Source organism: Equus przewalskii, chromosome 10 (assembly GCF_037783145.1).
Source record: "Equus przewalskii isolate Varuska chromosome 10, EquPr2, whole genome shotgun sequence".
NCBI lineage: Eukaryota > Metazoa > Chordata > Mammalia > Perissodactyla > Equidae > Equus > Equus przewalskii.
In genome coordinates this window covers 22,785,303-23,022,947 of record NC_091840.1, presented here as the reverse complement: position 1 = coordinate 23,022,947, position 237,645 = coordinate 22,785,303, and the positions used below count along the sequence as shown (strand labels likewise).

The following is a 237,645-nucleotide window of genomic DNA, read 5'->3' as shown; positions in this document are numbered from 1 at the left end:
AACTGCCACTATCAAGTTAATTAAGACAAAGGTATTCAGAAACTGATTTGTTTTCCCTTTTTTTTTTTATAGACAAGTGGAGTTCGGAGTATTAAATAAGCTATTAAAAAGGTATTAAATAGACGCTATTAAATAAATTAATTATTAATTAAAGGCTATTAAAAAAAATAAGGATGCCAAAAAGAAGCCCCTTCATTCAGCCTCAGGAGCCTTTGTAGTTTTAGGGGTCAAAGAAGTTAAGAATCACAGCTCCAAGTCAGGCTATTTCCGCGGCAAGAAGGAAAGTCTTCACAGCTTATTTCCTTTAATTACATCATAAAACAAAATTAGAACATACAGGAAACAATAATAGTTACATAACAATTTACTTTATATATTTATATATAAAAAACATTTCTTTTTTAGTCCAAAGATTTTAAAGCAAAAGGAATCCTCTACTGCCACCTTGGATTTTATTTATTTTTAAATAACCCTCCCTCCCCCCCATCCTCAAGCGCCAAAAGAGTTGGGTGGAAACACAGTCAGCTGGACAGCTAATGGAACCTGGTGTTAAGTCACCATATAGGGAACTGTGTTGGCCCCAGGGACTGGCTAAGCACCGGGGCAGGCCTGGTGGAGAAACAAGCAAGCAGCAGCTCCCACACTGAAGCACCGCAGGGTGAGCCGAGTAGCTGGGGAAGGCTTAGGCCAGACGGCAGTGTGTGGGGTCAGACTCTGCCAGTCAACCATCCTCTGCATTTTACCCTCTAAGGGGAGTGGTGTGTGTGGTGCAGGGATGAAACAGCCTGGTTTGAAGATAAAAATTTCTCTCAGAGCACCCTTCACCCATCCATCTCTGTCCCCAGGCAGAGTCTAACAGGCAGGAGTAGTCCTCACAGTTCTTTGAGCTCTGCACAGACCACTTTCTCAGGTCTGTGCCCTCAGGGGCACTGGAAGGTGGGCAAAGGTGAGGAGAGCAGTTGGGAAATGCGAGGCAGGTTACTTGGAAACAACTCCCAGGAGTAAAAAGGAGGCGGCCAGAGTGGGAGGCATGTGAAGGTTAAGTCACACAAGAGGAATGGAGACAGGCAAAATTAAGAAGGCCTTTCTCCCGGTACAGTACCCCTTCGGACTGGGCAGTGACAGATCCTCAGCGGCCAGCTCTGAGAGCGGCAGCACAGTGAGAAAAAGACACATGGAGCTTTGATGAGTGCCCCCGCACGGAGCTTGTACACGTTACAGGTTAACGTGTAATTTATGGCTAGAGTGAGGAGGGAAGAGAAGAAATCTCAGGCTCACCTCTTCCTGCACTTATGAGAAATTAGTCATCAGAGAAGCACGGATAAATTATTCTTAAGGGAAGAAAAAAACCAATGTAAACCCAGGAAAGTAGCAGCAAAGGTTTCACTTATTACAGATCTATTATATAGCACTAGGAAAGAAAATCATTCACGTCTTCAGGGGGTAAAAGGTAATTAATCAAACCATGCCAGTTAGAGACTCCTTTTCAAGTTACAATTTTCTAAGACTTTAGGTTCTCATTCACTAGTGCCATAAAAAAAAGAAAAACAAACGAGAATAATGACTTGAGGGGCTGAGAAGGGTTAGGCTAAGGTAAGAAACACATACATGTGTGAGCAGCAGTGTGGTATAGATTTGAATAATAAGTAGTAAGAGGCAATGACAAGCGAAACTTAGTGGGGCCAACTTTCCTTCTTGGACTTTAATAAAAAAAGACATCACTTCAAAGATTTCCCTGGGTTCTTGGGGTATGGCAGAAGAGAAAAGGTATGTGTCTGGACACCTCTCTTCTCCCATCTCTTCTTGGGGTGGGGATTCTCATTTACTGCCTACCTGCTCTGGCCTCAGTGAAAACCAGGCCCAGCAGCAGCTGGGAAGCAATGGTGGTTCTTTCGGTTGTGCCAATCTCCACCTCATGACTCTGGTTAGGTGTCTGGAAAGTAGAAGCCCTACTTGCCAGTAAAAAGGGCATGGAGTTCATGAGAAGGAGAGGAAAGTGAATCGACCCACCCGTGAGGCAGGTGTTTCTACAGAATTCAGCACAGATGCTTGTACCTGAAGCAAAGTACCCCAGTTCCAGAACTGATTCTCTCCTTCATTTTGAATCTCATCTACCATTTCCCCACCTCAATTCTTTAAAACAAGACACTGAAAAACACAGAAAATAGAAAGGGCCAATTGATACAGTTTTGGGTGCTCATGGTTCTTTTTCCTAAAACAAACCACCCTGGCTGAGGAAGCCTGAGACTCAACACCTGTGAACCAAATTCTACGAAGGGTTTACTCAAAAAACACACGAGGCAGAGATGGAAGAAGTGCATTATGGAATTTCTCTTAACATTCCACATGTGAGCTTGTCCAACAAATTCTTCTCTGCTGAAAATTAAGTGTAGCTTTCGTGGGCTCCAAAGATTCACTCAGACTCAGCTGAGAGGTTCTTACTGACTTTCCTAAGGATCAAAGGCTTCAGAGACGCAGAACTAATGTTCCTAAGAATAAAAATGGACAAAATAGGTAGACTTGCCTTGGGGGAGGAGCGGGAGCTGCAAAAGCCCTTCGTGCAGAAAACTCACTTGCCTCAAATGGTAGTTTCTGGCAGGTGGAAAGTTTGTCCCAAGTAAGAGGACAAGGTTAGAGCAGCATGTTCTTTGCTGGAGAACAAGATGATAAGTTAGGGCGTCTGGATACAGCAAATACAGCCAAATTTTATTTCCAAATTACCTGGGTTAATTATACCCTATTGACACGGTCTTAAAAAGCTTTCTGTATCTTCCAATCTTACACTTAAAATTTATGATAGAAATAAAGGTGAGGAGAGGCTGAGACTCCATATTTCCCCTCACCCTCCTACTGCTTTAGAGTTCTCTGGACCAAGATCATTATAAGGGGGAGGGTTCTGCCTCAAGACCTCCAACTAAACATCCTACTCCTCGTCTCAAACAAGACTCAGCTGATTCACATTGCCTGGGCTTGACGTGGTTAAAGATCCTACAACTGTGGGCAGACAGAGAAGGCAATCTTTTTATAAAATGTTCCGGAAGCTCAAAGCATACCACTGAAAGAGTTTGTCATCCAGGATGCACAATGGGGACAGAAATCTAACCTTAAATCATGCATACAAGGAGGGAAAAGGCAGAACAGACCAATTTCCTTTAAACTCCTCCTCTCTCACTGGTGACAACTGTCATGAGCAGTCTGTGACTTTTGGTACAGTAAGTATTAAATGGCCAAGGGTCAACCATGATTTGCAAGCATTCCTCCTCTCCAAACACCACCTAAGGTTATGCAGCCCACAGGCAGGGAGAAAACCACCCTCTTCTTTCTAGGGACACTCTCACATTTCCTAACAACTTCAAACCAAGAGAGTTTCCATCGTGTACTTTGTTTAGCCCTCGATGGCATTAGTGGGCTATCAAACCAGTAACAATGCATTTTACAAGGCAATTAGAAGAAATAAAAGAACCTGACTGCTATAGTGTTATAGCTGTATCAAAGTCTGCAAACAGTTTGGAAAGCCCAAAATAAAGCATCATGAAAATATTTATCAGGTTTCCCTCCTAATGTGTGATATAAGGAATATGTAAAATTTCTTACATATCTGCTAAATCAACTTAATGGATGTGGAAATTCACAAAAAACAATTTAACAAATATTTTTACATCCACTAAAGAGGAGAATGGGAGAAGCGAACATTTTTTACACAAAGCACAAAGTGCTTTCATGTTCCAAATATTGGAAAAAAGGATGCCACCAGATCCCCTCACTCCTCCTATCTAACAGTTTGACTTCAAATTCAGTAAGGAAACGTCAATGACCACTCAGGGAAAAATGGCCTGAGCCACAGGACAGTTACTCAATTTAAGGCCGTCTGGGATAGTTTGCCTAGATCAGGTCAAGGGCCCCAAGAGGAAGCTACATAGAGACATTTGAGAATAAATCAGCAGCATCATTGGGAGAGAGATGGAGGCTTTAAGGAGAGGGCATAGATGGGTGCAGGAAGGAAGTGGGAGAAGTCAATGCAAAAAAAAAAAAAAAAAAAAAAGCTGGAATCACTTTGATGGGTCTGACGAAGAGGATATAAAAGATACTGATGTAGCAAACAAACGATGCTGGAAAATCTAAGGGGAAAAGGCTGCTTAGAAAAGAGACGATCTGGATGTTTAGTAACTTTCTCCAGAGACAAGACAATAATTCCTCCTGGCTACCTGCAGGCTTTTGGCAATAGCTTTGAGGGTATCTTCTCACTTATCCCAAATCTCTTCTCTCTGTTAACCGTATTTTTTCATTACAGGAGGCGTATTGTGGAGGGGCTCTGGAGCCAGATAAATAGACCTAAGCTTTTCCTAAGCAGAGTTTTTACACCTGTGAAGCCTTATTGCATTTTCAAAAACGTCCCTGATGTTGAGACAGGAAGCATTATGTTCGGATATCAGGACCCTTTTCACCTGACCAAAACTTACCATGTTCTGCGTTCTCAAAGTCCTCGTACATTTCATCACCTGGCATAGGTTGCAGATTGGCATAAAAATTTATTTCCTTCCAAGCTTGATGGGCCTGCGGTTTTCTTGAGAAAGGAACAAGGCTCCTGCCTGACCACACACAAGCCAGTGCTGCGTACTCTAGGGCCTTTATTTTCTCACTTGACTCTGTTCTTGGCCCAGAGGCAGACATTGCCTGGGCAAGTCCACGTGGACTTGCATGTGGGTACACTCTTTGGGTAGAGGAACAGCATTTCTGAGACATTCATGTACTAGTGAATAGGGACTTTTAAACATATATATTTTTAAGTAAAGAAACACCTTAATAGCCTCAACTATTGGGCAATTCAAATCTACACACACTAATCAATCAGGGTTTTACGGTCAATTTGTTCAGGCACTATAAAAAATAACTTAAACATTAGAGCAGATGGCTCCTAAATATTTCTCTTTAGTTTTGTTTGAATGAGTGATGTGGGCATCTGAATATTATTAACCATATCTGGAAGTCCGTGTGCATCTGCCTACGTTCATACATGTAGGATATAGCCAGGAGTGTGAATTTCACTTTTAAAAAGTATATTCCTTATATGGTTAATTGGCAAAGAGGATAAGGGGCAAGGGGAATAAAAAATACAAGTAACTGGAGCTTTTGAAAGGGCCTAATAATAAAATAGAATTTAAGATAAATTTAACATGCTAAATAATGGTGGGAAGTACAGATTTCTAGGACCCTTTCATCTGATTGCTTGTGGAGAAATAAATCACACTTTATTCTTACATATGCTGGTAGAACCAGCACCTGCAGCATTAAAACAAGCCTTTTAACAGCCTGGATCATGCAGAGGACGATCTAAGATCATGGTGGACTGCACAATAACATCCTAAAAGATCAAAAAAAAGTCATCCTATGAAAAATCACACAAGGTTTCTAACCTTGTGGTTTAGAAATCTACTTCTTGTACTTTAGAAACTCATTTTATTTCCCTCATCCTCCATAACTGTTTAGGGGGAGAGGGAAGCTGCTTCTTCAATCCTTTGAGTCATGAGCACTGAATGCCCTGCCCTCAGCTCTGGTGACCAGGCTGGGCCGAGACACCGAATCCCCTACTTCCTCTCAATGTTGTCTTTCTGCTGCCCCAATGCCTTCACCTGGTTACCCTTGTATTTCATTCACGGGGAAGTCTGGAGCACAAGAAATATGGTTTACAGGTTCTAAAAAGGTTCTGGTCCTTTGAGGCTCCAACATTAGATATGATGCTATCAACACTAACATACAGCTGACTAGCTGTTATAAGGTCATTCTTGTTTCCATGATAGGCTGAAGGGGAGGGGGGACCACAACCAACTAGCTAGACTGCACAGCTCCTCTAGCAGCACTTGTGCTAATGCAAAACAACCTCACAAACACAGATCAGAGGTGCCGCTGATCACACATAGATTTCAGTGAACACACAACATGTCTGAGCTTGAGTGGTAAGGGCTTTCAGACTCAGTTTTGGGATCTGCCATTCTACCCTTTACTAACAATGCACTTCTCTCTCCTTATTAAGTTAGTGGCGTTTGATGGAAGGAAAATGTGCGGGGGGGCAATACTGGGCATATCATGCGTATTATCAAATATCACAAGACATAACAGAAACCAAAAGGCAATTTGTTTTCATCAAAATAGTTTTAGCTCAATTTCTTCTCATAACTTTTCTTGCTTTTGTTATAGTTTCCCTTCAGACTGGCAAAGATTCAGGCAGGGTCCCCTAATGGCAAAATTTTTAGGATTAAAAAAATATTTATTGATAATGTCTCTTTTAAAAATGTTTGGTAACCCCAACTAATCATCAAAAATGCAAACTGTAAACACAACAGCAGCAAACGAGTAACAATTGAGTGTGAGTAAGCAGACTACCAACAGGTGACAGACTGAGCAAGAGTGCAGGAGGGAGCAACAGAGAATGAAAGACAGGTGCACAAGTGTACTACAGAGAGTGACAATTTGCGTGAATAAGTAATCACATTTGGCCCACAGTGATTTCAATGCAACCATTTAGGAAACTTCTGGGCCAAACACTAAAACACAAGAGGAGGAATGGACAAGCCTTCTTTGTGAGCATGCTCAGCATGTTGGCATGGGAATAAGGAAGCACAGAAGCTCTGTAGTCATCTCACAGTGGATGGCTACCATTTATAGGATGCAAAGAAATTTTCTTCCTGGTCCCTGGCTACAACATATATATTTTTTTATGCATTCCTTGACTCCGGAGGACTGCAGCTGCTATTCCAAAATCACCAAAGAAACCCCCTAAGAAAACAAAGAAACTGCAGCAGCAGTAACACTGGGTTTGCTGGAATACCTCCTTCCCTCTACCGTGCCTATGGTTTTCTTCTGGGCACGTCCAACAGGAATGGTTAAGTTTTACCAATCCACTTGATAAAGCCAGCACAAACTTCAGTCCCCTGGTCACAGAGCTAGAGTGGGTGGGAGTGAGGGTGGGTATGTGTATGCATGTGTGGCTCTGGGGATCTAGACACTGCCCTCACTTTGTAACCCTTGCCCAGAACACTGGGGTCGCTTCCACTGGAGACTCCACGGTAACTCTAGAAGTGTCATTAAATACTCAGTTCACCAAGGTTGACCACCTCCATTGTCATAGGATGATGCAGCATCTGCAGAATCGCTGTCTGCTGCCCCCTACTGATGGGGGTGGAGTGACAGGTGCGAAGTAGGCGTGGACTTTAATATTGGGTAAATGGGTCTGAAACAAGACAGAAACATTACTAAGAAAGAGGGCTTAAACAGAAAGACCAATGTTGCTTTTCAGAAAAAACACTGATGGGCTGAGCGGACATGAATGCAGGGAAGAGGCTGAGCACCAGTCAGGATGTTGAGAGGCCTGGGTTCTACTTTGCACCATCCCAGGTTATTCTAAATGACCAAATCAGCTCATTATAACTTTGGCATGTGCTTCCATAATAATAAAACTGGGGGGGAAAACATCATACTACTCTCTTAACTTGTCCCAAAGGCATTCTGAGTCGGAAGAAACTATATAAGCCCAAAATAATATTTTTTTCCAATCACTGTGGACAATGTTTCTTCAGATATTTAAAAAAACCTCATTATCCTCTTTTAACAACATACTTCTGGTTTTTACTACATAAATAGTTTCTGAATTCCTACTATGTTCAAGGCACTGTGGTAGTTACATAAGAGGGGTACAAAGATGGTCAAGATGGAGATCCTGCTCTTAGGGAACTTATAGTCTAGATATGCACATAAACAGGTAAATTGAAGCGGAAAAGCACTAAGTGACTGGAAGAACAGAAAAAGACTCTCGAGGATTCAGGGAGGGAGGAGATTCCTGACAGCCAGGCAGGAACCCTAGTATATGTGGGCCAGGGAAGAGGCTCCGGTTCTCCCGTGGCTCTCCTTCCCTTCTGTTGTAGAAGAAATACGGCCACAAGGCTTCTCCACTGCAGTTACTATCTCAGTCCTCTAGGTGTGAAGGGAGAGGAGGAACTGAGGCCAAGTGGAACTCAGGAAGAGGCGTGGTGCTCCTTTATGTGCTCAGATGCCATATGGCCAACATCGATTTTTCAGAGGTTGGTTGTAAGGGCCTAACTAAAGCACAGTGCCTTTCCCACAGCTTGTGTGAAGCAGATGTTCCAATAAACGTCTGTTGAGCTAAATAATCTAACATATAGATTCATCCAGCTGTTTATAACCTCCTTGCTGGCAACCTGTCTTCCATCCATTTGGCTATGCATGGGTCTCTCTATTATGGAGGATGGGGCAAAAAAAAGGTAAAAAACTACTCGATCCATTTGTTGTCTTGAAAAATAAGAACCCCAGGAAAGAGGTTTGATGTGAAAGGAAATACAAATTAAATTCCTAAATCTGGGGCGGCCCTGTGGCCGAGTGGTTAACTTTGTGTGCTCTGCTTTGGTGGCCCAGTGTTTCGCTGGTTCAGATCCTGGGCGAGGACATGGCATCGCTCATCAGGCCATGCTGAAGTGCCATCCCACAGGCCACAACTAGAAGGACCCACAACTAAAATATACAACTATGCACTGGGGAGATTTGGGGAGAAAAAGCAGGAAAAAAAAAAAAGAAGACTGGCAACAGTTGTTAGCTCAGGTGCCAATCTAAAAAGAAAAAATTCTTAAATCCCATTTGACTAAATATTTTCTTTGTTATTCCTTTTGAACCAAAACCTGGCATGTTGTTTTTTTTTTTTTGACTCTGGGCATGTTATTAGGCCCTGGACATTACTGGAGAGAATTTGCTGGGAGGAGACCTACTTTTCTTCCCTTCCATGGGTATTTTCCTACTAAATTTCCATCTGGAACAACAGGTAAAAACTATCCACCCTTCGGTTTGATCTCCATTTTTTTTTCTCTTTGCTAAATGTCCAAGTAAATATAAAAATCAGGAATCTAAATCTAAAAAAAAAAAAAAAAAGAAATAAGAAATGGAGTAAAAAAAATCCCAAAAAACAAAGAAGGAAAGGGTGCTGAGAACACTAGAGCTGGAGAGCGACGCAGCCATCTTTACCCTGAGTCTCTTGATCCCAGCCCGTGTGATCTGCTGGCAGTCATAGAGTTCTATCCGTTCAAGGCTGTGACAGCTCTTCAAGTGCTCCAGGGACGCATCTGTGATGAGGGGGCAGTTGTCCAGTTCAATCACCTCCAGCTGGTCGTGGGCGCAGGCCCCGTTCCCCAGGTGACGAATCCCATCGTCTGTGATCAGCTCACAGTGAGACAGACTCTGCAGCCAAACAGAGCAAAGAAGGACACTGAAATATCTTACGGCATTCTTCGAGTCAGAGGCCTGTGTACAATCAGAAAGGAGACCTTTCTGGTTTGATTTTGATGTCTATGGAGCCATCACTAGATCCATGTGGTGAAATGAAGAAAGGAGTATTAGTCGCTGGGTTTCTGACAATAAATGACTAACATTTCTGCGTGTGATTCTAAACATATTTTGTGAATTCATGTAATGACTGTGAAACAGTTCATAAACAAATATCCCTGCCACACACAAATTAACATTTTCTTCTCTATAGCGGCAAGTGGAGCTCAAGCTTTTCCTGCACAAAATTTTTGGAATTTGGACTAAATAGTGAATACCTGGTACAGGAGCATGCCCAAACAGTTAATTATCTAAAAATGATTCTTACAGCTGTCAGGTGTGGTGATCTCTTCACATAAATCTCTTCACTTTATCAATTTTCCTTAAATCCCTGGTTCCTCCATGTGAAACACAGAACGCTTGATCTAATTTTGGATAGTACTGTAATTTTTGGTAGTGCCACCAAACACACCAAAAATGAGCCTAGATACAGAATACAGTCATGTACCACATAATGACTTTTCAGTCAATGATGGACTGCATATACAATGGTAGTCCCATAAGATTAGTACCATATAGCCTAGGTGTGTTGCAGGCTAGACCATCTAGGTTTGTGTAAGCGCACTCTATGATGTCTGCACAATGATGAAATTGTCTAATGATGCATTTCTCAGAATGTATCCCCATTGTTAAACAATGCATGACTGTAGTCAACCAGAATGCTTTCCCACAGTGTTATTGGAAAGTAGCAGAGAACTCCCCATAGTAAAGCCTTGATTGGTTCTGTTTTATGGGAACATTTGGTCCCAAGGTGAAGCAAATTGTATTTTGGCCTTCTTGTCCCTTGGATCTCTGGAAATTTAAATATCATTCATTCAGGTAGGAGGGAGAACTCATACTCTCAAAGTCAGTTTTCCATTCCTATCTCAGTTTTCTCCTTCACTCAGGTCTTCCCTTGGTCTTCTGTAAGTTGGCAATTTGGAGACATATGCTTTCCCAAAATGGTAGCCAGACACTAAGAGGAAAGTAAGAGCCTGGTTTTGATTAAATCTAATAAACACATAAAACTTTCAAAGTCAAACTCACCAATACTTGAAGTCGAGGACAGTGTATAGAAAGTTGGATTAATGTGCTATCTGTTATCTGAAAGAAACATGTAAGTTTATTTTAGGCATAATTCAAAAAAAACCTCATGGACTGTACCTCATTCCTGACTACACATATTCTAGCCTGATATCCTGGTATCAATCATCAAAAAACAGAATCTTAACGTTGAAATCCCATCGGCTATCTGAACCTGTTCTTTGAGAACCTATCCAGACTAGGCTTGAACACATCTAGTCATCCCTAGTCTTCATCATTGAATAGGTCTGCTGAAAATTCTGTTTTGTTTTCTTGTAACTTCTTACCACTAGACTTTGTTCTTCCTGCTTAGAACCATCACAGAAAAGAATCAGAAGACACTGCTCCATGAAAAAAATAACTGTAGGAACATCCTCATATTTTTAGATATTTGGCCTCTATTTTATAAGCCATGCCACAACACAGGATTGATAACCGGTCTATCAGTTTTTTCCCAAGGGCGGCAGAAGGGGACTGCTGAAATCTGGGTTAACTATGAACATTCAGGAAGGAAGAGCAGCCTTTTATAGTTATCTTAGGATGGAAAGTCAATCAGTGCCTCTTTTCCAGTTCTTCAACCCTGAGATGATGATGATGATTATAATATACATAGCTTCACAGGGACTACAAAACGGCAGAAGGTGGGGAGTTGGGGTAGGCAGATGTGTGCACATCCCTCAGGAGGACTAACACTGGAAGGGACACACAGGACACTCAGGCATGTGCAAGAGATAGATGGATGTGAACAAGTTTTAGTTCAGTAAGAACTAATAGAGGCCAGCCCCATGGCCAAGCGGTTAAGTTTGCGCACTCCACTTAGGCAGCCTGGGGTTCGCTGGTTTGTATCCTGGGCGCAGAGGTACACATTGCTCGTTGGGCCATGCTGTGGTGGCATCCCACATAGAAGAACGAGAATGACTTACAACTAGGATATACAACTATGTGCTGGGGCTTTGGGGAGAAAAAAAAAATGAGGAAGATTGGCAACAGATGTCAGCTCCGGGCCAATCTTCCTCAAAAAATAAATAAACAAAAATAAAGCTCAAAAGTAAGTACAACTGGGTGGGGGGGGGAAGAATAGTTGCTAAGTAGTGTCCAGATAACAAATTCAGAAAAAATTAACCTCTATAGTTACTACAGTATCTTCTCTTCTTTATTTTTACCATTAAAAAAATTCATTACTCCATCTTCTTTTTAAGAGTCTCTCTTCAGGGGGCCAGCCCAGTGGCACAGTGGTTAAGTTTGCACGTTCCGCTTTTTGGCTGCCCGGGGTTTGCCGGTTCAGATCTTGGGTGTGGACATGGCATCGCTTGGCACAAGCCATGCTGTGGTAGGCATCCCACATATAAAGCAGAGGAAGATGGGCAAGGATGTCAGCTCAGGGCCAGTCTTCCTCAGCAAAAAGAGGAGGATTGGCAGTAGTTAGCTCAGGGCTAATCTTCCTCAAAAAAAAAAAAAGAGTCTCCCTTCAAAGTTTCTCCCCAGTCAACTAATAATCTCAAAGCTCTTAAACTTGGTAGTAAAAGAAATTGCTGATAAGGAGGTATATGGTATAGAGAGTTGGGTCTCCAGGGCTGATGATGTAAGGAGTCCAGGATCCAGCTAAGTTAAAAAAGGGCAGTGCTATATATCAGTGTGATGAGGCTTTAATTATTTACTAGTATCATAACCCTGTAGGTCTAAGAAAACGTCATAGCATCTTTATGGCTTAAATGCTTTGGTCTTCTTTCTTTTCAATGGCAACCTTATTGATTCTATTTTTCTAGTTCTTTAACACATATGTCACGAGCACCTTTGCCTGGTATGCCTGGACAACACCTCAGCAAACGGAGAGTCAGCAGTGCTGCCAGGTACTACACTACACTAGGGTAGGGAACGGTCTGATGTGCACATTTTATCTGAGTTTCTATCATACTGTATTTCTGAGTAAAAATCCCTAAGGTTACCTGAACACACTCTTCCAGGTCCATCTTTTCAAGCTCATGGCAATTCTACAGAATACAAAACCAAACATTATAGTACAGTTAAAACATGGGAAAAATTTTAAGGTCAGAAAACATAGTAGTAGTATTAAATATACTGATGAAATCTTAAAAGTTTCAGAGTTGGTGTCATTCTAATGTCACTTGTCTTATTCCATTAATTACACATTCTAAAAGGCCTTGATCACAGAAAAATTTCTCAATTATTCCACATTTAAAGTATCTAACATCCTAGAAGTCCAAGGGAATAAATATGCTGAACACTAACACTGCACTGATACAGAGATCCTTTCAACCATAAATAATTTAATGAAAATGATTTCTTTGGAAGGGTGGAAGGTAAGCTTTATATCCTCATTTAATTATGCCATGTGCCACCCCCAACTCAATTAGGATTCCATCCATCTGCCTGAAAGCAAATGTCCTCACCCATGCTCCATCACACTGGTCAAAGACAGTATAATTTTAAATACTACTATTATACAGTGATTTATAAACCACTCTGAGAATTAAAATCTTCTGGTGAATACAGAAAATCTCTGAAAACTTCTCCATTTAAACAGACTTACATGTTTATTTCAAAATTACTCTCATCCACCAGTAACATACCAAATAACCAAGTAAGTTTCTTTCACAAAGCGCTAGAAGTCCCTGTTTAGTTTATCATCTTATGCAAATGTGGGAAATCAAGTCTTACGAAGGAGCATCATGTTCTACAACGCATGCCTGCGTTTCCAGAGCAGTTTGTATTCTATAGGCCTGGAGCTGTAGCATAACAATGCTCAGAACACCAGCACAGAGAAGTTCCCCTACATCCCACACCCTCGACTCTGCTGCCATTCCACATTTCCCTCATTGCTCACTCTTCTGACATAAAAAATCCCCAACAAAACCTACAGAACCCGGAGAAAATACTTACCCTGGCCAGAGTGGTAAAGCCTACATCTGTTAATTGAGAACACCTTGCCACTTCTAATATTCTGTAAAAAGACAAAGCGAAAGTCAAGCCCTTGGTCCCTGAAAACTGGGTTTATTAAAACAGCACGAATTTAAGAAAACAACCTCTTATTCCCTAAGGACTATATAATATAGAGTGACATTAACAGCTAAGCAAGTCTGTATACAGATCTTGCCATTCATTTTCATGGAGTCGTCATAAGGGGGTCCTGAAAATACCACATTTTAGGGTGATGTAATCAGAAGAATATAATAATAGAAGCTTGTAGTTAATGCCAAAACGCATGAGAAATGCATTTAAAAGCCTTCTTGATTGCATACTGCTTACCCCCAGAGGGCAGCCTGCTCCTAGAAAACAAAGGAAATGGAGATAAATACTCTGTTTCAGTTAATCTGTCTGATTCAGTTAATCTGAAAATAAAATTATTCTCTTTCCCTATTTTACATGTAGGTTCACTTGGATTTAAATAGCTTTTAAAAACGCTATGAAGGGACTGGTTAATTACAGGCCTGTCCCAAATATGAAATCCATATGCATGAAAAAATACTTGTAAGCTTTCTGCTTCCTCCCACAGACTCCCAGGGAGGCCCAGTTGAGAGGGGAGCTGAGCTGGCAGCCACTCTCCTATTCAGGAACTGCTAAACACCAACCTAAATAACCACAAGACCAGGGAATCCAAAGTAGCTCTTTTCTGTGAAAAGCCTGGTGGCATCCGCATGGCAGTACCAAAGAACATTTATGTTTGCTTAAAAATCACTTACTACAGAAGTTGAAAAAAATAAAGCTAAAGTATAAGAAGTAATTATCAATTGACAATCAATTAGAAATAATTGCTCTATCTAATGGGAAATCATGATCTGACTGAAACCCAACTTTTCTGTTTTTTTTGTTTTTTTTCAGATTGGAACCTGAGCTAACAACTGTTGCCAATCTTTTCTTTCTTCCTTCTTCCAAAGTCCCCCAGTACATAGTTGTATATTCTAGTTGTGAGTGCTTCTGCTTGTGCTATGTGGGGCACCGCCTCAGCGTGGCTTGATGAGCGGTGCCATGTCTGCACCAAAGATCCGATCGGGTGAAACCCTGGGCTGCCGAAGCGGAGCACGAGAACTTAACCACTGAGCCACAGGGCCAGCCCCGAAACCCAACTTCTGAGTATCACATTTGAAAGCCTTTCTATTCTAACAATAAAATAAACCATGAAGGGGACCGGGCTGGTGGTGCAGAGGTTAAGTTCACGTGTTCCACTTTGGCAGCCCAGGGTGTACCGGTTCGAATCCTAGGTGAGGACCTATGCACTGCTTATCAAGCCATGCTGTGGCAGACGTCCTGCATATAAAGTAGAGGAAGATGGGCACGGATGTTAGCTCAGGGTCAGTTTTCCCCAGCAAAAAGAGGAGGATTGGTGGCAGATGTTAGCCCAGGGCTAATCTTCCTTAAAAAAACAAACAAAAAACCATGAAGGAGGATGGAGCTGAACACTCCTCTCTTTAAAACAGAAAAAGGTAAAGTGTAATATTTTTAGAGAGGAGTTTAGCTACCTCCTTAGCTCCTGAATAGTACTTTGCTCTAGGCTTGTTATTACTAATTTTGACCAAGAAGTCTATGATCTAGTAAAAGAATTTTGATACTGTAGGCAAATTTTCTTTCAATAATTATGGTTAGGCCCATGGACAGGTGATTATAAAAAAAAAGTTTTTAAGTAAGTTTTTTTGTTTTTGAGGAAGATTAGCCCTGAGATAACATCTGCTGCCAATCCTCCTCCTTTTGCTGAGGAAGACTGGCCCTGAGCTAACATCCGTGCCCATCTTACTCTACTATATATGTGGGACGCCTACCACAGCATGGCTTGCCAAGTGGGGCCATGTCTGCACCTGGGATCCAAACCGGCAAACCCCGGGACGCCGACGCGGAACATGTGCACTTAACTGCTCTGCCACCGGGCCAGCCCCTAAGCAAGTTTTATTGGTTTACAATGATTGTTATATGTAACACAAGTGGTTTCATGGGTTCTAGAGCCAGACTGCCTGAGTGTGAATCTTTGCTCCTGCACTTACTAGCTGTAAGAGCTTGAACAGGTTACTTGACTTCTCTGTGCTTTGGTTTCTCATATGGAGATAATACCAGGGCTTATATGATGTTATGATGATTAAATAAACTACTATTTGCATATCACTTAACACAATGGCTAACACATAATAAGTACAATAAAAGTTTTGTTTTTAAAAAACAAAAGACATACATGGGGATCATTCTTATTTATTACAAAATAGTGTATTGTGCATTCTTATAGAATCAATATGGGTTTGATACCATGTATGTGGTAACCCAGCAATCTTAGTAAATATTCAGCCAATCCTACATTTAGGCAGAGAGGAGAAGCCATAGAGAAATAAGCCTTGTTCTAAAAGACCATCAGCACGAAGGAGATTCTCTTGTGGGGCTGTTTTTTCTTTTAAATACTCCCTGCTAAGTACCTGGCATCATTACTACAATATACATGACCACAGGGTGAGAACTTTCTTCAGAAAGGCATTATATGAAGGCATTAATAAGAGAAAATGCTTTTATTTCTTTTCTCAAGTCATGGAAAAAAATGTTGATTTTGTTCTAGTATGGATAGCAAGATACAGAAAATGAGGACTATTACCCCTTGGTTCAGGCCTATTACATGTAATCAAATGAGGTACAAAGCAAGTAGTGGGCATCTAAAAAGGTAATGGCCTTGGAGTATCTACCTTAAACATTCCAGGTTCCAAGGAATAAATAGGGTGAAGGAGGCCTCTGTTTCTTTCCCCTGATTTTTTTGAGCTAAACAAGAAATGTTTACCTAAGTCGCGGGCAGTTCTGACCTAGAGCATTCAGGATGGCATCTGTGATGTTGGAGCAGCCGGAGGCACAGAGGGACTGTAACTTATGGCACCCTCTGCATATAGTAATGAGACCTTCATCTGTGATTTGCTAAAAAACAAGAGTAAAAAATCCCATAGATATTAGCAACTTAGCAGAAGAAAAAGAAGGAAAAAAGTTACTTCCGCAAAAATAAGCACCCAAAAGAAACAAAAGCAGATTTAATATCAATCAGGAAGCAGAACTAAAAGAAAATGAACACATTTTTGTCTCTTCCTCCCCTCACTTCCTTTGGATTTAGTTTGCGACAGAAATCTGTGCTCATTTGTGGTGTAAAGGGAAGAAGCTATATGGGATTCTTTTAACCTAAGGGGACTGGGAACAGTATGGGGCCCATCATGGTGTAGATTCAATTAAATGATTTTAAAATCTAGAAAACAGGTAGGAACAGCAGTATTTTAATAGTACAAACACATTTTTAAGTTCAAAATTGATAATGATATTAAGCTACTGAAAAAATGAAACAACTTGTGGATGAAGCTGCAGTCTCGTTATCAACAAAAGACTCATTTATTTCCATATTTTAGTTTTATATGATAAAGAATATCCTAATTTATGGAGAAAAACAGTTGTGTCCAACCCACACAGAATTTTATATATTTTAAATCATTTTAAAATTAAAAAAGAATACACAAAGATGTACAGTAAAAAAAAAAAGATGTCACATATGAACATCTTAACATGTTGGATAGGGTCAGAACTTCAATTTGTCCAGCTAGGTTCATTAATTTTGTCTAAGTCTCAGAATAAATCTCTCCTATCATCTTTGTTTAATCACACAGTATCCTTAGGTTGCAAGGACAAGTGAAAAAAAAATCAAACATTAAATATTCACTTTTTAAATCAGCACGTTCTCAATATTGTACAACTGAAACAAAATAAAAAACGGATACTAAGGCAAATATAAGATCTGTCATGAGGATAAATTAATGAGGTATATACACATATGGAAGTACCTAAAAAAGTGCCACAGAGATGTGATGTATTGTTATTACTAAACAAGGATAACTGATATGTAAAGGCGGAAGCAGCAATCAATAAACACGCATATTTAGCAAGCCAATGGAATTTGTGTCACACAATATTAAGAAAGTATTGCAGGGCTGTGCTGCCTTCTTAATGTTTTAAAGTCTATAAGGGATTATCTAGGAACAAAGATGAGGAAAGTCACATCACCGATATTTTTAATTTTAAAGAGAGTAAAATTTACTAAACTTTCATGTTTTCAAATTACTTAAAAAAAAGCAAATGGATCAAGAATGTACTTTGGTTACTTCAATAGTTCTGGGCAGGAACATGAAGTCTCATGAATGCTGAGAATCATTTCATCATACTGTACAGAAGAAATGACTCATGCCCTAAGATCTGGGTGAAGGGAAATAGTAACATAAACATAGGATAGAACTGGTTCTTTATGCTTACCAACTGTGATTTCTGTCTGCTGGAAGAGTAAAGGAAACAAAACTAAAATGGCAAACGGTAGGCATGATATATATGTATTTGTATGTATGAGTTTATATGTAACATGTATACAGAGTATGTGTATATGTACAGTCATGCACTGCATAACAACATTTCGGTCACCAACAAACTGCACACAACAGTGGTCCCATAAGATTAGTACCACATAGCCTCGGTGTGTAGTAGGCTATACCATCTAGGTTCGTCTAAGTGCACTCTATGATGTTCGCACAACAATGAAATTGCCCAACCACGCACTTCTCAGAATGTATGCGCACAGTTAAGTGATGCATGACCGTATATAAATAAAATCTGAAGATGCCCCAAACAGTTTTTTCCTATCACTGTAAACTGATGGTTTCATTTACAAGAATCCTCCAAGCTCTTTCTCGCAGGCCAAATATTTCGGTTTCACAAATGAAATTAGGCAAAGTCTAGTAGTTAGCAACTATGGGAATCAGAATTAAAAAGAAATGTCATTCCTTTAACTCAGTCTCAGGAGCCTCCTAAACAGATCATTATCAGCACCATCCCTTAAGGGCTGGAAGAACAGGTAGCTGAAACTGCACAAAATGTGGCCCTTTCTGTATCACCTTTAAACTAAACAACTACGATATCCTCAGGTTTTAGGTGATCAAACAAGAAGGGGAGGGTATAATAAGCAGAAGCCTTGGCAAAAACCCTTATCAACGTTTTTCATTGCCATGAGAGGCTCTCACTCAAAGGTAACACATATGTAATTTTCAAGGCAAGACAGAAAAGCTACAGGTGTATTGTCAATGTTCTAAGACCCTGAATAATTTCAGCAAGTTCTCTGAGCAAAATTCAGGAGTTTTGGGATAGACACAAAAAAGCTGATAGTCTAAACAAGCCAAATGTAAACTACAAATACTACTTGAAAATAATTTAAACGGTACATTTTGCTTGTCATCTGTTTAAATCAGTGTGGTTCCCAATAGTTACAGTCCACTAATAGGTCTTAATTGGTATGATTGCAATTAATTTACCAAAAATATTTTAAATACTGAAGTTTGTGAGTAATTTACTTCTAAAAAGTAGAGTTTTCTTAAGTCAAAAAGAAAGGGGTGGAGTTGCAGTTAGCTTATGTGGAATTCTGCATAAGCTACCCTCTATCTAATGTATGTCAAAGCCCTCAGGAGTGCATATTGTCAAGTATGCAAAGAATCATCTGTGCGTTTACTGTGTCCCCTGGGTTGAAATGGAAAAACCCATCGTCTTGATGACAGAAACTCTTACAATAATATTACTGAAATGAATTATTAATACGGAAGAGTTGTGCGAAGGATGGCTTACTAAGCAAGTCTGCAAGTTTAAAGTCACCAGTTCAGGACAGTGTGCACCTATGTACTTCAGTGCTTCATCTTCTAGCTAGAAAGATTAAAAAGAAAGAAAAAAAATGATTACTGACACTGTTTCAAAGGAAAAAGATTTAAGAGTGTACACATTGATCGATATATTCTAAACAGCCAACCAAGTTTCAAAGGAACAAGGAAACAGAAACAATGAACTATGATCACATAAGGTGTAATTCACATGATTAGTATGGTTATCAGTATTTTTCATCAGTTCTGACCACATCAAATTCCTATTATCACCAAATCAAGGAAAAGATAAACACTGCCTAACGTTTATGAATTTTTCTTCTGATAAATTAAACATGGCTCACAGCGTTTTGCTAACGGATTATGAAACTAAAATAATTTTCACATTTCTACACTCCCTATAAAGTCTTTTGAAAAGAAACTTTCGGGAGCAGGAGCTGAGAAAGGCATCCATAGCTTATCTGCTGCTGGTAGATCAGTGCCATGCGCACAGTGCAGAGAACAGATGGCAAGTAATTGATTATAACGATGCATTCCAATCAATATTTTTCAGGATTCCATAAATAACCAGAAGCTCAAGCTGTTGTTTTAAGGCAGTCATACTTCCAAAGCTGTTTCAAACAATGGAGCTCCTCCCATTACGGTGAAAGAATGAAGGTATTTTTAATGGAATCCAAGGCCTGGTTTTAGTAACCATTAATAAATTAAGGTAATAAGAGCCTAGGCCTACTTTGTTGTCAGTCACTTCTAAACCCACTCTTGACCACTTCCTTCCAGATGCTACCATGTCACTTTTTCTTTTTCACTGTAAAACACTGAGATAGTAAAATTTTTAATGACAAAATACGTTGGATTTGTAATGTGACTGGAAATAAGCATCAACACTGTAAAATGTAGGTTGCTGTATACTTGGCACATTTAAGAAAAGCTCCTGGTGGTTAAACAACTAGTGAAAATTGCCAAGACTACCTTCCTTGCCTATCTAGTTCAAGATCTCAGGCAGTGACAACATGGCATGTTTTCCTTTTCAGATTAAACTGCATGAAACTCTTCTTGACTATGGTGCATGCTCAGTATCATTTTGTCTCCCCATCTGGCCTCCTCTCAAAAATTTCTCTTTGGTCAGATGTTAATTCTTCTTATATTTTTTTACTCTGTGGAAAACAAATTTTTAGTAAGTATGTATCTTTGGTCAATAATATGTAACAACTACATATCCCTCAAGCTAACATCTTGGGGCTATCTACAAAGTTTATGGTTCCTCTATCATTCATAAACACTACATGGAGTATTACCTGTGTGCAGCCTTTTAAGAACAAGGCCTTGAGCCCTCCACAGCCTCTCACTAGTGCTTGGATGCCATCCTTGGTTACTTGGTCACACCACGAAATGTTCAGTTGCTCCAACAGTGGACATCCCTCACTTAGCAAAAAACAAAATGAAACAAACATATGACTAAATCCAATTCCAAAGGCACCAAATTCTTATTTTATTGACTATTTAGTCAGGGAATGGATACAGCCCCATGCTATGCTACAAGAACATACATATTCATATACATAAATCTACTTAATGTAGATTTAGAACATAGGTAATCCCATAACAACAACAAAAAAAGCAGATTTATCAATGCTTGTGGTGTTCATGTGGGACTGTATCAGTCGGAGGGCCATCTCAAATCCACCTTAACCAACAAGCACAAACACAATCTTGTTTTCCAGATATATTAGATTTTTATGGAGGTTTATACTTTTCAAAATATATCCTTTTTGCACTTATCACATATTTAAAAGGTCTCTATATAGGAAATGTAAAGTAAGTGACTTGTTCAGGTTAACAGTAACTAAAGAGTTTAGATTCAAACCCAGATTTTCTATCAAATAAATCTATTATTTATTAGAGTAATAACAAAAACATTTAAAATTTTACTTAAAAAATTACAAGGATGTATAAATTTCCCTTATCTAGGAAGTATGTAGACTACTTTTTCCACAGGCTCAATGTAGGATATATTGTATTCACTATCTGCCTTCTATCAAATACTAGCTTCATCTTTGATCTCTGATTTCACATTTGAACTACGGAAGAATCCTGAGCTCTATGACATTCTTTGGAAAACATTGCTTTAATTGTTTCATAAAATAAAGCCAGGGGATCTTGGTTCAAGTTCATTCTTCAACATTAATAGTGTGACTTTAGGACGCCTTCCCAAACTTCTCTTAAACCAAGGTTAGCTGTAGCCCCATCTATGTTCTCCCCAAACTGACATACTCACTTCAATCACAGCACTTGTCACACTGCAATATGATGACATGCTTAGGGGTTTTTTTTTCCTCCCACTGGACTCTGAGCAACTTAAGGGCAGCAACAATATCTTATTCAGTTATATTCTACGGCTGAATCACAGTACCTCGCATTCAAAAATGTTTTGGATTTTCTTATCTATAAAGTGTCTGTCCTATCTACCTCACAAGGTTTTCAAATAAATGAGATCACTTATACGAAAATATTTTATAAACTATAAATGTTGTTATATTATCCTACATGGCCAACAGCCTTAGATACATATGTGCTCAATATTCACAATGAAAGTCTAAGAAGGAGCCACACTTTTAGATTACTTATACTCAACTTAACTAGATCTACATTTCTTCTTTTAATAGCTTAATTCTTACTATTCTTAAACGTAACCAATACATGGGACCACAATCATTTATAAAAGGAAGACAAAAAAATAAAGTTACAAAGAGAGTGGGCATTTCATTCTCCTTTTAAGATATATCTTCTGTAATGTACTTTAAAAAATACATTAACATTGAAACAATTAAAACTTATTGAGTGCTTACTACATGGCAGAAACTCTGCTAAGAACTTTATATATATTAGGTTGAACCACACGAAGACAAAAACTGTTGAATACTGGCAACTTTATATGGGTTGGTCTAATACTATCAAATAATAATAATCCTATGAGATGATAAGGAAAAGCTTACAAGGATTATATTTGTTCAAAGTATGTGATTGATAACCTGACTCCAGAGCACTGCTTTTATCACTAGGCTATAATAACATGTGCCGTTTGTGGGGGGTGGGGGAGTGGATCAGGAGAAGCCTTCATAAAAATCTAATCATTCATGTGTAAACTGGACTTACACTGTTCAGAAATCCCAGTTACGTCTAGTCATTTCACCTGAATGTGTCCTGTAATTTGGGCAAGTGATAAAATAAAAGACATATTCTGAACTACAGTATATATCCCTAACACAGTTTCCTTCAATTCCAATTTTCAGTTATTAAAAAAAATTATTTGTTCTGATAATTGGACATTCTTGTTATAAGAAATTTACCTCAGAGCTTTTAGAGACATGTTTGTTATTGATGTACAGGAAGCCAAGTCAAGGTGCCTGAGTTTGGAACAGAACTTGCTAAGGCTAGTACATGTACTGAAAAATGGAAAAAGGAGAAAATAATGAATAAACAAATAAGAAAACATCCTTAGTATATCATACACAATTCTCATTAAACACGTATGTGTATATAAGAACTGTAAAATTTCCATACCCCAAATAAAAGCAATTATAAATCCCGGGACCTTTCACGTTGAATAAGAGGCAGATGTCATTCACACAGGATAAAAAGAAGCTGTGCTATGTATGAGAATTTGCATGAGGGAAAGATGGTGCTTGATTCTCATCTGGAAATGTTAACAGCTACTGAAAGCAAATTACAGACATGCTAAGAGATTTGCATGCACTCTGCAAATCCAGGAACACCAGAAAGCTAGCCAGTACCTGCTAGCAAGCGGTGAAATATGAAGACTGAAAGCTCTGCCTCTGCTCTTTCACTTAAATCTCTGCTCAAGATAACCTTTTGCACAGCAGTAACAAGATAATTGCGTTTTTGCAAGGTATACAGAGGATGGACCAGTATTGGGCTGCAACAAGCTAAGTTATGTAATATTACTATCTACTTTCCTTTATGAATTTCTTAAAGGCCCTTTCCCACAGTGGTCAGGTTCTCGGTTTAATTTTTTTAACTTATGGGAAATTTCAAATATACACAAGAGTGAATAACAGAGAACACACACATACCATTATTAAGCTTTGACATTTATCAATATTCTACTATTACTATTCCATCTATTTCCCCTCCTTTTATTGTTCCAGTATTTTAAAGCAAATCCCAGACATATTATTTCACCTATAAATATTTCAGGACATTTTTCTAATAGATCAGGACTTAAGTCCTTGGTGTCTGATATCCAGTCTCTGTTCAAGTTTCCCCAATTGTTTCACAAATGCCTTTGTCAAGCTGATTTGTTCAAATTAAGATCCAAATAAGAGCCAAACATTCTACTTGGTTGATGTTTCTTAGGACCTTGTGTGGTACTGTTTCCAGTTCTTCTGGGTAGACACCTAGGAGTAGAATTGCTAGGTCCTATACTAAGTTTATGTTTGACTTTTTTTTAATATTGTCACCTGAGCTAACATCTGTTTCCAATCCTTTTTATTTTCCTTCTTCTTCTTCTCCCCAAAGCCCCCAGTACATAGTTGTATATTCTAGTTGCAGGTCCTTCTTGCTGTGCTATTTGGGATGCTGTCTCAGCATGGCTTGATGAGTGAGGCTAGGATCTAAACTGACGAAACCCTGGGCCGCCAAAGTGGCGTGCACAAATTTAACCACTCAGCCATGGGGCTGGCCCCTATGTTTGACTTTTTTTTTTTTAAGATTTGATTTTTCCTTTGTCTCCCCAAAGCCCCCCGGTACACAGTTGTGTATTTTTAGTTGTGGGTCCTTAGCATGTGGGAAGCCGCCTCAGCATTGGTGCCATATCCGTGCCCAGGATTTGAACTGACAAAACACTGGGCCGCCAAAGCAGAGTGCTCGAACTTAACCACTCGGCCACGGGGCCGGCCCGTTTGAATTTTTAACAAACTGCCAAACTGTTCTCCAACGTGGCTGTATCATTTTACATTCCCAACAGCAATGAATGAAGGTCTCAGTTTCTCCACATTCTTGCTAACACTTGGCAGTGTCTCTCTTTTTGATTATAGTCATCTTATTGGGTATAGAGTGTAATCGTATTATGACTTTTACAATTCTGTAATGAACATACTTTCTTCTGCTTATATTAGCCATTCGTCTCTTTCCTTGGTGAAATGTCTATCCAAGTGTTTACCACATTTTTAATTGGGTTGCCTTATTATTGACTGCGAGAGTTCCCTATATATTCTTAATATGTTTTCTTTAATTTCTCTCAGTAATGTTTTCTGGTTTCCAGTGTAGCTATCTGGCACTTCTTTTAGAATTATGTTATCTGCAAGTAAAGACAGTTTTACTTCTTTCCTATGCTCTTTTTATTTTTTCAAACTTACTGCACTGGCTAGAATCTCCAATAGAACACTGAACAGAAATGGCCAGAGTTAACATTCTTGTCTTTCTCCTGATGTTCGGGTACAGCACTCAGTCTTTCACCATTAAGTGAGCAGTAGGTTTGTCACAGATGCCTTTGATCAGATTGAGGAAATTCCCTTCTATTCCTACTTTGCTGAGAATTTTTATCATGAATGGATGTTGGATTTTGTCATGCACTTTTTCTTTATCTAATGATGTATTAGTTATCTATCATTGCATAACAAATTACCCCAAAACTGAGCAACTTAAAACAACAAATCTTTAGTATCTCACAGCTTTGGGGTCAGGAATATAGGCACAGGCAGCTTAGCAAGATGCCTCTGACTCCACCTCTCACAAGGCTGCAATCAAGGTATTGGCCACAGTTGCAATCATCTCAAAGGTTAACTGGGGGCAGATTCCCTTCCAAGCTCATTTCGGTGGCTGTTGGCAGAACTCAGAAGGTCCAATTCCAAGCTCACTCATTTGGGTTTTGGTAGGTTTCAGGTCCTTGCTGGCTGTTGGCTGGAGACCTTAGTTCCTTGCCACATGGGCCTCTCCACAGAGCTACTCACAACAGGGCAGCTTGCTTCCCCCAGAGCCAGAGCCCCGAGAGAAAGTAGAGCAAGACGGAAGCCACAGTCTTTTTGTAACCTAATCTCCAAAGCGACATCCAATCTCTTCTGCAGTATTCTATTGTTAGAAATGAGTCACTAGGTCCAGTCCATGCTCAAGGGGAAAAGATTACACAAGGGTGTGAATACTAGGAGGCAGGGATTATTTGGGGGCCATTTTAGAGGCTGCCTATCAAACTGAGATGACCATGTGGGTTTTGTCCTTCATTCCAGAGGGCAGTAAATCTCACCAGTTGTATGTGGCCCACAAGTCAAGAATGGTTTTGACGCTTTTTAAATGGTTTAAAGAAAATCAAAAGAAGATACTATTTAGTAACATGCGAAAATTATATGAAATTCAGAAGTGAGCACCCAGAAACAGTTTTATGGGAGCACAGCCATGCTCATTTGTTTATGTATTGTCTATGGCTGCTTTTGTAAAACACCAGCAGGGCGGAGTAGTTGTGACAGAGTCTGTATGACCAATGAAGCCTAAATAGTTACTTATTCAGCACCATATAAAAAAAGTTTGCTGACTCCTGCTTTATTCTACTAACTACTATGAGATATTACATTAATCAATTTTCAGATGTTAAATCACAATTGTATTTCTGGGATAAATCCCACTTGGTTATGATCCAAAATCCTTTTATATGTTGCTAGATTCAGTTTGCTAAAATTTTGTTAAGTACTTTTGCATTTGTGTTCCTGAGGGATACTGATCAGTGGATTTCCTTTTATTGTGATGTCTTTGTTTGGCTTGCTATGGGAAGAATACTGGCCTCACAGAGTAAGTTATGAAGTGTTTCCTTTTTTCATGAATCAGTTTGAAGATCAGTATTATTTCTTCTTTAAGTATTTGCTGGAACTCACCAGTGAAGCCATCTGGGCCCGGGCTGTTCTTCGTGGGATGATTTTGAATTGTTCACTGAATTTACTTGTCATAGATCTGTTCAGATCGTCTATTATTTTCTTGAGTCAAATTTGGTAATTTGTGTCTTCCCAGGAATTTGTCCATTTCATCTAGGTTTAATTTGTTGGCATAAAGTTATTCATGATATTTTTGAAGTCCTCTCCTTCATTCTTGCTTTTGATAACTTGTGTCTTCTCTCTTATGTTCTTAGTCTAGGTTTGTAAATTCTTTGGATTTTTTTCTCTTTTCTTTTTTTTGAGGAAGATTAGCCCTGAGCTAACTACTGCCAATCCTCCTCTTTTTGCTGAGGAAGACTGGCCCTGAGCTAACATCCATGCCCATCTTCCTCCACTTTATACGTGGGACACCTATCACAGCATGACTTTTGCGAAGAGGTGCCAGGTCTGCACCCGCGACCTAAACCAGTGAACCCTGGGCCACCGAGAAGCGGAACGTGCGAACTTAACCGCTGCATCACCAGGCTGGCCCTTGGATTTTTTCCCAAAGAACTAGCTTTTGGTTTCATCGATTTTATTACTGTTTTTCTGCTTCCTATTTCACTGATATCCAATCTAATCTTTGTTATTTCCTCCTTCTTCTTGGTTTGGGCTTAGTTTGCTCTTCTTTTTCTAATTTCCTAATGTTGAAGTTTGTTACTGATTTCAGCTTTCTTTCCTCTTTTCTGACATAGGAATTCAGAACTCTATCACTGCTGTAGTTGCATCCCCTAAATTTTGATGGCTTTTCATTTTCTTTCAGTTGAAAATATTTTTAAAATTTCTCTTGTGATTTTTGTCTTTAACTAATGGGTTATTCAGAAGTGTGTTGCTTAATTTGCAAATACTTGGGGTTTCCCCAGATTTTGTTCTCTTATGAATATCTGGTTTTAATTCTCTAGTTCTGGTCAGAGAACATTGTATATGACTTTAATCTTCTTAAATTTATTAAGGCTTGTTTAGTGGTCCAATCTATGCTCTATCCTGGAGAATGTTCCAAGTCTGTTTGTAAAGAATATTTATTCTGTATTCATTGGGTGGAGTGTTCTATTTGCGTAGTATGCATTTTTCCATCTGTTTACTTTTCAACCTATTTCTGTCTTTGGATCTGAAGTATGTCTCTTGTAGACAGTGCATAGTTGGGTCGTGTTTTTTAATCCATACTGACAATCTCTGTCTTCTGGGTGAAGTGTTCGGTCTGTCCACTTTTAATAGAATTACTGATATGGTTGGATTTTGTGTCCCATTTTGCTATCCTTTTTCTATCTGTTTCATACTTTTTTTGGTTTGTTTTTCTGTTTCTCTTTTACCGTTTTCTTATGTTAAGTGTACCATTTCAATTCCTCTGTTGATTTTTTACTTTTTTTTTGAGTTATTTTCTTAGTTTGCTCACAGATTACAATACGTATCTTAATTTACCACAATCTATTTCAGAATAACAACTTAATTCTCACAAAACAGGCATTTTGCTCCAATATATCACCATTCCCTGCTCCCACCTTTGTGCTTTTATTTTCATATGTTCAAATATATTTCATGTATTACTTCTATATATGTTATAAATCTAACACAGTGTTATAATTATTGCTTTATATAGTCTTATATCTTCCAAAGAAGTTAAAAGAAGATATGAGAAAGTTACGGAGTCTTAGATTCACCCACATATTTATCACTTCTGATGCTCTTCAGTTACCAATTCCTATGGATTTGAGTTACTGTATGGTATTTATTTCCTTTCATCCTGAAGGACTTCCTTTAGTATTTCTTATGAGGCACATTCGCTAGCAACAAATTCTCTCCGTTTTTGTTTATCTAGGAATGTCATAACTTGGCCTTCATTTTTGAAGGACAGTTTTGCTAGACAGAGAATTCTTGTTTTTTCCTTTCAGTCCACTGAACACGTCACGTGGCTCTGGCTTCCACTGTTTATGATTAGGTTATCCATTAATCATATATTTCTTGTATATGAGTTATTTTCCTCTTGCTGCTTTCAAAATTTTCTCCTTGTTTTTAGTTTTCAACAGTTTGGCTCTAATGTGTCTGGGTGTGGATATCTCTGTTTTTATCCTTCTTGGGTACACTGAACTTCTTAGACCTGCAGAATAATATTTTTCATCAAATTTGGTAAGTTTTCTGCCACTAATTCCTCACATTTTTTTTTCTGCCCCTCCTCTCACCTAGGATTCCCATTTTACGAATGTTGGTACTCTTGATCTTGACCAACAGGTCTCTTGAGGCTCTGTCCATTTTTCTTTAATTCTCTCTGTTCTTCAGACTGGATAATTTCTACAGATCTTTAAGTTTACTGATTATCTGTTGTGCTATCCTCCCCCTGCCAGCTTTACTGAGATATAACGACATATAACACTGTGCAAGTTTAATGTGTATAATGTGATGATTTGTTAAACAAATACATCATCAAATGTTTACCACAATAAAGTCAGTTAACATATTCTTCACCTCACATAACTACCATTTTGCTGTCGCTTTGTGGAAACATTTAAAATCTACTCTCATAGCAACTTTCAAGTATACAATACAGCATTGTTAACTATAGTCATCATGCTGTATATTAGATCCCTGGAACTTGTCTTATAACTACAGGTTTGTATCCTTTGACCAACATCTCTTTATTTTGTTCTATTATCTTTAATGTGCTATTGAGACTGCTAGTGAATTTTTCAGATATTATATTTCCAATTCCAGAATTTCCATTTGGCTTGCATTTTACAATTTCTATCTCTTTACTGACATTCTCTATTTAACAAGTCATTGTCATTATACTGTCCTTTTATCACATGCAAATACTTCAAAAATTGAGATATAATTGACATATTAGTTTCAGGTATACAACAAAATGATTGAATATATGTATATATTGCAAAATGATCATCACAATAAGTCCATCCATCACCACATACAGCTCCAGTTTTTTTCTTGTGATGAGAACTGTTAAGATCTAATTTTTAAAAATCTAGTTTTAGTATATATGACTTGCACATATTTTTAAGTTTATCCTTAAGTATTTTATGTTCTTAGATGTTACCATGTTATATTCAAAAATTTTTTAAATTGTCCCATGCTGGTAGATAGCTACAAAATTGATCTTTGCCTATTTGTCATGTTTCCTCACTTGAACCATATCATGCCATTTATTCCTTACTTTCCAATCTGCATGCCATCCCCCATCCCTTTATTGTACTAAATGGACTTCCAGTATCATGTTGAATAGATGTAGTAGACCCAAGACCTTGCTTTGTTTCTGACCTTAGGGAGAAAGTGTTCAGTCTTTTATGAGTAAATACGATGTTAGTAGGAGGTTTTTCATATACAAAATTTATCAGGTTGACGAAATTATCTTCTCCTAGTTTGTTTAGAGATTTTACCATTAATGGGTATTTAATTCTGTAAAATACTTTTGTTGGACCTATTGAAATGATCATACGATTTTTCTTCTTTGATCTTTTATCAAGTTGGAACTTAATACTGATTTTGCATGTTAAAACAACCTTGTATCTGGGATAAATCCAAATTGATTATGATTTATGACTCTTCATATACTGTGAATTCAATTTGACAATATTTTCTTAAGGATGTTTACATGTCCATGAGGAACACTGGCCAGTAGTTTCCTTTTCTTGTAATTCTTGTCTGATTTTTGACAACCTCAAAAAATGAGTTAGAAAGTCTTCCCTCTTCCTCCTCCTTCATTTTTTTGAAAGATTTTTTTATGATTAATATCATTTCTTTCTGAAATGTTCAATAGAATTCAATACTGAAGCTATCTAAGCCTAGAGGTTTTTTGTTTTTGGTGGTACGGTTTTTAATCATCAATCCAATTTTTAAAGACATAAGGCTATTCAGATCTTCTATTTCTTCTTGTCAGTTTTGGTAATTTGTGTCTTTCAAAGAATGTATCCATTTTATCTAAGCTGTCAAATTATTGGCATAAAATTGCTCATTATGTTCTCTTATTAACCTTTTAATACGTGTAGAGTCTATAGTGATATTTCTTTTTACAATCTTGGTACTGGCAATTAATGTCTTCTTTCTTGACTAATCTAGACAGAAGGTGACCAAGCTTAATGTTTTTTTTTTGTTTGTCTGCTAAGGAAGATTGGCCCTACGCTAATAGCTGCTGTCAATCTTCTCTTTTTGCTTCAGAAAGATTGTCACTGAGCTAACAACATCTGTGTCAACCTTCCTCTATTTTGTATGTGGGACACCACAACAGCATGGCTTGATGAGTGGTGTGTAGGTCCTTGCCCAGGGTTCTGAATCCGCAAACCCCAGGCTGCTGAAGTGAAGCATGGGAACCCAACCACTATGCCACTGGGCCGGCCCCCTAAGCTTACTGATTCTATTTCAAAGAACCAGCTTCTGCTTTCACGGATTTTCTCTACTCTACGCCTATTTTTTATTTCACTGATTTCCACCATTACTTTTTCTCTTCTTTCCTTTTACTTATTGTGGATTTATTTTTCTTTTTCTAGTTTTCTAAAAACTAGATTTAGAGCCTTGACTCTCAATCTTTCTTTTCTAATGTAAGCATTTAAAGGTATACAGTTTGCTCCAAGCACTGCCTTCGGTGGATTCCACAAGTTTCAAACGTTGTGTTTTCATTATCACATAACAAAACATATTTTCTAATTTTCTTTGTAATTTATCCCTTGGCCCATGGGTTATTCAGAAGTGTAATACTTAATTTTTAAGTTTTATAGATAAGTATTACTGACATCTACATTAATTTTGTTGAGGCTATAGAACACATTCAACATGATTTCAAGCCTTCTAAATTGATTGAAATTTGTTTTACAACCATTATTTGGTGTGTCTTATTGAATATTCCAAGTGCAAAAGAATGCTTTTTTGGGGGCTGGCCTGGTAGTGTAGTGGTTAAGTTTGTGCACTCCACTTTGGTGGCCCAGGGTTTGTTGGTTCAGATCCTGGGTGTTGGACCTACACACCGCTCTTCAAGCCACGCTGTGGCAGCATCCTACACAGAAGAACCAGAAGGACTTTTAACTAGGATATACAACTATGTACTGGGGTTTTGGGAAGAAAAATAAGAAAAAAAAAGGAAGAGTGACAACAGACGTTAGCTCAGGACCAAAAAAAAGCATACCTTAAAAAAAAAAAAAAGAATGCTTTTTGGGGTGCTTTTTGGTACAGCATTCCATAAATGTCAAATAGGACAAGTTCACTGAAAGTGTTTTCAAGACTTCTATAGCTTTCTACTGTTTTTTTGTCTACTAGTTTAACCATTTACTAAAAGAAGAGGATACTATTTAATATCTTTTCCATTTACCCTTTTTCCTGATGTTTACATCATTTGATATAAAAAAAATCAGTAAAGTTTCCTGTCATTAGTAATAGTATATCTTTTCCCATCCTTTTACTCTTAATCTCCATATTATCTTTAAGTTTTCTTTAAATTCTTGAGCATATATGTACTTGTTTTTTTCTTTTGAGGGAGATTAGCCCCGAGCTAACATCCATGCCCATCTTCCTCTACTTTTTTTACATGTGGGATGCCTGCCACAGCATGGCTTAATAACCAGTATGTAGGTCTGTGTCCGGGATCTGAATTGGTGAACCCCAGGCCGCTAAAGAGGAGCGTGTGAATTTAACCACTACGCCACCAGGTTGACCCTGGCAACTGCTTTTTTAAAACTCTTTTTTGGTCAATTTTATAATCTCTGTCCTTTCTAGGTCTGTTTCTATTGACAGGTTTTTCTTCTGGTTCTTCTTCAGCTATCATTTCCTGCTTCGCTGCATGTACTGTAATTTTCGACTAAATGATGAAAATTCTGTATGCTACATTTCTGAGTGTCTAGATTTTGTCGTCTTCTTTAAAGAATGTTGAGTTTTGATTTGGCAGGCAGTTAAGTTAGTTGTGGTTCAATCTGATCCTAAATTTTTTCTTTTAATCATTATTAGGGCAGGTTTAGTTCAGCTCTACTACCAAGGAACGAGCTTTCTGAAATCTCTTTCTAAATGTCCCAAGGTGTTCCACGAGCTTTCTCCATTTTGTGTAGTTAGAACTTCTCCAAGCCTTATTTAAATTCTTGGAATTCTTCAGTTTACAGTTTCCCAGTAATTGCTCTTTCCTTATTAGATGTTCTTTGCCCAGCTTTGTGGGGTCTCAATATGTGCATACATAGTTTACTATTCAGCCAAATCTATGTAGATTTCTGTAGACCTTTTCTGAGTAGTTCCCCCTTCTCTAGACAGAAATTACAGCCACTCTGGTCTCCCTGAACTCTGATCTCTTTCTCTTCAAATCAACCAGAACTTTGTGCTCTTCTTGCGTTCCTTCTCCTTGTGCCATTATCTGGAAAATGCCATCAGGCTGAAAGCCAGGGTAATCATATGGCTTACCTCATTTGTTTCTCAGTCCTGTGTTGCATGTTGTCTAACATTTCAAACTGGTTGTTTCCTATGTTTTGTACAGTTTTATAGTTGTTTACAGCAGGAGGGCAGTTATCATCATGGTCAAAAGCAGAAGTCTCTGTCTTTGATTTTTAAAGTTTGTATAATTTTCTTCTATATTGTGTTTAAAATATTGCATTTCTAATGTCACTAGTTCAGGCAAAAATCTGAACACTGACCAGTGGTTATTTAACGATTTTAAGATATTAAATTTTTTTTGCAGGAGTGATAAAGTTAATGTGCTTTTATCTTTTAGAGATGCATATTTTAGAAATGCATATTTACAGATTAAATAATACGATGTCTAGGATTTTTTTCAAAATAATATAAAATAAGAAGGGGTAGGTGAGTGGGGGTACAGATGAAACAAGATGAGCCATAAAGGGATTAATTTCTCAATTATCAATTTGAAGCTACGTGATAGGTTTACTATACTATTTTGCCTACTTTGGAATGTTTAAAATTTTTCATAAGAAATCAAAAGTCAGTAGAAGTAATTTCTCTCTCTGTGATTATAGCTCCAACTTGACATGGTTAGGTTTGTGTGTTTTGTTTTCAATTTTTAGGGACTGCTTTGATTTCTTTTTGACTTAATTCACGTTTGCTTTTTTTTCCTCCCCAAAGCCCCAGTACATAGTTGTATATCCTAGTTCTAGGTCATTCTAGTTCTTCTACGTGGGATGCCACCACAGCACGGCTTGATGAGTGCTGCTAGGTCCGTGCCCAGGATCCGAACTGGGAAACCCTGGGCTGCTGAAGCAGAGTATATGAACTTAACCACTTGGCCATGGGGCCAGCCCTTAATTCATGTTTTAATTATGTAAAACAATTACATGGCTATTAAAGTAAAATTATAAAACATGATATTCAGAGGTCTCCCTTTCATCCCTGCTTGTTCATGCCTTCTCTCTCCCCCATAAGTAACTATTTTTATCAGTTTTTGATTAAATAGTTAATTACTGTTTCTTTTTGAAAATATAAGTAAATACGGAAATATATTTGGATTATCTCCCCGGCCCTACAAAAAAGTATCTTATTATACAAACTCCTCCATAGTTTGCTTTCTTAATTTAACAATATGTACTGGAGATCACTCTGGACTACTATACAGAGATTCTCCTCATTCCTTTTATTTAACCAGTCCTCTACTGATACACATTTGAGTTGTTTAATGTCTTTCGCTATTAAAAATAATGCAGTATTTGTTATTACAAACAGTAAAACTTAATAGCCTCGTATATAAATCATATTATATTTTTGCCAGTGTATTTTTGTTATCTAAGATAGATACCTTGAAAAAAGAGTAAATAATATGTCACTTTTCTAGATACCAAGTAGTCAAATTCTCAATCTCTGTAACATTAAGTATTCTAAGGAAAAAAAATAAACAGGTAATTTATCTAAAGTAAATGAAGGGCTACTGGTATAAGTCATGGTGGGGGAGGGTAGTAAATTTGTCTCTCACATTAGAGGTTTCCAAATCAATCCATAGGAGTAATACTTGTTAGCAGAATTAATAGCCATAAGTGTCTTTCAGACACTTTCTATATTAAAAGTTAACAGTGTTGCAACCTCAAAGAAAAGAATAAAATAAACAATGTGTACCCTGTACTTGGAGTGTCTTCCACTTCCCTTTGTTCAAATTCTAAAGATCTTATGAGGCCTTTCTGAACAGGAAGATTCAGTGAATAATCCTGGCCCCTCTCTGTGTAAACATGCTTCTTCAATGGCTTTGCTTCACCTCATGATAAGCAAAAATTTCCCTACATAGTATTTAAATGTTATTTGATATATGTTATTATCAATATATATCTTTGGGCTGAATGTTTTTCATGTCTACCTTTTATGTCTATTGTGTCTGTTGACAATAAACTCTCAAGAATAAAGGATTATGGTTTTTTTTTTTTTTTAAAAGATTGGCACCTGAGCTAACAACTGTTGCCAATCTTTTTTTTTTTTCCTGCTTTTTTTTCCCCCAAACCTTCCCAGTACATAGTTATACATTTTAGTTGTGGGTCCTTCTAGTTGTAGCACGTGGGACACCACCTCAACATGGCCCAACAAGTGATGCCATGTCTGTGCCCAGGATCTGAACTGGTGAAACCCTGGGCCCCCGAAGCAGAGCGTGCAAACTTAACCACTCGGCCACAGGGCCAGCCCCAGGATTATGTTTTATTTCTTTCATATTGTGACTGACACAGACACAGTGCAAAATATTTAAAGAGTCGTTTAACAAATGCTCTCAGTGCTCTCTTCAGCAGCACACATACTATATAATAATAAATGCTCTCAATATTGATTATCATAATCAATGTTTAGTCCTGTGTTTAAGATTTTACATCTTTTTATAGAATTATCTGTTTACTTTGTCTTTTGAATGATAGCTCCTAGTATCTTACTGAAATATAAGTAGTCCTAGTAATTTGTATTATTAATATCTCTACTGCATATTCACTGACTACAATTTTGAAGTTTCACTTTAAATATCAAGATAGGAGGGCCAGCCCCGTGGCCAAGTGGTTAAGTTTGCGCACTCTGCTTCGGCAGCCCAGGGTTTCGCCTGTTCGAATCCTGGGCACGACGTGGCACTGTTCATCAAGTCATGCTGAGGCGGCGTCCCACGTGCCACAACTAGAAGGAGCCACAACTAAAAATACACAACTATGTACCAGGGGTCTTGGGGAGAAAAAGGAAAAATAAAATATTAAAAAAAAAAAAAAACCAAGCTAGGATTTGGGCCAGATTCCAAAATAAGTTTCTTATTCCATTTTTACTTTAATGTCACTTTCAGCTTTTAAAATCTCTTTCCTCTATAAAACCAAAATGAAATTTGCTAAATGTGTTTAGTAGCCTGTATTTAAAGCTAACGTAGGCAGGACACAAGGGACTGTGACTTACCCTTCTAAAACAAAATACTTACGCATCTGTAGTCTTTGTACACCCATTGAGATTCAGTACTTCAATGTTCCTACAGTTTTGTGCAAAGGTCCTTTACAGGAAAGAAACAAAGTAAAAGGTGTGAAATTAAATGGGCACAATTCAAGGCATTAAAAAAATAATAATAAAAGATGTTATTGGTAATATTGGACGTTGGTACAAAAGTAGCTCACAATTACAAACAAATTAATGTTCAACTATAAACTTTTAAACATTGATCTTTTTGTCAACCAAAGTTAAAATTATCCTTTTTGTGTGTGTGTGTTGTTGTTTGTTTTTTTTTTTTGGTGAGGAAGATTGGCCCTGAGCTAACATCTGTGCCAATCTTCTATTTTATGTGGGATGCCACCACAGTGTGGCTTGATAAGCGGTTCTCGGTCTGCACCTGGGATCCTAACCTCCAAACCCCAGGCCAACAAAGTAGAGCATGCAAACTTAACCACTATGCCACCAGGCTGGCCCCCAAATTATCCTAACTTTGAGTAAACAAACTAAAAAAGAATTTACTCAAGGTTCCAAAACAATCATTTATGATACAGGGAATCTGATTTTTTCAGAATAGCCTAGGAATATAAAAACTATTTTAGCCTTTTCTGAGTGAGATACTATTCTTCACTTTAAGAGTCAAGATGATCAGTTAATCAGTAGTTATGTTCTTACCTTAATGCATTGTCTCCTACGCCAAGACACCCACGAAGACTTAACTTTCGTAAAAAGCCCCCACATCTTTTAGAAATATTCTCCACTACCCGGCCCTGTAAAAAAGAACAAGTAAACAGAAAGATAAGCCACCGCATTGTTTTTGAAAAGAAAATATCCTCATTTTTATTAATTTGTAAACAAGGATGACATCTGTTCATTTTAAAGACCTAATTAATTATGAAAATTTCAACTTACTATAAGAAAGCTTTCCTCATTAACCCATCTACTTGAAAACATACCTAAACCCTCTGTTGTTATTTTGTTCAATTTTCAGATACACTGTATTAAGAAATGGTGCTCTGTAGTTCTCTTATGCCACCATATTAATGTAGACTGCCCTCCTGGTTATATCGCAGTTACTGAAGAACATTAACTCTCTTTATTATTTCTGTATCCTTTCCAAAGTGCTTACTATAATACTGTAAACACATGAGAGACTCAGTGAACACTTAATGAAAGCTTGTTTAATGATTTTGTGGGTCATGTTGCTTTAAATATTTACATCCATAAGGATTAGAGAAATGTGAAAAAAAAAAACCCACCATAATGTCAGTGGGTATTATTTTAAAAGCACTTTCTGAAAATAATGAAAGGTTCATGTGAGGCTCTTTCTAAACTTCTTACATGAATCCTCAAGACAATTAAGTTTCACTGGAACGTAAAAAAAAAAAACCCAATTAAAAAAAAAATCTAAATCTAAATCTCATTTAATCCTTATAACACAATGAGGAAGCTATTATTTCCACTCTCCTGATGAAAAACCCAAAGACCACAGAGCTCAAATTCAGGTTAGAATAATTTAAGCTTAAGCCATTATGCTTCTCCATCTCAGAGATAATAGGCTATACTAAGCAATGAAATATGTGGGAAGTGAGAAAAGAAAGAAATCTCTCCCTAGCAAAATAAATGATTTTGGCTTTATTCTTTTTTCATTCTCCATAAAAACTATCCATAGGCTCCCCAAGAACCAAAACGCTCATCTCAAGAATAACTTATGCAAATACCATCCCCCAACAAGTTGTTAACTCTACTTATTCTTCAATAAACACACACCAAAAGACTTCCTTAAAATAAGCAAACACAGGTTCACATTTCCACTGCAAAAAAAAAAATTTTTTTTAGTCCTATTAGAACTAAATAATTTAGTCTTTTTTGAGTAAAATAATTCTCAAAAACTGAACAAGCTCTTGGGAACGTTGCAGGCTCCCACGAAGTTCAGATGCAGTGAAATTAACAGTTTCCCTCTCCAGGGAAAGGAGATTTATATGGTTGGGGCTAATCTGTGCCATGCTGTAATTACATTCTAACAAGAGAAATGGGGCCACACACCACATAATTATACCTCAATATCCCTCTGGAAATCAAACAGGTCAATTCGCTGCCAGTTACTGCCATCCAGAGCCAGAACATTCCAGGCCTATTGTGAAGAAAAAGAGACAGAATGAGCAGAAGCTGAAATGAAGGGGAAAAACAGCAAAATTCACATTCATAAATCAACCTACTGATGAATGAAACCTACCAAAAAATTTCTCACCTCCCCACCATTAATTCCCAAAAGGTCTGCCTTATTTCTGATTCCTACTTAATTCTCCAATTAGATTATGTCATAAATGAAGGGGTTATAGAAACTAGCAACTATGAAAGATCTTACATTAGGGGGGTGGGGAAAGGACAGGTTGTGATAAACAGCATAGTCAGAAACTGTTTTCTAACTGGAAGATTCTAGTTTCTAATCTCAAAATGAGATAGTTCAGCTGATGAAAAAAATCAAGTCTGTTACTCTATCCCTCAACTAGGAATAAGTTGAGGGTGAAACCAAAGAAAGGACAGTACTACGAATATTGCTATGTTCGATATATATTTGCTATCCATAGTATCACTTGGTTGGTGACCTGGGACTTAGAGAAGATACCATCACTTCTCCATGCACACAACAGAACCTTAATGCCTTCCTCACTACCAATTCACTCACTCAGGCATGTTTTCCAGTTGGTCACCTTTCCCTCCAACTTTATTCAGGGGTAATTTTAGAACAGTGAAAGTTTAAGACTTCTCATACACTTCTTTGGTAAGCTAAAGGGAGGTAAGAAAGTTTCTAAGCTTTTCAACTTTTTAGGATTAGGTGAAAAATGACTCCAGTAAGAGTTAATTTGTTGTAGATCATTCTGTATTTCAATCAGAAAGCCTTTAAAAGTTTTCCCTATTAAATTTAAAGTATAAAAAAAGTCTTAATATTCTTGAGTTATAAACTTAGAATATCATCTCTTACTACAACAAATTAAAACACAGATTCAATACTGAAATTCTAAAAAGGAAATTGTGGATACACTTATAAGCCACAGGGTAACTGTCACATAATCAGCAAGAAATATTGTAGGGGTAAATAGTTATTACTCTAGAAATCTTTAAGTTTTTCTCAGGAGTTCAATGTTACTTTTCTTTCTGTGGCTTCATATTTTTCCAATGGTTTCTTGAATGGCTAGCCATGGGAGACACATATAAAACTTTTAAAGATCATTTGTTTACTAGATTCTTGGGCTAAATATACCTCTGATTTGGCTTGATAGTTCTCATTTCCTTACACTACTTTCGCCAGACGCAAGAAACATGCCAAACTGAGACGAAGATTGGGAATGACAGGTTCTTCTCTAGAGTTGCGTGTTTTTTTTTTAAACAGATTAATTATATACTTCAAGTACAGAGAATAACAGGATAACTACTGATGTACCAACTATACAGATTTAATGAAAATTGGCACTGTGCTTTTCTTTCTTCTAAGTTAAAACATATTAAGAGGAAAAAGGAACCTGCAAATGAAAATAACAATTAAAACTCACTCAAATCAACATTCCTGAGATGAGACACTGCAACCAAACAGGTTTAGACACTAGTCTGGGTAGTTTCCCAATGATGACCTTGGCTACATTATGGAGACACAAAGGAAACCCCACTCATTTGTACCAGCCCTGTCTAGAGCAACCATTCAAGTGCCAGAGACAGAAATGTCATGAATAGAAATCATCAAAATACTACTAATTGTTTCCAAAATAGCTGATATACAGATTCAGTACGGTTTTTAGGATGCAGACATTACATTAAATGCAATGTAGTAAGACATGGTGAATTTTCTACAGAAAGTTTTATGGGTTTTCTTGAGGGGGAGTGGTGTTGGTAATTTGGAAAAACTGAGTCCACCTACAAAGATAAACACAATACTCTATGATATAACCAATATTACATATCCAGCACCTGAGATTGTATCTGGTACATAGTAGGTTCTCAATAATATTTGTTAAATGAGCAAGCAAAAAGGCCAGCTTATAAGATGATACTTGTAGGTATTCATTTTATTAAGTTAATTACTATGTATCTGTATTAGAAAAGAGACTAGGAATGGTTCATAAAGCAATTTACTCACAACAGAGATTCTATTCTTTCTATTAGTGGCAGCAAATAAGATTATGATGTTTCACTGTTTTGTCACAGCAAAGTCAACTAACAAAAATGGGTAATTAAATGTATTGTAGAAACCGACTTTGAGAATGAAATCTGGTTTGCTCTACAATTTTTCGGTTTTTTTTTTTCCCTCCCCAAATTCCCCCAGTACATAGTTGTATATTTTAGTTGTGGGTCCTTCTAGTTGTGGCATGTGGGACGCTGCCTCAACATGGCCTAATGAGCCATGCCATGTCCGCACCCAGGATCTGAACCCTGAGCCGCTGAAGCTGAACGTACGAACTTAACCACTCGGCCACAGGGCTGGCCCCTACAATTTTTAAAAAATTGAATTCTGGCTATTATCTTTTGAGGAGAGAATACAGGGAGGTAACATGAGAATTAGACCCTCAACAGCCTTCTGTGTGTGTGTGCGTGTGTGTGCGTGTGTGTGTATGAGAGAGAGAGAGTGCGTAAAATAAACCAGGAAAACATAATGAACACTATCTTACTACAATTCTGAGCAGAGCCTAACTTTTTAATTTGCATGTTTAATGCTTTTTCACTGAAAATGTTTCCTCTGTTTGTATTATACAAATAGTCAAGAGTTCCAAAAGATTAAAGTTAGAGACAGTACATATAGTAGAATTCCACGAGTTTGCATATGCCATGGGTGAAACAACATCCTTTGAAACACAACAACACACGGCTAACATCTGAAGTAAACGGTTCACCTACTACAGAAGCTGATATTGTCAGTGTCAGGAAGGGGTCCCCTGTAATTGTGTCAACCATTCTTACCCTGGAGACCTGAGCACAGCGACACAAGGTAACAACATCCAGAAAAGAAAATATCCTAAAAAGAGATGGAGACAAACTTTATTATAGGATAAAGTAGTTTCTCCTGATTTTTGCCTATAAATAATTGGCTATGTTAATACACACACAAAAAAGGCAGAAGTTCTTTTAAACAATCACACAAAAAGGTGGAGCAATTTACAAAGATAATACTGCTGATATAAAACATATGGGAAGAAAGTAATCTTTCACTTGATAATGTATGTGTAAGTACCAGACAAGTTCAACTACTTACGTCAAGGGATGATAAAAAAAAATTTTATCAGTTAAAAATATTTTAAGTAAAAAACCAATTTTCACACTTCGGGTTATCAAAAGAAATAGGCTAGGGAAGGGATATCTTTATAAAGAATTTTATGGTTATGAAGAAAAAAGGATATAATAATATTGGAACACCTAAAAAATAGTGATTATAAAAGTTATAAAACTCACTTAACACATCAATGTCAGGAAATATTTATTGCCTAGAATTTTTCTCAGTCTTACAGAGGTTGAACATTCATTTTGAAGCATTATTAGTTGAAATAATTTATTTGCTTAAAGCCTGATAACTCTCTCCACTATAAGCCACTTGCAAAAACAGGGCAGAGCGGGAGCAGAGCGAATAAGTCACTTCTGCTTACAGCCCTCCTTACTCATGAACACCTTTTAAGGTCATTTTGATCTGAATAAGAAGCTAAGCTCTTTCGCAAGTGGTGAAAAGTACAATATGGTATGTACTTCAAAGATTTGAGTAAACTAAAGTTATTGTGCTTAAAGAATTTTATAATATTCCTTGAGATAACCTGGAGTGTTACAAAATGGAGGTCAGGAAGCATTAATCTAGAGAAGAATAAAGGCTAGATTTTCTATTCTCTGATTACTTTAAGTGTAAAAAGCTTCTGAGTTAGCTTAAGAACAAAATTTTGTTGTTTAGTGATTAGAGGCTATCAGTCACATTTTGGAACTAGGAATAATCTGAGTTAATAATTTCATCAGACAGAAAGTTATGTGCATTTTTGAAATATTCTTAGTTTTTTAAAACTTCTTTTTATTTGGATAAAATACACATAAAATTTACCATTTTAACCATTTTTAAGTGTACAGTTCAATGGCATTAAGTACATTCACATTGTTGTGCAACCATCACCATCATCTATCTCTAGAACTTTTTCATCTTCCCAAAGTGAAACTTCGTACCAATTAAACCATAACTCCTTATTCCCCCCTCCCCTAGCCCCTGGCAACCACCACTCTAATGTCTTTCTCTATGAATTTGACTACTCTGGGTACTTCATATGAGTGGAATCATATGGTATTTTCCCTTTTGTGACTGGCTTATTTCACTTAGCATATCTTCAAGGTTCATCCATGTTGTAGCATGTGTGAGAATTTCCTTCCTTTTTAATGCTGAGTAATTGTTCATTGTATGTGTATACCACATTTGGTACATCTGTCCATAGATGGAAAGGCTGGATGTCTTTCTTTTTCTTTTGAGGCAGCCTTGTTACCACCCTGATGGCTCGCCTTAATAGCATGAATCTCCCATCTTCTTCAATACTGATTACCAACTCTACTCCCAAATACATATATATATCCTCAATCTGGGTACCTCAATTCCTGAAACAGTAAATTTATCCAATGCAACAAACATTCTTGCATTGCTGAAATGCTGCGGCTTTTTCTTGTCATCCATTATATAGTACCTTTATGGAGTTCCATAATCTCAAGATCCTGTTTCTGCCAAATCATCACTAATCCCTGAACAATTTGTATAACTATAATACTATACATGGGGGGCAGAGGTGAGAAGCTTTATAGGTGACCATCCTAGTTAGAATTCAGTACCTTTCAACAGAAAGATTCTCTACAAAAGCAAGCACAATACATTGACATGAAACATCAGGCTGGAGGTCAAATGCAGACCTAGGAGACTCCCTGAAGCACACATGCCAACACATAATTCTATTCTTAAAATATTGACTGGGGTTCTAAATATCAAGATCTCAAAGAGCTAGCTTTTCGTCTGGATTTTGACATTATAGTACATTAAAAAGAGAGAGAGAAGACAAATAGATTCACTGTGCTCCTGTATTCAAGTAATAAGAGCTTGGTCTTTCCAGTCCTGATGTGGCTCCCTATTAAGATGGATTTGATAAGCCTCAGTGCTTAAATCCCTCCTACTACTCCACAAGAGTCTGTCTAAATGTCTGCTATTATTTACTAACTTTTGACTTCTCCTTATTTTATGTACTCAACAATACAGATAATTATCTTTAGAAACCCAAATATAAGACTTGGTGGGACAGGCTGCCAGGGTTAGCTAGAGAGATTCTTTTTGAGGGGAGAGCCCACAATGAGTATTTAGTCTTCCAAATATGGTAACATTAACTTAAATAAAAGCATCACTATACTTATAAATATGTATTTGTGGGACAAATCAAAGGGAAATGTTATCTCCACATGATAGGCAGAATATTAAACTACATTATACTCTGCACTTTCCTGCTTTTCATCATCTAGGCTAGGTACCTTAGACCGTGGTTAGAGTGCCCTTTTCTCCAACTTCAACCTTCTATAATTACCTCTGAGGATACTGATGGCAATAATCAGAATAGTTAAGATCAAAGAGCTAAGAAAACTGAGATGGCATGAAGGGTGTGCTATTGTCAAAGGATTCTGCTCGATTTCCTCAATAAAAGTCCTGGCCCACCTCTTATCAAGAGATGGTTAAAAAACTGGCCTCGCTTTAGGTTGCCCAGGTTTAAGCAAAGTAGGCCTCAACTTCCTCACTCTTGATAAGGAATATCAGGAAGCAAAAAGACCTTGGCAAGATTTCTGAGACATCATGTGGGAGAACACAGGGTCTTACTACTGTACAAAAAAAGAAAAAATCCCAGATCCTTAATACTAAATCCTTGGAGAAGAACATGGGGCTGGCTGTTAAAATCAATATTGAAAGAAGATTTTGGGATATGGTTACCCATAGTATGGTTCTGCAAAAAGGATTTATTCCCAACTTTCTTTGACTTCACAGTCTTTTTTTTAAAAGATTTCATTTTTCCTTCTTCTCCCCAAAGCCCCCCAGTCTATAGTTGTATATTGTAGTTGTGGTCCCTCTGGTTGTGCTATGTGGGATGCTGCCTCAGCATGGCCTGATAAGTGGTGCTAGGTCCACGCCCAGGATTCGAACCGGTGAAACCCTGGGCCACTGAAGGAGAGTGTGTGAACTTAACCACTCGGCCACGGGGCCAGCCCTTAGCTTCACAGTATTAATGACAAATATCCTAAACCTTCTTGAGCAATACCTCTTAATATAGTTCTTTTTTATTTAAAAAATTAAAAAGCATAGAGTGGTTCTGGAGAGGATATAACAAAATGGGTAACTTCATTTATATCATGGGGCTACCTATGGGCACAATTTTTTTTGGAGAATAATTTGGCAGCCCCTATTAAAATAAAAAGCATACATACTACGTCCTGTAGATGCAAAAGTATGAGTAAAGATGGTTATCAGAATGTTCATAGCAGCATCATATGAAATATCAAAAAGTTAGAAATGACCTTAATACACACCAATAAAAAATGCTTAAATTATGGTACATTCATTCAAGGACTATTACATCGTTCTTAGCAGCTTTTAAAAAGAATGAGGTAGAGCTACAAGAACTGACCTACAAAGACGTCAATAATTATTAAATGCCAGAAACAAAAACAAGTTGCAGAACAGTGTTTATGTTTTCATTTTTGAAAAACATACAATACGTATACATGAACACATGCATGTAAATATTGTACATATCATATATCTACATATATCTTACCTTTGTGGGGGGAGAACAGGCTTTTCTGGGGGGCAGTATTGAGATAGCAGGGATAAGGAAGTCATTTGTTTATTATTTTATATTTTTATTTATTTTTATTTTTTTAAATTTTTAATTTTTAAATTTTAGCGCTTTTTTCCCCCTAAAGATTGGCACCTGAGCTAACAACTGTTGCCAATCATCTTCCTTTTTTTTTTTCTATTGCTTTTTCTCCCTAAATCCCCCAGTACACAGTTGTATATCTTAGTTGTGGATCCTTCTAGTTGTGGCATGTGGGATGCCGCCTCAACATGGCCTGATGAGCTGTGCCATGTCCGCACCCAGGAGCCGAACCGGCGAAACCCTGAGCGGCCGAAGCGGAGCGTGCAAACTTAACCACTCAGCCATGGGCCAGCCCCCATTATTTTATATTTTTAAAAAGTGTTGGGTTCACGAGTAATTTATATTTTATTTGTTAAAAAAAATTTTTTTTAAGGCACTAGCTAAAGATCTTTGGCTGCACGATGTGTTAAAGCCTGCTCCGAATTTAGAGTTCTAATACTTGTCTACTCTCTGGCAGAAACTATACATTTTCAAAATTGCAAGCTTCTTATTCCTCACAAGAGACCATCAGTTTGCAGGACTTGTTCATTAAAACTGTATGCTAGCGTCTTTATTACCAAATGACAGATGTAGGTTTACTAGGCTCCTGTTCTAAGTAAGAGGACTTTAGGTATGATTATGACATTACGGCTATCATCCATGATCTTGTGGAGAACTCTGCTAAAAGCAGTGTATCTTACCTGTAGCTATCATGGACTTATTTGAGCTTTGACTCTTTAGACAAGAACAAGTTATAGATTAAGTTATAAGAGCTCTCTATATACACTTGGTTATTAATGTGAACACAAAGATGATATCTTCCACATTCCTAAGTGAAACAGCTGGCAGACACAATCTCTGCAAGATCAGACAATCTTTAACCTCTTAAATTAGGGCTGTGCTTTGGCTCCTCCTTCCTTTTCAACTTGAATCTCAATACAAAACTGCTCTTAAATAAAGCAGATGCACATGCCTGGCCATAAGGAATTGGAAAAATAAGTTCCCTATGTGTTTTTGAAATGATCTTTTTGACACAAATATGGAGAGGACATATCAGACAATTGGTCTTGTTATCCAGCTACTTAGAGTTAACTACTATTTTAACCAAGTTATATTCAGCAGAAATGATGCAAACCTAACCTATTCACATCTGGTAATCTCATGTAGCACACTAAAACATTTAGTTCCTTAGGTGTACAAGTGACTACTACTTTATTATTAGCTAGACTGAGTTGACTAGGAAGTTCTCTCTCTCTAAACGAGAGGCAGTATAGGAACGTTAATGAGGTTTTCTTTGACCATGTTGAGCAACTGGCAATAACACCTTCTATGAACATTTTCTAAGCACAAATCATCTTAGCTATGATCTGTGGTATAGAATTTTGAGGAATTCATTAACCATTTGTTTATATGCTGGAAATAACTTCAAATTAAGGAAATAAATTCAATGTGAAAGTAAGATAGTTCTTTTTTGGGGTAAAGTCATGGTTAGGCTTTTTACTTTTCATCAAAGGATGACAAATCTATTACCTGTTTACCTTGTTTGAAGTATAGGAATCAATCATCAACCCACAACTAAGAACATTTCTACTATGGGACCTCATAAGAAATCTAGTCCTTGCGTTACCCTAATGCTATGAAAAGTTCAACTAAGAGAAGTGATAGTTGTAGAAGACCATCTGAAGGACATTCATGATTCCTTTAAGTATGCTACATTCTGTCTGTGGTGGACACCAGTGACTGACTCTCCAACATCCATTTCATCCCTGATAATTAGTCTAAACCTGTCAGAGTGATTGGTTCAGGCCTAAGCCAATTTGGGCTAAGGAGATATAAGAAGACGCTTTATTGGAGTATCAATGCCAGCCCATCTCTGCCCTCAGAGTGAACAAAGACACATGCTGATCCAGTATTTGATAGCATCCATCCTGTGTCCATAAGGAAAAGCAGCTTTAGGACCAAGCTGATGCTGTTTCTGGCAGAACATAGACAGAAAATACTAAAGACATTGAGGATCCCCTAAATCAATTAACCTTGGGTTGTAGGTAGCCTGATCTATCTCTGTATTCCCTTTTATATGAGATAACCTCCCTTACGGTTTAAGCCAATTTGAGTTGAAGTTTCAATCACTTGCAGCTGAAAGCAACCTTGGGTCAACAGGACTGTCAGAAGCATGCATTTTTAGATGATATTATTTTGTGTTTTTAATTTTTATTATTTTATTTTTTTTAAAGATTGGCACCTGAGCTAACAACTGTTGCCAATCTCTTTTTTTTTAATTGCTTTTTCTCCCCAAATACCCCCAGTACATAGTTGTACACTTCAGCTGTGGGTCCCTCCAGCAGCCCCAACATGGCCTGATGAGCAGCGCCACGTCTGTGCCCAGGATCTGAACCAGTGGCCGAAGCAGAGAGTGCGAACCCAACCACTCGGCCACAGGGCTGGCCCCTATTTCGTTTTTAACTGTTATAAAGGGTACTACAAAATCTGACCATATGAAATCTGTAACTGAATTTGCTATGGAAGTTATTCACCAAATCTAAGTAGACTCTCATTTGAGAAATTTCTGTTAGAAACTAGTGCTAGGAAGAGCTCCATTTTTAGGGAGTAATATGTATATCTCTTCTCTTCTGTTAAGAATGATATTTCATTTATGCTACCAATAAGTTTAAAGCTAAATTTGAGACCCATCTATAGCAACTATGTAAGCTCTTAGAAGGGTGCATCTGTTTCCTTTCTGGCTTTGGTTTTCTACTTTTCTTTACATTTCTCATGGTCCTTATAATTTATTTGTATTTATTATACTTGCTCCTCAAATGCTTTGGAGACAAATTAAATTAGTAAATAAAAATCAAATAGGTTCCAGGCTTACTGACATATTGATTTACATATACATCAGACTAAGACATACACAAAATATTGCTAACTCATAAGACTTCAACTACTTTAATACAGAATGTTCAAGCCAAGAGAGAATGTATAAGAGTACAATTATCTGGACATATGGCCAAACCTCAATGTCTGCAATGCACAGGTCTTTCCTAAAGAGTTCCTACCACACCAATCACCAGGTGATGGATGACACCAAGTTCGTACCTGACTGAACCTAGATGGACACCTGACCCAAAGGCTGCCAATCTATGGGAGAGCCACTAGGCTATAAGACGTTTTGTCCCCAAAGCTCTATATTTCAGTGTCTGAAAGACTTTGTGTTTCCTCCTGGTTTCCTTATTTCCCATGGGTACCGGTAAATCCAAAAGAGATAATATAATACAGTCTCTTAGTCTTTCATGGCTTTTGTTACTATATATATGTATATATATCACACTGCTAAGCTTTAGATCTGTATATATAGCTGCCTTTGACATCTCACTTGGATATCCACAACTACCAAAATTAAACTCATTTTCACTATTTCCCTCCCATTACCTCTGTTCCTCCTCTATTTTTCTTTATCTTAATGAGTGTTTCCACCACCCACTTAGTAGAAAGCAAAGAACTTGGGCATCATCTTTGACTCCTTCTCAATACCCCCATTAGCATCACATAAAATCAATCAGCAAATATACTGCTAATTCCAACTCTTAAGAATCTCTTGGGGGCCGGCCCCATGGCCAAACGGTTAAGTTCCTGCGCTCCAATTTGGCAGCCTGCGGTTCGCTGGTTTGGATCCTGAGTGTGGACCTACACACTGTTCATCAAGCCATGTTTGGCTGCATCCCACATAGAAGAACTAGAATGACTTACACCTAGGATAAACAACTGTGTACCGGGGTTTTGGGGAGGAAAGAAAAAAAGCGGAAGATTGGAAACAGATGTTAGCTCAGGACCAATCTTTCTCACCAAAAAGCACACCATTAAAAAAAAAAATGTCTTGATTGAATCCATTTTCTCTCTAACCTACCACTACCATGGGGTTCATGCAATCATTTTCACCCAATAAAGATTACTCCACTAACCTTCTATTTGTTTTCCTTGCCTTCAGCAATGTTTTCTGTTGAATAAACAAATTAAACCCCCAAAGTATGAAAAGTGAAATACTTCCCTCTTCAATCTCAGTTCACCAGAGGGAATTACTAATAATTTAAATAACGGCTATGAAGAAATGCCTAAAGGGAGGGGAGGGGGTCACTCTCTTTAGACTAGACAGAGGAATACAAATCACTCATTTAAAAAGTTACAAATTAGTCTACCCTTCATGCTATCTTTGAGACCAATTGCACCTAAGGGAAGAGGGGCCAGCATCAAAGAAAAAGTCCACAAAACCTTTGATACAGGTGAGTCAGAAAGAGTGAGATAAGACTGAAGAATCAATGAACATGCCCACAACAGCATAAAAGGAAGCACAGGCTTTTTATCATATGGGCAGAATTTTTTTGTTTTAAATTATATATAAATAAAAATTTACTATGTAATTGTATATTTTATTACATTTATTACAAATTTATTATAAATTATACTTACTATAAATTAAAGATAAAATTCATATAAATTATATATATTTGAGAGAATTCACATATCATAAAATTTACCCTCCTAAAGTGTACAATTCAATGATTTTTAGTATATCCACAATGCTGTGCAACCATCATCATTATTTAATTTCAAAACATTTTCAACACCCTCAAAAGACACCCTGTACCCATTAGCAGTCACTCCCTATCCCCCCGTTGGCACAGCCCCTGGCAACCCAATCTCCACGGATTTGTCTGTTCTGGACAGTCCATATAAATGGAATAATATAGTATGTGCCTTTTTGTCTGGCTTCTGTCACTTAGCAGGTTTTGGGTTTTTTTTTTCCTGCTTTCCCCTCCCAAAACCCCCCAGTACATAGCTGTATATTTTAGTTGTGGGTCCTTCTAGTTGTGGCACGTGGGACGCCACCTCAGCATGGCCTGACAAGCAGTGCCATGTCCACGCCCAGGGTCTGAACCAGCAAAACCCTGCACTGCTGAAGTGGAGCATGGGAACTTAACCACTCGGTCACGGGGCCAGCCCATGCAGGTTTTTAATCATACATTCACGCTGTAGTACCTATCTGTACTTCATTCCTTTTTATGACTGAATAATAGTCCATCGTATGGATATACCATATTTGTTTATCCATTCTTCAGTTGATGGACATTTGGGTTGTTCCCACTTTTTGGCTATTATGAATAATGCTACTATGAACATTCATGTACAAGTTTTTGTGTCACTATATTTCAGTGTAGGAGTGGAAATGTTGAGTTATATGAGTAAGGAGAGTATCCATGAGGAGAATGGCCTAGCATGAGATAATGGGCAACAAACTGGGTAAGGGGGCAGGCTGGCGTGGGGTGTCGCAGGTTCAGGGGGCTGAGAAGGACATCCACGTTGGTGATTCAGCATGAAGAGCTGGAGCCTGAAAGAAGTAAGGGTGTTCACACACTGCAGTGACCTATCATGGGGTGTCAGAGGCTGAGCTGGTGAGGCGGTCATCCACATGGAGGAGAAACCCAGCATGGGTTTCAGAAGCCAAGCAAGACAGGAGGGTGTCCACACAAGCGGAAGGGGGTGTCCTGGTATGAGATGTCTGAACCTAATGAGGTGAAGAAGGAATCCTTGTGTGAGAGAGAGAGTATCAGCAGTGTGAGATTGGTTACAATCAGGAAGACTGAGTAAATAAAATAAATTAAGGATAACGCAAGTCAGGTTTCTCACTGTCACGGAAGAGAGTTACAAATCTGGAAAGGGAGAAAACCAGACTGAATGACATAGTATTGGATTGGAATTGGAGATATCAGTGGGAACACAGTTTTCAATATACATAGATACAGAAATAAATATAAACGTGAATGTGCGGGTGTGTGTACATAAACTCTTAGAATATATTTTTCCTTTGCAAGAAAGAAAAAATACTTTAATTAAAAATATTTAATAACTACTTGTAAAATTTTAAAAACTCAATTTTTGGAAGCATATCTGTATTTTCTTTCTTTTTTTTAAATCTGTATTTTTGTATCATATTTGCCTGCCTGTTTCCCTCCATTCCTTCCTTTCTGGAGACAATAACAAAAGCAGGACAGGTTAAGTAGTATGCTGAGCTCACAGCATTATTCGCCAATGTCTGACTCTAAATATTCCATATATAAATATTAGCAAAAGAGGCTATTTAATATAGTTCATTATTACCCAGATGGTAATAACAAAGCTCAGACTGCTTTCTGACAGTGCCCTGTTCAGTATGTCCAGTATGAATATTTCATGACAAAATGTGGCTAACAGCCATATATAGCATGAAGGACAACACAGACATAGTTGTAGGAGAATTGAATGAAAAATATTAATTTCATGATTTTATGATTATATTTGCTAAGTTCTTGATTGCCTATAAAACAATGCTGCCTCTAAAAAATATGCAGAATATAACTGAAAACTTAAAAAGAATTCTCTCAGGATGACTATTTTTGAAGGATTATAAACAGTTATTACATGTTAAGACGCTTAGAATAAATTTGCTCTAGAAAGATCTTGAAATAGAACAAAAATAAATTATCAGTTGGGAAATGCAGTTCTGAATTTTTTTCAGAGCTCTAAGTTTCATCATCTTTAAATTTAGTCTAGCTAGCATTCCATAATTGTAGTGTGACTTTTCTTGATTTAGTGCACACTCAACATGCTGTATAAAACTGACAGCCTATAGTCATTCCCTGAATGCAGTATAACTGAAATTACTTGATTCAGTGTTTTAATGTGGTAGAAGAAAATCAGTTACCACACCCTTAAAAAAATCCAGACACAACTATTTAGACTCTCTTTAGGTTAGACAGAGGAATACAAATATAAAAAACAACCAGCAGAATGCATTGGAGAGTGACCAAATGTAGGTAGATACTAAAGGAGAAGAGGGAACAAAAAGAGACTTTCCAGTTTTTTAATGGTTTTTATCCTACAAGCATGTTATACTTGGGGTCCTTAGAACTTCGACAGAAATTTGTAAAAAGGAAGCAGAGAACAGAGTTTGGAGCAACCACAGGCAATAGAAAGGGAGGGGAGAAAGGAGAGAGCCAGAGTGAGGGGGTACACATTCTGTCCAAATCTCTGACTGACCTCTGAATACTGCATGCACGGGGCAGATCCCAAGCAGCTAAGGGTAAAGAAACTGAACTTACATTTCAGGGGCCACCCACAACAGGGGAGACAAAGTTTGCAGGTTGGGTACAGCCAAGTTACCTATCTGCTAAAAACAAACAAATAAATATATTGAATAAGGATGGAGAGAAAAACCCAAAACTGAATACAAACAGAGAGGAAGAAATGAACTATATTTTAAATAACTAATGTGAAAAAAAAAGAACTAACCAAAGTTAACTTCCAAACTCAGTATTTTCTGTATATCATCAGGCAAAAGACAAAATACAAAAACCTCAAAACATACACACACTCCTATTCACCCTGAACTCCTGGCAATTAAACTGAAAGAAAAGCTACTAGAAATCATCAACATTGTAAGCTTCTTCAAATAGAGTATGTTATGGATGAGTGCAGAAAAGAGATAATGTAGCAAGCCTATCCTTAGAAAGGCCTGCCTGCAATGTTGGCCCTTGGATGACATCTGAGAACTTGGATTTTGGGAGGGTTTCCACTATTCCTTGATATTACAACATTTTACTTTTGTTGTCACAACTTGTTGCTAGAGGATTTAAGCACATCCTGTGTGACTCCACTGGGAAAAGACTCTTGGACGCTTACGCTTGGTTTCCTCCCTATTTCGCCACGTGCACCTTTTCCCTTTGCTAATTTTGCTTTGTATTCGTTCCCTGTGATAAAGCATAGCCATGAGTATGACTATATGCTGAGTCCTGTGTGTCTTCCCAGTAAACCACCAAACCCGAGGGGTAGTCTTGGGTACGCCCAACACAGTATGATCATCTATTTTAGACAAAAAATAATCCCAGCCAATTCACTCTTTCCATCAAAGTTCAGAATGTTCATCTCTCACTAACTCACATATAGATATTACATGATAATTATGACCCAACACCCCCACGAGATGAAAACATAATGAAAAAATTTCAGATTCTTATAAGTAATAATAATCCTCATTCTGAAACTGCACTTTGTTTTATAGCTAAAAGGACATGTGTGGGCTCAAGCAGTCTTTTTTTTTTTTTTACAGTTATCAATATCATCCTCAGAAGGAATCTTTAAGAAACAAGTCACTTTGCAGTAGCTCTTGGAAAACACACACAAGTCTTTGTCTTATAAACACGGACCTTCATTTTTCAAAAGGTACTCCTAAATAAATGCATATGGTTCTGCTCTGAGAGCACTATCAATCCTACTAACTGAATTTCACATTATGCAAACAGCAGATTCCATCTTGATAGAGCATTAATAATGAACTTTGTTTCAAAAGGGAAGCAAGAGAATCAGTAAGTCTGTTTAAGTAAGTAAAACTTAAGAGGAAACAAGAACACTTGCTTAATTCATTGGTAACCTGGCTGTGGCCTTGCATTTACAAGGAAGTAGTATCATCCCAACAACACAATTTTTCTCCTGTTGGTTAATATATGCTGGATCTAATGATGTAATATGTAACTTAAAATCTAACCAAACATTGTATCATATTTATTAAACTGTATTTTTAAAATAGCTAATACACAGACATGGTATGAAATTCAAAACACACACAAACTGAGAAGACACAGAAAGGGAGAACAAGGAAGTAAGTAACAATATAACTCATAGAATAAAACAAGTATCCATGAGTCTATACTGCTATAAACAGCTGAACAAGTAAATGGAACAGAAGGGAAAGCTCTTCCTTACAGGAGAATTCTAATAAATAAATGTAGAAAGCATTATGGAAACAGAAAATCTTGACAAACATGACAGTGGTAACAGCTTCAGGTAATATTGATGGATGTTAAAATTAGCAGACAAAAATAAGATGAGTAACAGCACACTTACATAGTCTCAACATATCTCCCCACAGGATATTTATCAATTACAAAGAGAAAAATAATTTCACAGTGGAGAAACAAAGACCCTATCTTAACTAAGTGATTAAAGTTAATATCATCAGTAATAAGCAAATTGACATCATGTGCCTCCTGTTGTGACACATGGAGGAGGGCACAAGACCATTTTTACAGTATACTTGCCAAAATGCATAACCTGAATTTAATCATGATGAAATATCAGACAAGACCCAATTGAAGGACATTCTATAACTGACTGATACACTTCAAAAATACCAAGATTATGAAAGATATAGAAAGACTAAGGAACTGTCCTAGATTAAAGGAAACTAAGCAGCATGAGAACTTAATGTAACAACAAACCTGGTTTGGATCTTAGGCCAGAAAAAAGATATTACTGGGATAACTAAGGAATTTGAGTAAGTTTTTTTACAGTTATCAATATCATCTAATCATGTAGATTAGTTAATAGTACCATATGAATGTTAATTTCCTGATTTTGATAACTGCATTCTTTACATAAAATATTAATACTTGTGGAAGGGTATTCTCCAATTCTTTGTATTATTTTTGTAATTTTTTGTGAGTATGACACTATTTCAAAATTAAGAGTTAAAAATCAGAACATCTTAAAAGAAAGATACAGAAAGTCATTATGAAAAGTAAGTTTTTCTTCTATTCTATCTTCCAATTACCCAATTTTCCCTTCCCAGGGGCATCTGCTGTTTCCAGTCATGACCTATATACTTTAAACAAAATTTAACCTTTTAAGAAAATACCACATTCAATGAATTTCAATAAATTATAAACACCCCAGCTTGAATTTATTGATATTTACACTGATCAACTGTTACCTGTTCAGTGTAACGTCAAGATATCAAGAAAGCCTCTTTCCTACTTGGCTTTAATGGTTTAACAAAATCCACATTCTATATACTTAAATGCATCTACAAATAGTACGTTTTATGGTGTCAAATAATTTCCTTCCTTCCTAGGATATCAATTTCACTCTGTCTCCAATTTAGAAAGGGATATGTTCTCATCAGTAAGTAGAGAACTCAAGCTCATTTCCTCACAGATCACGTCATATCACAATCCATAGCTGGTTGATACAGGCTCCCTGCTTAGTTTAGAAAGCAGCCAATTTAAACCATAATGTGCACAAGGGTCAGTTCCAATATAAAACATGTAAATTAGAACCAAATTATCATTCATGAAAATGCTGCTGTGGAAAAAAATATCTTCAGTGTTCCAACTTGAGAAGTTAGTCACATATCATCCTTCTTCAGTCTCCCCCTTTCTCCAACCCGTTAATTCATGGCTACTTTTTCCCATACCCTAGAGAAAGAGTCAGATACTCCTAACTTTTCTTCCCACTCACAAACCCTGGCATGGTAGTGTGCTAAGTGGCAAAGGTAGTGCTAGCACATAGTTATGTAACTCTTCAGTGTAACCAATGCTGAAGAGTGAGGAGGACAGGCAGAATCAAGAGAGAAGATTCGTATATGGGTGTGTGTCTATATGGTAAACTGCAGTACTAGTCACATATATTCGCACACGCTGTCTCCTATATAATTCCCAACTCCACCAATGTTAGGCTTGGACATGTAATTTGCTTTAGGCAATGGAATGTAAGTGGACATGATGTATGCCACATCTGAGTAGAAGCTTTAAAATCATTTAGGTGATCTGGCTTGGTCTCCGTGCACCTCACTCTTAGCCTCAAATAGAGGCTACTCTTTTAGTCTTTCAGGAATGAGAAGCTAAGTGCAACAGACCCACTGTCAACCTCATGCCAAGGGGACCCACTGCCAACCTCATGTAGAGGTAAGCAGAAAAGCCACTGAGATTTAGGAGTTTGTGGTAGCAAAAGCTGGTTGATACAGGAATTCTTCTACATCCAGCTTCCCCTGCAGTACCATCTGTCTGGCAACTACTGATCTGACAGCTCATCAATATGTACTAGAATGAGGTCAGAGACAGTGACTAAATCCAAATCACAATGAGATATCACCTCACATGCGCTAGCACGGCTATCATCAAAAAGACAAGAAATAACAAGTGTTGGCGAGGATGTGGAGAAAAGAAAATCCTTGTGCACTGCTGGTGGGAATGTAAATTGGTGTAGCCACTAAGGAAAACAGTACGAAGGATCCTCAAAAAATTAAAAATAGAACTACTATATGATCCAGCAATTCCACTTCTGGGTATTTATCCAAAGGAAACAAATACACTAACTCTAAAAGACATCTGCACTCCTGTGTTCATTAGAGCATTATTTATAATAGGCAAGACATGGAAGCAACGTAAGTGTCCATCAATGAATGAATGGATAAAGAAAACGTGGAATACATATACAATGGAATATTATTTCAGCTATAAAAAAGAAAAAAACTTGCCATTTGCAACAACCTGGATGGACCTTGAGGGCATTATGCTACTTGAAATAAGTCAGACAGAGAAAGACAAATACTGTATGATTTCACTTATAAGTGGAATCTAAAAAACCACAACAAAAAAGTAAACTCATAGATACAGAAAACAGATTGGTAGTTGCCAGCGGCAGGGGTTGGGGGGTTGGGGTGAGGTGGGTGAAGGTAATCAAAAGGTACAAACTTCCAGCTATAAAATAAATAAGTCCTGGGATGTAATGTACAGCATCGTGACTACAGTTAATAGTATTGTACTGTATATATGAAAGTTGCTAAGAGAATAAATCTTAAAAGTTCTCATCACAAGAAAAAAAATTTTATAACTATGTGTAGTGATGGATATTAACTAGACTTACTGTGGTGATCATTTCACAATACATACAAATATCAAATCACTGTTTTACACCTGAAACTAATATAGTGTTACATGTCAAAGAATGAAAAGAAAAAGAAACAGTGACTAAAGCTAGAGAACAGGGGTAGTCAATGCTGCAGTCTGAAGAATTACAGAAAATGTTATCTATGTTACCCTCATCTCTTGCCTAGATTTCTTTAATAGCCTTCTTACTGCTCTCCACTCCTATCCCTCAATCTGGTCAGCACATAGTACCAAGACTAATCCTTGAAAAATATAAACCAGATCATGTTACTCCCCTGCCACATCATTAGCGGTCTTACAGGCCATAGTAAGGAATTTGGGTTTCATGGCAAAAACAGAAAAACTCTAATTAAATACAAAAATGTAAAGTATAACAATGCGTGGCCAGTTACCAAAGATTCAAATAATTTCTCTAAATCTTAGTGAGTTTTAAGGCAAATTCCTTTAGTACAAAATAATGTTTAATATTCAAAATAACGGCATTATAAAAAAATTAAAGTATGTATGGTAATAGGTTTATGGTAACAGCGAAGAACATAATCCATTTAAAAAATATTTCTCTTTGAGATGGTTAAAATTTTGCTGAAATTTGAGGGATACTCAAGATATTACTCAAGATATTCAGGATATATTCTCCAAAGGCTTTGGGTAGTCTAGGGTGTATTGCTATTATTTCAACTATAGTCAACCAGTATGTATGTATGCACTGCTTCCATGGAAAAATCCATTCCAAGTTCAATGCAGTTATTTTTCCTTAGTATCTCCAATGGGTAAGGTACTACACAAAGATTTACAGGATACAGTCCCTGCTTGCAAGGATCTTGCAACATAGTGGAGGACTCAGTCAAGCAAATACTTAGGAATTCCAGGAATACTCTTTACCAGCAGTAGGGCAGACATTTTCCATCGTGAAACAGGGATTGGGCTGGTTATGGGCTAGACTGCAGAAGCAGCTAAGAGCAAGAAGTAGATGTTCCTGAGCACAATAACTTATTGACTTCTAACAATTACAAAAGTGAAGGTACCTTTCTTTTTCAGTCATGATATTCTACATAAGTGAACAAAGAATGGCATGATTAAATGCCCAAATAATGAGCACTGAAAATAACTCCCCTGACACCTGCTTCTTCCTAGCTGATGCCTAAGTCAGATGTACGTAAATTGGGGGCTGTGTGTCTTATGTTATGGGTGATCCCAAATGTAGTTTATACATATTAAAAATAAGGATGGTAAAATCATAAGTGTAACACAGGAAAGAGTTTCAAGTAACTTTTGCCTTTTATCTTTAAAATAAAGTGTTATAACTCTTCTATACAATATATGTAATATATATTACATACATATTGCCTCAGTATATGTAATATTTTGTTGCAAATATAAGTCACTTCACAGACACATTTTGATATTGGGAATGGGAAGTGGGGGGAAGGGAAGGATTAGAATCACTCTTCAAAAAAATCAGTACTACTTATAATAGTAAAATATTAAAAATATTAAAAATAAGTAAAAATATACTACTTCTTTCACACTATATACACAAACAGGGCAAAGGGAAAATTAGTTAACAAAATCATATACTATAGGTAATTGGGTAGGAGAAAATTGTTACTAAATCAAACATTCAAAATCTGATTCATATCTAAGAAAATATAGAGTAAGACTGTTTAGCAAACGAATCAATAAATTTACAAACTCAGATAATCCGGACCATACATGTATGAAAATAAGGAACAAGTCTAAAAATTTTTAAACAGGGAAATACTATATACACAAAAAACAACAACATAAAATTAGCAGTCAGACTTACCGTAATAGGAGTTCTTTGGGAAGTTTTTTATTGATTACAGCTTCATCACTATTTGAGAACATCTGCAAAAATAAAATCATTGTGTCAAGTGTGACTTAACATTTTACTATATTCAACTCAACAGTTTAGAGGCAATCCTCGTAGGAGAGAGGTGAATAAATGTAGTAGATATTACAAGCCAGTCATATTTTCTAAGACTCTTCAGGCTGAAAAACGTCTTTGAGACATTTAATTTGCTCCCTCTCTTTAGAAAAAATGAACTAATAGTGGTCAGAAGGATGAAATTATGTGCCAGGTACTGTTTTAAGTGTTTTTCATGCATTTCTTCATTTTTACATATATGGGAACTGACAAAAGGTTTACTTGCTTAAAATCACATTACTACAGAGTGACAGTTTAAAAATGCCATTAAGATAAGGTGATTCCCCAAAATCTAACTCATGTTTACTTGTTCAAGGAGGTGCTCAGAAACCTAGAATAGGGAACATTCTCTTCTGAATTTTATATATCATGCAGAAAACCATTAATAATGCTTCATACCCACCAGCATATGCATTCTTGATACACACAAATGATCATTTAACAAACTAACCAAACAACTCACAATGGATACTTTTAAACAGAGCCACCATTTTTCCCACAAAGGAGATCATAACTGTAAGCTTGTCTAGTACCCTACATAAAAAAACTACATATCTATACCCAGTAAAAAGCACAGCAAAAATGGCAAATAGACGTCACCGAAGCTGAGAGAAACACGTTCAGTGCCTGCTTCTAAGTATTACAGAGATGCCTTTTGACTTCATGCAATGAACATTTAGTGAACACCCTGTCAACATCAGGCCCTGTTCCAGGCAATGAGATACTAAGAAAAGAAGACGTTAACTGTATGCTTCTTGCTGTACAATGAAGTACACAGAAATAAGCAAATACTTTACTACTATTAGAGATAAATGACAAGAGGTATATGATAGCAAAGGATGAAACAACTAATTCTGCCCAAAGGTGTTATCTAAACTGGGTCTTAAAGGACGGCCAGAAGTTAGAGAAAAAAGAGGAGATAAGATGTATAAAATCTTGGAGTCATACATGAAGGTCCTGGCATTTCATGATTCAAAGTAGAAGAAGTAACGGAGGGGACGTAGAAGGGCAGGGAAGTAGTGGACGGAAGGTACTTCCCCCTCAATCTCAGATATCTAAAGAGTAATTACTTGTAACATTTTCTAACTATAATAACCTACCTTCCAGGTAAATGGACAGCTCTGTGAGGGCAGAGACCACGCCTTTCATGTTTGCCATCGTATTTCCAGGATTGAGCACAGAACCTGATACGTGGTAGAAACTCAATAAATCTAATAAATGAACAGTTAAGTGGATGGTGGGATTAGGTCATGAAAGAAACTTATATACCAGGCTAGAAATTTAAAAGCACTCTGTAGAGAAGACAAACCTAAAGAAATCAAACTGTGCACTGGTAGCAAGGAGATAAGAATATACCGAAATTATAGTTCAAGTAAAAGATGACACAGGTCTCTGTCAGATTACGGGGGAGAGGGAGGTGAAAATGAAAACAAAAGTGGAGAAAAGAATGATTTTTAAAGAAGCAAAAGGACTTGGTGATGGAAAGTAGGATCATCCACCAAGTTTTAGTGCAGCAAGCAGACTACTTAAAAGGGAAGTAATGCTATTGCCTGACAATTACATGTTTTAGGAAATTATCTGACATCAAAAAATAATCTGCTTCCCTACAATTTCTACCCATTAGTGGAAGCTATTAAAAAAGAAATCATATCCCTCTTCTATAAGGCAGTCTTTCAAAATGAAGCCATCACATCTCCTCCTACACAAGCTTAAGTTTTTCTCAAATGACATGGTTTCTAAGATGCTAAACCATTATGATCATTCTTCTCTGGGTACACTTGTAGGAAAGAATGCATGCAAGAGTTAAGTATTAAAAAGCTAAATAATCAAGGGTTGATGACATAAATAACAATGCCTTGCAAAGATAAAGTATCCAAAAATTGAGACCTGGGACACTTTTCAGAGTTTGCACACAACATATATCTTTTTTTTTTTTTAAAGATTTTATTTTTCCTTTTTCTCCCCAAAACCCCCTGGTACACAGTTGTGTATTTTTAGTTGTGGGTCCTTCTGGCTGTGGCATGTGGGATGCCACCTCAGTTGACGCCCAGGATCCGAAACGGCAAAACCTTGGGCTGCCGAAGCAGAGAACGTGAACTTAACCACTCGGCCACAGGGTTGGCCCCCACAACATATATCTTAAACTTGAGATCTTTGGAAAAAGTGAGGTTTGTAAGTACAGAATAATATCACTAAACACTCAATCTACTATACTATGCCAAACTCAAATCACAAAAAGTAAAAGATAACCATTTTTATATTAGAAATGGTAAGTTCTTTATCTTGTCTGCTCAAAGTAAATGCTACATATCTCACCTAGTAAGGTACTGTGCTCACCTGAATACACACAGTAATTCAATAAAAAGTATAAACCTGCTACATGTTGTTCACATGTCTTCTACAACTATAGATTATAAGGGAACAAAAATCATACCTAGCAGCTAATTCCTTTCCTTGTTTCAGTCTATGCAGACTGAATGCTGTTGTCTCTGTGGGAACATGAAGGTACGTGAAGAGAAAAAGGAATAGTGTTCTGGGGAGGATTTGGGAAACACCACGTGTAGAGGACATCTATCTAGATTTATATATGCCTCCCTTTCCTTCTGCACATATGCACCCTACTCCAAGTTTGCAAGAAAGAATAAGATCAGTGGTTCAGGGACTGGCTCTGTGGTGCAGTGGTTAAATTAGATGTGTTCTGCTTCAGTGGCTTGGGTTTGTGGGTTCAGATCCCAGACAAAGAACTACACCACTCATCAGCCATGCTGTCGTGGTGATCCACACACAAAACAGAGGAAGACTGGCACGGATATTAGCTCAGGGCTAATCTTCCTCAGCATAAAAAACAAAAAATTAGTGGTTCACAAACTGTGGTCACTTGACCAGCAGTATCAGCATCAACCAGGACCTTGTTAGAAATGCAAACTCTTGGGCTATACCCCAGACCTACAGAATCAGAAACTGGAGGTGGGGAGGAGGCAGAGGGAATGAGGGGCCATCTGTATTTTAACAAGCCCTCCAGGTGATGCTGTTGTTTCCTAAAGTTTGAGAACCAGTGAACCAGATAAAGTAGACTGAGAATCTTAGGACTCAAGAAATTACAGTTCTAACAGATAATCAGAATATTTTATTATTTGAAGTGACAGAGCAATGGAGCTTAGAAAATAATCCTAGAGGTAGACACACAATAATTTTAGATGTTTTCTAGAAAACTGCAATGACTTCTGCTCCAGTTCATGGTATTGTTTGTAAAACAAATATTTCACAGAAGCAACAGAATATACGTTTTAGATATTTTACCATTTCAGCTGAACCAAACTCTAGGTTTCTCATGCAAAATATACAAGGTGTCAAAACCAATTAGATCCAGGCTATAATGAATTACAATAAATTTGCGAAGGATTTTAGATACAATCGCTGTAGAGGAAGTGACTGTTAAAAGGTTTGACATTCTTAGGTAATTTGATCTTATATTAACACAGAAATATATCATTATGTATTTTTGTAACCTATCCACAAACAATTACAAGGATGTAGTCAGGGGAAAAACATGAGAGCAAACAGGTTGTTCTCTATTATGTGTTTCAAGGTAGGACATCATCCCCTAAACAAGTAAACAGACACTGCAATAGCCCTGTCTTCTAGGGACATTCTTAAATATTCAGGTTTTTAAAAATCTAAGTGATTCGGTTTGTCATGTATTACCGTTGATTGCTAATTTGTATAAAACTATGATTTTTTTCTGTAAATTACATACCTGAGAAATATAACTTTGAAACCACTTCTTATAAATTATAATTACATCATCTAATAGAGTTCCTGAATAGTGAGAAAGATTTCTTGCTATTTTAGCCTGATCAGTTTTTAAATCTTTGGCACATTTTAAAGATTAGTTTACTAACATGATAAATTTTAATGCATAGCACACAAACAAGACCCAGGAAACCAATTCAAGAGGCTTTAAATCCAGGATCTGGATGAGAAATGACAGGCTGAACAAAGGAAATAGGAAAGAAATACTCGCTCAACAGTGACCCCTGCTGATTATAGTTACTAACTCCAAAAAGGAAATTAAAAGATCTGACCTATATTATTCAAGTTTTATACAATACAAAATTTAACGAGTATTTTTGCAGAGAATATTAGTTATCCCCAATATCCACTCTCCTCTTCTAGAGTAATAGAATTCCCAATTTTTAGCTAGCACATGGCTGTGTGGAAAGAAGATTTTATTTCCCTTGCAGCTAGATAAGGCCAGGTTACTAAGTTCTGGCCAATACGATGTAAGAAAAAGTGATGTGTGCAATTTTGGGAATGTCCTTAAAGAGAGAGGATGTGCCCCTTTACTCCTTCCTTAATTCTGCTGCTTCAAATGTGGTTAGGATCACTGAACTCCATTTTGTATCATGAAGTTGAAGGCCAAGTTTTAAAGACTAGTAGAAAACTAGGAAAAGCCTGAGATGACTGCAGAGATACCATGCCTCTGGACTTGACATGAGAGTAAAATAAACTTCCATCATATTTAAGTCACTTTTAATTTGGGTCTCTGATACATGCTGCTAAATTTACTAATATATTTTTTATTTTAAAAGGTATGTTTTGGGGGCCTGGCCAGTGGTGTAGCAGTTGAATTCGCACATTCTACTTCAGCAGCCCAGGGCTTGCCAGTTTGGATCCTGGGCACGGACCTACGCAATGCTCGTCAAGCCATGCTGTGGCAGATGTCCCACATATAAAGTAGAGGAAGATGGGCACGGATGTCAATTCAGGGTCAATCTTCCTCAGCAAAAAGAGGAGGATTGGTGGTGGATGTTAGCTCAGGGCTAATCTTCAAAATAAAAATAAAAATAATTAAAAGGTATCTCTTAGTTTACAAGATCAAAAGAGTTCTGGAGATTGGTTGCACAACACTGTTAGTGTATTGTACACTTAAAAAATGATTAAGATGAGGGGCTGGCCAAGTGGTTAAGTTCGTGCGCTCTGCTGCAGGCGGCCCAGTGTTTCGTTGGTTTGAATCCTGGGCACGGACATGGCACTGCTCATCAAACCACGCTGAGGAAGCATCCCACATGCCACAACTAGAGGGACCCACAACGAAAAATATACAACTATGTACTGGGGGGCTTTAGGGAGAAAAAGGAAAAAATAAAATCTTTAAAAAAAATTAAAAATAAAAGATTAAGATGGCAAATTTTATGTTATATGTATGTCTCCACAATTAAAAAAGATTTTTAAGGTAATTTTTCCACATTTTAACATTTTCAAATTTGGAAGCATCTTAAAATCAAAAGCATTTTTTGTGGTTTATAAAATAATAGTGCATTTGATATTCACAGCAACTTTTAATTATACACAGTCATGCAATGCATAGCAACGTTTCAGTCAACAACAGACCGCACACACAACGGTGGTGCCATAAGATTAGCACCATATAACCTAGGTGTGCAGTAGGGTATACCATCTAGGTTTGTGTAAGTGCACTGTATGATGTACTTACACATGATAAAATCATCTAACAACGCACTTCTCAGAATGTATCCCCATCATTAAGCAACACACGGCTGTATAGTAAGGTATAACCAATAAGAAGAAAATAAAATAAAACTAAGGACCATTTGCCTCTTCTCAAACAGGCTCTGTGCTTTTTATGCTATTTTCTCTAGAGCACTCATGCAACCAAACTTGCCTACTATTTCATTAGAAATAGATTAATGTCCACTGGACACGCCACCTATGCCATAAAGCCTTCCTCATTCTCCTTAACTGGATGTGATTGTTTCTTCTCTTATGAAACCCCACAGATGGGGCTGGCCCTGTGGCCGAGTAGTTAAGTTTGCATGCTCTGCTTAGGTGGCCCAGGGTTTCACCAGTTCGGATCCTGGGTGCAGACATGGCACTGCTTGTCAGACCACACTGAGGTGGCACCCCACCTGCCACAACTAGAAGGACCCACAACTAAAAGAAAAAATGTGCAACTATGTACTAGGGGGATTTGGTGAGAAAAAGCAGGAAAAAAAAAAAAGACAACAGTTGGCAACTGGCAACAGTTGTTAACTCAGGCGCCAATCTTTAAAAAATAACCCCAAAGAACCTCAAAGCTCAGAATATCACTCCTGAGCTGGTGTGGCGTCCCATATATCAGATCATAAGTTCTGAGAGGAAAGGGGCCTTGTCTGTTTAGTTCACCACAGTATAGTCAGCAACCAACACAGTGCCTAGAAATTGCTAAACCAATGAATGTTATTTATACTATAGGAATCTGGAAATACTCTTTTGACTGTAAATTTCCAGTAGGTTTCTATGGTTTATTCCTCTTTATATCTCGAGTGCCTTGAAAAAAATAATAAAAACATTTAATAAAATGAATGTTACCCTAAATTTAGTAAATAAGATGCAAATGACATCACCACAGTAACAGATTGAGTATCATTGCAACAAATAACAATTACAATATCTGAAGAAACAAAAGTTTGGAGAGAGAGCTTATGGACCATTTATTTCACAGGATATGAGTTACACTAAATTTCTTGTTTAAAAAAAAAGCTGTAATAATTGCTAAGTTTTCATCATCAAGAAATTTCATCTGGGGGCCAGTCAGCTGGCACAGTGGTTAAGTTCACACGTTCTGCTTCTTGGCAGCTCAGGGATTGCCGGTTCCGATCCTGGGTGCGGACATGGCACCGCTTAGCAAAAGCCATGGTGTGGTAGACGTCCCACATATAAAATAGAGGAAGATGGGCATGGATGTTAGCTCAGGGCCAGTCTTCCTCGGCAAAAAGAGGAGGATTGGTAGTAGTTAGCTCAGGGCTAATCTTCCTCAAAAAACAAAATAAATAAATAAAAAGAAAATTCATCTGTATATAGCATTTTTAAACAGTTTTATTATGGTATAATTCACATACTATAAAACTCACTGGTTTTAAGCGCACACTTCAATACTTTTTAGTAAATTTATAAAGCTGTGCAATGCAACCATTACAACTCACTTCTGATGAATTTCCATCACCCCAAAAATATTCCACATGCATGTTTGCAATCATCCATGTGCTGATCTCTAATCTCAAGCAACCACTAGTCTACCTTCTGTTGCTGTAGATTTTCCTTTTCTGGACATATTAAAAAATGGAAACACAAAGTATGTCATCTTTTGTACCTGACTTCCTTTGTTCTGCATAATGGTTTTTTGGGGTTTTTTTTTAACAGATATTATTTTTCCTTTTTCTCCCCAAAGCCCCTGGTACACAGATGTGCTATTTTTTTTAGTTGTGGGTCCTTCTAGCTGTGGCATACGCGACGCCGCCTCAGTATGGCCCGATGAGTGGTGCCATGTACGCGCCCAGGATCCGAACTGGCAAAACCCTGAGCCGCCGAAGTGGAGCATGTGAACTTAACCACTCGGCCACGGGGCTGGCCCCTGCATAATGTTTTTGAAGCTCATTTATGTTGTAGCATGTACCAGTTGTTTGTTCCTTTTTATTGCTGAACAGTATTCCAGCGTCACAGAAGGTCATATCTTGCTTATTCATTCCTAGCTGACAAACATTTGGATTGCTACAATTTTTTTTACTATTATGAATAATAATGCTATGATCATTCTCATACAAGCCTTTGGGTGGTTGAAACATGTTTTCATCTCTCATGGACAGAATCTAAGGTGGAAAACTGCTGAGTTGTATTGTATGGTAACTTTATTTTAAACTTTTAAGGAAATTGCTCAATTGGCTTCCACAGTGGCTGTACCATCTTACATCCCCACCAGCAATGTACATGGGTTCCAGGCTGTCCATATTTTTACCATCACTTAGTATTGTCTATCTTTTTAATTTTAGCCAGTCTAAAATTAATCTGCATTTGTGGTTTCAGTTTGCATTTTCCTAGTTGCTAATGCTGTTATGCATCTTTTCATGTGCTTATTAGCCACTCAAATGATTTCTTTGATGAAATGTGTATTCAAGTTATTTGCCCATTTTTCTGAGTTGTCTTCTTACTACCTGATTTAAGAGCTCTTTACACATTTAATGGCTCTATGTATATACAGGCCCTTTATCTACTAAATGATTTGCATATATTTCCTCCCATTCTTTGGGCTGTAAAGTCTATTTCTTGATGATATCTTTTGAAGCACAAATGTTCTTAATTTTAATAAAGTCTGATTTATATATTTTTTTAATGGATCATGCTTTTGATGTCATATACATGAACTCTGCCTAACCAAATGTCATAAAGATTATCTGCTATTTTATTCTAGAAGTTTTGTAGTTTTAGTTCTTACGTTTAAGCTCATGACCCATTTTGATTAATTTTTGTATACTGTGTGAGGTGAGAACTTAAGTTCATCTTTTCCCAGGTAGATACCCTAATTGTTTCAACACCATTTATTTAAAAGACTATTCTTTGCCCATTGAATTACCTTTATTGAAAATCAACTGGCCACAAATGTAAGCATTTATGTTTGGATTCTCAATACTGTTTCATTAATCTATGTATCTATCTTTATGAATCAATAATAATGAAATAATAATGAAACCAATAACTGTCTTGATTACCATAACTTTATAGTAAGTTTTCAAATCAGGCAGTGTTAAACCCTGTTATTTGGTTCTTCTTTTTCAAAATCATTTTTTTTTAATTGAGGTAAAAACTGGTATGTAACATTATGTAAGTTTCAAGTACACAACATTATAATTCAACTTCTGTATACACTAAAAAGTGATCACCACCAAAAGTCTAATTACCATTCGTCACCATACAATTGACCCCCTTCACCCATTTTGCCCATCCCCCCAACTCTATGACCCTCTGGTAACCACAAATCTGTTCACTGTATCTTTGAGTTTGTTTTTATTTTGTTTTGTTCGTTCATTTGTTTTGAGCTTTTTTTAGATTCCACATGAGCAAAATCATATGGCATTTGTCTTTCTCCATCTGACTTATTTTTTAGCATAAGACCCTCAAGGTCCATCCATGTTGTCACAAATGTGAGATTTCATTCTTTTCATGACTGAGTAATATTCCATTGTATAGATATACTATATCTTTGTCCATTCATCCATTGATGGACACTTTGGTTGTTTCAATATCTTGGCTATTGGAAATAATTCTGCAGTAAACAAAGGGGTGCATATATCTTTTCAAATTAGTGTTTCCGTATTCTTCAGATAAACACCCGAAGTGGAATAGCTGGATCATATGGTAGTTCTACTTTTAATTTTTTTAAGAATCTTCATATTGTTTTCCATAGTGGGTACATCTCCCTGATGATTAGTGATGTTGAACATCTTTTCACATGTTTATTGGCCATCTGTATATCTTCTCTGGAAAATGTCTGTTCATATCCTCCACCCATTCTTCGATTGGGCTGTTTTTTTGTTGTTTAGTTGTGTGAATTTCTTATATATTACGGAGATTAACTACTTGTCGGATATATGATTTGCAAATATTTTCTCTCAATTGGTGGGTTGTCTCCTGCTTTTGATCCTGGTTTCTTTTGCTTTGCAGAAGCTCTTTGGTCTGATGAAGTACCACTCGTTTATTTTTTCTTTTGTTTCCCTTGTCTGAGAAGACATGGTATTTGAAAGGATCCCTTTAAGTCTGATGTCAAAGAGTGTACTATCTATATTATCTTCCAGGAGTTTTATGGTTTCAGGACATATCTTCCAGTCTTAGATCATTTTGAGTTTATTTTTGTGTATGGTGCGAGATAACTGTCTACTTTCATTCTTTTGCATGTGGCTGTCCCGTTTTCCCAGCACCATTTCCTTTTGAAATTTAAAAAAATTTTTTTTATTGAGTTAATGATAGGCTACAATCTTATGTGATTTCAGTTGTACATTAATGTTTGTCATTCGTGTTGTAGGTGCACCACTTCACCCTTTGTGCCCACCCCCGACCCCACCTTTCCCCTGGTAGCCACTAATCTGTTCTCTTTGTTCACATTTTTAAACCCCTCATATGAGTGGAGTCATACAGAGATTATCCTTCTCTAACTGGCTTATTTCACTTAACATAATTCCCTCAAGGTTCATCCATGTTGCTGCAAATGAGATGATTTTGTTCTGTTTTGCAGCTGAGTAGTATTCCATTGTATATATACACCACAACTTCTTTATCCATTCATCTGTTGATGGGCACTTAGGTTGCTTCCATGTCTTGGCTATTGTAAATAATGCTGCAATGAACATTGGGGTGCATAGGACTTTCGGAACTGCTGACTTCAAGCTCTTTGGATAGATATCCAGTAGGGGAATGGCTGGATCGTATGGTAGTTCTATTTTTAATTTTTTGAGGAATCTCCATACTGTTTCCCATAGTGGCTGCACTAGTTTGCATTCCCACCAGCAGACCAACACCATTTATTGAAGAGATTATCTTTTTTTTTTTCCCCATTGTATGTTCTTGGCACCTTTGTTGAAGATTAGCTGTCTGTAGATGTGAAGTTTTATTTCTGGGCTTTCAGTTCTGTTCCACTGATCTGTGTGCCTGTTTTTGTACCAGTACCATGCTTTTTGATTACTATGGCTTTGTAGTACATTTTGAAGTCAGGGATTGAGATGTCTGTTCTTTTTTCTCAGTATTGCTCTAGCAATTCAGGGTCCTTGGTTGCCCCATATGAATTTTACGATGTTTTGCTCTATTTCCGTGAAGAATGTCATTGGGATTCTGCTTGGGATTGCACTGAATCTGTAGATTGCTTTGGGTAGTATAGACATTTTAACTATGTTTATTCTTCCAATCCCTGTGCATGGAATCTCTTTGCATCATTATCCATTTCTTTCAATAACGTCTTACAGTTTTCATTGTATAAGTCCTTCACCTCCTTGGTTAAATTTATTCCTAGATACTTTATTCTTTTTGTTGCGATTATAAATGGAATTTTATTCTTGAGTTCTCTTTCTGTAAGTTCATTACCAAAGTATAGAAATGCAACTGATTTTTGTATGGTGATTTTGTACCCTACAACTTTACTGTAGTTGTTAATTATTTCTAATAGTTTTCCAAAGGATTCCTTAGAGTTTTCTACATAGAAGATCATGTTGTCTGCAAACAGTGAGAGTTGCACTTCTTCACTCCCTTTTGGATTCCTTTTATTCCTTTTTCTTGCCTAACTGTTCTGGCCAAAATCTCCAGTACTATGGTGAATAAGAGTGGTGGTAGTGGGCATCCTTGTCTTGTTCCTGTTCTCAGAGGGATGGCGTTCAGTTTTTCCCCATTCAGTATGATGTTGACTGTGGGTTTGTCATATATGGCCTTTATTATGTTGAGGTAATTTCCTTCTATCCCCATTTTGTTAAGAGTTTTTATCATAAATGGCTGTTGGATCTCGTCAAATGCTTTCTCTGCATCTATTGAGATGATCATGTGGTTTTTATTCCTCATTTTGTTAATGTGGTGTACCACAGTGATTGATTTGCAGATGTTAAACCATCCCTGTGTCCCTGGTATAAATCCCACTTGATCATGATGTATGATCTTTTTGATGTATTGCTGTATTTGGGTTGCCAATATTTTGTTGAAGACTTTTGCATCTATGTTCATCAGCGATATTGGCCCATAGTTTTCCTTTTTTGTGGTGTCCTTGTCAGACTTTGCTATCAGACTGATGTTGGCCTCACAGAATGAGTTAGGAACTGTTCCATCTTCCCTAATTTTTTGGACTAGCTTGAGAAGGATAGGTATTAAATCCTCTCTGAAAGTTTGGTAGAATTCTCCAGGGAAGCCGTCTGGTCCTGGGCTTTTATTTTTTGGGATGATTTGATTACTGTTTCAATCTCTTTACTTGTGATTGGTCTATTCAGGTTATATATTTCTTCTTGATTCAGCTTTGGGAGGTTTTAAGAGTCTGAGAATTTATCCATTTCCTCTAGATTGTCCATTTTGTTGGCATATAGCTTTTTGTAGTATTCTCGTTACAACATGTTCTATTTCTGCATTATCTGTTATTTCTCTTCCATTTCTAATTTTATTTATATGAGCTTCCTCTCTTTTTTTCTCTGTAAGTCTGACTAGGGGTTTGTCAATTTTGTTTATCTTCTCAAAGAACCAGCTCGTTCTTTCACTGATCCTTTCTACTGCCTTTTTTGTTTCAATAGCATTTATTTCTGCTCTGATTTTTATTATTTCTCTCCTGCTGACTTTGGGCTTTGTTTGTTCTTCTTTTTCTAATTTAGTGAGGAATAGCTTGAGATTGCTTATTTGGGATTTTTCTTGTTAGTTAAGGTGAGCCTGTATTGTGATGAACTTCCCTCTTAATATGGCTTTTGCTGCATCCCATATGAGTTGGTATGGTATGTTTTCATTTTCTTTGTCTCCAGATATTTTTTGATTTCTCCTTTAATTTCTTCAATGACCCATGGGTTGTTCAATAGCATGCTGTTTAGTCTCCACATCTTTGTCCCTTTCTCAGCTCTTCTCTTGTAATTAATTTCTATCTTCATAGCACTGTGATTGGAAAAGATGCTTGTCATTATTTCAATCTTCTGAATTTATTGAGGCTTGCCTTGCTTCCCAACATGTGGTCTATCCTTCAGAATGCTCCATGCATCCTTGAGAAGAACGTGTGTTCTCGTGTTTTTGGATGGAGTGTTCTATATATGTCTACTAAGTCCAACTGGTCTAGCTTTTCACTTAATTCCATTGTTTCCTTGTTGATTTTCTGTCTGGATGATCTATCCATGATGCGAGTAGAGTGTTGATGTCCTCTACTATTATTCTGTTATTATTAATATCTTCTTTTAGGTTTGTTAATACTTGCTTTATGTACTCTGGTGCTCCTGTGTTGGGTGCATAGATATTTATAAGTGTTATGTCTTCTTGGTGGAGTGTCCCTTTAATCACTATATACTGCCCTTCTTTGTCTCTACCTATCTTGAACTCTACTTTGTCTGATCTACGTATTGCGACACCTGCTTTCTTTTGTTTGCCATTAGTCTGGAGTACTGTCTTCCATCCCTTCACTCTGAGCCTGTGATTGTTATTGGAATTGAGATGTGTTTCCTGGAGGGAGTATGTTGTTGGGTCTTGTTCTTTAATCCCTCTTGCCACTCTGTCTTTTTATTGGAGAATTCAACCCATTTATGTTTATTCAGGGTGATTATCGATATATGAGGGCTTAATGCTGACATTTTATCACTTGTTTCCTGGTTCTTCTGCATTTCCTTTGTTTCTCATCCTGTGTATTTTGATCTATCAATTGAGTTATATAGTTTTTTATGTTGCTTCTCTTTGTTTTCTCCTTATTTATTATTTGTGTCTCTGTTCTGTTTTTTTGTTTAGTGGTTACCATAAGGTTTGCATTCAAAATCTCGTAGATAAAGATAGTCCATTTTCTGATGGCCTCTTATTTCCTCAGACTAAACCGATTCAGTCCCTTTTCTGTTCCCTGCCTAAGTTATGTTTCTCACATCTTATTCCATCTTGTGTGGTGAATTTGTAATTAAAATGACAAGACAATCTTTGTTTTTGGTGTTTTCCTTTCCTTTAACTTTAATGCTATTCTTGAGTATTTGCTAACCTGTTCTGATGTATAGCTACAGTTTTATGATTCTGTCTACATATTTATCTCCTTACTCTGTGCTTTGTAACACTTTTCTCCCTTTTTTTGCCAGTTATGAGGGCCTTCTTGAGGATCTCTTGTAGTGGGGGTCTTGTGGCTAAGAAATCACTCAGCTTTTGCTTATCTGGGAAAGTTTTTATTTCTCCATCGTATCTGAAGGATGTTTTCACTGGAGAGTATTCTTAGCTGAAAGTTTCTGTCCTTCAAAGATTTGAATATGTCATTCCAGTCTCTCCTAGCCTGTAAGGTTTCTGCAGAGAAATCCTCTGAAAGCCTGATAGGAGTTCCTTTGAAGGTTATTTTCTGCTGCCTTGCTGCCCTTAGTATTTTTTGTCATTCACTTTTGCCAGTTTCACTACTATATGCCTTGCAGTAGGTCTTTTTACACTGACGTATTTAGGAGTCTGTTAGCTTCTTTCACATGGGTTTACATTTCCTTCCCTAGGTTTGGTAAGTTCTCTGCTATTATTTCTTTGAACAAGCTTTCTGCTCCATTCTCCTTCTCTTCTCCTTCTTGAATAACCGTAATTCTTATGTTGCATTTCCTAATTGAGTTGGCTATTTCTCAGAGACTTTCTTCATTTCTTTTTAGTCTCAGTTCTCTCTCCTCCACTATCTGGAGTATTTCAACATGTCTATACTCGATTATGCTGATTCACTCTTCTATGATGTCCGCTTGAGCATTCAGGGAATCCATATTTTGTTTTATCTCTTCCATTGTGTCTTTCATCTCCAATATTTCTGATTGATTCTTCTTTATAGTTTCAGTCTCTTTTGTGAAGTAGCTCCTGAACTTGTTGAACTGTTTCTCTACATTCTCTTTTAACTCGTTTTTTGATGATAGCTATTTTGAATTCTCCGTCATTTGGATTACATATTTCTGTGTCCTCAGGACTGATTTCTGGGTACTTCTCATTTTCTCTCTGGTCTGGAGATTTAACATAATTTTTGATACTGCTAGAGAGCGAGGCTCTGTTTTTGCGCATCATGGTATTATTTGGTCACAGTTACCACCTATCGCCACTGGGTGGGGGTCAAGAGCCGCATATTCTGAGCCCTCTGCATTCTGTGAAGATTCCAGGCACTGGAGCTAGCGCCAGGCGGGTTGGGGGAAGGGGTGCTTTCTTCTGTGTGTTCTCAGGATTTTCTCGCTCTGCCCTCACTATCTGCTCTCCTGGGGTGTTGGCTTGGTGAGGTCACCCCAACATTAGCTTTCACCTTGGTAGCGGCCTCCCCCTAGGCTGCGAGGGCCCTTGGGGATCTTTGACATTCTGGCAAACGTTTCCCCCCTCCCCCATTCTTTCCCTCTCTGAGGCTGCCCATGGTCCTGGATCCTAGTCTTTTGGGTAGGGAGCAAAGTTCCGCTTACCCCGTTCCACTTCCTCTGAGGGGTGCTCCAGCCTCTCTGCCCTCCATCATGTGTCTTCATGGGTCTCTCAGACATCTTCTGTGTTGTGTTTGGATGTCTTCTGTTGGAGTATGAATGTCTTTTTCATTGTATGGTGGAGAGGAGAGATTACCAGGAAAGATCACTCCGCCATGATGCTGACGTCACTCCTGTTTAAAGCTTCTGTTATGTTTATTCCCAAATATCTTATTCTATTTCACGCTGTGAATTGAATTGTATTCTTAATTTCATTCTAGGATTATTCAATGCTAGTATGTTGTACATTTTCTATTCATTTATGTTTAACCTATTTGTGGCTTTGAATCTAAAGTGTGTCTCTTCTACACAGATTATTGTTTTTTTATCCAGTCTGACAATCCATGCCTTTTTAGTATCAAACTCATTCACATTTAATGTAATTATTGGTTTAGCTGGATACGTCTCTCATTTTCTTTTCTATTTGTCTCATGTCTTTTGTTCCTCCATTTCTCTTCTACTGTCTTCTTGTGTTTTAAATAGATATTTTCTAGTGTATCACTGTAATTCCTTTGTGTTTTTTTAAAATTTATAACAGTCTATTTTAGACTACTACTAATTTATTCTGGTAAAATATAGAAACTTTGCTCCAACAGAACTGTATTTCCTTTCCCCTCATTTCTGTTATTATCATGTGTTACATATTTATCTTAATAGCCCAACAACACAGTTTTATAATTACTGTTTTGCAATTGTCTTTTAATTCAGTTAAACTAATAAAAGAGAAAATTTTATTTACAGCCCCCTATTTTGCCTCTGTAATTACTGTTTACAGTGCTTTTTCTTCAAGTTACTGTCTGGAACCATATCCTGTTAGCTTGAAGGACTTCCTTCAGTACTTCATGTAACGCAGGTCTGCTAACGACAAATTCTGTGTGTCTTCTTATCTGGAAATGACTTTATTTTGCCTAAATTTTTCAATAATAGCTTCACTGGATATAGAATTCATGTGAAATTCTTTATATTTTTGAATTATTTTTAAGGGAAATTGAGAGTAAATACGCTATTTTAAAGTGTACAGTTTAGTGCCATTTAGTCCATTCACAATGTTCTGCAATTACCACCTCTAATTTCAAAATTTTTGACACCCCCTAGAACACCCTGTATTCATCAAGTAACCACTCCTAAGACCTGTCACCCCATATCCTCCCAATCCAGGACCTAGCCAACCACTAATCTCCTTTCTATCACTATGGATTTCCCTCTTCTGAATATTTCACATAAATGAAATCATTCAATATGTGACCTTTTATGTCTAGCTTACTTCACTTTTTATAAAATTTTTGAGGTTCATGCATATAGTACCATGTCTCAGTAACCCATTCCATTTTATGACTGAATGATATTCCATTGTATGGATACACCAAATTTTATCCATTCACCCATCAATGTATACTTGGATTGCTTCTACCTTTAGGACATTGTGAATACTGTATTGCTGCTATGAACACTATTTGTACATAAGCATTTTTATGAATATTTGTTTTCAATTCTTTTTGTAGCTATGCAGGAATGGAATTTCTGGGTCATATGATATTTCCATGCCTAACTTTTTAAGGAACTGCCAAATTGTGTTCCACAGTGGCTACACAATTTCACATTCCCACCAGCAATGTACAAGGGTTCAAATTTTCCACATCATCACCAATACTTCATATTTTTCCTTCCCCTCCCCCACCATTTTTAAGTATACTCATGCTAGTGGGTGTGTAGTGCTACCTCATTGTAGTTTTGATTTGCATTTTCCTAATGACCAATGACTTTGAGCATATTTTCATGTGATCGTTGGCCATTTGTCTATATTCTTTGAAGAAAGGTGTATTCAAGTCTGTTGCCCTTTTAAAAACTGGGTTGCTTTGTTGTCCCTTGCTTGTAAGAATTCTCCATGTATTCTGGATATTAGACCCTTATCAGGTATATGATTTGCAAACAACTTTCGACATTCTTTTTTTTTTTTTTTTTTTTGAGGAAGATTAGCCCTGAGCTAACTGCTGCCAATCCTCCTCTTTTTGCTGAGGAAGACTGGCCCTGAGATAACATCCATGCCCATCTTCCTCTGCTTAATATGTGGGACGCCTACCACAGCATGGTTTGCCAACCAGTGCTATGTCTGCCCCCGGGATCCGAACCGGCGAACCCCGGGCTGCTGAAGCAGAACGTGTGCACTTAACCGCTGCGCCATTGGGCCGGCCCCTTCACATTCTTTAGTTGTCTTTTCATTTTACTGAGGGTGTGTTTTGATGTGAATATAGAATTCTTAATTGACAGTCTTTTGTTCCCACACTTTGAATGTTGACCAATTGCTTTCTGGCATCCATCGTTTTTGATGAAAAGTAAGCTGTTAATTATACTGCTGATACTTTGTATATCATGAATTGCTTTTGTCTTGTTTTCCAGACTTTTTTCTTTGTATTTTGATGGAAACAGCTCGATAAAAATGTGTCTAGATGTAGATTTCTTTGTATTAATCCTACTTGGGGGTTGCTGAGATTTTTGGATGGGCAGATAAATGTTTTTCATCAAATATGGGAAATTTTTAGCTATTATTGTTTCAAACATTTTTCCCTCTCTCTAATCTCCTTCTGAGACTCTTATTACATGCTGATACAATTGATGCCCCAAAGATCTCTGAGGTTCTGTTAGCTTCATTCTTTTTTTCAAATTGGATAATTTCTGTTGATTTCTCTCTGTGATCTCCAATCTGCTACTGGGTCCCTTTAGTGACTTTTTCAGTTACTCTATTTTTCAACTCCAAAATTTCCATTTGGTTCTTTTTTATAATTACTATCTCTTTATTGACATTCTCTATTCAGTGAGTCACTGTCATCATAATTTCCTTTAATTATTTACACCTGATTTCCTTTAGTCTTTGAACATATTTATATTAGCCACTTTGAAAGTGGCAACTGGCCTCTTTTAACTGTACGTGGTAAAGTAGAGTAAGAAATACCCTAAAGACAGAACACACAGTTTGCAAAGAAATATAGAGGAAACTAGAATATAGAGGGCCTGGAACTTGCTAGACTGGAAAATAATACTATCCTTCATCTTCTGTCTCTCAAGCCAATAGGATTCTCAAAATGAGAACTACCCTCAGGGTAAATATCAGATCAAGGGTGCAGCTGTAAATTCCTTTTAAGACCTCAGGAATTTTCAAAGCCATGCCTCTGTTGTCTTTCTCAACTAGACAAAAAGGCCTCTAAGAAGCTTAAGGGAACTATCCCATAGTAGCCTGACACAACCAAAGTAGAGAGAATTTTGTCTTAAAATGAGTTATAATGGTGTAACTTTTGGGACATGGAATAACACAAATCAGATTCATAGAAAATCCCAGAAATTTTAAAGGAGCTGTACCAGTTAGATTAAAAGGAAGAGACTGTTCAAAATGAAAAAAGTCCTCTAGGCCCCCAACTTTCTATAGGAAGGACGTATGTGAGAAAGCTACTTGGCTCATAAGACATTCTTATGTAAAAGGAGAGACCTCTCAGAAAGCAGCATTAAGAACCAAGAATGCGATACCAAGAATCCCAGAGAACAATGAGTTAGGGAACCATTCCCAGGTAGCAGAACTGGGTCCCAATCAAGGTACATTTCCTGCTCCTGGAGTAGGTGACCCTGACAACATGTGCCCAGCCATATTTCAGAATTGATATGGACCAATAACTGCTATGTGCCTCCTGTTACTTCTCCTATTTTAGGAGGAATGTCTATTACTATTATTCTATCCCTGTGACAACAACGTATTTTGCATGTATGAGACAAATAATTTTTCTTTTTAGTTCATAGGTCTCTGGATCAAGAGGAACTGCACATGAGGGGCTGGCCCCATGGCCGAATGGTTAAGTTCGTGCGCTCAGCTTCAGTGGCCCAGGGTTTCGCTGGTTCGGATCCTGGGCACAGACATGGCACCACTCATCAGACCATGCTGAGATGGCATCCCACATGCCACAACCAGAAGGACACACAACTAAAATACACATATGTACTGGGGAGCTTTGGGGAGAAGAAGGGGGGAAAAAAAAGAGGAACTGCACATGAGGACCCTCATCCACCTCTGAATCTGAGAGATAACAAGTTAAGAGTTCTTCACCTTTATCTTTTTTTAGATAAGACCTTGAACATCTTGGGAGGGGATATCTTGCATGTGATAAAAATCAATCATTAGAGCCAGAGGGGAGACCTTGGTAGAACCTTACAATAATAGACTCCAACTGAATCTTATCCCATTATGGCAAGTCCTTTTGCAATAGGATTTTGCTGCACCTCCCTTCAAAAAGTAGGCTCTGTTTTCCTACCCTTTGCACCTGAGCTGACATGGTGACTTAATTAGACCAAAAGAATGTGGTGGAATTAACACTGTGTCATTTCTAAGGCTAAGCCTTAAGAGACACTGAAGCTTTACCCTCTTGAAATACTCCTGTCACCATGTAAGAACACCCAGGCTAAACTTCTGAATGATGAGAGACTATGCAGAAAACAAGTATCAGCTGACAGTGACCCCAAGGTCTCAGACTGAACTGAGGCCATCTTAGACCCTGGAGCCTCAGTCAAGCCACCAGATGACTGCAGCTTCATGAGAGACTGTCTCCAGTGACCACCAGAAGAACTGCCAGGCTGAATAATTAGTTGTTTTGAGCCACTAAGTTTTAGAGTGGTTGTTAACAGCAAAAGCTAAGAAAACAGGCTCTACATTTAAAAAGTTTATGACTCATGATCCAAATTTCATAAATTTGAATAAAACTTGACACATACAAAGGTAGCCCAAAACAGATCAAATCTTTCGGTGGGAGGAAAATTTTAGGGAGATTAAGAATGAATTTTCATAAAGAAAAATCTGGAGTTGAAGCAGCAGAGTTTTTAAACTACTTTTTCCTATAAGTAATTTTTACTGATTATGCCATTCCCTCACTCAACCAACACCAGATGTTTTTCCAATTGGCTAGTTTTCTTGCCAGAATCCAAGAGGAAAAACATTTTCATATGGCTAAATAAACCTAAAACAAAATAAATTTCTAATTCCTCCACCCAACATCTTGTCCCTACTAGAAATATAACTGCTTTTTAGAAGAAAACTACTGCCAGTGCATTACCATCTCATGACTAAATGTATCCAAAGAAATCCCTAGATAAAAACACCAAGGAAAGCGATACATTTAGAAAAGACACATTACTTAATAGGTCAAACCTTCTGCTTTGGACACCTTCAGACGTCTGACTCAATATTCCAAGCTTTCTTTTATCCTGACTTCTGTCTTGTTTACTTAACCACAATCTATATCCACTACCAATTCATTGTTCTTGGTCTAAAACAAGTATACACTTTATTTTGTTCTCTGTTGAATATTTGTTTCACTTACTCAGTTTTAACTCTCCCCAGCAACATTTTTGGGCCCTGAGGACTCCATGAACTTTGATGAACCAACGAACATGACTGGAACTCACTTTGGGTGCTGCTCAATCCTGGAAATCTTCCATGCTCTACTGAAAATTTCTTTTGACGTTATGAAATGAAAGAATTGAAAATTCAAAGTAGAAACATAATTACGTGTTCTCCTCTGTCCTCCTCCTCCTCCATTTCCCCCAGCCCCAGCCCATCTAAATACACACAAAAGAACTAAGAGGTTAATACTGCAAGGCAATAATGAGATTTGACTCAGGATTAGCAAGCATTTAATTGAATCTCATATTCCAAAATGCCACAGGGGGTTGATAAATCAAGGGAATGCAGGGTTTGACTTCCTCATGAACAAGTTCTAGATGATGTGCCAGAAAGTGAAAACTGGCAGAATCTGTGGAATTTTCTAAGACATATGTCAGTAATTTTACAATTCACTCACAAACACACACTCTAACTCATCTTACTATATGGAAACATTTCCAAAGCGACAGTATTTTAATATAGCCATGTTCCTCATTTGTAGAAAAAGCATTCCCCTGTTTTAGACAATATAAGAAACAAAGTACACAGTACCCTACCTATCCTAACTGCATGCCAGAAATTATATTTTAGATTTAAAAGGAACCAAAATAAACAATATGTTAAATTAGAACAAAGATTGTTTAAGTGGAAGGGAAGAAATAACTTGGTAAGAAAATCATTAAGGAAAGTGATACTAAGTTAATAGATCAAGGAAATCTATTTAGTCTTCTTAGGACATGATATGAACGACACAGTGGTGCTATTACGAACAAGACAGCTAAACAAAAGATACACAATATTTGGCTGGTATTAATTAATTGACAAATATCTGGAAGTATGCCATATAACTCACTTGAATTTTTCTATAAAGAGTCAACCAAGACAAAAGGACTTTGGAAAAACAGCAGAGTCAAACCTATTCCTACACCCTTTCAAAATTTCTAGGGTTTCTTTCTGATATTTGCCTCTATTTTTCTAAACATGCTTGATTTATCAAATTTAGTTATCTATTGACATACTGGCATGGAATATAAGCATTTAGCTTCAATCTCTACCCCTGCCCTCCACACTCTATGTAATTTTATCACATCACAGAGTCAGCGTGAATGTAGGATTGGACAGACACTATTCAGTGCTGAACCAAGTAGAACAATAGGACTATGCACTACTTCTCCCTACAAATCAACGACTACTCATGTTTTTCTACTTCCTATATATTTGTAACTTTTCCTCGAATGCTCCAACATCTGTCTCATGTCTGTCATATTTTCCATATGTTCAAAGACAGCAGATACTGCTTTTTTCTGGAAGCCATATCTTCGCAGAACCCTTTGTTCTTTCTTTTGCTTCACTCTGTTGGGGGATTCTCTAGACTAGCCACCCAGCTGTCATTCTTGGGCTCTCCCTTGGCTCTTGTCTTTGATTAAATTCTGCTTTTTGGACCCAATATCTTCTCCCTTGCTATTTAAGTGCACATCCCCTAGCAACTTACGAAAAAAGGCTCATGAGAACTGAAATTTTGGAGTCACTTGCATATCTAAAAATATCTTTATGCTAGACTCACATTTGATTGATAATTTGGCTGGGAATAAAATTATAGGTTGGAAATCCTTTCCACAGAAGGTATCTGAAGACAAGACTTGATGCATCTCTATCTTCTTATGTTACTGCTGTGGTATGTAATACCATTCTGACTGGTCCTTTGAATGTAACCTCTAGTTATTCTTTCTGGAAGCTTCTAATATAGTCTCTATATCTCCAGTTTATTGAAATTTCATGATCAAGTCTCTTGGTCTGTGTCTTTTTTATTATTCATTGAACTCTTTCAATTTGCAAATCTATGATTCAATTTGGAAAACACTTAGGAAGATTTTTTTGGTACCATTTCTCACTATTTTCTCTATCTTTTCAGTTTTGAATTTCTGTTAGTAAAATACTGGACCTCTTGGTCTATCTTTAATTTTTAAAATTATTTTTTTCCTACTTCCTTCATTTACTTTTTTTGGTTCTAGTTCCTAGGAAATTGCTTTAACTTAACTTCCAATCTTCCCACTAATTTTTTTTGGGGGGGGGGGGGGGAATAACATTTTTAATTTCCAAGAGTTATTTCTTATTTGTTGAAAGATTTTCAAAATAGCATCCTGTTCTTTTGAAGATGCAACATTTCATGTCTGAAAGATTAATACACCTTCTTTCCCTCCACCCCACCCCCTGGTTTTTCCCCTCTCTTCTCTGCTTTGTCTCTTTTGTTTGTTTATTTGGCCTCTCATTTTGGAGGCTTTCCTCAACTATCTGGTTATCCTTAGCTGTCCATTCCTATTCATGGCATTAAAAAGCTAAATGAAAGCTCACTGCAATTTCAAAGACCCATCATTCTGTATGCAGATTTTCATTTAATTGGCTCCATACCCCTATCCTCTTCATGCATATCTGATGTTCCTGGATGCAGAACCCCCAGTTTCCATTTTCTTGGAGGAAAAAATCCCTAGTTTTCTAGAGGGGGAAGAAGTAGTTGGCATAGGATTCAATCACCTCATATAAGACTTTCAACCATTACCTACTTTTAATCCCAAGCCTTATCCATGTCTTTTCAGAGACTTTTTGCTACCAAGTGTTGAGTATTTTACGAGGTTTTTTGAGTAAACTTGCTTGCTTGTCTCTGCAGACAACTCAGGGTGTACCTTTCTCCACATGGCTAAATCACTTAACACTCTTCTATCTAAAAAATAGTTGAAATTTCTTATCTAGGGTAATTTCTTCTTCCACTCACTTTAGTCCCTGTGGTCTTCTGACTCTTCTTATTCCTTTATTATAATGCTAGTGGTATTTGAAAAGGAAAGAAAATAAACGAATTGAGTCAATCCCATGTTTAACCAAAATTCTCATGCACTAGTTTTAGATATCTCGGATAAAATCATAAGTAGAGTAACTTGTGCAGACTACAAAATTAATTAGGATAAACACTACTTTGGATAATAGAATCAGGATTCAACATGATTTCAAAAGCATAATATCAAGAGGAAACGAAACAGGGATAAGTTAAAAAAATCTTTCATTTAGATTAAGCAATTATTGGTTACACAAATACAAAAGAAAAAACCTGGTTTCACAAAAAACTTAGGGAATTTAGGTTATCATGAGTCAGTTTTGTGATTTTTCTATAACAAATTTTAAAAGAAAATAAACTGGGGCTGGCCCCATAGCTGAGTGGTTAAGGTCACACGCTCACTTCAGTGGCCCAGCGTTTCACTGGTTTGGATCCTGGATGCAGACGTGGCACTGCTTGTCAGGCCACACTGAGGCAGCGTCCCAGATGCCACAACTAGAAGGACCCACGACTAAAAATATACAGCTATCTACTGAGGGTATTTGGGGAGAAAAAGCAAAACAAAAAACAAAAAACTTATAATTTTAGGATACATTAATGGGAAGCAAAGGACCAGACCAAGGAAGAAAACTACTGTATATTCTGAGTGGTTGTCAATAACTAACATCACATGTGAGAAAGGAAACTCACTAAATATCATTTAGAAGATGGATCCCAGGATGCCGAGAGGTTCTAAAATTAAGTCTTAAGAAAAATGCTAAAGATAAGAGGAATATTCAAAGTCTTGAATAGAAGAACATTACAGTTGCTATTTGATATCTACATAATTGTCCTTCAGAATCAAGTAGTTCTATATTATTCCAGATAGCCAACCTAGAAGAATGAAAACAATTCGTATTAAGACAGATTTGGCTTAAATAAATCTGTAAAGCTGTGAGCATTACTGGTCAGCCAGCCTTCCCAAAATCAGGGACGCCATAGAGTAGATTCTTTCATTGAGAAGGAGTTTGAACCAGATGATGTAAAGTTTGCCACCACCAAAGAAACACAATAAAAATAAAGAAACCTAGAGACAAAGAGGGTTATTATATAATGGTAAGGGGTCACTCCATCAAGAAGATTTAACAATTGTAAATGTCTATGCACCCAACATCAGAGCACCTAAATATATAAAGCAAATACTAACCGAACTAAAAAGAGAAATAAACAGCAATAGAATAATAGCAGGGGATTTTAATACCCTACTCTCAACAATGGATAGAACCTGCAGACAGAGCATCAATAGGGAAACAGAAGATTTGAACAACACTATAGACCAAATGGACCTAACAAACATACACAGAACATTCCATTCTACAGCAGGAGAATACCCATTCTTCTCAAGCACACACAGAAAATTCTCCAGGACAGAACATATCTTAGGCCACAAAACAAATCTCAACAAATTCAATAACATAGAAATAATATCATATCAAGTATCTTTCCTGATCACAATGGTATTCCGATGTACACCATCAAGCAATTTTCCAATCCTTAGTAGACACTGACTGATGTCCTACAAATTTAACTCAATTCTGTCACTATCTACCAGGAGATAGCATCATATCCACAGGTTAAGGGCACAGTCCCACAAGACTGTCCCAATTTCAGATGCCAATTTCAAGCCCAGGTTGATACCTGTGCTTCTGATTGACTGGCTATAAACTGGGTGGTTCCCACAATCCTCAGTCAGGTTCAATTAATTCATTTGAGCAGCCCACAGAAATCAGAAACATTAACTTACATTTGCCCAGCTTATTTATAAAGGATACAGATGAACAGCCATATGAAGAGGTACATAGGCTGAGGTCTGGAAGGGTTCTGAGCACAGGAGCTTCTGTCCCCATAAGAATCGGGGTGCACCACCCTCCTGGCATATGGATGCCACCAATACAGAAGATCTCTAAACTTTGTCCTTTTGGGTTTTTATGGAGGCTTCATTACATAGGCATGATTGATTAAATCATTGGCCATTGGTAACTGGTTCAACCTCCAGCTCCTCTCTCCTCCCAGAGAAATGGAGGCACCAGGGGGTGGAGGGGTGGGGATTGGACAGTCAGACTGAAAGTTCCAACCCTCTTGTCATGGTTGGTTCCCCTGGAAACCAGCCTCCATCCTTAGGTTATCTAGAGACTTTCCAAAAGTCATCTTATTAACATAAACTCAGGTGTGGTTCAAAGGGGCTTCTTAGGAATAACAAGACACCATTTCACCTTTATGGCTCTGAACTGAAAACAAAAGACCAAATATTATAACAAAAGATGTTCCCATTGCTCTTATCACTTACGAAATTCCAAGGTTTTTGGGAGTTGTAAGCCAGGAATCATAGACAAAGACCAAAATATATATTTATTATAAATCACAATATCACAGGTGTGAAATCGGAAATCAGTAACAGGAGGAAAATTGGAAAATTCACAAATACATGCAAGTTAAACAACCACACTACTAAACAACCAATAGATCAAAGAAGAAATCAGAAGTGAAATCAAACAACATCTTGAAACAAACAAAAATGGAAACACAACATATCAAAACTTATGGAATGCAGCAAAAGCCGGTCTAAGAGGAAAGAATGTAGGCGTTTATAACTACAAAAAAAAAAAAAAAAGAAAGACCTCAAATAAATAATCAAATATTACACCTCAAGGAACAAAAGAAAAACAAAGTAAGTCCAAAGTTAGCAGAAGGAAATAATAAAAATTAGAACAGAGATAAATGAAATAGAGAAAGGAAACCAATAAAAAAGATTAATGAAACTCAGAGTTGGTTCTTCGAAAAGACAATACTGACAAATCTATAGCTAGACTAACCAAGATAACTCAAATAAATAAAATTATAAATGCAAAAGGAGATACTACAACTGATACCACAGAAATACAAGGGATTGTAAGAGATTACTATGAACAATTTTCCAAATAAGGCAACTGCTTAAGATATAGCCAATTAAATAATTTCTTTACTTTTTTATTCTGCATCTTATCTATAAAAACCTTGCCCCTAGCTCCTGCTAGTGGAGCCCTTCTAAAATGTCTTCTGGTTTGATGCTGTGCAATTTGAACCTATGTTTGCTCAAATAAATTCTTCAAAATTTTAATGTGCATCAGTTCATCTTTTACTACTTCCAAGACTGAATAATGAATAAGTAGAAAATCTGAACAGATCAATAACGAGTAAGGAGACTGAATCAGTTGTCAAAAACCTCCTAACAAAGAAAAGTCTAAGACCAAATGGTTTCACTGGTAAATTCTAGGAAGCATTTAAGCAAGAATTAATGCCAATCCTTCTCAAACTTCGCAAAAAATTGAAGAGGAGAAAACACTCCCAAACTCATTTTACAAAGCCAGTGTTACCCTGAAACCAAAGCCAGATAAGGAAACTATAAGAAAACTCTACGACAATATTCCTGATGAATATAGATACAAAAATTCTTAACAAAATAATCGCAAACCAAATTCAATAGCACATTAGAAGAATCATAAAACATGATCAAGTAGGATTTATCCCTGGGATGCAAAGATGGTTCAACATACACAAATCAATGTGATACACCACAACAGAATGAAAGATAAAAATATGATCATCTCAATAGACACAGAAAAATCATTTGACAAAATTCAACATCCTTTCATGATAAAAACTGTCAACAATTTAGATATAGAAGGGATGTACCTCAACATAATAAAGGCCATGTATGACAAGTCCATTGCTAATATCACACTCAATAGTGAAAGGTTGAAAGATTTTCCTCCAATACCATAAATAAGACAAGGGTGTCCATCCTCACCACTCCTATTCAACATAGTACTGGAAGTCCTAACCAGAGCAATTAGGCAAGAAAAAGAAATAAAAGGCATCCAAATCAGAAGGAAGAAGAGAGTCTCTGTACATGACATGATCTTATATACAGAAAATCCTAAAAACGCTACCAAAAAACTGTTAGAATAAACAAATTCATTAATGTTGCAGGTTATAAAATCAACATAAAAAAATCAGTTGCATTTCTATACACTAAAAGCAAACTAGCTGAAAAATAAAACAATCCTATTTACAATAGCATCAAAAATAATAAAATATTTAGCAATAAATTTAAGCAAAGAGGTAAAAGATCTGCAAATAAAAACTGTAAGACACTCATGAAAAAAACTAAAGAAGACACAAATGGAAAGATATCCCATGTTCATGGATCAGAAGAGTTAATAGCATTAAAATGTCCATACTACCCAAAGTGATCTACAGATTCAATGCAATCCCTATCAAAATTCCAATGGCATTTTGTACAGAAATAGAAAAAATAATCTTAAAATTCATATGGAACCACAAAAGACCCCAAATAGCCAAAGCAATCTTGAGGAAGAAGAAAAAGCTGGAGGCATCACACTTCCTGATTTGAAACTACATTAACAAAGCTATAGTAATCAAAATAGTACAGTACTGGCATAAAAACAGATACATACACCAATGGAGCAGAATCAAGAGCCCAGAAATAAACCCATGCATGTATAGTCAACTAATATTTAAAAAAGGAACCAAGACTACTTAAAAAGGAAAGGACAGTCTCTTCAATACGTCACGTACTATTTCTTTCTGCTTTCCTTCTTCTCATACAAATAGGATTACAGGTGTCTCACTGTTTCAAAGATGGAGTTTATACTCCTGTTTTTACGTGATATTCAAAAGAGACTGGAAATAATTTTACTTTGCTATCTTAAAACCAGAAAGGGGTGATTTTTGTAATCTTTTAAGTCAAATAGCCTTGAAAATGAGCCAAGTACTATACAAGGGCTAAACATTTACGTTTGATAATTAATTCCCAAAGGATAACACAAGTGAAATCAAGAACTCAAACGCTTGGTTTAATCAGACTACTTTCTTTTCAAACAGAGCCTATACCTTCTCATCTCTAGGCTTTTATCTTCTACCTAGAAATCTACCCATTTTTTAATGCTCTGCCCCAATTTCATATCCTCCATGAAAGTTTCTCTGATCCTGTTAGAGTGGAATGCGTTTTTCCCACTTCAGATTTTCATGAGGAAAATTTTTCTCTAAACACATCCCTGGCTTCTCTCTACTTTTTTACTTACAGAGACAGAGTGACTTATCTGAACCTACCTGACTAGTTAATCTTAGAAGAATGAAGAGCAAACTTAGCTCTTCTCTGTGTTTCTACCTTTTCAAGGCATGGAGCAGTGTTCTCCATTTCTTTAGGACCAGACTCTCCCCTGAGGAGGGAGGCTAGATCCAGTACAGCACTATTTGGAACCAGGTGGGTCTGCATAAATAGGACTTCAGTTAAAAGACACAATTTGGCTCACATACTGAAAAGCTGTATCCTTCTGGTCTCTGTTAGTAACAAAAGTGACATTCTAGCCCTTATCTGCCACTCTTGTTTTCTCCATTTGTTCAGAACTTCAGCAAAAATAAGGGATGTTTTATTTGAGACCTCTTTAGAAATCCCTACCTTGCCTACGCAGATGTGTACTCTTACTTTCCTATAATCTGTAGCACTTGCTATAGTTCTATTATAGAGCTTAAATTTTGCTTACTGTGTTAACTGTCTTCTAATCCACTAGGCTGTAAGTTTTTAGAAGGTAGATTAACCACAGTACCTTACACATGACAAGCCACGACATCAATATTTGTTGGATTGACTGTCTGAAGGGCTAACTTTTTCTTTAAACTAAAAGTAAGATTTTACGGTTTCTTACTATTTCAGGTTATACTTATGATACAAGTCACAGCAACCACATATCAATATTGCTAGACTATAACTAATGTCATAACCAAGATGTTTTTCCTTGCCAAATTTCCTCTACAATATGTTCAATCGTTGTCACTATTTCTGGCTTTTGTCTGTATGCTCTAGGATTTTTAAAAGCTAGTTATACATACTATAAACCTAAGACTGAAAATAATTCAGTTTACAATGAGGAGATGAACTCAAATGAAATGGGTAGAATCTAAGCTGATATCTGAAGTTACGTTTCTGTAATACAGGACTGAGACAATAACCACTCCTATTCACCGTATTAGTATATCATCATCAGTGACTTTTGTGGTTAAAAATAAGTAGCACACAAAAATAATTAGGAGAAGACATGGCCAAACTAGTGGTGTGGTCACTCTTCCGCAGACCAAAAATTAGACATTGAGAAAGTACATAATTGGAGTAATTCAAAATTAGGGAACCAGAATTGCATCTTTTCAAAAACCTCAGTTCAGAAGTGTACTCAGATGTGATATCAGTGAAAATGGAAGAATAAGGAATTCTGAAATCCCACCTCTCCATAAAAGTAACCAAAAGAGGGGCTGGCCCGGTGGCACAGCAGTTAAGTGTGCATGCTCTGCTTTGGCGGCCTGGGGTTCGCCAGTTCAGATCCCGGGTGTGGACATGGCACCACTTGGCAAGCCATGCTGTGGTAGGCATCCCACATATAAAATAGAGGAAGATGGGCAGGGATGTTAGCTCAGGGCCAGTCCTCCTCAGCAAAAAGAGGAGAACTGGTAGCAGTTAGCTCGGGGCTAATCTTCCTCAAAAAAATAAAAAGTAACCAAAAGATTGGCAAAATATTTAGAAATTAACCGAAGACTTGCAACAACCCAAGGAATGCATATTCAAGAAAAAAGCCTGAATCTCAGTAAGAAGAGAGAGTTTTGTGGCATTTTAACTTACCCCAATCCCCAGATGAGCAGTAGCCTTGAAAATAACAGCTTGCATTGATGGTAACTCAGGAACCAGAACAGATCTCATTTTCAAAGTGTTGTAATTATTTGTCCTGACCTGTCTTGTCGCTCTCTGGAAGACTAGCTCAAAAGGCTTGTCTTTATTTTGTCCTACTCAAAAGGCGCCTAGTGCTAAAGAAACTATCCTACTTTGTCCAAAACTTTTACAGGCAAATGTTTTAGTCACTGCTGCCTGAAGGACAGATAACAGTAGGGGCAAACAACAGACCAACTAAAAAGCTTGGCAGAAAAGGATCAGAGAATGAGATGTCCAGAACGGCACTGAAAAGTTCCACTGGCAGAAAAGGGTCAGAGAATGAGATGTCCAGAATGGCACTGAAAATCTCCAATGGCAGAAAAGGGTCAGAAAATGAGATGTCAAGAAGGGCAATGAAAAGCTCCAACGGCAGAAACAGGCCAGAGAACAAGATGGCCATAAGGGCAATGAAAAGCTCTAATATATTCCTGGGAATCCAGGAGGCCACACGCATGCCCAGGGTTGTGCACATGCTCAAGAAAGACCTGAGAAGGCCCTAAGCAGTGTCACCTCTGGCTGATCTGGAGGCTCTGCAGAAGCAGGAAGTGAAGGCTAAGGCACAATTGTAAACTGCCTGGCTGTGCGCTGAAGACATGCCCTAACATGTACAAAGAGCCCCTCAGGAAAGACTGAATTTTTGGTTCCAGACATTTAAGGAATCTCTGTACATTCATTAGCTGACTACAAAGCTAATGGAACAGAGATTTCAGTGGCCAGACATGACAAAGAATAGAGACTTTACAGAATTAATTTAGAAAAGACACTAAACAAACAATACTACTATAATAAGTAGCATCAATGAACTCAGGAGGGGACAGAATGTGATTTCTAAAGTGGCCACATTTTAACATTCAAAATGTCTAGTTTTAAACAAAAAATTACAAGGCATGCAAAGAAATTATTTGCAAATCATATATAAGGGTCTAGTATCCAAAATAAAGAACTCTTACAACTCAACAATAAAAACATAAATAACCCAATTTAAAAACATGTGCAAATAATGTGAATAGACATTTCTCCAAAGAAGATATACAAATGATCAAAAAGCAAATGAAAAAATGTTCAACATGATTAGTCATTAGGGAAATACAAAGCAAAACTACAATGAGATATCACTTCACACCTACTAGGATTCTATAATTTTTTAAAAAAAGGGAGAACAACTACTGATAGTAAGGATATGGAGAAGTCTGAACCACTGTACATTGCTGGTAAAAATGTAAAACGGTGCAGCTGCTGTAGAAAAGAGTTTGGCAGTTTCTCAAAATGTTAAATACAGAGTTACCATATAACCCAGCAATTCCACTCCTAAGTATATACCCAAAAGAACTGAAAACTGTTTCAAACACATACTTGTTCCTAAGAATATTCATTACAGCACTATTCACAACAGTCAAAAGGTAGAAACAACCCAAATATCAGTTAACAAATGAATGGATAAACAAAATGCGGTATATCCATAAAAAGGAATGAAGTACTGATACATGAAACAATATGGATAAAGCTTGGAAACATTACACTAAGTAAAGAAGCCAGACAAAAGACCACATACTGTATGATTCCATTCATATGAAAGCCCAGAAAAGAGAAATCTACAGAGACAGAAAACTAGTGGTTGCTTAGAACAAGAGGGTGGTAGGGTAAGGAGGGAATAGATAAAGGGCACAAGTTTCTTTCAGAAGTGTAGAAAATGTTCCAGAATACACTGTGGTGATAGTTTGCACGTATCTGTGAATATACTAAAAGCCACTGAATTATACACTATAAAAGGGTGAACCTTTTTGTAACATGAATTATATCTCAACAAAAAATATAATATAAAAATGTGTACTCAAAGAGGTCTTTCAAGAAGAAAGACAAAAATAAATTTACAATAGACTTCTCTTTGGTAACAATAGAGTTCAGAAGACAACAGAGGAGTATCTTTAGAGTGCTGAGGGAAAGTAACTACAGCTGAGAATGTTGTACCCAGCTGACCCAAGCAATGAGGGGAAAAAAGATGTTTCCACATACAGAGCAATTAGGTGAGTTCACCACCCAGAGGTCTACAGTAAAAGGATTTTTTAAAAGGATCTACTTTCAGAAGAAGAAAACTGAACCAGGTACTTCTGCTTCTGCTTAAAGGAGTGACGACCAGATTATTCTCATGAACCCTGCAACTAAGGAGCACTAAAAAGTTGAGTGAAATATTTAAAATAATGACAATAATTCAATAAAGTAACTTTTTTTTTTTTTTAAGATTTTATTTTTTCCTTTTTCTCCCCAAAGCCCCCCGGTACATAGTTGTGTATTCTTCGTTGTGGGTTCTTCTAGTTGTGGCATGTGGGACGCTGCCTCAGCGTGGTCTGATGAGCAGTGCCATGTCCGCGCCCAGGATTCGAACTAACGAAACACTGGGCTGCCTGCAGCGGAGCGTGCAAACTTAACCACTCGGCCATGGGGCCAGCCCCTAAAGTAACTTTTTCTAAAGCACAGAAGATCAAAAAACAGCATAAAGAACTACCAGTCCAAAATCTAGAATGCGAGAACTCAAAGAAATAAACTCCGTGCTAGAATAAAACTACTTATTATATCAATATTATTAAAGTTTAATTCAAGAACAAAATCATTAAGAATCAAAGAGGGATATATTTTTTCTAGACATAGAAACAATTTACCAGGAAAAATTTAGCATTCTTTAGTTTACATATTTAACAACAGAGCTTCAAAATATATGAAGCAAAAACTGCACTGTGAGAAGAAATAAACAAATTTAGACACGGCCAGAGAACTTTAACATTCTTCTTAAAGAAACCAAGAGACAAAATTGGCAAAAAGTTAATAAAGACCTAGAGAATTTGAATAACACATATAACAAGCTTGATCTAACAGATATGTGTAACGAACTGAGTCAAATAATAACAATAACTTAAATTTACTGAATGCGTATTGTGCACCCAGCACCCTTCTAAGCACTTTTTATATGTCATTTAACTCTTTCAGTAACCCTAGATAGAAGGATTCTATTGTTACTTCCTTTTCATAAATAAGAAAACTGAGGTACAGAGCTTAAATATATTCCAAGGTCACACTGCTTTAAACAGTGATCTCAGCCAAAATGTGAACTGATGAAAAAATCAGCTTTGCCATTAGACAGTGTACTGCATGTCAGTAATTAGAAAATGATAAAATCTTAAGAAAATAACAGATCCTTAATGTTTTACTGGACAAATACTATGATCTCTTTCAAAAGTGTCATCATCCCTTTTGAAGTTTTCTAAATTTAAATAGCCTTTCTAAAATTTTGTAAGTTCCAAACACAAGGTCCACCTCCCCTCTGCTGCTAAACATCACTAGGTTTTTCCTCCTCCATCTAAGAATCTTTTTTTGTTTCCTCTACTTAAGGGTCCTGAGGCCTTCCTCCTGTTGGTCCATCACAATTTCATATTCAAATATAAAAAGAAAGACCATAATTTTGACACATTAAGAAAAGGAAGTATTCTGCTCTCCAGCCTTTGACTGGCAATCACTTCTCTTCTTCCTTTCTGCAATGCAGTCCTTTCAAAAGGCAGTCTCATTTTATTTTATTTTTTTTAATTTTATTTTTTTTAAAGATTGGCACCTGAGCTAACAACTGTTGCCAATCTTCTTTTTTTCTTTTTCTGCTTTATCTCCCCAACCCCCCCGTACATAGTTGTATAGCCCAGTTGCAGGTCCTTCTAGTTGTGGGTCATTTTAAAATTCTGTGTCTGTGATCTTCTTTTACACATCAAACCCAAGCTTTCAATAAACGGAAAATCCTACTTTGTTCTAACACATAGAACATTTACAAAAACTGATAATGTACTTGACCACAAAGAAAATTTTAAAAACCTGTAATCATACAAGCTACTAATATCACATATTATACAATAAAATCAGAAAGGAACAATAAAATAACCCCCTAAGATGGATATGCCAGAAAATTTCAAATATAGACAGGAAATAGCAGAGCTGAGATTTGAACCCAAGCAGTCTGGCTCTACAGTTGTGCTTCAAACACTAAAGTTCTTCTAATTATTATGCTCCAAGTCAGTCTCTTAGGCATCACCCTTATATTTCTTAGAAATGCAAATTCACGGACCCAGGTGATTTACTAGCTTTCCAGGTAACTGTTACACAAAATTGAAGTCTGAAAACCACCACTCTAAACCATGTTTCTTAATCCTGGAACATGCTTTCCTTTGGACTCCTTATAATGTGAGATAACGAACACCTTATTGCTTAAGCCACTAAAAAGGTTTGCTATTATTTGTAGCTGAGAGTATCCAAACTGGATACAAAAATGAATACCCAAAAATCAAAACACAAACTTTACAGCTTTCTAACGACTGTAAATTCTATCAGATCGTCTTTCAAAATATATCCAGAATCCAATTACTTCTTACACTTCCACCACAATCATCTTCATACAAAGTAACACTATTACTTTTCTGGATTACTCCAAGAGCCTTGAACGCCAGTTATATACTACATCTCCACAAAGCAAGAGTGATCCTTTCAAAACATGAATTATACCATGTTCCTCTTCAGCTCAAACATCTATATAGCTTCTCGTCAGAATAAAATTCAGAGCTTAAAAGGGCCAACAAGACCATTCATGATCTGCTCTACTTTCCATTCACTCCCCCGCTTCTCACCTATGACTCTCTGACTCTCCCTACCACTGTTACCCAACCTCACCCTGTTCACTGTTCCCAGAATACATCAAGTAGACTCCCACCTTCATTTTTGCATTCCTTAGCCTGTAATGGTTTTTTCCTGCTCCATCATTTCTTTAAGTCTATTCAAATGTTAACCTTAACAGTGAGGTCTTCCTTAACCGTTCTGTGTAAAATATGAACCATGCCCAGCTCCTTTCCTCTTTTTCCTGCTCTTCATTTTTATCCATACCACTTATCAGCATCAGACATATTATGTATTTACTTTTTTATCTGTTTCATGCCAATCTCTCTTCACTAAATTTTAAACTCCATTAGGGTAGAATTTTGTGTTTGTCCACTTGTACACCCTCTGCATTTATAAGAATATCAGGCATGTAGAAAGAACTCAACAAATATACACTGAGTGAATTAATGATTAGAAAATGTAACAGAAAAAAAACCTATTTGTAATAATATTAAAAATTATACAGTATGTAGAAATAAAACTAACAAAACTGTGTAAGATCTTAAAGGAAGAACTCTATAAAAACCTGCTGATAAAAGTTGAATAAATACAAATATCATGTTCATGAATGAGAAGGAAAATATTAAAGAGATGTCAATTTCCCTAAATTAATGTATAAAGCCAATTAGTTAAAATTGTGGTACTGGCAGTAAAAAAATAGATGGAAGAAACAGAACATAGTTCGAAAACAGACCTCTGAATTCGCTTAAATAGTTATGTGATAGAAATGGCATTTCAAATCCAGCGAGGAGAAAAAAGACTAAATCATGTTAGAACAACCAGCTATCAACACGAGGGGAAAGTTCAGTTAGAACTCATAAAATAAACTCCAGGTAGATTAAAAACTTAGATGTAAAAAAAAGTTTAATGTAATAAAACTATAAGAAATACTAGAATAAAATAGGGAAGAATACAATCTTGGGATGAGGTTTTTTTTTTTTTTTTTTTTTTTTTTGGTGAGGAAGATTTGCCCTGAACTAACATCCACTGCCAATCCTCCTCTCATTTTGCTTGAGGAAGACTAGCCCTGAACTAATATCTGTGCCAATCTTCCTCTATTTTGTACGTGGGATGCCTCTATAGCATGGCTGATGATTGGAGTAGGTCCAGACCTGGGATCTGCACCCATGAACCCCAGGCCACTGAAGTGCAGCATGCGGAACTTTAACCACTCGGCCATGGGGCCGGCCCAGGGACAATTTTTTTATAAACACAAAAAGCAAACTTAAACAAAGTTAAGAGACAAGCCCACTCGTGAACATCTTTGCAAATATATAGGTAGACAAAGGGTTATTATCTGATATAAAGAATGTCTAAGGGAGAGGCTGGCCCAGTGGCCCAGTGGTTAAGTTCGCGCCATATGCTTCAGGGGCCCAGGGTTTCGCTGGTTCAGATCCTGGGCGAGGACATGGCATCGCTCATCAGGCCACATTCATGTGGCATCCCACATGCCACAACTAGAAGGACCCACAACTAAAATATACAACTATGTACTGGGGGGATTTGGGGAGAAAAAGCAGAAAGAAAAAAACAAACAAATAAAAAGAATGTCTAAGAAGGAGTAAAAATAAAAGCCCAATTTCTAAAACTTGACAAAGGATAAAATAGGCAATTTACGGAAGAAATATAAATGATCAATAAAACATGAAGACTGGGGCTGGCCTGGTGGCACAGTGGCTAAGGTCATGTGCTCCACTTCAGAAGCCTGGGGTTCACAGGTTCGGATTCCAGGCATGGATATACACTCCGCTCACCAAGCTATGCTGTGGTAGCATCCCATATACAAAGTAGAGGAAGACTGGCACGGATGTTAGCTCAGGGACCATCTTCCTCAAGCAAAAAAAAAGAGGAAGATTGGCAACAGATGTTAGCTCAGAGCCAAACTTCTTCACACACACATAAAAAAACAAAACATGAAGACTAAAACAGGAAGACATTCAACTTCAGTAGTAATAGGAAAATACAAAATAAAACAATAAAACACAATTTTTCATCTATCATTGAAAAATTTTAAAGTTGGGAAACGTCACGTTGGTGAAGATGTGGTGAAAGTTGTTTACTCACACACTACTGGCCAAAATATAAATTAGGAAGGCAATCTGACAGTATCTAATAAGCCTAAAAACCATATATTCCCTATCACCCAGAACTCCCTCTTCTTGATATTTATCATAAAGGAAAACTTGTATATGTACCTCAGAAGGCATGTACAAGAATATCTGTTGCATTTTTGTTAGTAATACCAAGGAGAAAGCCTAACTCCATTAACCGCTAGCTATACAAACTAGAATATTAATACTATGTAGCTGTTAAGAGAAATATATCTAACAAATCTCTAAGACATATTGTAGTTAAAGTTTCAGAATGACAGGCACAGTAAGTGGCTAAGTATGTAAACACACAAACACAAAACTAATGCTATATAAAAAGCATAGGGGGCCAGCCCAGTGGCATAGTGGTTAAGTTTGTGAGCTCTGCTTCAGCTGTCTGGGGTTCACAGGTTTAGATTCCCGGTGTGGACCTATACACTGCCCATCAAGCCATGCTGTGGCAGCATCCCACACACTAAATAGAGGAAGACTGGCACAGATGTTAGCTCAGAGACAATCTCTCTCAAGCAAAATGAGGAAGACTGGCAACAGATGTTAGCTCAGGGCCACTCTTCCTCACCAAAAAAAAACCCCATAAAAATAAAAATAAAAAGCATAGAAAAACTTGCAAAGATATTCAGCAAGTTTAAAATTGGTCCTTATCCCTTTAGATGGAGAGGGGTAGAGAGAAGAGGAACAAGACTGAGGATAGTATAAAGGGGAATTTTTATCATACTTGAATGTTTTAATTTCTTAAATAAAAATTTATTCATGTATTGCTTATGTAAATTAAAACTTTTAATTTTAAAAAGCAGAAGGGTCAGCCCCGTGGCCAAGTGGTTAGGTTCACACGCTCTGCTTCAGCGGCCCAGGGTTCACCAATTCGGATCCTAGGTGTGGACCTATACACCACTCATCAAGCCATACTGTGGCGGCATCCCACATAGAACAATCAGAATGACTTACAACAAGGATACACAACTATGTGCTGGGGCTTTGGGGAGAAAAAAAAGAGGAAGATTGGCAACAGATGTTAGCTCAGGGCCAATCTTCCTCACCAACAAAAAAGCATTAAAAAGAATCATATATATATTTTTTAAAACCCAGAAAAAAGCAAAGTGCTAAACCATACATCTAGTATAGTCCTGTTTGTTCATAAAATATGAACATAACCATACATAACAATAATAAACACATAATTTATAAAAGGATACCTCTGGAGAATGGAAGGATGGAGGAAATACTTTTCACTTGAAACTCACTTCAAGGTGAACAGAAAATTATACTTTAACTTCTCTTCCAAGAACAAATACTAAAGCAACAATTTAATCTCCATTTCCAGCCCCAAATTAGACCACAGGCCTATTCCTATAACTGCCTTTTTTTGTAAAAAAGAAGTGGGCAGAAGAAAGACATGTCATTGAAACAGAAACTGAGGAACCTGAGGCTACTTTAGGACAGCCAAAGAGGTTGACGCTAAAGTTTCCATTGGCTGAAATAATGGTAACATTTCACAGAGATTGCAAACCAACTCAGCTGCAGTAAATAAAGGCTACAAGAAAGATTACTGAGCTAGTTCTTGGTTAAGTTTTTCTTAGACTTCTATCTGATCACTTCCTTTTTCAAGAGTACCACTGGCATTAAGCATAACAACTACCTACAAATACTATTTAGCTGGCTGTGACCTTAACTTGAATGTACATCCAGGCCGAATTCCCCAGAAGATTAACGTTGTTTCCAATTAAGGTAGTGTGGAGGATGTATATACTCCCCTAGTTCCTAGCAAGATGCTGCCCTGAGGGGGCCAGTCCCATGGCCAAGTGGTTAAGTTCACACTCTGCTTCTTGGTGGCCCAGGGTTTCGCCAGTTCGGATCCTGGGTGCAGACATGGTGCCGCTCATCAGGCCATGCTGAGGTGGCGTCCCACATGCCACAACTAGAAGGACCCACAACTAAAAATATACAACTATGTACCAAGGGGGCTTTGGGGAGAAAAAGGAAAAATAAAATCTAAAAAAAAAAAAAAAAAGAAAGAAAGAAAGATGCTGCCCTGAATCCTGTGGTTTATCATTCTCATGTTAATTCATCTCTGAAACAACATTGCTGCTAGAGAACACTGACAAAACCCCAGCCACTGGACAACAGCCAGAACATGTAAAGCCTAGAGGAACAAAACTGGATCTAGGTAGGTATTTAGTATTATCAAGACTAAAAAGGTAATGTATGAGTTAATTACATATTTCACTTGAATATATAACTCCAGCACACCTTATATTTTATGGATGGGATCATTTTAAATGTAAACTTCACATTATTGACATAAATAATTTAAACACTCTAGAAGATGGTAATCGTGTTTCTTGGTATCTATCTAACATTAAAAACTTATTTTGATTCTACTAAACCTACTTGATCTTTTACCAAGAAATGTCTGTTTAGTCATAAAATACTACAACCTAAATTTTAATTTTAACTCAATAGTAGTATATTGCTACTTTTCATCTTTACTAATATACTATGTAAAATTGAATAAAATGCTGCCCGGACTTTATAAATCAAACCTAAGGACAAAACTTAGAAAAACGCTGAATATGAAGCCTCATAAACTTATATTCAAGATTCTACAAATACTTAGTATAAAACTGTTTTTAATATCTCACCCCTAGTCTTCATGAGGAAGAATTATAGTAATCAGATTAGTTTTAGTCAACATACATGGATAATATACTAATAGCTTTTTGTCCAACTGTGATTTATTGCACAGGTATCTGAAAGGAATTCATGACTTGGTATGGTTTATACAGAATATTTGTTCATGATTGTTTAGGGGAATTATTTAAGTTGGCTAGTAAAGTATGGCTAATAAGCCAAAGTAAGGATTCAATTCCCATACTTTGCAGTCCCCACACAATTAAACTTCGCTGAATTCTACGGCCCCAAACTCAAGGGTTAATCAATCCTAGCCAAACATCTTATAAATGCCTGCTATGGATCAAGAGAATAATGGGTGAATTGTTCAAAACAACCCATTCTCAGTTAGTATACCCTACAGGCAAGTATAACAAACTTCCAGTCAACTGGATTAAAGTTCTGGCTTTCATACTCAGTTATTTCATGTTGGGAAAATAACGGCCTTTCCAAGTATCTGCTTTCTTATCTATAAAATAGAGAAATAACATCTACCTATTTTTTTTTAAGTTCAAACAAAATCATAAGTGGAAACATGCTCTTCAATGTGTAAAACTATTAATTTATTATTTAAGATAGTTCAAAATATCTGTCCTACTGAAGGGGCATTAGTAGGATGCCGTACATACTATATGGGAGGGTGAGCATTATGCAGAGTCATTCATAAATTCCTTAACAAGATTAATACTTTGCCTTAGAAACAAATGGAACACTATGTGTATAACTACATACCATTTCCTGGAACAAGTGGTGAGTTACTTTCCCGTTACTCTTTTTCTAACTTTGTTTAATTTCTGCTTAAATCTTTGAGGAATGTTCTGCTTTAGATATGAGCAGCTACTATGATTAGCTGTGTCATTAATAGTGCTACTGTTTTGTTTCCTTAAAGATGCATCAGTAAAACCAAAGATATTATTAATAAAAACCTGCCAATTTTTTCCCTTGTAACCATGGAGAGAATGTCACAGATAAGGATAAATAATTCATATACTTGTATTCTTAAAAATCAATTCTTACACCTGACAGTAAAGTGCTAATATTTTTCAAAAGCAGGGTCAACGGATTTTGTTTTCTGTTAAAAGCACTAAATAAAGTGTAATGCATCTTATATGGCAGTATGAGGATCACAGGAGGTATGAATGCTTTTCATAAAATTGGTTTTTATCTCATTCTCCCATTTACCTATCACTGCATTTAAAAGAGAACACACTAAATTATCTTTCTCATGTATCTTTCTTCCAAACTAGACTACAAACTCCCTGAGGCAGAAACAATGTTTTGGAGCAGTTTTGTACCTCTAACTATCTGACACATAGTTAGCGCTAAATAAATTTTGAACAGAACCGAACTCCCACCAATAGCATGCCTTGGTTTTCTATACTGAGATTTTCTGAGCACCAGACAACGACAGATAAGCTTTGCTGGGCTCCTGGACACATCTGTTCTTGGCAGCCAGAGAGGTCTTATAGTGTGGTGTGGTGGCTTCATCAGTGAAAAAATGTATTTGATCATGTAAAATGTACAAGTCGTAAAATAACTATCTTTTAGGTGCTGTACATCAGATAATGCACCTTGTTTCTAAGGCTAAAACATCTAGGATAGGACAGAAATCCGAGAGAAGAGGTATTTATTTTATGATGTCAAATTCATGATATGTAAATCTATTTTCCCATGGAGTTCAGGTTGCAAACAAATTTACCTTCGTATCTCCTTATCCAAGTGTTTCTTTAACAGAAATTTACATCACTATCTCTTAAAGAACTTCTAGGAAACTTGCATGCCCAGATCTACTCCCATACAGTGAATGCCAGTGGTTTCAAGGGATTAGTATTATGCAAAATCTTCACTGATGATTCGGGTTGTTACTTATTTATCTCTAGTACAGAATTCAGTTGCAATAAATGAAATTTACTTTCATTTATTCCTCCTCAATAATGTCCATTTAACCCAGCCAGCACGACTAAAAAGTATGAGTTTTAGGTTTAATCTTTAATTGACATTAATTCAGTTTGCAATAAGATACGGAAAGAAACACTGAAAATCTTATTTTAGCACTCTAAAGACAGAGGTAAGTAGTTTTTCCCCAGGGCTCAGTGTGAGCTCACAGTAGTGCCAACATTAGGTCTCTTGAGATCCTGATTCCTATATTTAGGCCAAACTTCTCTGTCTGGACCAGAGACTGATGAGCTCAGATGAAATTTATGTCACTTAGGGCCTCTGCATCTCTACTTGTCTGTGTTCAGTCATGCCATAGTTTTATTTTCTACAAATCAGACAGGGAAGAATGAGCAGTTTCTGGGGTAAAAGCTGACTGATCTAGTATTTTAAATGTCAACTTACAATTTGGTGCCAGATTCTCATCTTAGGAGACATTTATCCACCTTTGCCTAACAATGAATACAATAATAGTTGCAGTATAAGTCCAGATTGAAACACTGCTAAATTATTACTGTTCAACTAGATTGATTAAAATTCACAGGTATTCCTGTTTAATAAACCCAATATACAAAACTGAATCAGATGAATAAAAAGATAATTACTTATATTCTTTCTTTTATAACAGATTTTTTCCTTTAAATAAATTCCTTTAAAGCATTTAAAATAATAATTTACAAAGTCTACCTAAAAACACTTCTCCACAAAGTAATATAATAATAGTCATCACTTAGTGAGTGCTTATTGTGTAGTATACTCCACAAAGTAATATGATAGTCATTTATCATTTATCATTTAATCATTTATGGGGCCCTTATTGTATGGTAGACAATTTGCTAAATGGTACACAAACATAATAGAATTTAATCCTCACAATCTAGTGCAGTAGGTATTATACCTATTTTAGATACTGAAAATTAGAGACTCGGCGAGATTAAATAACTTGTTCAAAGTCACATAGATGCTAAGTGGCAAAGCCAGGATTCAAACTCAGACCTCAAAGCTAATGTTCTTCAATAGGTTCCATGTACATAAATATATAAATTCCATAAACTCTGAGAAATTGGATTACAGCACACTAAACTCCAAGATATCACACAATAATAGCCATTCTTCACTCCCTTTGCAAAGGTGTTCATTCAGACAGACGTATGTATTGCAGGTTTTTTCTTCCAGTGTCCACCTCCATTTTTACTAGAATTCAGGGCAAAAACAAGCAGGAATCCAAAGCCGAATATAGGTTAAGAACATAAAGTCCAACTATTTTGTCCTTCCTAGAAGCTGTAAGCAAAGAAATGTAAGAACACTGGCAATAAACTGAGTATCTAATCTCTAACAAACAGCAAGTTGGGAGATTTATTTACAGAGAATCACACAATTTCCATGCTAGAAGGAACCTGAGAGTTAAGACAATGGAGGTCCAGGGAGGTAACCTACCCAAGGTCACACAGATACCGGTACATATACATACAGACACATGCACACACATACATACATGTATAAAAAATATATATATATGGGAGTACTTATTTCATAGTTCAGAACTGAACTATTTCCCTTTGCGAGATCCTTAAGACATCACCTTAAAGCTTTCATTCTCTCCTTACTCAAATTAATTTCACATTTAGAACAATAAAAGATATAGATGAACTGGTTCAAAAAATAAGATGACAAAAAAAGATGACATATTCTTTTTTTTTCTTTCTTAAAGATTGGCACCTGAGCTAACAGCTGTTGCCAATCTTTATTTTCCTGGTTTTTCTCCCCAAATCCCTCAAATACATAGTTGCATATTTTAGTTGTGGGTCCTTCTAGTTGTGGTATGTGGGATGCCGCCTCAACGTGGCCTAATGAGCGGTGCCATGTCCGCGCCCGGGATTCGAACTGGCGAAACCCTGGGCCGCTGAAGCGTAGGGCGCAAACTTAACCACTTGGCCATGGGGCCGGGCCCAAAAGATGACATATTCTAACAGAGACTCTGGAAAACCTTGCAGCTAACATTTATAGTTAACATTAAATTGTTAATTTGCAAGGAACTGCAAATCCCTTTTCTTTTTCTGCACTCCACCCACCTCTAAAAAACAAAAAAGAAAACAAAAAACAAAACAAAACTGGCCCTTTGTTGGTAACTGTAATTCAGGATACAGTGAGTTGGCAATGACCTTCTCCAGGCCTAAACTGTCAACCAAGGGTAACATATGCATAAGAACAGGTACTCTACATTTAAAAACCTACCTAATCTAGAAATTTTACTATTTTCTTTTTGCCTGTCCTACCTGCCACATAAATTCCCTCACTCTGCAGATAGTAAAGGATCCAGAATAGCTATACCTATAACCTCTTCTTATCATTGCAAACTATAAGTAAATCTGAGAATGTTTTTCCATTTTTTATTTTTAAATGATTATGAGATTATAGCTACTTGCATCCTACAGTTGATCAGAAAGTCACACTTACCAAGAAATACCATAATAGTTGGTACACCTGATTATATGAAATTGGACAGGCCTTTGATATATTGCTAACCTTCACCTTCATGTTGTTAGATTACTGTCTTAGCACCAAAGTAATGCAAGATCAATTTACTACTTATTTACACAGTATTCTATTTCCATTTTTTAATTTTTACTAGAAATTCTTGGGATGAAAGACAAAAATGACAGAAGAAATGGCCAGTATTTGTTTCATAACTGACTAAGTCCTTGTCTACCATAATTTAATAGGTGACTTTAACCTCACAGCAACTTAAGAGAGTAAGCAAAAATGGATTAAATCAATTATCTTTCCACCTCATTACAATCATCAGATATGAGGCTTATTAAAGTCAACAGAATGTCAGAAAATCAAACTGGAGGAAACACGATTGGGGAATAAAGAGGTTACTCACCTATAGCTATAACTCACATGCCTGCTAAATAGTTATTTGATATGTGCTCAAAATAACTACCCAGCAAAGCCATTCTTTTAACAGAACGTCTTCAAAAGCTAATGTAAATTTGTTACGGATTTATTACATTTGAATACATACCTCTGTTTTTTCAAGTTATATAATAAAGCAAGATGAAGCAAGCACAATGCTATTGCATAGTTCAATACCACCACCTATTGTTTGTTGCTATTAAGTTAAAATTTTTTATCAAATGGGTCCAAGTGCATTAAGACATAAAACTATAAAACCACAGTTAGACACCTTCATTTCTGAGTCAATTTTTGGGTGGGGGTCTAACAATTCACTAAGTCTGGAAGATCATGTAGGAAAACAGTGTAAAGACAACTATGCACAAGTAGCTAAATTTGGTCAGTTTAAGGGCATTCTTTCTTCTTCCTCCCTCCCTTGGATTTTCCTCGTGTAACGGAATATTTTATTTTGAACATCTAAAAATACCCTTCCAAAACCACAGCACTAGTTAGATTACTGAAAATTTTAATTCAGTTTCCAATCTGTCACCAGTTGGGAAACAGCAATCTAAGGGCTAGGGATAGGAATGGAATCCTTGGCCTGTAACAAAAGTACTTATTAATTTGCAAGAAAAATGAGACAAAGATTTGGGAAAAGACAACTCTGGGGATGAAAATAGAAGGATTTTAAAAATTAAGATGAAAAAACAACACTGACACTAACAGCTAAAAGTGACAAATGACCTAAAACATAAGAATATAAGACTCTAAAAGTGTGAACACTTCTAACAGAAATACTCATTTAATGAATGAAAATCTTTGATGTAGAAATAGATTACATCTGGGGCTGGCCCCGTTGCCGAGTGGTTAAGTTTGTGCACTCAGCTTCAGAGGCCCAGGGTTTCGCCGGTTCGGATCCTGGGTACGGACATGGCACCACTCATCAGGCCACGCTGAGGCGGCGTCCCGTATGCCACAACTAGAAGGACCCACAACTAAAAAATATGCAACTACGTACCTAGATTGTAGAAAAATACAAACATTTGTTGATTTTTAAATAATGAATTACTACAAGATAAGTACATGATATAAGGTACCATGCTTCAAAAGGTAAAAGGGACCCATGATTATACAATAAAGAAACATCAATATTCAAAAAGGACAGATTGTCCGAATGGGCCTAAAAAGCCTAGACATCTAATTTGGATTTTCTATAACATTAAATAACTGCTTTCAAACCAATCTCTAAAGTGTTAAAAACAAAATTCCTTAGTTTTAATAGTACTCATTCCCACTGCAAGGCCTTTCAAACAGAGTGAAACAAAGGACTTTCACCCATGGAAAAATATATAACATTTTCTACATGCACCAATTTGGAATATTTACTATGCAGAATGTTCTTTAGATTAGAAGATAAAACCATAAGGGAGAAGAAAGGTCATTAGTGCAGCCTTAACAGTACTGTGCAACTTAGTCTACAAACTTTAATATTGGAGTGGCTGTTTCAGAAGAAATGGCCAAGGAAATATGGTCCACTGCTTTTATTAAAAAATTACAAATTCAAAGGATTCTGGAACAAAAGGAACCTTAATAATTGATTCTAACTCTCTTGTTTTGCAAAGGAGGGAAATGACCAAACCACACAAGTGAAAAGAAACGACCAAAGTTATAGTCAGTTGGTGGCAAAAATCAAGATTAATTAATATCCATTTCTCAACTCCCAATGCAGTATGTTCTTTCCGCCATACCACATTTGATGATTTTTCTTACTTTGGGCAAAGTGGATTGATTAAATGAAGCAGGCAAAGAAATACTACAACCTAACCTCACAGGCTTGTAATATTATAAATTTAGCAGAGCAGCAGTGAGGTATGATGAAACACAATAACTAAGAGGGATTCAAAACACCCAAATTGAAGCTTATCATTTCCTAACTATGTGAGTCTACTTTAAAATATTATCTGAATGTCAGTTAATGTTATCACTATAATCTTTTTTTTTAAATATTAGACTTTTTAATAAACCCCAGACAGAATTTTTCTTCCAATAGTAGTACTATTCTTATAATGGAGCTACTAAGAGTATGACAAACTAGAGAAGCTTAACTGAAAAAAAAATCTAAACTTGATTCAAGGGCTAGCCTAGATATTTACACATCTGTCATTAATCTCACTGAGCGTTAAGATAGCAGAGTTTAAAGTACTCTAAAGGAAGGATAGCTTCATTCTCTTGATAGCAAAGACAAAATAAAATATACTGGATAAAGAACTTCAGGAAAGCTCTTTTCCACACATTTTATGGTATGTTATGCTAAAAACAGAGCAGAATGATAGAGTGGAGTCAAAAAAATGCAGATTGGAATTCGGCTCCCCCACTTACTGGCTGTACAACTGAACAGTTCTCAGTCTCTAGCTTTCCTGAACTGTAAAATAGAATTGTGAGAATCAGAAGGAACTGAGGTAAAACATCTAGCTCAGTGCCTGGCTTTCAAGAACCGTTACTCAATTTGAAAGGAAATTATCAAAATTTGCCACAAAACTAAGTTTACTATAAGTAATTTAATAAAAAGTATTTGAATGATGAATTTCAATTAAGAAGCAAACAATTCAGCACACACTATGTTAACTCACAAGGGTTATTACTGCATAGATTTAATGCAAAAGTGAACTCACAAGGGTTATTACTGCATAGATTTAATGCAAAAGTGATACAGCAAAGAACAATAACTTTTATATCTCTACATCTTTTTAACTTTTATCCAACAGTCATCTACTTTGGTCATTCCACAGAATGCTCCACATCTGGCTAACAGATACTCTTCTCCCTTGATTTTACTTAATTTTTTTCTACAGTTCTACCCCTGAGTGTGAGATTTAAAGTGTGTGGCCTCCAGTTACAACATCCAAAAGCATAAAACACAGAATATTCCTTACAAAAAGATTTTAATGAATCAACCATAAAAAGATAAGCTTCAGCTATCTTCCCTCTAAAAAACAATGTGGCCAAGAAAAAGAAAATCTTTCACTTTTTGTATGAATCATAACTACTTTCAAATTATTTATCTGCTATAAAAATTTCCTGCATTCACAAAAATTCTCAGAGATCAGCTATCCACTTACACCCATAAAATTATCGTCCTTTAAAAAGCATCCTGTAATTTTGAGAATTAAAAAAATTTGATGTAAATGTTTTAGATATGAAAAGCCTGCTTTATCTACGTCATTTATCCACTGAAACTAAGTATTTTAAATGTTTTCATTGAATTAGCAGTAAGTTTATTACTTCATAAGAGACCAAAGAGTTTGTTTTGCTACCTGTAAATTAGGTCAGCAAAGAGGTAAATGATTTTAAGAAATACTCAGATAATGAAACTCATTAACATACATCATGTCCAGCCCTTCTCATTTGTATTCAGGCATGGAATACCTCACATCATAATAAAAGAGTAGCTTTTGGTTTATAAATAAACACTTTAATCATGAACAATGTACAAGGGGGTTCCCTCCTCCTCTTAATTCTTTTTTATCTTCTCAGACACGTTTAGAAACCTTAGGTGCCAGTTACATACCAATCAAGGTTAATGAATATGTTTAATAAAGCAATAAATTTTCTTATTATTTTAGTACCACCACTACAAACTACAAATTAAAAAATAAGATAGTTATAAAAATAGGATATAACAGTGCAATTTTAAAGCATGTACTATAAAAGAACTCTTTCCAACAGTTACACAACCTAAAAGTGAATAGCAAAATGATAAAGAGCTGACTGCAATAGCAAACGGCTATCCCTCACTCAAATCGTCAGTATTTGAGTTTCCCTTTCAAGAGTCCTAACTGCTAAATGTCTATTCAGTAATTTTAATGACAGTCTGGACTTTTACAGTAGTATTGAATATGAAACCACCATCAATGAAGCTTATTGGGCCTCTCTACATTAGGGCAACATAAAGTTCTATTAAACACCAAATCATATCTACTATAACACTTTCTTCCCGCTAAATTAAATATGAAAACTCTAAGGAGAACAATTCCTTGACTTTCTCCACTCTTCGCCTGCCAAGAGTAATACCGTAGCTCTGAATTTAAACCTCCCCCAACACTTCCTATCTTTATCTTTGTGGATAAATTAAAATATTTTTCCCATAAGCATGAAAAGAAATCAAAGAATAGACTAAACTGAAGACCCCTAGGTAACAATTTCACCCTCTGCACCTAGTTGGCAAGTTTCCTGAAACTTGTGTCTCACTGTCTTACAATTTCATCCTTCAAATGGAAATGAAGAAAAACACCAAGTGAGATGTACACTGAGCTGTGACTGATCCCAGGTCAGCCTGATTCTCCGCCAGAAAAGGCCAGGTAACATTTACTCTTCGTGTTGTAGAAGTTTCTTTCTCTCTTTTATCCCCTAAATAAACCCACCTGCCTATTACCGTACTACCATAATTCATCTGTAAATACAATACTTCACTTCCCAAAGGAATTACTTCCCTACACGGTAACTACTCTCTAAAGACGCTTTCAGATGTTTTCTTATTTCTACATCCATTCCTCAATTCCAAGACTATAAACCTCTCTTGCCAGAGAAGGAAAAGTTTTAGAGACAAACATACTTGAATGGATTTTCTGAAGTCTCTCAGACCTTCGTCCCAATCTCAAAGCCTGTACACATCTAAGAGTTCCAGAAACAATGAGCTACAGAAGTACAGACTAAACGGGAAAGAAGAGGAAGTATCAGAACAATACCCAAACCAAACACAGCACCGAAAACCCGTGGTCGTCTCCACCATCCCAGTCTACCACCTCCACTTCCCTAGTTTCAACCAAGGTCTCTCAAACTCGGAGCAATGGCCCCCTGGCCCATCATCTCCCCCTCGCTTCAGGAAGAAACGCTTCGAGAAGGTGGCAGAAAGAAAACAAGCCGGCTCCGATCGATCGGAGCTGTGATGCTGCTTCTGCCGGGTGGAGGGAGACAAGCCAAGGATTGTACAAAGAATGGAAAACTGAGTGATACGGGGGGAGGGGGGGTGAGGGGGGAATTAGGGCGCCAGAGCTAATCCCCCGCCGGGGCCCGCTGAGGCAAGAACCAGGAGGCGACCAGCCCGGAGGGATAGGGAAGCCGGGCTGCCCTGGGCTTTCGGGTCGCGAAAAAGGGGAAAGAAGTCTGGCAGCCCCAGCGGTCGGCGGGTGACGGCGCCAGGCAAGGGAGGAGGCTCTGTAGGAGCGAATTTTTCGGGGCACGAGAGCAGCAATCGTCTTCCTCACGCCGCCCTAGCCCCCCCCAAGCTCACACCTCAAACCTGCTCTTGGTCACTCCGTTCACGTCCCTCCTCATGGGGCCGGCGGGTGCGGCCGTGGCCGGGCGCTGCGGCGTGCGGAGTGCAAAGACGGGGGCCCCGGGCAGGCCCAGGAGTTCCGGCACCCGGAGGAGGCCGAGGAGCGGCGGGCAGGGGCCGTCGGCGGGGAGGGGAGACCTCTCGACTCCGGCGGGGCCTCCTCCACCTCCCGCGGCCCCAGCGGCGGCGACGACTGCTCGTCGCTAGCTCTGCTCTCTCCTCAGCCTCAACTTCAACCCAAAACAAAAACACTCCCCACCTGCCAGCAACGCCGCTCCTCATTGGGCAGAGCCGCCCGGGCCTCGGGACTGCGTGGGGAGGGGGGAGGAGGAGCGCGCGGCGGCGGCGGCCGCGGCGGCGGCGGCGCGGGACCACCCCTCCCCCACTCCCGGGCGCAGCCCGCGACCGTCCGGCCGGGAGCAGCCGGAGCGCGGCGGCGGCGGCGGCGGCGGCGCAGCCCGCTCTGGCCTCCAAGGCACGCAAGCCCACCGCGAGAAGGAGAGGCAGGGAAGTGCCTATATGTCTGTGTATTTGTGTCTGGGAGGGGCTGTGGGGCGGGTGCGAGTGCGCGCGTGCTCGCGGACCGGTGAGAGAGAGGAGAGCAAGACAACTGCACACAGCACTGGGGCCCCCTCTTCTCCCCTCTGCGAGCAAACAGCACGCACCAACCCAGCAAGCACTTGAGCTTTCTGGCTTGTCTTCCCAACCCCATAAGTCTTGTCGCTTCTTCCCCGGTAGCCTGTGCTGGCATACATTGTCCTTCCCGGCCACCCAACTCCCTTCCCCTGTCACTCACTGTCGCCTTGAACCCAAAGTGCAGCAGGCGGTCCCTGCTCGGAGCCATTTTCCTCCTCTTTCTGGTTGTCTCTAGATTGGGGCAGTGTTGCTGCTGCTGCTGCCGCCGCCTTTGCTGCCGATGCCGCCGCCTCCCCCGCCCCCGTGGATTGCATTACCGGGTGTTGCAGGGAGGCCTGGGGGGCCGCTGCGGGGCGTGGGTCTCCCTGTGCATGGATCAGGAGGGCAAGGGGATAATTGCGCTTCCCTCTGCTCCGGGTATATCCAGTAAGGCCGCACCTCGAGCCTTGGGGTCAGGGAGTGCAGTGCTGGAGCTGGGAGACCATTCCTTTAGCTGGGGGAGGGGCGCACTTTGGTGAAGGTGGGGGCGGGCGAGGCAGAGGGGCCTTTGGCTTCCCCCGCCCCTCGCCGCCCGACCGCCGCTGGCGCCCAATGGGCTCTAGTGCCTGTCCGTCCTCCAATCAGGGCTCTGGTTGGTGAGAACCTGATCCTGACGCCACTTTGGCGGGAGAAACAAGCGTGTCTGAACGAGTGGGCGGGGGGTTGCCGAGCTAAAACTATGACATTCATCTGACTTCTTGGCTCAGTCTATAGAAGCTAGCGTCTATCATCATACTTTTATACTTTAGCAACTCCAGCCCTTAAGGTCTCGAAACTTATGATCGAATTACCATGAATTAAGGAATAAGAGTTTACCCTTAAAAGAGCGACAACCTACAGAATCATGCACCAAAGATAAAATATTAAGAGCTATGTCATAAATTCCAGCAGTCCTGGCAGGACCACTGCTCCTAGTTGTATTCCAACGCAGATATGACTTTGGCTTCATACCTCTTTTAATTCGCAATTCTAGTGACTGTCTTGTTAAGAATCTGATTAAGAGATGAGCTTATTTAAGAGCAGCTAGTGCTGGAGAGCTTTAAAAATGGTCATATTTTAGCTGGAAGGCTTATAACCCAACTCTTCAAGCACTTTTTAAAAGAAAATTTCGGTTTTTATCCTAGAAAGGGCTTCCTAGGAAGGGAACCTAGTTTCAGAAACTCATTCTCAGGCCCACAAACCCAAGTCTAGATGTTAAAATCTTGTTCTGTCGCAGATACTTTTAATGTAATTGCTTCACTTCAGCCATATAAAAACAGCCTTTTAGTTCTCTCATCTAAGAGCAGTTGTCTCCCAGCAAGAACTACTGATGAATTTGGTGACTAAGGCCTGCAAAAGATAGTGAAATTGGCTGGAGCAGATAAATCAACTGAAGAAAACTCACAGGTCTGTTTCCCTAGGTCAGTTATCCTTTCCAGTTAACCTATTTCGAGCAATACTCAGAGAAGACTTTTGCTGTCTGATTGAATTTTTTTGATTGGTTGGACTCTTAAAGCAAAATAAATGAAAATTATTCAAAGGTTAATTTATTACACGTAGACATATTACTTTTTATCAAAGAAATTTATTTGCATGTAAATAAACAGGTTCTTTTGTAATGTTTTGGGAAAAAAATCCCACAGATTTTGTCTACTTTCAAAAAAATGAAAAACCCCAAAGTATTTACAGAACGGCCATATGCACAGAAAACCAAATTGGAAAGATTTTTTTTTTTAGAAAAGACCCTCCCCAACTGCTCCTGATGTACATTTTTAAAACTCAAAATTCAAAGCCCAACTTTTACAGCTGAGCACGTTTCCCAACCTAGCTTCTGAGATGTTAAATACTTCCTACCCCTCAAAAAACTAACTCAAGCGTAGAAATAAGGGGGGAAGGGGTTTGAAAAGAAAAAATGATGAAGAAAATGAGATTGCCCAGGGATTGTGAATAATGAGTTTCATATACTGGCATCTGCTTTAAGTGACTCAACTAGATACTGTATGATTCACTGGCTCCCTGAAAGGGTTTCTTCTGAGAGTTCATGATATTGCTGCACTAAATTTTCAGACCTAGGCCTTAAGGAAAATCTTTCCAAGAGTCATCAACCTCAAGCCTGGTTTTGGCAATTAAATCCTGCTTCATCCCCCCACGCCCCCAATACTTTTGTTTTAAAACACACTAATTTTGAACCTCAAATCTTCATGTACATCAGAGCAGGTTTTAACCAAGAACCCCTAACATGAAGCCAAAAGACAAAAGAGGAATCAGGTCAAACTAAGAATACATAAGACACCAGCAGCAGAAGATAGGTAGAAGTTGACTTCATGTCCTTGCCGTCTTTTGAAACAGGAGAATGAGTACACCTAGACAGGAGGGAGGTGTCCCAGGCTTGGTTTATTCTGCCTCTTCTCCTCCACCCTGTGGAGAAATGCAGTGCTCCCTGGTTCTCAGGCAGGGTGAAGCAGTTTAGCCCCGGCTCCCTGTTAAGCAAGTTCAGATGCTGGGTCAGTGTGTGGGGTGTGCCCATCGACAATTCAGGGGCTTATCCTTCATCCAGATCCTAACTCGGGATTCTTTGATCTGGGATGAAGACAGAAAGAGAGAAAAAGCTTCCCAGTTTACTCATTTTGGTATTTGTTGGCTCTGCTTGGGGGAGCTGAGCCCCTGATACTATGTAGTACATTCCCCATAAGATTTTCCCCACCCAGAACAAACTTAAAAACCATGTAACATTTTTGTTTTTTTTTTCCTGCAGAAACCAATGGGATAGGATTCAAAACTAGGTGAGAAACTTGTGAGAAATCCAACCTGGTTGTATGTCTGAGAGGCTGCTACTGTATCAGCATCACAAGATAAAGCACTCTGGTATCACCTTGCCCACGTCCTCCTTAGTGTCACCCAAGACATTTGACTGTGATACGGTAACCGATAACTTTTCTTGCTCCACTTTGCAATGTTTCATTTCCTACTTCTTATTACCTTGGGACACAAAAGTGGCAGAGTTGTTGAGAGTTGATGACCAGAAAAGGGAGAACACTAGAGGATATCAGAGACAGTCAGGAGAGAAAGCCAAAGCTGATTTTCCAACTCTATGCTAACTCCAACCTGCAGAAGAGGCTGAATATAGAATTCTTCTTCTTCAATATCTGATGAAGTCACTCCATTTATGACACACACACACAAATGAATCACCTGGCTTTTTTTTTTTCTTTTTAATCCAGAAGAGTTGTGCTGGGGACCGTGCCCCGTCCTGCTGATACAGATCCTGAATGGAATCATCAGGAATGGCACAGTGCAGGTGTCAAAATCAAAGTAAGGCCGCAGAATTTTGAGAGGACCCTCCAAATACTGAGAACTTGTGTTGCACTCAAGTGGTCTCCTGGATTTCTATATTTATGAGAAAGGCTTCTTATTGATGTCCCCCAGAATCCAGACTCAGACCTATTCCTCCAAAAAGGTCCAATTGTGTTGCTACATAGTAGCAAGGGTTTATCTTCATGCCCACCTAGCATTCCAGGCCCCCATTACTTCAAGTGAGCTTGAAATTATTTTAAGTGAACTATGGCTGCAAATATTTTACTGTTTTATCTAAGGGAGCATACAGTGGAGTGATGTAAAGTCTGGACTCCTTCTCCTTCTGAGGAAGAGAAACAAGGAGCCCAGCTCTCAGGAATGGCATCAGTTCTCCTACAAACAAAATGCTGGGATGTGGACTTTTGGCACATTGTGGAAATAGGAGAACTATTAATTCTGTAATGGTTTTTATGCCACTGGGTCAGGGAGGCTGTCCCACATTAAACCTTACTGCATCTGAAACATGTTTATATCCCAAGAAGCTAGCCTAGCTTTTTTTAAAAGGAAAAAAAAAAGACTATAAATCAATACCTCCACAGGGAGGTAACTCCTAATGTTCCTATGATGTTTGAACCCTATGAAAAACCTCCTAAAACAAAAATACCATTTTGGTTTTTCTACTAAACTCCAAAGGTGGGCCTGACTAATCTGCTTGGGCTTGATACTACAGTACCAGCACAAGCTACAAGCTCACTACCACCAAATAAGCCTTACTCTTCCACCTCCCATCATTTTGAACCCTGAACCTCATAGAATAGAAAGAAACACTGTATAAAAACAGATAAAGGGTTAAAATATTACAAATAAATAGCTAAAATTATCTTCCCTCCCCCCCCATCACTCCTAAGAAACAGACACCAAACATTACTTAAGTGTCCAAAATGACCAAAGTCCTTCATTTGCCCATGCTTCAAATGGACAACTACCCAAACAAAGGTGAACAACCTTCATGCAAATGCATCAAGGAATGTATTGCTTTTTCATTTTCTGCCCAGCCCTTCAAATACATGCACTAAAATGAGTTTAAAACATGGCCTAAAAATGGAAAAAGGGAGAAAAAATATATATGAATATTTCCCACAAAACTGTTTCCCACCCTTCCCTCTCCCTATGTCCCTCCCACCCCCTCCCTTTCATAAGCAAGTATTTTAACTTTTTTTTTTTCCTGGCAAAGGAACAAGTGATTCTTCAAAACCAGAATCAAACCCTATGGTCTCTTTAGTAGGGTCTGGCTATGCCTTTCTAAATTCACCCAGCTCACTGTCAAAGCCATGCCATTTAAGATTCTTAAACACAAAATCAGACCTGTCTCACTCACCCCTTACGGTGGCTTGCCTACAACCTTAATTAGTTTTTCTCTGGCCATGTTTGTCTTAAAAAGTAAGGTTCTTAATTGCCAATCAGGGCCACATCCATAAGATCGTCATCTTCCTCCCCAATCATGAAATCAGGGCTGAGCCTTGAGGGCCTGTCTGTAGATAAGATTGTATTACTTGTCATAGACAAGGACTGGTCTGAAGAGATGGGTGATTTAGACCAACTCTCTGGCTTGATGCTATGAGATTTTTTCTTGTCTCGGTCTTTGTCCCGGTCCCGGTCCCTATCTTTGTCTTTTACTTTCTTCTTTTCCTTTTTGTGCTTCTTATGCTTCTCTGTGCTGTATTCTGGAAGTGGTCGGATGCCATCATCTGAGCTGGGACTGTTTTGATAAGATTTCTCTGCTATGGAGGAGCCTGACTCACTCTCACTGTCCAGATTCTGGGGGGTATATGCTGGTGACTTACTATGGCTGGGAGAGCCACGTTCATGCTTTGGAGTGGAACCACTGATGAGTGGAGAGCCATAGTTTTTGGAAGAGGCCATCTGAGGCCTGAGCCCTTCTCCACTACCTTCCCCAGGTTTTTGCAAAGTCACTTTGGCTTTAATGCTGGGGGATCCCCCATCGTGCTTGCTGATGATAATTTTTGCCACACCCGTGCTCCCCACATTTTTTGACTCTGAGGTCTTCTTAGACGAGTCCACTGACCCCCCGGAGCTGGAAACCTTTGATTTGTCTTTATCACTTTTCTCACGCTTGCCCTGAAACTCTCCTCCTGACATGTTATGTTTGGAGGACATAGGATGGCTAGAATTTGTGCTCACTCCCATCTGGCCATCCATTGGGTCTTCACCCCCAGGGCCACTGGTGACAACCCCATGCTTCAGTTTATCTATGACAGCTGTTAAGGACGGCTTCTTATTTCTACTGGGAGATTTCCCTTTGGAACTCCCATGCTGGTTCTGAGAGGATGACATGGAAGAGCCACTTGAAGAAAAGGAAGAGGAGGATGCTGTACAAGAATTAGATGATGGGGGAGTTTTCTGAGACAATGAGCCTGAGGATCCTAACCCTGAAGATGACTTCATGCCAGTGCTTGAACTAGTTCCAGACATATGAGAACCACCAGAACCTGAACTGATAGGGGACTTGGCTTTTGAGGATGGGGGAGTCCCAGGAACAGGCTTCATTGGAGAGGCAAGCTTATCAGAGCCTCCAGCTGGCCTTGAATGAGAAGGGGATATGTTTGGTTTACTTAAAGAAGGATTCATAAGTGATGATGGCTTCCCTTGAGGTTTCATCTTGGTGCTGCTGGAGCTACTGCTCAGTCCATGCTTGGTAATAGGAGAGGAGCCTGGCTTCCCCCCAGACTGAGATGAGTTTTTGGACTGGCTAGATCCAGAAGACCCTTGGCTAGAATATATACTGCTACTTAACTTGGAACTTGATGAACCTTCTGATTTACTGCTTTTCATCTTGCCTGAGTTGGAAGCAGAAGACGAGGAAGAGGAGGAAGAATGGCTATGGTGGCTTTTACTGCCTGAGGAAGACACAGAACCACTGCTGGTATACTGACTGTGAGAGGAGGGCTTGCCCACCATCACGGTTCCCTTAGGAATCTGAATAGTGATTTTGGGAATGGGCGGTGTGGCAACACCTGGGGGAGTCTGAGATCTTCCTGAACTGCCTGGAGATTTGGATCCACCTGTGCTGGTAGGTGGGGTGAAAGGTCGGTTAGAAGAACTGTGAGACGGAGACTTTCCCTCAGTGTCTGCCTTCTTCCGCTTTGTAGGCTTATCTTTGCTTTTGCCATCATTAGAAGGGGTCCGACTGCGCTTCCCTGGTTTGCTATCTAACCCTGGCCCTGACAGACTATTATTACTGGTGCCATTGCCTTCCTTTACTCTCTTTTGAGTCTTTTCTTTCCCTAAGTCGCCAGCGGTTAATAAAGGACTCTGGCTACCACTGTGATGCTCCATAAGATCTGCAGGACCCAAAGCCTTACCAGCCACTGCTATAATACTGAAATCAACTGTGTCAGCTTGGCTATTGCCTTTAAACTTAGCCTCCCCATTATCACCTCCAAGCATTGGCACTGCCAAAGTATTTAGTGCCTGAGATGCAAATCCTTTGAAATCATCATTATCTCCACTTTGGCTGCTTTCATCAAAATATTCTTCTCCAAAACCACTTTGGCTCTGGCTGTTCAACAAATCAGGATTGAAATCTACTCCATCAGGAAAAAAATGATTGGTAGGAGAGTCACTACTGGGGCTTCCAGCAGCATCTGCAATAAGGTCAGCTGGATCAGTGTATGGATTTTCATTATTATTGGTTTGAAAGACATCAGGGTCAAAGAGGGCACTCTGAGAATGCCCAGAGCTTGAAGAATCTCGAACAGGGGTACCAATGGGTGGGCAATCATCACTAGTGCTGGGAAGCTTAGAGGCTTCTTCTGCAATGTCTGAAAGGATATCAGTTACATCTGGGCCAATGCTGTCTGAACTGGATAGTCGGACCATCCTTTGAATACTGGGTTGGGGGTGAGGTACTGGTTGTGGGTAAGTTGTTGGGGGAGTGCTACACTGGCTTGGAGCTGGAGTGATGTGTGGCGTATCCAGCGTGTCAGCTGTCATGTTGACATCAAAGATAGGGTTCTGTGAGTCAACATCCATTGAAAATAGCTCCCTCTGAAAGTCATCTTCAGTCTGGTGCTTGGGTTTGTCAGGTGGTAATCTTGATGACTTCTTCTTCTTTGTCTTGTTGCTTCCCGAGCACATTTCCATCCGGGGTGAGCCGGAAGAGGAATTCTGCCTTTCTAAAGGGCTGCTTCCATAAAGAGTTGAGAAATCCTGGGCAGGATTATCTTTAAGAAGGTTCATGAGCATCGGGTGGTTCTTGGTGTTGCCGGCCATCGAAGAGACAGGTGGCGGCGTGTGATGAGGAGGGGTCGGACTCGAGCCAATGGTAGACCCCCCGTTCCCTGTGATTTGCAACAAACTGGTAAGAATTGGGTTCTGAGACACCTTGCTGAAGTCCTCCCCATGGCCCACCGACTCATGCCGATCTTTGATGCTCATGCTCATATTAAACAAGGTGGTAATGGGACCCCCCGGAAAGGTGTTGGTTGGTGTAGTGGTACCACTCATTGGGTTGTTGCCTGTGGTCATGCCATACCCTGGGCTGCTAGCCGGGGGCAGGTTCTTTTTCACCATGTCTTCAACTGTCTCTGCAATGAGGGACAGTGCTGGGGTGTCGGCCTGAATGGTTTCAGCTTTCCTCCGAATAGCCCTCATCGTCACAGGGATGGACATACATCTGTAAGATAAGATGAAAAAAAAAAGTTAACATTGCACTAGCTGATGAACGAAGGCAATTTTTCATTTGGGAAAACAGGCTTTAATTTTGCCTGGGATTTAGATATGCCATCAGAGGTTTGCAGTAAGCAGTTTTCAGGTAAGGCAAATAACCTGAAAGGCAGGAGCAGTTCTATAAAATGTGAGAGCTTTGGGTAAATTCATTCTAAAAAGAATCTGGACCAGCAGGCAATTGTCAACCTCTTTTCTCTTTTGAAGCACCACCAAAAACCAACCAACCAAACAAGAGTCCAAATAATCAGGCATCATATTGAACTAAAAGAAAACTGGTAATAATGAATTCAGTAAAAAATGTCCTCCTTTTGGGGCTTCATATGTGATTAATGGGATATATGGTTTATCTTAATTAATGAACCACTAGAAAAATCTCGACCTATTAAGTTCTAAACTTTAATGGCTTAGATCACCCCTAAGCTGGGTGAAAAATGTTACTACTGTTATGAAATCTTGCTTATTTTAAAGCAAAGCACTTTTTATCTTACAAATTTATATTTATAAACATATGTTTGAAAACATTTTGCTCTAGAACATGTTAGCCATCCTTTCTTAAAGGGCCAGAGAATAATATTTTAGGCTTTTGAAGATCATATAGTTTCTGCCCAACTACTCTGCCATTTTAGCTCAAAAGCCACCAAAGACAATATGTAAATGAACAGGCATGGCTGTGTTCCAATAAAATTTATTTACGAAACAGGCCACTAGTGCCAGCTCTAGAAAAATCTCAAAGTTACATATTAATGTTCCTGGGAAGTTGACTGCCTTAAGTATCTTCCCACATACTGCCATTTGACATGTTACACATTAAAAAGTGACACAGAGAATAAGTGAAAAAAGACCTATATCTTATTTCAGCTCTCTCCCTCCTAAAAGAACCCTAATGCCAGGCCTGAAGTTACCTACCTACCTATTATTCTCATAATGGTATTTAAAAAACCAAAGCTCATATTGCTTTTGAGTCTGAAAGCAGAGAAGGATGAATTCAAAGCAGTGACTAAATGCTTTCCTCCTAAATTTCAATTCACTCTAATACTGAAAACAGCACTCCTTATACACCTCTTAATAGGACTCTGATGGAAAAGGGCCAGTGCTACCTTTGAACAACTTTGGCAATGAAGTCATCTGTGCAGATGAGTGCATCTGACAGCCCCTTGTAGAGTTTACAGCTGACATGTGTTGAGTCCTGCACATCCATTACCACTGGAAGACAAAATATATAGGAGGTATTTGAGATAGATTCAGCTTTGGACTTTTCATAAAAATGTAAAGGGACCAAACCGCTGCCCTGAGAAGTGCTAGCCACCCACACAACTCACCACACACCAGGGAGTCATTCACAGGGTGCTGAAAAGATACGCTGAAACGGGACTCTGAGAGAGGACACACTTCAAATTGCAGGAGCCCAGGAGAATCTAAAAAGCAAAGAAAAGGATCATAAAATAATATAAGACTTGAGACAAGTAAATAATCCCTAAGTACACAGACTGAAATTCTTTCTCTCCCTCCTTGGAAACTAAATCCCACACATTATTTAACACACAAAATCTACTATGTCATCTACAGGAGATAGAAGGAATAGATTACAAGGAATCTGCCAGTTTATGTTATAAATATATATATAAACATATAAACTTCAATTTTCTAAAATAAAGTTATTTAATCCCTAAATTGTTAAAGACCTTGGCAGATATAAACAACCTGCCCTGAAAGTGAATTCTGAAAATAAATATGGCCAAGAGGAATTTCTCATTCTATTTGATAAGCAGACATCCAGAACCACTGCCATAAACCCTGCTTTCTATCAGTGTTTGCAGCTGTTGGCTGGGAAACCCAAAGTTTGATAAGCAGGGATGTAAGGGCTACAATCTAAAATGATATATTTATGCCAAATACACATATATATCTGTCATCATAGGTTCCTAAGCCAAACATGGTAGCAGCCCAGAGATAATGATGATATACTTTCTTGGGAAAAAAGTATGCATCTCCGTAGGACTAACTTCATAACTACCTTATTAAAGCTCATTTTTAGATGCTCTGAAGCTATCTGGAGAATTCTCCTTGCACTCAATATGTCAAATAGAAGGGCCATAAGCACACCTGCATATGCCCTGTGTTATTACTCCAACTCTCTAAAATTTCTCATTTCCAAAGTAATTCTTATTCCCATAAAAGATATCTCCTGATTTACCTTCCCTGTTTCTTCTTGCCTTCCATTTGCACTGATACATCCCTATCACCGAAGTGCTTTACAACTAAGGTAAAAAATTAACTATGGTTAACTAGAGCAGCCAAAATTCACATCAAGGCTTCTAACAGCAAACTGTGTTTGAAAAACATCAGCATTCCAGAATCCTGGGAGAAAAAGAAAAGGGCACAAGTTTCATCCCTTTTCAAACAATATGATTAAGTTCTCCAAAGAATGGGGAAAGGAAATATATTCAGAACTAAAAGCTGGGAAGCACTGTCCTAACAACCTAAAATTTGGATATCAAGAAATTCTCTCTTCCTACAGCATCCCAAGTTCTACCTTATATATCTGCTGCAAAGTTCAGGCCCGTAGGTACCCAGTTATATTACTGTATGAAGAAAAAGAGTAAGTCCACTGCAAAAAAACAGTCGTCTTCCAAATCCCAATTTACAGATTGGTTCCATCAAAATTATTTGTGGAGTTTAAACTAGATTCTCAACTCCTCCACTGGGGTTCTAATTCAGTTCGTCAGGCTATGGAAACCAAATATCTGTATTTTTAAAAGCTGTGCCACAGGTGATAATGATGGGCCACCAAATTAGAGAACCACTAGAGTAAGCAGTTTGCAAATACCAGTAAGTATATCAAAAGGAAAGGCAGTACCTTCTTTCAAAATAGTTCTTTTGACACAGCTTCCAATTAGGGTGTTATAGGCCACTTGGTGTCTGATCAGATTTAGGATAAGAGGAACCCGGCCAGGGTGCTGAAAGGTGATTTTGCTAACAAGGGTTCCCTGTAGACTTCTGCCATCTGGAAGAGGAGCATCTTTGTTGAGGAAATAGCAGTGCTGCTGACCTGGAAGAGCCTGGGTAAAAAGAAAAAAGTAAATGAATTCTGGCTACTCACCCATTGTACTCCAACCACAAACTATCCTGAAAAGAAATCTACGTCTCAAAAATCAGCAGCAATTTCTTGGTGAATAATAAAACTCCACAGTGAATTCTTTGGTCAGCTGATGTTATAAATACCAATTACTCACTTGGCCAAAAAGACCCCTTTATTGAAAATGTTCTGCTATTCGTTTCCTAACCTAGCTAACACAAAAAATCAGAAATCTGTATAAAAGAGGATCCTGAACCATAGTGCAAAATCTGTATTTTTAATAAAACACCCTATATAAGTATAATGCAGCTTGAATTTGGGAACTGCTACTTTAATCTAGGCAATTGTCAAACAAATTCAAGTCCAGATGAGGTTTTGGAAACTGAACCTTCCTTACTTTATTCATTCCAGCACTTTTGTCTGTGTATGTACTTGAAGGACCTTCCCAGATTATAAACTCATCACACTTGAAAGAATTAAACAGTAAGGATTCTTTTTTTTTTTTTTTTAAAGATTTTATTTTTTCCTTTTTCTCCCCAAAGCCCCCCGGTACATAGTTGTATATTCTTCGTTGTGGGTCCTTCTAGTTGTGGCATGTGAGACGCTGCCTCAGCGTGGTCTGATGAGCAGTGCCATGTCCGCGCCCAGGATTCGAACCAACGAAACACTGGGCCGCCTGTAGCAGAGCGCGCGAACTTAACCACTCGGCCACGGGGCCAGCCCCAACAGTAAGGATTCTTAACACCTACTTATAAGCTTATAAAAGCTCAGAATACCATTAAAAGACTTGCATCTGAAATTTCAACAATGAAATATACATTGTTGTTTCCTGACTTGGAAGCTCATGCTCTCTTCAGTATGTTTCAGAGTAATTTCCTGCCTGACTGAAAAAATTGGATATGATCTAATAGTCCAAAAGAATGTTACCTGACCTCAGTAATCCTATAAAGGAAGATTCTGATCTTGCGTCCAAACATAACCTACAACAATCCTCAGGGCCTTACTTACAGCATAAAATCGCATGTTGTGATTCAAAGGTATGGGGTCAGGGTCCTTTGACAGCTCAAATTGAGTGATCAGTTCATAGAGGGGTACGTAAGTTGGTTGAGTTTCAAACAATGGAATTCCTGGAAAAACAAGGATCAATATAATGATCACAATAAGATCAAAAGGTTGACAGCTCAGTTTTCCCTTCATGACTTTATTCATCCATTTATTCAAAAAGTACTTACTAAGCTTTAACTAGTACAAAGCACCAAGACATCTATACCCATCAGCTCTTTTCTGAGGCCTGCCAAGACTGAAAGACACCTGAGATAATCTGATTTTGAGGTTTGCTTTTCACGTTTTTTTTTTTTTTTTCAGGAAGATTAGCCCTGAGTGAGCTAACATCAACTGCCAATCCTCCTCTTTTTGCTGAGGAAGGCTAGCCCTGAGCTAACATCCACGCCCATCTTCCTCTATTTTAGATGTGGGATGCCTACCACAGCACGGCTTGTCAAGTGGTGCCATGTCCGCACCCGGGATCCAAACCCATGAACCCCAGGCCGCCAAAGCGGAACGTGCACACTTAACTGCTGCGCCACCAGGCCGGCCCTACTTTTCACATTTATAGTAAGCATTAACTCCTAATGCTTAAAACTCACCTGTGCAGGTCTGTAGTTTCTGAACAAATGCTCTAGATACTGGGATTGGCTGGGGAAATTTCAAGAAGAAACAGGCAGGCAGATCAACACTGTTGGCACTGGTGATTGAGGAGAAGGAAGGAGTCCTTCAAAAAAAAGGAGGTGGTTGGATTTTGACTTGATATGAAAATGAAGAATCTAAACACCCATTCTTAGACATGTCTGTATCATATAAACACATACAAAGCCTATCAAAAAGCTCACTCTCTGAACTTTCTTCCCCCAATTCCAAAACATCATATTTGTTATCCCTAAAGTATTTAATCAAACATCTATCCTGAGGCATGTTCTCTAGTTATTTCTCCATTAACTCCAAATCAACATATGTTCCATAACAAAAAAATGAGCAACCATTAAACCAGAGGAATTAGCACAGTTCTCTTCATTCTCTCTCAGGATAGAGAATGTGTTCCATGGGCAGACTTCAGAGGGGAACAATTTTTAGATACTGAAAAGAGAAATTAAGTGGATAAAACAAAAAGCCAAGCTCTAGAAAGACAAGTGGGGGAAGAGCCAAGAGAAAGTAATACTTGTTTCACACTGGGCTTGAAGTTGAAAAAAGGACTTCGCTACCCTAGAATTATATTTAACTTACCATTTGTTGTCAACTGGATGTGACCCCATAATTAATGGTGCAATTGGGAGTTTATACATAGCAGATGTTCCTTCAATTGTCACTGATGCATTCATGCCCAAAGACCGAGGAACTGGGAATATGAAAGAAAAAGGGTATTTTCCAAAGGAACACAAATTATAAGGATCTTAACATTTTAAAAAAACAGGCTAACTTCTGCATAATTTGTCAGCCCTAATTTGTCAGATGCTGTAATACCTATGTGACTTAGAAATGCTAGAAGTTACCTTTGTAACCAACCAATATTTCTGTCAGTAAAAAATACCAGAAACAATGCAGTCCAAGGAAAAATTTTCTTAAAAGACTCATTACCAATGCTATCTTTTCCAACTTCAGAATGCATTTAAAATAGAATTATGATTACAGGATAGTCAATGATTGAAGCTACAAGGGAACCAAATGAGGTATTAGGCCATTATGTTTTAGCAAATTAAAATACAAATAGAAAATAACATCCATTATTGTAACTCTTGAGTAAGCTAGCTAATTTCTTCACCTTTAAAGTAATGACTAAAGGGGATTATTTCAATTCAGATGGTTTATATCTTCTCATTCACTCATTTACTTATTCAAAAGCACTATTAAACTTTTATTATTATGTATGTATGTGTACATATATGTGTATATACATATGAGAGAAACAGCCTGTGTGTGTGTGTGTGTGTATCAGGTGAAACTGTGGTAGGAATGGCAAACTTATAGGGAGTAGCAAACCAAAAAAGTACAGGCAGGCTGGGCATTGAAACTTTTAAAAATATGTTTTAAACACTGAACGAAACCTTCAGTTGTTTTATGGTTAAAGTCTTACCATTATTCTCATGCAAAATGATGGGAGATGATGTCTTATCATCCAGCAGGTCAGAAGGAGAGGCATAGTACTTCAAGTTCATTAAATGACCTATGAAAAATAAAACATCACTACATCTTTATCAGGTAAATCACAAATAAAAACATTCCCATTTCTATAAACTTATATACAAGAAAATAGTTTCACTGATATGAGGACTCATGCTCCAAAGCAGCTTATGAAATATGAGAAAAGCATAAGTATTGATTCTACTGGCAACAATTTACTTCACATTAAAAAAATAAAATGGAGACGGCAGATGTTGACACCTTAGAAATTATTTAAAAATATATAAATTACTGTTAATTTTCTCCCTCTCCTTATAAACCCAAGATGAAATTTTTTTTTTTTGAGGAAGATTAGCCCTGAGCTAACTGCTGCCAATCCTCCTCATTTTGCCGAGGAAGACTGGCCCCGAGCCAACACCCATGCCCATCTTCCTCTACTTTATATGTGGGATGCCTACCACAGCATGGCGTGTCAAGTGGTGCCATGTCTGCACCCGGGATCCAAACTGGCGAACCCTGGGTCACCGAAGTGGAACATGTGAACTTAACCGCTGTGCCACCGGGCCAGCCCCCCAAGGTGAAATTTTTAGTAATGACCCCTCAACTAGAATTAGACATTTTTCTAAAATACGCAAAATAGGATCACATACCCCCACTTCTGGGAGTGAGATAACCAACACTTCCATGAAGAATCTTATCCAAGGGGCCAGCATTGGTTGCTTTCCTGCAAGACAAATGATCCATGCTTGCTTCTGTTTAAGCCCTCAAGGTATTAGTGCACAATGTGATAAGGAGTTCAGCTCTTAAAAGTCTTGTAATATTATCCTAACGACTCTGTCCTATAATTGAGAATATAACAATCGTATTTCACCTTCAAAGTGAAGGGATTATTTCCAGGTATACACCAATATGTAATATGGTGAACAAAAATTCGACCGGACTGTAATTTATCAGATGGGAGGCCAGATTTGACAAGTCTTTAGATAAAACCTATGGAATATCAACCAATAAATTAGAGATACTGATACTCAGAAAATGGAATGCAGTCATCATTTGGGAAGTAAAAGGAGATGGACAAGATTTATAATATAGGTAAAATATAGATGTGTAATAATATAGATGTAATATAGATACATATTTATCTATAATATAAATAAATAAAATAGGACCCTACTAACCCCTTAGATGAAAAACTTTAAGAACAAGGTACTCAGAAGGGTCATACAGAATTTACACCTTAGCCAGTCTTACCAATACATAACTGCCATTTTAGATAGATCCTGTTCTAAGGATTGGAGAGCCAAGTACATTTTAGTCTTCAGTTTGCTAGAGAGTAGAAGAAGAGAATAAGAGTTAAATAGTTGAAAGATATACATACACAAACACAAACACTGATACAGAAAGCCTAAAGGACAAGTCTATATTGGAAGCAACTAAAATACCCATTAAAAAAAAGTTTTGTTTTGTTTTTTTTTAAAGATTGGCACCTGAGCTAACAACTGTTGCCAATCTTCTTTTTTTTTTTTCCTCCCCCAACCCCCCCAGTACATAGTTGTATATCCTTAATTGTGGGTCCTTCTGGTTGTGGCATGTGGGAAGCCGCCTCAAGATGGCCTGATGAGCTGTGCCATGTCTGCACCTAGGATCCAAACCAGCGAAACCCTGGGCTGCCAAAGTGGAGCGCACAAACTTAACCACTCAGACACGGGGCTGGCCCCAAAAAAAGATTTTTAATGTTAAAAAAAAAAATAGTGATCTATCAAAGCTAATTTTTATCTCTGTTTAAAAGAGCCAAGCAAGTTAACAGAATCCCAGGTAGGTTAAAAATAAAAATGACAATGCAGTTCCACAAGAACTAATTTCTTTCAGCCTAGAAATTGATATGTTGAGGAAATCTCAAGATTATAGTCTACCTTTTAGCATTATAATCCATCAATGCAGATACTGTTTATTTAAAATACTTTTAAAAGGCATAAAGTTAGAAGCTGAGCTATATATTGTTGGTATGAGTAGAAATCACAAATGAGATAGGCAGAATTGACAAATTTCAAAGCACAAAATGGTTTACAGGTTTATACTGATTTTTCCAACAAAAGCAAAAAGTAAAAATACTTACTTGTCACCTGGAAGGTTATAAAGATTAACAAGACCCTTAAGGTGCTTAGAAAATTCATCAAAATTTTTTTCCCTATAAGGAGTTCAGGAAAGAGGGGAGAGGGAGGAGAATAAAACATACAATTACTACTCAGTCTTAACAGCAAAGTGCCAAAAATCATGGCTATATAAAAATAATTTTAATAATTTGCTTTATTCTTTTTCCCTCAGCTAAAGTTTTCTAGAATCAATCAACAGTAGCAAAAGAAAATGAAATGTTTTCCTTTCTCTGCCCCATTTTTCTGATGAAAGTGCTAATAAGCAGTATAAAAGATAGTCAAAAAGACCTGATAATTCACATAATAAACTCACTCCAATGTAATGAGACCTGGGTTTAAATAAATCACTTTCTTTTCCTCTTAATATGTAACTGAGATGATTGGATGTCATGAAGAAAACAAACCTTTTGATTGGAAAGGAAAAAGAAGTAAATAAATTGGGAAGATAAAGCACTTGCATGTATATCGCAACATAGAGAGGGAAAATGAGCACTAGGAGAGAGGTGGGACACCTAGAGAAAAGAGGATGGGTACTGTGGAGGCAAACTGCATAGTCCAAAATGTTCCTATGACTAGACATGCCCCAGGAAAAAGAAACTACCACCATGACCCCTGGCCTCCTAGAACCCAATACTATTCAGGCTTGGATTCTTAATCAAACAGGCTTTTGTGGGCAGGCTTAGAAATCCAATCCAACTCAACAATTCTAACTCTCGAACTTAAAAAAGTCTCTTGAAAGCTAAATTGCCCTGATAATGTCAGATACTTGGCCAGGCATTTTTGAGCATTTATTGAACACTTAATGCCCAAAGTGCCATGAAGATAGTGAAAAGAAACAAGAGCAGCAGCAAAATGTATTCCCTACCTTAAAATTACTGTCAACATTAAGTGACTAAAAACATCACGTAGAGGCTAATACTTTTTTTTTAATTTTTTAATTTTAATTTTAATTTTTTGAGGAAGATTAGCCCTGAGCTAACATCTGTGCCCATCTTCCTCTACTTTACATGTGGGACACCTGCCACAGCATGGCTTGATAAGCGGTATGTAGGCCCGCACTGGGGATCCGAACTGGTGAACCCCAGGCTGCCCAAGCAGAGCACATGAACTTAACCACTATGCCACCGGGCCGGCCCAAAACTAATATTCTTTTTGTTGTGCCAACTGCCAAATATGCTTACAAATTAGCTCTAGAACACCACCAGTTCATAAGTTGGTGCAGTCTCCCACTCCAGAATAGAACTTGAAATACTGGCTTTCTAAACTATTTTGGTAATGCATCTTTGCTAGACTTATTGATTCAATGAAATCATAAAAAGGTTATTTTTTATATTGCACTGCAATTTTTTTAAAGCTGGTTCAAATTTGGTGCATTTGGCTATAAACCCATTAAACCAATCATTGAGAAAGCTGAGTGTAAAATTTATTTCCTCAATATTAACACCCTTTCTATGACATCTCTGTGTGTATCTGAGAACTTCACTATATTTAAAACATAAAATTGATGTAATCATTTTCTCAAATTCCCAGAAAGTTAATTCTGGGTTTAAATTTAAGCATGGAAATTTCCACTCAATTCAAAGGGAAACGATAAGCCAATGGAAAAAGCCATTAACTACTAAAAGAGACTGTCTTCAAGCCTAGCACTTTACAACGCTGGGAGTTTATCACACATATACCTGAAGTGTAAAACAATTTTTCTCAAAAATTAAAGTGAAAAAGAGTTCTTTTCATGATAAGGACTCAATTTTCTCAAGCCTTCTGATTCAGTAATTAGGTTCCATTTATTTTTGTTCCACACAGAATTCCTAAGGCTAGATCAGTAGTTCACAACCAGGAATGCTCTGGCTCTGCAGGGGACACTTGACAATATCTGGAGATATTTTGATTCTCACGACTCAGGAGATAATACTGGAAACTAGTGGGAGAGACAAGGGATGCTGTTAAACATCCTACAATGCAGAGGGCAGCCCCTTAGAGCACAGAATTTTCCAATCCAATTTGTCAATACTGCCAAGGTTGAGACACCCTGGGATAGACTGAGCAGGATGAGAACTTAAGCTAAGTCAATTCTAAAAGTGAAGAAGTACAAACTCTGAAAAATCTTGACCCAAGAAAATAAATTTGTTCCTCAGAAAAGTAACTTCTGACCAGCCTCAAAACCCAGCTATAAAGAACAGCATTGTCTGCCAATATCAGGGAATATAAATGTCATTTGCTCACCTTAGCTGCTGTACAAGCTCTGGACAGCTCTGAAATTAAAGAAATTATGTTAAAACTTTAAACTACTTTACGACTTTTGAAGACATTAAATTTTTCTCTTTTATTACTAGTACATGCTTTATAACAGAAAAATTAAACTATACAAGGTCCTTAAATTAAGATATCAAAAAGCATCTTCTTCCTACTTGGTAGACCATGGGTTTGGGGCGGGAAATGAAGATCAAAATATATCAAATAGTTTATAAATGAGTCAACTTTCAGTAGCTTGTTTAAGACATTAGGACCGCTCTTTGATGCGATCCTTAGAATTCATATCCAACTGTCTGGTTACATACATTTTAATTCATCTCCATTAAAGGATTTTTCAAGACATTAGCTATGTACAAGAGTATCTGTCCTTCTTGATTATACGCTCTTTGAGGACAGGAACTTTAAGTTATTTATCTCTGTATCCCCAGCACCTATTCAATTGCGGCTCATGTTTGTTGATATGAAATGGAAAGGGTTCATCTGGTGTTTCCACTTGTCAAAGCCTTTGGATGATGTCAGAGATGGACCCATGTTATTTTAAATTTCATTCTATAGCTATTGATGTCATAAGCCCATCACATCATCTCTACAGTGGCTCATGAAAAAACCTAAACCCAAACTATTTCAAACCCCAACAATTCATTTTAAAATTAATGTCCCTAAGTAAACCCCACAGATTCCAGTGAAATATCAACAACACGTACCACAGGATTCTCCCCATGGTGAGCCACTTTTACATCACAAAGCTGTCCTGCAGGATCTAACTGCACTTCCACATAGAACATATCTGACGTGATGTAACATTCAGTGCCACTGGCACTGAGATGAGAGCCCAGTCTAGCAGGAACAAATCAAAACAAAAATTAATAGAGGACACATAAATAAAGCCACCCAAAGTCAACACTAAGTTAAACATTTCTGCCTAGAGATAGACTACTTACCCATTCTGTCTTGCTATAGACTCCAAACGGTCAGTCATTGCTGGTAAAGATGTCACTATGAAAGGGTGAAAAAAGGAAATCACAAAGGATGCTCCAAATAAATTATATTCTTCAAATAGAGAAATATGCTGAGGAGCAGAACCATCCTTCCAAAGTCATAAACACATTCAATAATTAAAATGCTTATAATCTGCACAAAGTTCATTAGTGAGGCTTAGCTGTGACCTAGGCAGTAATAAGGGTCAAAAGAAAATCTATTCAAAAACATTATTGGACTTTTCTCCTATCCCTTTTTCATTACTTATTTGGGACAAGTTATCTTTAACTTAAAGAAGAAACACTTAGGGGCTGGCCCAGTGGTGTAGTGGTTAAGTTTGCACACTCCGCTTCAGCAGCTGGGGTTTGTGGGTTCAGATCTCAGGCACAGACCTACACACTACTCATCAAGTCATGCTGTGGCGGCGTCCCACATACAAAACAGAGAAAGACTGGCACAGATGTTAGCTCAGGGACAGTCTTCCTCAAGCAAAAAGAGGAGGATTGGCAACAGATATCAGCTCAGTGCCAATCATCCTCACCAAAAAAAAAAAAGAGAGAGAAGAAACATTTATCTGCTAATGCTAGAATAAGGAAGATTAACATCAAAACCAATACTCAATGTTCATAGTGGCATTATTCACAATAGCCAAGAAGTGGAAACAACCCAAGGGTCCACTGATGGATAAATGAATAAACAAAATGTGGTATATACATACAATAAAATATTATTCAGCTTTCTTAAAAAGGAAGGAGGGGCTGGCCCGATGGCACAGCAGTTAAGTTTGCACGTTCCACTTGGGCGGCCCAGGGTTTGCCGGTTCGGATGCCTGGTGCGGACATGGCACCACTTGGCACACCATGCTGTGGTAGGCGTCCCACATATAAAGTGGAGGAAGATGAGCATGGATGTTAGCTCAGGGCCGGTCTTCCTCAGTGAAAAGAGGAGGATCGGCAGCAGTTAGCTCAGGGCTAATCTTCCTCAAAAAAAAAAAAAAAAAAAAAAGGAAGGAAATTCTGACATATACTACAAAATGGATGAACCTTGATGACATTACACTAAGTGAAATAAGTCAGTCACAAAAGGACAAATACTGTATGATTCCACTTATATGAGATATCCAGAGTAGTCAAATTCTTAGAGACAGAAAGTAGAATGGTGGCTACCAGGAGCTGGGGAAAGGGGAAAATGAGCAGTTATTGTTTAATGGGTACAGAGTTTCAGCTTGGGAAGATGGAAAAGTTCTGGAGATGGATGGTGGTGACAGTTGCCCAATGTGAATGTACTTAATGCCACTGAACTGTACATTTAAAAGTGATTAGGCGGCCAGCTCAGTGGCATAGTGGTTAAGTTCACGCACTCCAGTTCAGTAGCACAGGAGTCACTGGTTCAGCTCCCAGGCCAAGACCTACACACCACTCATCAAGCTATGCTGTGGCAGCATCCCACATACAAAATAGAGGAAGACTGGCACAGGTGTTAGCTCAGGGCCAATCTTCCTCACCAAAAAAATTAAAAGGTTACTAAAGTGGTAAATTCCATGCTATGTATATTTTACCACAATTGGAGGAAAAAAAGGAATATTCAGCTGAATCAGCTCCATTTGTGGTGGATCAGAGTAAAATCTGTTTTTATTTTCATTTTCCCCCTAAAATAGATAGAAGTAGTAATCAATGAATAATCAAGCTCATGATTTAAATTTTGTTTGCTTTCCTGAAAACATTGTCCATAAACAGTCTTTTAGAGTTAAAATGTCCATCTTCTAATTAGAAGAGAACATGTGAAGAAAAAAAAGGGAACTCTTCCTTGCTATCATATAGTTAGCCTTCATCAATTATCTTTTGAGTCCCTACCAGCCTACAAAATAGGATCAAAAACAAATGTTTCAGAAGTTCAGATAAGAGCTCATCTCAACTCCATAATGAAAGCAAGAGCAATACCTAGCATAGAAAGTTGACCTGCCTCAATTTATATTTCTAGTGTAAGTATAAAACAGTCTTTCTTAAACTGGCGGTTTTAAGAAATCAGCATATTTCAAAGATGTTTACAAACCTTTGAGAGCTTTCTGCAATGTCTCCAAACAGCTGACCAAATGTTGGTGCCCTCCAGAACTCATCACAACCCTCTTCTCCTGTATTAAGTGGGAAAATATTTGAGGTAAAAATTAACCAAGCCAACAGTGTTTCAGGTAAACATGCACATTATCCTACTAGTAATATTTCAGGATAGTCTATAGACAATATGCTATAGTCTCTGTATTCTATATTCTCTACATACTCTAGTCTATAGACTTTTAACTGTTGCTCTGTCCATCCATCCAAAGAAGGAAAAGTTCATATCCATAGATACATCCATATCTATATACATTAAGGTAGGAAAAGGTATTCCCAGATCTAAAATAAGATAACCTGCAGGAAAAATTAGGAAGAATCAAAATGTAATAAGTAAGATCAGCCTTCTGTAGAAGTTAAGTATATCCTAAGATTTAGGCACTTAAATGGGTGGCTTAGGAGATTTGGCAATTCCGAAATCCAACAAGGTGATTTGCATGTAATCTAAGAAATACAACTAGACCTTGGTCAAACTAGATTGACTCTAAGAAACAAATATGTAGTCCAGAAAAGGGACTCTCAAAGAGCAAAAAATTTGGCATAGTTTTTCTAACCCTATCCAAGGAAGAAGTTTCTCTCTGCACAACAGTCCAGTCCCTAGAACTGTGAACAGTTTTATAATAACTGGGTAGTTTTTCAGCCTTTTCCATGTCCTAAATCCATCTCTCTTTGCTCTAATTCCACCCTCACAAAACAAACATCTGATTAATTAATAATCCGGCTTCCCTTGTACCTTGAATAGACAAAGGGGTGCTCTGGACAATGGATACCAGTATTGCGGTAACTGGAAAGATAAACCCTCTGTTGTAAATTAATAAATTGGCATTCTGATTTACACGTTAATCTACTGAGATTTTGTTAGTATGTCAGTTTTTGAAAGCTCTTCCAATAAAATTAGGATTCTGAATCTGTAAAAGTGAGAAGTAGACAGTGGAAGCTATGGTGACCAAACCAAGACACTGGTATCCCAAGAGAGGGTCTTAGTAGCCACCTGAAATTCGTCTATCTCATGATGTCTCTCTAATGCAACATCATTTATAGAACATATTTCAAACTAGAATATGGCTGCCTTGTGGTATAAAAATGACAACCTCTGAATTCCCAGACTGGAAAAATTGCCATTCTTTTATTTAAGACATTTTTTAAAAAATACCTTCTATGTACACAATTCTGAACCAGAAGATACACATACATTTGTAGAATTTACAGTTACAGAAATCTTTTAGCAACACAACACTTTGATACCCATTGTCTCATTTGATCCTTACAAAAAAACTGGTATTGTGTGCATCTGCTTTCTAGATGAGGAAACTGAGACTCAGAGAGATTACATAATTCATCCAAAGTCATGTAGGTCTGGAGTCAAGCCTAAAATATGGGTCTTTGACAACAAATTCAGTTCTTTTGCAAGTGCTATACTGATATGACTATTTTAAACACTAATAAATCTACTAAACTGAACTTACTCTGGACCCAAAGTAAGATTTAGTGGGGATGAAGGGGTACTTTCACTGAAGTACAATATATATACAGAGAAGTATATGAAGCTTAAGAGAGCCATGAGTTATCACAAAATGAACACACCCATTGCCCAGGTCAAATCATAGAAGTTAAGGTTTCCTACGTTATCTGACTACCACTGGAATCATATGGATGAACTTTCAATATCCTACCACCACCCCTTGTCTTTCACTTAACTGGGGCTCCCCATATGGTAAATGACTCAGGAAGAAGTAGTACTGTAGAGAAAGACGTTGACAGGGTGAACAGGTGAAGCTAAGAATAAATTGCAAACTCTACTAGTAGTAGAAATACAATAAAAGTACTATCACAGTAGAATCAACAAATTTGACAGGAAGTGAAGAATAAAAGTCTCTCTACACCAGTCTATCATGTGTCTCTCTATAGGTGTATCTCTTATCACCTTTGCCTAAAGTAACCCAGGGTACTTTAACTCACAATTAACACAATTTTATAAATATACCTCCCTCTTAGGCAGACTCTTAAAGTTGATAGCCACCATATACTCAGGTATTTTATGATAAATAAAACTGAATACACATTATAATAACTATTTTGAAAAAGCCTACACAGGGAGCTTAGCTTATTAAAAAATTATCTAAGCACAACACTTTATCCACTTCACCACAATCCTCACCATGACTTGACGCACAAGCTTAATGGTTTCACTCCAAGGTCTATTTTGGTTAAATTTTGCATGGAGCCGTTCCAAGAGAGAACTCATCTTACTCAGCTTTTCCGACTCTATGATATAAATCAGAAATATAATTAGAAACTCTTCTTTCAAGTCCTTCCACAGTTTTTCCCACAAATGAAACCCCCATTCTTCATCCTGGTAAAAACTCAGTTAAAATATTTTTCAACATCATTTACTTCAAAACATACAAAGAATTTATTTTTAATGATAAGAAGACACACAAATTATGGGTCTATTCTAACGAACACCATAGAATGAGACTGCTTTCTATTCAAACTTTTAACGAGAACCAAAAAAAGAACCATCTCTATGTTTCAGGATTGAGACTACAATTTAGTGGCACAATCATTTCATGATATGCATGAAATCCCTTGCATGATATATGTACAGCATACATTTGAACATGGCCTTACTATGGTTAGTTCAGTTTCAGTGTGAAAATACAGACTTTCTTAATTTTCTGACATAATTTTAAGAGATCAATTTATAGGCATTATCAAGAAAACAGGCTTTATTTGCCATTCAGATTTTTCCTATTTGAATTCGAATTAAAACAATATGGACAGGCAAGACGCCAATGACTAAAGGATGAGTTTCTAGCAGAGCTAAGAGAAAGGTAGAAAAGACTGGCGTCTGAATTAGGCATGTGAACAAACCTCCTCCACCCTCCAACCCTCCTCTAATTCTCGTACTACTCAGTATGAGCAAGGACCTGTGCTGGAAACCACTGGCAATGCAAAAACACACAATATGCCTGAGATGACATCTGTGAGGGGGTGTGGACAAGTTAACGTGGAAATAACCATCACAACAAGCAAAAGGAGATATGCTCTTAAAAACAGAAACATTACTAATGAAATTCAGAGGAGGAAAAGTTCCTAACTAGTTGCAGAGATGTTACAGAAAACACGTCATTGAAAGATGAATGGAATGTCAGCAATCAGAGTTAAGGCAGTGCCATCTTCTAAATCAAGATCCAAACATCTTCCCCCAATTCCCTCATCTTCTGGAAAACTGGTTTGGGGCTCTTTCAGCCAGTTTATAGTTCTGGACACACTTTGGGCAATTCCCATTTTCAAGACTCATTCATTCAAGCACTATTTTAAGTGCTGGGGATACAACAGTGAGCAAACTAGACAAAATTCCTGCCTCATCGAGTTTCCATTTTACACTTGTCATTCCTCTACACCCAAGGAGTATACCTTTCTTTTTCCTCTCCTTCAAAATACACCCCCCCCCCTTATTTTGCTTGAGAAGCCTGATGATAGATATCTTTACACAAATGCTCAAATCAAACACTTTTTGAGCAACTATTATGTGCCAGGGACTATGCAATGATGAGTAATGCAAGATCCCCGATCTACAAACCTCAGAATAAAGTGGGGAAGATGAGTAAATAATAATATAGTAAGCTGTATTAATAGAACTATGTCCAAAATACTAAGAAAGCATTTAAGCTGGAATGTGGAACTTTAGAGGATCTAAGTAAGGTTTCACAGAAGAGTTGTTCTTCAGCAGTTCTGAGTTAGTCAAGTCACTGAAAGGAAGAAATTCAGTGCATTTTTAAAATATACAATAGCACAAGATCTGAACACTGTGACATTCTAGGAAACTGCTGGCTTTTAATATCTTAAGGATCCAATCATTTCACTTAGGCCAAAACATCCTCCGGCACTTTCACACACAGCTCTGCATTATTTTTTTTTTTTAATGTCATTATTCAGATGTCTCTTGAGCTGTAAGCAAGTTTTAGATTCACTCGCCTGGTCTCCCATCACTTGAGACTAAAAACGCTCTTGAGGCCCAAAAGATTGTCCCTAGCTATAGCGGAAACCTTCACAGAAGTTGGGAGCCCCCATCACCCCAAAGTCGGAGCTCTCCATCACCAGTGAAGGCACAATCAGAATCTGAAACTCACACACATCCCGCCTCCTGGACTCTGCGCCAGGGGGAGAGCGGCCCCCGCAGGGGCATCGGCCTCCCCTCCTCTTACAGATTGGCTCCCCCCAACTGTGTCCCGCCCCCTGCATTCCCCCTCAGTCACTCACCCTCGGTTTCCCCCTGAGCCTTCATCCTGACAGTGGGGAGGGCCTGAGTCCTACGCCAGAGGATAAGCCCTTCCCCACCAATAACGGGGAAACCAAGTTGGTTCGGGCTCCCGGGACGCAGGGCACCAGCAGTCCCCACTCTTCCCGGGAAGGCTCAGTCTGTAGTCCCCGGCGGCAAGAAGAGAAGGGTGCTCGCGGCCGCCGCCATCTTCCCCAACGGAACTTGCCAAAGATCGCGAGATTAACCGTGATCCTGCGAGAGGGAGGAAAAGGGCTGGGCACCAAAATATCGCGTAAAATGGTTAATACGGTGCTTCTCGCGAGATTATTCCAATCCAGTCTTCCCTCTCGTTTGTCTCTGACTCTTGCCGCTAGGTCTGGAGATTGTTACGGGGTGGCCTTCGGCTCATCTGCGAGACCTGGCGTTTTCGTTTTGGAATTTAAGCAGGTCGCAAATTAAAATACCTGACTCTTTACTGAAAAACTAGCTTTTCGAAGAATATTGATATCGGGAATATTTTACTGAAGATAATACGCTTTCTTGAGATACTAGATGGAATAATTATACCGTAAAAAAGATACTGGCTATCTGTAACACCACTTTCCAAGCCAGCCCGGTACGCTTAATTCCTATTTGCTAATTTTCTTTTTAAGTTTCAGACACATTTCTTAAGCAATTCCAATATTTTTGAAGATCTGGGAGGTTTTGGATTAAGGTAAATTGTTTGCAGCAGAGCATCCGATTCTATTAACTATATTTAGGGTTCCAAAGGTGTTAACAATTGATTGTGTCCCTTTTTTGTAATTGTAGTGAAAACAAGCAGGTTAGCTCGTACTCTACAGGTCACAAAGGATGTGTAGTCATATCTCTCGTATAAGTAAATCCTCGCAAAGAGAAATTTGGAGTAATGTTGAGAAGTTCATGGCCAATAGAACTGAAGAACCAGGCTAGAATACAACAGTGCTTGCATTAGGTGAAAGATGTTAACATAATAAAAACTACTTTAAAATAATTTTTTTTACCATATACTTCCTTGAAAATAACTGCTGAAAAGTTGGATTTTACGTAGTTTGCAGCAAGGATTCTAAGGAGTGGATTTCTGCTGGCTCTCTAGTTTCAGACTTTCCTCACATTTCAAAAATGCTATTCAAACATCCTTCAAAGCCATTCCTGCAGATAACTGTAGTTCAGGTGAGCAGGCACATCAGTGTAAATTTAATAAGAACAAATCTTTGGAAATGTCTGGGACCATGTTTTGTTTTTTTTTTTTAAAGATTTTATTTTTCCTTTTTCTCCCCAAAGCCCCCCGGTACATAGTTATATATTCTTCGTTGTGGGTCCTTCTAGTTGTGGCATGTGGGGTGCTGCCTCAGCGTGGTTTGATGAGCAGTGCCATGTCCGCGCCCAGGATTCGAACCAACGAAACACTGGGCCGCCTGCGGCAGAGCGCGCGAACTTAACCACTTGGCCACGGGGCCAGCTCCTGGGACCATGTTTTTATTGCCACAAAGATAATCTATAACCATGCTCCTTGAAAGTAGAATTCAAATTTTATTTCTTGTCTAGTCCTCTTATCATCACTCCCTTGAGTCACTAGGTAGTGAGTTTCTTGGGGCAGGAATTGCTGCTTGTTTCTGAATTCCCACTACCTAGCACTGTACCTGGGCGTAGTGGGCAAATCTTACTGGGCCTGCAAAGCCTTGCTAGACCCAGCTCTTCTCCCATTGCCAATCCCCAGCCACACTGGCCTTCTCTCCTGTGCAGAAAATTCTTGCACTCTTTCCTCTCCCAAGGTCCTTGAACAGGCCTTCTTAACTCCTGGGAAGCTCTCCCCAACCCGCCTCTCATCACCTCATTAAGGCCCTCTTATTTAGATCCCAATTTAAATGTCTCTTCCTCTAACTAGAGAAGCAAGCCTTCTCTAACCCCTGACTTGATCAGATCCTCTCTTAGTGTTTCTTTAATAGCACTTTGACTATCAAAATTAATTAAGTGCGTGATGATTGGTTTAATGCTTGTCTTCCCTGTTAGAATGTCAACTTCAGGAGGGCTGCACTGCGTCTGTTTCTTTCACTGCTGTCCAGTGACATTGCCTAGCCCAGCTCCTGACACATGTCAGAGACTCAGTGCATATTGTTGGGATAAATTGATAGGGTTGCCAGATAAAATACGGAACTCTCAGTTAAATTTGAATTTCTGATAATCAATGATTATTTCTTAGTATAAAAATATGTTCCACATATTATGTAATATAAATCTAGCAAGCTTAAAATTGATCAAGTATAGAGAGCATGTATCCAAGTGAGAATTTTCAAAGATAGTTCATATTTTAAATGCTATTGCCTTCACTGTTGTTAAACAAAGTGCTCTTCATTCAGCAAGCATCTATGGAGTCCTAATTCTTGTATATTAGGAGCTGGTAATATAAACATGAAAACACAGCCCTAGCCCTTGATGGGCTTGCCTGATTTAGAGTTCTGAAAAATATGATGGTTACTCTCATCATAGGTACTCAAAAATTTTTTAAAAATTTATTATTATGCCCAAAATATCAATGTTAGATACACAGCTACACTTCCTCATGGAAACTCTCTGTACAAATAAATAATAATGTCTGTTCTAAGTGTAGCTAGAAATTTTAAACCTTATAAAGCTTGAAAATAGAGTAAACTTTACCAAATTTTGGTCACAGAATAGAATGAGAAGTTAGAATTTCTCATCTGAAAATGCAGAATGGCATCGTTGAAAAATTTGTACTCTAGAAGTAAAGATAGGAGAGATATTGGGGCTGGCCCAGTGGCACAGCGGTTAAGTTTGCATTCTGCTTGAGCAGCCTGGTGTTCACTGGTTCGGATCCCGGGTGTGGACATGGCACCGCTTGGCAAGCCATGCTGTGGTAGGCATCCCACATGTAAAGTAGAGGAAGATGGGCATGGATGTTAGCTCAGGGCCAGTCTCCCTCAGCAAAAAGAGGAGGATCGGCAGCAGATATTAGCTCGGGGCTAATCTTCCTCAAAAAAAAAAAAAAAAAAAGGAGAGATGTGTCATTTAAGCAAGAAAAGCATTCAAGGCCCACACAGGAACAATCTTCCTATATGGCAAGAAGGAGACAATGGGCAAATTTTAAGGGACTAATCTTTGAGGGAGACTTCAGAAGACTCTTTAAAATCTAAAATCTAAACTAACAAATTAGTCTGAGGCGGGGTGAAGTTATTGTAACTTTAGTTAAATATTTCCTCTTGCGTACAGCCTCAAGAGAATCTTTCTGGCCTGCTTTGGGGGATTTACAGAAAAAGTAAAGTCATCACCTGACTGATCACCTCGGGGTTCACACTGTTGCCCTGACTCCTTGCCCTGGGAGGTGATGCAAATAAAGCAAATGGCGCAGTCCTGGAATTTCTGAGTTCAAAGTTTTTCTGTAGAGTGAAGCAACCTTTATTTTACGAAAGCACTATTTTCATTAGTTGTTGGACCAATCCATGCAGCTTACAGTAGATTTTGTATTTAAAAATTTGGACACAATCTGAGATTTCCTGGAATAGAATTTCTTCCAGGTCTGTTGACAAATAATTGACGTTAGAATAGAGTTTTCTCCACTGAAAAGAGAAAGTGTAGTGCACTAGAAAGAGTACTGGTTCAGGATTAAAGAGCGAGCTGTCCCTGTCCCTGGCACTTGCTACACTTAGTGTGAACGTGCTCCTACTCCTTCTGAGTCTCAGTTTCAGCTTTTAATAGATGCATTTAATAATCCCCATTCTGGCCACCTCACCAGGTTATTTATTTGTTCAACTGATATTTATCGACAGGCTTGAAAGGGTTCTGTGGAAAATTGAAAAGTGCTGTAGAAACATAAGACAAAAATTCAGTAAAAACCTTCATTCATTTACTCATTAGGGGTCTCTACTCTGCTTCAACAGGCAACAAACAGATAATTAAGGAAGTTTCTATTGCTGCTGTTTAATTTGGATGATGAATTTTATTCCTCAAGATTTTATTTGATACATCACCATAATTCCTTCCGCCGTTCCCACTTTTCCATTTTACTGTGGGTATGGGTGCATCCAGTCAAAAACTTGATCTCATTTAAAAGACAGAAAAAATCAGAGTAATTTTGCTGATCTCATGCCAGTGTTTAATAAGATGAGCCAGTCACTTCATCTAACTGACCCATTAAACTCATGCCATCTGCTATCATGTCAGACAAGGGTGGACACCTTTATATCCAGACCCTCTTGCAGCAATCAGTGAGGAGTTACCACACCTGAGTTCCAGTACTTTATTCTTTTTTTCTTGTTTCTTGACAGCATTAATTTTACTTCAATAGACCATTAAAAAGTTGTCATGAAAAATGTGGTTGTTTTTATTTTTAATCAAGATTTGTGGACTCAATGGGGCCAGCCCGGTTGCATAGTGGTTAGGTTCACACCCTCCACTTCTGCACCTGGGGTTCACAGGTTCAGATCCTGGGTGCAGAGCTAGCACTGCTCATCAAGCCATGCTGTGGCAGTGTCCCACATAAAAGAGAGGAAGATTGCCACAGATGTTAGCTCAGCGACAATCTTCCTCAAGCAAAAAGAGAAAGATTGGCAACAGATGTTAGCTCAGGGCCAATCTTCCTCACAAAAATAAAAATAAACAAATACAATAAAAATAAATTACTGCAACTTATGTTTAACTGATAAAGGTATAGTTGACCTTCCAAGTAGAAAACTGGACAAAATAAATTAAACAGTAATTTTAAAAAAAAATTTATGGACTCAAACATTTAGGTAAAAAACTTTTTTTGGTACCCGTGTGACCAAAAGTAACAACATTTTCAGGGAATGATTTTGAGAGCAGATTCTTCTGCCTTCGTTTAGAATGTATCAAGCTCCTAATTTACTGGCTGATCTCCCCTTCTTTGCCTATACAAATCCTATCTACTTTTCCTGGCCCCAATCAAATGCCCTACTTATATAAAGCTTCTTCTTCACACTCCCAAACTGCTTTCAACCTGCACAGTTCTCTGTATCATTCTTATGACATTTATCATCTTTTATCTTGTGGTATGACTATATTGTCTATATCCTACTTGAGGGTCCTGATTGGGCCCTATTACACAGCGAAGGGCCTTAGAGTCTCACAGATAAATGAGTTGAAGAAAAGAATGAAGAAGCTTGGACAAGTGACTTAACTTCTCTGTGCCTTAGTTTCTTTTCTCACTTAACCCTGTTTCAGAGGGTTGCTGTGAAGATGGAATGAGTTAATGTGTGCAAAGGAGTTTTGAAAAGTAAAAAAGGAGTGGCAGTGTAAGATACTATATTTTCTTATTCAAGAATATTATGCTTTTTTTGTTCATAATTGTAATCTTTTCTGCGAAGATAGAAGGCTAAATGATTCCAGAAGAGCCGTAGATGATCCCAAGAGGTTATGAGCTTTCAAGTTCTTAGATTTTAAGCAGTGTGGACAGAGGCGGTGCCACACAATGATAGAGCTTGTACTTTAGTGTCAGACCTGAATTTGAATCTTGTCCTTGGTACTTGCTAGACTGGCTTTGTTACCCTAAACTGTTTAACTTCTCTGAGTCTGGGTTTCCTAATCTGTAAAATAGGGATGAGGATATTGTGTTTTGCAGGGTAGTACGAGAATTAGAGATACTGCACGTAGTACACACTTTATAAGTGGAAAGCATTGTTAATACTTAGGGACTTGGGTTGAAATGTCCCCACAGTTGCCTTTTCCTGTTAACAATATTTTCATTCTAGTAGTTAAAAGAGTTGTTAAAAGTATGCAAAAATTAGTTTGCGCCGGAACCGGGAGTATTTGTTCAATGAATTATCAATAAAGTTTGAAAAAAAAACACCCTGCTGGCTCCGTTTCAATAAAGCTTTGCTCAAATAGGGAGCAGGGAGCTTATCGCGAGAATCTGGTGGACCGCGTTTCTTACTCAGGACCTGCTCTCGCGTTCTTTGACCAACAGTGGCGAGAGGTGAAAGGGAAGCACGAAATACCGCGAGAGCCCAACGGATTCTCGCGATATTTCCTGGGATTGCCCCCTCCCCCCCTCTTCCAAGTGCCGTTTCGGTTTAACCTAGTGTGTGACTGTGAGTCTGTGTGAGGGAGCGAGTGAGTGTGTGAGGTACTGAGGTGAGGCAGAGGCAAGAAAAGGGGCTCCCTCAGGAGCGAGGGACAAAGGGGGCGTGAGGCATCTAGGCCGCGGGACCCCAGCGACAGGAAGCCGCCCCGAGCCGGGCTACCGGGTAGGGGAAGGGCCCGCGCAGTCCTCACAGGGCCCCAGAGCCGGAGTCGGCCCCGCAGCCCCGGGCCGTCGGCTTCTTACTTCCTCGACCTCCCCGGCTCCCGGGCCTGAGGATTGGCTCGGCCGGGGGAGGAGGGGAAACAGACTTGAGCAGCTACCCGTTGTCTCGCAACTCCACTGCTGAGGAACTCTCATTTCTTCCCCGGCTCCTTCACCCCCCACCTCATGTAGGAGGGTGCTGAGGAGTCGGGAGGGAGGAGGAGCCTGGGCTACCGTCCCTTCCCTCCCCACCCCCTTCTAGGGGCGCTTTGGTAGGCGTGGGGTAGGGGTTGGGGGGGAGGGTGGGGGTTACTTTTTGTAGTGCTGGGGAACTTTTTCCCCTTTTTGAGGCCAGGGGAAAGGGAATGCCCAATCCAGAGAGACATGGGGGCAAGAAGGACGGGACTGGAGGAGCTTCTGGAACTTTGCAGCCGTCATCGGGAGGTGGCAGCTCCAACAGCAGAGAGCGTCACCGCTTGGTGTCGAAGCACAAGCGGCATAAGTCCAAGCACTCCAAAGACATGGGGTTGGTGACCGCCGAAGCAGCACCTTTGGGTACAGTTATCAAACCTTTGGTGGAATATGACGACATCAGCTCTGATTCAGATACCTTCTCTGACGACATGGCCTTCAAACTAGACAGGAGGGAGAATGATGAACGTCGTGGAACTGATCGGAGTGACCGCCTGCACAAACATCGTCACCACCAGCACAGACGTTCCCGGGACTTACTAAAAACTAAACAGACAGAAAAAGAAAAAAACCAGGAAGTCTCCAGCAAGTCGGGATCGCTGAAGGACCGGATCTCAGGCAGTTCGAAGCGTTCAAATGAGGAGAATGATGACCACGGGAAGGCACAGCTGTCCAAAAGCAGCAGCAACAAGGAGTCGAGGTCCTCCAAACTCCATAAGGAGAAGACCCGGAAAGAACGGGAGCTGAAGTCTGGGCACAAAGACCGGAGTAAAAGTCATCGGAAAAGGGAAACACCCAAAAGTTACAAAACAGTGGACAGCCCCAAACGGAGGTCCAGGAGCCCCCACCGGAAATGGTCTGACAGCCCCAAGCAAGATGATAGCCCCTCAGGAGCGTCTTATGGCCAAGATTACGACCTTAGTCCCCCGAGATCTCACACCTCTAGCAATTATGACTCCTACAAGAAGAGTCCTGGAAGTACCTCAAGGAGGCAGTCCATCAGCCCACCTTACAAGGAGCCTTCGGCGTACCAGTCCAGCACCCGGTCCCCCAGTCCCTACGGTAGGCGACAGAGGTCTGTGAGTCCTTACAGCCGGAGACGTTCGTCCAGCTATGAAAGGAGCGGCTCGTACAGCGGGAGATCCCCCAGTCCCTACGGTCGAAGGCGCTCCAGCAGCCCTTTCATGAGCAAACGGTCTCTGAGTCGGAGCCCGCTCCCCAGGTGAGCTGTTTGGCTAACACTCCTTTCTTCACTTAGGGTGGGTTATGAGGAACTAGCAACTGGTCATGTTAACATTTTGTTGAAGACACCAGTGTTCATCATTGACTAGAACACTTTGCTGACGGCTAGTCATTCAAGTAGGTGAATCTGGTCTCTTAACCCAGATTTGAGAAGCGGAGAGTTCACATGGCTAAAATTACTAAAGGTAGGTACTTCCAGTGGTGGGATCTTCGCTTGTGAGTTCCTGTGTGTGAAAAGTCATGGGCTTCTGCCTGTTGAGTACATAGAGTTGATACTGGTTCCCAGAGCTTATCTAGCTATTTTCTGTTGCTTTGTCTTAAATTTTTAAAAATCACCTTGGTATTAGTGCTTTAGACGTCATTGGATCTGACTGGAGATGTAAGAAATTACCTATTTTCATTTGTGTTATCTTGAGGCTATTTGCCTAGGCCATCGATCATTTGTGCTGTCCACTGAGTCTCCAAACCTGTAAGTTTGTTTCCTAAATGACGATGTTTTGATAACTCCTCTCTTTTAACTGATGTTTCTAGTGGAAATTCCGCTGATTAGTCCTTTTTCCTTTTGATGAGATAGACTAGCAGAAATTGCTTCCAAGGATAATTTGACTTCCTTTACAGCACTGCCATTGACCTACCCTGCGACCACTGGCAGTTTTCAAAATCTTTCTCTAAAAACATGATAATAGTGCTTTCACCATGATATTTTTGTGAGAAAGCCATGTTAGTTTGAAATTTATTTGTTGGAGTGAATTATCTATGGAAAACCATATTCTTGTTTCTAGATGATGAGATGTACTTCCTTCTTTATGGACTCAACTTTTGTCCGAAAAAAACAGAACCTGGGCTTTGGAGTTATACCTGAGTGGAATCTTAATCTTATTTTGTGGCCTTTGGCAAATAATTTAATTTCTCTGTGCCTTAGTTTCTTCGTGTGTACAATCGGAACGATAACTACCTACTTCTAGAGTTGTGAGGATTAAATTAGTAAATATGAAGTGCATAGCACAGTGCCTGCTACTTGGAGCCACTCAGTAAATTCTGTCCATGAGTGAGGAAAACGTTGCTGAACACTAGTAGAGAAATGCTAATTTGAAAAAAATCCATGGACGTCTTTTATATGTCAATATGAGTAATTTTGCTGACTTAAGGTTATAATTATTCATAAACTAGTTTGAATTCATCAAGCTGCAGGGTTCCTAGCTGTCAGGGTCTGAAGTTCCTTAGTCTCCCCCCATTTTTACACAATTTTTCACACAGAAAAATTGAAAGAATTATAATGAGGATCCATATATATACCAGCTAGAGTCTATGATTAATATTTGCTATATGTTTTATCATATCTATCCATCTTTCTATCAATCCATCTTTTGATTCATCTCAAAGTAAGTTGTGCACATCAGTTTACTTCACTGATAAAGGCTTTAGCATGTATACCGTTAGCTAGAGCTCACTTTTTTTTTTTTTGGAGGAGTGAGGGTTTGTAAAATTTACATATAGTAAAATGGATGAGTTTTAAGAGTACCATTTGGAAAGTTGCTTAGTTTTTTAAGGAAGCCTAAGAAATATTCTCAGGCTATTTGTTTTCTTGAGGGAGTAGTTTCATTAAAGCTCTTCTGGGAATTTTTATTGTTGTGGAGTTTGGGAATAAAGAAGTATGTTGAGGCTAAAACACTACCACGAATTTCAGTAAGAACTACTGCTTTGCAATGATCCTTTTGGATTATATCTCAAGTTCTCTATTCCTCTACTCACTTAATTGGAACTAGTGCAGTGTGGTAAAAAGAAAGAAAGAAAGAACTGGAGACATAGTATGATAGTATGGGACGCAAATATAAACACTATGTAATGGTCCCAGAGTCACATGCACATTTTATTTGGCTTACAAGAGAGCATTATATGTTTGTCTATGTGCATTGCATATTTTCTTCATTGATTGGAATTCCAAACAGTAAGCATGCTAATTTCTTAGAGTGAGAGTAGAGGAACATACAGATCCCTTCTATGGTATTCTCTGTGTTTTTTCCTTGGGAGACACAGTCACAATTAAGCAATGTTGTTTTAAAAGACTGAAAATGCTTTGGCAGAAATGCAAGATCTTTGCACCCAGCAAATTAGTAGTGATTAATAGCAATTTCATTTCCAATGGGTGGAACCTAACAATTCAGGGGAAAGATAACATTTGTTTTTTAAAGACAAATTTTTTATCATTGCCTGCCTTTATCTATTTGTTGTCCCTTCTCCCCCACCTGTTTTTCCTTGAAGAGTGGATCTGGACCTCAAATACAGCATATGTGTTACTAAAAATGCCATAAGTGTATGGCCATCCAAATGTCCTATTAACAGTAGGCTTTTGTTCAGAAGTTGAAGGGTCTGTAGCAGAGTTCCTTAGGAAGATTTAGTCATGCCGAAATATTAAAGAAACAATGGTTTGTAGAGCATGGTCTTTGACATTACTTAGTGTTTGGTTTTTTAGAAGTTTTTCCTAGGATAGAGATATTAGTTTTACCCCAGCTATAATTCAATCAGAGAAAACCTCTTGTTTCAGCCAGTTATTTACAAGAGAAGTATTAGTTTTCTTGAGGGTAAGTGGATATTTGGTAAATCCACTTAACTACTTTCAATATTTTGTATCCTCATGTTCATGTTTATGTTGTTATCGTTATTTTGAGTAATTTGATTCCAATAATGACTGTATTTTAACTAACTTTTTGGAGCAAACTTCCAAAAAGCAGTATAGGTATAAGAAAACAATGGCTAACATCATGTGTATTGTTTCCCCTACACGTATATGCTATTTGTTTCGAAACATTTTGATTTATGTCAGTCTTACTAATGATCGAAGATAAAGAGAGAGATTGAAGATCTGGAATGGGAACAATTTGTTTTAGACTACTGGGCAAATTATGTTTTGTCCAGTCACATTTTTACTGCTAATTTTTTTTCCGCCTTCACATTGAGGCCTGAGCGTGTTAGGCTTTATTAAAGAGCAAAAAGAATTAATGAGGGTTGGGTTTCAATTTAGAATAGTCTGCATCCCAGGTTTTACTTCCCAATCTGCTTCCTTAATAAAATAAGTTGAACAGACAATAATACCTTGCTTTATGAGTCCCTAAATAGCTGATTGGAAATCATTTTATATTTGAAAGTACCAGAAGCCGTCATAGTTTTGAGAACGTCTAATAAATTATTTTAGTAAGACTGTTTCTCCAGTTTATATATTTTGTAAGTCTTAACTCTTGTAAATGTTGGGTGTTTGTTTAGTATAGGCACAACTTAATTATAAACTGCGGATACAAGAAACAAAATCTTTTCCTAATTAAAAAAGTTAGGTTTTAGTGAAGCATGCTAGTTACTTTTAACTTCCTGATTGACATAACCCACCTTTAGTGTAAACTATGATTTTTTTATCATGTTTTCACTTTATTAGAGATTTAAACCAAAATTTAAAAAGTAATCATTGTGAATATGGATATTTTCCAATGTGGGGAAGAAATATCTATCCATCTTTCTTCAGTTGAATAAATAGAGAATAATTGTTAATGTTATATGATTGAAATATATTGTCATGCAGGATTTAGTTCCTTCCAATCTATTTTTTAAATAAACTTTATGTTTTAGAACAGTTTAGATTTACAGAATAATTGTGAAGATAGTACAAAGAGTTCTTATATGTCCTTGCACCCGGTTTCCCCTATTATTAACATCTTATATTGGTATGGAACATTTGTTATAATTAATGAAGCAATATTGATGCATTGTTGTTATTATTATTTAATGGCACCTAATTTATTTTTAAGATTACTAAATTACTCAAAGTGGGTTTTTTAAGTTATAGTTCTTCATAGGTTGTGTAATTGATCTATTTTCCTCCATATTGCTGTAGCCTATCCATTTTAAACTGCTTTTTTCTTTTTCCAGTAGGAAATCTATGAAGTCTAGAAGTAGAAGTCCCGCATATTCAAGACACTCATCTTCTCATAGTAAAAAGAAGAGATCCGGGTCACGCAGTCGACATTCCAGTATCTCACCTGTCAGGCTTCCATTGAACTCCAGCTTGGGAGCTGAACTCAGTAGGAAAAAGAAGGAAAGAGCAGCTGCTGCTGCAGCAGCAAAAATGGATGGAAAGGAATCCAAGGGTTCACCTACATTTTTGCCTAGAAAAGAGAACAGTTCAGTAGAGTCTAAGGATTCAGGCTTGGAATCTAAAAAGTTACCCAGAGGTGTAAAAGTGGAAAAATCTGCCCCAGATACTGAACTGGTGAATGTAACACATCTAAACACAGAGGTCAAAAATTCTTTAGATACAGGGAAAGTAAAGTTGGATGAGAACTCTGAGAAGCATCCTGTTCTTAAAGATTCGAAAGCACAGGGAACAAGAGACTCTAAACTCGTAGCATTGAAAGAGGAGATTGTTACTCCGAAAGAGACAGAGACATCAGAAAAGGAGACCCCTCCACCTCTCCCCACAGTTATTTCTCCTCCACCTCCTTTACCAACTACTACCCCTCCACCTCAGACACCCCCTTTGCCACCTTTGCCACCACTACCAGCTATTCCACAGCAACCACCTCTGCCTCCTCCCCAGCCAGCATTTAGTCAGGTTCTTGCTTCTAGTAGTTCAACTTTGGCTCCTTCTACTCACCCAAGGACATCTGCTGTGTCCTCTCAGGCAAATTCTCAGCCCCCTGTACAGGTTTCTGTGAAGACTCAAGTATCTTTAACAGCTGCTATTCCACACTTAAAAACTTCAACGTTGCCTCCTCTGCCCCTCCCACCCTTATTACCGGGAGATGATGACATGGATAGGTAAGTCCCATATTTAACTGGGAAAATTAGCCGTCTTGATCTAAGTGTAAGACATTTTCTGTTCTCAAACTTTGTCAAAACTGCTCTAATGCATGGCTGTTTAGAATGCTTTTATGAATAGGAAATGCCTTTGATGTTTGGTTTTCAGTGGAAAAGTCCTTATTTATGACATTATTACTTGAGAGAATTACAGTTTGAGCTGTAGTAGCCCTTTTTGTCATAAGTTTATTGATAAGGCTAATTTTGATTGCAATTTTAAAAAATCAGCATATTTCTCCCTAAATTTTTATGTTGAAAATTTTAATAGCAGTAGAAAAATTAAAAGAATAATGCAGTTAACACCCTTATATTCTTCACTTACATTCACCAATTGTTAACTTTTTGCCACATTTGATTTAACTGTTAATATCGTAACACTTCTGAATTCATTAGCATGTCTTTCTTAACAAGGACATTTTCCTACATAATTATAATATCTTTATATAAAAGATATAAAAACTTATCATTGATTTAATATAATAATAATCATAAATAGCATAATATAAATAACAATGTTAAATATCCTCAGTGGTCCCAGAAATGTCTTTTATAGCTTTTTTTCCCCCCTCCTGATCCAGGAGAAAAATAAACCAGGTTTTTTTTTTAAGTGCTGCTTTAAAAAAAAATTATCCTGTAAGAAGCAAAAGAACGATATGTAGAATCTTTGCTGATTAGAATATAAATTCACAATGGAATGATGGGAGGAGCTCTAATTTTAATGAGTCCTCTGAGTATTGAGAACTGAAATGATTACGAAGCACGAATCTGATTTTATGGAAGGAATTAGGAACTATGTTTAATTTCTTGGTAAGACTATCTAGGCAAGTACCACCAAACAAACCTAATTTAGCAGTGATGTACACCGTGGCAATCTTTGTGTTACTGTTTTTTCTACTGAGATCCTGCCCTCTTGTTCTCTAGGACATGGGTTTCATTAATTGCAACAAACTTTCATTGTAAGCACAAAAATAAGTACCACTGATCTTACATCCCAGACCAATTCCCAAGCCTCTGTTACTTTCCAAGTGACATCAGTAATTTCATCGGCAATACATTTCAGCCCTTTAGGTCTGTATTTTTCCAGACTTAAGAAGGTGCAAGTGCAATAAATGGGGGGGAAAAAAAAAGACAAGAGTATTTAATAGAATGGTTCCATTACTATTCATAGTGGTAAATCTGATTTTAAAGAAAAATCCTACATGCTCTTTCTAATATTAATAGGTATTTAGTAATTCTGCCATGTCTTGAGAACTACAAAGGAGAAGAATAGAACCTGAAATTTATGTAGAAAAATGTGTTTGAGGTACACAGTATACTTCTCATAGATACAAGCTATGTGTTTTTATAGTTTTTGTTGGAAAAATAGTCAGTTGAGCATTATGCAAAGGGACCTAAGGCCATTATCTACCCATAGGAACCGCTTTAAATATTAGTTTGCATAGTGGCTAGAACAATATCAGTATGGCTAAGAAACTTCATTTTTAAATGTTTGCTTGGCTAACCAAATAACTTTTGAACCTCCCTACCATGTGTCAGTGAAGAGTGCAGATTTCCAGATGTGGAATGATTTTATAGAAGGCTCATAGGGATTTCTGTCGTTCAGATTGGGGATGAAGGGTAAAATAAGACCGTTCAGTGTTTATTTGATTATATGTGGCTGTCTTTAAGAATGTATATGAGAGAAAATGAAGTGAACAAAGCTATTTTTATAGATCAATTCTGATTCTGAAAGTGTAACTTTTATTTCATAGTCCACTCTACTTATTTTTATTTTATTTTATTTTGTTTTATTTTGAGGAAGATTAGCCCTGAGCTAACATCTGCTGCCAATCCTCCTCTTTTTTGCTGAGGAAGATTGGCTATGAGATAACATCTATGCCCATCTTCCTCTGCTTATATGTGGTATGCCTGCCACAGCATGGCTTGATAAGCGGTGTGTACCTTGGCACCCAGGATCTGAACCAGGGAACCCCGGGCCACTGAAGCAGAATGTGCAAACTTAGTCACTGCACCATTGGGGTGGCCCCTGTACCTTTTTTTTTTTAAGATTTTTTTTTTTCCTTTTTCTCCCAAAAGCTCCCCAGTACATAGTTGTGTATTTTTAGTTGTGAGTCCTTCCAGTTGTGGCATGTGGGACACCATTTCAGCATGGTTTGATGATCGGTGTGCTATGTCCCCGCCCAGGAGTCAAACCGGCGAAACCCTGGGCCCCCAAAATGGAGCGTGCAGACTTAAACCACTCGACCACGGGGCTGGTCCCTGTACCTGTTTTTAAATGTGTGGTGATTATGAGTTTTCCACATACAATATAAGTAAATTATTAAAGGTAGAAAAATAGAAATGAAGATTTCTTTCACTATCTATTAATTTTAAATTCAAGATGATTTTTGTCTTTATTTTATTTATTTATTTATTTGTTTATTTTTGGTGCACTCTACACCCATGTACCAGCTGCACCTATCTTTCACATGAAAAATAATTTTTTTTTTTTTTAAAGATTGGCACCTGGGCTAACAACTGTTGCCAGTCTTTTTTTTTTTTTTCTGCTTCATCTCCCCAAACCCCCCCGTACACAGTTGTATATCATTAGTTGCACGTCCCTCTAGTTGTGGGCTGTGGGACCCCGCCTCAGTGTGGCCTGACAAGTGGTGCCATGTCCGCGCCCAGGATCCGAACCCCGGGCCGCCGCATCAGAGCGCATAAACTTAACCACTTGGCCATGGAGCCAGCCCCAAAAAATAATTTTTATGTAAGAAAAATTTTCAGGAAGAAATCTGAAAGTCTCACATAGAACTCACATTCCTCTCTATTTTCTCATGTGAGACTGGAGCAGCTTAAATGTTGAGAATGTGACTTATACATCTTTTTATTGCCTACAGTGCTTTTAAACAGAGAACACAGAATGCAATTAGTAAATATTGGTTATTTGAATGAATAAGTAAAACTGCTGAAGGAGCCAGGGTCAGGGCTTGTATGAAATGACACTGGCCATTTGGTTAAGAAATCAGTTGGGACATGGATGATATAAAGCATGTATTAGAGGATTTGTCTTCTTTTAAAGTTCTTTTGAGAAAAGAATGCAACTTTTCTTTCAGACATATATATTGGGCAGAAGTATATTATATTTACTCAGGTATCAAATGCAAGAGTGAATTTAACTAATGGTATTGCATAGCCTTTCTGATTCGTGATCTACAATTCTTGATTTCAGGAAGCAAAGGTTGCCAAACGCACCTCAATACAGTACATTCTTCATGAACATAGCTATTCATGGGGATCTCCTGCTTTTAAGAAGATGATCTGTATACTTTTCTTTAAAATTTCGGTTAACTACCTAGGGCTTTTCAAATCTTCTTTTCTTCTTTACTTGTTTTTGATAGCCTGGTTCATTTGGAGTTAATTAAACTTCAGCGGAGTCTACATTATTCTTTTGTTTCTATTTTTGTTTTTCTGAGGAGGATTTGCCCTGAGCTAACGTTTGTTGCCAGTCTTCCTCTTTTTGCTTGAGGAAGATTCACCCTGAGCTAACGTCTGTGCCAGTCTTCCTCTGTTTTTTATTTTATTTTATTATTTATTTATTTATTTAATTTTTTTGAGGAAGATTAGCCCTGAGCTAACATCCACAGCCAATCCTCCTCTTTTTGCTGAGGAAGACTGGCCCTGTGCTCACATCCGTGCCCATCTTCCTCTACTTTATATGTGGAACACCTACCACAGCATGGCTTGCCAAACGGTGCCATGTCCGCACCTGGGATCCGAACAGGCGAACCCCGGGTGCCCAAAGCAGAACGTGCGAACTTAACCGCTGAGCCACTGGGCCAGCCCCATTCTTCCTCTGTTTTATATGTGGGTCACCACCACAGTGTGGCCACCAGTGGATGGTGTAGATCTGTGCCCAGGAACTGAACCCGGGCTGCTGAAGTGGAGCACTCTGAACTTAACCTCCAGGCCACAGGGCTGGCCCCGAGTCTACATTATTCTTAAAGACTATGTCTTTAAAGTATTGAGCTTTGAAGAAAAGAAAGGATCTGTGTGAGCATTCAAATTTGGTTTAGGATTTTGCTTATAGAATACTTGGTTTCCATTTTTAATGTATTCAACTCAAATTTTTAGTAGAGGGGCCAGCCTGGTGGTGCAGCAGTTAAGTTCGCACATTCCGCTTTGGTGGCCTGGGGTTTGCCGGTTCAGATCCCAGGTACAGACATGGCACCGCTTGGCAAAAAACCATGCTGTGGTAGGCGTCCCACATATAAAGTAGTGGAAGATGGGCACGGATGTTAGCTCAGGGCCAATCTTCCTCAAAAAAAAAAAAAATTTAGTAGAAGTTTGTAAAAATAAATCACTTTTTAAACAACCTGCTTTAAGGGGAAGGGGATAAATGATCATATTTAAAGTAGTTTATGCTATTAAATTTTGAAAATTATCTAATTTTTTAGAACAGTTCATATGTAAATTCATATTCTTTATTAACAGTAAACACTTTTTATTAGAGGTGTTTACATTGTACCTACAAATTAAATCTCATCATCATAAATTCCAAGAGACTATCCAGATTCTAAAATTTGGGCAGTCCTGGAGCTTGGCAACTGGGGGTTTTTTTTTGTGCTTTTTTTAATTACTTTACTCAAGCATTATGCAACCTACTCACCACATGTGAACCCGTCTACGGGTATAAATGGGGAACTGGGAAGTAATGATATTGATAAGGTAGATCAACACTTCCTGGTACTCAGTCTTCAAATAATGACTTTGATGTTCAGCATCTGCTCCCTTATGTTGGACCCTCTCTGCATCTGTCATGTGTCCTCAGCACTATAAGAGCTGAGTGCCCTACACTAAAGGCTAAAGACCATAATGTTGTTCAGCATTGCAATTTTATGGGACAGTATTTCAAGGTTTTTGGTTGGACTTTGTTGAAACATGATTTGACCGCTATTCAACTTGTGTGCTCTGAACTGGTAGTACATATCTTATCAAACACTCATTCTTTCTTGAAATAAACATGCTAAAAATGTAATTTTTCAGAAGCAATGCATGTTTTCACGGTAGCAAACTATATTTGAACCCATAAAGTAAACATTGGAGAAAACAAGACCTAATTTAAAACATATACTGAACTTACATGAAATGATGGTGAGAATTCAGATCCTTTGATTCTAGTGAAGCAGAACCAAGAAGTAATGTATTTCTGAATCATTAAGAATTGACATTTATAGAGAATATTCTGACGGTAGTAGTTGAGAAATTAAGAATTTTCTTTCCCTAAATGTCTTAAAATTGGAGAAATTTTTAAAATCTATATTGCATCTTGACTCAAGAGTTTTCTGATGATAGGCTTTGTTCCCAGGGTAGAAAAATCTTAGTGCAAATTATTCTAATGTTGTGTGTTCATCACTATCAGTAATTTAACAGAAAGTTTCAGATGATCATTTTGCACTCTATCGACTACCCTATTTCTGGTTGATTTGGTTTAAACTAATTTAGATTCTCTTGTTCTGTCTGATTTACAGGAGATTAAAATGATGAAAATTGTTAGGAAGTAGTAAATTTTGAGATTGTTTCACATACAAAGGGAAGCGATTTGCTTTAAAAAGATACATTGCAAGGAATAGATCTGTTCTTTATGGTTTTATGGAAGTATTCATGAAATGATATATTTTTTTATAACCACTTGTCAAAAAAGTGGAGGAGGCTCCTACTGCAGTTAGAGTTCTCAGAGCCTAGTCAACCTTCTGATACTGTGATGGAATAGAAAAGACTATCTAGCATGGTTTTATTTGTAGGCATGAATTAGTATGTTGCACTGTCTTTTATGAGGACATGCATGGCGCAAAATCCTTCCTTTACTCATAAATAGAAATGGTTAAAAAATTGGATCTGAAAACTGACTTTTCTAACCTATTCTAGGAAAGCCATCCTCCCCCGCCCCCACTATAATTTGTTGATTATCATGAGAGGCCTTCTGCTTACCAGCTGTTTTAATGATTCTGAAATAGTTGCTTGGACTCTTTCTCCTTAGATTTTTAGTTTGAGGGTTATTTATCCATTTTGGCTGGTCAGATATGGTTGCCTTTTGCTTGCAAACCAATAAAATTAAGTCAATATATTTTTCACTAATTTTGATTTCCAGCTTAGCTATATTTCTTACTATTTCCTTTTTCCAAGTTCTCTCCATAGCTTTAGTAATATAGTAGTGTTACACTGTTGAGCTTTCATTCATTATTTAAATTTTTGCTGATTAAAATATAGAGTAGGTTGGTGACTCCATGAGTTGCACTGGTACTTTATGAATTTAAGATTACTTCCTACAGTTTATTTCATTTCAGTAAAAATCCAAATAGAATCTTAAGAAGGACATTAAAGAAAGAGTTCGTTAAAGGACCTATAAGTAATATCTCAAATTTTTAATCATTTCTTTAATATACTATGGATTTCTTTTTGCAAAATCTGAGTATTTTAGCTGTGATAAACTCTATATCTTTATGTTATATTGTAGAGTTTTTTCCCTTAAAAGTAAAATCTTTGTAATCTTTTAATAGCCAGATGTTACAATCTTTGAAAAGTTTTATTTGCATATTCTCTAGGTAATTTTGATCTTTTTCTTCTCTTCCTCTCTATTGTTTAGTCCAAAAGAAACTCTACCTTCAAAACCTGTGAAGAAAGAGAAGGAACAAAGGCCACGTCACTTACTCACGGACCTCCCTCTCCCTCCAGAGCTCCCTGGTGGGGATCCATCTCCCCCAGACTCTCCAGAACCAAAGGCAATCACACCACCTCAGCAACCATATAAAAAGAGACCAAAGTGAGTTTTTGGAGGGAGCTATGCTTAGTTACAGCTTTCTTCCTTACCTTTGGGCCCAAATCTCACACTTTCTTCTATCTACACCAGAAGGGTTAGGCCTAATGTATATCTTTCATTTTATTTTAATGGATAAAAGCCTTTCTGGGAGTTCTGTTAATCTGCACTTATGGATACCCAGCTATGTTTTTTAGAAAAGCAGTAATTTCCAAAATCCAAATATACTCTGAACATTAATCCCATTGTATTTTTTGAGTTCATAATAGAGTATTAAAGAAGAAAAAAGCCCTTTTATTCAGCGTGTCAACTATGTACACATTAATGAAAAATTAATAGATGTGGGATTGTTTTTTCTTCCTAAACCACATAAGTTGCCATGCCATAAATGTAGTGGAATCTAGTTTGATGTTCTGATTGTTAGCATTCCTCTCTTAATGATAAAAATAGTTACATTTATTGAGCACTTATCATTGCCAAAGTTTTATATTTCATTTTCTTAGTGACCCTATGATGTAGGTATTCTTTTCCTATTCTATAGTTGAGGAAGCCAATACTCATGAGAAGTCAGAAAGGAAGTAGCAAATCTGTTATTTGATCTTATGTCTTCCTGAAGCAAAAAATCTGTGTCTTAGCCACTGTAAGAGACTGTTTGAACTATTTATTTCATATCATTTGATTCCTACCTTTTCAATTAAAAAATTCCTGAAAGAGTCAGGAGCCACAGAAATCATTGTAAAAGAATTCTGTTTTCTTCTTTGAATAGACAATTTTTTACATTAACTTTATTTGTTTTTGCCTTTTTAGAATTTGTTGTCCTCGTTATGGAGAAAGAAGACAAACAGAAAGCGACTGGGGGAAACGCTGTGTGGACAAATTTGACATTATTGGGATTATTGGAGAGGGAACCTATGGCCAAGTATATAAAGCCAAGGACAAAGATACAGGTAAATACTGCCACAAAATTCTAGATGTCAGAAGGTTAAAAATGTAGCAATTCTAATGTCTTAAGTGGGTTCAAAAATAAAAGTAAATTTTGAATGCTAATTTTGTTTCCAAAAGTTCCTAAATAGACTGAAATTTTCCAAAAGAGTAATAGTATTACTGTGTAGGAACCTTTCTTTTTGAGCCAGCTCTAATGGCCTGGCAGTTAAAGTTTGATGCGCTCTGATTCAGTGGCCCAGGTTCAGTTCCCAGGTGCGGAACTACACCACTCATCTGTCAGTAGCCATGCTCTGTGGCTCTGGCTCATGTAGAAGAACTAGAAGGACCTACAACTAGAATATACAACTATGTACTAGGGCTTTGGGGAGGACGAAAATAATAATAATTGTTTTAATAAAAACCTTCCTTTGTTATTGTTCTCCATTGTAAATGTTTTATAATAAGCTTGCTGGGAATTTAAGAGAGAGTAAAAATAAAATATCTAGGTTGCTCCTTGTTTGGTGAGAGATTAATCCTTTAAGATAAAGTGAAGTAGTTGAATTATTGGTATATTTTAATAATCCAAAGTTTTTAGGCCCAACTGAAAACTGAATTAAAAATTTCAAGTCTTAGAGCCAGCCCCATGGTTGAGTGGTTAAGTTCACGCACTCCACTTCAATGGCCTAAGGTTTTGCCAGTTCAGTTCCTGGACATGGACGTGGCACCGCTCATCAAGCCGTGCTCAGGTGGCGTCCCGCATAGCACAATCAGAAGGACCTACGGCTAGAATATACAGCTATTTACTCGGGGGGGTTGGGGAGAAGAAGGAGAAGAAAAAAAAGAAGATTGGCAAAAGGTGTTAGCTCAGCTGCCAATCTTTAAAAAAAAGCAATTTCAAGTCTTCAGAAAAAATCAAAGCTAAGAAAGGGAATATAGGGTTGTTCTTTTTAAAGATACAAAGTATCTCACATATAGCATTAAAGAAAAGATTACGTCTGTCTTTCAGAGTGAGAACATGTATTGGCTGGCTCATGATAGTGACCAAAAAAATGTTAATTGATAACGTAACAGTTTGAATTTGTTGTGACAGGAGAGCTGGTGGCCCTGAAGAAGGTGAGGCTAGACAATGAGAAAGAGGGCTTCCCAATCACAGCCATTCGTGAAATCAAAATCCTTCGTCAGCTAATCCACCGAAGTGTTGTTAACATGAAGGAAATTGTCACAGATAAACAAGATGCACTGGATTTCAAGAAGGACAAAGGTACAAGCAAAGAAACCACATTTCTAGGGTAGTTTAGTACATCTTATTTTCCTTTCTTAGCTTGTTTGCCTGCTTCTATTTTTTAACAGGTTGTACTAAAGTCCAACTTCTTTCTTGAATCCATACCAGAATTAAGATGTTAGCAGATTGCTTTCTGCTGAACAGTGCTTATTTTACAAAATATCTATTCTTTATCAGTGTGCTCTTATACTTTTAGAAATTATTGTTAATCATTAAAATTAGAGTCTACAGTAACACTTAATAAGGCCAGCATGTAAACAATATGAGATCCTCTTCCAACCAACGTTTTAAACTTTTTTTTTAAGCAAATTATAATGACAATAATGGAAATTAAAACTCAGTTTTATCAGTTACTCCCATTTTTACATCATCCCCTCTGGTTATTGTTTATATACATCTGTATTTTTACATAGGTTTGCAGTGATAGAGTTTAGAATTCAAAGCAGCTATTTCTAAAACAATCTTCAGGTTACATAGTGGTTTGTTTTCCTGGATTTGTAACTTTTGTCTGTTTGGGAGATAAAATTGTTTGTTGTTTCCATACTTATGTTTGAAGTAGTCTATATATGACATCCAACCTACTTTTATAAAGCAAATCTGATGGTTTAGGGGCCAGCCCAGTGGCCAAGTGGTTAAGCTCGTGCTCTCCTCCTTTGGCGGCCCAGGGTTTCACCAGTTCGGATCCTGGGCATGGACATGGCACCGCTCATTGGGCCACGTTGAGGCGGCGTCCCACATGCCATAACTAGGAGGACCCACAACTAGAAATATACAGCTATGTACTGGGAAGATTGGGGGCGAAAAAGCAGGGGGGAAAAAAGATTGGCAACATTTCTTAGCTCAGGTGCCAATCTTTAAAAAAAAAAAAAAAACTGAAGGTTTAGTGATCAGTCACCGTGACGAGATGGCATCTGTAAATATAGTCTGGAGTGTTAAGAGAGAATATGATTGAAGTACATAAAATTAAGAAGGTAATGGGGCTGGCCCGGTGGCCGAGTGGTTAAGTTCGCGCGCTCCGCTGCAGGCGGCCCAGTGTTTCGTCGGTTCGAATCCTGGGCGCGGACATGGCACTGCTCGTCAGACCACGCTGAGGCGGCGTCCCACATGCCACAGCTAGAGGAACCCACAACGAAGAATACACAACTATGTACCGGGGGGCTTTGGGGAGAAAAAGGAAAAAATAAAATCTTTAAAAAAAAAAAAAAAAAAAAAAAAAGAAGGTAATGGATGGAGTTAAGCTGGACTTAATTACGGAGCCTCAAAGATATTAGCACTAGGGAAGTAGTACCTCTTCAGTTTAGTAGAAGTAGTTTGAAAGCAAATAAAAGGAAATTCTATATATTCAACAGTATTTAGGTAAGTTTATGATAGATCTAAATAGGATTAAGAATACTAGGTTTATTTCTGGGTATGTCCTTTTTCTAATTATAAAAATAATATAGTGTAAAGCTAGTTTCTGTAAGGATGCACAAGAAAAGGTTAATTTGTTGCTTCTGGAAAGGGGTTTACTTTTCATCCATGCCATTCTGTACTATTTAAACAATTTACCATGTACTGTTTAAATTCTTTTTTAAAAAGTCATAAAATAATAATAAATGAATGGATGGATATGATCTGTGCCTATTGAGGAAAAATTGAAAATATAGAAGAGTAAGGAAAATAAAATGGCAATTGCTTCTCTCTCACTCTGTCCCAATATACCACCATTCATAGAAAACCACCATATGGGGCTGGCCCATGGTGTAATGGTTAGGTTTGTCATGTTCTGCTTCGGCAGCCCAGGTTCACAGGTTTGGATCCTGGGCACAGACGTACACCACTCGTCAGCCATGTTGAGGCAGTGACCCACATACAAAATGGAGGAAGATCAGCACAGATGTTAGCTCAGGGCTAATCTTTCTCAAGCAAAAAAAAAAAGAGGAAAATTGACAATAGATGTTAGCTCAGGGTGACTCTTCATCACCAAAAAAAGAAAACCACTGTAGTGTTAGCATTTTGGCATATTTCTTTCTAGTACTTTATATTATATATATTATATTTATTTTAACATAACTGAGATCAAAGTATATTTATGTTTTATAACTTATCATAAGCAATTTCCCATATTAACATGTTTTAATGACTGTGCATAAAGATAGATGAATCCAAATTTACTTCACCAGTCCCTGTTGAGCACTTAGTTGCCAGTTTAAAAAAATATTGTAATAGCACTGCATTGAGCATCTTTGTACATAAACCTTTGCATTTTGATTTATTTATTAGTATAGTTTCTTAGAAGTAGAATTATTTGGTCAAAGGGATTTTCATGTTTAATGTTAGATTGCTTTTAAGAAAGACAGTAGTAATTTATGTCCCACCAGTGAGTGCCCATCCCACTTTATCCTCCCTAACATTGAATATATCTTTTAAAAATATTGTCATCTTGATAGGTGAAGTATGGTGTCATTATTTTGGATTCCATTCCTAATATTACTTATGAGTTTTTTAATGTACTTAGCAGTTTTACTTATTTTCTCTTTTTTGAGTTGTCCTTTTGTGTCCTTTGTCCTGAGGTCTTAGTGAAATCTAAGGTATTCCTTTAATGCAGTGCCTTACCTTTTGGGGTTATGGATCTCTTTCAACATTTTATGGATCCTCTCTTCGAAAAAACATGTTTAAAATGTTGCATACTATTTCAGAGAGTTCAAAGAGTCCTTGAACCTTACCCCGTAGATTAAGAATCCTTGCCTTTAGGCTGTTAGAATTTTAGACTGGACAGATCATTGTCTAACTAGGTCTAGTATTTCTTATGTTATAATATTGACCTCTGTCATGCTCCCTGCCAAAAGTAGAAAGATAGTGTGGATTTCAAACCTTTTACAGTTCTCTTAGCATGCTTTTCTTTTTATCTACTTCTGAGTTTAGGGAGTTAGATTAAATCATTTACCTTTCTTTCAATTCTTAAATACTATGAATTTCACTGATAATTTATACTAAATATACCATGCTGCCCCTGGCATATTATGTGAATCCTATTAACTAAAGTAAAGACTTCTACAAAAGTAGTCATAGACAATATGTAACAAATGGGCATGGTTGTGTGTTACAAATAAAACTTTTTATTTACAGCAACAGACAGCATACTGGATTTGGCCCAAGGTCTGTAATTTGCCAACTGACTTAGATCTTAAAAGATTAGTAATATAAGCTGATGGGGGGCAGTTGTCCCCCTCAAGATATAAGTAGTCCAAAGAGCACTGGACTAAGAGTCAGAAGATTAGTTTAAATAGTAGTTTTGTTATTTATTATTAGAAAAGGCAAGTTATTCAACTACTCTTGAGTTTTAGTTTCTTCATCTAGAAAATTAAGCAGTTGTTCGAGAGCCTTATGGTCAACTCCAAAGTTATGTTAAAATTTGAGGCATTCCAGCATCCCTTTTCTCTTATTTTTAACTTTTTCTTTCATTTTATGTAGGTGCCTTTTACCTTGTATTTGAGTATATGGACCACGATTTAATGGGACTGCTAGAATCTGGTTTGGTGCACTTTTCTGAGGACCATATCAAGTCATTCATGAAACAGCTAATGGAAGGATTGGATTATTGTCACAAAAAGAATTTCCTGCATCGGGATATTAAGTGTTCTAACATTTTGCTGAATAACAGGTAACATAGTAATCAAATGAGGTTAAGCATTTTCTCCCTCTCTTCTGACCCACTTACTTTCAGCTAGTTAATTGGGGTTATAGGTGGACCCAGTATTGCAGTTTTTTGCGTTTACATACATCTAATGTTTGTACCTTGGGAACCACTTGTGATAGGGATACTCTGATTAGCAGAGTCTCCAGACTCAGTGTTGGTAAGGAATTAACAGAGGTAGGATGATTGTAAAGGTTTTTTTAATTACAAACATTTTAGGGCATCACTCACATTCTACAAGAATATTCAGAAAGCTTTTTGTCATAGTGAATGATTAATATTCTTGTGGTCCTAGGCAAATTCAAACACATATTGAGTTCTTAGTGAAACTCTCCCTTGTTTAGTGGGGAGAAATGTGCCTGCTCTTTTAGCTGCTCCTGAGACTTTCTCAGTTATCAAATTTCAGAGTAAACACAGGTGTACTAGATGATTGACTTTTCTGCACAGTACCTTACTCCCATGTTTTAATAGTGTAGACAGATAGGAATTTGATAATGAACAGTGTTAATTCTTCAGAAGTTTTTATCATCTGCTTTCTTCCTCTTTGGCTATTTGCCTAAACTGCATTGGTGATATGAGATGTATTATGCGCACTAGTCTTTGGTAATAGCCCTACCTATTGAGGAATAAATAGCAAATCTAGTACCATTGAAATCAGGGCAGTGTTTGGTTCTTTAGGTGTTTGGGCTGTTTACAGCCATCTTTGTCTGATTCACCCATTGTTTTAAACATTTCTCTTCAATTATATTTAACAAACATTATCTAGATAGGAATATGGAATGATTGTTACATACTTCCTGTCTTTGCAACCCCAACATCCAGGGTCATCCAAGACTATCCTGGTTTTAGCACTGAAAGTCCCACATGAAATGGTTGGTCACTGGAGAGCTCAGAGTTTAGTAGGAGAGCTAAACAAATATATTGCTCAATTCATTGAACATTTGTTAAGCCCTTTTTTTTTCCTTGAATTTTGGAGCTCCTGGGAAGATGCAATCATGAGGAATAAATAGGAATTTATCAGAAAGACTGACAATAGAGGGTTAAGCTTCTAGGCAGAAGAAATTGCATGGACAAAAGCACGTAAATGTGAAAATAACATATTATGTCTGGAAAACTGTAAACAGGTCAGTATTGGTAGGGCAAGAAAAGTCAAGCACGTAATGGCATGAGATGAAGCTGGACAATTGCAAGGAGCTAATTTAAGGATATTGTATATCTCACTAAGGAGCTTAAACTTTCTCTGTAGGTGTCAGGCACTGAAGTGTGCTGGTTGGTTAATTTTTTGTTTTTAAATTGTGTAATCAATGCATTATTTTAAATTATATATAGATATACATACACACATACATACACACACACACACATATATATATATATATGCCTAAGTACCTCTGTGAGACAAAGCATGATGTTAAAAGATTATTCCTTTCTGTCACTATCTCTATGACCCTCAATTATCATTAAAGCTGGGCTTGGTTAATGTACATTCATAGTAGTAATACTTCAAAAACTTAATGATGATGGATATCAGCTTGTAGCTTTCTGGATTATAGTCTTCATATGCTTTTTTCTCTTCCTTTTGCTCCTCTATAGGGGGATGTCTCAGGCTAGGGAATAACTGGTGTTCTTTCTGCTGGGTCAGGGTACTCCCTGTCCCTGACTTGCCGTATTCAGGAAGCTGATGAGGTTCTAGACTAAACTGAAGTTCCTCTTCAGGTTGTTAAGCAGGACGTAAGAGTCTCATGGTCTAGTCTGATCCTTCTGTCCTCTGCTCCTCCTCATTTAGCTCTGTCTTCACAGAGGCTTCTGGGTCAGATGGCCTGGAGAGAATGGTAAGCAGTCTTTAGCTGGACAAGGAAGAGAAGGCAGTTGATGAGAGCGGGAGGAGAGCAGAGCTGGGCTCTGTGATGTTCATTATATCTTAATTATTCCAGTGTAAATGAGACCAAATTATTTTAGATAGAGGAGAGACACAATTAGTTTCCTGTTTTAGAAAAGTCACTAAGTGGTCACTATATGGGTTATAGACTGGAGGCAGGGAGACCTATTAAGAACACCATAAGAAATGGTCAGTACTTGACCTAACCAAGGCACTGGTAGTAAAGGACAGGATGGACTTAGTAGATCAGTAGACTTTGGTGAATTAGTGAATGATGGGGAATGAATGGAAGTATTTTAAGATAACTCACAGATTTCTGACTTGAGAAACTAGCTAGATGGGTGTCACACTGGTCAGTATAGGGAATACAGAAGGAAGAGCTGGATGTGTGGGGTGAAGAGTAAGTCCCTTTTGGTTATGTCTGTTACATATCCAGGATAGTGATATCTAACAGGCATATGATCACATGAAAGTTCCATGTTAGCAGTATAGATTCGGGAGTTATCAAGTGTAGAAAAAATGTCAGAAGATGGAATCTGAGGGAATAGTCAGAGAGATAGGAAGAAAATAAGGAAATACCATGAATGCAAAATAGGCAAGCTTAAGAAGTGAGTGGTCACAGATGTCAGATGACGCAGACATTATAAAACTTAAGAAGAGAATCTGAAAAGTAAAAGGTTAGTGATGACGATGTGGGATAAGTGGGTGGTTAGCACAATTAATGGGAAGGTATTAGTAGGTGTATCTTTAATTTTTTATTTTTATTAATTTTTTATTTAAGGATGCAGAGGTTTGAGCATATTTAAATGCTAAGGAAAAAGAAAATCAATAGAGAGGGAGAAGTTGAAGATTCAGGAAAGAACCAAAATAATTTAAAGGAGCAAAGTTCTAGAGGAGACGGGATCAAGGCCACAGGTGGTAGTGGCCACAGATATAGGTATTGATTATTCTTGAAGAAAGAGATTGACGTGTTTTTTCCTGTAATCAAAGGAAAAGAAGAAAGAAAGGTTATAGATGTAAATAAGTTTGTAGGTGAAAGATAGGATGTTAAGTAGCTCCCACTTGGTGACCTCTGTTTTCAGTGAAGACAAGGTCACTTACTGAGAGTGAGGGAGGGGATGGATTAGGAAATATACTAGGTACTAGTGATGTTTAGTTCTAGCCTAATTTTCTGTAACTATCTATTGCCATCTTAACTTTCAGTCATACCATGTGCCTTGAGTCTTGGATCATCTCAGGCTCTCAGAGTAATAATGACAATAAATTTGAGGAACCCTTTTTGTCCCAGTGTAGGGTTCAAGTCAGATATTCCTTTCCTTTTTGCTTTTCTCAGAATTTGCTTATAAATTGAACTTAAAAATGTAATGATGTTTGGGGCAAGTGGGTAAGGTACCCAAAGCCTTTACTAGGAATGGTAAGCGTTGATTTAATGTAAAATTTTGTTGCTAGTAGTTACCTTGTTTTAATATTCTGTTCCATTGCTCATACTTTGAACAGCACATCCTAGCTTAGCCCCTTTTTTCTTCTATTCACTTTTCTGCCTGATCTGACATATCGGGCACCTGAGATATCCCCAGTCCCTTAACAAAGAGTGAGTTGGCTTTTCATTCCCCAAGAGATAACACTAGCTGTAAATGTGAATATATAGGCTAAACAAGAATTTAGATAAATGTGATTATTCCAGATAGTTAATAAATGGTTTTTAAATAGTTTCCCAACCTTTTGTGTTGTGGTTTATTAAAATATTATTTGACGTCACTGTCAAAGACAGAATACTTAGAGTGAAATGTGAGTGTGATCCCTTTAAGGGAGTGGTTCTCAAAGTGTCGTTCTCAGACCAGAACCATTGGCATCACCTGTGGGCTTGTTAGAATTCTGAATTCATGGGCCATGACCTAATGAATCAGCATCTCTGGGATTGGGGCCCAGCAAATTTTTAACAAGCTTTTCAGGTTATTCTTATTTCATATTAAAGTTTGAGAACCCCTCTAAGATGTAGGAAGTGATGGCAGTATGGTGGTAGAAGGGGGCCTCATTCATCATAAAAATTGTTTGCTCAGATCAAAGCCGTGTTCCCTGATTGAAAAAATCTGTTATAGCCACAGTGTTGTTGTGGTTTGCTTTTTATCATGAAAAATGTCAAGTTACAAGAAAAAATTGAGGCACTAATTAAGAATTAATATACATACAATTAACCTTTTACTGTATTTGCTCCCTTTTTATTTTTCTGCTTTCGTTGTTTTAAAGTAAATTACAGACGTTGTTACATTTGACCCTAAATACTCTGACAGAATTACCTATTCTAACACTCAGTCCTTATATTTTTTCCCTTATGTCAGAAATATCTTTTGTATAGCTAGTTTGTTCAAACCAGAATCAGTCAAAGGATTATGAATTGGATTTGGCTGTCTCTCGTAGTCTAAAGCAGCCTAATCCCTTTTTCCCCAACAATAAATATTTAATCTGTCAGGTTCCAGCCATTGTTGTTTGTCAAGAAATAAAAAAAAATTTTAGTTAAGGAATCAAATCCAAAAATACAGTAGTAGTCCAAAAAAACCCCCAAGTGTTTGTAAACTGGAGTAGACAAAAGAGGTTTAATCTGGGAGAGTGACCCTTAAAAGTAGAACTAAGAGAGGAGAGGTTAAAATTCATTTTTGTAACTCCTTTACCTCCTAAATTAGCACTTCACTTTACAAGTGTAATTTAGTGGCTGCTGCTGTTACTTATGAAAATAATTGTTTTTGTTTTACAGTGGGCAAATCAAGCTGGCAGATTTTGGACTTGCTCGGCTCTATAACTCTGAAGAGAGGTGAGGCATTCATCAAAATTACATGTGGGCAATAAGAAAGAATCCTTTTTATTCTTGGATATCCTAAATTTTCTAAATGTGTTATCACCTAGATTTTAGACAATAAATTCTATCTAAATTCTTGAATCAGCCTTAGACTGAAATAAGTCAACCCAAATTGGAATGGAAGTTATTTCTACATCTCCTACTTCTGTCCAGTTTACTTTTGAACTGTTAGGTTGCTGTGGAGCTGTTTTGACAATCCTATCTTCAGTTGGCATCTATTTCTATTTGCATTTAATTGTACAGATATTTCATCAGAAGCCATTGTAAATTTATGTCGTGGTTGGTTTTGCATTTCAGTCGCCCTTATACAAACAAAGTCATTACTCTTTGGTACCGACCTCCAGAACTTCTGCTGGGAGAGGAGCGTTATACACCAGCCATAGATGTTTGGAGCTGTGGGTAAGGCTCTCTTCTGCACTTTTTCTTTTGTTTGTAACTCACATGTTATTGAACCGGTATCTTATTTTCTCTCTGCATTGGCTTTTTGCAGCTTTTCCTTAAGTTGGAAAGGATGAAAGTAAAGTTTTAGCAAGATTTCAGAGAAATCTGGTGAATATTTCTTGATATCAGAGGCAACGCTTTTTTTTTTTAAATATTTCCCTTTTAAGTTAGTTTAAATTGGGATCCAAATACATTCAAATAAGGTCCATAGATTGCAACTGACTATCTCAAGTGTTTTAGTTGTAGATTCTCCCTTCATCTCTCTTGGGTTTTTCTTCCCTTCCTTAAAATTTCCTTAGAAGAAACTGGGTCATTTGTCCAGTAGAGTTTCCCACAGTCTGGATTTTGCTGATTATGTCCTCCTGGTGTTTTTTTTAGCATGCTTCTCTATCCTTTTTACTTCCTGTAAATTTTTGGTGAATTCAAGTTTGATTCCTAACCACCCACTACCCTGAAACTACTTTACAAGTGGTTTTGAGTACTTCTGACAGATTGTATTGTCAATGGTATATCCAGGTTTGGGGTAGGAGGAAATGGGAGCCTCTGCCCAGAGTACAGGCAGTAACTGGGTACATTATCTGTTGAGAATTTAAAAACAAACAGACCCTTATAAATTAGTCTGATTTTTATTATCACCTTATACAGGCAATCCTAAACAATGTCTAAGAAAATAGTCATCCCTGTCAGGGCAAATTTACACATATACGCACCACTTTTCATAATACACAATTGTCTCTTTAAAATGTTATCAGCTGTTAATGATTCACATCCTTTAATTCATTTGTGGTGGTTTTGTGATGGGAATATTCTCCCCATCGCATATCGTTCCTTATATCATTCTCCCTCTCAAACTCTACTCTTATATCATTCCTTCCTGGAATAAAGATAACTTATCTATTGGTTAACCCTAGGTCCAAATGATATAAAAAAGGTAGGGATAAAGGTTTAATTCTTTCATTTTATTTACCAGTTTTCTAGATAATGAGGTGGTTTCCTAGCATCCTCCAAAGATGACCAAAGAGAGGGTCTTTGGGGTTTATTTTTTAGTTTCATTATCAACTCATGGATTTAAACATATTCTGTTTTAATCCGTTATGGTTATCATTCCTATTCCTGTTCAAACTTTTCAGTCTTTGGCCAGTGGGAGTTTATTCGGATTAATTCTCGAGTCCTTTTGACACAACCATAGTGGTCTTTGATAGTCTTCCTTATTTTCTGGTTCCAGGCTCATCCTGTTCATTTCCTGCCCTAGACCTGGAATTGGCCATTTCTCTCAGGAGTCTTAGTTTTTTTAGTGGAAAATGGTATTTAGAGACCACAGTTTGTGTATTAAGGGACATAGACATTTTAAATGGGCTGTGTTAGTTAATTGTTTCTTATGCTTTATGTATACACACGCTGTCCTTGATCTCCATACTTTAGGGTTCTGACATATATACTTCCCAGTGGAACATGTCCCTTTTTTCCATTCTTTGCCTCCTCTATTAATGTCAGTCTTTAAAAGTACTGCAGGGGTTTTATTTCAAAATTCAAAAGGGTGATGGAGAAAGAGAGCGTAATTTCTGTGGTGGCCTACGCTACTCAAATGAAGCTTTAGTTAAATTTTACTGACTCAAGCTGGGTATGTTTGTGTTCTGGACTATTTGCTTTAACAGTATTAGCATTTAAATTGTCACAACCGGGCTCTAAAGTTAACGCCCCATTAAGACACACAGGGAAAGTTCATAGCTCTGTTGGTACTATTATTTCAGTCTGTGCAACCTGCCACCTCAGTGCAATAGCAAAGTGTTGATTACATAATGATGTCTTTCCCACCAAAGGACTGGAAATTGAAATTAAAAAAAACACAAAAACACAATTGGAAATTAAAATGATAGAAAATTAGACTTTCTCTAAAGCCCAGTGACTCATTGAATTGAGATTTTGCTTGACTTGATGTGAACTTGCTGCTTTGGTGATCCATGGTAGTCCCTCTGAAGATATTTTTGTGTTATGTTCTTTATAGAGAATTGATGGTTAAAACTGCTCGTTCAGTTTGAAAATCAGGGGAGAAACTAAGAAGACTAGTACAGCAAATTATACCTAGACTCTGAAAACCCAGCTGGGGTGGTTGGTTGGTTGATTTTTTCCTGCCTCTTATTTTACCAGTTGTGACAACACTGTATTTGGAATTTGATTTGGCAGTTAATGTTGGAAACAGAATTAAATTTTGCTTTTTACTTTTCTATCTCTGGATAAGGTTTAAGAGAATAACAGAAGTAAGAGTTTGTCATTTCAGGTTAACAAATGCTAATAAAAAGGTGCTAATAACTTTAAAAGCTATGTTTGTTTTGCTTTCTCAAATTTAGTCAAGCTACAAAATTTCAAAGTAAAACTATATCAACATTGATTTTGTGAGTATTTGTAAATAAATCTTATTTCAAAGCACAGTCCAGAGAAGAGATTTCTTTGTCCATTTTTTTCTTTTCCCACTTTTTAAAAAATGAAATATTTCAGACGTATGAAAAAGTATAGAGCATTCATGTAAATTTTTTCCTTTGTTTTAAATTTCTTTTGAAATAATCTCAAATGTACAGAGAAGTTACTAGAATAGTACAAAGAGATTTAGTATAACCTTTATCCAGATGCACTAAATTTTTTTAACCTTTAAATTGAGGTATACAATAAACTGCATATATTTAAAGTGTACAATTTAAGAAGTTTTGACATATTATATACACCAGTGAAACCATCACCACAACTAAGATAATGATCACCTCCAAAAGTTTCCATGTGCTCCTTTGTAGTCACATATATTTTATATTCATATAACTTCATATATGTATATGCATGTATGTTTATCATACAACATAGAATATATACAAAGAGAAAATGTGTTTATATTTTTATCACATATTTTTTCCAGAATTATTTGAAAGTAGTTGTATATATCATGCTTCTTTCCTTCTAATATTTAATGTACATTTCCTAAGAACACAGATGTTCTCTTATATAATCACAATACCATGTTCAAATTCAGGAAATTTAATGTTGATACACTGTCTTTATTTAATTGAGTACTTTAGCCTACAATCCATATTCTAATTTTGTTAGTACCCTAGTAATGTCCTGGAAACAATAACTCACCTGATAAATGATCCAGTCCAGTATTGTGTATTATATTTAGTTGTCGTCCTTTAATCTGGAACAGTTCCTTGGCCTTTCTTAGTCTTTCATGACAGTTACATTTTTGAAAAATACAGACCAGTTTTGGCTGGAATACTCCATAAGTGTTCTTTCCAAGGTATTAACATTTGTACTTACATGAACCCTATTTGCTTGTCATTGATGTTAATTTTGGTTGCTTGGTTAAGGTGTTGTCTTTTTTCTCCACTAAATAGTTACTAATTTTCCTTTTGTAATTAATAAGTAATCTGTGGAGAGATACTTGGAGACTATGTAAATATGTCAATATAGTTTTGAAAGGCCTTTTGAAAATGGTAAAAGTGTTTAGGCATAATGTATTTGAAAATCTTATTGAAACTGATCCTGGCTAATGGCAATAAACTTTTCTTTACATGTACAGTGCCAAGAGGGCTATAGTATAGTGCACATTCTACAGAGCAAATGAATGAAAAAAGCTAATGTTCTCTTTATAGGAACTGCTAAGCATCCTCATAAAATTGAAGTGTGGGGTTTTTGGGGTTTTTTTGGTCTTTAATCTTAATTTACAATGGAATTGGTGGAAAAAAGATTGTTGACTCCCTTTCTCTGCTTATAGACTGTCCTTTATAGGTGACAAAAGTTGATCTACTGGCAAATTTGAATCCTTTATACAGTACTGTTTATTTTCGCCGCAAGAAACGTTTTCTTTTATGAAACTCAGACACGGCAGTTTTGGGCTAATTTACAACATGGTATATTGGATCCAGCCAAATATACTATAAAAGTTTATTGAGACACACTTTAAATAGGCTCCAGGGATTTCTCCCTTGACCTCTCAATTGTACTCTTTCTAGATGCATCCTTGGGGAACTGTTCACAAAGAAGCCTATTTTTCAAGCCAATCTGGAACTGGCTCAGCTAGAACTGATCAGGTACAGCTGTGCATGTGCTTTGAGTGCCCAGGTGTGATAGGTAATCTCATCATCTAATTTCTAACACTTTTCAGTCAGTCTTCTAAATGATTTTATGCTCCTTATGTCCAAGTAAGTTTCTCTTCACTCAATCAGGTTTACCATGTATTTTGTTATGGGCTGTTTATGTAAAGAAGTTGTATTCCTCCTACTTTTTAGGTCTTACTTAGCATGTTTTTTATTAGTCCTTCATATAAAAGAATGCCTTTTCAGGATAGTTCCATTGTTACGTTATATTAAAATCAGATTTATTCAGCAAACATTTATTGAGCCTATTCTGTGACAAATTCCTTTGTCTTTACACTTCAGGATTCAGAGATAAATAAGATAGGTCCCTGCCTTCAAAGAGCTCAGAGTTTAGTAAGTGATACAGCATGTAAACAGATAATAATGAACTAGATCCTATAATAGAGAATTTCAGGAAGGCCTGTGGTTGGGATGGAATTTGGGTTTGTTTGGTTGGGTTTTTTTAAATAAGATTAAAGGGAAGACTATAACAGGCTAATGTAAACTTTTTTAAAGGTGGTATATAAGTCATTATTTGTTATGCAGTAAATGCAATTTTCCATCAAAATTTCCAGTCTTAGGCTCTCTTCTGCCAGTTTTCCCTGTAGGGACATTAAAGGACCAGCTCAGCACTTTGAAATTAATACTAACTGAACAGAACAAAATTGGTAATGAAAACCTTTGTGGAAGATTAAAAACATGTTTTATGAAACCAAACATGTGGAACATTTTGGACTTCTGTGCCAGTATTTTCTGTTAACTATCCTGTAACCAGTTCTTTCTGTTCTGTTCTGTCCTTAAAGCAGTGAGGTCAGGTTTTACCTTTCTGCATGCCCACTAATTTAATAAGCCAAGATTCCCTAGACCCCAGGAGGTAGCAATTTCTGCTTCTGGAACCTCCAGAATTCATAATACTGACTCACTCACTTCCTCGTTCTTGGTTTTTGCTTTGTTTTCAGTCGACTCTGTGGTAGCCCTTGTCCAGCTGTGTGGCCTGATGTTATCAAGCTGCCCTACTTCAATACCATGAAACCGAAGAAGCAATATAGAAGGCGTCTGCGAGAAGAATTCTCTTTGTGAGTTTGGCAAAAATGTACATCTAGTTTCTGTGTTTGGCTGGTGTTTGGACTTGACTTTTTCCTGGGCTAGGGAGTTAGTGTTGTCCCAATTTATTATGGCAGCACCTCGCAGGAAAACATTTTATTTTTGAGCAATATATGAATTTTATTATAGCCCTTTCGTAATATTCTCTTTTGAAGGCTTTAGATGATGGAAAACCATTTTATTTTGAACAATATATAAATTTTCTTACAGTCCTTTTGATCTTCCCAAGACAGAAAGAAAACTGCTGGCTTCATGTTTTCTACCTTTATTATAACATTTATTAAATCCTTTATGGAAGCCAATCTGCTTGCTTGTTTAGCCAGCTTCCAGCTCCCTTTCCACAGTTTTATGTGGAACTGGAAATTCAGAGACCTTTGACACAAGGTTATAGATTTAAGAACTGTGGGGTCATTGTGAACTTATTCTTTCTCTCTCTATTTCCACAGCATTCCTTCAGCAGCACTTGATTTACTGGACCACATGCTGACACTAGATCCTAGCAAACGTTGCACAGCTGAACAGACCCTACAGAGTGACTTCCTTAAAGATGTCGAGCTCAGCAAAATGGATCCTCCAGAGTAAGTGCTGGTGGCCATATAGTGACCCTAAACCTCCTTGTGGGCCTGAGGAGATGAGAAAGTCAAAATAATAGGTTTTTTAAAGGAACTGCAAGTGGCCAAGTCCTAAATGGAGAGATATTCTTGAATATTATGGTTGATAAGAGGTTTGTTTTGTTGCTTTATGTTTTATTTTTAAACAAGGAATAGATTAGTATGATATTTGTTCTAATTTGACTCAAGCTATCATCTTTTGTCCCTGGATCCCCAGCCTATTGCCCTATACAACCTCTTTGAAAGTATTCCTTCTAGTTTTTGCTCTTAACTGTTCCATCTGCTTGAATCCCGTGTGTCTGTGGTCACCGTGTGTATCCCACATTTGTGAGGAGGATCCTGATTTTAATAGTTTGTGTCACTGTAATGTCATATGCCCTGAATTTTTTTTTTAAAGATTTTATTTTTCCTTTTTCTCCCCAAAGCCCCCTTGGTACGTAGTTGTATATTTTTAGTTGTGGGTCCTTCTAGTTGTGGCATGTGGGACGCCGCCTCAGCATGGCCTGACAAGCGGTGCCATGCCCACGCCCGGGATCCAAACTGACGGAACCCTGGGCTGCCACAGCAGAGCACACGAACTTAACCACTCGGCCACAGGGCCAGCCTCATGTCCTGAATTTTGATGTAGAAAATATGGTCTTTGAATGCATCTCTTTTTCAGGAGAATCTTATGAATTTCCTATATTCTAGAGGATCCCCAGATGTTCTACACTCACATCTCTCATTCTGACAGATGAAAAGTCTTTTATCTTTGAATTTATCACTGAGAGCATTATAGCTTTCATGTCAGAGTTTTTGGGTGTTTCTTGCAGAAAGACTGTATCTTAAAGAAATGGATAGGATGTTAGTACATGAGTAGGTAGTAATTACAAATCTGGTTGTTCCAAAGAAATGTCCAAATTCATGTACTGCACTAGAGTTTTGATACAGTGAATGTGGCTTGAAATACATAAGCTCTTTCTGAAATTTGGGAACTGTTGTTCTAGAAAGATTTTGGCTATCATAATCTTTATTGTGGTAAGATTTGACCTACTAGGACTGTTTGTATTATTAAGTGTGGGGAAGTCTGGAAATATATTGAATATGTTAAAATATCTAATAAACTCACCAGTGAAGATATCCAGTCATGGCATTCAGTGGGCAGAAAGATAAAAGAACCAATGTTTTGGTTCTCACAGACCAAATAACACGTAACTGGATTTCACACAGAGGTGATTTAATCATGATATGCTTATGTGATTCCAGGATGTAAATCACCACATTGCCTGGACTTTTTGTAGATATTGACAAGCCAGTCATCTCTGTCCTATTTATTCCCAAGTGAATTTGACCAATAAAGTTCTTTATTCTTGTTATGCCAAGCAAGAATGGTTATAAGACTTAACTGTTTGGCTGGAGTATGACGTTTGTGTGGCAGGTGTGTCTCTGGTATTAGCAAGATCCTCATTTCTCGCTGTAGACCTCTTTTGGGCTTTTGGACTTTTATTTCCTCAGACTACCATATGCCATGATTCCTTTTATACTGCTACTATCTATTTACTAACTTTGCTGGTTATTTTTATGTTTTCCTTATCCTTTCCATTTCCCACTGTTCTTTGCCTTCCCATTTTAATCTCTTGTTCCTCCAGTCACTCACCACCACATTCCCACACGCATTTCTCCTTTGCTTTATCTTTTTGCAGCCTCCCGCACTGGCAGGATTGCCATGAATTATGGAGTAAGAAACGGCGACGGCAGCGACAAAGTGGTGTTGTAGTGGAAGAGCCACCTCCATCCAAAGCCTCTCGAAAAGAGACAACCTCAGGGACAAGTGCTGAGCCTGTGAAGAACAGCAGCCCAGCACCACCTCAGCCTGCTCCTGGCAAGGTGGAGCCTGGGGCTGGGGATGCAATAGGTCAGTGCTGGGATGGAGCCTTTGTGCTTTTATTAAGCACATTTTTGCAGGTTTTGAAGGTCAAGTGCAAGGATTTGTGTGTATGTCTTTTAGTTTTTGGCCACTGAAGCATTAATAAAGAAGTTGGTGTCTTCATTATGGGGAGAAGGAGATAAACCAAGTTTTGTACATGAGGTCTAGAAAGTCTACAATAGATTATTTTCCTTTCCTGAAATAAGGAACACTGTATCTCAATTAGATGTATGGCATACATCAGTGAATTAGGTAAGCCAAATTTAATTTAGGGTTATTTCGCCCATGGCTCTCTAACACATAATTTGGAGCCCTGTTTATGTTAGATTTGATAAGACCTTCTTAGAATCTAATCATGTTAAATCACAATTGGTAAATGTAATTAGTTCCGTAGACTGTTTTTTCATCTAAATATATCCAAAACTGTGTAATAATGAACTGTTATAAGAAAGTAGTTCTCCTATGGTACTACCAATTTTTCTGAACTACAAATATCTTTTCCTTGGCTCTCTTTGGTTCTCAATGCTGGCTGCACATTATAATCATCTAAGAAGCTTTAAAAATAAACACCTCCAAACAATTGCCAGATCTCTAGGGATAAGACCTGAGGCATCTGAATTTTAAAATCTCTCCTAGTAATTTTGATGTATAGTAAGGGTTGAAAATCACTGACCTTGAAGAATATAGGTAAAACGAAATCACTTTTACTCACAATACAGAGATGTTTTACTTAGTCTCTGTATTTTTAAGCAAAAATCTAAAAAATAGCAGAATGTGTCATGACAATTTGAGGCATGAAAAATGAGACATGCAAAATGAAACTTCTTTCATTGGATATTATAAGTTGCTATTGCCAGTTGAAGAAGGCAGAGGTCCTTGCCTCATCCTCTTATATTGGCTCCACTGTCTCCACAGGCCTTGGTGACATCACACAGCAGTTGAATCAAAGTGAATTGGCAGTGTTATTGAACCTGCTGCAGAGCCAAACTGACCTGAGCATCCCTCAAATGGCACAGCTGCTTAATATCCACTCCAACCCAGAGATGCAGCAGCAGCTGGAGGCCTTGAACCAATCCATCAGTGCCCTAACAGAAGCCACTTCTCAGCAGCAGAACTCAGAGCCTGTGGCCCCAGAGGAATCTTTGAAGGAGGCACCCCCTGCCCCGGTGGTCCAGCCTTCAGCAGAACAGACGACCCCTGAAACTTCAAGCACACCAGCTGACATGCAGAATATGTTGGCAGTTCTCTTGAGTCAGCTGATGAAAACCCAGGAGCCATCAGGCAACCTGGAGGAAAACAACAGTGACAAGAACAGTGGGTCACAGGGGCCCCGAAGAACTCCCACAATGCCACAGGAGGAGGCAGCAGGTAAACAGACCGGTCATGAATCTCATTAAGCTCAGGTGCTGTTGATCCTCTTAAAAATCTCTTTAACATTTTCTTTTTCACATCAGTGGCCTCGTTTTCAGTTTTTCTGTAACCTAGTCTACAGAAGACCATAGCACCAAGTGATGTATTTCTTGCCCAGTTTCTTTTAAGTCTCAAAGCTTCTCAAAGCACCTTTTATATACTGATTGTTTTTCCTTTTCCTAGGACGTAGGTAAGTAAACCCCTGTGTTCTAACCCAAGGAAACCGCATTCATAACTAGTGATACATCTTGAACCACTGTGTGTATGGTGGCCAACTAGTACTAGCATTTGAAAGTCTGCCTTCCAAACAAACAGATTGTACAAATAATCAGTTGTACTTTAGTGTAGTGGATGCTGGATACCAGAGTCTTGCCTGAAAGATACAGTCAAGAAAAGCCTAATAAAATATTGTTAATTTCCTGAAGAATAATTTGGGAATATTTCTAAGTAGATAATTAATACCATACATGTCCTTTCCAAAATATAATAGCATATGAAAATGATTTCTTTAAATCTGTATTCCTGAAAGAAATAATTGAGCGGACCCCAGATTAGTAAATGAGCATTATATAATATAAAGAAAAAAGAAAAAATGTTATACCCTTGATCTCACATTATCACAGTATGCAATTTATTAGAGGGAAAAGAAGTTTAAATTTTCTAATCAATTCTGATTCACAGTCTTTGTAAGATCATTACTTATCTGAAAGTATTTTCAACTACGTGGAAATTTTCGCTATCCATGAAGACCCTGTGAATTGGGGAATGAGAAGAGGCACAAGGGCTGACGAGGTACACTAACGTTCAACTTTAGGGTCCTGCATTCACATTTCATATGGGATGTTCCATAAAGTATATGCCTTATTTCCACTGGTATAGGGTCAAATATGTAAGTTATTTTTCATATGTAAAGCCTTTTAAAACTGGAAGATAACAAAATTATCCATTTTACAGGTAGGAAAACTACAATCTAGGATCCAGGGAGTTTAAATAAGCCTGCCTGCCTATGGTCCCACTGCTGGAACCATATTATTGGCAGAGGCAGAGCTAGAACTCATGTACTTTCTTAGTGTGTTTCTTTTTAACGTGTTCCTAATTCACTTTGCTACTCTGTGATACTGATTCAATTGTTTTTAAGAGACTCTGGAACATGGAATAACAGAGAAAGCTGGTCTAGAATTAAAGCAGGCCTCTTAGTCTCATATCTCATATGCCACGCCCCCCCCAAAAATTCTTCGGGGCCGACCCCGTGGCCCAGTGATTAAGTTCACACGCTCCACTTCAGTGGCCTAGGGTTTCGCCGGTTCGGATCCTGGGCGTAGACATGGCACTGCTCGTCAGGCCACGTTGAGGCAGTGTCCCAAATGCCACAACTAGAAGGACCCACAACTAAAAAAATATATACAGCTATGTACTGGGGGGATTGGGGGAGAAAAAAGCAGGAAAAAAATAGAAAAGAAGATTGGCAACAGTTGTTAGCTCAGGTGCCAATCTTAAAAAAAAAAAAGTCTATAATTAAACACCTAAAAGACATGGTTCAAATTAAATAGCATAGTGATTGAAAGAAATTCACCCAATAATTGAGCCGACAAGCTATCAGTCAAAATGAAATTGAACTAAAATTAAGACCTGGCCTATGGTCATAAATTGTTGGATTTACTTTTCAGAGTAAAAATGCTGCTCCTAATTATTACAGTCACCCCTGGATTATCCAGTTGGTGTCTCTCCTATGTCTCTCCTGTTCTTGTTTCTCCCCTGCTGCCTTTTATTTGGCTATTTTACTGTTCTTTAGCATTTCCACCAGAGGGCAGACTGAATAAGAAGGTGAAAATCTATCACTTTGGCTACTGTTCAGCTACTCTGTATTTGTTGGGAAGGGGTTATGATTGAATTAAGTTATTTGTACATTTCATTAGTACCTCGTCTGTTATTACAGACTGTTAAGGATTGGCAATATTGTTAACACTTTAAATCTTTTAACAGTATGATTTTTTTTCAATGTGATCTTTATTTTTAATTCCCTTCAGAAGTTTTATTAACCTTTTTTTAATAGTTCTTTATAATCCATGTGCTTTTGCTACTTTGAAATAGTTTTCATCCTCTTATACATGTGAAAGAATTTGAGCTCAAGAATTAGTTCTCTTGAAACACAACTAGGCTATTTACCTAAAAGGCAAAGTTTAAAAATGAAAAGTGGTATAGCTGGAAGAATATAAGTTTAGCTTTGCCCACTTTTATAGTTAGGCATTTTTAAAGTTGTTGGCCCTCAGTATTAAAACAAACTCTGGTGTTCCATTTCATGTATAGTCCAAAACTTTTAAAAAATAACTGGTACTGTGATGTTCTTAGGTAGTGAGATATGTAGTGTTGACAGCAAAAAGCTCTGAAATCTATAGAAATTTATAGTCCAGTTAGCTCTCCTTTTTCAAGATGTCTACTTTTCAAGTTGTGAGTTTTCCATAGCTAGTTTTTTGTCCTTAAATTTACTTTTCCCTACCACCTAGTCAACCAGCCAATCTGTTAAGTAACCTGGGTGGTACTTTATGTAGGATGACCAGCTCATCCCAGTGCTGTCCTGGTTTTAAAACTGAAAGTTGGCAACTTGGGTACCCCCTCAGTCCTGGGCAAATTGGGACTGTTGGTCACCCTACTTGTGTGTTACATATAGCACCTGACCTCATCCTTCCACTGCACAATTTTACAATTTTGTAGTGTTTTCATCTGCACGCCAAGAGAATGCATACTTACTTTACTGATTGTCTTTACAAAATATAATTGTGGTAAATATGCTATCAAAATATCAAATTATAACTAAAAACTATTTTCAGCTTGTCTGAGTAATAACTTTTTATCACTAGCTCAGACAATAAACTACTGGCTATATGGACATTTAAAACTATGCTTCCACAGGGAACAGAAAAATTGTTCCTTTGGAAGATATCTCAAAACATTAAACCTTTTCTTCAGCAGAGTGACTCGCAACTCTAAAGGCACTATTCTGACTGTACTTGATTTTGTGTGTCCTCAAACTTACACCATTTTACATTTCTGCTCTCCTGCCTTGACAGGATTTCATTATCAGACAATGATTACCATGCTCAGGCAAATTTAGCCAGCAGTGGGGGGAAAAAATGTCTGGGGAGTGGTTCAAAAAAGACAAAGATCTTTGGAAAGATAGAGTATAGTATTTAATACATTTCTGAATACTCAGTTCTTGTCACTGGCTCCAGGATAAACAGATGTTTATCATCAGCCCATTCTGCATGACATTGCTATAGTCATTTTTTTTCATAGCGTGGAAAAATGCAGGAGGTTGGAAAACAACATAGAAAATTATGATAGAAGAAGGTTACTTTAGTCTTTATAATTACTGTAACATAGGAGGCTGAATGAGAGTATGGTGGTTAATGTCCCTTTATTCAGAATGTGATTATGGGGAGAGGGGACTGAAGTGTGGAAAAGCAAGTGTATATTTATACATGACGGTAATGAAAGGTTTTTACTTTATTTCCTCTCTCCTGTATATTATTTAAGTTCCATTTCAGGTGTTAAATGTTCTGTAAAATGTGTTAGCTAAGTCCATGCAAGGTCTCCTATTGTACAGCAAGATTATGTCCTAGAAATGTGACCACAGCATGTGTGTATTGTTCACTCTCATCTTCCTTCTTTATACTTTATTTTCATTAATGTTTTGATCCAACAGCATAAAGGGGCGGGGAGGCTGCCAACAGCCTACATATTAGAACAGTTCCTTAAGGAAGGAAATGGAGGAAATCTCAGACAAAAATCAGGACAATCATTTGAAACATACGATCTTGTTACACCAGCTGTTAGATCCAGAATGCAACTGTTTTACTTTCAATCACTTGGTTTTATTTATAAATTGCCATTTCTGATCCCACGATTTTATTCTTTATATATATTTGGTTACTTGTATTGATATTTGTTTTTGTTGGGCAGTGTGTGTGTGTGTGTGTTTGTGTTTATAATCACATGTGATTTATAAGATGGTGTTTAAAAGAAGTAACCCTTCCACAGCGTGTCCTCCTCACATTCTTCCACCAGAGAAGAGGCCCCCTGAGCCCCCCGGACCTCCACCGCCGCCACCTCCACCCCCTCTGGTTGAAGGCGATCTTTCCAGCGCCCCCCAGGAGTTGAACCCAGCCGTGACAGCCGCCTTGCTGCAACTTTTAACCCAGCCTGAAGCAGAGCCTTCTGGCCACCTGCCACATGAGCACCAGGCCTTGAGATCAATGGAATACTCCACCCGACCCCATCCCAACAGGACTTATGGAAACACTGATGGGCCTGAAACAGGGTTCAGTGCCACTGACACTGACGAACGCAACTCTGGTCCAGCCTTGACAGAATCCTTGGCCCAGACCCTGGTGAAGAACAGGACCTTCTCAGGCTCTGTGAGCCACCTTGGGGAGTCCAGCAGTTACCAGGGCACAGGGTCAGTGCAGTTCCCAGGGGACCAGGACCTCCGTTTTGCCAGGGTCCCCTTAGCATTACCCTCAGTGGTCGGGCAACCATTCCTGAAGGCTGAGGGAAGCAGCAACTCTGTGGTACATGCAGAGACCAAATTGCAAAACTATGGGGAACTGGGGCCAGGACCTACTGGGGCCAGCAGCTCAGGAGCAGGCCTTAACTGGGGGGCCCCAGCTCAGTCTTCTTACGGAAAACTCTATCGGGGGCCTACAAGAGTCCCGCCAAGAGGGGGAAGAGGGAGAGGAGTTCCTTACTAGCCCAGAGACTTCAGTGTCCTGAAAGATTCTTTCCCTATCCATTCTTCCATCCAGGTCTCTGAACCTTTAATGAAATCATTTGCCAGAGCAAGGTAATCATCTGCATTTGGCTACTGCAAAGCTGTCCATTATATTCCTTGCTCACTTGCTACTAGCAGGCGACTTAAAAATAATGATTTTGGCACCAGTTCCCCCTTGATGGGCTATAGCCAGAACATTTACTTCAACTCTACCTAGTAGATATAAGTAGAGAATGTGGAGAGGGTCATTAAATTGAAAAGTAAATGTTTTATTAGTTCGTTCATTGCCTGCACTTGTTGAGCAGAAGGAAAAAGAGAATGATTTCAATTTTGAGATGGCTCAGGAGAGGCTCTCTAGGTTTTTAAAGTTTTGGGGGTTTTTTATGGTTTCTTTCTTTTGAATTTAGTTGTTTTGTTCTTCTTTAAAGAGAATAGTGTTCAAAAAATTTGAGCTGCTCTTAGGTTTTTGTTATAAGGGAAACAGAGTGACTGGCTGATTTAAATAAATGTTTCCTTCCTCTCCACCATCTCACATTTTTGCTCTCAAGTGAACTCTTTTTTTTTTCCCCATTGAGCATCTTGAACATACCTTTTTTCCAAATAAATTACTCATCCTTAAAGTTTGCTCCACTTTGACAAAAGACATGCCCCCTCTCCCTGCACATGAAGCAGGTTGTAGAAAGTGGCATTCTTGGGCAAGTAGGTAGACTTTACCCCATCTCTTCCCATTTTTACCCCATCTTTATAGAGTTTCTCTTTCTCTCTCTCTCTCTTTCTCTTTTTGAGGCATTTGTTTGGAAAAAATTAATCGTTGAGATGCCCAAGAACCTGGGATAATTCTTTACTTTTTTTTAAATAAAGGAAAGGAAATTCAAACTCCTATATTGTTCTCTGTAACTCTTCAATTCTAAAATGTTTTTTGTTTTTTTAAAACCATGTTCTGATGGTGAAGATTTATAAATACAGACAGCCTAGAACATTGCTGCTGAGCTGGGGTTAGAGATGATGCCTCCATACCTAGAGGGCTAATAAGAGCAGTTAGCATACTGTTTACACATATATTTTTATGTCAAAAAAAACTTTGAAACAGTGCATTGTAATATTGTCAAAGAGAAAAAAAGACATCCTGAAAATACATGAAAATGTAACCTAGTTTAGGGTGGATATTTTTCTGAAGCTATATCAATACTTGAGACCTTTTTTAAAAAATAATTTTAAAAGAGCAGACCATGAGAAAGAACAGTATTGACATATACACATCTTAGCATGTATATCCTGCCAGTTCTTTTAGGGATTTTTCCTCGAGAGAGATTTGGTTTTGGTTTTGATTTTGGTAAAAGGGGTTAAATTATGACTTCGTGGCAAGAATTTTGCCATATTATAAACAGGAAATGGAAAAGAGAAAGGCTTTCAGGGTGGGATAACTTGGAAGGCTTCTCATTCTGGCTTCCATTTCTATGTGAGTACCAGCATATAATGTGTTTTAAAAACATACACGTTCATATAAATTATCTGCACAGACTTAGACCTTTGTGAAATGTAGGTTAGCTTCCTTTTACAAAGAGGGCAAACATGCTTCAGCATCTTGGAGAATAGTTTTCAGAACTCAAGTAAAGTTTCGTGTTTCAATGCCAAGTTCTTATATTAAAAAATAAAAACTACTTGTAAGAGAAAGGTGCACTAATAAAAAAAAAAAAGAATGTTAAGGAACTGAAAGAAGAATCCTCTTCAGATACTTACATGAAGACTATTTTCCCTTGTTACTGAAATAGGTAGATATCCAGTGTGTGTATTTCTTTATTATTCTCTGGGTTTTGGTCTGACCTTGCCCTCAGGGCCAAACATTGATCAGAAAGAGAACCTTCTAGCCGTTTTGGCATTGATGGCTTTTTATAACAGTGTGTCCAGTTAAATTTACTAGGCTCACCGACATGCTATTGGTAAATTGCATTAAAATTCATCTGAACCTTTTGTCTGTTGACTTCTTAGTCCTCAGACATGGGCCTTTGTATTTTAGAATATTTGAATTTAAGGCATTGGGCCCCACTCTCTGTTTTTGATTAAAGAACTTAAGCCTGGGATACTTTCGAAAGTATCCAGTGAAAAAAATTGGTTTCCCATCAAAATAAATAAAATTCTCTATATATTTTAATTGTATTTTGGTTATCAGCAGTCATCAATAATGTTTTTCCCTCCCTCTTCCAACTTCTTATTTTTAATTATGCCAAATATTCTAAATAATATACTTAAGTCTCCATTTCCCCATCCCTCCTACTAGGGAAGGGGGTGAGTGTATGCGTGCACGTGTGTGTGTGTATGTATGATCCCATCTCACCCCTCAACCCCATTTTGGGAGTCTAACCTTTAAAATGAAGAAAAAAAAAAAAAGCCTGGTAATTTTGACTATTTCTAAAAGCAGAGGAAAAAAGAAACTCACTTAAATATCCTGGAATCTGTATGGAGGAAGAAAAGGTATTTGTTAATTTTTCAGCTGTGTTATCTATAAATGTGATGGAAGTGAAGGTTTGGCAGAATTTCAACTTGACTATTAGAAAATTACAAAGCAAATTATATTCAAAAGTGGGTTTGTTTTTGTTTTAATTATTGTACAATGGGAGGTATTACGTGCATTAAATACGTTATTTTGAACAGATGAGAAATCTGATTCTGTTCATGAATGAGAGGCAAAACTGGTTTGACCATGATCATTTTTGTGGTTTTGAAAACAAATTTGCTTGACCCAGTTTCCCCAGTTTCCTTAGTTTTTTCTTCACTATACATAGGAATGATAAGGATTTGAAAACAACATCAGATCTGTATGTTTAAACGCAGGGCAGTTAGCACAAATTTGTAAGTAGGACTTCGGTTAGCTTATGCCACAGACATTACCCAACCACTTGTGTGTGTGTGTGTATATATATAATATGCATATATAGTTACAGTACTAAAATGGTTACCAGCAGGTTTTGAGAGAGAGTGCTGCATCAGAAAAGTGTCAGTTGCCACCTCATGCTCCCTGATTTAGGTTCCTGACACTGTATTCCTTTCTCTCTCTCTTGTTTTTGCCCCCCATCGGGTGTACCTTGTCTATGTACAGATATTTTGTAATATATTAAATTTTTTTCTTTCAGTTTATAAAAATGGAAAGTGGAGATTGGAAAATTAAATATTTCCTGTTACTATACCACTTTTGCTCCATTGCATTTACTTCTTAATTTGTACCCTCTGAGCAGATCTAATTATGTATAAAGGGCATTTTTCCTCCACTTTATCTTAGGGGTCCTTTGTCTCAGAATCACCGTAGACTTAGAAACTACCAAAAAAAAAGAGTAGGTCTCAGAGTTTGAACAAGTGCTTCGGAACACTAGACTAGGAACTAGAAAATAAAAAAAGAGTTGGGAAAAACCGTAAGATGTGATTTTTTAAAGTAGAAAACAGTTACACAAATAATGATAGTGCCAGGCCATCAAGAGTTGAGCTTCGTGTACCCCAACTCCTCCTGAAAGGAGAGGTAAGTGGGTTTGAGCTCAACTGTCATCAAGGAAAGTTGGTAAGAGGCTGTTTAGACCAAAGAATAGTCTCTTAAACCATAACTCTCTAGCCCCCACCAGTTCCTATGTTACCATGAGTAGGGTCAGCATTCGGATTAGTGTTCCTATCTCTGTTGAGATTTCCTGATGCATTGCCAATCCAGGAAGTGAGTCAAAGTTGTTTATAAGGGTAAATTTCCTATTATCTCCAAAATATTTCCTATCTCCGCCTGAGGAGAGGATTCCTTTCCCTTTTTCATGGTTTAGGATACTGAGAACTAAATTTCCCTTGTATGTGCTGCAGTCCTGCTAGTTATGACATAAGTAGGCAGAGAGCAGATAAAATCCATCAGGAAACAGGAAGAAGGGAGAATAGGTATCAGGAAGTTGTGAGTGGGGTGAGCAATCGTACAAGGTTAAGGGATACAATAGAACAAGGAAATTAGAAGTGAGTTCAAAAAGTAATGATGAGGGTTGCCAGCCTGTTTTTGGAATCCCCAAAGTTTAAGTGTGATGTTCACTTGCCTGAGGGCTGTCATGTCTTTACCCAGAAGGAGAATGGGGGGCTCAAGATTTTTCCAATGCCTGGAATCCTGTGTTCCTGGTTAGCCTCCAGAGAAAAGGAATTTGTTTTCAGTCTTCATATATTGCAAGTTCATGACTACGAGTGTGAACTTCAACCTACTAGAGAGTGTTGTCATAGCAGTGGCTGTCTTCAATTCTAGGCCTAAAGGCTGAGACTTAACTAACCTGGACTTGTTTCTGTTTCACACCCAAGGCTATTTCTGACTAGAAACCGTGCTGTGCAATACCTAAATTTCTTAGGCACCATCTTCCCAGACAGGCATCCTTAACTGTATGGTACGGTTAATGCCTCAAAGAAGTTAACAGTTAATGGTGCTGAATTGGGATTTCCATTGTTATTAAAGATTGCCCCATAGCTTGACTGTTTTTTAAGTATTGAGTTACTTCTCTGTTCACAACTTAGTCATCCTGAAGAGCTAGGTGGAATGGAAGTGGGGAGTTCCTCAAGTGAGTAAAATGTTCAACCATCCCAAGGGAGAGGCGAAACTGCTAAGTCTTCTGTGGTCCTGAGAGGCAAGGTGAGCATTCCTGGACACTCTGGTTAATTTTACTGTCCAGGTGTAGCATTTCTCATCTATAGAGACACTTTTTAGTGTTCCTATAGCCTTAGGAATACTTTCAAGTTTACTTCAAGAGTTGATAGACTTTGGGTGAAGTATGACAACTGAAGGAATTACTGGTGGTATTTTACCACTCCTCGCTGTATGTAGCTGTCTCTAATCTGTCCACCCACTTCTTTTCATTTCCTATTTTTTTCCCTTCTCCCCACTCACTACCCAACTTGTATGCTTTAGGCCTATCAGAGGTATTGATTGCTTAACCCTGCAGGTGATAGAGAGTTATTGCTGCTTCATAGTTTTGAAGGGTAATGGGAGGCAATTCAGAAGACAAATATCTATTCCAGATCTTCAACTTATGGGGTGATAGGTGAAGGAGAAAGCAAAATAACCATGCTTTCTTACTGCTGAGAGCTATGAAAGAAGCTTTTAATTTATGTTGTGTGCAGTACAGGAGTTTTTTTTTTTTTTTTTTTTTTGCTGGTCTAGGAAAGGCAGAGAGTCTCAACCTTCGCTTCTTCATCCTCATCCCTCATATCCTGAGACTGTTGCTTTTGCTGATGACATTTCTAAGCTCAGTTGCAGATGGTGTCTGTGACAAGTAAAGCTTGGTGAGAAGAGGGCTCTGCTATCCATTAGAAAGCAGATGAGAGCTGCTTTGATACCCTGGTGATTAATCAGTAGGGTGCCAAAACACTTTGGCCACTGGATTGCTCTCTTTATATCTCTGTCTCAAAAATTAGTAGTCCAAGGCGGAGAGAAAGAAGCTGATATGAACTTGGTCTTTAATACTCTCTAGATGGGTATTTGTTAGTGAAGCTTACTCAATATGCATCCCTCAGCCACAGCATGCTTCTCTGGAATGAGAGAGTATAGCCATGAAATGTAAATTCACTTAGACTTAGGTTCCTTAAGACCTGAAAATAGATGGATTTTTGGATGTTTTGCTCTAGGATGGTTGTAAACTGAAGATAATGTTGATAATTCTAAAGGAATGAAGGACATTTTATCCAAGCGAAACTATCCCTGAGGGAGGCAGCATGGAGAGCTTAAAAAGGCTACAATGTAGCAGTCAGAGCTAAGTGAAAAAAAAAGCCTGAGTCTTGGAGGGTGTCCTTTCTTTACCTTAAGAAGCCAATCTGGTAGGCTGTCTCAAGGAGAGTATCCTTCTCCCCCTGTGTCTCAGAACTACAACAATGCCTTACCTTGGGTGAGGATCAGCTTGTAGACAGACAACCCTCCCTACCAAGGCTAATGCAATTTTGAATGCTTTCAGCTCTAGAGAAAAGAGGCTGAATTCAGACTTAGAGAAAGCTTAGGAGTCTGATCCCTTTTGTAAGTTCAGGAACTTCTGAGTTTGGCCTTGTACCAGTATTTAAATTTTCTGTTAGGGAACCAAAGATCTCATATAAAATGAAGCAATATAAGAAGGAGATGGGAAGAAGGGAGAACTAGAGCAGCCTGGTAGCTGGGCTGCACAAACAGACTTAGGGTATAATTGCTTATAAAGAAGAGAGAGAGAGATGGAGTGGAAGGAAGAGTTATGTTTGGGCTAGTGAATGTTAGGGGATAATTGACTTAATGGTTCATGATTCATTTCAGGGAGGCCCCATTAAAGCATTACTGTGAGTAGGGGATGCCCCTCGATTACAGTAGTGTTACCTTTATGGCTGGAGGATGGGTCTAGAACCCTTAGGCAGGAGGATGCTCTTAAGACATTTTCGCTAGGGAAGCTATATTGTATTAAGCAAATAACTTACATAGGGACATTTTGCTTAGCACTGCTATCTACATAGTTCAAGAGAGTAATTCAGGAATAAGGAGGGAATGATACGGATACATTACGTTAAAAAGTTATTTGTATTTTTTGAGTTTTAAAACTCCTGCAAGTGGTTTTATGTATTTTAGGTCAACCTGGAAACTAGTATTATTCCGCTCCCTTTCATTTTAGATCCAAGTGAAGGCAATGCATAGAAGTGCAAACAAACCAAAATATGTGAATTAGAGTCACAGAATGTTAGAGCTACAAAAGGACATTAGTTTGTCTAGTTCAGTGCCATCTTTAGCCAGTGAAAAAATGGGCCCTAAAAGGTTGAGAAACCTATGGTGTTGGGAGAAAGAAGGGAGAGAACGGAAACTAACATCATCAGGAACCTACTATGTGTCGAGCATTGTGCTTTGCTTTTATTATCTTGATTCTTAAGCACCTTGAGGCTAAAGGATAGAAAGAATAAAGGGCAAATCCCTCTTATTATCTTGAGCAATTTGTAGGAGATAAAGGGGAGTGGCAGATCACTTTTTCTGGTCTAACCACACAGGGCTAAACTGGAGGAAGTAAGAGTCAGCATTTGAGAGTGAGGTTAATCTAAGGAAGTACTCACTAGTTGAGAGAGACTCATGAATAACTTCTCTATTCCTAGAGACCTTGCAAAAATGTGATGGTCAAAGGCAGTCTAGAGGCAGGCCTGGTAGGGAACAAGATTACTATTGGCTCTGGGATTGACTTGCATTCTAGAAAATCAGGTCTTGACCTGAGAGTATGGGAGTAATCTTAGAATTAGGGAGCAAAATGGGGCTTCTCATTCTGAGGGGTCTTCAAAGAAAATAGTGGTTATATACTATGAATCAAGGAGATAAACAACTTCTTTTGGTGACCGTGCTTGTTTTGGGGGATTTTGTTTTGTTTTTAACACACTTTGAAGTCATGAAACAATTTGTAATTTTGGACAGACTCAGTGCCAAGTTCAATGTTGGTAGAGGCAGGTGGCAGCCTGAAAATTGACAGAATAAGATTGTATTCCTTGTAGTTGTTTGATATGATATCCCAAAAGTTATACCATGAGGGCTGCCTCAGTGGGGAGCAATAATATCATTAGCTGAGTCATGTCCTGAGTACAGGGCAACTTCTGGGGAAGATTAGGGGAGGAGCCACCTTTAGGAAGCTTCTGGGTCTAGTGAGAGATGAGTCTTATACCTGAATGGGAAGTGGGAAATCGGTATTTATAAGTCAGCACATTAATGCAGGTTAAAAAATAAAATAGTAACCTAGTACAGAGGGACCGAAAGCAAAAGAATAATCAGAAAAATTGGAGTTAACCAGAAAAGATTCTTTGAAGATAATGAAGATAGAGGACATGGAACAGAAGAGAGGAAGGTGATCAGAGGAAGAAAACTTATGGAAGAAGGTGTATGTGTGTTTTGTGTAGAGGACTGTGAATGGACTAGTTAGTGTGGTACGGGAAAGCAATGTTAGGAAATGAAGTTGGGGGAGCAGTCTCGGCCTGAATGAGGAATTTGAATTTGATTCAGTAAGCAGCAACAGGGAGCAGAACATGATGAGATGAATATGATGTTGAGAACTTTTCCAGCTGTACTGGGTCAAGGAAACAGGAAGGCTTGCTAGGATATTGTTGTTCTTGTCCAGATGTGAGGTCCTGGGGGCCTGCACTAGAGTAGGACAAGGAGAATGAGAAGAAAGGGGGTCTATAGGAATTAGCAAGGCTTGATGATAGTTTGGATGTGAGGAGAGGGATAAAAGCCTGAAGATGATGGCCCCAGGACGTATGTATGCTGTTGATGGTGATGAGATCTTGGAAAGAGATAGCTGCTTTGTTTTTAAGAAGTGGAAATGTAAAACCACTTGATGGGATGTGTCTGTGTTCAGTATTGGAGAGTCTAGGAGGGGGCATTGCCCCTGGAAAATAGTGGAGCATGTGCTGTGTGCCCAGATGGGCACTTGCACTCTGCCCTTTTCAGGTTGGAGAACCAGGTGAAAGTTTATTGCTGGGGTGTACCCACAGACTTCAAGAATGCTATGCCACTCCAGATCTGGGAAGGAAAATACAGTTTTTTGCCAATTTCTTCCCCTTTAATGCTTTGAAAATGGGATATGACTAGCCTGTGGCAGCGTGTGCCTGTGGATGCACAATTCTCTGGCTTGATTCTTGGAAGGCCTTTTTCTCTTCCTCCCTGGGGGTCATTTGTATCTCTGGTTCCTGCTCCCAGAGCCATAAAGTGGGAGCCCCCATTTATTAATTGGGTTGGGACTGGGGAGGGGGTCGGCGGGGGACTCTTTAGTGTGGCAGGCGGGGGTCTTCCCGAATGAGCCCATTAGCCTGCCCCAATGGCAGCTGAAACGGGGCTGCAGCCAAGTCCTCTCCGTTTCAAAAACCCTCCATCGCCTGCAGCAGATCAGAACAAGGCCTGCGGGAGCCCTTAGCTTCTGATTGCAGCTGTGAGGAAGGACAAAACAATTTGTAGGAAGCCAAGTAGCTCCTGTCTCTGCCTCTTCCTTTCTGTCGTTGAGGAGCGGGAAGACTGGAATGTAGTGTCCCCTCCCACCATAGCTTCTTACAAGGCATGTAGAGGCCTAAAGTAGGAAAGAACAGGAGTGAGTATGTGTGCGTTGATTGGACACTTATGTTGATGCTCTGGATGTGTTTACACATGTCCTTGCTTGCTTCTTCCATTCACACACAGTTGTATTGGATAAGCAGCCACTACTTATATGGAGCTCTCTAAGGGAAAGCCAAGTGTATGCTCAGACTCTTAAATAGTCTAAGGTGTGTGTAGGGGGGGCATAGCTTATCTTACTCTTTTTCTGCCCCATACTTGCCTTGTCTCCTATCTCCTTTATCAAGATTCAGGGTTAGAGTTAGATCACCTTCTTAATATCTTTTCTTCGTAATAGAAGGAGTTTGGCACTTAAAGGAAAGCCTCCTACTGGGACTCTCTTGTTTGTCCCTTTAGTTAGGCCAGCATGAGAAAGGCAGGCATCTACAGGGATGCTTCTTTCTGCAGTGGCCCAGAGAGAAGGTATGAAGGACAGGAAAGTCTAACTTCCTGATGGGAAGGCACTTGGGTCTTCTCCTTTTATAGAATCGTTAAGTGTTCAGACCTAGAAAGGGACCCTAGAGGTCACCTAATTCAGCCTCTTACTTTACAGAGCAGGAAACTGAGGCTTAGGGAAGGGAAGTGCCTTGCCCACAGTCTCACAGTGAGTGAGTTAGTGGAGGCCATCCAAGACCAGACTCTAAGAGGCCAGAATCTTAACCTTCATGAGTATGGAGCCCCTAACTTTAAGATCACCAACTCCTAAGAGCCCTGAGCTTCCTCAGGCAAGGAAGGTAGGACTGTGAGATTTTGAGGGAGGAGGGACAGATTGAGCAGGAAAGGTAGATTTAAAAACCGTTAGTTGAAAAACTAAGAAGCTTTATATATTTTTACTTCAAAGACTAATTTTTCAATGACATGCAAATTGTACAAGTGTAATTTTTATTTAGAGTCAATAGTTCTGGTTCATTGGGAAGCAAGTGGCCGCCACAGCCAAAGATCCTGATGCCCTCAGAGTTATCCCCCAAGTACGAGGAGCACTTTGACACCACCTCTGGGGGTTGGATAGCAGAAAAAAATCCTAGAGAAAATGTGAGGAATTTACCCTAAATCTCAACTCAGGCTCCTTTGCTTTACAATGCAGCTATACTGAAGCAAAATTAGAAGGAAGGGAGAAAGAAAACACATCTCACCTGCTGGGAAACTGAGAGGAGTCTCTTAATTAGAGAAAGGAGTACAGAACTCTGAGTAAAATGAGATATTTTCTGAGATTACAGGAAATTGGGGTGGGGGGAACCCTCTACTCCTATTCCTGTTTTTTTCATTTTGAGTTGTCGGTTTTCTCTTGATGAGGCAGAAGGAAGGTGGTGTGGTGTTCCACAGGGACCTAAGCCCTAAGTAGTGTGCTCAGTGAGCTGACATGCACAGCAGGTTCTGAAGTCATCTTACTCTGGTGCTGAGACTCCCTCCCCTTCTTTGGACCTTTCTCAGATGTATCTACAGTTCCAATACTTCCAATGCTTATTTTCTACACATATGAGTCTGAGAGCCAATGAGCAGAGAGAGGAATGCTGAAGAGTCCGTAAACTGGAAGCAGAATCTTGGAGGGAGAAGGCACCACTGGGCAGCTTAGAGGAAAAGTTATCGGTCTGGGTTAGAGGGGCAGGGAATCTGCAAAATGAGCATTGTCTGCTGATGACAAAGAAATAGATCTCAATGCATATCCTTTACATTTTCTCCATCACACTCTAATTGATAGCGTAGGGGAAATGTGGAGTTGGTCCCCACACAAATTCATCTCTACCTAGGGAATGTGTGATAGACTTACTTTCCCAAATTGCATCGTCTGCTGCCCCTCAAACCTGCTTTCTGTCTCATAGGCACTTTTTTTTTTTCCTCAAGCCCTTCTTGAAGAAGCTGTTTTGGACAAGCGAGCCTCGAATTCAAGCTGGTGATCTAATCTAAAACTAGATGGCCTCCTCTGAGTCACCTTGCATTAACTTTGCATTAACCTTGAACCTTCATTACCCTTTATAATTTTGGGTTTCAGAGCTTCTATTTTTGTTGAATTCCTAACTTATCTCTTAAGTATTGGAAATATGGTTTTTATTTTATCAGACTGGGAGCTGGTTGCCTGGAGGTAGGAGTCTTAGAACAGTTATAACTCTCTCTGGGAGCATACCTAAGCTTCCTCTGAACCCTTCTGAGCTTCATGAATGCAGGTTTGAGGGAATTAGAAGAGTGGTGACCATCACTATCACTGTTATCTATCAAGGCCATGCTCCCTGGGTCAAAGACCAAAAATCCTCTGGTGTCTGGTCCCTTGTCTCATGTATAGTGTAACCTGTCATTTTCCTTTACAGGTGGCAGCAGCAGCAGGAGGGATGGCCTCTGAGGAATTTGATGTCCATCAGCCACCTGGCATCCGGAGCCCTGACAAGTTCACTCTTTCACAGACTCTAAAGCCAGGTATGGACCTAAGGCTAATCAGAGACCTCTAGCTTGCTTCTGTAAGGATAAACACACACACACACACACACACACACATGCACATGCACATGCACACAGAGTCTCAGGGAAGTTTCTTATTCCCAAAGATCTTCAGAGGAGTTTTCTTATCTTTTTGTTTGACCCATTATGGTGTTCTACCTTCTCATTAACAATTTCTCCCTCCTGGATAGAGTGGGTAACCCCCTTTATTTGCACTGGTGGTCATTTCATTCTTGTTCTTTCCTCTTGGCCAGCTGTGCTAATGGACAGTCCTCCCCAGTGGGATGCTGATATCAGTTACTCTCAGCCTCTCCTCTACAGCAGGTGCCCCACTTACCCACCACCTCATACACACACACAGCCCTGCCTTCTTCTTCCCCAAGAAGCTGTTTTCTCTCCTTTTCTTCTGAGTCAGGGTAGGGCAGTGCTATCCCTTCTTACTACCTCTCATCAGCTTTTCCGCTTCCTTTCCAGGTTTGATGGGAGATCCTATGCGAGACACCAGAAATAGAGGCCTACAAGCCTGCTTCTCTCCATCCTCAATGCCCAGAATCAGGCAGGTTACCAGCCTCTATTGCCCAGCCCTACTCTTCTTGTTGCCAGGTAGTATGCTCCTCTCCCTCCCCACCAACCCCAAAGAGGGTCATATTTCTCTCTGGGAGTATTTCTTTCTTTGGTAAATATCTCCAACAAGGGGAAGGCCATGGTGACTCAGCTCTCTGCCTTGGTGACTTCCAGCTCTAATCTTTAGCAAGACCTCCCTTATGTTAAATCTCCATCCCCTCTCTATAGTTCCGAACTATTTCCCCCATTTAGTGGGTGTGGGAAGAAGGAACCAGTAAAAAGATAGTATTTGACTGGGGAAAGGGTCTAATGACTGGCAGCCCTTCTCTTGGGGCTAGAAGTCTAAAGTCCCAGACATGCATTCTGTCCAATGGCCTGTAATCCTTGGGGAGTACATGGATCTTTTGAGGGAAAGGTGTTTTATCTGCTGTCCATTCCCAAGGACAAGGATGTCAGGCTCTGAGAATCTGTCCCTGTTCATTCCCAGACCCCCCAGGAAGTGGAGAATGGATTGCCATAGGGCAGAACCCACCACAAGGTGGTACTCTGTCTCGAGCTCAGATAGAAGCTCTTGTTTGGCACCTATAGAGAGTTAGCGGGGGTGCCAGAGCCTCTCCTGCCATTGGAGGTAACATCAGCTTACCCTTCTGATGTTAGGCCTCCTCTCTCAACAGTGCATTTCACCCATGCAATCCAGACAGCACAAGCAGCAGGCCTAAATAAGTGCCAGCTCTGGGTAAGGTGCTTCCTTCCCCTGGTAGGCACATACCTTGAGTTGGAGTTAGGATGGGGTGGATGGAGGGCTGGGCAGGTGTTAGAAAACAGAAATGTTCCTGGAAGTAGTTGAGCAGTAAGTATGCATGGGGTACCTTGATGGCACAGAAAGCACCAACATTTATAACCCTGCCCACCTGTCTGTCAACCTGGATTTCTGATTCCTCAAGGAAGCTGGCCCACTTGGCCAGCTGCAGTCTTGGTTTCTGCCACACGAGGGTGCTGCTGACCAATTTAAACTCCTGCCCCTTAGCGGACAGAGTTTGGGCAACCAGGGCACCTTTTCCCTAAGACAGGGGTCAGAAACACTTTGAGAGAGCCTGAGAGCTGGGGCCTCAGAAGCCAGAATAATAGTTAGCACCACTTGTTCTTTCTTAAAAATGGCCTGAGACTCTGAAGACTCTGCCCTAGTGGCCTGACAAGTCAGTATGTTCCCAGCTGAACTTGAGAAGCCCCCTAACTCTAGACACTGAACACCTTGCACAGGTGCTTCTTTCCCTCAAGATGTAGGAGGCTCCAGCTGTCCACCCCACTCTCCCCCTGCTTTCAAGACAGTCACTTTCCAGTTCAGAGGGTGGGGGTACCTGTGCTTTTCAGAGAAAAAAGTCTCTTACAATTTACAAATCTCAGAAATCTCTTACTTCTCTTAAAAGTATCTTCATTAGTGAGATAGTGTTGGGGAGAGGTCTGAGAAGACTGAGAGTGGGAAAGTTCAGCCTTCTATGCCCCCATCACCTCCCTTGCACAAACCTGCAGAGCTCCAGATGGTCTAGTGGATGTTTGCAGCCTGAGTGGCTGGAGGACACCCCAGGACTCTGAGCCAAAAAGAGATGTCAGAAAGCAGGATGGGGAGTGAGGCTCTTTGGCCCATGAGCCTCATTCTGACCTCATACTGTGTAATGGCTCTGCCAGAGGTCCAAGTGGCCATGGGGTCCTTAGGGAGATGAGGTATCCCACAACTGATCCTCAGTCTTCAAGAAACCTTTGCACGTTGAACAGACTAAGGGAGATGACAGAGGTTCTCCTCCTCCCTCCTACCCCCATGCCCGAGGGCCCCTCCCCAGGAGGACAGCTTGATTAAACAGTCGGTGCTGCTGGAATTACTGCACAGCTGGCGCTCCCCCCTAGCACCCTGAGCAGAGCAGCAGTGCAGATTAAAATCTCCAATTAGCGTTAAAGTGAAGTGAGGAGGTATTGAGGCTGCCAAGGAGACCAGGTGGGGGCCCTGGGTTAGCAATCCCCCCCTCTCACCTAGGTTCTGAGAGCACCCTTGGTCATCTCTTCTTTCCTAGCTCCTCTCCCAACAGCTCTCGTGCCCATTAGCTTTGCATTGCTTGGGGCCAGAGGGCTTCACAAGGGGCAGAGGGAGGTGGGGCAGATGCCTTACCTGACAAAATGCTGGGGACACCACAAGTGTGGAGGAGAATGAGTGTGATCAGTGCCCATCAAGGGAGATGCCCTACTCACAGCCTGCCAGGTATCCAGGTTGAGGTGACTTCACACTACTGCTGCTGCTTTTTGCCTAGAGTAAGGGGAAACAGGACAGGTCCTTCCAGACCCTCTTACCTATAAGGTGCTGGGGGATGTAGTGTCTACACAAACATCTATCCTTGTATATTTTATCCTATCTGACCCATCTGTTCCCATCCAAATTATGGTTCCTTCCTTCCTCTCTCCTTCCGTTCTTTTCTTAGCTTTCCTGTGGGCAGGGGTAGGCACAGTCTGGCTTGGGAGCATTGCCATGCCCTGCCACCTGGGTCCCAGCTGGCCCTTCTTTATCTTTTTTGCAGTTTGGGGAAGAGCAGGGGTATACCAAGAATGGAAGCCTCAGCTTCTCCCAACCCCTGAACATCACACTCTCTCCTAAGGGCTCTCTACCATTTACATTTCTGCCTTTCACACACCAAGCCCAGAATGAGGGCAGCACAGCTAGCCACACCCTCTGATTTCCCTCTGCTCCTTTAAGGGAAATGGAGGTGGGTACCCAGCTGACTGAACCTACTCACACCTCCAGAAATTAGACACCAGGGCACAGTGCCACCCTCCCAGGCTGGCACATGCTACCCTGGCAGAGATTCAAATAGTCCCCCCCTTCATATCCCTACCCCTATGTCTTACTCTTCTCTCTCCCTCTTTCTTCTTCTCTTTTTTTCTCAGCTCAAAGCACAGCTGAGCCTTAAAAGTGCGGGGGGTGGGGGGAGTGGGGAGACCAAGCTGGGGCAGGGGGGTGGAGAGCTCCAATAGCACGTTTTCACCTGCCATTTAATTGGATGTATTTTTAATTAATGGGACCTCAGGGACCAACATGAGACAATCTGATCTCTGAATAGGGACAGGGGAGGGATTGGGTAAGGGAGGAGGATTGGGCCACTGGGTGCGGTTACCGGGAACCCAGGCCCATCAATCACTGGCCACTTTGCGTTCTGGCATGGAGAATAGCGAGGTGGAGGAGGAGGGGAAGCACTGGAGAGAGGTGCCAGGATTTCCCCCGAACTGCTAGGACCTTCAAAAAGGATGGAACTGTACCGATTGACTCTGGTCTAGGGCCCAAAATTGCAGCCAGAATATTAGGTAAGGCTGTTTTCTTGCTCCTAGGGTTTTGTCCAGTTGGGCTTATCTCAGTCAGTCCTGTAAAAATGTGAATGGAAGTTGGAGACAGAGCATTGAGGTTCTTGAAGAGAGAGGACAAGAGCTAGGGACCGTAGAACCAGAGACTGTGGAAGAGGGAAGAGAAGGGCAGAGTCCAGAGATATTTCTGTATGTTTAGACGTAAAATAAGTGCCGTTGCGATTACATGCAGAACGGCATGCAAATGAGGCCTGGTGCCTTTCAGGTATGAATCATAGAACCTTACTGTTGCAAGGAAGAGAGCTTGGAGCTCCTCTTTGCTGAACGCTTCATTTTACAGATGTGGAAATGGAAACCTAGAGAAAGGAAAACAGTTGAATCCTGTCCTGGAGTTGCTTTGTGTTTCTGGATTTGAAGAGTTCCTGGGAACACAGGGAAAGGTAGGTAGGTAGGATTTGGAGAGGAAAGTTAAGGGAAGAGGGTTGGTGGGATGTTACTCTCTCTTGTGTCTCTGGTCCCCGAGTCTTGGAAGCAACTCAGGGGAGTCAGGCAGGTGCTTACTGGGGGGGCATTGCCCTCATACAGCCTGTTCCAGGGGTCATCTCATTTATTCCCTTGCTTCCAAGCAGATAGATCCCCCAAAGCCCCCCAACTCCCATGGGATTCTACCATATTCTGTAAGGTCCACAGGGAAGGACATGCACCAACTACCCTGGTTCCTTAACTAAGAAATAAATCCCCCAATGATGACTAAATATTAAGCTTTTTTTGAGATCTTATTACAAGTTTCCCTGTTGCAATATAAGCTGCTAGAGAAATTATGCCAAAAAATGTAGCAAAGAGTGGTCTTTTACTTCTTGTCCTATGTCTAAGCTGAGAACAGAGATACAATGAAACTCAAGGCTCTGAATGCTGAGTCAGAAATGCCCCTATATTCCTGTGGTGCCATGGCCCCAGAACTCTAGTCAGGCCCCATCTGGCTCTGTGTGGTGTTAGTGCACACTAGAGAGAAGGGCATGTTACCAGCTGTCCCTATCTCCACCTCCCTGTTTCCTTCACTGTTCATACACTGGTTTAAGGAGCGAAAGAATAAAGGAGAAGAGGGGCTTTCTCACCAGGTTACCCAAGGTGGTGTTTCCTGGCATCTTCTTCCTTCCTCAAAAAATTTAACATTTTTTTTTTCTGTATTTCATGAGAGTAAGTTGGGATCAGGGCAAGGATGGGCACAGAGCTTGGAAAGCAGTGTGGGTAGAAACTTTGTCATGCTCTTCAAGCCCCAACACCTTTCTCCTTCTCCCAGAGTTGTCTGCTCTTCTATCTTAGCACCCCATTTGTTTTTTTGTTTGTTTGTTTGCTGAGGAAGATTCACCCTGAACTAACATCTGTGCCAGTCTTCATCTATTTTGTATGTGGGTCGCTGCCATAGCATGGCCACTGACAAATGAGTGGTGTAGGTCCGCGCCAGGGAACCGAACCCAGGCTGCTGAAGAGGAGTGCGCCGAATTTAACCACTAGGCAACAGGGCCAGCCGTTAGTACCCCTGTTTTATATGCCCAGAGGCCCTATGGAAGAGTAGGATATGCCTCTTTTAGTGCCTCCCAGCCTCAACCTGCCTTCTCCTTAGACCCTCAAGGTCATCTCCTTGGCTGTCTGATTCTCTGTCTTCTTTACTGCCAAAAAAATGAGAAGGGCCCCTTCTCATTTCACCAAGACAGTCTGGAAAGAATTCATCTAGCTCCCCACCCTGTTTCCAAGGGCCTGCAGGGGGAGGGGTAGCAGAAGAGAGCTGTGCCAGGGAGTTGAAAAGGAAAATTCTCTTGTCAAGGGAGATCAAGAGAAGCCTGAAAGTGGGGAGAAGACAGGGAAAATTTGGGAACTGAGGCCTGAAGTCCCACCTGTGTGTCTGGCTGCCTAACATAGAGCAGGCCATTCATATTAAGTATTGTTTGGGGGATTTATTAGATGGCTCCTATTTACAGAGCTGCTGTTTCTCCTCTGAAATACAGAGCAGCAGAGAAGAGCATGCAGTGAAGAAGAAGGGGAGGGGGTGTCAGGCTTTCTGTAGGCCCTCTTTCACACCCTTTGTCTCCTCCTAGTCCAACATTGGAGGCATACTGGAAGGGCAAAAAGGCCCTTAAAGGATTCAATCTAGATTCTGGATGTTTCTCTAGGGAACAGGGCCTCCCTTCCTCCAATCCCCACCAGCCCTGCCTTACACTCTAGTGGTATGTGGCACACTCTAAAAGTGTCAGATCTACAGACCTGGAGTCAGAGCCTAGAGCTTGCTCTGGAGTCCAGAAGAAACCTTGAGCGTTTGCAGGGAAAGAGGGATAGACTTGAAGTAAGTGGAAGGCAGAGGTAGCAGTCCCCAGAATCTCCTGCACTCTGGAAAAAAAGGAATTGTTGAGGAGCTCAGCATTGGCCCAGGGTTTAGCTTTTACTCTTATGGGATCCCTTCCTCTTTCTCTCTCGGTGTGTCCCACTGGCTGGTGAGAGATCTGTATGTCTGAACTTCCTGTTTTAACACCTTGAAAGTTGTTATGCACGTGCCCTATCTAGCTCCCTAAGCCATGAAGGAGGGGAAGAAAACATCTCAGAGGTGGCAGTGCCATGATGTCCATCCAGGAGAGAGGCTAAGGAGAAGAAACATTGACCAGAGAGGGAGCCAGGAGGAGATGCCTGCTCCTGAAACAGCCTCTTTACCCAGTTCTCTCCCACGCCCCCTCTCACATGCTGACAAGGCTGTGTGCCCAAGTGTGCCAGCTCTCCTGGCTGGCGATCCTGCTCTGCCGTGCAGGCAGCCGGCTTTCTGCTCCAGGACAGAGCACGTGCTGGGGTCTCTTGCACTCCTTTGCTCACTCATCTCAATGTTTTCATGTTGCAGATTCCTAGAGATGAAGGAGGGAGCTCTGGCCCTGCAAGTAGGAAGACAGTGGGCTCCAGGGCCCTTTGGGTGCATATCTGCCTGGCTGGAGGAGGCGGGAGGAAGAAGGCTGCTGGCAGCTCAGCTGAGCTCAAGATTCTGGTGACTCATAGCAATGGGGGCGGCTCATGAAAGCAACAGAAAGGAAAGAGGTCCAGGCCTGTAAGAGCTCTCTTTTACCCCATTTCTCCCTGACTCTCAGCTCTGTGGATGAAGGTCTCTCATCTAGATTGTGGGGCAAGAAAAGACCCTAGAAAGAAGGGAAGGAAATGGGAGAGAAGAGAACAGGAGAAGCTGAGCATTCCCAGTGAGAGGATTCCCAGTAAGGAAAGAATAGGAGAGGCCAGTTATTCTTGCCTTACTGTATCCATTGGCTGCACAGAGAGTTCTGGGCATGCACATGTGCTGGGGTGGCTCAGCACTGCTGGGCACCTTCCCAGGAGTTTTCTAGGCAGACACAGCTACTCCTCCCTGCCCTCACTACTTGCCCAGAGCTCTAGGTACCCAGCTGATACCACGTGACTTAGGAATTTTTTTTTCAAAAAAAGCATTGTTACAAGACAAGAACCTGAAAAGGTTACCACTTGGTAACCTCAGTACTCGCTTCCCTGGAAACAGACACCGTAGATCTCCAAAGGTGCTAATTTCCTCTTCCCTTACAGGTCAGGTTGGCAATGTGCATCTTCTCCATCCTTTCTGAATTAGGGGGATGATAGGATACTGTGTTTGAGATCACACCAGCAGAAAGGGACCAGAAGGTGGACCAAGAGAACCATTCATGCCTCCAACCACAGTCCCAGGGGCCTCGTTGTTTCAGCAAAAGGAAACAGGGATCTTGGATACCAATGTATCTGGATACATAATAATAAATACCCTTCCTGTAACGTCAGAGAAGGATTTACTAAGAGGAAGGGGGTTCTCTGATAGCCTGAGTTTTCAATTGCCTATTTCTATTCTTTTCATTGCTTGTGGCTCTGCTCTCCAGCTGGTGTGAGGGTCTCTCTGCTCCTGGAGATCCACAGACAGTTTTGGTTGGAGAAAGGGACAGACAAACTGCTCTTCATGTAGAGAGATGGGACCAGCTGCACTCCCCGAGCTCTCCCTTGCAGCATTAGGAGCCCAAAGGACCTTGCTGGAACACCCGTAATAGAGCTCAGTCCTGAACTGAACCAACACATCACCTGGCTCTCGTATAAAAGTGGTGCTATGAGGGGGAGCCTGGGTGCACCAGGTGGGGTGTAGGCAGATGTGGGGAGTTCAGCCCCAGGAGAGAGAGAAGAATCACTCCTCAATACCATATGCTCCTCCTCTTTCTCAAACCTCCTTGGCCCCTCTTTTTTTCTACCTCCCTTCAGCCAACTCCACTCCTGGGCACCTTATCCCCTCCAATCTGAGAAGACATGGTAAGTAGTTGTCTGTTCCCTACACTTTTGTATCTCTCATTCTCCTCCTTTGCTTCCAATTCCTAGCCAAGAGTTGCCCCATTTGAACTCTCCACCAGTGATGCCATCAGGATCTGAACCTAGAATCCCCAGCCTCTCCCAACCCTCTGACTCTGAGAATGCCACTCTGACTCATCAGTCCTCCTCCTCCCCACAAGTACCGCCAGGCCAAGACTAGTATGTCCACCAGCACCAAGGACCCTGACCTGAAGCAGAGGGCAGCCCTAGGGGGTGCATTGGGGCCCAGCCCTAAATGCGTGTATGCCTGTGCATTGGGCACACTGGTTTATTAGTGTTATTTCAGCATTGTGATGCAGAGAGAGTAAGTGTAACAGCTGCTCCTTGCTTGCAGTGTTTATTGTTACCTAGAGACAACCTCCTGGCTTTTTCCCAGCTCCCCCTCCCCCCAGCCCAACCCCCTCCCTGCCAACAGGCCTACTCTCCCCACACTGATGGGAAATTTATAGCTTGCCCATACCATGCCTTTAACCCTCTCCTGTCCATAGGATAGGTGGGGTGAGGGAAGCCAAAGTGAGCAGTGGTAGCCCCAGCAGGGTAGAATAGTGTGGAGCAGGGAGGGAAGGAGGGAGAAGACATCTCCCCTCCCCAATCTGTGTGTCCAGACTCAGGTCCCAGTTGCCCTCCTGGGTCTCCTGTTGAGAGAAAAGAACTTTGGACCTAGCCTTGGGATCCCAGCATCCTCCTCACAACATAATTCTCTTCCCTGGGCACCTCTGAGTCCCCTATTTGGGCTGCTTGGTCCTGGGCAAGTACATCAAGGTAGTATTGAAACAAGAGGAGTAAATACAGAGGGGCAGAACCCCCAGCCCCCTCCTTTCTATAGAGATGTCATATTGAGACAAACAAGAGGCTGTGGCATGAGGGATGCTGGCCAGATCTCCATAGCTAGATCTCCACAGGTAGATGTCAAACATGAACCTGGCTGCTGAGCCTAGTGGGAAAAACTCAAATTCACCCTGATCCCAAAACAGGTCCTGAGAGACACTCAGGCCATCCTTTAAGCTGGTCTTCTTGGTCTGGTTAGGCTACTCCTTTCTGCTTTTCTTCCTGGTCCATTTTCTCCTGCTCATCTTTTGGTTTGATACCTTAGGGCAGATCCAAGAGACCAAGGGGACTGAGGCATCCTAGTCAGTGTCTCAACAGAACTGGGGAAGCTCCTCTCTCCCCTCCTGACGTAGGACTTTTCATGGAGAGGAACCATATCATATATTCACCATCCCCACTGGAAACAAGAGGAAAAGGGATCAGATTTTACCAGAAAGGATAGAGCTTAGACATATGGAAAAACTTACTCATGGGCTGTAAGACTTCAGAATGGGCCTACTTCTCATCAGAGATTTTTCTTCTGCCTGGGATGTGTTTAAGTCTACCTAAGGGGCACTGGAAAAACAGGGTTACTTTCTGGGGCTCCTCCAGATGTAGGTCCCTGTGCAGTTTCCACACAGTGCACCCCTCCTCAGCCCTTCTAAATGTATGTGTGGTGGTTAGATCGCAAGTTTTGGAAGCAGACAGCCTTGGGTTCTAGTCCCAGCACTGCCATTTACCAGCTGTGCTACCTTGGTAAGTCACTTAACCTTTTTGAGCCCTAATTTCCTTGTCTGTGAAATGCAGATAAACAATCTCTTAAGGTTGTAGAGAGAATTTAGTGAAATAATGTGTATAGAGCACCTAGGACAGTGCCTCATACTCAGTGGGTGCTTAGTCAACCATTGATGCAATAGTCTATTACTTTTATGCAGTCAGCAGGGCTGAAATTGCTTCAAAGACTCCATGAGTCCCCTGAAATTGTAGGCCAAATGTGTTTATGTGCATATACTGGGGAGAATGTCCATACTTTTCTTCATGATGTGGAGCGGGGGGGGGGGGGGGGGGGGGGGGCGGTGCCAGTCTCCTGGAAAGGAAGTAGCCCCAATCTCTTGACTCAGACTCCCCAAGAAGTCAGTTCCGTCATTCCCATGCCTCTCAAGCCAGAAGCACCTTAGGCAGTGTTCTTCTACCTGGAAGTACAGCTTCATCTAAGATGGAGCTGGGGAGAGACAGCCATTAGGATAGCAACACCTTGCATTTGCCAGGCACTTTACAGTTTGTCAAGTACATTTACCTACATTTGCTCTTTTGATACCCAGAACATGACAGTAAAGTGAAGCGAACTATCATTTATTGAGTGTCTAATATGTGCCAGGCATTGTGCTAGGTGTATTTTTTTTAAGTATGTTTAAAGTCTGTAAAGTGTTTCATCACCTAGATATGCTGTGATTTATAACGCTCATCTCCTATTTTTAATCATTTAGATATTTTTACTGAAATAATATCACAATGAACATCTTAAGATATAAAACTTCATGCATTTTTTATAGTAAATTCTAAGAAGTGGAATTATTGGGTCAACAGATACAGATATCCTCCCCTCCCTATAGTTATGATCATTTTATTGATGAACCCTAATGAGAATAATATTTTTTAATCTTCCTCTTTGGAATTCTGCAATGGAAACACAAGGGCAGCCCCTTCTCTCTCCTATACCCAACAGAGACATTAATAATCTATCATAGCTTTTTTTTAATTGAAGTAATTGTAGATTCACATGCAGTTGTAAGAAATAATACAGAGAGATTCCATGTACATTTTATCTACTTTCACCCAATGGTAACATTTTACAAAACTATAGTATAATATCACGACCAAAACATTGACGTTGATACAATCCACCAGTCTTATTCAGATTTCCAGTTTTACTTGTTCTTGTGTGTGTATTAAGTTCTATGCAGTTTTATTATCTGTGTAAATTCGTATATCTACCACTACAGTCAAGATAATTGAACAGGGGCTGGCCCCGTGGCCGAGTGGTTAAGTTCACATGCTCCACTTTGGCGGCCCCGGGTTTCACCAGTTTGGATCCTGGCCATGGACGTGGCACCTCTCATTAGGCCACACTGAGGTGGGACCCCACATGCCACAAGTAGAAGGACCCACAACTAAAATATACAACTATGTACTGGGGGGATTTGAGGAGAAAAAGCAGGAAAAAAAACCTGAACAGTTTTAACACCACAAAGATTCCTCATGTTGCCCTTTTATCATCATGCCCATCTCACCCCTCCTTAACCCTTGAGAACCACTAATCTATCCTCCACTTCTAAAATTCTGTTGTTTCAAAAATGAAGTCATATACTATGTAACTTTTTAGGCTTGGCTTCTTTCAGCATAATTCCCTGAAGTTTCATCCAAGTTTTTGTATGTATCAATGGTTCAGTCTTTTTATTTATGCCATGGTATGAATGTACCACAGTTTGTTTAACCATTCACCTGTTAAAGGACACTGTACTCTCCCTTTGTATTCACTAGCAATTAATGAAGTAGCTCATTTTATGTGGTGTGTTGAGTGTTTCATATTCACAATTATTAAGCTTATTAACTCTTCAAGCATGGCACTATGATTATATCCACTTTATAGATGAGGAAAATTGAGGCTCACAGTAAATGATTTTCTCGCAATTACATGCTGTTAAATGGCAAAGAGCCTGGAACCCAGGATAATAGGGCTCTTCCACTAAACCAGGCCTTCTCAGACCTTGCTTAAGGTTGCTGGGAAGAGGGTGTGGGTGGAACCAGAAGAGAGATGTTGGGGCAGGAAGAATACTGGAGCAGCCTGGGTCAATTGAGGTCCTCACAGCTAACTTTGGTTCATATGTTAGAAGATAAACAGTGTCATGGAACAGGGGGCAACATGGTATGAGCCTTTGAAATTGTTTCCCCCTTGCCAGGGAAGAACAAGGCTAAAGTGGATGGAGCCCATGAGCAATCTGCCCACAGACCTGGGACCTGGAATGAGAAAGGGAGGAGCTAGCCTTTAGGTGTCTATCAGAGAATGAGTAGTCAAGGCTGTCCTTGAAAATGTGAAGTTGAATGTGTCTCTAATGAGGTCTGAAGAAATTGAGGCCCATAACAAGAAGTGAGCTCTCTATTCTGGATGGAAAAGGGAGATAGTAGCACTTTTTTGGGGAGGCAAGGGGGACTACAGGTCATTAACACACACACATAAACCTTGGGCAGGCTCAGTGTCAGGAACATGGTACAAGGGGCAAGCAGAGTAGAAGCAAAAATGCTAGAACAACACTTACTGCTGACTACCACTGCACTTTCCCTCCAACTGAAGTCATGGACAGCTAAGTCAGAAGGAGCTGGAGAAATTGTTTGGTCTGTCCCTCAGCCTCTGGGCACTGGTTGAAGCTGACAGGTGGAAACCTAGAGTTGGCTCAGACATGATGGATGGTAGAGATGCCAACTTGCAAGAGAGAAGGTTTGGCTCCTCTCCTGGGAGCTGTGTCTGGTCAAAGGCTGCCTCCTCCCACCTCCTGCTGGAACCAGCTCCTTTATAGTTGATGTTACCATTGCTCCCTTGGCCTATTCCAGTGGCTGTGGACTCATAACAATTTTCCCCATCTACTTACAGCTTTAGAACCAGGCCAAGAGCATGTATCACTCTTCTCCATCTCTTTTGGCTCATCAGAAATGGCATATCTTCTCCCAGTGGGACGCACCATGCTTACCCAGTAATTCCAGTCATGGGGGATAAATACCGAGGCCTTCACAATTTATAGGGACTACATTGCATTGTTGAAACAACCAGAGATATCCATTCTGAATGTCTTTTTGTTGGAAATTCTTAGACAAAGAGAAACCACTCTTTACCAGCTCTTATGCCTACTGAGATTTCCTGACTGTCAGAGGTCCTAAGTGTGGCTAGAAGAAAGCTACCTTCCCTTGGAGCCAAGATGGTTCCTAACCAGGAAATCTCAGGACCCCCCACTTACTCCCTTTCCTTGACTGGCCCTCTAGTCTAGGTCCCCTCCTCTCCTGCCACCACTCCCTTCCCATTCCTCCTTTCTCTTCTACTCTCTCTCTCAGCAAGTTTTTTATGTGATTACAGGCACTGCATGGTAATTAGTGCTAAACTCATTTGCACAACTACAGTTAATTGGCTACAACAATTAATTAATGTGTTGGAAATTTGGCACTGGAAAAAAAAAGTTTGTCATCAAAAAAAGGGCAAAAAATTGTAGAGTGAGATACCCATAAAAATCGAGGGCAGGCTTCAAAAGCCCAGCTGGGCCTCAAACTTCAGGCCGGCCTCAGATGCCTTCCCATTCTCAACTTCAATATGTTTTCTTCTTTCCTCTGTTTTTTTTTTACCTCTTTCTTTCTCTATTTCTCTTCTCTCTCTCTCTCTTTTTTTTTTTTTTTTACAACTTAAGCAAACTCATTTCCCTGATAAAATATAGCATGACTAATGGCTAGAGCATGTAAAAATCATTGGGAAAATGTCCTTGGAAGACGAATGCATTTTCAGCAGAATAATTAACTTAATTAACAAATTCACATGCATATTCATCAGGCTATTAATGTCTTCTCGGCTCAGCTTGATGAACATTGCGGTAATAACCATCTCATTTACATACTGCATTCTACTGCGATCCAAAACAGAGACAACATACAGGCATACACACACACACACACACACTTGCTTGAATACACACAACATGCCTGGGCCGCTTTGACTTCCAGGTTGGCTGGGAGTGTGTGTGTGTGTGTGTGTGTGTGTGTGTGTGTGTGTGAGTGAGTGTGTGAGTGAGGCAGAGGGGTGGATGGGAACCTAACTAGATGGTGTGATCTTGAGAGGGTCATGAGTGCGGTGGGCTAGGGATGCCAACGTGTGGATGTGGATATCTGAGAGAACTTTAATTCTGTCTCTCTCTCTGTCTCTCTCTGTCTCACTCTGCCTCTTATTCCTTGTTTCTTTTTCTCTGTGTCATTTTCTTTCTTCTTCTCGCGCACCCTCCCCCCCATGTCTCTCTAGGGAAAAACTTGGTATCGGTGCCAACTTTTTACCCCTTCCCCTCCTCCCTCACTCTCCTCCTTCCCCTCTCCCAACTGCTGCCAGCCGGCATCAGCGCCGAATTGCCATCTCCTTGAGCTCTCTGTGGAGCAATCTCAGAGAGCAGTAAGGTGTGACGCGAGGCTCTGCCGGCTTCGCAGCACCGCCTGCGGAAAGAACGCAGGATGGCGGAGGAAGATTAAGAGAAATCGCGAGCAGGGCTCGGCTGCAATTGGTGTGTGCAAACGCCGAAGAGGAAGGGAGAGGGAGAGCGAGGAGGGAGGGTAGAAGTGGGGGAGGAACCAGCAGCTGTCGGCCTAATTCTTCTAACACTCTGCTTGTGGTCATATTAGAAAAACAGATTATGCCCCTCGGTGCCACTCACTTATACTTGACATACGTTAATGTTCTATATCTCCATTCTCGGGTCTTGACGTCGGTGGACTTAGGGTCAAGGAGGATGGTGTTCTGGGTGGCCAAGGGGCACAAAAGATCCTGCCTCTACATTTTTCCTGATCTCCAACCCTAGTCTGTAGTAGCCCTTTAGAAAGCAAGCCTGGGCCCAGAATTTGCATCTGATGCCACCCTTTGGCCCAGCTTTTTGCAGCCCCATAAGAGGTGCAGAGATCAGAGGACACCTGGAAGCCCTTTCCCCTAAAAGTAACTCCCCATTTAGAGTCTTAATAGGTCACTTTAGGACCAAATGAGACTAGCTTTGTAGCACTCCTACCCCTAACATTTCTAGGGCCCTCCCCCTTAAATCAGAAGTTGGGGGTCAGAGAAAGGTATCTGTGGCAATCAGTGCTCCCTGAGGGGGTTACAGAGAAGCCAGAAGCAAACAAGGCCAGGATTGTTTCTGGGTTGCTATGGAAACCAGGTTCCCGCCTCCTGGCAGGATGGGAGGCGTGCCTGAGGCCTTCCTCTGTCTACCAATCCTGAAGGCTATAAAGGTGGAGTTTACCAAGGCCTGGGGCATAGGGATGGTCTTGGAGGACAAACCAACCATTCCCAGCAGCCCTGCTTGTCAGTCCATAGCCCTTTGACCCCCACCTTCCCTACCCTCTCACCCCAATATTCAGTCAGAGGAGACTTTTTCCACACAGTATCTGTCCTCTATGGAGACCTGTTGCTTAGCAACCACTAGTGCCTTCTTCCTAATAACTTGCAGGGACTGAGATATAATATCTGTCTCTCCATATTCAGTTTCCCTCCTCTGTCTATTTATATTTAATAACTGAAGGCCTGTCTTGGGTTCCTTTGGCACATGTTTTAGAGGACTTTTAGAGGATTAAGCTGTAGCCTGAAGAAATAAAGTTACACCTGAGGAAGAACTTCCAAACAGGGAAGAGTGGGAGAAAAGACTGGAGTAGGTAGGGAAGCTGTGGAATCATACTCTCTTAAGTATAGGTAGAGAGAAAAAATTTAGAACTTGGAATGTGGGGAGGGAATGTCTACAGGGATTCCCAAGGGTGCTCTCCTGGACCTGGAGTAGACCTAACAGAGCTGCTTCCTGGGCTAGCATTTTCCATTCCCCATACTCTGCCCTGCCCCTCCTTGCTGACCACTTCAAGTCTAGAGCCCTCTCATATTTCTATATGTGGGAGGCCCATCCCTCTGAGGATGCCCAGTTTCCTAGTATCTAGATGTTGGTATCCAGGAAGAGGGGCTGTGTCAGTGTGTGTCCAGCAAGGTGTGGGTGTCTTCCAAAGTTTTTCAGTCACAGGGAGGGAGTTCTTCTGAGCTCTCTACTAGAAAACTCCAGACCTGATCAAGCACAAAGCTGTCTAGGGAGAGTAGCAATGTCCCTGTAATCTTCCCCACCTCCAGTCCCAACCTCTGACCTCCAGTTCTCCCTGCTGACACCCCACCCTGACCTGCTACCCTTCTCCCCAGTCAGCACCTTCACTGCCATCGTGCTAGCTCACAGACTGTACGATTTCACCCTCCATACCCTGCTTCTCGGCACCTCCTCCAACCCGAGCCTTCTGTAGGAGACAGATGGGATGTCTGTGATGGAAAAGGCTCTGGGCTCTACGCCGCCTTGGGTGGGCAGCCCCCTCCCTATCTCCCCACTACTCCCTCTCCCTACCTAAGACACTTAGATTCACCCCAGGCAGCTTTGGGAACTGCTGAGGATTCCAACTCTCTTCCCTTCTCAGACTTGGCCCCAGAAGCAGAGCCAGAATTGCATCCTTCTCCAAGTCTAGACTTCAACCCCTCTTCATGGAAGACCAATGCAAAGGAGGAAGTAGGTTAGGGAATGGTAGGGCTCCATGTGAAGGGACTAATGTGGAGAGGCAGGAGAGGCCCAGAGTCCCTGAATGAGGACTGGATGGCTAAGGTTTGGGGCCTAAGTTGACAGAGGAGGCTGAGCCTAGGCAGTTCCTTTGCTCCAGAAATCTGGGGTCCCTGGAGGGAGGCTCAGCCTGGGGAGGGGGGAAAGGGAGCTAACCTTACAGAGCACCAACTGTGAGCCAGGCATGATGCCAGAGCCTTTTCATACCTGTACTCAACTAGCAGGTGAGGAGTCAGGGTGAATAGGTGTCTCATGAGTCTTAGCATCTCTCAGCACAGCTGACCACCTCCTCCTTTGATTCTATGATATCATTGCCAATTCTTCCACCGCTCTAGCTGCTCTTTCTTTGTCTCCTTTGCAAGCTCATCCTCAACTTCTTAGACTTAGCCAAGTCCCCTAATTATACACTTTTATGGTACTATATATCCTTATTTCAGAGCACTTAGCACAGTTATTTCACACTTATATGTGCAGTCATTTGAATAATGATTCTATTTCTCCCACCAGATGGAAAGTTGCACAAGGACAGTGACCACATCTGACCGTGTTCATCAGTGTGCTCCCAGTGCCCAGCACAGTGCCTAGCATAAAGCAGCTGTTTGGTAAATATTTGTTGAATGAATGAATAAATGACAAAAGGACACCTCTCTGGGCTAAACTCAGCTTCTTAGCCACTCCCTCACCCAAGAACTGACTCAACCCCAATGTGTGGACCAGAGAACAGGGTACCTAGGAGGTCAGGCCACCTCATTCTCCCTGGAAAAGCCATCAGGACAGGACTAGCCCAAGTTCCAAGATAAGGGGCCTGCCCTGCCAGAGCCTGGCCCTGCCTATCTTCTCTCTGGCTTCTCCAGGTAATGAAAGAATTCAAAGTTTCAACAACTTCTCCCCATATTGGGGCCTGAAATCACTCGTGAGCTGGAGGGGAGGAGTTCCATTGGAGAAGGGTGCTCTGCAGAAAATTCCTCTTTTCTGCCTTAGCTGAGACTGCAGAGACCATCTGCTGCCACCCTTCTGTTTGCTTCTGTCCCCTTCCCCTTGACTTCAGGGAAGGGGCTGGTTTGACCAAGTGGGAGGGATAGATGGTAAGAGCAGGACAAGCTGCTTGTTTCTTGAAATGTCTGGGAGGCTGCTGATGAGCCTCAGCCAGGTGATCGGAGCAGAGGGACACAGGATCCCCAAAGGACTTGAGGCTGCACACTCTAGACCCTGGGAAGGAGTAGACAAAATGACCTCTGGGTGGTTACCAGCCTTCAGCCCAGGGCTTTATCTGACCTCTTTGCTGCCCTTGCCATCTGACCTCAATCAGTATTCCTGAGTCTGAGGAAGTTAAAGTTACGCCAGGCCCAGCAGCCCCTTGCTCTCCTTGGCCACTCCCCATTCTAGCCAACCACCCAGCCCAGAGCATCTCTCCCACACAGCTTAGCACCAATACCTAGTCCTCACTGTGGCCTCTCACCCAGTCCCCTTATCCTGACAGTGCCCCTCAGCACCCAGGCACCTGGGGTCATGGATCTGGAAGCCACTCTAGGCAGTGTTGTTCTCTCTGACCCCACCTGTTCTCTGGGCCCCTAATGAAGTAGGACAGCTCAGGCTGTGGGCCAAGTCCTTGTATCCTCATCAAAAGCAACATCTGTCCCCTCCAAGAAGATAACCCTGGGAGGAGGGGAATGAGACAGGCACAGGGAAGAAACCCCATTCCTGCCTGGGGCCTCACCCCAGATTCCACTGCAGGCACAGATTGAGGGTGAGGGCCAAGACAGCCACAGAGGCCTACATTTGCACATGCCCCTGCACCGACCTTCATGCCTCTGAGCCCCAGAATACGAGGGCCCCTCCTGGGTTTACCCAGCTACCTGGGCTGCTGCTGCTGCCAAGCCGGCCTTCTTTTATTCATGCGTTGTTTTATTGCTGGCAAATGCTGCTGCTTGCTGCTGTTGGAGGCGTTCCTGCCAAATCCATCCCAACATCTTGGCCTGGCATCAGGGCGGCATGCTAATGTGGAAATTTAAAGAGCCGCTCAGCTTTAAATCGGAATTTTAAATGAGCAGCAGTGCTCCTGAGGGACCTGGGCAAAGCCAAACAGTATCTGATCCACCCTTCCTACTCCCACTCCCATAGCATCCCCCCTCTTCTTCCCATCTATCCCCTTGACTTGGACACTAGATGAAGTGGCATGGGACACTGCCTAAGTTGGGGGAAGAGGGAGCTACCAGGGTAGAGGAATTGGTGCAAGATGGAGTCATCTAGGCCAGTAAAGAGCTGGGATCCCCCAACTCAGGACCAAGAAGGGATCCACTGCTTGCTGTCACGGGCAAATGGAAGCAGAGACCCTCTACACAAGGGAGCAGGGCTGGGGATGGTGAAACTGACATTCCTACTCCACTTCCCATTTTACCAGGAAACAAGAAGAGAAGGCCCAGAGAAGAGAAGAGGGAAGGTGGAACTCCATGAAGACACTCATGTGCAACATACACTAGTGCACAATGGGATATGTGCACACAGCTGTGTGTGCAGGTCAGGATGCTTGCTGAGGCCCCCTGTAGCACATATACACACAGCTCGCACATCACCCAGGCATGGAGAGGAATTATTCACATATGCAGGCCAGTCTTTCCTATATTCAGGCCACTGTCCTAACCAGAACAAGCTGGTTTCTGCAAGTTGCTAGCCTGAGCTGTGCCCCAGGTTTTTCCCATAAATCCTAATGCACCAGCATTCCCCAGCTCCTGGCAGCTACCTGGAGTCAACCGTAGCAGTGACAGAGCCAGACAGCAACTCTGCCAGGATAGGGGTGGAGGGCACCTGCGCTCATCCTGTGCACCTGTCTTGGCTACAGTGTGGTGCCTTCTCTGGTGATTATCAGATGACAGGTTCAGACATCTCACCTGGGAGAGAGATGGGACATCTCACCTCATCTCACCTCTCACCTGGCATAGCCTTGGTTCAGAGGAAAGAGGGGGCTAATAGGAGGTGAGAGAGGCAGAATATGTACTTCTCTGTGACCCCCTTTCATCTTTACCTGTCTCCAGGAGATAGGTGACCCCCCATTATCAGGAAACACTTCTCAAGTGCCTACCCTCTAGGAAACACTATGCTTAGTTTAGCACAGTGCCTCACAATTTTCTGGGCTGGGTTGATAACAGCCCCAAGAATCTGGATGTGCTGTCCCCATTGGAGGATCCACAGTAACTTGCATGGTAACCTCAACCTTACCCATGTTAGGCTGCCAGGCCAAGGGATGCTCCCTGACCTTCTCCAGGATTCCCCCTCCCTCAAGGAAGGAGCCAGCTTCTCCACAGACTGGTATGGCTGCCAGCCAAGAGGCTTGGGGCAGGCCTGGGGCATGCAGCTGGCACCTGCCCACCAGATCCCTAAGGAGCACCCTCCTCCTCCACTCCATAGCACCGTTCAGATGGCTCCTGGGCTACAGGGAGGCAGAGCTCACCAGTCCCCATTCTCAGAGAAAACCTCAAGCTGGAAAGCCCATCACCACCCTTTCCACTGTAATCTGCTCTAAGATCCTCCACCAGACTAGATATACTAAAGACCCACTAGGTACTTTTTCCAAGCAGGACCAAACACTTAACACAGTAGGGGTTGGTCTGGGGCTAGGTAAGGGGCATTGAGGTGTGGGACCTGGGCTGGAATTATGGGAGGAGTTGCTGAGGTCAAGAGATGGATGAGGAAGAACTTGATGGGAGTGAGATACGATGGGGGACATGAAGAGAAGGGGCTGAGTGAATTTGCCTCTCTCATCTAATTAGTGGTATGCAAATGATATGCAAATGACCCCCTCTTTGTTTTGAGACCACAGGGCCTATGCTTTTTGGAAGTGGGCTACAGAGGGACTACCAGGCAGCGTCTCTGAGACCTTCAGACATGGGACACCCAGGCTCAAGAGGGAGGCCAGAGTGCAGCCATCTGGTTCTAGCTTATTTCCTGGACGGCCTTACTCTCTATGAGCCTCAATTTCTCTATGTGTGAAATGGCAGGACTGGACTGGATGGTCTCTAAGTACTGTCAGTACTGACAGTCTAGGGTTCTCTGATCTGGAGCCCAATGCCAGCCCAGGGTGAAGGGATTGATTCCATTCTGGGGTGGAAGCTACTTGGCTCTTTGCCCCTGCTGCCCACCTCAGCAGTTGTGTCATACCACCCCCATATCCCCATGCACCTGCCATGCCAAACGTGGGCAGTTTCCTGCAGGCACTGTCCTCTCCTACTCCTTGTCTTTACCCACACTGTTTCTTCTGCTTGGAATGCCCTTTCTGCTTTAGCCCCTCACCTGGCTAACTCCAACTCGAACAGCCTTACCTACCTTACCCTTCCACCTTCTGGGCATCCCTATGCGCTGTTTACTTCTCTCATTTCCCACTAGACTGTGAACTCCTAGAGGGCAGGTTCTGGGTTTTGCTCAAGATGGAATCTCCGATGTAAGTATATTTATTAGTTTCCAAAGGCTGCCATAACAAATTACCACAGCCTTGGCAGCTTAAAACAACAGTTTATTCTCTCACATTTCTGGGGGCCAGTAGTTCAACATGAGTTTCACTGGGCCAGAATCCAGGTGTCGGCAGGACTGTGCTCGCTCGGGAGGCTCTAGGGGAGAATCTGTTCTTTCAGCTTCTAGTGGCTGCTGGCATTCCTTTGCTTGTGGCCGCATCACTCCCATTTCTGCCTCTGTCTTCACATCGCCTTCCAGTCTTCTGTGTGTGTATAATCTCCCTCTGCCTTTCTTTTTTTTTTTTTTTTTTTGGAGGAAGATTAGCCCTGAGCTAACACCTGCTGCCAATCCTCCTCTTTTTGCTGAGGAAGGCTGGCCCTGAGCTAACATCCGTGCCCATCTTCCTCTACTTTATATGTGGGACGCCTACCACAGCATGGCCTGCCAAGCGGTGCCATGTCCACACCCGGGATCCAAACCAGCGAACCCTGGGCCGCCGAAGCAGAACGTGCGCACTTAACTGCTGCGCCACCGGGCCAGGCCCTGCCTCTCTCTTATAAGGACACTTGTGGTGGCATTTAGAGCCCACCCAGATGAGCCAGGATAATCTCCCCATCTCAAGATTCTTAATCCCATCTGCAAAGACTCTTTTTCCACATAAGGTCACATTTACAGGTTTCAGGGATTAGGATGTGGACATCTCTTTGGGAGCTGTTATCAGACTACCAAAATAAGTAAAGACATCTTCAAATTTACCATTTATTAAGCATTTACCATGTGCCAGACACCCAAATACATTTTTCTCACTGCATTTAAGTCTTGCAATAACACTGAAAGGTAGATATTATTGCCTCTACCCTACAAATGAGGAAACTGAATGAGTCTCAAGGGGATTGAGTCACCTGCCTAAGTTCACATAGCTGACAAGTGACAGAGCCAGGATTTGAAACCAGATGAGCTTGGCTCCAAAGCCAGCATGATTTTTGCTTCACCAACAGTCTCTGAGCCTACCCCAGGCCCTGGCACAAATCTCTTACCTGAATGGATGTGCAGAAACAGAAAGATAGGTGGACAAGGGAAGGGAAAATGAGGTCCAGCCTTCTTAATGATATTGACTCAGGCTTTCTTTTGCCAAAGCCCCCTGACTACCCCTCTAATCTTCCCCCACCACCCCTGACCTCTTGTTTCAGAAACCTGGAATCTCCTCCAGTTTGCATCCTCCTGCCAACTACTGCTGCCCAGGAGGGTGGCACAGTGCCTGGACTTCAGGCAGGAGATATCAAATCACAGAACCAGAGGGACCTCTGGAGGTCACCTCTTCTAGCCCTCTGCCCACATACAGACCTGCTCATGAGGACAGGGGAGACGGGATCAGGGTAGTGGGCAGCAGAAGGGAGAAGTAGCCATCTCTTCTTTCAGCTACCCTTTTCTTCTCACTTCTTACACGATTTGTATTGGGAAGTCCTCACTCAGATTAACCTTCTAGACATCATGCTATATTGAAAGCTGACCTGAGTCAGAAGTCCTGTGACCCAGTCCTAGATTGTCCAAAACATAAAACGAGATTTTGGCTAAGTCCCTTCACCTCTCTGGGCCACTAATTCTTCATCTTTAAAACAGAATCGATAATGACAATAATGATGATAATAATAATACCCATCTCACAGAGCTGTTGGGGGAATAACACAGTCCAGGGAAGAAGCATCCAACCCACGGCCTGGAGCAAGGCAGGTTCTGCAGAAATATTTTGTAACAGCTCCTCAGCTCTCCAGTCGATGCCCCTTCTTCCTGGATTTCACAGGGCTTTGCTCACCTCAGCCAGTCTGGTCGGCCTTGCGCGCTAGACTGTGAACTCCTCTTGGCAGGCCCTTGTTCATTTTTTAATCACTGCCCGTTCCCCTGCCCAGTATCTAGCCTAGGCTCCATCTATTTTTGATAAGTAAACGAGTGAGGGTCTGAGTTGGACCCCCAAGTCTCGAGAGGCACAGAGCCTGACTCCCACCACTAACCCTTCTGGGCGCTACCATTTCTCCTGGGGTCCAGGAGGCGGCAGCGGCGAGGAAAGAAGGCGCTGCAGCTTTAAGATTCCTCTCGGGCGTCCCGGTTGCCAAGGCCCGGTTGCCAGGGATCTGCGCGGAGCTGCGTCCGGCCTCCGCGCGCCGGCTTCGGGCTTCCGCCGCCGCCGCCGTCTCCGTCTCCGCCGCCGGGCCGCGCCGGGCTCGGCTCCTCCGAACCGTCTGGCGGACTTGGCACCGGCCCCGGCTCCTCAGTGCCCCCGCCGTGCGTGGCAGGCTGTGGCTTCATTATCCTGATTGATTCCTCCTGCTCCCCGACACCGTGGGGGCCCCGGCCAAGGAAGGGGGGCCGAGCGGCATCTGCGGGCCCCTTACTGGCCCTCGCCCCCAGCCGCTCCTTGGGCTGCTGGCCCCTCGGTGTCCTGCTGCAGTCGGCCGGGGTGAGGAGGGAGGGCTAGCCAGGCCTTTGCCGCACCGCCCCCCCGGCCCCGGTGGGCGGGGAGGGCCCCAAGGAGGAGCGGGGTGTCTGGCTTGGTGCTCCTGCCCAAGGTGCCCTCACTGGGCCCCATCGCCGCTGGTCTCTGGGCCTGCCTTCAGCAAAGGTTTTGCGCCTTCCCCAGAAGGATATGGAGCATTTGGGATGGGGAGGGAGCACAGTGATGGACTGAGAACTGAGGGAGAAGAATAAGCCTTGGCAAAATGGGAAAAGCGACATCTTTGAGGAGCACTGATCACGTGGGTCTGGACCGAGTGGCAAGTGTCTTATCTTATGCTTTCCTGGGCGCCTTAAGTACAGTTCTCAGGTGAAGCAGAGACAGGGTCTGTCCAAAATCACAGGACAGGGCAAGGATCTGAGCTCAACGGAAGGTCAGGGGCTTCTGTGAGTTAGAGAACCTATCCCCAAATCTAGCATGGGGTGGTCTGGCCACGAAATCATGCCCCGCCACCCCCCTTCCCCACCCCCACCCCTCCCCTGCTCCCGGAAACCAAGTGCTGAGGTGATGCTCAGTGGAAAGAGTATCTAGGGGCCAGACCTGAGATTAGAGTGTCTTCTTATTCTGCTATTTGGTCTCTGATCTGGGCAAGTCATTTTACCTTTCTTAGGCTTGGTTTATTCATCTGTAAAATGGGGTTAAGACCTTCCTGACAGTTGTCAATGGCTAAATTCGATAATGTGTTGATGGCAGGACCCTACCTAAATTCTCTGGCAAGAAGGAGAAAGGGAGATGAGGGGCTGGCTTCCATCTCTGCTGCTGTGTTGTGTGGATCCCTCCTCTTTCTTTGAAGGAGGTAAGTCTCTTCCATATGCTTAAATCCCTTCTTTACTGGAAGATGACCTGGAACTCTCCAGCTGGAGTTGCTTCCTTGTCAGGGTAGAGGGCAAAACTGCTCTCCGTGTCATTGGCACAGCATGGATTTAATTTCTAAATTCACATCAGGCTCTCCACCACTCCTATTCCTCGGTGGGGGTGTGGGGGGGGGGGGAGCGGCTATTCCTACAAGCCTTGACAGTCTCCCTCTAGTGCCTCTGCCTTGTCCTGTCCAAGGGCTAGACTTATATAGGCTTAGTCCTTTTGGCTAACTCCAACCTTTAGCTCTCCTTAGCCCTGGGAAAGAGGGAGCTGCTGGAGAATTTGAGGCCAGTTTTTCCAGACCCATGGCAATCATGTTTGTGAACATGCCCTGGCAACTCAGTGTCTATCTCTGTGTCTGTTTCCTCATCTGTGAGTTTATTAATTTATTCTTCCAACCTGTATTTCCTGGGTGACCACACTGGGGCAGCATGGTACACCCAGCAGGTGGGAATGTGGAAATAACACAGAGTGCGTGGGAAGAACTCCACTCTGAAGCTGCTAATCTTCTGGGGAGAAAACAGACAGACAGACATGTCAGCCTCTCCAATACTAGGGTATTTGCTTCAGGAGGACCTCCCAGATTCTAGAACATTCCACATTGTCATGATGCTTCCCCCCTCCTTCCTGAACACAGCAGACTCTTGCCCTGGACTCTTCACCCAGAGGCTAATTGCTTTCCTATGGGAAAAGACATCTTAAAATTTGAGTCTGATGGGGCTGGCCCAGTGGCATAGTGGTTAAGTTCACATGCTCTGCTTCAGCACCCAGTGTTCACCTGTTCGGATCCTGGGCACGGACCTACACACCACTCATCAAGCCATGCTGAGGTGGTATCCCACATGGAAGAACTAGAATGACATACAGCTATGATATACAGCTGTGTACTGGGGCTTTGGGGAGAAAGAAAAAAAGGAAGATTGACAACAGATGTTAGCTCAGGGCCAATCTTCCTTACCAAAAAAGTAAATAAATAAAAATTAAAAATTTGAGTCTGGGGATTTTGTTCATTCGATTTTGTTGGAATTGTCTTTATAACAGTCATGCATTACTTTCATATTAAAGGTAAAAACACAAAAACATTCCCAAGTTTGGGAAAAAAGATGTCAGGGAGGATTTTTTTCCTCTGGTGACCAGAGACAGGTCAGCACATGTATCTAGGCCCTTGATTAATGCACCCCTGTGAGCAGCTACATCAGTCTACCCACTGACCTGGCCTGCTCCATCCTCAGTGCCTGTAGGCCTGGGCTGCATTTCCTATTAATACAAACCACGTGGGACCCTCTCTGTGGCGTTTCTAGGCAGAAGAGGGAGCCACAGCCGCCTAGTGGCTGCCAGGGAGGCTGGCAGGAAGGGGCATCTCCATCAGGCGTCTCCAGGGAAACAGCGAGCTCCCCAGAGAAGGGACATTTGGAAATAAAATTCTTGCCGCTGTGTGTTTGTATGTGTATGTGTGTTGGGGCCGGAGAGGGAGTTAAGAAACCTCTCCAACCCCCTCTGCTCTTCTCTCTCCAGGGAAAGCCTCTCTTAGCAGCCCTCACCTCCTCCCAAAACTCCAGCCCACACCCTGGAAACAGTGTAGTCTCTGCTGGGACGGGACAAGTGGCCTAGAAAATGTCCCTTCAGATTCGTGATGTGGGTGGAGAAGAGCACTGGATTGAGAGCCAAAGGCTCACATCGTCAGCTTCCCTGCCTCACCCTGTGGCCCTGGTCAGTTAGACCCCTTTTCTGAGTCCTGGGTTCCTCTGTAAAATGAGGGTAATGGATGAGATTTCCTCGTCATTCTTAGTCCCCATGTTGGGGGCTCCTCCACAAGGCCCAAGAATACAGTTGGGGCATTCTAGATGACTCTTTGCTGCACTTGGTGCAGATACTTAATAGGTGTTAATGATTCTTTGTGTGACCTTAACTGGTCACTTAAACCAGCCTGAGCCCTTCACCTGCACATTCATTCATTCAGATATTTGTGGGTGCTTATTGAGAATGATATCTATACTGAGAGGGTCCAGAGACTGCCCAGATTTCCATGAAAGAGGCACCTCAGTCCCTCTCCCCATGCTGTCCTGCACCAGAGGCCAGCTGCATGCCACATTCCTTCCATGACGACCCCCTTCACATACAGCTGGAGGGCCCTGGAATCTTCTCTTCCCACAGTGCCCAAAGTCAACCTAAACTAGAAGCCATGGTGCCTCCTGGGGAATAGAACTGGGGGTGATGTCCCTGCCCCCTCCCCTCTCTCACACCCACCTGGTTCCCTTTGCCCTCCCTTGCTCTTGAGGGACAAAGGCCACACTCCCAGCCCAATCCACCTCTCCCTGGTAAAATATGGGGTGCCCAAGTTGGGGACAGGAGCCCTTTGGAATCCACAGACAGAGGTCAGAGATGACTGAGTAAAAACAAGTGGCTCTCTCCCAACTGGAGTGCCTCTCCTCCCGGTCCCACCTCCTAGAGCTCCCCTTCCTCAGGAGACCCCACCTTCCAGACAGAGTGGGGGTTGCTGAGAGAGCTCTTCATGTGGGAGGCAACCCCTACAACTTCTGGAGGAGACAGGGGGGCTCGAGAAAGGAACAGGGCTGAGAACCCTGCAGAAGCCAGGGGCCAGGCCTCCTTCGGGTGTCCTCTTAGGAGGAGACGTTGACTGGCCCTCATGGCCTGACCTGACCTTCTGGCTTCTCAGCCCCAGGTTTGCCCTGGGGGAGGGGCAGGGAGTTGGAGGTGGGAGAGAAGAAGGTAGGGGGAAGGGAGGTGGAGATGCAGCAGACGAAGGGAGGGGGAGTGCTGATCTGGAGTCTATCACCTTTACTGGGCACCTACTGTGTGCAAGGCGATGAGCTCTGTCCCAGTTTTACCTGGATTATCTCCTCCGGTCCTCAACCCAGCCCTGTGCCAGGGTTATTATCCTGCTTTGACAGAGAAGGAAACTGAGACTCAGAGGCATTACATAACTTGCCCAAGGTCACACAGCTTGTCAGGAGTGAAGCCAGGATCCTAGCCCAGGTCTGTCGGCCTCCAGTGGGTTCTCCCTGCTGCCAGAAAGTCCTCCTCCTGGAAAAGCAGGTCTGGGGTTGGGGTTTTCAGTCAGAGCTCATCAGGATCCCCAGAGGCAAATCTATTGTCATCTGCCCTCCTCCTCCTCACCCATCTGCCAGGCAAGTCACAGGTGAGCTCCCCGCCATGGCCCCTACCCCAGCCCCAGGTGCTAGCTCAGCCTTGCCTGGCTCCCCGCCTCTCCCTGGTGCCCCCAAGGTGGCTCTGAGGTCACCCCACACCCCAATGCCTTCCATTCTGCATTTGCAGATCTCAGAATGCATAGGAAAAAGCAGGAAGAGAGAGGAGGTCAATTGAAGGTTGGAAGCAGGGGCTCTGGTCTTGGGCAAAAGACTGGGGAGCCTGGTTATCTCCTTCTATTCAAATGAACCCTTTCCCTAACTCCCACCCCTCACCCCCAGAGACAGCCAGAGCCTTGCTTAGTTAATGAAATACAAAAGAAGGAATCAGGGAATGGGGGGTGGCTCGAGAGCGCTGGAAAGCAAGGGAGAGAGGAAAAGTTGGGTCTCTTCCAAAGAGTTAATGTTCCACAGTATGATCGATTAGGTGTCAGATGTAATTTCAAACCAATACAAGATGAATGGCATAATTTTCCCTCTCTCATTTTAGACAGAATTAAGAATCCATTAGCTAACACAAATTTTTGGCAAGTTTAATAGGAGCTCAAATCTACATTCAGAGGAAACGCTCCCCAAAGCCTGTTTCAAGCTTTTACTCCTCAGGCCCCTTGCCTCCAATGTCCCCTCAACTCTCACAAGCCCTCTGTTGTCTGTCCACACATGCAGCCCTCTCTCCCTTCCCATGGTCCCCCTCCCCAGCGCAGCCCAAGATTAACTGGCCTGACCCCTCTCACAAAGGCCGGGCCTGCCCACCATTGTCTTCTAGTGGCAATGGGTGAGGGGGAAGGGGCGGAGGGGCTGGCAATGGGCCCAGAAAAGGGAGGAGGTTGCTGAATTGGCCCCAGGCTCCAGACAAACCCTGGAGAGAGGGGTGAACTGGGGCTTTGGGGCTAAGTCTCAGCTACTCCTCAGTTTCACCCCCAGAAAAATTCTTATTTTTATCCTAGACAAACATTGCCCAGTTTACATGGGGGACGCAAACCCCATTCTTCCTCAATATCTCTCATATTTACAAATGTTAATCCACAAAGTAAACCTGAGAGGAAGAACAGCTATCATCCCATTTTACAGATGGGGAAACCGAGGCCCAGAGGGGTTGATTGGAGTCAGCTGGGTCCAGGTTGGAACTTGGCTCTGCTACTTGCTTGCTTACTAGGGTCCTAAGGCATTTACCTCTGGGCCTCAATTTTCTCATCTGTAAAATGGGAAGAACATTTGTACCCAGCTCATAGGTTTATCCTAAGGAACAAATAAGAAAGCTCTTGATAAAAGAGAGTCTTCATGACTGTCCATCCCGGTGGAGGTGCCAAGTGTCCTCTCTGCACCAGCCTGTGAATCAGCTCCAGCCCCTAGCCTCCGAGCTCACAGCCTAGTGGCGGAAACAGTCAAGTCATGTAGACCAAGCCCTGCCCCGAAAGGCAAGAGAAATTAGAATAATAATTATGGCAGCTTACCCTTACTGGGTACTTACTCTGTGCCAAGTGTGGGAGCAAATTCTTTGACACATAGTAACTCATTTACTCCTCACACCTTATCAGATAGATACTATTATCCTTACCCCACTTTCCAGATCAGGAAACTGAGGCGCAGACAGGTAAAGTTACTTGCCTGAGGTCACCCAGCTAGGAAGTGATAGAGCTAGAATTCCAACCCAGGCAGCCTGGTCCTAAGGCCTGTGGCTCTTTTTTTAAAAAAAAGATTTTATTTTTCCTTTTTCTCCCCAAATCACCCCGGTACATAGTTGTGTATTTTTAGTTGTGAGTCCCTCTAGTTGTGGCATGTGGGATGCCACCTCAGCGTGGCTTGATGACCGGTACCATGTCTGCGCCCAGGATTTGAACTGGTGAAACCTTGGGCCGCCAAAGCAGAGCACGCGAGCTTAACTGCTTGGCCACGGGGCCGGCCCCGGGCCTGTGGCTCTTAACCTGAAGCGAAGCAGAGGTAAGGGCTGGAATGTTGGAGCACCAAGAAGTGATCAACCCTGCTCTGGCATCTGCGAAAGCTTTGCAGAGGACAGTGGGCTTGAATTAGGTCTTAACTGATGAGTAGGAGTTTACCAGGTGGGCAAGGAGAGAAAGAGTGTTCTAGGCAGTGAGAACTGTGTGCAAAGGCTCAGAAAGAAGTCTCAACGTGGGGAATGGTGAGTGCCAACCAAAACATGGGGTTCTTGTGGAGGGTAGCAGGAAACAAGGTTGAACAGGCAGGTCAGGTGCTTTGTTCTGACAATCCTGCTCTCAAAATTGGGAAGTCTTTCCTATTGTCTAACTTTTATAGACAGTCTTGCATGCCATGCTCAGGAGTTATGACTTTTTCATGTTGTCATAATAATAGGTAGAGCCAGCATCTTCCATGTACCAGATGCTTTATATCAAGTGCCTTGTTTCTTCATTATAATAACCACACAAAGCGGGTGCTGTTATCCTATTTTTCAGATGAGTAATCTGAGGCTCAGGGTTATTAGGTAACTTGCCCAAGAGACATAGCTAGAAAGCAACAGAGCTAAGCATCAAACCCAGGTCTGACCCCAGAGCCCAAACTCTTAATCACTCTGATTGCTGTGTCCTGGTAGGCAGTGGGGGACTTTGGAGGAATTTTCAGCAGGGAGTGATGGATTTGGATTGAGTTTTAGAAAAAAAAAGAGAGGTTAGATTGGAGCAATGAGACTGGAGGCAGGGAACCCAGTTAGGAAACCATTGTTCTGGTCCAGATGGAGAATGATGCGGGGAAAGGGCCTCCCTCATCTATGGGGCTGAAAGAGAGGGCCTCCTGAAGCCTAAGTAATAATAATCATAATAACACTAACTATTAAGGGCCCACCTTGTGCCAGGAACTTCTCATAAGCCATGTCCAACTCATACAATCCTGTAGGCCAGATACTGTTAGCCTCATTTATAGATGAGAAAGCTGAGGCTCAGAGATGTTGACCACCTTCTCTGGACTACACAGCTGTGATCAGGCAGAGCTGGGACTGGCCTGAAGCCCTAGCCTTTCCTTCCACCTTACTGCCAGAGGGCGGTTGTGCCACACATCAGAGGTCAGCTCTTCTCTCTTGACATGGCTTAATATTCCCTGGGATACGTATGGAGCTGGCCCTCCACTTTGGCCCCAGCAAGTGACCTCAAACTGAGGGAGGTAGAAAAGGGGATGAGAGGGAGTGGAGGAGAAGAGAAGTTGGAGAGGGATGAGCTGTGGAGCTCTGAGGGGAGAGCTGGCAGTCATTTTTACCTGTTACTGACCATTCAGGAAGATGTACAGGAGGGCATGCAAGAAGATGAGTGCATTTAATTCTCTTAGCCCTTGAATGGAGAAGAAGCTTCATACCTTTACTTAATTTCCTAACTTTTGAGAAGTCCCTCCTGCTATCTAACTCCTATCCTTCCTAATAGTCACAAACAACCCGAGTTGCCAGTTTCAAGAAAGAGCCCCTGCTCCTGCATCCCACTATGAGGACATATCTCGTCACCTTCCTCGTGGGGTCCGGGGATGGGGGAGTATTGTGCCTACTCACCTTTATGTTACTGCATACCCAGAGGTGGGGTGGGGGTGGCTAGGTTCCAGGGCATCCCACTAAAAGGAGGAGATGACCAGGCCGTCTGGCTCAGCCTCCCCTCAGCAGAGAGAGGAAGGAACAGCAGTGTCTGGGGTGGGAGGAGGAGACCTGCTGGAGCCACAGCCTGAAAAACAGACCCAGGGCTCCTGGCTTGAAGGAAGGAGGGTCTCCAAGTTTTAGTGAATTCCTCAGCATCATGCTGAGGGTATATAAAGGAACTCATATCCCTGCCTGGGCTAGACATTGCTGGGGCAGAGAAGTCCTGGTCAGCCCAACGTCACCCTGAGAGAGGGAACTTGGGGAGAGGGCTGCAGAGAATATGCAAGAGACAGATGGTTTTGAGGGAAAGAACTTGGGCTTTGGAAGCAAAGGGGTTCAAGTTAGAATCTGAGCCTTCTTTGCTGCAAAGGCAGAAGTACCTGCGGTGAGTTTGCTCATTTATTTGACATATTTTCATTGATATCCTACTATGTGCCAGGCACCATGTGAGGCTCTGGGATATTTCGGAAAGAGATCCTTGCCTTCAAGGAACTTACATTCTAGCTGGGAGACAGACATAACTTAACAGTAAATTATATTTATGTTAGAAGGTAATAAGTGCTATGGGGCAAAAGTTCATGAAAAAGTGATCTAGATTGGGGGGTGGAGGTTGCTATTTTAAGTATGGGGTCAGCGTAGCCCTCATTTGGAAGGGTAGCATTTGAGCTAAGACCTGCAGGAGGTGAAGAAATTGACAGTGTGGGTATCAGGGAGCAGCCAACAAACAGGCTATAAGGCAGGCTTGGGCCTGAAGGGGCCTGGAGGGGTTGAGGGAGACCAGTCGCAGGCAAGGTCTGAGCGGGAACGGAGGGAGGTACAGACTGTACAGGGTCCCATGGGCTTTGATACAGACTTTGGTTTTCTCTGGGAGTGAAATGAGGAGCCCTGGCCAAATTTCCAGCAGAGGGAAAACATGATCAGACAAATGTTTAAAAAGATCACTGTAACTCCAATAGGGAGAAGAGACTGAAGCTGGGGGAGGGGGCGGGAGAGGCAAGGGAAGAAGCAGGAAGACCAGGTAGTTGCTGAATCTGAGTCTCAACTTTCCCATCTGTCAAATGGGAATAAAAATGTGTCCCGGGAGTTATGCGATAAAAGATTTGTGGGCATATCCCCAGCCTTTAGCCGTTTCAATGAAGTCTTGTTGAATGAAAAAATGATTGACTGTCATTCCATGCCCTCCTCACATACGTAACTCCTACCCCAGGCCCTGAAACAGTTCCTCAGAAGATTCTAGAAACCAACAAACCTGGATTCTCATGATTAGCCACTCTTCTTCATCTGTAAAATGGGGATAATCGTACATACTCCCCAGGGTAATTGTAAAGATTAAATATAATAACGTGTCTAAACCTGTATCGCCCAGTTGGGAGCCGCTAGCCACATGTGGCTTTTTAAATTTAAATTAATTAAAATTAAATAAAATTTAAAATTCATTTCCTCTGTCACATTTAGCCACATTTCAAATGCTTGATAATCTCTTACTAGCTAGTGACTACCACACTGAACAAACAGAAACAGAACATTTCCATCCTTGCAGAAAGTTCTGTCTGACACCGCTGGTCTAAGCACCCAGCTCAGGGCCTAGCCCAGATTGTATGCACAATAAGGGAGCACCGTCACTCACGGAGGACTCCAGTAGTGAGACTGGTCATCCTCCCAATAGCCTGCCAAAGACCATCCATTGGATGTTCTCCAGGGTGAGGTCTGAAAACTGAGTGGGGAAGAGTCAGGGGCTGGTCAGCGCAGGAGGAGAGAAGGAGGAGGGACAAGTCTACAGGTTAGGGAGCTGGTGTTAAGGGTTGCCCATGAGGTGGAGATGTGTGAAACATGTGTCTGAAGCAGGAAAGAAAAGAAGACCAAGAGGAAAAAGGGAGAGAAATCCAGGCATCCAAGAGCTGGACCCCAGGATGGTCTTCATTGCCTTTCCCTAGAGAATGGATGCCACTTTTGAGATCCCTGATCTCAATACCTTTATTATTGAGTGCATTCATTCATTTGTTCATGCAACATTTGTTTATTGATCATCTACTATGTCCCTGGGCTTGTCCTAGGTGCTCTGAGTGCTACTATAAATAAAGCCCCCACCTGCAGGGAGCTTGTGTATGAATGTGGGGTGAGGAAACTAGACAATAGACATAATAAATGCATAACATACATAGCAAGTTAGGTGGCAATATGTACTAAGGAGAAAAATAAAGCAAAGAAGGATGGGGAAAGAAGGTGCAGTTTTGGATGGGGTAGCCAGGAAAAGCTTCTTAGAGAAGGTAATGTTTTGTTTCGGTTGCCTAGGGGGTTTGGGGAAATGGGGAGTGAGTGCTAATGAGTATGAGTTTCTTTTCAGGATGGTGAAAATCTTTAAAATTGATTGTGGTGATGGTCACACAGCTCTTCGAATATGCTAAAAAACCATTGAGTTATACACTCTAAATGAGTGAATTTTATCAAAATAAAGCTGTCTTTCAAAAAAAATCACCTGGCTGCTGCACCAAAAATAGACTGAGGGGGACCAAGGGCGGAAGCTGTGGTCATCCAGGAGAAAGGGGACAGCGACTTGGGCCAGGGCGATAGCAGGGGGGCCATGAGAAGTGCTCAGATTCTGGATTGATTTTGAAGGCAGAGCAGACAGATTTGCTTTTCAATCAGGTGTAGGGAGTAAAAGAGCATTGTCAAGGATTACTCCAGAGTTTTGGGCTTAGGAAGCCAGAGGAGTTGAAGAACTAGAGTCCTGGAAACAGAGCGGGGCTGGCTTGCGAGCACCAGTCACCAAGGGCAGCACCAGGACTCTGCAAGGAGGCAATATTATTAGTTAGGTTCTAAGACCCTGGCCTTTTAATTTGAATTCCAATCCTACCATATTGCAGAACTTTCTGCAGCATCAGTTTCCTCAGCCTGTCTTCAGGGAGCTGCAAAGACTGATTAGGACAGACCTGACTCATTTAAGGTGCTGGGAGAACATTTGTTCCTTTTCTTTCTCCTTTCTTCCTGACCTACCTGAGACAGCTCTGAAGCAGGAGCCCAGGAGGGAATGAGGAAGGGAAATATTGCAGACCGTAGGCCCCAGAGAGAGTGCTGGGCTGGCGTCTGGGCATTGCTCCCAGCTGTCTGAGTCCAACAATGGGGAGAGAAGTGGGGGAATATGCTCCTTCCCCTGAGCCTGAACTGCAGGCAGCCTGGGTCCTGTGCCTCCGCCTTCTCTGGGGACAGGAGGGATGGTGCCTACACATTTAGAGTTGGCAAAGGATGATCTCCTAGCCAGTTTTCCCCAAGCCAATGGGAGATTCTAGGAAGCCTTTATTTACGCCTCAGAGTGGATGCTAGGTTAATACAATGATTTGAAAGGTGTATTTTTCAATTACATTTAACGAAAAGATTCTTAGTCAGGTAAAATATAATTAGGAGGCTGCTGGGAGACAGGCCTCCTGAGAGGAAGAGAGAGAGATGAGACAGACCCCTAATGGGGCAGATTGGAGTCCAGAGTATAGGATGTGCTTGCCTTTCCCCTCCCTCTTCTAAGGTGTCAAACTACTCATCAATTCAGCCATTCGAATACATTGACTAAGTAACTACTTCATGTTGGGCCCAGAGTTTACTGTGGGGACAGAACAAGTGCTGTGGTCCCTGCCCTCAGTGAGCTTACAGACCAGCAGGAGAGGTGGACAAAAAATAAGTCAACAATTAAGTAAAGTGCTTTAAAGGAAAAACAGAAGGCTGAACTAGAGAATAACTGATGGATACCTTTGGATTAAGGCATCGGAAAAGTTTCTCATGGGGGTGAGGGGAAAAAACTAAGACTTGAAGGAGCCAGGCCAAGAAAAGGAGCCAGACAAGAAAAGAGTGGGAGGGAGGTGAGAGGATTGGTTGGACCAAGAAAGCAGCCCAGCGCCCAGGTTGGAAAGGTGACCTTAGTGTTTGCAGAGTGAAAAGAAAGACCAGTGAGCTGGGGCATGGAGAGAGAGAGGCAGAAAATGATCCTGGGGAGGGAGGCAGGGACCAGCTCCAGCTCGTAAGGAGTTTGGATTTAATCTATGTGCTAAGGAAGCCACTGCAGAGTTTTAATCCAAAGAGTGAAAGGCCCACCTTATATTTTTTTTTAAATTACCCTAGCTGCATTATTCACAATAGCCAAGACATGGAACCAACCTAAGTGCCCAGCAACTGATGATTAGATTAAAAGATATGGTATATATATACAATGGAATACTGCTCAGCCATAAAAAAGGACAAAGTCATCCCATTCACAACAACATGGATGGACCTTGAGGGTATTATGTTAAGTGAAATAAGCCAGGCAGAGAAAGACGAACTCTGTATGACTCCACTCATAGGTGGAAGTTAACATATAGACAAAGAGAACTGATCAGTGGTTACCAGGGGAAAGGGGAGGTGGGGGGAGGGCACAAAGGGTGAAGTGGTGTACCTACAACATGACTAACAATAATGTACAACTGAAATTTCACAAGGTTGTTAGCTATCATAATCTTAATAAAAAAAAAAATTACCCTAGCTGCTGTGGGAGAATGGATCAGAGAAGGGCAAAATGGGAAGCTACAGCAGAGACCCAGATGAGAGATGATGTGACCTGGCTTAGGGGGAAGCACTGATGAAGGAGAGAAGAGCCTGGACTTGGGGTATATATGGGAGTGAGAATCAGTGGTTCTTGGTGAGAGTCTATAAAGAGAGTGAGAGGTAGGGAGAACTCAAAGACGACTCCCAGATTTCTGGTTTGAGCAACTAACTGGGTACTGCCATTTATTGAAATGGGGAAGCCAAGAAAAGAAATGGTTGGGAAGACATGTGGATAAAGAGTTCAGACTTGGAATGGAGACCCTCTAGGGGCTTCCTTGGCCCTAAAGGATGAAGATCTGGATGCCCCATCACAAGGTGGTCCCCTTTCACCACTCTACTCTGTTGTTTCCTAGCTTGTTCTTCAGCTTTTTTGGGTGTCTAACTTCCATTCCTCTGCTGAACTTGGAAATGCATGCCTCTTGAGTTTGCAGAGATAATTCTGTCAGTCCCAGCTCCCTTTAACTGCCTAAACTCCTGAAATTCCACCACTAAATTCACACTATACTCATATTCATTGAGCACACACTGTGGGCCAGACACTGTGCTGGAAGCTTTGACCACATTATTTCATCTGATCCTGCTAACCACTCTTTTCATAGTATTAATATAACAATACTAATAGTGAGAACTTAAGGATGACTCTCTTGAGCTAAGCCCTTTATATGAATTGTCATATTTAAATCTCACTGAGAAATAACCTGCCGAGGGTCACACAGCCAGTTAGTATTGAGACTGGGGTGAGAAATATGGGACTCTCTCCAGTATACCAGACTCTCTGGGGGGATGAGGACTGCATGGGTGATGGAAGGGAGGAGCCACTTGGATGCCTTTCCCTTTCCCCTTACTTATTTTTTCCTAGATGAAGCACAGAGGCAGCGTTATCCTCCCAGACTTGCCTGGGTGCAGAGAGCAGACAACTCTGATGACAACCCCAGGGCCTGTGGAACAGGGAAATCTCCCTGTTTCTTCAGGAAGGAACAATTTTTGTAGGAGCTACCAGACCCTTAGAGTGGTTGCCTGGTATCATAGGAGGGAAGTGCCCACCCATGTAATGAGGGGTCCTGTTCTGTAATTCAAAGGGGTGATTCTTGCTTCCCCCATCCTCTGAGAATGGCTTAGGTGTTTGTGTATGTGTGTGTGTACATATGTGCAGGAACTGGTGTGCAAAGGGCGAGGTGATTTGCATGTGTGTGCAAGCCAGAATGAGCCTGCCTTCTGTGCATTCGCCTCAGGATATGTGTGTGTGTGTTGGGGGGTGGGGGGGGGCGGTAATGGTTATCTGGTTGTCTTGGCCCTCACACAGGTAAGTAACTTGTGCATTTACTCATGCATATGCCTGTGAGTGGAAATGGCCTGGCCCCAGAGTTGAGCTCTGAGCTCAGCTCCCCACCTCTTCTTGCCTGTCTCCAGCTCCCTGCATCCCCTACCTCCTCCCCCCTCCACCACCATGCCGGGCAGAATGCCCTCAGCCTGTGCCGGCTGGCACACATGCCACATGGTGCCTGGCGCGCGTCTAGGCAAGGATGACGCCCCCAGGCCCGGCTGGGATACTAAGCCACCCGCTGCCTCCCCCACTTCCAGAACGGAGCGTCCCCATCCCGTCCCCTTTCTCAGCCAGGGACACAGGGAGCAGGCGGGGACACGGCACAGACAGATACAAACACACAGATGCACCCAGAGACTCCCACAGGCGTGTGCCCCAGAGAGGCACAGATAGACACGTTCACATAGGCTCGGGTACACTTACATACACACTCACATACGCCCAAAGACACTCTTGGGCATTCACCACTTGCGCAGATCTCCATAGGTTTCGGTCCAGCCAGTTAGGCAAACCCACCTGATGTCTCTGTCCGTGGTGCTGAAACCAGACCGTCCTCCTTAAAGAAGAAAGAGACAGGGAAGAGATGGGAGGAGACCTGGGATGAAGGATGGACAAGAAAGGAGTTGAGGAGACAGATGAGAAGGGAGGGAAAAATCCACAGATAACGGAAAGGGATAGAGTTGAGAGGATTCCAGGGGAACCAAGGAATGCCTGAACACTGGGACTAGGAGAGGGAAGTGAGGATGAAAGGTGATCTCAGCTCCCTATCCCTGCCGAAGTGCAGGCTCAGGCTCAAGGATTTATTGGCCTTTCCCCTTTAGGACCAAGAATGGAAAGATTTTGGTAAGATTACCATGGCAGGCGAGGGACCCTAGATATGTGGTTTCTGTGGCCTCCATTTGTCCCTTTCCAAGTGCCTCCTTGCCCTGGAAGATCTTAAAATAGTAAGGGAAGGAGACAGACACCAGGAAAGCCTGATAACGACCCTGCAAATAGCTCCCCAATTTGGATTTCTTATCCCAATTTGTGCTGGGCAAGTGGACAACAATGTTGATCTGGATTTGTTCCGGGGATTGCAGGGATTTAGTGACTGCTTAATGCTTATCCACAAGATCGGATTATGGGTTTCTATCTCCCTCTCTTGAGACAAAAACTTCCCTCTGGTGGGATTGCCTAGTAGGGATGGAACCCCCACCAGCAGCCCCTTAGTTGTGAAATTTATGGAACATGAGTAACGCCCACTTTCCTGGTTGGAGGGGGATTTTCAAGGACCAAAGGGCATAACTAGGCAAGAGGGTATGAAGGGGAAGACAAGGAAGAGGAAGGGGAGGAAAGGGGAGGAGAAAGAATTGTGGAGATGGATGACAGGATGAAAAAGGAAGGGAAGAGGAAAGAGATTGTAGAAAGAGGAAGGAAGTGGGTGGAGATGCAGATGGCAGGAGTGAAACGGGGCATGAGTGACCCAGACAGACCCAGAGAAAGGGCAGAGGAAGTATGCCAGGTGGAGCATATTGCTTCCCTTGAGCTTCCCTGGGGCCCAGATTAGATTGGAAGTCCAACCTAGTCTTGCAGCTGTTCACAATGGCATCCTCCACCCAGAGCTTCAAGCAGAAAGACCTCATGGGCCAGGACTACATATGTGAGAAGGAGCTGCCCTAGCAAAGAAGGTGGGGTCAGATGTAGCCAAGTCTGTGTGTGCAGTTTCCTCACGGGTGGGATGGGGAGAGTGGGTGCCTTCTTGGAGCTGTTTCCATCTATTTGCATGTGGGCAGTGGCAGGAAGAGAAAGCCACATATGTGGGTGTTCAACAGAGAGTGGAGACTGGGTTGAGGGTGAAGAGCAGGCAGAGGAAGAAGGGATGCATTAGGAGAGGAGTAAGTGGAAAAGAAAGGACAGTGGATCTTCTAAAAATTTTTTGATCTTCTAATTATTCTCTCTTTTTCCTACCAAGAGAGAAGAAGCCAGGCCTGGGGTGAAAGCTGGGCATGTGTGTCCCAGTGTTCTTGTCTGTAGCATAGATATAATGAGAGTCCCAACTTCATAGGGTGGTTGAGATGATTATCAGCTAACGTATAATGCTTAAGTTAGTTACTGATACATAATAAGCTCCAAATATATGTTAGCTTCCATGTTGTTGCTGTTGTTGTATCTTGATCTTGCACTGGGATCAAATGGGAAATCTTTATTCATGTTTAACTAGACCTTTTGTTACAGCCTCAGGCTCAACCTAGGTTCTACCTTTGGGCAGCATGGAGGACCATGATTTCCTAGCTCTTCAAGTTTATTCCTGAAGAGAGGGAGCCAGGACACTTTCTGGGGTGAATCCTATGGTAAGGAAAGTATCAAGGTCTAGGGAACAGTGTACCAACCAGGGAGGGGCTGTCAAGGATGTTTTTCTGGATTCCTGAAAAAGCTGTGCTCCAGGCCTAGATCAGTGCCTCCCTACCCAGATCGGAGTCTCAGCACTCCATCCTGTTCAGTTCAGGGTCCCTGTCCCCACTGAGGCCTGTATCTTTCCACTGTATTCAGATAGCTCCAGCCATTTATCATGCATACATGGGACACCATGCCCTCCTATTGCATATAGATGTGGACATGTGGTTCATTTCTTCCAGATTGTTCTTCCAACTCCAATCCCTTCCCTTTTTTCTACCTATGCTTCTGCTCCTTTCTTGTCCCCTTCTTCTCAGGAATCTAGTTGGAAGGAAAGGCATTCCCTCACTACTTAGTGGGGTCAGATTTCCCCACCCTGCACAGGCAAAATGGATAGTCTCATTCTGGAGGTCAAGGAGGCATGTGGGGGCTGGCACAAGGAGGGGTGAGGGGTGGCAGGGCAGCCCCCATGTCCTCCCATTCCCCCCAGCTCCTGTCTCATCACTGTCACCATTCAATCATAGCAGATGGGCTGCAGCTGTGAGCGCCAGCCCGGCACACAGGCTGGTCCGTGCCACTTGGGAGAGAAGGAAGAGAAAGGGAGGGAGGGAAGGAGGAGGGATAAAGGGAGGAGGGAGAGAGGAAAAGGAAGAAGAGGAGGAGGAGGAAAAGGAAGAGAGTGGAGGAGGAGAGAGAGGACTTGAAAAGAAAGGACACTTGGTACCTTTTATGCCTCTCTCTTCCCAGGAGGAGAGCAGAGGCCAGGGCTGGGCTCACAAGCTGGGCAGTGCCAGGCGAGATGGGCATATGCCCTTGATTACTACCAGGACCGCAGGCCAAGCCTCCACTGCCGCCACGGCCTCATAAATCAGTTTTTAAGTAGCAACCACATGGACATTTCCCAGCTGAGAGGCCTGGCCTCTGTCGGCCCAGCCAGGGCAGCCCTAGTGGAAGGGCAGGTGCCAGGCCAGGGCATGGCAAAGAGAGAGGTGGCCATCAAGGCTTGGTGGGAAGTGGGGTTGGAGCTTGTTCAGGCAAAACCTGGGGACAGGGACCCCTACCAGTGAGGAGTAGGTAAGAACATGACAAGTGGCTGGCAGTGGGTCCAGAGCCCCCTGTTGGGGCTCCTAGACCCTGTCCTGGGTTCCCCTGGGGAAGCCACTTACAAATGATGTTGGTATTGGAACTCTCTCCTTCCAGGTCCCACTCCCATTAAGAACAGAGTCTGTGTGAGTGTGAGGGCAGTGTGTGGGCCTGTGCACTTGGGTGTCTGAATGTGCTCACAGCTCCTGGTGGGTAGGAAGGTATCTCTCCAGTATCTAGCCCAGGCCCAGCACAGACCAAGTATCCAGTAAAATAATAAATGAGTGAATAAGTGATCGAGTGTGAAGGGGGCTAGTTATGTGTATTCACAGGAATGGGAGGATTTATACGGAGTGTGTATGAGTGCACATGATGGCTGATCCTGTGTGTATGCGTATGGGGGGGTGTCTGTGGGTGCTCTAGGGAGATCTATTCTGACAGACATCCCTCCACACCCTCCCTTTCAGGAACTCTGCCCTACACAGCCCTCCCCTGAGCCCTGACTCTCCCCTTCTGAGGATCCACCAGTAGGACAGCAGCTTGCGCAATCCACACCCCCTAAGCCAGTCCCCAAGTTTGGTGCCCCTTCCTCTCCCCTCCGCAGGCCAGCGTTAGTGGCTGAGGGTAGGGACACGGGATGGCGGGGAGTGTGGGGGGGGTGTGGGAGTCCCGCCCCTGGAACTGCGCGGAGAGCTGGAGGGGTGGAGGCGCCCAGCCTTCTTGCGCCCTACGTCTCCTCCCTGGGTGAACAGATGTCTCGGAATTTTAGATGTGCTCTCCGCCCCTCCTCGCAATAACTCCCCCCGCCCCCAGCTGGCACCGGCTGTGGCGTGGCGCCCTCCCCCTCCCCCACCTCAGATAGCAGAACCCTCTGATGGATCAGGGAGCGCGGCCGGAGGCCTTGGCCAAGAGGCGAGGGAGGCCCGCGGGGTCGTGGCAACCGGCTGGACCGAAACCCGTAGGCACCTGGCTCGGAGAGAACCAGGTCGGCACTGCCCCAGCCTCTTGCCTTCTCCCTTTCCTTCCCTTCTTCCGCGCCTCCTCAGCCTTAACGCTCTTCTGTCTCTGTCCGCGATCTCCGGTCTCTCTCTTGCTCTGTGTCTCTGCCCAGCCCCGAAACCATCCCTCCAGCCGCGTCTATGCAAACCCTCCACACAGACCCTCACACTTTGTGACAGAAACTCCTCCTGGCAACTTCAGTGGAATTCTTCCCTCCAGAGACCCCTTTCCCTGCATTCCGTGAGCCACCCCACCCCCAACTGGCCGCCTGCCTGCCCTCAGCAGAAACCCGGAGTTAATCCGGAAAACGTGGAGGAAGGGCAGGAGGGGAGTGGGGATCGAGATTAGGGAGGCCAAGGACACCGAGTCGGCCCAGGCTGAGACACCCAAATTTTTTAATCACTGCTAATTAATGAACAATCCAATTCCGTGGACCTCCAACTTGGGGAAAGGGGCGGGACCCACTGAGGGCAGGAGAGGGCCTTGGCAGGGCTTGGCAGCCAGGGTGGTGCCAGGCGCCCTCCCCCACCCTACCCCCACCCGCCAGCATTCCGAGGTAACAGGCATTTGTTACCCAGCTCGTGCCAGGAGCGATTGGCAGGTTCGAGTAGGCACAGTCATTCCGCACACAGATGTCCCTGCGTTCACTCTTCTGATATGAATTCTGTCAGCTCCGAATCTGAGGGAGAGGAGCAGACAGCCACACAGACAGAGTTACAGACAGACACAGACAGAGCAATTGTCTGGAGGACAAAGAACTCCACAGATATTTATTTTTCTTCCCTGAAAAAAAATTTTTTTAATGAAAGAAAAATAAGAAAGGTTCCTACTAATTTGGGGGGGACACATCTGAACCCCGGAGAGTGTCCCTCGCTCCTTCCATCCTCCCCTGTTTGCCTGCCCAGTCTTTTTCAGTCTCCCCCAGGGCCCCTTGACATCATCCCTGAACCTCAAATATGAGTGGTGACAACAAAGCCACCGAAGTCTGGAAAGTCTGCTCCCTCACACAGGACCCCAAATTTCTGAATCCCTGAAAGTTCTAGAATACCACCAAGGTGCAAGTTCCAGCATTCTAGAATCTCCGAAATTCAAAATTCCTGAACTCCCGCTCCTCAGCAGATTGTGCTCAGTGCCCAAACCTTGTACCACCCTCTCCATTAGAGAGGGGGAAGTGGGAGCTGTCCTGTCCGGTGCCGGTGCCGTAATGGAGGGCTCCACATACCTGGTCCTCACCCGCTGCCCTAAGCCTTGGCAACCAGCCAAAAACGCAGCCTGCCCTTTGAATTAGGTATGTGGAAAGTTCAAGCCCCCTGACTCCTACCCCTTTCTGGCCTTCCCTCCCAGCTCCGGTTCCCATCCTGACCCTCCACACCTGACCTGGCCATCCGGCCTCTGCCCGCCCCAGTGGCTGTGGGAGCGAGCTGGTTGGTCACTGGGCATCTGTGGGCAGGCTGGGCATGAAGAGCCACTGGGGCTTGGTTCTCCTTGGGCAGCTTGAGCCAGTGGAAGAAGAAGAGGTGGGCAAAGGGGGCAAGGAAACCTGCTAACGTCGGAGGAGAGGGCACAGAGGGGTTTGGTTTGCGGTTTGTTGGGTTGTGTTTTTTAATTTTTTTTTTTTTAAAGAAAAAGCCCCCATCCTGTGTCATCATTTTTATGGGATCTGCAATTCTGGCAAAAATCTGTCTTTAATTTAGCTGTCCATATAAAAATCCTCACTGTATAATAATGAACAGATGCCATGGAATTTAAGCTGGAGCCTCAGCTCCTCCCCGCCTTCCCCCCGCGCCTGGCACCGGGCACCGGGCACCGGCTGAGTGGCACAGACTGGGACCGACGCGCGAGTGAAGGGTGGGCAGGGGGCGACCTGGGCTCGGAGCCAGGGCACTGGGGTGGTGAAGGGGTGTCCAGGCGCCTGGCTTGGCCAGGAGGGAGCTTTTTCGTGGCGGCACCAAGGGCGAAGTGTCTGAGGGATTTTTCTGTCTTTTTTCTGCAAAATGATCAGTAGTTAAGGATTTTGGTTTGGTTTTGCTTAGGGGTTTTGCGGTTCTTAGATTTTTCAAAAAGCACTGCCCTTTCCCTAGTATACACCCAAATGTTTTCGATATATTAATTGAGTTGTTTTTAACCCTCCCCTTGCGCGGGGCCCCGGCCTCGGCCTCCGAGCCCAGGCGAGCGCGAGTTCGCTGCAAGCGGGATCCGTTCCGCATCCGGCCGGCCCGCAGCTTCCGCGGTATCCCGGGCGCCGGCGCCTCCGGGGACTCCTGGGCAGCTCCGGCAGGGCAGGAGCACCCTGCTGTCCTCAAGGAATGAGTCCCCATGTGGTATCTGATTGGGGAGCGGGAAAGATGAAGGCAAGAGAGAAAGCCCCACTTGCCCACACCAATTCTCTCGCTTTTCCCAAGGGGAAAGAAAAAACTATGCGCGTCCGGTGTCCGCTGCTGCCTCCGCCTGCGGTCGAGAAAGCAGGCATCGGCTAGGGATTGAGGGGATGGTTCTGAGCCCCCCCACCCCCCACCCCACTCCTTGCCTTTAATGCGACTGGCGAGAACAGATGTCCCAAGCCGGGCGGACTGCCCAGACCCCGCCCAGCTGTGCCCTTGGCGAAGACTTGGCTGAGAGTAGGAGCTGGCATGCGGGTCCCCAAAGAGGATTGAGGGATCCCTTGGCCCGACGGGACCTGACCTCTTAGCCTTGGCCTCCTGGCCAGCGCAGCCTGGGGCGCCAGGTGAAAGCGCCCCGGAAAGACCCGTTCCTAATTCAGTTAATTCCAAAAAGAGTAATGAGACATAGACAAGTGGAGCGAAGCCCAGGGAAAGGTTCGAATAACCCAACACCAGGCACAAACTTTGGGTGTGAAATCCTGTCCGCCCCAGTCTGCCCTGTGAGACCAGGCTGTGCTCCTGTGCTGGAGTGGGCTGGGGAGTTGGCAACGCCAGAGGCACACCCCAGCGAACATCTGGGCAGCTTCTCCATCCATCACAGTGCCCCAGCTCCCTTGGCTCAGCCAGGATCTAAGGGTTCCCTTGCCCTCTCCCCTCTGAGTGCCCCAGCCTCCTTTCCCCACACTAGGGGGCTGAGGCGCCACCGCCCCTGGCATGTCCCCCAGAAACCCATTGCCCTCCAGCCTCTGAGCCCAACCTTGGCCTGGCCTTCTCAAGCTGGCACTCCCTGGCAGGTGGGCACTCCTATACCAGTTCTTTAGGATAGAGAAAGTTTCAGAGAGCAGAACAGACCTCACAAGGTGGCTGTGCCCTTTCTTGCCTTTTTTCACCCAAGAAAACTTTGTCTGGAATTTTTTAAGATGCAGAACAGAAAGGCAGAGGCTGCTTCAGGATTTGGGAGAGGAGCAGGGTTTCAAGGTTTCTCACAGTCCGGGTCTTCACCTCCCCTCTGGGCCTGTGGCCAGTGCCTGGGTACCCCAGCCCTAAAGACAGAAAATTAACGGTGTCTTGGGCTGTGAGCTGGGGAGTCTGTTGTGACAGCTGAGGCTCATTCCCCCCTCCCACACCTCTCAAAAAGAAGCTTTCTCCTTTGAGCCCCTAGGAGCAGGTCAGGTGTAGAGTCCTGGGTTGAACCTGTTGTCACATGGGGGAACTGGGAGTGGAGGTCGAGGCCAAGGCTGGTCAGACCTGGCCTGAGCTATCTCTTTCTTCCCACCTTCCTTGAGAACTAAACTGTGGAATCTAGAGCTATCCTTCAGTCTCAACGCCCCCTCAAATCAACAGATTCCTCTGAGGAGCAGGCAACTTCAGGTTAAAGATTTTGGGAAGGAGGAGGAAGTAAAGGTCACCTAAGAGGGAGCAAAATCTCTGACCTCTGTGGGAGATGATTGCATCCACGGACTTGTGGATTTTCCCATAAAAGGGAAAAAGGGAGAAGAAAGTACAACCGAGTGCAGTCTAGGGAGTGTCAGGGTTTCCCTGTCGCTGACTCCCATGGGGCTCAGTTTCCCTGGATTGTACTCAGTGGTTTATTGGGCTGTCCCTCTGAGTGATGAAATCAGAGCTGGACATTCACTGGAGGTTCACTGGGGGTCAGGGGCTCACCATCTAGATCCTGGCTGGAATGGGGTTAAGCAGAGAGGGAAAAACAGCAACGGCTTCTCCTCCCTTTCCTTCTGAGGGACAAATGGCCTGGACTCAGAGACTTCTCTGTTTCCGTGTCATTTCCAAATGTTGAGCTTTGGCTGGTGGCCAGAAGATCAAGGGGAAGACACCCTTCTGATTGATCCCAGCTCCAGCCTTCGGGTTTGGCAGCCCAGGGGTTGAGCTGAGCCGGCTGGTGTGTGCTTGGAGATCCTGCTGCTCAGGCTAGGGCAAGGAGGGCATCCTCTTTGCGACTCCCCCCGCTGCCCCCTCCCTCCCACTGCTCTGGCCCCTTTTATCCATATACCTCCCCACACACACCTCCTTCTGTTGCTGGAGCTTCTCTGTGTGTGTGCGCACAAGCGGGAGAGCAAGCGAGAGGAAAAGACCTGCGAGGGGGAGTTTGGGGCCGCGTGTCTGCGCGCATCTTCTTCTCCTGCTCATCTCGCCATCTCGCCAGGGAAGTTGAGTGTTGAGGAGGGGGCAATTGGAGGATAGAGTGCAGCCAGAGCGCAGGGAGTGTGGGGGAAGGGTCAGGAATTGGGAAAGGGGAGACTCCTGTGGACGCCGGGTTTCATGAGAAGCTGAGGTGGAGGCACTCCGGATCTCTGCATCTCCGCTCCAGAAGGAGCCTAGGCTCCCCCCACCAGCCCAAGGTGACCACGAAAGCAGTGGCCCAAGAGTCATCAACATCTTTCAAAAGGGGCTGGAATCGGCTTCAAAAACAGAATGGAGCTGCGTGGAGTAGCCATAAGAAAAAAGTGTAGGAGTCTGTGGTCTAGCCAGGGGAGCCACGTGGAAGGGTCTTTTACTCCCGGCCTCACACACAGGCCGCCTGGATGTCGCCCAGCCTAGACCTCAGAGAGGGTTCTGGGAAGCTGACTGAATGGGGGAAAAGCCCAATTAACCTTGCTCCCAGGGCAGGATAAGACTCACTCCTCGGGATGGATGCCGAGTTCCTTTTCTCTCTGGCTGTCACTGCCAGGCCTTGTCCTACTCCATGAGCAGACCAGACTCCAGATTTGGGTCTGGAATGAGGGCGTAGCTCCATATTCCACGCAAGAAATGGGGAAGGATTAGGAATAGGAGTGATTCAGAGGTCTATAAGACCCCCTTAGACCACTGACAGAGGTGAATCCTGGCAATGAAGGGCCCAGTATTTAATTTCACTCTAGAGAGGCAATGAAATGAGAATTTCAGAGGAGGTGAAATTTTGAAAGGATTCCACTGAAATTCTCCGAAAACTGCGGGAGAAATCTGCCCCAGAATTCCGGCAGGACGTTGGAAAGGGCCTCACGCTGCGCCCGGCTCTCCAGGGCCAGACGCGCGTGGCCTCCCTCTGGAAGGCGCGAGGCTGGCCGAGAGTCAGCACCTGGGAGCGGACAGCTCCAGTCCCGGGCCGGCTCCTTCCGGGGCTGTCCTGCGGTGGGCGAGGGAGGGTCTCCTCTCTAGTGGGGAGACAGAGAGGGTTTGGGGGTGGTCACTTACGGGAGCCACTGAGCTCAAGGCCAGGCAGTATAATCCGATCCACCCTTTCGCATTTAGGGCTTCCTTCTTCAACTACCCTCCCCTTTCCCGCTTTTGTCAGAGCACTTTAATTTGGGGATCTTGGATCCAACCTTTAAAAGCCTTAGCACGCCTGACCTCAAGCCCCAACCGCACGAGTACCATCCTCATCTCTACTTTAGTGAGCAAAAGTGTTTTCGAAATAATTTAAGTAAGCAGCATCAGAAACAACCGAGTCCGGTACTTCTAAATGTGTTCAGGTTTTGGGTTGGGGGTCTTTGGGACTCATACTTCTCTCCAAATATTCCAGGAGTCCGGTGGACACTGGTGTCTGAGAGGGGCGTCCTTTCAGGGAGGTCAGTTCATAGCTGCCTCTGCCCCTGAGGCTCAGAGAAAGAGAATAGTAAAGCTACTCTGCGGTGGGAAGCTGCTTGGACAGAATAGGCTCCTCTGTGGTGCCCTTCTTGAGCCTCTCTAGGCTGAGGTCTTCCCTCTGTCCGGAGCTGCACCAGACAGGAAGGAGGC

The 237,645-nt window shown here is 40.5% G+C and overlaps 3 protein-coding genes across 42 annotated transcripts; 1 reads left to right on the top strand and 2 right to left on the bottom strand.

The window, feature by feature from the left end:
- Positions 1–287: 287 nt before the first annotated feature.
- Positions 288–108,938, bottom strand: FBXL20 (F-box and leucine rich repeat protein 20). 4 transcript variants are annotated; one of them, XM_070562142.1, is made up of 16 exons: positions 108,415–108,669; positions 57,826–57,887; positions 51,396–51,460; positions 40,322–40,376; positions 37,428–37,502; positions 36,044–36,138; positions 35,367–35,435; positions 22,445–22,540; positions 20,393–20,519; positions 19,069–19,143; positions 16,214–16,344; positions 13,348–13,408; positions 12,393–12,437; positions 10,411–10,467; positions 9,028–9,240; positions 288–7,228 (listed from the first exon to the last, which is right to left on the bottom strand). In XM_070562142.1, coding segments are annotated over exons 3-16 (1,209 nt in total). In that variant the 5' UTR covers positions 51,398–51,460; positions 57,826–57,887; positions 108,415–108,669; the 3' UTR covers positions 288–7,120. The 4 variants fall into 4 exon arrangements, with proteins under 4 accessions (XP_070418243.1, XP_070418242.1, XP_008521483.1 ...); XM_070562141.1 differs by lacking the exon at positions 108,415–108,669 and adding an exon at positions 107,576–107,922; XM_008523261.2 differs by lacking the exon at positions 51,396–51,460 and having other exon boundaries at positions 108,415–108,938.
- Positions 108,939–109,837: 899 nt separating this feature from the next.
- Positions 109,838–134,606, bottom strand: MED1 (mediator complex subunit 1). Its single transcript, XM_008523257.2, has 17 exons — positions 134,327–134,606; positions 132,219–132,325; positions 130,002–130,080; positions 127,913–127,967; positions 127,676–127,808; positions 126,942–126,970; positions 124,682–124,753; positions 123,817–123,891; positions 123,216–123,289; positions 122,519–122,608; positions 121,672–121,783; positions 121,038–121,162; positions 120,400–120,518; positions 119,173–119,374; positions 117,635–117,730; positions 117,413–117,518; positions 109,838–116,262 (listed from the first exon to the last, which is right to left on the bottom strand). Exons 1-17 carry the CDS (start codon positions 134,349–134,351, stop codon positions 113,016–113,018), a joined length of 4,746 nt encoding a protein of 1,581 aa, XP_008521479.1. The 5' UTR covers positions 134,352–134,606; the 3' UTR covers positions 109,838–113,015.
- A 5,677-nt stretch (positions 134,607–140,283) lies between these two features.
- On the top strand, positions 140,284–215,417 carry CDK12 (cyclin dependent kinase 12). Of its 37 annotated transcripts, none has more exons than XM_070562111.1 (20): positions 140,284–142,018; positions 145,957–146,844; positions 153,509–153,685; positions 154,487–154,626; positions 155,694–155,864; positions 159,339–159,528; positions 164,193–164,249; positions 164,592–164,693; positions 168,734–168,811; positions 169,816–169,932; positions 170,407–170,538; positions 172,254–172,465; positions 173,393–173,845; positions 177,926–178,343; positions 190,023–190,128; positions 190,624–190,705; positions 194,396–194,495; positions 207,120–207,214; positions 209,014–209,129; positions 214,261–215,417. In XM_070562111.1, exons 1-15 carry the CDS (start codon positions 140,970–140,972, stop codon positions 190,120–190,122), a joined length of 4,284 nt encoding a protein of 1,427 aa, XP_070418212.1. In that variant the 5' UTR covers positions 140,284–140,969; the 3' UTR covers positions 190,123–190,128; positions 190,624–190,705; positions 194,396–194,495; positions 207,120–207,214; positions 209,014–209,129; positions 214,261–215,417. The 37 variants fall into 37 exon arrangements, with proteins under 37 accessions (XP_070418212.1, XP_070418208.1, XP_070418218.1 ...); XM_070562107.1 differs by lacking the exon at positions 214,261–215,417 and adding an exon at positions 196,940–197,140 and having other exon boundaries at positions 190,624–190,752; positions 209,014–211,813; XM_070562117.1 differs by lacking the exons at positions 209,014–209,129; positions 214,261–215,417 and adding exons at positions 196,940–197,140; positions 198,334–198,381 and having other exon boundaries at positions 177,953–178,343; positions 190,624–190,752; positions 207,120–207,255.
- The last annotated feature ends 22,228 nt before the right edge of the window (positions 215,418–237,645 follow it).

Bases quoted from the DNA above. Each gene is read 5' to 3' on its own strand.
- FBXL20 (XM_008523261.2), bottom strand. From the start codon at position 108,462: ATGGCTCCGAGCAGGGACCGCCTGCTGCACTTTGGGTTCAAGGCGACA. The intron at 40,377-57,825 runs GTAAGTCTGACT...ATCTCTTTTTAG, and splicing joins CCCAAAGAACTCCTATTACG to GATATTTTCTTTTCTGGATG. The intron at 7,229-9,027 runs GTAAAGATGGCT...GTCTTGTTTCAG, and splicing joins CTGGGATCAAGAGACTCAGG to ACCCATTTACCCAATATTAA.
- MED1 (XM_008523257.2), bottom strand. From the start codon at position 134,351: ATGAAGGCTCAGGGGGAAACCGAGG. The intron at 121,784-122,518 runs GTAAGACTTTAA...TCATATTCCCAG, and splicing joins CATTTTGCATGAGAATAATG to TTCCTCGGTCTTTGGGCATG. The intron at 117,519-117,634 runs GTGAGTTGTGTG...TTTGTCTTCCAG, and splicing joins GAATGACTCCCTGGTGTGTG to TGGTAATGGATGTGCAGGAC.
- CDK12 (XM_070562102.1), top strand. From the start codon at position 140,970: ATGCCCAATCCAGAGAGACATGGGGGCAAGAAGGACGGGACTGGAGGA. The intron at 153,686-154,486 runs GTGAGTTTTTGG...TTGCCTTTTTAG, and splicing joins CCATATAAAAAGAGACCAAA to AATTTGTTGTCCTCGTTATG. The intron at 168,812-169,815 runs GTACAGCTGTGC...CTTTGTTTTCAG, and splicing joins GCTCAGCTAGAACTGATCAG to TCGACTCTGTGGTAGCCCTT.